We start from the raw sequence: 288,358 nt of genomic DNA, 5'->3' as shown, positions 1-288,358 counted from the left end.
TACCTCTGGAGATTCTCCCTTGGCCCCAAAGGCCACGTATGTATTCCATGAAATATGCTTGTATGAGAATTACCAGTCACTACCATCTTAACCTATGATACAAGGAGACACTTTTCTGTGTTTGATTAATGTCATACATTAGTAGATAGCAGGTTGGTCCCTGCTATGCTAGCAGCATTCACAAGTCACACATGTACCCACAAAGCCAAATTTCTTGTTAATTCCTCCCACTGTGTACTGAAGAACAATCTGCAGCAGACGGCAGAATGATTGCTGTGGAAAAGGAACATGAAAACCACAAAGAGGAAGAAGAAAGAAAAGATGATGCAGAAGGAAAGGAGGAGGCAGGGGAGAGGTGGGAGGGAGTCATGTTCTTGGATACACTAATGAAACCTTCCAATACTGAGAGGTGCTCACTAAGATGAGCCACTGATACAAACATTCAGGATTCACTTGGCTGGCTTGGATTTGGAGACAGAGAAGAAGCATTGCATGAGAGCAAGTAGGGATCTCAGAGTTTTGAGATGCCAGATTGAATGCAGGAGGGAAATCTGCATAGAGACTTCAGAGTAGCAACAGTGTAGACTACTCTACAGCGATTTGCTGAAACATCCTCAGTGTGCCTACATAGCTCTCTTACCCTGAGAGTCTACCCTCTCTGCTTATTAAGTTAAATATTAGAAAAAAGATTGTTTTCCTATCAGCCTAAGGGACTTATTAGTCTAAGAATGATTGCCCTCACCTCAAGTTATGTTTTCATTGCATTTGTTACGTGTCTTCTAAGTTCCAGCTTCACTGGAATGAGGTTTGCATCTTTACAAGATCCGTTAAATCTCTCTACTTTGCTGATAGCAAGCAGCTCAGAAACAAAACAAAACAAGACAAAAGCCTTGAAACTATAGCATAGTTCCCTGCCTCCTTCCTGCCTTTTCCTCTCTTCTCTAACCCCTCCCCTAGAGAATGCCAGAGAAACAAAAATAAAGTCGTAATTAAGAAAAGGACTAAGAATAAATTCCACGCATTTAACCAAAGTTCCATCTCTGAACCCAGGAGGATTGGCGCATAGCTGTGGTTGTGCGAGAGGAAGCGTGCAGGGAACTCATGCTGTGCTTTCAACACAAATACAGCTCATAAGGAATAGTTTATCACTTAAACCATCTCTTTAATTCTGCAGAGTAAAGGCAAGACCTCAAAAAAGGCTCATATACTACCACCGCAGCCACTGGGGTCTCCCATTTCTGGAGTCCCTCTGGCCCAAATAGCTCACGGCAATTCACAAACATTTATTGACGGAACCCCATGACCCATCCCCCAAGTGAATACTTTAATATCCCATTCTGTAGAGGGCAAAATGGTAACATGGAGAAGTTCAAGGCTCTTGGCTGCCTGCCATGTAGAGAAAACAGAGCAGTGGCTGGATTCTGAAAGAAAAGCATCACCAGGTGCACAGTGGATTATTCAAGCAATGTGGTGAGAAGCACACTGGGCTGGAAGTCAGGAGACCTGGGCTCGGATCCCTGCTTTGTCACTCACTTGCTGGAGGACATCAGCCAATTTGCTTCCCCTTTCTCGGTTGAAGTCTCCCCAACTATAAAATGCAAGGTTGAACAAAGAGCTAAAGCCCCATCTAGAACTCTGAAAATTACAGACCTCTATCTCCACCAAGCCAGAGGACTAGTCAGGCTTTCTCATCACTTTCACTCCTTCCTGCTGGAGGGATCCCTATATGCCTGTCCAAATCCTGCCCACTGTTCAAGATCTGGTTTTATGCATCTTCCTCCAGATAGTATTCCCTGATTTGTTATGCCACAAAAATTGTGTAGTCCCAAGAACTCTCAATTGCTTACTTTTCTACATGGAATAAACTAAATAAATATTTACTAAATTAGCAGATTCTGTGTAACTCAATCTTTGATTCACTTGCCTTCATCTCTCCAGGGAGGCAGTAAGAACCTTAAGGGAAGAATTAGGAAAGTGCTTTTTAAACCATAAATATCTTAATATAACTTTAACCTTTAATACCCATTAATAGTTGCTGTTTCTATATCCATCTAGATTTTTAAATCCTGATAAGATATGTCCAGGGAGGTGGTTCTTCACGTGTAGGTCAAGTTCAATGCATGGCCATTGAACTTAATTATTGATCACCTGCTCTTTGCCAAAAACTATAGTAGGCTCTTGTGTTACAAAGATTCCTCAGATGTAGTTCTTTTCCTCGAGATCTTCTGCTCCACAGAAGAATCAGACCAGGAGAAGGACTAGATTAGTTCCATCACAGAGTGTGTGTAGGACAACTAGGAGGTACAAGGCAAATAAAACAAAGAGACAAATTACAGCTCAGGTTTCAGGTGAATATGTTTTACCTTAGATCCTAGAGTAACAAAGTTATGACATAAATGTCTCGAATCTGATGATTTCACAGTGCAAAGTTTAAAGAGCTCAAGTTTGTTGTGCATGAGTAAATGAATGGGGACCAAAAGCAGGGTTGCTATATTTGTGAAAAACTTTAATTAGAGACTGTTTTAAAGGAAAAGCAGTCGGTATGCACATAGTTTCTAGACCAATGGATCTCCAAGTGTAGATCACTTTAATGAAAAGTAGGTCATTTGAGACAATCTCATGGCATCACATATAGGAATATTTCTCCTCCCTCCTGGCTTGGTTTCCTTAGATGTAGAAGGGGTGGTTGGATGAGATAATCATAAGGAATCCTTCCAACTCTGGTGTTCTGTGGCTACATGGAACACAGACAGTGTCTTCTCTGTTGCCTCCCACAACATTTACTGCTGGGCTGGGCAGAAGAAGTGAAGAAGGAAGGGAGGAAAGGAATAAGGAGGGAGGCAGCCTGGCTTTTTTCTTTTTCCCCCTCCAGGGACTCTGAATCATTAGAACTGTGAAATGCAGAGGTGATAAGGAAGAGCAGGAGTAGCAGAAGAGAGTTTGTCATTACAAATATATTGGTTAGAATGTGATACAGGTTTTTATATCATGTGATAACATTAGCCTTACTTGTAATCAGAAGATTGGAGTTCAAATTCTGACATTTTAATTCTTTTTTTTTTTTTTTTTTTTTTTTTTTTTTTTTTGACAGGCAGAGTGGGCAGTGAGAGAGAGAGACAGAGAGAAAGGTCTTCCTTTGCCGTTGGTTCACCCTCCAATGGCCACTGCAGCCGGCACACTGAGGCCGGCACACCACACTGATCGCTGATCAGAAGGCAGGAGCCAGGTGCTTTTCCTGGTCTCCCATGCAGGTGCAGGGCCCAAGCACTTGGGCCATCCTCCACTGCACTCCCTGGCCACAGCACAGAGCTGGCCTGGAAGAGGGGCAACCGGGACAGAATCCGGCGCCCTGAACGGGACTAGAACCCGGTGCGCCGGCTCCGCAAGGCGGAGGAGTAGCCTATTGAGCCATGGCTCCGGCCCAAATTCTGACATTTTAACTGAGTAGCTTGTAAACTCTTAGGAGCTTACTCTCTCTTGAGCCTCAATTTCTCCACTGTAAACTGGTGGGAAGAAACCTGGTCCTGCTAATCCCTGTGTACCAAACAAAATATTTGAGAGGCACACATGCATTATAAACTGCTAAAAGCTATATAGAATTCAGCTATCAGTATTGTTATAGAGGGATAGCGTGCCTTACTCCTGCTATTATAATCATTTGTAAATGCTGCTGTTGTTATAAAGGGGTATGATGCCTTAATAAATGCTACTGTAGACATTTGTGTCAGGCTTGGCAGGGAAGAATTTGAAGTCAAGGAATCATAAAATCTGCTGGAATACCCTGTCCTTTCCTCACCTCAGCTTTGAGCCTGCTCTGTATTCCACATCTCCTTCCAGAGAGCAGTATGTAGAGACTATGGAGTACTGGTGGGCTCTCCCAAACCCGTCCATCTACACACTCAGAGAAATAAACTAATAAGAATTTCCAGCTCACCTCAGAGCAGAGACACACACAGCCCTATGGTTGCCCATGGCCATAGAGGGGCCTCCACTGGTGAATTTATAGAGGTCAGGTCTGTATTTGTAAGCAAGATAACTGAGCCTCCAGAGTTCACCCTGAATATTTAAAAAAAAATCTTTACAATTATATGATTCTCACAAGCTGGGATTTTTTGTAGAGACTTAGGTCTTTTGCTGTAGCAGATAAATTTTTAATTCATACAATAGCCTCCAAAACAAATCAAATCTAGGATACTAGCACCATCTAGTGGGCCTCTTCAGTCAGGGTACGGACTAGAGACAGGGCAGAGGATGTGGGCATCCTCAAAGGTGTGAGGTGCATATGAGTCTGCACATCTGTACCCCAGCTCATCAGTTAAAGGAAACAATCCTTTCAGAAACAAGACACTGCCTAGTTTGAAATCCTGCCACAGCAAGCCACTTAAACTCTTTCACTCAGCTTTTTATAGTAATGTCTGCTTTAGAGGGTTGGTGATGAAATTGAGAGTTCTTTTCTCTATCTGATATGGCTAGAAAACCACGGATAGTTAACAACTTGATGCCAGCTCAATCACACCCCCCACCACACCCCTTTGGTCTCAACAGAAGTAGCCACTGGTACCTAGATTTCCAAATAAGAAACTGAGTTTTACTGTGAATTAATGGCCAAGCTCAGGTCACACTGCTGAGAGGGGGCAGATTGGAGTCTGAATTCAAGTTCTGGTTTACTACATGGTACCACATCAACACACATAAAGTTTGCTTTTTTTCTCTGTCCTCCACTTTTCTTTTCTTTATGGTTTTCTTTAGATGCACGTTTAGGTGCTACAAGGTACCTAGATTTGTGTACACACTGTTTTCTTCAACTTTGAAATAATCGAGTATTTCAAAAAGCTATCGAAGAAAAGTAATTAAGAAGCTTATCTAGGTGAAAAGATTTCAAATCTATGTACAGTTTCCAAGCACATAGTTTATAAACAAATTTTCTATGAAATTTCTGAAGACCACTCTTAGGTATTTTTGCTTTCTTTGAATAGGGGGAAAGGCTGAAGTCCACAGAAATGGAATAATCTACTAAAAATGATGACCATTGAGAGAGCTGGGATTTGGACTCTGACTTTCTGAGATTACAGACTACTGCTTTCATCCATCTACATTGATATATTCACTCGTCACTCATCTCTAAGTGTGAGGTATGTTTTTATTTACATTTGCAGCACAAGAGTGACTTGTTGATTTAAATAAAGACCTCTGCATTTATTAAGGGTCATCCGGCTGTGATCTGTTTCTCTGCCCACTGAGGTATGGAAGGTTATTGTTGGTGCCCGACATTGTCTTTGAGTTGCCCTTCAGCTTGAAGAAGAGGTAGCAGGACAAGCTGGTTGCTTGGAGAGGTCAATTCTGTGCTTATCAAGGGGCTGTCACTCCACCATTGCATTTAAAACTCAAGATTGAAGGGTCTTATAGAGAAATTCTCAGAAAGGCCATTTTGCCTTCAAATAAGGAGGCACTTGTGATTGATACTTGGATTAAAAATGCAGATATAAACAGCACATGGTTTGAACAAGCAAATCTGGTATGGGCAGCCAGGAGCCTTCAAGGGAAGTAAAATGGTAACCACAGCATGAAATACTGAGAGGTATTCTATGTATTCTAGTCTGTGAAGGTGTGCTGTGTGAAATATTCTATGGGATCAAAATCAAATTACAATGCTCTAATCTGGATATATGTAAGTGCACACCTTAGAACATAATTTAATAAAGGTTGATATAATTTTTTCTGCTGATAATATTGACTCCCACTTTAAGGATGAGAAAATTAAGGCCCATAGGACACTCATCATACAGTGATACATTGTAGTGCTTATAGCAATGGCAGTGTCATGTGGAAGAATCCATCAAAACAGCCTCTCTACCAGGTTGTGTGCCTACATGAACTGTGACAAGCAGAGACCCATGATAGCCCATGACAGACTGTAGTATAAACAAAAAGTAAACATATTTTAAATCATCAAGATCTTTTATTTAATGCCACAGTAGCATAAACACTTTCAGTAGCTAGCTGCTATTTGGCTCCTCTCTGCATTAAAAGGTGTGGAGTGGGTGCAGTCTGTGGCATAGCATGTAAAGGTGCCACCTATGACATCGGCATCCTGTATGGGCACCTGTTCATTCTGGATACTTCAGATCTGCTCTTGCTTCCTGGTAATGCACTTGGGAAAGCAGCGGAAGATGCTTGGGTCCCTGCCACCCACAACAGAGCTCCAGAAGAAACCCTTGGCTCCTGGCTTTGGACTGCCCCAGCCTTGGCTATTGTAGCCTTATAGGGAGTGAACCAGTAAATGGAAGATGTATCTCTCTCTCACTCTCTCACTCTCACTCTCTCCCTCTGTCTCTCTCAAGTATATAAATAAATAAATATTTTAAAAATAAATACAAGGCACAGGAGACGAGGTAATAGACCATTTCTCATTCCTGGTTGATTTTCCACTATCTAGGACTGCTGGATGAATAAGGCTGATTTTTTGTTTCTCTTGAGGCACTTTTTTATAGTCTCAGAGTTTCCATGCCAGACACCACTTCCCTGGAGTGTCCTTGAGTCTGGTCTTCTCCACCTTTGTTCTGGGAGGCCTCCAGGGATCGATCCTCATTCTTGGGCTTGTGTAGTTGCACTGCCTGAATGTGCTGAGCTCCCTGCGTTCCTCCAGGCACATCTATGGGACAGCACCTACCAAGACTGCACTTAACTCCTCATCTCAGTTGGCCCATGTATATTCTCTGGGAAACAATCATGAGTTCCTTGCTCTCCCCAACTCTGTAACTGCAGGTCAGCCGCAGTGTACAGGCTCTCCTGGCTCTTTTCCTGAAGAATTAGTCAGCAGTCCCTTCTTATCTACTGAAGCCAAGCCTTCATCTGCAAGCAGCTTTAGACTTTGCAGACATGGCCCACATGTGGTCTTCTGGATCTCTGACTGGCAGGGAGTGAATGTCAGAGGTCTTCAGCTGATCTCTCTAAAGATCCTGCTACTAGCTCAGGGTCACAAGACAGTGCACGGTTCTACATACTAGGTTGGCCAACTGGTAAAGCAGTCAGCCTCCAGTTCTCACTGTCTTTGACTCAGTATGAATTTGGTTCTCATTCACATCACCACCCCTGTAAATTGGCAGTGGGAAATGACTTCAAGTTGTCATTCAAGGATCAGTGTACCTTCCACATAATGGCTCTAGCATTCCTCAGGTTTCTCAGAGCCTCTTCTGGACTCATTGCATTGAGCTGTAGAGCATGAGAGTGTTTGAAAGCTCACACAGGAAGTTAGCACTCATAAGCTCCACCTACATTCCTTAGGTGATTCTGACAACAATGAAGGTTGAGAATGTAGTCACCTTGCATTCCCAGAGGGAAAAGAAGCATGTGTTAGACAACATATCACATTGTTTCTGTTTCAGTCTTCAACACAGGTTACTAAATATCCACTTTGCTATTTTTCCCAGACCTAGAATACCTTCCTCAGCATCTTCCCAATTCAAGTAAGTCAAAGTCTCAGCAAGTCATTCTGTCCAGCTCAAGGTCCAAGATAAGCCTTCTCCAACAGTTCTGTATGTAAGTTCTTATTTCCAGGTACCTATTTAGCACAGGGGTGAATTGCAGACACAAATCAGTTCCTGGGCTAAGTCAGCTTTGAAACCCCAGTAAGACATTGGTAAAAGCTGTCAATGGAGAATCAAGAAAGTTCATTGGTAGGCTCTAATTGTGTTCACTAAGCAAGACTTCCTTGGACATCGTTTTCTGTGGCTTTTGGCTCTCAACTCAGGGGTTCTTTTCTATCCATTAAGCTCTTGGCCACATTTGAAGTGGGTGTTGGGGAATGCCCTCTTTGAGGGCTACTCATACTTTGCAGCCTGTTTCCAGTACAGAGGTTGTTTTAAGGTTTGCCAGACACTTGCAGGGTTTTGGATCAGGGTGGTGGTTTCTTGGCAATATTGTTCCCTCAAAAACATTGTGGGCTTATGACTTATTTCATTCCAGCCAGTTTCATGTACCAGTGACTACACCCAATGTTTTGTCTGAAACATGGTTTGTAATTTTTCTATGTTTCTCTGCTTTCTCCCTACAGACTGCCTCATGTCTCTTCTTCATGGGTTGATACCAACTTTGAGGTTATCTTGAACAATATACTTGAGAGAGCACGTTAATTATTCCTAAATAACGCTTGCTAAAACGGCCACATCACTCATTTAAACCTCTTAATCTTCTGTTAATTAATAATATTCATGGTACTTTTGCTACTTAAAGATTATTTCTTATCTGTTACTTAGATCTAGAAATAGGGACTATTTTTTGAAATGTTTAATTCTTCACATTTCTGTAATCTTTTTACATTCCTTTCATTTGTACTTCCAATCCTGAACATTCTTTAGGGAACTCATTTCTTTCTTACTATCCCTTGCCAATGTTAGTCAAGAAAAGTCAATACACTCACTCTGTTTCTTCATGATTATAGCCATTAAATCTTCGTATTTCTCCAGGCAAATGATCTATGTTACAAATTATTGTGTGACTATTTTACCAAATATTCTTGTGCTACAGAACATCTGTACTACAGAACATGGTCTGTCAGATGTTCGTCCTCTGTTATCACTTTCCTAGCAGACCAATTATGAAACCAAAGACACACATTTTTTCTGTGTGTGGCAATACTGTCCTTTCTGCTACTCATTATTTCATTAATCAGAGTAATTTGATTTTTGCATCAAACTATCTGAATGTCCCAAAGGCTTTGCACAATAAAAGTTTATCACTTTTTGAGATGATGATCCAATGCATTTTGGCGAAAGGGTCTCAGCTTCCAAAAAGGAGTAAACTAACCTGACTCATTCCCCCTTTCTCTAGAGATTCTGTTATCCCATTAGATTTTACTATATATTAGAATAATTTCAGTACCTTTTAAAGTCCTGATGTCAAGCTCCCATACCTTAGAATTTAAATAACTGTATCAAGAAGTAGGTATTAGTGCATTTTAAAGACATCCAGATTTCTCCAGTGGACAACAGATTTAAAATCATAGTGACAGAACAGGAGTAGAAGACTATAGCCAAAGGCAAAATCCAGCCCTTTGTGTTTTTTTTTTTTTACATTTTTTCAAAATTTATTTTCACCCCATTTGAGAGAGAGAGAGAGAGAGAGAGAGAGAGAGGAGAGAGGGAGAGAGATGTAGACATGGATATGGGTCCTCCCTTCACAGGGTCACTCCTCAAATACCAGCAAAATCCAGGGCTGAACCAGCTTGAAGTCAAGAATCAAGAACTCCATCCAGGTCTCCCACATAGTTGGCAGGAACTAAAATAAGCTATCATCCACTGGGAGCAGTGTGCATATTAGCAGGAAGCTGTGTAAAAAGCAGTGTAGCCACCACCTGAATCAGGCACTCCAACTAGGGATGCAGACATTCCAAGTGTGACTCAACATGTACCACATGCCTATAACAGACCACTGCCTGATTTTTAAAACTAAGTTTTAACTGGAACTCATGCAAACTCATTCATTTAGGCATCATATCTGGCTGCTTTTGAACAGCAATGGCAGAACTGAGCGGCTGCAATAAAGACTAATGGGGGGATAGGGATATCTGCTAAAAATTCATGGAAAATGCATATTATGACAAAAGCCATGTATGGATTTTAGAAAGTGTTTGAACCCAAATACATTTATACTTTAATTCCATTTTCCACAAACTTTATGACATTCCCTAGTATGACCCCAAACCTAAAATATCTGCTATGTACTCTTTATTTATTTATTTATTTTTTATTTTTGACAGGCAGAGTGGACAGTGAGAGAGAGAGACAGAGAGAAAGGTCTTCCTTTTGCCATTGGTTCACCCTCCAATGGCCGCCGCGGCTGGTGCGCTGCGGCCAGCGCACCACGCTGATCCGATGGCAGGAGCCAGGTGCTTCTCCTGGTCTCCCATGGGGTGCAGGGCCCAAGCACTTGGGCCATCCTCCACTGCACTCCCTGGCCACAGCAGAGAGCTGGCCTGGAAGAGGGGCAACCAGGACAGAATCCAGCACCCCGACCGGGACTAGAACCTGGGGTGCCGGAGCCGCAAGGTGGAGGATTAGCCTAGTGAGCCGCGGCTCCGGCCACTATGTACTCTTTTAGTGAAAAAGTTTGCTGATTCCTACACTAGAACCTAGAGGGCCTCTAGCAGATAAAATATCAAGGAGAGCCTAGAGCTTTACAAAGAAAGTTTTACAGTTTGTTTACAGTCCAATTTAGACATGTGTTTTCAAAATTTGTCTATTAGTGCTTTTGGTATCTGTTTAAACTTTGCCTCCTTCAGTATCCTGAAGATGTGTTTTGGAAGACTTTTGATTATTTCTATAATTATTTTTTCTTACTGGTTCAGAGCAATTCAGATGTTCTCTTTCTTAATGATTCCATTTTAGTAAATTATATCTAGAAATGTGTTCATTTTACCAATTTAGTATAAAATTGATCATGCCATTATCATGTTAATACCTTCTGTACATATGGCCATGTCTACTTTTACATTCCTAATATTATTTATTTGAGTTATCTTTTTTTTTCACTTAATAAATCTTAATGGTGTTTGTTTATTCATTAGCATTTCCAATAAACCACTTCTTGGCTTTGTTGGCTTTTATTTTTAAGTTTGTTTAGATTTCATTACTTTTTATTCATATCATTCTTATAAACTCAATAATTCTCTTTCTTTTAGACTTGTTAGTTTCTAACTAGTTAAATTAGATGCTTACATTATTAATTTATAGCCATATTTCATTTCTAACATGTTTATATGAGGTTAACATATCTCTTAAAATTCTGTTTTCAGCCGGCGCCGTGGCTCAATAGGCTAATCCTCCACCTTGCGGCGCCGGCACACCGGGTTCTAGACCCGGTTGGGGCGCCGGATTCTGTCCCGGTTGCCCCTCTTCCAGGCCAGCTCTCTGCTATGGCCAGGGAGTGCAGTGGAGGATGGCCCAGGTGCTTGGGCCCTGCACCCCATGGGAGACCAGGAAAAGCACCTGGATCCTGGCTCCTGCCATCGGATCAGCGCGGTGCGCCGGCTGCAGCGGCGGCCATTGGAGGGTGAACCAATGGCAAAGGAAGACCTTTCTCTCTCTGTCTCTCTCTCTCACTGTCCACTCTGCCTGTCAAAAATTAAAAAAAAAAAAAAAAAAAAAAAAAAAAAAAAAAAAATTCTGTTTTCAACATATTCTGAATTTTGATATGCGAGTGTTTTGTTATAGTAATAGTTTTATTATAAGACAACTTTCCATTATTTGTTGCTTAATAATATATAGTATTTTGTAAATTCCCAAATTCATATGATAGTTTAGTTTATATTTTGTATTGATTACTAAATTAATTCTTCTTTGTAGTCAAAGAGCATGTGCTATATAATGTCTGTATTTCTAGTATGTTAAGTATTACTTGCAAACTAGTATGTATGTATTATTCACCTCTAGTTGAAAAATATATGCTCTTTGACTGCTGTGTATATGGTTGGCAGCTAGAAGTGAAGACTTTAGAATGCTTGATTTCAAATTCCACTTTTGCTACTAGCCACATCCTTACAAACTAGCGAATCTGGGTAGGACAAGTACATTTTATGTCATTCAGTTTAGACATCTGTAGATTGCAGGTTCTCACACTGAGCTTATTGTTGAGATAAACAGTATAAAGAGACTTCCAAAAGTTTGTGGAAAAAGTAGTTAAAAATAAGTTTGCTGTGGGTGCAAAAATTTGAAGTTCATGGAAAAGTATATTTTGAAAAAATTTGTGGATTTAAAAAAAATTGCACCAAAATAAACTTAACTTTTAATTCCATTTTTCACAAATTGATGAGTAATTACATATTTATGAAGCACATAGAATAGTACCTGACACTCTGTAAACATCATCCTATATCATATGTTAATTAAATCAACTTTACTGGTTTCATTGATCAAATCTTCTATATCCTTACTTTTCTTGTCCATTTGATGTATACATGTAATGAGAAAAATATAAAATTCATTGAAAATAAGATCAAATTTTACTTTTTTTCAAAATTCTGTTTCTGTCAGATATTATTTTACTTTATATATTCTGATGATTTTTTTTGAGGAATGAACAGTTATTTTTTATTTTATTTTTTTTTCATTTTCAATTCTCTTTATATACAGAAGATTAGTTTAGCATACATTAAGTAAAGATTTCAACAGTTTGCTCCCACACAAAAAAATAAAGTGAAAAATAATAGATGATTTTTTAAATGATGATGAAATCAGATCAGACCTATTGTCATGTTTAATCCCAGTGAGAGTCAAGTTGGGAATTGATAATTTCTTCTTCTTTTTTTTTTTTTTTTTTACAGAAGATCAGTTTAGTATACATTAAGTAAAGATTTCAACAGTTTGCACCCCCATAGAAACACAAAGCGAAATATACTGTTTGAGTACTCGTTATAGCATTAAGTCTCAATGTACAGCACATTAAGGACAGAGATCCCACATGAGGAGTAAGTGCACAGTGATTCCTGTTGTTGACTTTACAAATTGACACTCCTGTTTATGGCATCAGTAATCTCCCTATGCACCAGTCATGAGTTTCCAAGGCTATAGAAGCCCCTTGCGTTCTCTGACTCTTATGACAAGGTCATAGTCAAAGTGGAGGTTCTCTCCTCCCTTCAGAGAAAGGTACCTCCTTCTTTGAAGACCTGTTCTTTCCACTGGGATCTCACTCACAGAGATCTTTCATTTAGGTGGTTTTTTTGTTTGTTTGTTTGTTTTGTTTTTTTGCCAGAGTGTCTTGGCTTTCCATGCCTGAAATACTCTCATGGGCTTTTCAGCCAGATCCGAATACCTTTAGGGCTGATTCTGAGGCCAGAGTGCTGTTTAGGACATCCGCCATTCTATGAGTCTGCTGAGTATCTCACTTCCCATGTTGGATCACTCTCCCCTTTATTTATTCTATCGGTTAGTGTTAGCAGGTACGAGACTTGTTTATGTGCTCCCTTTGACTCTTAGTCCTTTCATTATGATCAATTGTGAACTGAAATTGATCACTTGGAGTAGTGAGATGGCATTGGTACATGCCACCTTGATGGGATTAAATTGGAGTCCCCTGGTATGTTTCTAACTCTACCATTTGGGGTAAGTCAGCTTGATCATGTCCCAAATTGTACATCTCTTCCCTCTCTTATTCCCACTCTTATGTTTAACAGGGATCACATTTCATTTAAATTTCAACACTTAAGAATAACTGCGTATTAATTACAGAATTAAACCAGTCATAATAAGTAGAACAGACAAAAAAAAAAAACTACTAAGAGGGATAATGTATTAAGTTGTTCATTAACAGTCAGGGCTATGCTGATCAAGTCACCATTTCTCATAGTGTCCATTTCACTTCAACAGGTTTCCTTTTTGGTGTTCAGTCAGTTGTCACCGATCAGGGAGAACATATGGTATTTGTCCCTTTGGGACTGGCTTATTTCACTCAGCATGATGTGTTCCAGATTCCTCCATTTTGTTGCAAATGACTGGATTTCATTGTTTCTTACTGCGGTATAGTATTCTAAAGAGTACATATCCCATAATTTCTTTATCCAGTCTACCGTTGATGGGCATTTAGGTTGGTTCCAGGTCTTGGCTATTGTGAATTGTGCTGCAATAAACATTAGGGTGCAGACCGCTTTTTTGTTTGCCAATTTAAATTCCTTTGGGTAAATTCCAAGGAGTGGGATGGCTGGGTCGAACGGTAGGGCTATATTCAGGTTTCTGAGGAATCTCCAGACTGACTTCCATAGTGGCTTGACCAGTTTGCATTCCCACAAACAGTGGGTTAGTGTCCCTTTTTCCCCACATCCTCTCCAGCATCTGTTGTTGGTAGATTTCTGTATGTGAGCCATTCTAACCGGGGTGAGGTGAAACCTCATTGTGGTTTTGATTTGCATTTCCCTGATTGCTAGTGACCTTGAACATTTTTTCATGTGCCTGTTGGCCATTTGCATTTCCTCTTTTGAAAAATGTCTATTGAGGTCCTTGGCCCATCTCTTAAGTGGGTTGTTTGTTTTGTTTTTGTGGAGTTTCTTGATCTCTTTGTAGATTCTGGTTATCAACCCTTTATCTGTTGCATAGTTTGCAAATATTTTTTCCCATTCTGTCGGTTGTCTCTTCACTCTCCTGACTGTTACTTTTGCAGTACAGAAATTTCTCAATTTGATGCAATCCCAATAGTTGATTTTGGCTTTGACTGCCTGTGCCTCCCGGGTCTTTTCCAGAAATTCTTTGCCTGTGCCAATATCTTGAAGGGTTTCTCCAATGTTCTCCAATAACTTGATGGTGTCAGGTCGTAGATTTAGGTCTTTAATCCATGTTGAGTGGATTTTTGTGTAAGGTGTAAGGTAGGGGTCTTGCTTCATGCTTCTGCACGTGGAAATCCAGTTTTCCCAGCACCATTTATTGAATAGACTGCCCTTGCTCCAGGAATTGGTTTTAGATCCTTGATCAAATATAAGTTGGCTGTAGATGTTTGGGTTGATTTCTGGTGTTTCAATTCTGTTCCATTGGTCTATCCATCTGTTTCTGATATTTTTATTAGGTTCATGAACATTTAGATTAGAATATCTTCCTTGTATCATAAAATATGTATGACTAAGTAATAACTTTTTAAAATCCATTCTATAAAGGTAACATAACATTCTTTGGCTTATTTTCCCCAGAAACCTTTTATATAAGGAATACAAACTTCATGCTTTTCATAAATACAACTTTAGGAAAATAGTGATTCTTCCTATCATACCCATCCTGCCACCCACACTCCCACCACTCTTTCTCCTCCCTCTCCTATTCCCATTCTTATTTTTGACTAAGATCTATTTTCAATCAACTTTATACATATACCATTAACTCTATACTAAGTAAAGAGTTCAACAAACTATATGAAAAAAAAAAAAAAAAAAAAAACCTGTTCCTTAACAGTGGAGACAAGGGCTGTTCTTTTTTTAATCACCTGTCTTTTATTCATCCCCCCTTTTTTTTTTTTTTTTCCGACAGGCAGAGTGGGCAGTGAGAGAGAGAGAGAGAGAGAAAGGTCTTCCTTTGACGTTGGTTCACCCTCCAATGGCCGCCGCGGCCAGTGCCCTGCAGCTGGCGCACCACGCTGATCCAATGGCAGGAGCCAGGTACTTCTCCTGGTCTCCCATGGGGTGCAGGGCCCAAGTACTTGGGCCATCCTCCACTGCACTCCCTGGCCACAGCAGAGAGATGCCTGGAAGAGGGGCAACCGGGACAGAATCCGGCACCCCGACCGGGACTAGAACCTGGTGTGCCGGTGCCGCAAGGTGGAGGATTAGCCTAGTGAGCCGTGGCGCCAGCTGATCCCTTTTGCTTTCAACACTACTTTGATTTTAGGTGTGTCTTTGTATAGACCATGTAGCTTTCATTCTCCTGAAAACTGATGACTTTAACTTGTGAATATGCATTCCTTGTGATCACTATTATGGTTGTATATACTTCCATCATTTTACAGAATGCTTTTCTCTCTTGTTTTCTAAGTTTCTATTTCTCTGTTTTGTTTTTTTTTGTTCTTGGAGTAATTGATAATTTTTTCTTGCCTATTTTTAAGATCTTTTTCATCTGGATGTTAGATATTTTGTTTCTAATTTCTTATTGTACTACTGAAGTATACACCATGTATAAAGAAGTTAAAAACCAATCCGTATCTTAACTGACATTCTGAATTCAAGAATTTTGGGTCACTACCAAGCTGATCTCAATCCCTGAGTTATGTGAGTTTTTGAAGTGTATTTTGATACTTTGTTATAACATGCATATTATTATTATTATTATTATTATTTACAGATAATGCTTATTTGTATCTCAGCCTTACTTTGGAAATATTTTGTCTTCTTCCTTGAGTTAATCCTTTAGACATTGCTATAGTGACACCTGCTGGTATTAATGATTCATTTATATTTATGTGACAAATCTTTATTTCATGAAAATAATCTTTAGTTTCTTGAAATATAATTTGGTGAACACCCGATTCTAGGTCCACATTTTTTTCTAACAATTTTGAAGATATGTTGTTAATCTTTTTTTTTTTTTTTTTTTTTTTTTTTTTTGACAGCAGAGTGGACAGTGAGAGAGAGAGACAGAGAGAAAGGTCTTCCTTTGCCGTTGGTTCACCCTCCAATGGCTGCTGCGGCCGGTGCGCTTCAGCCAGCGCACTGCGCTGATCCGATGGCAGGAGCCAGGTGCTTCTCCTGGTCTCCCATGGGGTGCAGGGCCCAAGCACTTGGGCCATCCTCCACTGCCTTCCCGGGCCACAGCAGAGAGCTGGCCTGGAAGAGGGGAAACCGGGTCAGAATCCGGTGCCCCGACCTGGACTAGAACCTGGGGTGCCGGTGCCACAAGGCAGAGGATTAGCTTACTGAGCCATGGCGCCGGCGTTAATCTTTGATTTTATTGTTGAGAAGCCTACTCAGTCTGTTTGGTCTTCCTTTGTAGATATTTTTCTTCATGGTTCTTTACAGATGCTGTTTATGTTGTGGTGGTAGTGATCATCTTCAGTTGTAAAACAGTCTGTATTAGACAACTCCATTTCATCCTTTGTTTATTAACTTATTTCTGATAGGATTTATCTTGCAGATTCTTTGTGTTGAATTCCAGCATTATTTTCAGAACCATCTTAAAATGACTGTTTCTTGAATTAAGCCCAATCTGCTGTTTAATCCATTTAACAAAATTTTAATTCTAATGGCTTTATTTATTATTTCTTTAGAGTTAAATTTATACGCTGGATTTGTTAATGTAGCTGGTCTTTGTACTTTTTTCGTTATATAATTTGAGTAAAGATAAAAGAGGCAGCTGGCCATTTTCATTGTTTACTTTTAAAATTCCAGTTTCTTACCTCATTTTTTAAAATACCATACAGTATTCTTTCATATTCTGTAACTGACAATTATAATATGTGAAATTTCTAATTGTTTTCACTGATCCTCACTCATAGAAGCTTTTGATCTTGTGTGTTTAGTGATTTAGGTCACAAGCTGATATTTAGTTGAAAATAATTTGTGGAAGTCCTGAGCACTTAAAATTAGGGATGCTTTTCCCCAGAGAAGGTTTCTTTTTGTGCCTGCTGGAAGTAAGAGGAACCATCTAATTTTGTACTTTGTCTTCTTCCTGAGATTCTTCTTTAATGAGAGACTCTTACATGTAAGCCCTCACTGTTTGGGGGTCCGGTGATTGATCTCAAGATTTAATGCTGCCACTGCCATTTGTTCCCAGAGAAACCCTAGCTGTATGTACAAATCATCATTTCTTCCTGCTCCACTATCTTTCTTAAGCTGTCTTTTCTTTCTTCCCTCCCTCCCTCTCTCTCTCTCCCCCTACCCTCTCTCTCTCTCTCCCTCACTCCCTCCCTCCAGCCTTCACTTTCTCCTCCCTCCCCCCGCCCCCCGCCGCCTCTTTCTTTCTCTCTCCTTCCTTATTTCAACTTTTTCTTCGGAGATTTTCCTTTCTTTTGCAAGCACATAGATGTGTTTAAGTATCCATTTAATTTATTCAGACCTTCAGCTCATAATTGGAAAAACCTTCCAGATATCCAGCCCTGCATACCACCCAATGAAGAACTCATTCTTCCAACATTCAAACTTAAGTAATTTTACTGATGCATAGATATTTTCCCACTACGTCCTTATGTCTCAAATGCATTAACTGTGGATGTTCATATGTGTTCTAACTCCTTGCATGTAGGCTAGCATGGAGAGATAAGTAAGAGATTTATTTTTATAATGAGTGAGTCCCAGTGTTTGCATGTGCCCACCCACTTGTCCAGAGAGACCAACTCCTAGCAGCCCTACTGTCATTCTACAGATACCCACAATTATCACAACTAAAAATGAACTTCTATTCTCATAAATTGGCCCTACTAGGGTTTCCAAAAAGACCTGTCTAACTCAGGGGCAGTCATTTTGCCTTTGTCTGAGACTCAGAAACACCTTAGACATTCATCAGATACTGCGAATGTTGAAATTCTCAAATGGTGTACTATAGGTTACATAAAATGATAACTACTATGCAAACCCACAATATATGTGTTATTATTTGACTAAATCATAACACTTTATATTGAAAAATAACAATATCATAATATTGTATAATAAAACAAGTAGGCATTATAGAATTAAATTCTAAAATTAACTAATGGAAGTTAAATTGACTTCCACTACTTAGAAGAAACATAAAATAATATTTCTCATGCTCATAGATTTAGAAATCCTGAATGAAATGTTGACAAATTAAATCATGGGCTATTCTAAAAACTTAATACAATATACCTGCCTCAATGTGTTATTTTAGGAATATAAAAATGAAATTAATATTTTAAAGTCAACGCCTGCAGTATATAACATGAGAAAATAAGAGATATTATATGTCATATTAATGGTGAAATAGCAAGGTACTTTTTACTGAAATTGGATTTAGAGCAGGATATCCATCATCATCATTTCCATTGAAAATTGAAAATTGTAATAATGATGATATTCTGACAGTGGCACCCAAACAAATACTAGATAATGGAACAGGACAGAGTCCTTATACAAACAGTCACTTGATTTATGATAAAGTTGTTATCACAGTGAAGTGAGGAAGTATTATATTTTCAATAAAAGGTACTAGATTCATTTGTTATCCATATGGAAAACATAATATTGAACTCTACTTCACACTATTCACAAAAATAAACTCCAGATGGATTACAGACCTAAATGGGAAAAGAAAACCAATAAACTGGCAGACGAGAGCATAGAAGAATATTTTTGTAGCCTTAACATAGGTAAACATTTATTCAAAAGGACACAGAAGTTCTAATCATAAAGTGACATTCATGACTGCATCAGTATACATTAAAATTTTCTGTTTAACAATAAAAACTAGTAAAAATTTCAAAGCACCATTTACAGACTCAGAAGAGATATTGACTGATAGAAGACTCTTTGAGACCATATAAAGCAGTCCAGTAATTAAATATTAAAGTTAAGCAACTAAATAGAGAAATGGACAGAAGACATAACTATATATAATTGTCTCTCTGTATTACTGAGTTCTACATCCTTGGATCCAATCAACCATAGATAGAAATCTTTGAAAAACATTAATATCATTTTTACTTAATATGTACTTATTTCAATATTCTCTAAGTAATAAAATATACAACTATTTCATAGTGCTTATAGTGTGTTAGATATTACAAGTAACCTAAAGATCATTTAAAGTATGCAGTAAGATGTGTGTGGGTTATATGCAAATAATATACCAATTTATGTAAGGGACATGAGAACCTGCAGATTTTGGTATTATCTGTGGATACATAGGAATGACTGTGTACATAGATAGAGGAATGGATGGATAGTGGGAGGTATGGGAGTAAAGATAGGTAGGTAGGTAGGTAGGTAGAGATACACATACACACACGTATGCATACATTGAAAAGTAGATGAAACAAGATGAACTACCCTCTAAGACAGAGATTTTAATGCGGGGAGATTGATGGGGGAAGATCTCAGCAACAACACCTCCAAGAGAGTGAGAAAGGCATGACTGAGCTAAGGGAGAAGTTGAGCCAGGATGGAATTACAACAACGACTGTAGCTGAGCCCTCACTAATATACCAAGTACGTGTGAGAAAATAAAGTGAGTAGAATGGATATACATTACTACTGAGGTTATAAATAGGAAAACTTTTGGAAAACAACTTTGAAATATCTATTAAATATAAATGTGAATGATTTAGGGCCCATAAATTCATCTCCTCATTATGTTTGCTAGCCAAATATGAACATTTTCTACATTATCATGACAATGATATTTGTAATATTTAAAGTTTGAAAGGAAATGTCTACTAAGAATAGAACAGGAGCCAGCACTGTGGCATAGCAGATAAAGCCACCACCTGCAGTGCCAGCATCCCATGTGGGTGCTGGTTCAAGTCCCGACTGCCCCACTTCTGATCCAGCTCTCTGCTGTGGTCTGGGAAAGCAGTAGAAGGTGGACCAAGTGGTTGCACCTGTGTGGGAGACCCAGCAGAAGCTCCTGGGTCCTGACTCCTGGCTCCGGATAGGCACAGCTCTGGCCATTGTGACTATCTAGGGAGCAGTTGGAAGACTCTCTCTCTCTCTCTCTCTCTCTCTCTCTCTCTCTGTCTCTCTGTAACTCTGCTTTTCAAATAAATAAGTAAATAAATAAATAAATCTTCTAAAAAAAGACTAGACTGGACAAATGCTTTGTGGTATGTTCACAGAGTGGACTGCTATACAATAATGAGAATGAATCTTAGAGTAGAATAAAATAATCTGCCAACAAGGCATATATGGTATGAGTCTAGTTATATGAAATTCAGCAATGCACATCGTAAAACTGCCATCAGAGGTCATAAAGAGAAGGAGACAGACTGGTGGGATATATAGGGAGTGAGTCTGAAGTGTCTTTGTTCTTCATTTTCCAATGACTACTGGTTCCTGAGTACATCCAGTTCATAAAAATTCAGTGAGATGGTTGTGTGTAATTTTTCTTGTTTAAAAAGTTCAAATGAACAAAAAAGAAATTTTTGTTAGACTTGAAGAAGTGAGCTAGTTCTTTTGTTATACTACCTCCCCCAACAGACACACAGTTCTTTTTAGTTCAGGTGAAATTGGGATTGAACAAAATTAGCCATTTTAAAATGTTAATTTCTGTGACATTTAGTAAATTCACAAAGTTGTACCATCATTCCCTCTATAATTTTATGAACATTTTCATAAGCCCAAATGGAAACACTTATCCACTGGGCAGTCATTCCCATTCCTCCTCCTCCAGCTTCTGGAAACCATCAATTTGCTTCTTTGTTCTATGGATTTACCCATACTAGGTAGTTCATATAACAGAATAATGTGATATAAGACCTTTACGTCTGGCTCTTTCCACTTAGTATGATGCTTTCATGGTTCATCCATGTTGCTGCATGTTTAATAATTAATTGTTGTTCATAGGTGAATAACATTTCTCTATTTTTCTGTAATATTGTTTTTAAAATTCATACTTTAGTCGATTGACATTTCAGTGGCTTTCATGAACTGGCTACTGTGAATAGTACTGATGTGGACATTTCTGTGCAAATAATTTTCTTAAGTACACATTTTTAATTGTTTTTGATATTTAGTTAGTAGTTGAGTTGATAGACCATATGGTATTTCTATTGTTCATGTTTCTGAGGAACTGACAATTTTCTACAGCCACTGCACAATGTTATGTTCTCAACCACAGTAAGAGTTCCAAATTGTCCAACTCCTGGCAAACTTCTTTCTTTCTTCTATTGTGGTTGTTGTCGGTATGATGCTGTGGCTGTGATGGTACTGTGTGCTTATGCAATAGATGTAAAGTGGAATCCAATGGCAGTTTTTATTTCTATTTCCCTAATGACTAATGATGTAGCGGATCTCTTCATGTGTTTGTTGGTAGTTTGGATTGTATATCTTCTTTAGAGAAACAGCTATCCAAGTCCTCTGCCAATTTTTAATTGGATTATCTTTTAAAAGTATATTTATTTGAAATGCAAAGGACAGAGAGAGAGAGGGAGAATATCTTTCATCTGCTGGTACACTCCCAAAAAATGTCTGCACCTGTGGGGCTGGCTGGGCCATCTGGTTCTCCCAAGTAGGTGGCAGTGGCCCAAGAACATGGGCCATCTTCTGATGCTTTCTCAAGCACATTACAGGGAACCAGATTGGAAGTGGAGCAGCAGGGACTACAACCAGTGCTCATGTGGGAAGTTGGCATTGTAGGCAGCAGCTTAACTTATTGTGCCACAATGCTGGCCCCAATTGGCTTATCTTTTTTGTTGTTGTTGTGGAGTTTTAAGAGTTCTTTGTACATTTTGGAGATTAGACTCTTATCAGATGTATAATTTGGAACGTATGTTTTCCTTTTGTTTAGGTTGTTAACTTTCTTCCTTTTATTTATGTCACTTTATTATATATCTTTTTTAAAATTTATTTGACAGATAGAGTTAGACAGTGAGAGAGACAGAGAGAAAGGTCTTCCTTCCATTGGTTCATCCCCCAAATGGACGCTATGGCCGGCACTGCGCTGATCCAAAGCCAGGAGCCAGGTGCTTCCTCCTGGTCTCCCACATGGGTGCAGGTGCCCAAGCACTTGGGCCAGCCTCCACTGCCTTCCTGGGCTACAGCAGAGAGCTGGACTGGAAGAGGAGCTGCCGAGACTAGCCGGTGCCCATATGGGATGCCAGCACCTCAGGCGGAAGATTAGCCAAGTGAGCCACAGCACCAGCCCCTATTTTATATCTTAATAGTTTATTTTAGATTAAAATAATTAATTTACATTATAGTCAAAGGATTAACAGCACTACTACACAAAGAGTTCAAGAAATTTAAAGCAGGGCCAGAGCTATGGCATAGCGGGTAAATCCACCACCTGAGACAGTAGCATCCCTTGTGCCAGCATCACTTCAGATCTACTTTCCTGCTAAAAGCAGAGAAAACCAGTGGAAAATAGTTCTTGGGCCCCTGCCACCCACATGGGAGAACTATGAAGCTCCCAGCTCTTGTCTTCGGTCTGAACCAACCCTGGCTATTGCAGACATCTGAGGAAGTAACTAACTTTTGGAAGATTCTCTCTCTCTCTCTGTGTGTGTGTGTCTGTCTCTGTCTCTCTATCTATCTCTCTGTCTCTCTCTCTCTCCCTCTCTCTATGTAACTTGTTCAAATAAATAAACATAATTTATTGAAGAGATCATTCTTTCCCATTCAATAATATTAATATTCTTGGTAAAAATCAATTTGGATTTATGCCTGGGCTCTCAATTGAATTCCTTTAGTCCATATATGCCAGCCTCACAATTTTGAACACTGTAGCTTTGGAAAGTGAAAATTCCAATTTAGCTTTGTTATTTTTCAACATGTTTTTGGCTGTTCTGGGCTCTTTGTGAGAGCATATGACTTTGAGGATCAGTTTTTCCATTTATAAAAAAATGTTAGTTTTAATAGGAAATGCATTTGAAAAGATGGTGTTTTGTCTTCTATTTATAAGCACAAGTTCTTTCTATTTATTTTGTCTTTTGGAAAGTCGTTAAGAAACTTTTTGCATATAATTCTAAGTTTTTCAATTTTTAGTGTATAGATCTATCACCACGTTAGTTATGTTTATTTCTAGGTATTTCATTGTTTGGTAGTATTATAAATAATTTTTGGAGGATTTATCTTCAGGGTTGTTCATTTTGTCTGTATAGAAATATAATTACTTTTTTCTTTTTCGACTTCTTTATTTTCTTCTTTTAAAATTTTATTTAAGTTATACAAGTTTCATGCATTTCATACATACAGATTTAGGAACATTGTGATATTTCCCACTCTACTTGTTTTCCCCTCCCCAGGCTCCAACTCTTCCTCCTCCTCTCTCTCACATTTCCACTCCTAATTTTTACCAAAAAAAAAAAAAAATCTTATACTTTTCCAAAATTTTAAGGTCACTTTTTGTCATCAAGGGTCATTCACATTTCCACTCCTAATTTTTACCAAAAAAAAAAAAATCTTATACTTTTCCAAAATTTTAAGGTCACTTTTTATCATCAAGGGTCATTTAAAAAGAAAAAGATTAAAAACCTTAAGACAATGAATCTGGAATGCATTAGTGTAACCGAGCAAGGTTGGTTCTCAAGCAGAAGAAGATGCTAAGAAAAGGAGAAAGATCCCTACAGGGACCTGATGGGTCTAGTCCACATGCCTCTCTCTGCTGTCAGGAGAGTTATGCAAAGGAAACCTCACACAGCACGGAATACTTCATTAAAAACCCTCTGCATGACCAGTGGTTAACTCTCACTCAAAGCTTGAAAGACTTTTTTGCGTATGAAAGTGCTTCTGTCCCTTCTCTTGCCTAGAATGAGTCAAACATTTTCCTGGAAATTAATTCTCATTGCCAAATATTGGTGTTTAGGTTTTTTAAGGTCATTATTGCTTTTAAAAGTCAATTGAAGGAAAGAACTTCCCCAGTTTCCTATTTTCCAGACAAAAGACATACAGACATAAAACACAATTCCTAATGGAACGCTTCAATTAAGAATGTAGAAAGCAGAAGAGAAATAGAAAATCATCATTTGAAACCACAGAGCAATTACTGCAGCCACAATCCATCAAAGAATGCTAACCTGTGTCCGACAATGGTGAGCAGAAATGAGGTACTTGTACAGCATCAAAAAATCTACTAAAATATTACATGACTACCTAGAGGAAATTAGTTAGGCAACAGTGAAGTATTCCATCAGTGACCGTTTCAGTCAAATAGTCAAGATTGACATTATTATACATGCTGACATTGTATCTCCTGATCTGATGTTTGAAGAGTCTCGAAAAGTCTAAACCACAAGTTTTGCTAGGAGTAGAGCAGCCTGAGTAAATTCTTACAAGGTAGAATCCATATGGTCAGAGGTAAGTCTCAGTCAAAACTTGGATGACTTATTTTGAAAAGAACATTCCTATTCTCTCTTCTTGGAAACATTCAACGGAGCTAAATAATTAGGAATAAATCTAAACATTGACATAAAAATCACACACACTGAATAAGGGGCACAGTGTCTGTGGTTACCTTCACAAGAATGCACAGCCTCAGTACAAACTGGAGAAAGCAAGATTGGGGATGTTCAATAAAGCTACTGCAACACTTCTGAAGTTTCAAGCTATAAAAGTTAATAAAGACTGGAGAACTGTCACATTTTGGAGATGATGGTGACAGACAAATTGAATGCAATTTGGAAGCCTAGAAAGGATTCCACAATAGAAGAAAAACATTAATTAAAAAAAAAAAAAATGGGGCCGGCACCGTGGCTCACTTGCTTAATCCTCCGCCTGTGGCCCCAGCATCCCATATGGGTGCCAGGTTCCAGTCCCGGTTGCACCTCTCCCAGTCCAGCTCTCTGCTGTGGCCAGGGGAAGGCAGTGGAGGCTGGCCCAACTGCCTGGGCCCCTGCACCCTCATGGGAGACCAGGAGGAGGCACCTGGCTCCTGGCTTCGGATCAGCGTAGCTCCGGCCGTAGCGTCCATTTTGGGGGTGAACCAATGGAAGGAAGACCTTTCTCTCTGCCTCTCTCACTGTCTAACTCAGTTAAAAAAAAAAAAAAAAAAAAAAAAAAAAAAAAAAAAAAAAAAAAAAAAAAAAAACCTGGTGAAATCCAGTGTGCATGTTACTTTAGTGAATAGTATTATAGAGAGGTTTATTTCTTTTTTAAAAAGATTTTATTAATGTATTTGAGAGGCAGAGCTACAGAAGGAGAGAGGAAGAGACAGAGAGAGGTCATCCATCCACTGATTCACTACCCAAATGTCACAATGGCTGGAGCTGAGCTGATCCTAAGACAGGAACCAGGAGCTTCTTCAGGGTTTCCCACGGAGGTGCAGGGACTCAAGCTCTTGGGCCATCTTACCCTGTTTTACCAGGCTATAAGCAAAGAGTTGGATCAGAAGAAGAGCAATTTCTTTGTGTTTATAATATCCAATGATGTCATGTAAGATGCTAACATAATTGGAAGATGGGGGAGGGAAGGTTTGTAAGAACAATCTGTACTATTTTTGAGTTTTCTATGTCTAAAATGATTTCAAAATAGAATATAAATCAATCATAAAAATAAAAGGTCAGTTTTTAACTTAACAGTTGAGAGGCCAGGAGTCTTATATCAGAGTGCCTGGGTTTGACTCCCAGCTCCAGCTCTAGCTTCTTATTTCAGCTTTCTGCCAATGAAGGTCCCTAGCAGCAGTGGCAATGACTGAATTTATTGGTCTTCTGCCACTTACATGGGAGACCTGGGTTGATTTCCTACCTCCCAACTTCAGCTAGGTCCAGTCCCACTCATTTTGGGCATTTGAGGAATGAACAGGTATATATCCACCCCCCACACACACACACTAAATTCCATTGAAACATTTTTTAAAAACATAAATAACTATGACACATCAATTGACAGAGTACTGTTATCCTTTGTAACCCACTCCTGCTCACCAAGGAAGCCCTAATGCATGGAAACAGTGTCTGAAGTTTGACTGAAAAAGAGATTGTCAGAAAAAGAGAAAAGACAGAAAAGTTTAGCAAAGAAGTAGAAGTTATACAAAATACCATATGGAAATCACAGAGCTGATAAATATAATAAAATACATGAAAATTCACTAGATGGACTCAGTAGCAGAGTGTAGTCAAGAGAAGATACAATCAATAAACCTGAGGACAAATCAATGGAATGTATATAATCTGAATAGCAGAGTAAATGCACCTAAGAAAAATTTCACAAAGTCTCATAACTTGGGGGTCAATAAGAAGAGATTGGGTATCTTTATCACTGGAGTCCCAGAACAAAGAAGAAAGAGAAATGAGGAAAGAATAAAAAAAAGAAAAGAGGGAGGGAGGGAGGGAGGGAGGGAGAGAGGGAGGGAAGGAAGGAAGAAAGGAAGGAAGGAAGGAAGGAAGAAAGGAAGGAAGGAAGGAAGGAAGGAAGGAAGGAAGGAAGGAAGGAAGGACGAACTAGAGAGAGAAGCAGTATTGGAAAAAAAGCTGAAACTTTTCAAATTTGAGAGCAGACATAACGTACAGATTAAAGAGTATGAGAAAATCCAAAGAGGATAAATCCAAATAAATTCACATGAAGATATATCACAAATAAATTTCCAAAACCAAAGACAAATAAAAAGTCCTTGAAATAGCCAGAAATAAATTATATGTTACTTATAGGGAAACCTTTTGACTGTATATATTCATCTGAAACCATGGCTGACAGAAACAAGTGAAGTGACACAGTTTTCATTCAATAAAACAAAATAATCATCAATCACAAGTTATATACTCCTTCAGGAAGGAAGGGCAAATAGACAGTCTAAGGTGTAGTAAAAGTAAAAGAATACCTCACTAGCAAACCTTCCCTTTAAAGAATGGCTAAAGAAAACAGAAAGAAAATGATGAAAGAAGGAATCTTGCATCATCAGAAAGGAGGAAAAGTTAGAAATATCAATGGAAATTGTTCCTCTTCATAGGTTTTGTAAGATACATTTTTTATTGAAACAAAAAGTTTAACTGACATGATCCTCAAGATACTGCTGATGTTTCAAAGTGGGAAAGGTAAAAGTACCCAAATGGAAGTAATGTTTCTGCACTTACGTCATCTCAATTTCTGCTGAAGTTCTGGGGAAGGGTCGAGGACAGAAGAGAGAATAGTTGTGATGTACCCGTTACAGTGATTCAGGTGAGGGGTTGCTGCGGCTTGAGCAAAGGCTGTGGCAGTTCAACAGATTAAAGTGGAAAATTCTGAATATATTTTTAAGGCAGAGAGAACAGAATTTCTCACAATTTTTTTTTTTTTTTTTTTTTTTTTTTGACAGGCAGAGTGGACAGTGAGAGAGAGAGACAGAGAGAGAAAGGTCTTCCTTTGCCGTTGGTTCACCCTCCAATGGCCGCCGCTGCAGCCGGCGCACCGCGCTGATCCTGGCAGGAGCCAGGAGCCAGGTGCTTTTCCTGGTCTCCCATGGGGTGCAGGGCCCAAGCACCTGGGCCATCCTCCACTGCACTCCCTGGCCATAGCAGAGGGCTGGCCTGGAAGAGGGGCAACCGGGACAGAATCCGGCGCCCCAACCGGGACTAGAACCCGGTGTGCCGGCGCCGCAAGGTGGAGGATTAGCCTATTGAGCCACGGCGCCGGCTACAATTATTATATACTAAGGAAGAGAAGGAGAAGAAGGAAAAAAAATGCTTCCTTTTATTTTAGCCTGTGTTGTGGAAGAATATAGTTGCCATAGGAAATGTGGAAGATTACAAATGTCAGGATTGAGGATGATAAGGAAAGTGGGAAGTAAATTAAATTTCAATTGTTTATTAAATTTTCAAATGGAGATTTTGAAGTAGCAAATACACATATAGACAAAGTTCAGAGTAAATATGAAATAGAAATAAATTGAGGATTATTGACATGTAAGTGTTACTTAAAGAAAAGTTATCAGAAGATATCACCAAAGTGCATATAGATAGAGGAAATAAAACACAAACTGTGTCCCAGGGATTTCCAGCTCAAGTTACTAGGATAAATTGGTGAACCAATAAAAAAATGCTAAAAGGGAGCATTAAGGGAAAAAAATAACATGGGTACCTGATAACTAAATTAAAACTTTTTGTGAAGAAAGCAGTGATGAACTGATTGACATATATCTTGATCCAGTACTCAAGTCAAGTACATTGAGTAATAGAAGCAAGAAGTACTAATCTTTGGATTTAGTAGCACCAAAGTCATTGGCAACCTCCACAGAAGCATTTTCAATGGAGTAATGGGAGCAGAATTTAGTATTTGAGAGGGTTTAGGAGAAATGAGGGAGAACATTTAGAGTAAATAATTATAGATAACTCTTTTTTGTTTGTTTGTTTGTTTTTAAGATTTATTTATTTGAAAGTCAGAGTTACACAGAAGGAGAAGTGGGGAAGAGAGAGAGAGAGAGAGAGGTCTTCCAGTCTCTGGTTCATTCCCCAATTGGCCACAACGTACGGAGCTGCACCGATCTGAAGTCAGTAGCCAGGAGCTTCTTCCAGGTCTCCCACATGGGTGCAGGGGCCCAAGGACTTGGGCCATCCTCTACTGCTTCTCCAGGCTATAGCAGAGCTGGATCATAAGTGGAGCAGCCAGGACTTGAACTGCCACCCATATGGGATGCTGGCACTGTAGGCAGCAATTTTACCTGCTACACCACAGTGCCAGCCCCAGATAATTCTTTTAAAGAGAAGTTCTTTCCTTTAAAATGCTTTATGCATTTGTTTTAAAGAGAGAGTTTCAGAGACAAGAAATCATAGAGCAATAAAGAGATATTCCATCTGCTGGTTCACTCCACAAATGGCTATAAAGGCTGGGCTTGGGTGAGGACAACCAGAAGCCAGGAACTCCAGTCAGGTCTCCCACATAGGTGGAAGAGGCACACATACTTTGTCCACCTTCCACTGCTTTCCAGGTATATTAGCAGGAAGTTGGATCAGAGTGGAGCTGCCAGATTTCCAACTGGTACTCATATGTGACGCCAGCATCAGAGATAGCAGCCCAAGCTGCTTCACCACAATGCTGGCCCCTATAGATAACTCTTGAAGAGATTTGTTCTGTAGGTGATCAGAGACAGGCAGTAGTTTGAGGGGAAATGAGGTCAAAATGTCTTGTCATTTTTCCTTATGTTTTGTTAATAAGAAAATATCTCTTTGCATTCTGATAGTTATCCTTATATAAAGGAGATAAATTTATAGTAAAGGAAAGGAAGCATTTTAAAGGGACACTCTCAAGTAGTTGAGAATAGGTAGGATCCAGTGTGTAAATGGTGGAGCAGCTGGTTTATATGGCAGTATATATGGTTCATCTGATATGGAGATCATGGTAAAGGTACACGTGTGTTGTTTCTTCTTGAAATCTCATGGTAGAACAGAAATGATCTGAGAAACGTAAGCCCAAACACTGCAGTCACATTTTACCCCTGTTGGCAGTGGGCAGAGTGATTCTAGGAGTGAGATCCTTGTCTTTGACTCTGCTGATGATGAACCAGAGATGATAATAAAACAGAGCTCTAGAACATAAGCAAAAATAAACAAATATCAAGTTCCTCCTTTTTCCATTTACAAAATGTATTTATTTATTTATTTATTTATGTATATTTAAAGATTTCTTTATTTATTAGAAAGGAGAAATACAGAGAGAGAAGGAGACAGAGAGCAAGAGAGAACAATCTTCTGTCCTCTCGTTCACTTCCCAAACTGCCAAAATGGCCAGGGCTGGACCAAGTCAAAGCCAGGAGCCAAGAGTTTCATTCTGGTCTCCCACGTGAGTGCAAGGCCAAACACCTGAGCCATCCTCTGCTTCTTTCCAAGGTGCACTGGCAAGGAGCTGGATCAGAAGTGAAGTGGCCAGGACTTGAACTAGCACCCCTCAAAATTAGGGATTGAGTCTATCTACTTTTTGTATGTTTCTATGTTTCTCATTATGACATTAGCATCTAACAAAGTGTTGGCAACAGGAACTCAGCACTGATCATTGAAAACTTGGCTTGCTTTGAGAAGCTGATGCCCATAACCTTAATTTCACCATGTTGAAAGAATTCAGTCTTCAGAGTAATTTTTAATTAAGTGCTTCTTTGCTTCAAAAAACATCCCAGTTCCCAAACTCCCTCCCTCTCTCTTTCTAAGAGGAAGAATGAGAAAGAGAATATCATCTTCTGCTTCACTCCCCAAATATCTGAAGCCAGAAACTTAATCCAGGTCTTTCACGAGGGTGGCAGAAACCCAGTTACTGGAGCCATCACCTCTGCCTCTCAGAGCTTTTAATTGCAGGGAGCAGGAGTCAGGATCCCGAGCTGGGCACTCTGATATGAGATGTAGGCATATGAATTGGCACCTGAGCTGCTAGGCTAAACACCCACCCTTACTAAAGCATTCTAGTCTGTATGACAAATTATCTGACTCTCCTATATTTATGTTTCAAAAGTCAAACACCAGGCAGAAAGCAAGCAGATAGAGTGATACCAAGCTAGTGGATATTAATAACCACAAACTAACAAGGTCCTGTTTTGATCTTCTGTATATAAAGATAATTGTAAATGAATCTTGATGAAGAATGGGGTGGGAGAGGGAGTGGGAGATGGGATGGTTGCGGGTGGGAGGGAAGTTACGGGGGGGAAAGCCGCTATAATCCAAAAGTTGTACTTTTGAAATTTCTATTTATTAAATAAAAGTTTAAAATAAATAAATAAATAAATAAATAGGTCAATTGTCCCAAAGGAAAATTCACATCGAATCATAAAATACATTCTCGTTTTTTTCAAAAGAAATGAGCTGCCTGTCATATGGGAAATACAATTTAAAAGCTATTAAAGAAATTCATATGAATGATAAAATAAAAACCTGGGACCTTATATTGTGCCAAAAAGTAGAATTCTCATAGAATGATCAGATTCTATCAAAAGGAAGACAAAGACTAACTTGCTAGTGATGACATTTACAAACATAAAAGTTAGCATCTCAAATATAATAACTTAAAACTATTTTGAATATAAGAAAACATATTTTAAATATTTACACATTTTATACCATTAATATTAAATTATAACTTAATCAATAAAATAAATTCAAAGAATATATACCAATACAAATTAATGCATAATAGGGAAAATAAAAACTGCTTCCCTACAGTACAATGTCATTAATAATGATAAGGTTTATTTACTTTTTTAGAAAATTTTTATTTAATGAATATAAATTTTGAAAATACAACTTTTGGATTGTAGTTTTTCCCCCAATAACCACCCTTCCACCCGCAACCCTCCCATCTCTCACCCCTCTCCCATCCCATTCTGCATTAAGATTCATTTTTAATTATCTTTATATACAGAAGATCAACTTAGTATATACTAAGTAAAGATTTCAATAGATTGCACCCACACAACACACAAAATATAAAGTACTGTTTGAATACTAGCTTCACCGTTACTTCGTGTAGTCCAGCACATTAAGGACAGAGATCCTACATGGGGAGTAAGTGCATAGTGACTCCTGTTGTTGATTTAACAATTGACATTCTTATTATGATGTCAGTAATCACCCTAGGCTCTTGTCATGAGCTACCAAGGCTATGAATCGAAAAGTTTTTAATAGAATTTGAAAACTGAGGGAATTACAACTAGTGAGGAGAAATTATTAGAGGATCAGATATTCCTATAGCCTCAAAATGCCTCACAACATGTTGTTTAATTGCAGAAAAGAAAGATTTCCTCCTTTTAGTAATGGCAAAATGGCTTCTCACAGATGAATCTTCCCATAGATAAAAGATTAAGCTTTGAAAAAAAATATATTAAGGTTCTTAAGGATGAGCAAAATCACTCAAATTTGGAAGGGAGACCTTTAGTAGAAAACCTGAACGTCCTCATGTGAGTTTCCTGACTTTAACCTTTAAGAAAGGAGAACAGATTTGGGAACAAACATAGCTGATACAAAATGAAATAGAAATTTCCAAAATTGAAAGATCTAGAAAAGGAAAGCATCATATTTTCTACTTAAGTTTTGCCCAAATTTTGGGTGTTTTCTTTCTTAACTTTGCCTAGACCAGGAAGATCCCAAAATTGTCCATAAAAATTACAAGGGGAAAAACTTTGCCAGTTGAAAACATACAACAACAAAAACAAAAACTTTATTATGATAGAATACAATTCCAAGTCTTTAGAATATGCCACTCACAATATCCAGGATAAAAATCCAAAATTACTTTATATACAAAGAAGTAGAAATTATTATTTTTTTAAATATTGGATGATAGGCATTCTAACTGGGGTGAGGTGAAATCTCACTATGGTTTTTATTTGTGTTTCCTTTATGGCCAATGATCCTGAGCATTTTTTTCATGTGTCTCTTGGTCATTTGTATTTCATCCTTTGAAAAATACCTGTTCATGTCCTTTGCTTATTGCATTAAGCCTGTGACTATAAAGTTAATTGCAATGATATTATTCCAAAAATTAAAGAAAAAAAAGGAAGGAAGGAAGGAAGGAGGAGTGATTGATAAAAATAAAAATATGGTTATCTTCTTAGAATTGTATCTGTGAAATATGTGAAAGCACTTCTCTTTGTATTAATAAAAAATTTTAAAAATTGGTGTTCTGTGTACAAAGTTAAGTGAAAATGAATATTGATGGAGACTGAGACTGGGAATGAGAGAGGAAGGAGGAAGAGGAATGAGAGTATGGGTAAGAGGGCGGGTATTGTGGGGAGAATCACTATATTCCTAAAGTTGTACCTATGAAATTTGTATTCCTTAAATAAAAGGTTTCTTTTGGAAATAAAAATAAATAAATAAATAAGAAGCAGGAAAAGGTGGGAATACTCAGAAAAACAGAATTGATTAACCAAATGGAAAGTCTATAACTTAGAAAAGTAATAACTGAAAGTAAAGGAAAAAAAAGGCTGGTTCACTTGGAGAGCATTTATAGCGCAAAACTAGAAATGAATAAAGGTCAGAGAACAACCATTTAAACTTCCAACTTAAGGACGTGGATTAAGAACAAATTAAGCCACAAATCAGAAGGACTTAAGCAATTTTCACAGATTGAAAATAATGAAAACAGAGAAAATAAATTAAACAATAAGGTCATACTGTAGACAAAGCTCTAACCAGAATTAGATTCAAAGAACGAGACTAACAGAGAGAGAACATAGATTACAAAAACCAACAATGAAAGAGATGTCTCTACAGACATTACAAATATTAAGGGTATGAAAGATAAATATTACCAACAATTTAAAAATTTGAAAATTTAATGAAATGAATAGATTAATAGAAAGATACAAACCACCAAAACTCACTTTACAAGAAATATATAAATATCAACATTGGAAATGACAAGGTAAGAACCCTTGTGAAGTTTCTGTCCTACAGGTAAACAACTAAAACTATTAATTTAAAAATTCTAGAAATTAATCAAAATCACAGAAAAACATTGAATATTATTTTAGGTGAAATTACAGAATTTCAAGATCTGTAACAATATATCTGAGCAAGCAGAGAAATAAGCAATCTTGAAGATAATTATGATTATGTAAAATGAGTACTACAATTAAAACATTATCAAAAATGAATAGAGCTTCTGTTATGTGTAAGATACGATCAGGTGTACAAAGATACACAAAATGGAGGACCAGCACTGTGGCTTAGTGGGTAAAGCCACCGCCTGCAGTGCCTGCATCCCATATGGTCACTGGTGTGAGTCCGGCTTCTCCACTTCAATCCAGCTCTCTGCTATGACCTGGGAAAGTAGTAGAAGATGGTCCAAGTCCTTGGGCCCCTACACCCGCGTGGGAGACCTGGAAGAAGCCCTGGCTTCGGATCAGTCCAGCTCCTGGATTGAAAGAAGCTCCTGGCTCCTGGCTTTGGATTGGCACAGTTCCGGCCTTTACAGCCAATTGGGGAGTGAACTAGCAAATGGAAGTTATCTCTCTCCCTCTCTCTCTCTCTCTGCGTAACTCTGACTTTCAAATAAATAAATAAAGCTCAAAGATATACATAATGGGAATTCTATAAGCACAAAAGAAAAGGAAAGGAGAACATTTTTTGTAGAGATAAAGGACAAAAGCCTCTCAAATTTGCAGAAAAATATTTGTCTACATAACGAAGAAGCTCAAGAAACTGCTAGTAGATTAAATTCAAAGAGAATTCCTCATAGACACAACATCAAACTGACAAATATCAAACACAAAGATAGGATTTTGAAAACAGTAGAAGGGAGGTTTATTAAATGATTTTCAATAAAATAAATTCATGATTTCACATCAGAAACAATGAAGACCAAATTTCTTGCCAATGAAGAATTTGAGGTCCTGATAATGCTCCTGCTGAGATATAATAGCCATAAGCTCTCCCAATAAACCCATGACACATTTAAACAAAATTATGTTCCACAATGTCAATGTCTACAATTTTTGTCAATCAAAAACAAATTTACAAAAACAAAACAGAAATTAAGAAACCCTCAGATAAACAAAAAGAGACAAACTACCTTTGGCAGATTATCCCTACAACTCAAGTCCTTCAAGCCAAAATTGCACTAAATAATAATATAAATACCTAGGAAGAAATAAAGATGATTGGTAAAAGTAACTACAGAAAAATATATAAAAGAAAGTGAAATAAATTTCTTGTATAAGTATTTTGCTGTAAAAAGCCACATTCATCAAAAATTATATGGGTTTATAACATATAAAGATGTAATTTTTATGAAAATAATAGTGTGAAATTTTGGTGAGCATATTGTGTTTATATATTACAGATTTTCTTGTTCTGAGGAAATACAAAGAAGTAAATAGGAAAGAAAAGCATAATTTCTTCAACTTAAATGATTCAGAGAGATAACATAGTCATAAATTAATCTCATATTTGAGAGTCCTTTTATTACTATCCTTGTAAATTTTCTTAAAAAAATTAAATTCTATTTCTTTAAAATTGGTCATCCAAAAGGGTAAACAATTACAATTAACAACAACGAAGGCCATAATACAAGTCAACAGGCTGTGGTTGTTTCCTGTAAGACCCAAGATGTCCTCATTTTGCAAAGAGTAAAATTGAAACCAGGAGTCCATAAGAGGTCCAGAATGCATAAAGATCTAGTCCAAAATGGCCCAGCCAGTCATTGGCAGAGCCGGCTCTGACAAATAGTCCTCTGGACTCCCATTGAGCTCTCTTCCTTCCCTGCATTCTTTGTTGCATTACCAAACCTCTTTTTGTTCTCCTCTGGTATCCTTGAGTCTACATCATTTCAAATATTGAAATTGGGAACAAGTACTAACATTTTAAAAAATATGTCAGGGGTCTATTTGCCAATGAAGACAGTTTTCCAAATTTATTCATCTTGGTACACACTTAGAACCCAACAAAATCCCTGGCTGTAACTGGAATCAGGGTTTGCTACATGAGATATCAGCTGGTGTCAAATTTCTGAGGTCATTTCTTATCAAAAGAGTGTCCTCACTTGGGAATACAGAGTCGAAGAAACCTGGGCCAAGTTTAAGGAGATAGAAAAATGAAGCTTCAGTAATGCATGCTACAGCTGGGGAGAACGTGTTTAAGATGAATACTGTATGACATAGAATGTTATGTCCTTTCTTCTTCATAAATTATCTAATGAGTGGATGAGAAATCATTTGTTGAAAGCATTTGGAACATTTTACTTACCTTGGAACCAATATAGAGACTCCAGAAGGAGACTTGGCCAGTCAGGGCAATTTCATTTGTTCTTAGCTAATCACTGAAATATGAAGACTCAAAACAGAAGGTGAGGTTTGGAAATACTAAGATTACTCAGTATAAAATTCCATGTTCATGGATGTTTAAAATGAATGACTTCCATAATATTTTGCAAAAGTAAATGGGTGTTTCTCTATAACTTCCATCCTATCTGACCAAGTCTTCCTGTATCTTAAAACTCCAACCTTATTATTTCTATAATGTATTAAATCAGATATCATTTCCATAAACGATTCAAGACCTTGTCAAAGTAAGCACTTTCTCCAAACTGACTGCAATGTACTGATCAACATTCTCTGAAAAGTGTTAAGTCAATTAACCCTTTGTAAATCTAACTAGCATTTAACAGCAGCCCCCACACTTCTCTTTTCCATGTATATTTTTCTCATGCATACTTAAAGTCTACAAATATTTTGAGTGTCCACTACAGCCAAAGTATTCTAATAGGTCTTCTCTACTATCCCAGTAATTTCCACTTCATCTCCCTGTTTTCTTCCTTCAGCTCAATAATTTTACAAGCTGTACATTATTTCATTTTATGTGATTATTGTCGATATTCTCCACTGGAAGATAATGTCTGTAAGAACAGGCTTCCACTGTCTTATCACTAGTCTGTGTCAAGCTTATAGTATCAGCCACACCCTCGGTATGCCTTTGTTCAGGTAAGAACTTCGCTGAGCATCTGAGAGGAGCCCTACACAGGCTGTCTGTGACGTGGTGCAGTGCAATGATTAGAAACACAGGTTTGGAGTTCTAACTACCTGGGGTGAGATTCTGATCGCATCACTTTCTATGTAAATCTAGGAGAGCTTTAACACACACTTTTCTGTCTCCATTTAGTCATTTCCTATAAGTGGTGATAGTGAAAGTACCTTGCGCTGATAGTGATGTGAGGCTTCATCTGAAACAGAGTCAGTGGTCCATGACTGTTAGCTATTTCAATAAAAAAGGTGTCACCAGCTCAAGTTCATAGATGAAGAAACAAAAACTCAGAGACAGTAAATCATCCGTTCAAGAACACAGCGCTGTCGAGGGCAGGGCAGAGAACCGGGATTTGAAGTCATGGTGGTCTCGCAGCAAGTACTAAGTTGCTTGTGTTAATCTCTGCTGATTGTCTACTGCACAACACTGTAGTCACCCTTCCCACTCTCCCTCACAATCTAAGAGAGATTAGGGACACACATTAATGATCCTGCCATAAGATATAATGCCCTCTCTGCTGCAGAGGAGAACTTCACAGGGTTCCTGGTGTGTAAGGCAGTGGGAAGATGACCCCTTGCAGGTGTCTGGGAGCTTCCTGGAGAGTGAGCAATTTGAACTGGGCCAGGAGAGAATTAAGTCAAATGTCTTTCTAAAATCAAGACTCTGAGCTTCTAAAGCAATCCCCAATCAGTCTTATAACCTACCAAAAAAGAAAATGAGACTGAATAACAGCTTCCACATGTTCTTTTTTCATATGATGTCCAAACCACAAGCACAGGCAAAGAAACAGAATGAGGTCATCATCTCATTTTCTAATTTTTGTCTAAGCATCAGGACCCTGTAACCATTCTGCCTACATTAACCTCAGATGAATAGATAATATGACTATCCATATTTAATAAGTCTTTATCATGTACTAGGAATAGTTACAAGAGCCATACATGTAATAACTTATTTATTTCACATAACTATTAAATGGGGAGGTAGTAGAAATATCTCCATTTCAAAAGTGATGATGGGGAGATTAAGTAACTTGCTGTGATCACCCAACTGGACAATGAAAAGCCAGGAAATTAACTAATGAACCCATCTACCAGAATCTGCATGTTTAATCTCCAAACTCTCTCCACTGCCTCCAGAATTTTGCAAAGAATTACCAGATATTCTTGGAGCAGGACACAGGGCAAATCTGAGAAAAGTCTTCCTTGACTGTGTCCTACAGGCAGGACAATACGCTTTCTTCCTTTTGACTCTTCTTCCCTGACCCCAGTGTCTTAAACAGTGAATTGGCAGTTCATCTGGAGTGCCTGAGAAAGAGATTCGCTTTATGTATTATACAAACTGCTGTCTTACGGTTCACAGGTATTTGTGACTATTGTCTCCCTCATGTCACATAGGAATCACCTAAGGATCAATCTTGTCTCCTTGCCTTCAATCTTATCTCCTCCAATTCATCCTCTACTCTGACTAAGCTCTGGTAGGGAACAGGTGCCACACTCAAAAGGTGAGTTAAGGAATGAGCATCTGGTCTAGTGGTTAAGACGTTTGCATCCCAAATCAGAGTGTCTGGGTTCAATTCCTGCGTTCAGTTCCTGGATCTGGCTCCTGAGCGCATCTTCTGATTGATGGAGGCCCTCAGAGGGAGCAGTTATAGCTCAAGTAATTGGGTTTCTGACATCCACATTGGAGATCTGGACTACATTCATTGAAGATTCTGGCTTTGCTCTACCCTAGTCCTTGCTTTTGTGGACATTAATAGCAGATTTTTTTCATCTGTATCTGTCTCTCTGTCTGCCACTCAAAACACAAATCATTTTTTTTTTTTCACAAAAAGCAGAAGTACAGAGAGTTTTAAAAATAAAGTCTTAGGAAGGGAAGTCATTTCACCCCATAGCCTAAAAGAGGAGAGAGGCAGAGCATAATTACCTGAACCTAGCAAGAGCGGAGACTGTTGAAGAGACAGCTGTTGTCATAAAGCTGTGGTCATGTTAGGGAAACATAACCACCATGAAGACCAGTACCCGCAGGGAGCAGAGAGTGGGGTGAGGGATAAATATCCTGACCTCTCTCTGATCACCTGCTAAAGCCAACAGAACTAGAGACCCAGAAGTTCACATTTTGTAGTAAGAGGGGGCTAAAACTGGACATTGGAAAGTTAAAGGATACTAATAAGCACTGATTTTGACCCCAGTTTTTGTTCTGTTTGGGTTTTTATAATCAGGTCTATAATGAACATCATATGTATATCTTTGTATACTGGGCTTTTAATTCTGCAGGATAGATTGCTAGTTGTAGGATGATTAATTCAAAAGGTTTTGGTAGTTTTAAATGTTAGCAGATGACACCAAATAACATGACCAAATAACTGTAGCAATTTTACCAACACTGAATATATACCTTCATCAACAACAGATGTGTTTGTGATGCCTTAAAATGTGTAGTTCAGATTAGCACAAATTATTACTTGCTGTTTCACATTTTCTTGATGACTAGTGATTGAGTATGATTTCTTAAGTATATAATGAGATCACTTCTGTGAATTTCCTGTTCCTATTAGGGATGTTTATCATCTGTATTACCAATCTTTATTTCACTTGCCTCTCTTCTTCATTTATGCAATTTGTTGCATGCCAGTGTTTGGATAGTCTTTGTTTTGTTTAGAGTCAAATATCCAAAACATAAACTACCCTCAGCTTAAAATCCTTCAGTGGTTGACCCTTGCCTTCAAGATAAAGTCTAAATCCCCTTGCTCAGTTAAAGAGCCCTTTCATGAGGTTGTTTCTGGCCAGCTCCTCAGTATCATTGCTGGTCCTTCCCCACCCACATTTCAGGCACAGGTGCAAACCTGCCATGTTCTTTCAATCATCCTCTGTGATTATTACTTATGTGACTGTCCTCAAGTCCCCCTTGTCACTTACTTCTTATCCTTCCTCAAAGATTAATTTAAACACCATATCCCCTGCCAGTCCTTACTATCTTTCCATACTGAATTGCTCGGTGGACTGAATTACAGGCAAACTAGAAATAATATGCTGGGACCAGGAAATGTAAAGATAAATAGGCTCAGCACCTGTGCACCAGAAGCCTACAGCCCAGCATCTCAATTACATTGACCACATTGGGTAGAACAATGTTCAGCAATATACAACAGGTGTTCCAAAAGGTCATGGAAATGTGTATTATGAAAAAACTTCATGGATTTCAAAAAATTGCCAAAGCAAACTTAGCTTTTAATTATGTTTTTTATGAACTTAAAAATATATTGAGAGACAGAGAGCAAGATCCTGCAATATCCAGGGCTGTCCAGGCTCAAGCCAGAAGTCTGGTTACCATTGGGTAGCAGGGATCCAACTACTGCAGCTATCATCAGTTGCCACCAAGGGTGCAGGTTAGCAGCCAGCTAGAATTGGGAGCAGAACAGGGACTCAAACTCAGGCACTCCAATGCAGAAAGTGGGCATCCTAAGTGCTGTCTTAACCACTGTGGCAGATGCCAACCCACCAGGAAATTTCAAAGTAATCTTGCATTAATGATTCTCATTGTGATTTTTCTTAACAGCAGTTATGGTGCACACCCTGGAAGGCAGGTGATAGCTCAAGTGCTTGGGTTCCTTCCACATAAGTAGAGGACTTGGCTGAGTTCCTGAAACTTGGCTTTGGCCTGGCCCAGCTTAGGCTGTTGCAGGTGTTTGAGGAGTTGAACCAAAGGATGAAAGATTCATATTCTCATATTCTCTCTCTCTCTCTCTCTCTCTCTCTCTCTCTCTCTCTCTCTTTCTTCCTTTCAAATAGAATGAAAAAAAAATACTCACAGAGATGATTACCACAACACAATTGCCTGCTTCTCTTAGAAGTGACAGCAATGGGCCAGATTTAGCATTCTGAGGTTACTCCAGAACACATGATTATAAAGAAATATCCTGCAACCTCCATCTCCAAATACTACATTTTGATGTTCTCTGGCCCCAGATGTCTCTCTGGCATGACCTAACAACAAGGCATCCCCTCATAGAAAAGCACTGTCTAATGCATCAGTCTCCCAGCAGACCCATTTCCCACGGCTTTATATGTAATTATGCATTGAATAATTTAGTCCTATATTTTTAACATTTCTGAAATAAACTCCAATAAGCCAATAAAGCACCCCTCACCACCTTCATTTTAAGCAAATCTAATGCATGAAAGCTCAGACTTACAAGGCATTTAATAATCTTTCTAAAACAATTCAAATTAAAGCAATTCCCCAAATCCCTAGAAGATAGTTCCCTGTTACACATAAACTAGGATTTGAGAAACACTATCAGAGAACACACAATGAGAAACCCTAAGGTCTCCAGACAGTCCTAGGTAAGCAAGGGCCTTTACCACTCTGAACCTCAGGTTCCTAATCTATGAAATGAGACCAATATCTATCTCACAGTGCAAAGATGAGCAATGAAATACAATGCATGTTTGTCAAGCACCTAATATGGTAAATAAGAAAACAGAATAAACAGTAGACAATACTTCCTTGCCTACCTTTTTAAAAATCTATTCTCCATCTTCTTCATAATTCTGAATATGGGAGAGACAAAAGGATATCAAACCAACTGATTTGTACTCCCACCTGTGACACTAACTAGGTTGATTCCTTTATGTAAACTGCTCATTTCGAAGAATTTTTGATATTGCTGAGTAGCTAACAAGTAAGACAGCCCAATAATTAAAGATCCATTAAATCTGAATGTAGCCAGTCATATTAACCAAATTATTTCTAAGATAAAGGATTGTATTTCTTTGGAAAAATGATAAAACACCAAAGGAGAGGTAATGTCAATGTGCCATGTAAAGATGTGGGTACTCCATTTTTTATTTTAAGCTCCCTGATGATTCCAGTTGTATAGTTTTGGAAGATGGTAAAAAGTTGTGGAAGATATGAATTTGTTTTAAATAACACAGATGAGGAAAATAACATTTAGTTGTGGCTGAGTTTGGGGAAAATTAAGTGAGAAGAGAATCTAAAAAGTTATAAGTTGCATGGGAAATATTATGGAAAGAAAGATTTCCTAGTAGTGGCATGAAGGAAAATGCGTTGGGGGAGGAAAAACTGTCTGGTAATAATTTTATGCTTTTTGCATTTTTTTTTGTCTATCCTACAGTGAGATCATCAGTAAAGTCTACATTTCTTACTGAAGTTTTTTTTTTTAACCTACTTTATTCTTTTAGGTAAATAGAACCAGCTTCTGCAAGCAAAAATTGCTAAATTTTCTATGAGGCTGACTGAAACAGTCTTCTGAGCCCCAGGGTTGTTTTCATGGGTACCTGCGACATGTAAGTCTAGATTCAATTGCTCCTCATCTTTATTTTCATGCTGAGATATTCTGTACTTCAAGAAACCTTTACACTATCCATCATGGCTCTTATGAGTGACTCAACTCCCATTTCCAGGGTACTAATCTCCTTCACGAGGAAAGACAAGGAATATGACTGAAAGGTTGGCCATGAACCACAGAACAAAAGGAAAGCATGAAGCAAGAAGGCAACACTTCAATGAATTCATTCTCAACTGGAACAAGCTTACTCACTGGGTGCCAAATGCAGTCATCTCCCTTTCCATTCTAAGAGAAAGCACTGGATGTGAATGGCAGAACCACAGGATGTCAGAATTGAAGGAGGTACCTTTCTCTGAAGGGAGGAGAGAACTTCCACTTTGACTATGACCTTGTCTAAATAAGATCCGAGTTGGCGAACTCAAAAGGCTTCCATAGCCTTGGCAGCTCATGACAAGAGCCTCGTGTGATTACTGAAGCCATAAACAAGAGTGTCAATTATTAAATCAACAACAGGAGTCACTGTGCACTTACGCCCCACAAAGGATCTCTGTCTTTAATGTGTTGTACTATGTGAATTAACGGTATAACTAGTAATCAAACAGTACTTCACACTTTGTGTTTCTGTGTGGGTGCAAACTGTTGAAATCTTTACTTAGTATATACTAAATTGATCTTCTGTATATACAAATAATTGAAAATGAATCTTGATGTGAATGGGATTGGAGAAGGAGGGGGAGATGGGATGGTTGCAGGTGGGAGGGAGGTTATGGGGGGAAGAAGCCACTGTAATCCTAAAGCTGTACTTTGGAAATTTATATTTACTAAATAAAAGATAAAAAAAAAAAAGAATTGAAGGGCCCTCAGGCAAAATAGTGGACTAGAAAGTATATGAGCATGTGACTCCTAAAATGCGTACCCAGATTCTCCAATTAGGTATATACAAGCTGCAAGAGTTTAGTCAACCTAGAGTTGTGGTCTTCACTTTTTTTTAAAATTTATTTGACAGGTAGAGTTATAGACAGTGAGAGAGAGAGACAGAGAGAAAGGTCTTCCTTCTGTTGGTTCACTCCTCAAATGGCTGCCACGGATGGCGCTGCGCCGATCCGAAGCCAGGACCCAGGTGCTTCTTCCTGGTCTCCCATGTGGGTGCAGGGGTCCAAGCACTTGGGCCATCCTCCACTGCCCTCCCGGGCCACAGCAGAGAGCTGGACTGGAAGAGGAGCAACCGGGATCAGAACCCGGCACCCATATGGGATGCTGGCTCCGCAGGCAGAGGATTAACAAAATGAGCCACGGCGCCAGCCCCAGTCTTCACTTTTTAATAAAATGGGAATGACAATATATGCCCTGGAAAGGTTTGTGAGATTACCAATAATGTACATAAAGCATCCATTGCATAGTAGACATTTATTACACAGAAATCTTACATCAATCATCCCAGGATTCTTCTGAATGTGAATGCTCAATCACTAAGATTGCATGCTCAAATTAGATGGATATCTTTATTTTTTCTTTCATTTTTTTCAACATTCTGAAACCCTTGCACATGTTCTGTTTCACTTGGACCAAGAAAGTCACACCTCATACCACCAATCTCTTCCTCAATTTTCGTCTCCATTATGGGACATGTACTTGGAATTTTTCTACTTTCCTAGCTTTGACATCTCTTCTTCTACAGAACTTAAAGAATGATATGTATTGGGATGAATTTCAATTATGTCAATTGACTCCTTGATTTATAAATATTGTACTTATGGAACTACATCAGAAATAGGAAGTAATTAAATTAATAATATTTTCTTTTTTCCATTACAGTGATAAATGATTTAGAAGATCTAAGCAACAGCCTATTCAAGATTTGTCTAATTAGTATCAAATATTTGTATTCTAACATTTTACTCCTCAAAAATCATATTCAAAATATCTTTAAGGAAAAAATGAATTAAGAAAATTTATTTTATGTGCTTAAGAAACTGAGGTATATTCTTTATAAAACTGATTTTTTTCCTGTTAATTTGTTCTTTAATGGGAAAAATAGGTTGAGCTCATACAGAAAGCTGCATTGAGACAATATTTTTTCACTTATGGATGGCTGTGAATTTGAGTTATTTAACTGCTGAGATTCAGTTCTCCTATATATAAAAATAAAATACTATCTATCTTATAGCACAATTTTAAGTACAACATACCCAATACAGCACTTCGTTCTAATATAGATGCCCCGAAACATTACTCTTTATTGATCCTTGGCCATTCTCAACAGCTTCTTCTTTCTATAAACTAAAGGGTCAACACCATATTTACCCTTCAAAATATTCTGTGCTCTGGCTTTGATTTACCATTTTGAAAAATTCTCATTTCATGTGCTCCACATATACTCAAACTGCAATGCTCACTGTTTGTTTCACAACCTCCAGAAGGTCCTCACTCACGTCTTTTTTGTCTAATAATCATGCTCTATCTCTAGAGTAACAAAATTTTGCCAGGCCTACAAAAGTTCAGTTCAAGTATTTCAAACTCCTTGACATTTTTAAATTTGCTTTGATATCTTCAGGTTGGAAACATCTTACTTTCTCCTCTAAATCTCATAGAATTCTAGTCAACATTCACTCATCAAGTGCTGAGTGTTCAGCTCTGGGCTGACATTACAAGACAAACGAGATATAAAGGTCTTCTCTAATGGAGAATAAAGTATGATTTAATATAAGATAACTTAATAAAATGTCATTCCAATAACAACACTGTGTTCTTCCTTTATTATTTTATTACAAATAATTGTCACTTCCTGCCAGCTCTGCTATGAATACATTATGAATTAACTCCTACGTAATTGTTATTCCCATCTTAATAAACTTGCTTACATCTAGATTTTGCGATTTCAGATTTAATAACTATATCCATATGTAACATTACCTCTTATGTATGAAGAAAGCATTCTTTCTGAACTCAGTGCTTTACCTAACTGGAAATTGTGAGTTCCAGTATCTCACTGGCCCACATCTAATTAGCCTTTATTTATCACCTTAGTGTTTGGCACATAGCTGATCCTGGATTAGTGGGCAGAAGTGAACTTGGCCCATGACCACTGTCTCCATTAGTGAAGTTAGGCTGCTATAATAAACAGCTCTGAAATTGCAGCTGCTGGCAACACCAGAATTTACTTTTGCTCAGACTGTATGCATGCTTATTGCTGACTTTGTCCAACCAGTATCTAGGCTGACAAGAGTGGCCAGACCAGCTGCACATCTGTTTAGGTGATAGGGAACAAGAATGATGGAAGGCTCTACACTGTAAACCATTGGTCCCTCAGCATTTAGCTCATGCATTCACTTTTTGATGTTGTTGTAGTTGTTGCTCAATAAGAAATTTTTTGATTGCCAATATGTACCATGTAACATGATAATCACTGGCAATATAGCAAATAATAAAACAAACAAGACACTTACAGCCCAACAGGAAAGAGCAGTGTTCGACAAGTAATTGCACAAAATTATTTCATTACATTGATAAAAGCTATAAAGAAAATCACTGGGAACTATGAAATTATATAACAAGGATATCTCATAATGTGAAGGTTTAGGAAAGGTATCCTAAAAACATGTTTAATCTAAGGTATGGAAGAAATTTAAGCAAGCTAGGTAAAGATAAAAAGAGTTTGGGTAGGAGAAGAAAGACTGACGAAAAATTCTGTAATTTTGTCTAATATAGTTCCCTCTGTATGAGACTAGCTGTCACTCATCATTACTATCATTACACTCAAAGTATGCTGGTTTATGGACTAGCACTTACCACACATGATTATAATTGTGATTACTAACATGGTTTTCTGTTCTTGTACTGTTGCCTGAATGTTTTGATATAATTATGTTTTCAATAATTGGTGCATAATAGGATTTAGAAATCTTTATCAGAGTGATACAAACATGTAGAACAATAATTCTAGGTGGTTAGCCAAGAGAAATGAAAATTTATGCTCACAAAATTGCTTGTAAAATGTGTCCACAGAAATCTTACCCATAGTGACCTAAAACTAAAATGAGGAAGCAAATTGTGGTATCCATATAATGGAATATGCTAAGAAAGAACAATTTATATTATTAGCAACATCAATGGATTCAATACATATATACCAGGTATATACAGAATATATCAATGTGTAATGAAAGCTCAGTTTATAAAAACATATGATAAAAATATTTTAACATAAATCAGTGACAAACATTACAAAAGAATTTTTTGTCACTATTCATCTATTTCTGCTACCAAATATGTTCAGTACTTCCATAAGAGGGAGATAATAATGTTCATTGTGTGTATCTCTCCAAGTTATTCATCAAGATAGCAACAAAAAGTTTATATAACATATAAACCAAGAAAAATATGTCTTTACTTTTAAAATAAAAAAAAATAAATTAAGAAATTCATAGCCTTACCAGTGGCAGACTAAACACATGCAAACAGTTATCACTGTTGGAAAGCTAGAGAGTTGAACCATAGGGAAATTAATGTTCCACTCATTTATTTTCAAAAAAATAAGTTTGGTAGGACTTCTCCAATTTATAGCAGGAGGAAGAGAATTTACACATTTCTGGCAAGAAAAGGTTTCCCAAGTTGCAGACAAATATTGATACTGGCTTTAAGACAGCAAAACATGCACATAAACTCAAATATAATAGACACATGGAAGAATTTGAGTAGTCTTACGTTATTGTATTCAGTATCTTTCCATTTAGGCTATATTTTGTTAACATTTTTGCTGCTTAAGGTCAACCAAATCAGTAATTTGACTGTTGATTTAAAGAAGCATACAGATTTATATACATACATATTTATATATATATATATATAAAGATAAAATTCAATTATGAAAGATGCAGTCTTCAAGTTACCATTCTATGAGTTTTGACAACTACATCCACTCATGTAATTCACAACTCTATCTTCAGAGTGTAACTGTCAGCCTAGAATTTTTCCTCTAGTCCCTTCTCAAAACATCCCCAATAGGTACTATTTCTTTCCATTTTTTTCAACATAGATTATGTTTGCTTATACTATGAATTTCTATAAATGGAACCACAAAGTCCATTCTATAGTATCTGGTGTATGGTGTCAATCATGTTGCTAAGTTTTTCCTTTATATTATTTAATATTATCACTTTGTATAAATATGCCACAATTTACTTACTCATCTAGTTTAGGTCATTATGAATAAGACTTCTGTGAGCCTATTTTTTAAAATATTTATTTATTTATCTATTTACTTGAAAGTCAGAGAGAGAGAGGTAGAAACTGAGGGAAGATCTTCCACCTACTGATTCATTCCCAACATGGCCACAACAGCTGGAGTTGGGTAGGTCGGAAGCCTGGAGTCAGGGGCTTCATCTGGGTCTCCCATGCAGGTGCAGGGCTCAAGCATTTGGGCTATCTTCCCCTGATTTCCAACACACATTAGCAGGAGCTGGATTGCAAGTGGAGCAGTCAGGGCTCGGACCAGTGTCCATATGGGATGCTGGCATCAAGGCAGCAGCTTTCCTTGCTGTGCTACAATGCCAAGCACCTACGAACACATTTTACAAATAATTTTGCAAATATATGTTTTAATTTCTCTTGGTTAAACACCTTTTAGTGGAAATGCAGGCCACACATCAGAGATATGCTTAAGTTTTATGAAAATAGAAAAAAAATAAATGTGCCATTTTTTATTCTCATCAGAAATGTATTAGTCTGGTTACTCTCCAACCTCACCACTATTTGCTGTTAACATTCTTTAAGTGGACCTAATTGTGACTTTTTGTACATTTTCCTGATGAGTCATGATGTTGAAAACTATCCTTTGATAGTATCTACACAATCCTACTTTTAATTTCAAGGGTCCTATTTAAGGAATCTTTGCTTACCTAGGGTTGTCTTCTAGTAAATTGTTAATTTCAACTTCACATTTTGATCTCCGCTCTATGTCAAAATGAATTCATATAGTTTGAGATAGATATCAAAATTACTTTTAATAATTTTTTAAGTTCCATGTATTAAAAGAATTTTCTTTTTACATTGAATTTCTTTTGTCACATTTGATGAAAATTAGGTGAATGTCTAAATGTGCCAAACTTCTGGAGTCTGCATTGCTTTCTATTGCTTTTTGCCTGTCATATCCATATCCTACTGCCTTGACTGTTGTAGCTTGGCAATACAACTTTTTCTCAGATTTAACTTTGTACTTTTTTTTGAAATTTTTTGAATAATGCAGTCTCTTTATATTTTTACATAAATTTTAGGATTTGCTAGTCATTTTGGAGGAAAAAAATTCTGCTTTGCTTATGAATAGGAATTCCTTGAATCTATTGATAACTTCAGAAGAACTGCCACCTTAATGATATGAAGCCTTCCAATCCATGAACGTGGTACACTTTTCCATTTAGGTAGGTCTTCCTTAATTTCTCAAGGCATTTTTTTTTCTTTTGGCTTTCAGTATAAAAGTATATCTCACACAGATATTGTTAAATTTATTCATAAATGTTTCTGTTTGTTGCTAATATATGTAAAGATAATTTCTGCATATTTTTACACCCTGTGATCTTGGTAACTTTATTTTCTTACAACAACTGCTTATTATATACTTTAGGACTGTCTTTAGAAAAATACACACAGTTTCAACTCTTTCTTTCGAATGTTCATGCTTTTCCTTTTTATTTAATTCAACTTATTGGAACTTCCAGTAATATATTGACTAAGGGCCAGTATTTAGCCTAACAGTTAATATAACTGGTAGGATGCCCACATCCCATGTAGGAGTGTCTGGATTTCATTCTTGTATCTTGTTCCTGACTCCAGCTATCTGCTGATGCTGACCCTGGGAGACAGTGGTGATGGCTCAACTAATTGGGTTGCTGCCAACTTTCACTGGTTCATTCCACTAAAGGGCAGCAATGGCCAGGGTCAGGAATTTGAAATTATATCAGGGTCTTCCAGGTGGGTGGCAGGGGCACAAGTAGTTGTGTCATCTTCTGTTTCTTTCCTAGGCATGTTAGCAGGGAGCTGGATCAGAAGCCGAGCAGCTGGGACTCTACTCAGACTAACACCCTGATATGGGTGCTTGTGTGGCAAGTGAAGACTTAGCCCATTGCATCACAACACTGGCCTCAGAATTTTCATTTAATTAAGGTACCACCTTGTGCTGATAGTCTGAGTTTGGAAACTATGGCTTTAAAAGATATAGAGCTCCTGAGGTTTTGAATTTCTTTTTGTGTCAGTATTAGTTAAGTTGGGATTTTTTTTTTTTTTTTTTTGACAGGGAGAGTTAGAGAGTGAGAGAGAGAGACAGAGAGAAAGGTCTTCCTTTTTCCACTGGTTTACCTCCCAAGTGGCCGCTACGGCTGGCGCTGTGCCAATCAGAAGCCAGGAGCCAGGTGCCTCCTCCTGGTCTCCCATGCGGGTGCAGGGCCCAAGCACTTGGGGCCATCCTCCACTGCACTCCCGGGCCACAGCAGAGAACTGGCCTGGAAGAGGAGCAACTGGGACAGAATCCGGCACCCCAATCGGGACTAGAACCCAGGGTGCCGGCACCGCAGGCGGAGGATTAGCCAAGTGAGCCGCAGCGCCGGCCAAGTTGGCATTTTTTTCTGAGAATTTTTTTTGCATTTCATCTAAGCTTTTGTACTTACTGGCATGAAATTGTTAATAATATTTTGTGACCATATATTTCCCCCTTATTTATCTGTTAGCCAGTAAATTATTTAGAAGAGTACAGTTTATGTGTCATATGTAAGATTTATGGCTGGATACCTTTTTCTTCTCAAGTTAAAATTTATATTGTTGAATCATTGAATGAAATCTGCAAGGGAACAAATTTTCCTAGGTCACTGACTCTTCCCAACATACACTATTTCAGTAAACACTGTAAGTGAAGTTGAAGAGAACAAGCATTATGTGGTTATTGAATATACTTTTCTATAAATGTCAGCTAGACTAGTGGAGACTGACAATGATTAAATCTTTCATAACTTAACTGATCCTCTCTCTTTACTTATTTTTTTACTAAAAAAATAAGTATCCCTAACCTTTCTGTCCCTAACCTTTTCCTAGTTTTCTTTTCTTAGGATATCATAGAAATAAAACCAGATAATGTATAGAAATTTGAGCATAATATATTTGATATCTATCCATGTTTTTCCGATATCTATAATTTTTTACTTCTTATTACTAAGGAACCTCTACTGCCCTGATGTTTGTTTTTTCAACTATACAGCACTTTAGATACTTTCCAGTTTTTTTGTTTGTTTGTTTGTTTTGTGACAGGTATTTACAGACAATGAGAGAGACAGAGAGAAAGGTCTTCCTTCCGTTGGTTCACTCCCCAAATGGCCGCTACAGCCGGCGCTGCACCAATCCGAAGCCAGGAGCCAGATGCTTCTTGCTGGTCTCCCATGCGGGTGCAATGGCCCAAGCACTTGGGCCATCTTCTACTGCTTTCCCAGGCAATAGCAGAGAGCTGGATTGGAAGAGGAGCAACCGAGATCAGAACCCGGCACCCATATGGGATGCCAGCACCACAGGTGGAGGATTAACCAAGCGAGCCACGGTGCCAGCCCCTACTTTCCAGCTTTTAATGACTATGATCAGACACAACAAAAATATTCATATACAAGCATTTCTGTGTATATATATACATATATGTTTAATTCATTTTGCATAAATTCTTTGAAGTGAACTTGTTGGGTAATATTTTTTCTTCTTTTGAAGATTTATTTTATTTATTTGAGAGAGAGAGACAGAGAGAGATTGCAAGATTGTGAAACCTTCAATCTGCTGGTTCACTCCCCAAATGGCCATATTGACTGGGGCTGGGCTAGGCTGAGTCTAGGAGCCAGGAGCTTCATCCAGGTCTCCCATGTAGGTGCAGGGGCCCAAGGACTTAGGCCATCTTCTGCTGCTTTCCCAGATGCATTAGCAGGGAGATAGTAAAGAAGTGGGCAGCTGGGACTCATACTGGTGCTCATATGGGGTGCCAGTGCTGCAGGCAGCAGTTTAACCCACTGTGCCACAGTGGTGGCCCCTGGGTAATGTTTTCGAAGAAACTGCCAAATTATTTTCCAAAATGGTTGTGGCATTTTGTATTCCCATCAGCAATGTATTCTTGTAAAATGCACACTGTTGATTCTAGGGAAAGGCAATAGGTTCTCATGTGAGTACACAAATTTCTCTAAATTCTCAATCAACATGATACTGCTCAAAGTGTGCAATGCCAAGAAAGACCCTCTGCCGTGTCTCACCCTGTCCTCAGTGTGTCCCCTGAGCACCTGTGGTGGTCTATGGATATGATCAGGTCATTGCATCTGAATCTCTTTCTTTCTTTCTACACTGTTACATTTATCCACACTTGGCTTTGTATAGTTCAAAAGTTCACAAACTTAGATTTTACATGTTAGTTTTTTTCCCCAAGTGCTTGCAATGAGTCACATCAAAGCAAGGAGACAAGAACTCAATCCATGTCTCCAATGCAGATAGTAAGGATTTAAATTCTTGAGCCATCACCTACTGATTTTCAAGGTCAACACTAGCCAGAAGCTAGAATCAGGAAATGGAGCCATGATCTGAACCTAGGGATTCCCATATGGTAAGTGGGGATCTCAAGTGGTATCAACTTTTTATTTAGTAATTTTTTATTATGTGCTTAATATTGTGAATTATATATTACAGATACTGTATTCTGTTATTTTCCTCTTAAGAGTGTTGGTTGGCAGGTACCAATGCCATCTTACTACTGAAATTGATCAGTTTAAGTTCATAACTGATCATAAATATAGGAATAAATGTCAAAGGGCTCACCTAAATAAGACCAAGAGTCTGCTGATAATAATAGATAGGATTAAAAAAAGAGATAACAGTCCAACATGGGAAGCTGGCCACACAGCAGACTCATAGGATGACAAACGCCCTAAACAGCACTCTGGCCTGAGAATCAGGCCTTAAGACATTCGAATATGGCTAAACCTATTGCCTTCCCCCAGAGTCAACAGTGTGCATTTTACAAGAATACATTGCTGATGTGAATACAAAATGCCACAACCATTTTGGAAAATAATTTGGCAGTTTCTTCGAAAACATTACCCAGGGGCCACCACTGTGGCACAGTGGGTTAAACTGCTGCCTGCAGCACTGGCACCCCATATGAGCACCAGTCTGAGTCCCAGCTGCCCACTTCTTTACCATCTCCCTGCTAATGCATCTGGGAAAGCAGCAGAAGATGGCCTAAGTCCTTGGGCCCCTGCACCTACATGGGGGACCTGGATGAAGCATTTCAGGCAAGGAAAGCCAAGACACTATGGCAAAAAATGACCTACATGAAAGCTCTCTGTGAGTGAGATCCCAGTGGCAAGAAAGGGCCATCAGAGCAGACACCTTTCTCTGAAGGGAGGAGAGAACTTCCAATTTGATTATGGCCTTGTCTAAATAATGTTGGAATTTTTGGACTCAAGAGGCTTCCATAACCTTGGCAGCTCATGACAAGAGCCTCGGGTGATCACTGACATCTTAAATAAGAGAGTAAATTGTTAAATCAACAACAGGAGTCACTGTCATATATGTGTTTTGATGTCTTCAATTATGATATGAGAATATAAAGGCACATAGAAAATCAAATCACTAATTCCTTCCCATGTAGGACCTCTGTCCTTAATGAGTTGTACTATGAGAATTAATGGTAAAATAGTTTTTCACACAGTACTTTATACTTTGTGTGTCTGTGTGGGTGAAAACTGTTCAAATATTTACTTGGTATAGAATTGATCTTCTGTATATAAATATAATTAAAAATGAATCTTAACAAAGGATGAGATGAGAGAGGGAATAGGAGGTGGGATGGATTGGGGGTGGCAGGGCGGGTATGGGGGGAAGAACTGCTGTAATCCAAAAGTTGTATCTATGAAATTTATATTTATTAAGCAAAAGCTTTCTATTAAAAAGAGTGTTGATTTATGGGGCAGGCATTATGACACTGTAGATGAAGCCACTGCTTGGGATGCCCACATCTATAGTAAAGTGCCTGGAATCAAATTTAGCCTCTTCCTCAATCTGGCTTCCTGCTGATGTTCCTGGGGGGCAGCAGGTGGCAGCTCAATTACTTGGCTGTCTACCATTCAAGAGAAAGAATTGGATGGATGTTTTAAGGCTCCTGGCCCCAGCCTGACCAGTTCTAGCTGTTGCAGGTGTTTATGACGATACTGAGTGATAGAAGACTCCCCTTCTTTCTCTCTGTCATTTTGTCTTCCAAATTAATAAATATGAATAAACATTTTAAAAGGGTGTTGATTTTTTATTTTTTATATTTTTATTTTTTATTTTATTTTATTTTTTGACAGGCAGAGTGGACAGTGAGAGAGAGAGAAAAAGGTCTTCCTTTTTGCCGTTGGTGCACCCTCCAATGGCCACCGCGGCTGGCATGCTGCGGCCGGCGCACCGCACTGATCCAATGGCAGGAGCCAGGTGCTTCTCCTGGTCTCCCATGGGGTGCAGGGCCCAAGCACTTGGGCCATCCTCCACTGCACTCCCTGGCCACAGCAGAGAGCTGGCCTGGAAGAGGGGCAACCGGGACAGAATCCAGCGCCCCGACCAGGACTAGAACCCGGTGTGCTGGTGCCACAAGGCAGAGGATTAGCCACGGGTGTTGATTTTTATGCTAATACATAATTAATGTTACTTAACTCCAACTCTGCATTTTTTCCCAGCATTGGATAACCATTGAACTCTTTCAGGTCTTTCTCATGTGTGTCTGTAGTGATCCTCCAGGTACTTTGGAGTCCTCATACTTTTACAGTCAATCAATCCCGTGCAGCAGTTAAGCAGATTTAAGGGTTCCTCTGTGTCGCTTTCCTTTATAGACCTCCCCCTCCTTTCCAAGCCATTTTGTTAGACTCAACGTCTGCTTATCCACTCCTCAAGAAAATAGTGATGATTTCTCTTTGAATTTTGGTCTCACCTGATACCTGGTTGGGAAATTTCTTAAGACAAAAAAAATTATATGAATCTCATTTAATGTTCTTCCTATTTCCAAATGTCAAGTTCTACCTGTTTCTCCCTGAGTCAGTTAGTCTCTAAAATTTTCCAATAGTTATTTTATAAAATATTTTAATCAGAGAAAAAATAACTTCAATTTTCATTATATCCATAACACATTTCTTCTCTGGTGTAGCAATCTTTATTCAGATAATTATGTATACAAAAGAACATTGCTTAGGGAGGTGTTAGAAGTGCTATTTCTGCTTATACTGATTTCACCTAAAGACACGATTACTTTGTTTTTGTTTCATTTATTAAATAATTCTTTTATCATTAGATACTGTTTTTCAAAATCACATTTATCCTACTACTCTAAAACCACCAGTTCTGTTTAACATAGATTCCTGTTGTCTGCCTAGTACTAGACACACAACTAATCCTTGGAGATGCAAAAATGACCAATTGTGCCTATCATCAACAAACCTATAATACCCATCTCTCTCACTCTTGCTTTTGTTTTCATCCTCTCTCTCTCTCTCTATGTCTCTTTCCACCCCTTCTCTTTTTCCCAGGCTATATATTAAATATGTATTCTATATCAATGCTTATAAAATATAAATAGTTGTCTATTTACCATATATACTATTTTTATAATAAGAAAACCTCCATAATATTTAGGCATAATAAAATGAACTATCAAAATCCTGTCACTCGAACACACTGACAAGCTTCAATGTGTATATTGTCTTCCAGTCTTGGTCTACATGCAAATATAATCAAATGACACCCATAACAATGTACATACAATTTTGTATTCATTACAAAGTTAATTGCAAGATACATATATAATTGCATTATATATATATAATTGCATTATATATATATATATATATATAATTGTTCCTAATAATAGATGTGTGCTTAGACTCTAGAACCCTTAGGTGTACACCATATGTGTTTGATGTCTTCAATTATGATATGAGAATATAAAGGCACATAGAAAATCAAATCACTAATTAAGCCATAAACATTACTACCTAGGTTAATCTTTTCCCCCTTTTTTGCTTTATGAATTATTAAGCTATGGTTTTACCTACTTTCAATGTTAGGTATGTATGCACGTGAATAAAACCACATGGACTTTTTTACATCTGTAGGCTTGAAAATTGTCTCTTACAAAGTAAAATGTGCATCTAATATAATTTTAAAAGAATGACAATGATTTCATTAGAATGCATTATAGGCTGGCGCTGCGGCTCACTAGGCTAATCCTCCACATGCAGTGCCGGCACCCCGGGTTCTAGTCCCGTTTGGGGTGCCGGATTCTGTCCCGGTTGCTCCTCTTCCAGTCCAGCTCTCTGCTGTGGCCCAGGAAGGCAGTGGAGGATGGCCCAAGTCCTGGGCCCTGCACCCACAAGGAAGACCAGGAGGAGGCACCTGGCTCCTGGCTTCGGATCGGCACAACGCGCCAGCCGCAGCAGCCACTGGGGGGTGAACCAATGGAAAAAAGGAAGACCATTCTCTCTGTCTCTCTCTCTCTCTCTCTCACTGTCCACTCTGCCTGTCAAAAAAAAAAAAATGCATTACAGTAGGGCCAGTGTGGTGGCATTGAAGGCTAAGTCTCCTTCTGCAGTGCCAGCATCCCATATGGATGTCAGTTCTAATCCCAGCTGCTCCACTTTCAACCCAGCTCCCTGCACCCATGTGGGAGACCTGGATTAAACTCTGGGCTCCTGTCTTTGGCCTGGCCCAAATAGCAGCCATTTGGGGAGTGAACAAGCAGTTGGAAAATTCTTTCTCATTCATTCATATTCTCTCTCTCTCTCCTCCCACCCCATATCTTTGCCTTTCAAATAAATAAATAAGTCTTAAAAACAAGAATACACTACAATTTGTCATCAATCCTACCACATAAGCATTTACAGATCATTAGTGTGTTTAATACTGCTCCATCAGACTCAATTAGTATTTATGACAGTAGGTGATATTTGAGTGATTGTTCCAACTAATAAATACACTTAATTCCTATGCCAACCCAAGGATATGTGAACTATACATTTCTCTCAGTTTCCACTGAAGATACAGCCATAAAGAAACTTAAGAAACTTGTCCAAGGTCACACTATTTGGAAATGGTAGAATGAGTTTTAATCCCAGACATTCTGACTCCACGGCCTTAAGTCAATAGTTGATGGGCTTATTGGACAAATTGCTTTTGAATAACGAAAAACAGGAAAATAGGTAACCAAAAACAGACAGTGTGAGGAAGGAGGATACAGTCAATTACATCAAGTGCAGTAGAAAGACAATCAAATAGTACCCAAATCACAATCATTGAATTTGACAGTTATAAGATGGCTTTCATTAGAAAGTCGCAGAGTGGTGGAGGCAGATGTACATGACAGGAAAATGGGAAATAAAGTGAAGGTCACAAGTTCAATTTGAAAAAGTTTTATGTAAAAGCACTTGAGGGTGAAAGGATGTGGAGCAGGGTGTTAATGGTTTGCTTTCTTTTTGTTTGGGCACTTGTTTATTTTCATTTTTAAGAAGAGAGAAATGGGAGCATGTTTATGGATGCATAGGCAACAGAGAGGAGAGGCTGGTGTACAAGCCTAATTACAATACAATCTTAAAGACTATGAAAGCCACCTAAGATTGATAGAAAGAAAACAAGAGGGTGTACTTATTGGAATGGAGTTAGGAAAGCACCTTCACCTGCTTATCAATATTTTCCCCCAAACCACCTTGCCCTGGCATTGCAAACAGACCTTGAATCTGCAACAAAACGTCAGAGGCACATCAGAATCTGTTTCTCTGACAGAGCAATCTGATGAATTAAGTGTGAAAGAATCAGATACAGATGGACCGAATTTCACTTGAAATAAACATGAATTACAAAATCGAAAGGGGAAAAATGCCCAAGGAAAAATCACTTTGTGCCAACAGAAAATTGCTTGGAACGTTAACTTTCCAGACCGGCTCTACATTTCCATCTATTTCTCAGTCCTTGTTCAATTGCTTCCAATTTGTCTGGGCAGATGACATCTGTCAGTCCTCTGGGGCCTTGAGAACAGCTCTGAAGAAACTGGAGGCAGAGACTTCTGGGAAGCCATGATATAAGATTTTTGTAAGCATTTATTAGTCAGCATGGGGTCCGGGGGGAGGCTGGTGAGAAATGACTCTGGCATGTCTCAAGAATGTTCTCTTTAGCTAGACAGACTCAGACGTGGAAACATGTCAGAATGGAAAAATCCATGGGTTTCAGAGCTGGAATCCTGGAAATGCCATAGAGTTAACTAGATTCCCTCAATCGTGTGGTTTTAACTCCTCAGCCTCAGGTGTATAATCTGGCAAGGGGAATCATGGATGCTATCTATCGCACACAAATACTGTGCTTTATTGGGGCTGTGTTCACAAAGCACACAGAAAGTAGGACTGACAACGGTTTGGTATTGAGAAAATAGAAGCAAGTTTCCCTGCACAAGAATCCAGAGATCTCCAAAGTTATCTGAAAAGCAGTACCTTCTAGCCTATCTCCTGAAGTGGAGACTCTCCAAATGGGAAGAGGAAAAGAGCCTACAAATGCCTGCTGTAACATCAGCTTCCTTGAGGCCTCCTCATGCCCTCTAGGTTATTTTCTGCTTCCCTTAGTTCTCACTTTTATGAAAACCACTTAATTTCTCAGGAAAAAAAAAAGTACTTGAAATGCTGATCTCAAATGGTGATGTATTCATGACAGAACTTCTTAGGTAGAGGGAAAAGGCAGTGTTTGACAGAGCACCAGAACCGGCAGAAGTATGCATGTCCCAACCCATGACCCAAGCTCAGAGTCGTAGCTCTTGAAAGTAGAAAGCTTACATCTCCAGTTCAGAATTTATTCCTTTGGGGAAATATTCTGTGGGGAAGATGAGATAACAACAAGAGAGTCCAGTGGCATTCAGTAAAAGACAACTTAAATGCTTACTTCTTAAGCCAAAAATTAATACAGCAACTAAAAACTTCAGCTGGGAGTGGTAATTTGACTAGCTCCTATCTAATTACACAAAAGGAGATCTGTTGGTAAGGCTGTGGAGAAGGATCAGTAAACTGGAGTCCACACAGCCAGCATATAACTTTATCCCACATTCTTCCCCTTCTCCTTGTCTAGACCATGACTATATTACTGGAAGTGGTTCAATTATCTTGGTGGAAATACAGGCTAAATAAGGGCAATGAAAAAAGATAAAAGCATCTTGGGTCCCTACCGACATCCTGAAATATATATGGAAGCTCTGAAGTTCTTACATCTAGCATGATTGTTATATATGAATAATTAAACTCCTGATGTGTTTGTAAAACTTCATACTTCTGATACCAGGAGCCAAAGCAATTCTTGATAGCTGAGCCATAAAACACCATGAGAGACTTTGAGTGTAAACCCTTCAGAATTCACTGTACAAGTTGGGAGTATCTTCTAGAAAACTGCAGCCAATATTCTTTGATCCAGTCTGATTTAACAATGAAATGAAGAGGATACAGAGACTCTGAGTGATGTCTGGAAGCTGGGTAGTAATTGATGCTAGAAAGAAGAGTGTCCTCTGGGACTTGGGGGAGATGCAAGAATAAGATGGATCCTCAGATTGGGTAGATATGATGTCATAAGAGGTATTGGAGGAGAAAAATCTCCAATATATAATAAATTAGGAGAGATTAGATATTAGATGAAATTGTTCATTCTCTCAAGAATCAACAGTGTTGTGTAACTTCCATGAGAGGCTTTACAGGCATTGGTCAGGGACTATGGGTGTGGAAAGAATATAAATCCTGACAAATCTCATAGACCAGATCTAAATCCTTGCTTCACCATTTACCAATGGTTCCAAGTGATAGAATCCCTCTGTATTGTACTGTATTAACTGTCAATTGACATGTCTGCTTTCATGAGTCATTTGACAGGATTATAAAATACGTATACACGTCTATATGTATGTGTCCACACACACACACACATTATATGATGTCCAATAAATCTTAGATGTTGCCAGTTTTCATTCATAGTTTCAACAAAAAATGCTGAGTCTCTAAGCAAGCTACACTGTTAAATGCTACAAGATTCCTGAATAGGATCTTCTTATGCAGTGAGGAAAATAGCTGCATTTTCTATTTTAAAAAGATACTTCTTTTAAAGGTAAATCTGAGAAAATCATTCTTCCACTTAAATCCTTCTAAGGACTTGTCCTGTTTTTGTGATACAACCTCAATATCTTTACTATAACATGCAAGGCTGTATATAAGGATAGTTTGAAAAGCTCCTAGAAAAAATGAAATTAAACGATGTTTATTTCGATGCAAAAATTTTAAATTCATACTTACATGTTTCATAGACAATTTCCATGAACTTTTGGAAGATACGCATATGATATTAACCCTACTTTGAAATATTAATCTAATCTTGAGATATCTGCTACTGTCTTAATTACAACTGCCTAGTTATTCATGCATAAAATGTTTATGATTATTTGATTAATATTTCTTTCACCAAACCTGAACTCTTTGTCTGGAAGCCTAATTGTTTAGCCTATCCATTATATTCCTAAACCAAAAAAAATTCCTGACAGCAAGAGTGCTGTCAATAAATAGATTTTTAAAATTTTTATTTATATAAGGTGAATAAATTTAATGCATTTCATATATATGAATTTAGGAGCATTGTGATGCTTCTCACCCTATCCTCCCTCCTACCCATGCTCTCACCATCCCTCTTCCTTCCTTCCTTATTCTTACTTTTAATTTCTACAGTGACATACTTTCAGCTTATTTTATAATTATAAGACTAACCCTTCCACTTAGTAAAAAATTCAACAAATAGTTTTTTTTTAAAAAAGAACACCATTTGAAACAGTACAGACAAGGCTGTAAACAATAATCAAATCTCAAAATGTTAATTTTGTTCATATACATTACATTTTTGTAATATTAGTTGCCACAATCAGGGAAAACATATATTTGTCTTTTGGAGACTGGCTTATTTCATTAAATATAATGGTTTCCAGTTTCATTCATTTTGTTGCAAAAGACCAGATTGCATTCTTTTTTACAGCTGAGTAGTATTGCATACTCTGTGTGTGTGTGTGTGTGTGTGTATCAATCATATTTTCTTTATCATATGGATATGGACGTCTGGGTAGTTTCCATATCCTAGCTATTGTGAATTGAGCTGCAGTAAACATGGGGGTATCAATAACTCTTGGATGCTGATTTCATTTCCTTTGGGTAAATTCCCAGGAGCAGGATGGCTGAGTCTAACGGCAGATCTATTTTCAGATTTCTGAAGAATCTTTATAGATTTTTTAATAAAAAGAATGAACAACAAGAGAGGGCTTCTATGGCTGATGCCAGTTAGTCCAGGCAACAGAAGCACAGACTGGGAAACAGCAAATTGTGCCTTATGGGAAGTTCACAGGGAACCCTTAAATAGTAAGTCCATTAATCTTGGCTCTAAAATAAATCAGAAAAAAAGGTATTGAAACAGAGAAGCATTTCTGTGAAAAAAATTGCCAGAGATATTAATTGTTCAGGCTTCATCCTAAAATGGTCTACTTGATACTCATCTTAGGTGAGGGAGGTTATGAGTATCAGCTGAGATACATAGTGTGAAATTCTCTGCCAAATCTATAAAGTTTTGGGATCAGTAAATGCCTTCTCTACATTTATCTTAAAAATGAAACGTCTTGTAAGAGAAAGGAAGAGGAGGACAACAAGGAAGGGCTGGGAGCAGAAATGAAGGAAAAATTATTTTTGTTGATCATCTCCTATGTTCTTAATATCTAATATTTTAATCATATGGCAACAATCACAGTGGCATGATCCTTCTAATATCACAGAATAATAAGAAAGGGATGTAAATTAATAGTGAAATTTTGATACAACTACCAACCAGTATTTATTATCAGTCTCCTGAGGAGAAGTTCATTGCTCCATGTTTTGGAAATACAACTAAGTATAAAAGACAGATAGTCTCCATCCATGGATCATACCCTGCATTGAGACAAAGTATATTGCAGGAAACAGGTGAATGCTGACTGGCACCACAGCAGGAGACAAGGTATTTCTCCCCTACGCTTATGGGCTTTACCTATTCTAATTTCTATTCTATTTCTATTCCAATTTCTATTCTATTGCTTTCTCGATGTTACAAAGATAGGTTTTTAAAAAGTAAATCTGATCAAATCATTCGTCCACTTAAATCTTTCTAAGGACTTGTCTCCTGTTTGGGATACAACCCCCAATATCTTTAATATAACATGCAAGGCCATTTTTGAGGGTACTTTGAAAATCTCAATAGAAAAATGAAAGGAAAAAGTGTTTATTTTGATGCAAAAATTTAAAAATCCATACTTACTTCTTTCATAGCGCATGATTTCCATGAACTTTATGAAGACCCTCATATAATGTTGATGGAGAACAATTATGTGCCCATAAATGTCTTGCTCCCTCATCTTAGTGCTCAATGTCTTCATATCATGAAGCCAGAGCCAGTAGAAAAAGAGAGAAATCAGAAGCTAAAATAGCCAATTGGTGAACTCATAAGCAGGGTGACAACTTGGGTTCTATGGGTCTGAGCCAGAAAGTGGGAGAGAGTTGGAGTTGCACAGGCCTTTGAGTTCTTGTTCACATCAGTGTGGGACATGTTGGTTCTCCATAAATATGCGTAAGGTTCCACTGTAAGACCAGTGAAGAGCTGGCAGCTCATGAAAGCCAGTTGTGCACATTTTTCCTCAACCCCACATTCAGTAAGGTAGAGCATAAGAGCATATTTTCATCACAGATAGTATCAAGTACTATAAATCATCCCACCACCATCACCCTAAATTTGTTATTAAATAATCACTACCACACCAGTGGACAAAGAGTATTTCTCTCAGGGCAGATGTTTGGCCTGGTGATTAAGACACGTGCATCCCACCTTAGGGAGCCTGGGTCCATCTCCTGACTCCAGCTTCCTACCAATGCGTACACCGAGGCAGCGGTGAGGGCTCAAGTGATTGGGCTCCTGCCATCCATGTGGGAGACTTGGATTGCATTCCTGGCTCCTGGCTTCAGCCCAGCCCAGACCTTGTCATTGTAGGCATTGGAGTGCTCTCTCTCTAGCTCTCACTCTCGCTCTCTCTCACTCTTTCTCTCTCTCTCCTTCTCCCTTTCTCTCTCCTTCTCTCTTCTCTCAAATGAATAAAAACAAAATTTAAAAAGGAATAACATCTCTCAGTTATAATTCTCCTTCTGAAACAGAGATAGAAAGTTGAAATTATTTTAAAGCCCCTAGAAGCCTGGTTGCTGCCAGAAGTGGTCCACGCCATGACATAATTGAATAAATTCTAGGTGCCAGCCACACATTGCCACTAGGACATCAGACACATTATTTGCCTCTTTGAACCTCAGTTCCCTCTTTTGTAGAATGGGACCACTACTTCCTGCATAATTAGGTTTTTATCAGCAGTAAAACATGGGGCAATATAAAGCTAATGACTATCAGTTTTCCCCTATTCCTATCATCTCCATGAATTATGAATAAACGAATGAATCTGCAAATTTCCATTCCCTTTTCAATACTTCTTTATATCTTTTTCTGCTTGAAGCACTTTTAGTTTCTTGGTGCTATCTAATATAAGGATCTTTCAAAGTGTTTGTAGAAAAATGTAATGAAATGTCAGCTATTTTGGTGCAAAACATTAAAAACATGCATAGCTTTTTCATAACACACATTTTCCACAAACTTTTATAAGTACCCATTAGTTACTGTTGCTTTTATTTTCATTATTTAATGCTGTAAATTCTTACTCTGTAACTGTAATATTTTTGAGTAATTTTCTAAACATAACAATCCGAAGGCAACTTCTTTTGAAAGGGGCAAGTAATGCAGTTATTCAACACATCCACAGTAAAAGATACTGTGCTGCTAAGTTACCTATCAGTTCCTTAAGCCTTCAGTTAGGTAAGGGCTGAGTCTGCTTCTCGGCAGAAAGCATTTTCTCCAGAGAAGTGCAGAGATTTTCTATCACCACCAGGGAGCAGTAAATAGCCATCATTTAGGATTTTGGAAACTCCAAGCACCAACTACCACCTATCACTGCCTAACTTTCTGGATACAACGTGATGGAAAATATTGAGTAAATCTTGGCTGGCTCACTAGCCAGATGAAGGTAAGAGTTGAAGAGTTTCTGAGCTACAACAAGAAGTCAACTCTGATATTAGGCATGGTGCCCATAGAAGTTTCCAGGAGTTGAATAAGCAGGGATGTGATTTCAAAGATTATATGAAGATAATGTATTCCTGCCACTGCTTTTTAGAGAAAGGGAGAGAGAGACACAGACATGGAGAAAGATTTATCCAAGATCACCCAGTGAGTAGGGAGCAGAGTTGGAATCAGAGCTTTTAGATAAAATGTTCATACTGATTTACCTACCGAAAATAGGTGAGTGTGTGTGAACTGACATCTCTCCTTCACTGTATTGCCCAAGAGGAGACTGTGATTTGGCTTCACAGTTTTTCTTTCCATCCTGGAGCACTTTTCAGAAGCCTTTGTACACATTGCACACATACTTTTATGAGACAATCTTGGGCTCATTGTATCTCAATAGAAAATAGTCAAGAAGGTAGGTAACATATAAAGGCACTTTTCAAAGGAAAACTTAAATGTGTTTTTTAGGAGTATAATTCTGGTGACCACCAATAGAGGGCCTGTTTCACTTTTCTAAATTTATTTATTTTATTTTAAATAACACCTAAAAATCGTATATATTTTTGTGGTACCATGTAATGTTTCAATACAGTGTACACATGTGTAATATCCAAATTGGGGTAATATAACGCCCAGAGAGGACTCTTAGGAGGTCAATACATTCATTCAGTCTTCTTTCCTTTATGAAATAATTTGAATCATTAGACTTTAACTCTGCATCAGGGCCTGTCTTAGACACTGAAGGCATGAAGATATCATGGCTTCTGGGTAGATGTCAGATAGGATGATAGAATTCCTACTCTCAACAGATCCATAGTCTAATGGCACAGGTTGGCAATAAACTGGGTAATCACAATATCATAAAATTGATCACAGTGGATATATCCCAGTGATTAAGTTTTCTTTTTCATCCTCTTCTTCACACATGCCAAGAAATCACTTTTGACTCACTAAGAGCAGCCTCTCTTAGGAGAGAGAAGATTAGCCTATCTTGGAATTATGAATATACTTGTGGATATCTTGTAAGTACTTAATAAATTTACATCGGAAAGATAGATCACCCCTGCTTCACTGAGAGCAAAACTCCTCAAAAGGAAGCTGAGAAACTGAGGGCACATCTCTTGGAAGGATGGGCTTGTGAACTAATTATACTAGAGAAAGATAGTCTGACCCTATAGGTATTAAAAAAAATCTGCCTGTCCTCTAAGTAGATTCCCGGGAAAGGACTACCGGGTTGGTGACAGAGTAGATTTTGTAATAACCTTGAAAGAATTTCTGGGTCTAGGTGATAACTTGAGAGCAGTGGAAATGCACTTGAGGAGAGTTGATCAGGAGAGTTTTCAAAAGAAGAACCCAACATTGGGCCCCTTGGTCTAACTCGTCTAAAAGAATGTGAGTATTTTCCTTCCTTGAAGAACATAGTAGGTGGCACAGGGATTGGACAAGTCGGGTTTTGTGAGAGGATGAGCCAGAATGGTCTGCCAGGGCAGAGATGGGCAGTTTTCAAAGGAAGGGATCGACAGCTACAAGCAATGGCAGAAAAATTCTTATCTGATGCTCTCTTCTGGCTATATTTTAGAGATTGCTCTGACTTAGCTTTTGGGATTTCATAAACTTCTGTTTGTTGCTTGTTGCTGTTGCTTTGCCTCATTAACATTTTTTTTTAAGGAAGGGGACTCTAAAAGTTTGGTGCTGTACAGTAATGAAGTCATGTAATGGAGTAACACACATAGAAATGGAGCTTGTGGGATTACTAAGAGATTAATAAGTAACATCAAACACTTGCTACTACATTTTACTCTAAGTTCAAGGCAGTTTGTAAAGATTAAAAAGATATTGGAGGGGCTAACATTTTGACATAGTGGGAAGGGCTACCACCTGCGATGCCTGAATTCTTTATGAGTGCTGGTTCATGTCCCTTCTTGGCTTCCTATCCAGCTCTCTGAAGATGGCCTGAGAAGGGCAGTGGAGGATGCCCTAAGTGTCTCCCTCTCTTGTAACTCTGACTTTAAAATAAATAACTAAATCATATATATATTTATGATCATATATATATATATGTAATGCCGGCATCCCATATGGGAGCCTGTTCGAGTCCTAGCTGTTCCATTTCTGAACCAGCTCTCTGCTACAGCCTAGGAAAACAGTGGAAGACAGTCCAAGCCCTTGGGTCCCTGCACCCCCATGGAAGGCAATTTGGGGAGTGAGCCAGTGGATAGAATACCACTCCCCTTTGTCTCTGCCTCTTTGTAACTCTGCTTTTCAAGTGGATAAATAAATCTTAAAACAAACCAAAAGAGGGGCCGGTGCCGCAGCTCAATAGGCTAATCCTCCACCTTGCGGCGCCGGCACACCGGGTTCTAGTCCCGGTTGGGGCGCTGGATTCTGTCCCAGTTGCCCCTCTTCCAGGCCAGCTCTCTGCTGTGGCCAGGGAGTGCAGTGGAGGATGGCCCAAGTGCTTGGGCCCTGCACCCCGTGGGAGACCAGGGGAAGCACCTGGCTCCTGCCATCGGATCAGCTTGGTGCACCGGCTGCAGCGCGCCAGCCGCGGCGGCCATTGGAGGGTGAACCAACGGCAAAGGAAGACCTTTCTCTCTGTCTCTCTCACTGTCCACTCTGCCTGTCAAAAAAAAAAAAAAAAACCCACAAAAAAAAAAAACCCAAAAGGGAAAAAAAAAAACAAAAGGGGTATTTGGGTAGTGAGAACAGCATGTGCAAAGCATAGATGCCTGGAATCATAGCCAAGCCTTTTGCATTAATCTTCTATTGGGGGTGGGAGGAGAGGGAGGTAGAGAGAATTTTTTTTTTTTGACAGGCAGAGAGCTGGCCTGGAAGAGGGGCAACCGGGACAGAATACGGCGCCCCGACTGGGACTAGAACCCGGTGTGCCGGCGCCACAAGGCGGAGGATTAGCCTAGGAGCCACAGTGCCAGCCTAAAGAGGGAATCTTACTTCACTAATTTGTTTTTATTTTGTTTTGCTTTTTTCTTTTCTTTTTATTTAAGTTTTATTCTTATTACATAGTTTGAGATTCTGCATAGCTAGAGCACTAAGTTCAAGAACAGACAGTGAACAGAGAAGAGGCCAATGGCCTTGCTTACTGGGTTAAAGAGTCAGAGATTATCTTTTAGGCCATGAGAATCACTATCTAAGGATTTTCTTGGCTTCTGAAAAATAAAAATTCCAAGCATAGGGGCCTCTGATCGCCAGATGCATCCAAGCTGGAGACCTATAAAGAGAGAGGGGATCCAGAAGCACGTAATCATTTCCTGGTCACTTTCAGTTTGGTCTTTGTAACTTCCAGTGAAGTCCATAGAGCAGGGCTATTTGGCTAATGGGGGATTAGATTCCAGGCACAGGATGTCTGTTAAGGAGGGCCCAAAGTCAAACTTACAGCACCATCTGCAAATGAGTCAAAGAAAATACATTCTTCTCTTCCCATTATTTCCCCTTCTTTCTCATTATTGCTTTATTATCCCAGATTGGCTACAGAATCTGGCTTCAAGCAATTTAGTTTTATTATCTGAACTCAATTTTGAAACTTGCATATCCCACTTAAGTGTTTTGAGAACCATAAAAGTTCAAATCCTTGAGAGAGTTAGACTGCCACTCACACTCTAGTCCTACTCCCATTCCCACCTTCATTTTCTGATACTCAATCCATTTCCACCACCCTGATATTTAGCCAAAATCACATTGAATGACTCTGAATTCCTTGAATATGTCATGCTAGCTCTCAAATCCAACTCTCTCAAATCCAGCTCTCAGCACATCTATTTACACAGAAAACGGTTCCTTACACTGTCATCCATATTACTGGAGATTTACCACCCTTCCTTCAGGTCTTGGCTTGTCTGTTGCCTCCTGCAGATGGTCTACTGTGACTTAACTCACACAGAGCTATTTTTGTCTTTCCTGTGCATTCTTCTATTAGTGTATATTGGAAATGTTTTTTACCTGCCTTTCCCACCACAGAAATAGACTCTTAACAAGTAAGAAGCAAGGTTGCTTTTTTTTAATCTCTTCAGAACCAAGCATAACATCTGACAAGCAGTGCAGTCCCGAAAGAATGATTGAATGAATAAGTAATGAAACAATCCATGAAAAATTATGAGAGATTTTAAAGGTGAAATGAAAAGGTAGAATGCTCTGGTGCACCACGTGTTCAATTGCTTCCATGACAGGTTGGGACTCCTAAGTGTCTGTCTCTCGCAGTTGTATTTCCACGTTTTGTCCTTGCTCAGGAGGTCAGGCAAGGTCTGCTATAGCAAGGAGCCCATTTTCCTCTGGAAAGTATTCACTGCTCCTAGTTTGCATTCTTTTGCCTCTGGTGTTGTCAATGAAGCCAGGAGCTTCTGGGATCTCTATTAGTCCCAGTCTCTGTGAGCAGATTCTGGTGCAGGGTTTCAGCTGGGAAGCGTGCCCCTGGTGTGAACAGAGCTGCTCTGAACACATGTGGGGAAAGCAAGTGCCATTTGCTCTTGCTGTCAGCAAGCTGGGTAGTCAGGTGCAAAGGAAAATAAGTGAGTCAAGTATGTGTTGAGTTGCTCAAAGGCCATGGGATGATGTAGAAAAATAAGCCTAAATATGGAGGCAAACATCCCTTCTGTAGAATGCAGGTCTCCTACTATCTGTGTGACAATGGGTAAGGAATTTATCTGTTTCTACATACAGGTTATTTGAAATTTCATTTATATCAGCATCTAACACTTAAGACCATTCTAAAGATGAAATTACTCTCATTGGGTCTTTACATGAATTGAATTTATATAGTAGTCTTTGTGTATCTACTATCTATCTATATACCATCTATCTATCCATCTTTCTATCTATACATGTATCTATTCATCAGTCTTGTTAAATGTATAAATGGAGGATTACTCATCTTTTAAATATGCTATCATCCAACAATTCCTAAAATTAACAGAATATCAGGAAACTTTGTCCCATTTTAATCTTTCTTTATGTATAGTCAATAATGACTTATATCTCCAAGACCTCAGTGTTAGAAGGATATACATATTACTAATTCTATTGATCTCTAAGATACAGAACAACATCCACTGAAAGAAAAACTTGGCTTAGTTGTTTGAAAATATGGACAAGTAGCAGCTTGTACAATAACTGTATCAATTAATGCCTATCTCATGCAAGAAATAGTGATACCAAAGAAACTCTGTTATTGATCATGCATTCCTTCCCTGCATCTCTTCAACCAAGGCTATCATATTCCAGAGACAGCAGGCTCTAACGAGATAGGCAAGTCAGATATGTGTGCATGTAGCCTCAATGCCAGATGGAAAGCCTGTGGTCCATACCTCCAGTCAACAAGTCCAGGCGTCCCACTCTGCTGGGAGCATCTTCATCCAGAGGTAAACCAGGAGAATGATTCATGCATTGAGTTTCCTCTAGGGCCAATGCTGTTGGTACTGCTCTGGGTTGGCTAACCCCCTTGGGCTTCAGTCCAGCAGCACATCACTCTTCTCTGTAGAAAAATGGGCCATTATTTCCTTCTTAACCAACCAAAGAAGGAACCAAGCCAATGTTTCTGTAAATCTTGTTAAAAATGTGTTTACCTCAAACAAGAGACATCCCTCAGATGTAGCCTCCAGGTGTGGAACTGACTAGGAATGTCTGTTCCTAACTCATCAGGCTATTGCTGTACCCAAACAAATTAAGACCTTATCTATGAATGAGGTATGAGAGATGCTGTTCCTAGTGTGCTGTGGTATCCCTATTTTTATCCTGTCTATTCTTATTTATTATACAGCCCTCTTTGTCTAGTAATATCACTCCTTTGCCATGGTAAAATCACTCCTCCTACCCCCTGCCCTGGTAAATACATTGGAGTAAGGCAACCTCATTCTTGTGGCTTTCAATTATTCAGTCACAGGGAGCTATAGATTGACACATTCATAATACTAGATCTCATTGAATGGAAGGTATGGTCCAAGGTGAGAAAGTGACTCTCTCTCTCTCTCTCTCTCTCTCTCACACACACACACACACACACACAGAGAGAGAGAGAGAGAGAGAGAGAGAGAGAGAAACTCCCTGTAAAAGGAAGAAGGAAAAAAAAGGAGAAGAATGGGAAGCAGGAGGAGATTGTTAAAAACTTGCAACCATGTGAAACGAACTAAACTGAAGACAGCTTCCACTCCCTTATCAATAATACTCTCTCTCTCTCTCTCTCTCTCTCTCTTTTTTTTTTTGACAGGCAGAGTGGATAGTGAGAGAGAGAGAGACAGAGAGAAAGGTCTTCCTTTGCCATTGGTTCACCCTCCAATGGCCACCGCAGCTGGCACACTGAGGCCAGCGCACCGCACTGATCCAAAGGCAGGAGCCAGGTGCTTATCCTGGTCTCCCATGGGGTGCAGGGCCCAAGCACTTGGGCCATCCTCCACTGCACTCCCTGGCCACAGCAGAGAGCTGGCCTGGAAGAGGGGCAACTGGGACAGAATCAGGCGCCCCGACCGGGATTAGAACCCAGTGTGCCAGAGCCACAGGCAGAGGATTAGCCTATTGAGCCGCGGCGCCGGCCTCAATAATACTCAATGTGTGTGTGTGTGTGTGCACATTGGCATTATAAATGATTTATACTTTCTTAGGTTTTGTTTTGAAATATTTTCCTACATAAAAAGAAAAATATGAACAAGAAAAGATAAAATGAATATATTTCAGCAGAAGAAATTTATTGTTTCTATTTAATAAACGCTATTTCTAGTATGAGATTAATAATATTAAATAATAATTATGGTATTGAATAAAAATAGTAGGGGGGGATCTGAGTATATAACACGGAGCTAAGTAATCAAGTACAAGTTCTATGATTCCATTGATATAAATTTCAACCATAAGCAAACAGAATCTATTAGAAGCCATGGTGCCAGAAGTTCGTAGAATGATTATCCTCAGTGGAGAGAACTGGAAGGGCATAAGACTAGAGTTTCTGGGGAACTGACATTGTTAAGTTTCTCATGTGACCTTGGGTATGGGTATATGTTCAATTTGTGAAAAATTTTCAAACCATGTACTTTTGATTTGTGCACTTCCTACTGTGTGTGTGTGTGTGTGTGTGTGTGGAGAGAGAGAGAGAGAAAGTTAAAAAACATCTTTAGACAAATCTTCTCCTGTATCAGTGATATCAACTGTTCCAGAAAGATTAATAAGTTGTTATGGTATACTCAGAAATAACCCATGAAACTGATGTGATAGAACTCATATCTTCCTTTTATAAATTCCTTACTAGTCTGTACTCCTTTGAATATTAATCTCTTTCACACTTGCAGTCTCTCTTGCTTTTTTTCTATTCTTTTTATAATTCTCCCCATAATGTTTCTGAATCTACCCTTCTCACAAGTCACTGTGGTGTGAGAGTCTAGTTTTTCTGGGCCTGACACAGTTCTTATCCTAAAAGGATGAAGAGAAGTCAGCTCTGCTTTTTGTGGATGATAGCATAGGCATGCCCAGTGGTTTGTAGAGGAATAGTGCAATAATTTCTGTGCTGTTCTTTTATTTTTATAAACCAACTAACTGCACATATGTAAAATGTTCCCAGATTTTAGATGCAAAGTGTCTGAGCATAACTATTACAGCTCAATGTGATCAGTTTAACAACCAGCACCAGGTTTCTCTTTGGGAGCAAATTTTGTCAAATGTCCCTGTACATGACTGTGCTAAACATTGAAGTCCCAGAGTTCTAGATACTACCTGACTGTAGAGCTTCAGAGAAATAAAAGGCAAAGTATCTATGAAGAAGCGAGAAAGCAGTCAGAGGTTTGGCTTTGCGGGTTAAGACACTGCATGGGAAGCCCACGTCCCACATCAGAGTACCTGGATTGAGTCCAGGCTACTCTGTCCTGCCAATACACCTTCTTGCTAATGCACCTGGGAGGCAGCAGATGATAGCCCAAGTATTTGGGCTTCTGCCACCTATGTGGGAGACCTAAATAGGGTTCCTAGTTCCTGCCTGGCTTACCCCAAGCTGTTATAGACCTTTGGGGAATGAACAAGAGAATGTAATCTCAATATCTCTGTCTCTCTGTCTCTCTCTCTGTGCCTTTCAAGTAAATAAATAAAATAAATGTGGTTCTTTGAAAAAAGGGAAGATTCGGGAGTGAAGACTGGAGATGGAAGAGCAGAAGTCTAGACTGATGTGGAAGGGTAGTTTTGAAAGGGAAATGCTGCTGTGTTTCATTTCGAGTTGCAATAGTATGAATTCTAGCTCTAAACTCTACAGAGCGATTGGTTGTCTTTGGTGAATGTGATTTTATGGAACCTGAAAAGAGAATTGTGTTTCACTTTAGGTTTAATAGCATGTCTGTCTCTCTGTGTGTCTCACTACTAGATAGATAGATAGATAGATGATAGTTAGATAGATAGATAGACAGATAGATACAACATAGGGAGGTAGCATAATGGCTCAAGTCATTGGATTCCTGCCATCTTTCTGGGAGACCAGGATCGAGTTCCTCCTTGCTCGAGCCTCAGCCCATTACAGGTATTTGTGTTGTGAACCAGTGAAGGGGAGCTCTCACTCTCTTTCTCTCTCTGACCCTCAAATAAACAGAAACAAGAAACATCACGCATGTTAACAGAGAACTGGAACAGAGAGGAGGGGTCCAGCAGGCAGAGAAGGCCCTGAGAAACAAGGTGTTGAGTGTTAACTCAGGTCTCTGATTTCCACAGGCTTTGGACATGTAGGTCATGGCATCAGTGGAGACAGAGGTGGAGGCAGAGAATCTAAATGACAACTGAGTTACATAAATATGCAGTCAATTCTCTTGGGTTGTTTTGCTTTACACCATAATATCAGTATGATTAACCTATCAAAAATCTCTAGATATTTAATGTATGCAACTCAATGTGTTGAGAAATAGAGCATCTAACTGAACCTACCTATACAATAAATACCCTAAATTTATCTAAGAATTCCAAAGGTTCCTCTCACCCTCATTGTGTGTTTTCTTTTTGTGTGTGCTATATTTTTTCTTTTGAGGTAAAAATACATTACATAAGATCTACCCTCTTGGGGCTGGCTTTCTGGCATAGCGGGTAAAGCCGCCACCTGCAGTGCCAGAATCCCATATGGATGTTGGTTCAAGTCCTGGCTGCACCACTTTCATTCCAGCTCTCTGCGGTGGCTTAGGAAATCAGTAGAAGATGGCCCAAGTCCATGGGCACCTGCACCCATGTGAGAGACTGGGAGGAGGCTCCTGGTTCTGGTTCCTGGCATTGGATTGACACAGCTCCAGCCATTGTGGCCAAATGGGGAGTGAACCAGTGTTTGGAACACCTCTTGCTCTCTGCCTCTCCTCTCTCTGTGTTACTCTGACTCTCAAATAAATAAATGAATCTTTAAAAAAATGATCTACCTTCTTAATACATTTTTATGTTTCAAAACATAAAATTGATCATTAATCCTCCATGGTTCAGTAGGAGAAAAATAATGTTTCATTTTTCAAGATTAAATCACCATAACATGTTTGGAAACAGGCATCACATCTTGTGCGGGCTACCAAGGACACAGCAGTGGAAATCCAAAAGATGGCCCTGCTTTTGTTTAGGCTTGTGTTGTTGCAGAGACAGCAGAATTTAAAAAAAAAAATTAAGCAAATTGTTATGTCCTATGAAGGAATTCAAGATCCTATGAGAGCCTTTAACAGAAGATTAAACTGTATTTGGAAAACAATCAAAATACCTCAAGAATTTCAAAAAAAGTAGACAGTATACATCAAATTGCTGTGTGGGCCAAAAAGAGATGATAGCAAAGCTAAGGCACTCAGATAATATGGAAACCCAATCAGCTCTTCCCAACACATTTTAGGTAACTATCAAGCAACCTTCACTAAACTGTCAGATTTTCCATGAGTCTCTCCTCTTGGAAAACATAAACATTGTCTATAATGAATTCATGTGTTCTGCTTAATTAGATGACTGAAAAATGCTGCCTTCTCAGGTTTAAAAATAATCTTTTGAAAAGTCTTTAGAATAAGTAGCTGTTTTTTTCTAGAAACAAAACATTAAAAGTAGGTGGTAAAAGAGCTTCTGCCTGATATAAAATGAAGGTCAAAGAAATAAAATGTTGTTACTCTCCAGCTTATGCATCAAGTTTTCTAATATACAGACAATGCAAATGTTAGATTTTTAAAAAGTCTATGTGTTTAAAGAGGTAAAAATAAAACAACGTAATGAGACATTTTGCCCATCAAAGTGCATTGCTTAAATAATGTGAAAAATAAACACACAACAAAATAATTTTGAAAGAATAGTACTTGCTGAGAATCTAGCTCAGTACTTTATTGGGGAAAAATTTATAAAGAATTATATTTATCCCTTTATCAAACAATTTTATTTTGAGGATACTGCTATCAGATTTATTTATGCATTTCAATAAAAAAGATATAAGTATATCCATATGCCATTTTTTGTAATTATGGAAAATTAAACATCCAATAGTGAAAAGGTAGGTAAATCTAGACAAATTTTTCCTATAAAAACAGAAAAGCCATAACAAAAACAGATAACTGCTGAAATATGATTTACCAAAAATTCAAAGTACCACAACTGTTTATAATCCATGCCTCTAACTTTCTGTCATCCCAATAACACTTAGAAGATCTCCAAATCATATGAACATGTATTTTCTTACTGTAGGTTGTGTGTGCATATGTCTGTATGTATGTGTATGTATATCATTTTTCACAAAAAAAGATGCATACCCAGAATATTGAGAATAAAATGACATTTAAATTTTTTTTATCTACACATTCTTGTAGGGTGTAGGGTGTATTCATGATTTATTGTTAAACTAGAAAAAAAAAAGTAAAAAAGAAGGGAAAGTATGGTCTCTGCCTCCCTGTTGTCTTTTCTGCCTCTGAGAACAACGGTACAGATCTGTTAGTGGTGCCACCAGAATTTGGAGAGCTGAAGCTGTTTTGTTTGTCTGGAATCCATTTTTAGCAACGAGTAAGTTCTCAGTACAAACATGAGAACTGTATCTACGCCGTAGCTCCTTGAAGCCCTTCCTCCAAACTCCTGACACCCAAATGCCCTCCAGGAAGGTCCCACCGGCTCATGCCTCTCTTCTTCCAGGTTTGGGCAAACTCAATCCTTTTTCTTGCCTGAATCCTGGTTCCAGTTACTCTTTGTTTGTTTGTTTACCTCATTTCTCTCTCTCTCTCTTTTTTTTTTTTTTTTTACCTTTCCAATGTTAAATTCCCTATTTTAAGTTTCCTCTGTCAAATTAGCTATATTAAATTTCTTAAATGATAGTAAATACTTTGGTTTCTGCTTTTTCCTGATTGAATCTTTCCTGAAACAAACTGAAATTTGTACTTGCAGGTGCCACTTTGTACCGATGTTTGGCAATGGGTAGTCACCTATCTCTATCTTTTAGATCTGAAAGAAAGACTTGGGTACTTCTTTGGTTTTCCTGCCTCCAAGAGCTAAGAACCCACAGAGTGGTTAAGGTCAGCCTCCTAGAAGGGAGCCCAGTGTCCTACTATTCACGTCTCTCTGCTTTCCATTTTGTTTAGAAGGCAGGCGCCATTGGAACATTTTCTATGCCACTATTTAGATGAGTATAAGCAGATCTAATCCACTGAAGATCTAGGGGCATAGATTTGGTGGGCAGGTTATTAGAAGACCCTGTTTAACATCTATTCTTAGTCACATTCCTCAATCCTGCTTCATGAAGCAGGCCCCTAAATTGAAATTAGGAAGTCACTATTATTGTTGGCCCCATATATACCTCCTTCTACTTCCTCTCTATTTGAGATATAATTTGAAAATGAATAATATTAAATAATCAGAGCTCTTAATTTTCAGAAGGAAAAGATAATGGTAAAAAAAAAAGAGAGAAAGACTAGAATATCATTTTCCAAGGCACATAGGATAATTGCTATCTCTGGATGATTTGTCTAGCATGTTTTTTTCTCTTTCATGCCTCCATGAATTTCTTTACAATGAACCTGTATTGTATTTCTGTTAAATAAAAAAATAGGATAAATTTGAAAATAAAAGGAAACTAATTCTAGAAAGAAATTATAGTATGAGGAAAACTTAAACTCTGAAAAACATGACATTTACAATCCAGTCCTGTGGTTTCAGTCATTCTGTTGGTCTCTTATGTATAAACTGGATAAAAGGAAAATAATGATCCTAAGAGCAAAAGTAGAAACTAAGCAAATGGAAGGCATATAAAAGGTCTGCTTGAGAAGCATAGGCAAATGAGAATTGTAACAGTGGAAGGAAGTATGAGATGAGGGGATGAGCGTTAAAAAGCCGAGAAGAAAGAGTGCTGAGTATGCATGCAGCAAATGGGGTTTGATCCAGGACCATCTATGGAGATTTCCTCAAAAAGGAGATTGGCTCCTGTCCCCTCCTGGCAGCTTCTCCAATCTCGTTCTCATGTCAGACATCTGTCAGCACTTTGCGAGGACCATTGGAAATCAGGCCCATTCACAGTTTGTCTTGGACCTACTCGTGTCTTCCCACCCCTACCAGCTACTGAAAAGGAAAAGGGAAAAAAGTTATAAAGTTTCTCTCGCCATAGTGAGAATAGCCAAAAAATGAAAAGAGAACAAGACAGCATTGACAAAGGAGACGTGTTCCCATGACTCCTCATTGTCAAAGGCTCCATTCATTTATTCATTCCCTGAAATATTTATTGAGCATAATTGTGAGCCAGTCATTGCAGGAAGCACTAGGTCACATTATTAATGCCAACCTGAACTAGGACTTCTTTATCCTGCTCCACACTCTTCCCCAAACCAAGCTGCAGCTCCTGGTGTCTCAGCCCATGTCTCCATTCCCCAGAGAACTGAATATCTAATGTATGGCATGCTGTCCAGGAAAGGTAAAATGAGACAAGGAGACTCATTAAATTCACTACCCCAAAGCAAGCATGTAACTGAGAAGCAATGCTTGCACCTGCTTTCCAGTTTTCTCTAAAACTTTATAATCTCAAAAATACATACTTGAATTAGGTGTCATTCTTCAAAAGCATACACATGGTAGTCACATGTCAGTGCCTTTGTCCATGCTGTCTCTATATTTTCCTGCTTTTATTGTCTATTTGCTGACAAACTCCTGGTCAAATTATGTATTCACTTTTATAATAAAGGATGGTATACTGTATATACAAAAATATATCTCATGTGGATAGAGAGAGAAAAAAATAGATAGGTGATATTACAAAGACAATATATGTGTCCCCACAAAATGCATATAATGAAATGTAATATCTACTGTGATGGTTGTGGGCACGGAGCCTTTGGAAGGTTATTATAGGCCTCATTAATTGTGCTACTACACTTATCAAAGGGTTCTCAGAGAGTTGCTTGCCTATTCCACCATGTGAGAACACAAGGAAAGCACAGCCACACATAAACCAGAAAGCAGACCTTCCTCAGGCACCAAATTGACTGGTGCCCTGATCTCAGACTTTCCAACCCCCAGGACTGTAAAACATAATTTTTTTTTATTTCTAAGTAACCCCATTTTTGGTGTTCTGTTATAGCAATCCAAATGGACTAAAACAGATGACGGATGGATACATGGATAGCTAGAGAGATGTATACTTAGATTACTAGATTGATAAGCAGATAGACACATAGATACATGATTGAAATACGGCAAATGTATGATAGATAGATGACAGATACTAAAAAACAAAGAAACATGTATATATATCAAACTTAAGATATAGGTCATTATAACAATGAATTGAATATTATAAAATCTTTGGATCTGCCTGTGGGTCCTTCCTCATGTACATTTCATTATTCTCCTCCCAACCTCCTGTGGTAACTACTGCTCTGAATTCCATGTTAAATATCCCTTACTTTTCTGGATAGATCTTTTCCATATAGATATCTATTTATTATTTTATAAATAGCAATGGAATCATATATATGTATTTCCTTATGAATTATATTTTCTAACGATGCTATGGTTTGAGATTAACTTGTTTTGATTTTTCACTATAGTTCTGCTGTTTTTTTTTTTGTGATGTATAATAATACACCAGTGTAATAATATGTACTAATATGCTCATAGCTGATGATGAGAATTCAAGATATTTCCAGGTTTTGCTGGTAAAATCCATGTTGGAAATATCTTTCATAGAAGATTTCCTGGTATACATGAACAAGGCTTTCTAGACGGTTTCCAGGAATATATTTGCCAGGTTCTCTGGTTTTTGAAATTTAATGGCTAATACCAATTTATTTGTTAATATGCTCAGATTACTTTACATTCCAGCAGCAGCAGATGGGAATTGTTATTGCTGTATACCCTTTACGACAACCCACGTTTTCCCTCCAGTATTAAAAGAAAGGAGCATTTTATGTCTTTATTTGACATTTTCCTTATAACTGATGAGAATGATGTTTATTTAAATGTTTTTTGGTCCTTTATGATTCTGTTTTAATGAAAGATCTGTGTGGTTTCTCATTTTTAATGTCTTTAGGTTTAATATTTTTACTTATTTAGGGAACACAGTATTATAATTCAATGTATATATAATGTGTAATAATCATATAATAGTAATTAAAATTTCTACCTCCTCAATTACCAATTCTATGTGTTGAAAACTTCAAAATCTTTTCTTCTGGTTATTTTGCAATATATAATACATTATTCTAGACTATAATTACCCAACTGGGTTACAGAATATTAGAACTAATCCTACCCCATTGAACTGTATTTGCATGCCGAATTACCCCACGTTTTCCCTTTGCTCCACCATCCTACATAGTTTCTAATGTTTGTTGACTTTGATATGTAATTATATGCATTGTACAATTTTGTATTTGTACTGTACTATATTGATATCCACTATACTAACATTTTTGTCATTACATATTATAAAGACCTTCGCCAAATACATGATCTGCATTTTCAATTTCTTCATGATGTCTGCTGATGAATAGTTCTTAATTTTCAGATATACTAATTTTTTTCTTTCATGACTTATATTTACATAGTCTTTTACTTATTTTCATTTCTCAAGGTAATACATACACACACGTCATATGTGTGTGTATATATATATATATATATACTTTTTTTGAAATTTAGTTTTAAGTTTATGTTTGCATGTCATATAAGGAAACAGAAAAGAATACTTCAAAAACTTTATAGGGTAGAATTAAAAGTAGAGTTTGTGGAGTTGGCCTTTGGAAAATTTGCATCTCATAACAGAGTGCCTAGATTTGAGTCCCAGTTCTTCTTCTGACTCCATTTTCCTGCTGATGTGCACCTTTGGATGCAGCAGATAATGGCCCAACTATTTGGGAGACCTGGACTGAGTTCTTGACTCTTTGCTTTGGCCTGGTCTACCACCGTATGTTGTGGGCATTGGGCAATTTACCAATAGATAGGAGTTCTCTCCATCTGTCTATCTCTCTCTGACTTTCAAATAAATCTAAAAAGAATTAAAATTTTTTAAAGGTTAAGTTTATTTTGGTGCAAATTTTTTGAATATAGGCATTCAAGAGGTTTTCAAAAAGGACATGGAAAATGTGTATTATGAAATAAAAAACTATGCATGAATTTCAAGCTTTTTGCCCCAAAATAAACTTACCTTTTAAATCAATTTACCATGAAGTTTTTGAATTACTTTTGTAGTCTTTTATTTTTCCAAATGGATGGCCAAACACCAGCCCCATTTATTGAATTATCCATCCTTTCCTGCACTGCTCTGCAATGTGGGTTCTGGCATATACTGTTTTTGTAAATACCTGTGCCACTGCTTGGATTTCTTTTGATTCCATTAGTTTATGTGTCTATACCTGTAGGAATCTCAAGTGTCTTAATTATTATAGCTTTAAACACATCGTCACTATATGCCTGGGTAAGTTCCCCTGACTTATTTGTCAGGTTAAGAAAAGCTAAGACAGCTTCTCTTGGAGATATGGACTAGTAGCACATTGAATTTGTCTATCAATCTGGGGAAAATTAATACCTTCAATAGATTGCTTCTGTTTATGAATAAATCATTTTATTCCATTCTTCAGAATATTTTTAAAAAACTACTTTATTTTTAATTTCTACACAGATATTCTGCCTCAAGTATTATATTCAATCCTAGATACTTGATGTATTTATTGTTAGGAAATAATGTTCTTAACTTAATTATCCAACTATCCTAGTATAAAAAAACAATTGAATATTACATGTTGATTTTAAGCAAACTTGTTATACTTTGTTATTAATTTTTATCATTCTGTTTACTTATTTTGGATTTCACACACAGAGAATATAATGAATGTTTTGTTTATTTATCAGTTTAATTAATTGACTAATATTACCTTTTTGAGCTGCTATATTATTGAACCCATGTCTGGTTCTTGGTTTTGTGGGGAAAATCTCGTATGTTTTACTATAAGAATCAAGATAACTGTATAATATTTATAGATTCCTGTGAGATTCCTTATTTTTATTTCTAAATACCAAGAATTCTTCATATACTGGGTACATGATGGAATAAACTTCCTGGACACCTCTTTCATATGACTAGCTCTGGACAATAAACAGTGAGTGGAAAAACGTGCATTCCTCCTAGAGCAGAGTGTTTACTTTCCCAGTAGACTCCCTAGAGCTCTCTTCCCCTCTGGCAGGGTAACAGTGATATCCAAAAGGTACTGCTACTTCAGCTCCAGGTACAAAGGATGTACAATTAATAGAGGTCCCTGCTCATCTCCAAAGGATATTTATTGTGAAAAATAAATCTTGTTGTTTTGAGTCACAGAGATTTGAATGATATTTGTCACCATGGCACAGGTAACATAACCTATACTGATTGGTATAGCATTCTGCATGGCTTATGGATTCACTAAGACAAATACTTCATTGGAAAACTGTAACTGTTATTCACTAAGAGAGCTTGACTTGCATTTATTTTTTTTTTGCACCAATGATTTAATTTTATCTTTAATAGGTCAAAATAACAGAATATCTCAATAGACATTATGATGTTGAATTGCCTTTGTCGTGATGGTTTAATGTTGGGTTTGGATTAAAAATGCTTTGTGTAAGATTTTTGTATGTGGAGGGTTCTAAGATGACAGAGTAGGGAGGGCGCTCACTGCTCTAGCCCAGGAGAAGATAGTCTTAAAAAAGTGGAGAAGAAGAGTTAGGGAAAAATTGGCAGAGGAAATTCTATCAAAATTAGATGGACAGAGTGGACCTATGTGGAGGACATGGGCACCCATGGCTTGGAACTCCAATAGCCAAGAGCCTGCACACCAGCTCTGGAAAGTGATGTGAGACAAGACTGCAGTAGTCCAAGCCACTGGCGAAAAAGAGGCAGGAGGAGCCTAGAGGGAACAAGGCAAGCCCCATGGGGGAAAGTGTACCAGCCAAACGAGAGGAGAGAAAAAAAAAAAAAAAAGGACAGTACTGTCATGTTTCTCTCTCTCTGATCACCTTACAGAGGCATACAACCTGATAGAGTGGGCACCATTTTGGACATCCATAACAGCTGCACCAGGTCATGTCTGCCCCTGGAAATCAGCAGAGTGGAGACTTCTGACTCTGGTTGGGAGAAATATAGGGGGCTATGAGCTTGTGACTGTGCAAAGCTTCTGATCTGGGACTGCGAAAAAAAATGAGGATGCATGGGAGAACTCACAGTGTGGCTGCGACTTTGAACAGTTTCAGTGGGAGACACCAGAAGGTGGGGCCATCCTGGCTAGCTGGTGGGAGACATTGTTGGGGAATCTGAACTTACATTGAGGACTGCACAGATCCTTTGTGTGGTAGTTGAGACAGAGCAGATAAATATTATACCCACTGGGGCTGGTGCTCAGGCACTGATCTCCAATGAAAAGGAGAGTTCAGCTGAGCAGAATATACTTCCCTTCTGATTAAAAAAAAGAGAGAGAAGATTTACCACACCAAACCTGGGTGTGTCACCTTAGGCATGCCCTTAACCCTGGAGAACTGAACAGATATCTCTGGCCACACCCACTACAAGCCTCTGGAGATTCAGTGAAAGCAGACAGCCCACTTATCTACAGAGTCATAGTACAATGGTAAAAGCTGCCACAGGAGAAACCAAACGGGTTTCTCCACAAATGCCGAACAACAAATGCAACAACCCAAGAAACAAGAAGAATATGGAAGACAACATGATGCACCCAAAAGAACACTAAACTTCAATATTAGAATATGAAGATGACGATATAGTAGAAATGCAAGAAATGGAATTCAAAAATTGATCATAAGATTACACAGAAGTAATCAAAAACAAACATACAAACCACAAATCTATGCAGGACATGAAAGAAAATCTCTCTCTTGAAGATGAAATCTTAAGGAGGTTGATTCCAGGTCTTAGCTATTGTGAACTGAGCTGCCATAAACATTAAGGTGCAGACAGCTTTTTTGTTTGCCAATTTAATTTCCTTCAGGTAAATTCCAAGGAGTGGGATGGCTGGGTTGTATGGTAGGGTTATATTCAGATTTCTAAGGAATCTCCAAACTGACTTCCATAGTGGCTTTACCAGTTTGCATTCCCACCAACAGTGGGGTAGTGTCGCTTTTACCCCACATCTTCACCAGCATATATTGATGGTAGATTTCTGTATGTGAGCCATTCTAACCGGGGTGAGGTGAAACCTCATTGTGGTTTGGATTTGCATTTCCCTGATTGTTAGTGATCCTGAATATTTTTACATGTTTCTGTTGGCCATATGGATTTCCTCTTTTGAAAAATCTCTACTGAGGTCCTTGGCCCATCTATTGAGTGGGTTTTTTGTTTTGTTTTTGTGGAGTTTCTTGATCTCTTTGTAGATTCTGGTTATTGATCCTTTATCTGTTGCATACTTTGAAAATATTTTTCAACCTAAATGCCCATCAACAGTAGACTATATAAAGAAGTTATGGGACATGTAATCTATAGAATACTATACAGCAGTCAAAAAATGAAACCTGGTCATTTGCAACAAGATGGAGGAATCTGGAAAACATCATGCTGAGTGAAATAAGCCAGTCCCAAAGAGACAAATATAATATGTTCTCCATGATTGGTGACAACTACCCGAGCACCAAAAAGGAAACCTGTTGAAGTGAAATGGACAAAATGAGAAACAGTGACTTGATCAGCCTTGTCCTGACTGTTGATGAACAACTTAATACTTTATCCCTTTTAGTATTTTTTTGTTCTACTTAATACTATTGGTTGTACTCTGTAATTAACACAAAATTATTCTTAGGGGTTTAAACTTAACTGAAAAGTGATCCCTGTTAAATATAAGATCGGGAATAAGAGGTGGAGGAGATGTACAACTCAGGACAAGCTCAAGCTGACTTGCCCCAAATGGTAGAGTTAGAAACGTGCCTGGGGATTCCAATTCAATCCCATCAAGGTGGCATGTACCAATGCCATCTCACTAATCAAAGTGATCAATTTCAGTTCACAATTGATCATAATGAAAGGATTAAGAGTCAAAGGGATCACATGAACAAGACTAGTGTCTGCTAATACTAACTGAAAGAATTAAAAAGGAGAGAACAATCCAACAGGGGAAGTGGGATACACAGCAGACTCATAGAAGGGCAGATGTCCTAAACAGCACTCTGGCCTCAGATTCAGCCCTTAAGGCAGTCGGATCTGGCTGAAGAGCCCATGAGAGTATTTTAGGCATGGAAAGCCAACACACTCTGGCCAAAAAAAAAAAAAAGACCTAAATGAAAGATCTCTGTGAGTGAGATCCCAGTGGAAAGAACGGGGCCATCAAAGAAGGAGATACCTTTCTCTGAAGGGAGGAGAGAACTTCCACTTTGACTATGACCCTGTCCAAATAAGATCAGAGTAGTGAACTCAAAAGGCTTCCATAGCCTTGGCAACTCATGACAAGAGCCTAAGGAGATTACTGATGCCATAAACAAGAGTGTTAATTTGTTAAGTCAACAACAGGAGTCACTGTGCACTCTATCCTCATGTAGGATCTCTGTCCTTAATGTGTTGTTCAATGTGAATTAATGCTATAACTAGTACTCAAACATTATTTTACACTTTGTGTTTCTGTGTGGGTGCAAACTGTTGAAATCTTTACTTAATATATACTAAATTGATCTCCTGTATATAAAGAGAATTGAAAATGAATCTTGATGTGAATGGAATGGGAGAGGGAGCGGGAGATGGGAGGGTTGTGGGTGGGATGGAAATTATGGGGGGGGAGCCATTGTAATCCATAAGCTGTACTTTGGAAATTTATATTTATTAAATAAAAGTGAAAAAATAAATATAAAATAGTAATGGAAAAAAAAGAAATCTTAAGGAAGAATCAAAATGAAATGAATTCAATAAATCATGAAATGGAGATGTTGAAAAAAAATCAAAATGAAATGAAGAATTAAATAGAAAAAATAAAACAGAGCCTTAACAATAGAAGCAGTGAGGCAGAAGAGAGAATATTAGACTCAGAAGATAGAGCACAGGAAAGTATACAGTCAAACCACAGCAAGAAGAGGAAAATAGAAATATAAAAAGCACTGTTGGGAATATACAGGATACTATAAAAAAAAAAAAAACATTCAGGTTCTAGGAGTTCCTGAAGGCATGGAGAGAGAGAAAGGATTAGAAGGCCTTTTCAGTGAAATACTAGCAGAAAAAATCCTGGGTTTGGAGAAAGAAAGAGACATCCAAATACAGGAAGCACACAGAACTCCCAATAGACATGACCAGAAAATATTCTCACCATGACACACTGTAATTAAACTCAGTACAGTGAGACATAAAGATAAGATTCTAAAATGTGCAACAGAGAAATTCCAGATTATTTTCAGATGATCTCCAATTAGACTCATAGCAGACTTCTCATCAGAAGCCCTGTAGGCTAGGAGAGAATGGCAAGATATAGCCCAAGTACTAGGAGAAATAAATTGTTATCTCAGAATATTATACCCTGCAAGGCTCTCATTTGTAAATGAAGGTAAAATAAACACCTTTCATAACGAACATAAATTGAAAGAATTTGTCACCACTTGTCCAGCCTTGCAAAAGATGCTTAAAGATGTGTGACATACAGAAACACAGAAACACGGTCCTCAATATGAAAGAAGGTAAAGAAAGAAAATCTCTCAGTAAAAGTCCTAGGAAGTTCAAAATATAAATCAGGAATATCTTTGGGAAATGGCAGAGAAACGTCACTATTTATCAATAGTCACATTGAATGTAAATGGCCTCAACTCTCGAGTTAAAAACACAGACTGGCTGAATGGATTAAAAAACAAAACCCACCTATTTGCTGCTTACAAGAAACATATCTTTCCAACAAAGTGCAAGTCAAAGTGAAAGGTTGAAAAATATATTTCATGCCAACAGAAATCAAAAAAGAACTGGAATAGCCATCTTATTATCAGACAAAATAGACTTTAACACAAAGACTGTTAAGAGAGACAAAGAGGGGCACTATATAATGATTAAGGGATCAATTCAATGGGAAGATGTTACTATTATAAACGTCTATGCACCTAATTACAGGGCACTTGGCTATTTAAAAGAAATGTTAAGAGATTTAAAGGGAGACTTAGACTCCATTACAATAGTATTGGGGGAATTAAATACTCCACTCTCAGTAACAGATAAATCAACCAGACAGAAAATCAAAAAGGAAACAGAAGATATAATCTACACTATCAACCAAATGGATCTAACAGATATATACAGAACTTTTCACCCTGCACTTGAAGAATACACATTCTTCTCAGCAGTGCATGAAACTTTCTCTAGGATTGACCACATACTATACCATAAAGCAAGTCTCAGCAAATTGAAAAAAATCAAAAATATTCCATGCATCTGCTTGGACCACAATGGAATGAAGCTGGAAATCAGCAACTCCAGAATCTCTAGAGCATATGCAAACACATGGAGATTGAACAACATGCTCCTGCATGTACAGTGGGTCATAAAAGAAATCAAAAGAGAAATCAAAAACTTTCTGGAAGCAAATGAAGATAAAAACACAGCATATCAAAGCTTATGTGATAAAGCAAAAGCAGTGTTAAGAGTAAAGTTTACAGCAACTGGTGCCTACTTCAAGAAATTGGAAAGGTATCAAATAAATGATCAATCAATGCATCTCAAGGATAGAAAAACTGCAGCAAATCAAACCCAAAACTAATAGGAGAAAATAAATAATTAAAATTAGAGAAGAAATCAACAAAATTGAATCCAAAAATACATAACAAAAGATCAACAAAATGAAGAGCTGTTTTTTTGAAAAAATAAACAAAATTGACACCCTATTGGCCCAACTAACTAAAAAAAGAGGAGACCCAAATCAATAAAATTAGAGATGAAAAAGGGAATGTAACAACAGACACCACAGAAATAAAAAGAGTCATCAGAAATTACTACCAAGAGTTATATGACAACAAACTGGGAAATCTATCAGAAATGGATAGATTCCTGGACACATGCAACCTACCTAAATTGAGACAGGAAGATATCAAAAACCTAAACAGAACCATAACTGAGACAGAAATTGAATCAGTAATAAAGGCCCTCCCAACAGAGAAAAGCCCAAGACTGGATGGATTCACTGCTGAATTCTAACAGACATTTAAAGAAGAACTAACTCCAATTCTTCTCAAGCTATTCAAAACAATTGAAAGAAAGGGAATCTTCACAATTCTTTCTACAAAGCCAGCATCATCTTAATTCCTAAATCTGAAAAAGATGCAGCAGAGAAAGAGAATTACAGACCAATTTCTCTGATGAACATAGACGCAAAAGTCCTCAATAAAATTCTAGCCAATAGAATTCAACAACACATCAGAAGATCATCCACCCAGACCAAGTGGGATTTATCCCTGGTATGCAGGGATGGTTCAACATTCGCAAATCAATCAATGTGATACATCATATTAACATACTGCAGAAGAAAACCATATGAGTATCTCAATAGATGCAGAGAAACAATTTGATAAAATACAAGGCCCTTTCATGATAAAGCCTCTAAGCAAATTGTGTATAGAAGGAACATTCCACAACACAATCATGGCAATTTATGACAAACCCGTGGCCAGTATCCTATTGAATGGGGAAAAGTAGAGGCATTTTCACTGAGATCCGATACTAGACAGAGATGCCCACTCTACTGGAAGTTCTAGCCAGAACCATTATGCAAGAAAAAGTAAAAAGGAATACAAATTGTGAAGGAATAATTCAAACTATCCCTCTATGCAGCCAATATGATTATTTAGGGGATCCAAAGAACTCTACTAAGAGACTATTGGAACACATAAAAGAGTTTGGTAATGTAACAGGATATAAAATCAATGCACAAAAATCAGCAGCCTTTGTGTACACAGACAATGCCATGGCTGAGAAAGAACTTCTAAGATCAATCCCATTCACAATAACTACATAAAAAAACAAATACCTTGGAATAAACTTAACCAAGGATGTCAAAGATCTCTATGATGAGAATTACAAAACTTTAAAGAAAGAAATAGAAGAAGATACCAAAAATTGGAAAAATCTTCCATGTTCATGGATTGGAACAATCAATATCCTGAAAATGTCCATTCTTCCAAAAGCAATTTAGAGATTCAATATGATACCAATCAAAATACCAAAGACATTCTTCTCAGATTGGAAAAAAATGATGCTGAGGTTCAGACGGAGGAACAGGAGACTTTGAATAAAGTCTAAAGTAATCTTCTACAACAAAAATAAAGTCTAAAGTAATCTATACAACAAAAACAGAGCCATTGGCATCAAAATACCATGTATCAAGACATACTACAGGGCAGTTGTAATCAAAAAAGCCTAGTACTGGTACAAAAACAGATGGATAGACCAATGGAACAGAATAAAAACACCAGCAATAAATTTAAGCATGTATAACCAACTTATATTTGATCAAGGAGCTAAAATCAATTCCTGGAGCAAGGACAGTTTATTCAACAAATGGTGCTGGGAAAACTGGGTTTCCACGTGCAGAAGAATGAAGCAAGACCCCTACCTTACACCTTACACAAAAATCCACTCAACATGGATTAAAGATCTAAATCAGAGAAACCCTGGAAGATATTAGCACAGGCTAAGATGTCTTGGAAAAGACCCCAGAGGCATAGGCAGCCAAAGCTAAAATTAACAACTGAGATTACATCAAATTTAGAAGCTTCTGTACTCCAAAAGAAAGTCAGGAAAGTGAAGAGGTAATCGAGAGAATGGGAGAAATTATTTGCAAACTATGCAAATGATAAAGGATTAATAACCAGAATCTACAAAAGAGATCAAGAAACTCCACCACAACAAAACAAACAACCCACTCAATAGATAGGCCAAGGACCTCAATAGATATTTTTCAAAAGAGAAGTTCCAAATGGCCAACAGACACATGAAAAAATGTTCAGGATCACTAGCCATCAAGGAAATTCAAATCAAAACTGCAATGAGTTTTTTTACCTCACCCTGGTTAGAATGGCTTTCATACAGAAATCAACAAACAACAGATGCTGGCAAAGATGTGGGGAAAAAGGCACACTAATCCACTGTTGGTGAAAATGTAAACTGGTAAAGCGACTATGGAAGATAGTTTGGAGATTCCTCAGAAATCTGAATATAGCCCTACCATATGACCCAGCCAACCTGCTCCTCAGAATTTACCCAAGGGAAATTAAATTGGCAAACAAAAGAGCTATGTGCACCTCAATGTTCAGTGCAGTTCAATTCACAATTGCTAAGACATGGAATCAACCTAAATGCCCATCAACAGAAGACTGGATAAAGAAATTATGGGGTATGCACTCTATGGAATATGACACAGTGGCAAAAAAAAAAAAAATCTGGTCATTTGCAACAAAATGGAGGAATCTGGAAAACATCATGCTGAGTGAAATAAGCCAGTCCCAAAGAGACAAATATCATATGTTCTCCCTGATCTGTGACAACTAACTGAGCACCTAAAAGAAAACCTGTTGAAGTGAAACTGACACCATGAGAAGCAATGACTTGATCAGCTGCTGTCCTGACTGTTGAGGAACAGCTTATGATTTTATTCTTTTTAGTATTTTCTTTTTCTACTTAATACCATTGGTTAGCCCTTTAATTAACACAGACTTATTATTCCAATTGAAAATCTATACCCGTTAAAAATAAGAGTGGGAATAAGAGAGGGAGGAGATGTATAGTTTAGCACATGCTCCCTTGGACTTACCCTTAAGGGTAAAGCTAAAAACTTGCATGGGACTCCAAATTTCATTAGGTTGGCAGTGATCAGTTTAAGTTCAAAACTGATCATAAGGATAGGATTAAGTGTCACAGGGATCACATAAATAAAACCAGTGTCTGCTAATACAAATTAATAGAATTAAAAAGGAGAGAACAATCCAACATGGGAAGCAGGACACACAGCAGACTCAGAACGATAAATGCCCTAAACAGCACTCTGGCCTCAGAATCAACCCTTAAGGCATTCAGAACTGGCTAAAAAGCACATGAGAGCATTTCAGGCATGGAAAGCCAAGACACTGTGGCAAAAACAATGATCTAAATGAAAGATCTCTGTGAGTGAGATCCCAGTGGAAAGAATGGGCCATCAAAGGAGATACCTTTCTCTGAAGGAAGGAGAGAACTTCCACATTGATTTTAGTCTTGTCTAAATAATGTTAGAGTTTGTGAACTCAGGAGGCTTCCATAGCCTTGTAAGCTCATGACAAATGCCTCGGGTGATCACTGAAGTAATAAATAAGAGTGTCAATTGTTAAATCAACAACAGGAGTCACTGTGCACTTGCTCCCCAGGTGGGACCTCCGTCCTTAATGTGTTGTACTATGAGAATTAACAGTAAAAGTAATCTTTAAACAGTACTCTATACTTTGTGTGTCTGTGGGAGTGCAAACTGTTGAAATATTTACTTGGTATAGAGTTGATCTTCTGTATATAAAGATAATTATAAATGAATCTTAATGAAGAATGGGATGGGAGAGGGAGTAGACAGTGGGACAGTTTGGGGGTGGGAGGGCGGGTATGGGGGGAAGAACTGCTGTAATCCAAAAGTTGTAAGTTTGAAATTTATATTTATTAAATAAAAGCTTTCTATAAAAAATAAAAATAAATAAGATTTTTGTATCTGTGCATGAGTATAACTGCTCTGTAAATGCCTTCTCTAGTTTATATCTGAGTTAGATGATCCTGAAATACAGACTATTAAGTTTACTCTTTCCATCTAGACGTTGTTTAAAAGGACTTTTCTTTTTCCATCATTTCAGAATCAGCCCAAGAGAGGCAAATAACTCCATTGCATGCCTCTAAAAGGCAGAGTGTTCCCTAGTTCACATTGATGTGCTACATTTGGAACATTCCAGATTTGGGAAAGGTCTCCAATATGATCTTCTAACTTACTTGGCCCCAGTATTTCTCTCCTGTGACACTATTTATGCCCTTTAAAATCCAAACTCTTGGCCACCAGTTCTCACTACACGACTCTAGAAAAAGACACCTTCCCAACAGCATTTTAGATATTTATTTCCCAAAAGTACAATGTAAACATTTAATACTTTATCCAGCAGATGAAGAATATCACTCCTATTCATTCATTATGTTATTCCAAGTGTTGAAGGAGACTTTCTTATTTTCTAGCCTGGCTAAACCCATCATCAGTTATTCTTATAGCCAGCAGGAATTTATTTCACAATGTCTCTGAGTATAACTTTTTCCTTTCTATTTACACACCTTTCTTCTAACTCAACAGAAAGCTCTCGGAGAGAATCTGCTGTGATTTATGCACTGTTTTCAAATAATATTTGCAAAATAATACTTTTCAGACCCAAACTACTTTGTTTGTATCTACTTTGGTTTATGACTTTAATATATCAATAATATGTATACAAGTATATAGGTGTATACATCCATCCTACAACTTATATTACTATCCAACCATCTTCCATTTCTAAGAGGTTTTCCAGAGGCATAGGTATTCTTTAATTCATCAAAATGTCCTTGATCTCTATACCACATGTGAAGAATAAAGTAATGTAACAGCCTTCAAGACTCCTTTACTTAAGGTCCAACACAAATGAGGGGCTGAAACTATGAAGATGTTCTCAAAGAAGTTTTCAACTACTTCAGCAATGCGAAGTTCCTCTCAGTTCCCCAAAATACCATGGCAATTATTGTTTAAGAACAACACTATTACTAACTTCAAGAATATACGTGTGTGAGTTAGAAAAAGACGCTGTCTCTGTGTGGAATTAGAAACAGGAAGCCCCTCTGGGTGTATGATTGTCAAAGGCCCATGGCTTGACTTACGAAATGACTTTTATTTCTTCATTCAGAGGGTTGTGTCTGTCTGTCAGTCTCTGCTCAGATTATCAGCTGCTGCTCATGTGCAGGTAGCAGACTATGCAAAGTTGTATGATAGATATCCAAATGGACACACTGAGAAGAAATTTGCTATAAGTTTCTGAAGTTTGACATGATTCTAGGTAGATCTGTGAATACATATTTTTTAAATTTTATCTATTTATTTAGAGTCAGACAAGGAGAAAGCTCCCATCCATTGAATCATTACTACAAATGCCTGTAACAGCCAGCACTGAGGCAGGGGTAAGCTGTAAACCAGGAACCAATCCAGGTCTCCCATGTGGGTGACATGAAATCAATTACTTGAGCCATCACTAGTACCTCCCATGGTCTGCATTACCAGAAAGCTAGTCAGCAGCTGCAACCCAGAGACATGAGTATACTAAACACCTGGCCAAACATCTGCCTCTCAAACACATATTTTATATTTACCAAATTAGATTATAAACTAAACTCTCCTGACACCTGAAATTTGAGGTACAAGAAGGAAAGAAGGTACAATAGGATATCAAGAAATTGAGAAAATCCTGGAAATTAGTGTTGATTCCTATGGTCACTAATCATACAGCCTCTGGATTATGAGAAGTGTGTTACAAACACAAATGAATGAGTTATCTATCACTAGCATCTCCAACAATAACCAAAAGAGGGCTTGGATCTTCAGCATATTTATCATCATCACACTATATGGTTTGGTGTCTACTTACTTCTTAATTTTTAATTATATTGATTTACTTCCCCAAACCACCTTGCACATCACTGATGATGCACATTCCAGACTCTGTGAAACTCAGGGAAGGATCATCTCCCAACCCACCCTAGAATTCAATGGTCCAGTGAATGGTAGAGACTAATCTTGAATTCAGAGAAGAAAAAAAGTCTTCCTGGATGCAATGGGAGTTTTCAGCAAATTCATATGCTTGAACTAGTAAAAACATGACAACTTTAAATTGCCTGGGATTCTCAGCCTGAATTCAAGCACAGGGGCTGACATAGTCTTAACTCAGTAACTTTTTATGAGATTAATTAATCTTGTGAAAAGGTTTGGCCTGAGTTATAAATCTTTGGAATTCACTATATAAATTATGGGCTGCTGGATACAATTAAGTGATCAATTTTACATTCAGAGTTTAGTTGGCATCTTATGAGAAACTCAACATTCACTTATTGTGTGACTGCTGTTAATACTCACTAGTATCAAGGTGGCTTATGGAAATGAAGTCAGAATTTCATGATATAACTATTAAGGGCAAAGATATTTCTCTGTAAAATATTGCACCTACAAAAAAACTAATATATAGCTTAAATAGCCTTAGTGCTTGCTTACTCAATAAGGAAAAGGTTCAGAAATCCAATAAGACGTCCTTTACCTGGCACTATACAGTCTCTTGTGGGTTAGGAGATGTTTGCATGGTAAGTCTTTCCCAGGAACAAGGGACAGCTTGCTTTTTTGGATATTGTTTATTTTGTAGCAACTGAAGCCTTTCCAAAGAGCAGTTAACTAGAATTTCAGAAATATCAACTCATGAAAAACTGTACAAAGTTTTAGAACACAAAAGCCAAGATTTCAAGCATGCTAGTAGCAAATGAATTTTTGAGGGTTGTCCATGCCAGCCAAGATGACCCAGGGGTCATTCTTCCATGCTTTTGTGAAAGGCATAGAATAGAAGATCTGGGCTTCTCAGTATTGACTCTTTGACACAATAAAATTCTTTTATTTAGGTGGTTGTCTTTTAACCTAAGAATACATATAATTCTTACAAAATTTATTTTATTAATTAAGGGAAAGCTGGCCTAGATAGGAACTATTCACTTTTTTCAAATAGTCTCAGATTTATAATTGAAGACACACGTGTTATATTCTCAGGTTTGTCATTACTACACTATCCTAGGATATTTTGGTCCTTCTGGTCCACAGTATACCTATCATAAAAAAACTGTCATAAAAGAAAATGGAATTGAGTGATTCAGTGCTCATCAGAATGTATGCTGTCTTTTTGGGACTGGCTTATTTCACTAAGTATAATGGTTGCCAGTTGCATCTATTTTATTGCAAAAAATAGGATTTCACTTTTTTTATAGCTGAGTAGTTCTCCATAATGTATATATACCATAATTTCTTTATGTATTTAATGGACATCTGGGTTGATTCCATATCTTAGCTATTATGAATTGAGATGCAATGAACATGGGGATACAGAAAACTCTTTCATGTATTGATTTCTTTTGGTTTGGGTAAGCTCCAGAGATGTCTGTGTCATATGGTAGGTCTATATGCAGATTTCTGAGGTATTGCCATACTGTCTTCCACAGTGGCTGGACCAGTTTACATTCCCACCAGTAGTGAATTAGGGTACTTTTCCCCCACATACTTGCCAGCATTTGATGTTTGCTAATTTTTGTATGAGAGCCATTCTAACCGGCATGAGGTGTAACTTCATTGTGGTTTTGATTTGCATTTCCCTGATGGCTAGAGATCTGAGCATTTTTTCAAGTGTCTGTTGGCCACTTGAATTTCCTCACTTGAAACATGCCTGTTCAAATCCTTTGCCCTTTTCTTAACTGGATTGTTGGTTTTGTTCTTGTTGAATTTCTTAAGCTCTTTATAAATTTAAGCTTTATAAATTCTTAAGCTCTTTATAAATTCTGTATATTAACCCTTTGTCAGTTGCATAGTTTACAAATATTTTATGCCATTCTGTCAGTTGCCTCTTCATGTTGCTGAGTATTTCTTTTGCAGTACAGAAGCTTCTCAGGTTGAAGTAATCCTATCTGTCAATTTTGGTTTTGATTGCCTGTGCTTCTGACATCTTTTCCAAGAAGTCTTTGCCAATGATTCTAAATGGTAGAATAAGGAACAACCTACTGCACTAGGCTAGGGATAGATAAATATTAAAAATAAAAAGTGTAGGAAGTGCATGCTCAGGGGAGAATTAGAGAGAAATTCTACAAAAGGAAGAGGAATGTCATGGACCTGTGTGGAAGTCATGGATGCTTAGCATGAAAATGGATACAACACACAACTGCAGAAGCTCAGAGCCAGAGTAGGTGGCACCTTGGAGATGGAGGTGAGACCAGACTGCAGCAACCCATCTTTATGTATCTGAAGGAAGAGCTTGGTGTGAGTTCAGCCTCTAGCTCTATGGGCTAGCAGTTACCCACAGATTCAATGGAAATAATGGGTACATTTATCTCACCCCACCCTTCCTATGACAGTTCCCATGGCCTGGGCGAGAGAAGGTGAGTGCCATTTTGGGCTTGAGTGACAGCTGAGGAAGCCTTTTTGCAGGTGCATAGCAACTGGCTGATACAGGACACCATCTTGCCACAGTACTGGAGGCAGTGATGGGGGGAGCACAGTTAGCCAGTGGCACTTATATATGCATGTGATCCAAAGATTCTAGTGAATGGAAAAATCTGTAGTCCCCACTGACTTTGAGCATGGCTGGGAGGATTGACAGGTGGTTGGGCATCCTTGTAGTACTGTGAGGCATGCCCAGCCTCTCAAGATAGGACAGGCTCTGGGACTCAAGCTGCCTAGGCAGAGCTGGCTTAAGGAACACTTACCTCTTTGTGTACTGAAGAAGCTGGCAGGGCAGAGAAGAACCTCTGCACCCAGCCATTGTTGGAGCTTTGTGTGCTGAGACTGTGGGGAATTAGTGGCTGCACAGAGGGGGCAGAGTGTAGCTGGGTCTCTGGGCTATCACTGGGTACAGTTCCACATGCCCAGAGCTCCTTGATTGCCTGGAGTGGGTCTTTGCAGTGGGAGCTGTGCTCAGAGTGAGGCCTGCACAGATCGTTTGTGAGGTTCATATGGAATACAGATGAGTGATAAACTCACTGGGGGCTAACACCTAGACATTTCTCAGCTTGGAGGAGAGGAGTTTAGGGGGAAATCACACCAACGGAGGTGACCATACCCCACCTTCTCTTAATAAGAGGAGATGTACTACACCCAACTTGGGTGTTACCCTGGATACTCACCCCACCCTGGAGCACTGACCAGAGCTCCCTGGCCACATCCAACACACATACCTGGGTATTCACTGAAAATGCAGACATTCCACTAAGCCACAGAGGTATAGTTCAAAGATAGCAGCCATCAGAGGAAAAAAGACAACAAGTAATTCCACAAATTCCTAAAAATAAACACAGAAATTCAACAAAAACTTAAGGAAGATGGCATGACTCCCCTAAAGGAACACAACAACATTTCAGTATTAGAATTTGAAGATGAAGAGATTGATGAAATGCCCAAATCATAATTCAAAAGATTAATCATAGGGTTACTCAAAAGCAATCAGAAGCAAATCCATGAACTAAAGAAAACTATAAATGACATGAATAAAAGTTTTTCCATGAAATTGAGATTTTTAAAGAGAAACCAAAATGAAATATTAGAAGTGAAGAATTCAATAGATCAAATAAAAAATGTGGTGGAAAGCTTTTTTTGCTTTTATTTAATAAATATAAATTTCCAAAGTACAACTTTTGGATTACAGTGGCTTTTTCCCCCCATAACCTCCCTCCCACCCACAACCATCCCATCTCCCACTCCCTCTCCCATCCCATTCACATCAAGATTCATTTTCAATTCTCTTTATATACAGAAGATCAATTTAGTATATACTAAGTAAAGTATATACTAAGTAAAGTAAACAGTTTGTACCCACACAGAAACACAAAGTGTAAAGTACTGTTTGAGTACTAGTTATACCGTTAAGCTTTAACAACAGATTTGGTGAAGCAGAATAAAGAATATCCGAGCTAGAAGACAAATCTTTGGAAATCCTTCAGTCAGGCTTCTGTGTGTATTAATTCTTAAAGTCAATCTCAGATTTGTACCGAAAATATAGGATGACTAGTTTGACAAGAAATAAACACCATGAGAAATTAGCAAGCAAGGTACAGTAGTATATTTCCCAGCTCAATCATCAGTGCATAGCTCTTATTCCTCACTCCTAAGCATTTGTATGCAAAAATGATTAAATAAATATAATTTAAAAAATTCAAGAGATCTATCACAATTGGCCAACATGTACCTGAAAAAATGCCAACACCACTAATCATCAGGGAAATGTAAATCAAAACCACAATGAGACTATTACCTCACTCTAATTATGATGGACTACTGTCAAAAAGACCAAAGATAGCAAGTGTTTTCGAGGATGTGGAGGAAGGCTAACCCTTGTACATTGTTGCTGAGTATATAAATTAGCACAACCATTGTGGAAAATAATATTGAGTTTCCTCAAAAACTAACAATAGAACTATCATATCATCCAGTAATCGCATTAGTTAGTATACATCCAGGGGAAATGAAATCATTTTGTTAAAGATTCAGCACTCCCATGTTTATTGCAGCATTATTCAAATCATTCATGAGATAGAAACAAATTAACGGTCCATCCACTGACTAACGTATAAAGAAAATGTGGTACATATACACAATGGGATACTACTAGTCATAAAAGGGATGGGATCTGTCTTTTCTTATGCATGGAGCTGGAGGTCATTATGTTAAGTGATCTCACTCATATGTAGAATCTTAAATACAGATATCCCATAGAAGTTAAAAGTCCACTGGTGGAGTATAAAAGTACATAGTTTGGAAGGGAAAGGGAAAGAATGGAATGCAGAAAGGCTGATTAATAAGTACTAAAGTAGAGATAGAAGCAAGATAATTTGGAGTTCTATTGCACAATAGAATGACTATAATGCTATTGTATATATTTCTTTATCCTAAAAAAATCCTAGAAGATAGGATTATGAATGTTTCCTCAAAAAAGAATGAGAAAGTTTGAGGAAATAGATACATTAACCCTGATTGGAGCTTATCCTCTCTATATAAGATTCAAAACAACATAGGGTATCCCAGAAATATATATATATATATATATATATATACACACACATATATGTACACTTAATTATATGTGTCAATTAAAAATTTCAATACAAATGCAAATAAAAATTATTTTAAAACCATATTGTACATCTTTAAAAAAGACCTTTCATCAAACAGAACAAGAAAAATTTGATCAATTAATAAGCAATCAAACAGAAAACAAACAGGCAGGAGGGGGAAACTCACAGGTTTGGGAACTTTAGAAGAGTAGAAATCATGGTATAAGCTTTAAATAGTTGAACACTTATCCCAGACACTACCATTTATTAACTCTATGGCATGGAATGAGTTGACCAGTCTAGTTTTATGGGCTTGTAACCTATGTAGTCTCATAAGGCCCAAGGCTTAGAAGAGTCCTATGCTTGTTTTAAATATCTACTACTAACATATGCTGAAAATTTTTAAGAAGGATCCATGCATTTTCCCCTTTCACTGGGCTCCACAAATCATATGGCCAGTCTTGAACTTAACATTTAAGTTAAAGTTAAATTTAACTTGAATGTTAAGTTTGCCTTCATCTCAAAAAAATAAAAGAGCACTATTTACTGTTGTAGATTATAATGAAGGTTAGGTAAGATACATATGTTAGTGCCTGATAAGCTCAGGGCACACTGTTTGCTAAATAAATAGCAAGTATTGATTTTCTACTTGATTCATTTCTAGACCCAAATATTACTGTTCTTTTTTAGCAGAAGTTGTATGATTCAGATTTTATTTTTCTTCTGTTTGTTTACACAGAGTTGTGGAATCCAAATGTGGAAGCATAAAATCATCTTGAATAAAAGCTGGTTTTGGCCAGCTCAGAACTCTTAGATACAATTAAATCTATCATGTGTTTATAGTTGATGCTGGGGTTCACATGAATCAATATCTATGATGAAGTTTTTAGGAATTTCAAAAATATACTGAATTCAAACACTGCAATATGACCATTAATAATTAATACTGAGCTTGTCCCTGTGTGTATCTTTTCTAAACAAATAAGCCCATAAATGGCTGCTCTCTTCCTCTGACAAATCTTAAGTTATGGGAGAAATGTGACTTGTTACTATGGAAAAGTTACATCATTTGTTTTCCTTGAACTTTCAATTCTCAACACATTATTAGTTCTTAAGGAATGCAAGTCCTGGGACCAGCGCTGTGGTGTAGTAGGCTAAGCTTCTTCCTGCAGCCCCAGCATCCCATATGGGCACAGGTTCCTGTCTAGTCTGCTCCTCTTCTGATCCAGCTCTCTGCTTATCAACTGGGAAAGCAGTGGAAGATGGCCCAAATGCCTGGGCCCTTGCACCTGCATAGAAGGCCTGTGGGGAGCTAATGGATCCTGGATTTTGATCAGCTCAGCTCTGGCCATCATGGCCATTTGGGGAGTGAACCAGCAAATGGAAGACCTTTCTTTCTGTCCTCCTTCAAGCTGTCTGTAATTCTACCTCTCAAGTAAATAAATTAAAAATCTTTAACAACAACAAAAGAATGAAATTCCTTCCATTTCCTCACACTTAATGAGTATTATGCACCAAGATGTTCAATATTTAACTTACTTCTTATTTTGTCTTCATAACACTCTTATGGAATAGTCATTGGTGTCCTTCATATACAAGTGTAGAAAATGAGGTTCAAAGAGGTAAAGAAATCTGACTACAATTATATCAGTCACAGCATTTGACTTGAATTATGTCTGTTGAATTCCAAAACCTATATTTTTAACAATTATGACATCTAAGTTATAAAATATCAGTTATATGTATAGTTATGAAGATAAATTTTGGCTCTAGACCTTGTGATGAATCATGGAAATATGAAGAAAATAAAATAATCTTTGTTGTAATATATTTACATAGTTATTTGCTTACTTATTATTTGACAAGCAAAGAGGAAGAAAGACAGTTTGATAGAAACAAAAGATAGAGAGCTTCCATCTGCTGTGTCACTACCCAAATGCTTGTAGTGGCTACAACTTGGTCAGGCCAAATCTGGGAGCCAAGAACGTAATCTGATCCTCCCATGTGGGTGGCAGGCACTCAACTGCTTGAGCCATAACCTGACCCACATCAGCAGGAAAATGGAATAAGGAGTGGAAACAGGACATGAATGTTGGCACTTTGCAGTGGGATGCAGGTATCCTAACCAGTTCCTTAACCACTAGGCCAAATGCTCACCCCATACTGATCTTGAAAGGCTCATCCAAAAGGAGAAAAAATGCAAGTAAAGCACCACTACACTCATTCAGACATTAAAATTATATGCAGCGAATGTGTTGCAAGTCCAACACTGCCTTAGGCAGTGGAGGTGCAGCGTGTAGAATAGACATAATAATCACTTCAAGAGTCTTTAAACATGGAGGCGATAGCCACTTAAGTACACTATTTGATTTGTGCTAACAGGCCAGAAGGAGGAAAATAAGATATTTAGTGAGCAGACAAGGAAGGGATTTTTATTTGGTATGACGGAAGAGGATCTCCGTGAGGAAGTGAAAGAAACCTGGAGGATGAGCAGGGAAAGAGAAATTGAAGAGCATGCTGATCTCCAAGGACTTACCCTAAGGAAGGAGAAATGTGATTATATTGTTATTCCTCCACTGGCTGAATCACAGTGTCAATGGGAGCTTGCACTACTGAGATTGGAAACATGACTAAAGTGGCAGCAGGGCGGTCAGCAGAGAGGAAAGTGATCAAAGAGCGCTTTCTTGGCATATTAACCCATAAATTCTTGCAAGTCAGTTCAGGAAAAATATCATAGGTTCGTGGCCATCAAATAAAGTCTGGAACTCAAATGAAGAGTCTAGGCTGGAAAGACAAGTGTGAGACTAGAAGGGGAGAATAGACAAAGGAGAATAAAGAGGAAAAAATATGAAAAGAGAAAGGGAATTAACCAGAAAAAGAACAAAAAGGCCCTGAAAAAGACTTGCTCTCCCTAAAACAAGCCAAAGTATGCTCACAAACAGGACAAGAGAGAGCAGTTAAAATGGTAAAGGGGAAACCAGACCAGAGTAGCATTCGCAAAAGTGTATGAAGGGGATGAGAATCAGGGCACAAATGGAATGTTTGGGTCTTTGGAATGCAGGTGATAGGCAGGGAAAGACAAAAAGACCATAAAGACATAGACAACCTCAGATATTGCTATGGTGAATGCTACATAGAAGTACTGTTTTGGAAACCTGGACAAAGTACCAGTGAACTGATAAAACGATAGCTAAATTCTGTGGAAAAGAAGAGGGCAGAAATAGAGAAACAACATAGATGATGAAATATTTGAACTATGTTTCAAAAGATGAATGAGTGTTAATCAGGCCGATGTAGGAGCCAGAAGTAGCAAATGTTTGGGACGTTCTTACACGAGCGGATTGTATGCTTTTTGAAATTCAAATAATATTGGGAGCTCTGTATTCTATCTGGCCATACTTTAGGCAGAGACGATAGGAAGAAATAAAGGCCTTGAGCCATGACAATGCACAGAGAACTTGTGATCAGCAAACTATGGCATTGTTACAAATAATAAGGCTGTGGAGATATTTAAGGGCCAAGTAATGAAAGTATTTGTTTCTAAGCTAACATTAGGTGATCAGTCCCACCTGAAATTCACCAGGAAGCTGAACTAATTCAATCTCCAGAAATCACAAGAGAATAGGAATATACATTAGGGTCAAAAATAAGGGAGTGATGAAAACATATGCTGGCTAAATACCTCTGATGTGTTAGTCCATCTTTCAGGCTTGAACAAGGACACTTCAGAAAGTCTAAGGAGAGATGGAATTATTATCACAGAGATTTTCAAACTCCCTGTACAGGTTTTTTCTTGTTTTTGTTTTTTTTTGTTTTTGTTTTTGTTTTTGTTTTTTTGACAGGCAGAGTGGATAGTGAGAGAGAGAGACAGAGAGAAAGGTCTTCCCTTTGCCATGGGTTCACCCTCCAGGGACGCCGCGGCCGGAGCACCGCGCTGATCTGAAGCCAGGAGCCAGGTGCTTCTCCTGGTCTCCCATGAGGTGCAGGGCCCAAGCACTTGGGCCATCCTCCACTGCCTTCCCGGGCCACAGCAGAGAGCTGGCCTGGAAGAGGGGCAACCGGGACAGAATCCGGCGCCCCAACCGGGACTAGAACCCAGTGTGCCGGCGCCGTTAGGTGGAGGATTAGCCCAGTGAGCCGCGGCACCGGCTCAGTTTTTTTAATAATATGCATTCACATTAAATCTTTGAAGACCCTTCAACTACATACACGTATATGTATATAAAATAGTAATACACCTATTGATACCTGCAAATTGTACGTTGTATATCATTAAGAAAATTGAATTACAGAGAAGTCATGGATAAGGAATTCAAGGCTTGGAGGAGAAAAATTACCTGCTCAGGGTCACACAGAGGCTAGAGTGTGGGTGGGACAATCGGAAAGATCAAACACTCCTCCAAGGCTCTTGGCTCTGCACTGTAGTTTACATCGGCCTGTAGATTACAGATTCTCTCATAGAATCAAGATGTTCACATCTCTCCAGACAGTCTGATCCTGTTTATCATAAAACAAAACAACAATCTTGAAGATCTAAATACATACTTGTGTAAGTTCTTTCAAGGTTTAAGCATGTTTCTTCCCCCTTGAGTTTTATGTATGTGTGTGTACTCAGGGTTTCCAAGCTTTGGCCATTACCTCAGGGAATAGGACAGCTTGTTTTGGCTACAGTTTAGGAACAGCACAATTGAATGACACAAACCCCACTGGTGACATCATGGTTTTGCCACGGAGCTGCTGCAAAGAATTCCATTTAAGTTATTGCAAACGAACACTGAAAAGGATTCTCTTAATCTTGGACTTTTGAGATACTGGACTTCATTATTACTCCATTACTTTAGATAATTTGACTAGGACTACAGTTCAAGTTACACTCAGAAAGACATACTTAATATTTACTTTGAACCAGGCATGGAGTGTGCTGCTAATAATTTCAGAGTGAATGAATATTCTCCCTGATACTTCTCCCTTCTCTCCTGCTCAGTTTTCCTCTCCACTGCTACATCCTCAATTTTTTGTTGCTTTACTCACTGAAAGGCAATTTATTGTTTGAATGATATATGTCTTATTTATCCTATTTCAAGAGCTTTAAGCAAGTTTCATATGAGTTCTAAATTTCCTTGAAGATACTGAGTGCAAAGATAATTTTTTAAAATCCTGAGACAGAAAGAGACTTCAATATGTTTTAAACGAATGGGGGCAAATTGGTTGATTGCCATCATCCTAATGACTTTTTGAATTTCTTGAATTTTTAAGAGCTTTTATTTATTTATTTATTTATTCATTTCTTTTAAAAGGAGAGGTAGAGACTATGATACAGAGAGAAAGAGTTCTCCAATTTGCTGGATCATTCCCCAAAGGCCTGCAGTGATCAGGGATACAGAAAGCCAAAGCCAGGAGACAGGAACTCAATGGAGTCAGGAGCATACCAGGACTGGAACCCAGGCACTGTAATATGGGATGTGAGCAACCCAAGAGTTGTCTTAACTGCTACACTAAGTGCCTATTTGAAATATTTGTGCCTATATAAAATATTTGAAATATTTGAAATATTTTATAACATGATATAATAAGTATAACTTAGTAAAGGGCCCTGAATAAGAACCTTTGATTCAGTCTGAGGCAGAGTAGGAATGAGGAGAAATGATTGGTAAATCTTACTGAATGCCTGAAGATTCGTGAATGATGACTTTAAACTGGGAATGAAGTGGTGTGCATGTTGTGGCACAGCAAGTTTAAGTCTCCATTTTCAGTACCCACATCCCATATTGGAATGCTGGTTCAAATCCCAAAACGGCCAGCGCCGTGGCTCAATAGGCTAATCCTCCACCTTGCGGCACCGGCACACCGGGTTCTAATCCCGGTCGGGGCGCCGGATTCTGTCCCGGTTGCCCCTCTTCCAGGCCAGCTCTCTGCTGTGGCCCTGGAAGGCAGTGGAGGATGGCCCAAGTGCTTGGGCCCTGCACCCCATGGGAGACCAGGAGAAGTACCTGGCTCCTGGCTTCGGATCAGCGCGATGCGCCAGCCACGGCGGCCATTGGAGGGTGAACCCATGGCAAAAGGAAGACCTTTCTCTCTGTCTCTCTCTCTCTCACTGTCCACTCTGCCTGTCAAAAATAATAATAAAAAAAAAATCCCAACACCTCTGCTTCCAATTAAACTTCCTAGTAATGCATCCTGGGAGGCAGCATGCGATGCCCCAAGTGCTTGGGCCTCTGCCACACAGAGGGGAGACGTGGATGGAGGTCCAGGCTCCTAGCTTTGGCCTGACCCATCCCTGGCCTTACAAGCATTTAAGGAGTGAAGCAGCTGATAGAAGCACTCACTCTCACTCTCTCTCTCCCTCTCTTGTTCTCTCTCTCTCTTGCTCTCACTCACTAGCGCTCTCCCTGTCACTCAGCTTTCAAGCACATGAAAATAAACATTAAGAAAAATAAAGAAGAAATGGAGCATGATATACCAGATATAAAGAATCCCTTGCACAAAGGCATGCTGATATAAAACAGCAGGATACTTCAAGGTTCTTCAACGCCCTCTGTTACAGATGGAATTATTGGTCCCTAGAGAAGTGATGCAAGTGTGGGGTACTTGCCTAATGCATCAAGGCAATAGTCACAGCAAGAGTGAGAAAACTAGCCTCTTGATGTCAGATCGCTGAATTACTACCCTACTGTGAGCTCTGGTCTACATGCTTAGGCTATTTTCCAAGATCTGATTGTTGATCATTGTTCCCATAAACATTCCAGTTATCTCAAGCAAAATTATTCACTGCAGGTGGCATGAGATGTCCAAGACCACCCTCCTTGATAAATGAAGGGTCCATTGGAGTTTGTTATGAGATGAACAAACCATGGAATATCTAACTTTCTAATGAACATTGGCTGTAGATACTATTATTTCAGAACATTCTTTTGAGAAAATTTAATTTGATGCAAGTAGGAAATCTGAATGTATTCAGTTTTCTTTTTCTCTCTCCTTTGCTTTCACATTAACTACTTCATCCTCAAAATCCTGTTGATATAGTTATTGAAAGACAATAGAACTTTGAGAGCATGAATAATTTACCTGCCATATGCACAAATTTTAAGAGTTCCATTTGAGTTCTAACCTTTTATGTGCTCAGGCTAAGAATTCTGGAGATAACCTGGTTGATCTTAATCTAACCACTCCTTTAAAAAATTTTGAGTTTCTTTCTTTCTTTTTTTTTTTTTTTTTTTTTTTTTTGACAGGCAGAGTGGACAGTGAGGGAGAGAGAGAGCGAAAGGTCTTCCTTTTGCCGTTGGTTCACCCTCCAATGGCCGACGCGGCTGGTGCGCTGTGGCCAGCGCATGGCGCTGATCCGAAGCAAGGAGCCAGGTGCTTCTCCTGGTCTCCCATGGGGTGCAGGGCCCAAAGACTTGGGCCATCGTCCACTGCACTCCCGGGCCACAGCAGAGAGCTGGCCTGGAAGAGGGGCAACCGGGACAGAATCCGGCGCCCCGACTGGGACTAGAACCCGGTGTGCCAGCGCCGCAGGCAGAGGATTAGCCTATTGAGCCATGGCACCGGCCTAAAAATTTGATTTTCATATCTGTCTAATGAAAGGGATTGGTCTGGCTAGCTTTTGATTTCTCCCAGCCCTAAATTTAATATTTTGTTTTATGTTATTGGCAGAAAGAATTTCTTGCAACTTGTTGTGAAAATTTAAATATTTTCCAGGAATGTGATCTAAGGAAGAGCCAATTACCCACATATGAGCTTGTCAGGAGTTTGCACAACCTTTACCGTGATTCCTTTGGAAAGAACAATGTTGCCCTTCTCTAACTCTTAAAGCTTTCATACTTCTTTTAGCACAGATTCGCATTCTTTTTTTCTTTGGATGGTTTTCCATCTTGGCTTCTATGGCCAAATAAAAATAAAAATAAAATAAGGCTTCAAAGCAGCCTCTCCACAATTTCATGGAGGAATTGCCATTTGAATACTATTAAGATTTTAGCACTCTAAAAATAATTCCTCAGTTCCACATGAACAGTTTGTCATAGTCCCCCATTTTCTACCATCTGAATAAGAGTATCCAAAGTAAGCACAAGGTTAATGATATAAGGGTGGAAACAATTTATCTTTGAAGTTTGCTATAAAATTATCTTGCTAAATGTGGAAAATACATTCTGTTTTAGTTCCAACAAACCTAGGTAGCAAGGCTGCTAACATTTCTTCATTCCTGAGTTACAAGATCATCACCCCTTCTGGAGAACTGATCACACACTGAAATTAGCTGTCTGAGGTAGGAAGAAACTCTTGCTTTCTCAATAGATCAATTGGGAGAGTGTGGGAAATGCTCATACACGTGTCCTATATTATGGTTGTGACTGCTTCTCTTAATCCCACTGTATCTGACTCCTTAACTGTTCCTTATGCCCTTGTAACAACATTACTCTTGGGATTCTTCAATTCCCTTTGCCCAGGTTGTTCCACCTGCCAGGGAGACCCCTTCACCAACTACTCATTCTGGCATATTCTGGAAAAGTGGTCCCAGCTCACTCTTCCAGAGAATCCCTCCAGGGCATCTATTAATTGAGTTTTCATACCAGTCACCAGATTCCTCCTCATCATAACAGTTATTACATTGCACTCTAATTACTTTTAAACATCTAGAATTCTAGGAAGAGAGAGTCTCCATTAGATTCATCTCAAAATAATTTAACATGTCCCCAACTGGCTCTGAAGAGACATGGAAAGAACTTAATTAATATCTAGTTAAGTAAATCCTAATAAACATTGTCTCCTAAACACAGACGTGAGCCTGCAGCAGATCTTCAAAGCATGTGTTGGAATGATTACTTTTATCTAGAAGATGAAATTCATTGCTTTGTGAAGCTATTATATTTTTTTGGATGATTTAAGAAAACATAGATTTGTCTCAAGATTGTCAGGGTTCAGTTCAAAAACATGTGGCCTCATTGTAATTAAGAATGAGTCTCAGAGTAAAGAGACCAACATAACTTCCTTATTTATCCCAAGATGCCCTACACTGGATAGGAGAAAGAGAGTTCTGGACCAAGAGTCAGAAGCCTTGCGTTCAAACTCTCCCTCCATACCTAGTAATGTGTTTGATTGAGCTACCTAACTAGTGGAAAGAAAATGAATTACAAACTACCCAAAATGAGACCAATTATAGTCAAATGGCTTATATATTGGAGAACTAAATTATTACATCCAGAATATCAAGGTTATAGAAGGTCAGAAGAGAAAGCATGGGAACTTTTTTGAAAAAGTAGTCATTTTCTGGTCCTTTATACTGTGATGTATTTGTGCAAGCAGAGAGGAAAGACATGCAGATATAAGAGAAAAGATTGAGAATGGGCCAATGCCCTGACATGCAGGAACAGTCTGACTCTACATAAACATCCACAATGGTCATAAAGTGGTCTAGTTGGGGGCCTCTGTTGTGGCTCAGTGGGTTAAGGCTCTACCTAAGATGCCAGCAACCCATTTGACCACTGATTCTGAGTCCTGGTTGCTCCACTTCTGATCTAGGAAAATGTTAATGCACCTGGAAAAAGTAGCAGCAGATGACCCAACTGCTTGGGTGCCTGCCACCCATATAGGTGACCCAGATGGTTCCAGACTCCTGGCTTTGTCCTGACCCAGTCCTGGCCATTGCAGCCATTCAGAGAGTGAATCAATGTATGGAAGCGCTCTGTCTTTCTCTCGCTCTTGCTCTCACTCTCTCTCTCTTCTTTCTCCATCTATCGCCCCCCTTTTCCCTCCTCCCTTCCTTCCTCTGTAATGTGTCTTTCAAATAAATACATATTTAAAAGAAAAGGCTTATTTAGATGGAAAATTAGGATCCTCAGACTAGACTAGGACAGCTAGACTATATCCTTAGGGATACAGGGGACATTAAATGATTTTAATTAAGGAATAGATGAGCTGAGCTGCCAGACATTTGTCTGGCAATTATGTGGATTATAGTTTGGAGGGGACTAGAAGTACGCATTTGACAGCCCATCTTCAATATACTGGTTGATTTGTTATAAGCTGAATGACAGTTATGTAGTAGTCATGTTGCTGAGTGCTAGAGCTCAAACAAGGATGAACAGGGGGCACACAAAAGTAAATCAGAGGATTAATCCCTATGCTTTTTGGATGGATTTTTATATTCTTCCAAAGCTTGATCCAAAGCAAAGGACTAAGAAATGACTAAATTAAGATACAGCTATCAGAACTCAAAATCTTAAGCATTAAGTGAACCAATTTGTTAAATAATTTAAAATTCCTTTCCACTTATAAATTTTCTTTCCCTCTGCTTATAAAATGGATATTTTTATCATACTCATTTACCGCATGGAGTAATGGAGGGTCTAAATAAATTATAGTATTTATTCAGTAGTCAGCTGTGCATTAAAACTGGAATTCCAATCCTATAATTTCAAATTCACTTTTATTTTACTAGTCTCTCTAGTATTTAATAATGTGAATCCCCAAAATGTAGTTTTTAGAGTGACTTGAGCACTGAAGTAGTCTCCCTAAAAATACACAAAAGCAGAAACAAATAGAGAAACCCACAAATCAAGGAGATAATATGTGCAAGAGTTGTTCAATCTCTTCTGGCTCCTAGTCAGGTGTGTAGGTGATTTTGCTCTTCTGTGGCAGACTGATACATCTTACAGAAGCTTAAATAGCTTCTTGATGTAGATGCTCTTCCTCACTCTCCAGGGAAGACTTTAGTCTACTTTTTCCAGATGGAATATCATCAACACTAGGCAGATCCAAGCTTTTTACCTAAGAAACTGGTCCTAAATTATTTTATCATGATCCTATGAATCACAATCTCACTTGGCAGGTGAGAGAGTAGAAAATGATTGTAGATAGCAATTATGAGGGCCTGACATGGACCAGCTCTGGAGCCAATCAGAATACCTGAGATGCAGTTTCTATTCTATAGGCTTTCACATGGGCTATTTTCTGTCTGAAAAGCTGTTTCTTATTATTTGCTACTTTTATTATCAATCTCATTTTTGTTCTTAGTATGTTAAGATAAACTATGATTATTGTCTAATCATGGCTGAGTCAGTTTCTAATACATGTATAAGGAAAGTCCTTTACACCAAGGAATCTTAGAATTATGATATTAGGGGCCGGTGCTGTGGCATAACAGGTGAAGCTGCCGCCTCCAGTGCCGGCATCCCATATGGGCACTGGTTTGAGTCCCAGTTGCTCCACTTCTGATCCAGCTCTTTGCTATGGCCTGGGAAGGCAATAGAAAATGGCCCAAGTCCTTGGGCCCTGGCACCCATGTGGGAGCCCTGGAAAAAGCTCCTGGCTCCTGGTTTCAGATCGGTGCAGCTCTGGCCATTGTGGCCAATTGGGGAGTGAACCAGCAGATGGAAGACCTCTCTCTCTCCTTCTCCCTCTCCTTTACTCTCTGTGTAACTCTGGCTTTTAAATTAATAAATAAATCTTTAAAAAAAAGAAAGTTTTTTTAAAAAAAGAATTCTGATATTATTCATATTGTGTCATATGATGATGCTAACTGCCAAAACATAAAAAATCCAAAATTAAAAATGACAGAACTATGATTGATGTTCATGTGGCCCAAGGACATTGGAAAGCTTTTTTGAAGTGAAAAATGTGAAAGAGGTAAAGATAGATACTTAAGACTAGAGAGAAAACCTATGTTTTAGAGTACATAAGAGGCTCTATGGACAATTCCTTTTAGGTAAATGTATGCTAGGCTATAAATAGTGGACATACTTCATGAAATGTGAACAATGAAAATACACATATGATATAAAGTTGATAAATTACTGTGTAAAGCATTGAAGCAGGTGTCTGTAGGCATGATCTAATCTAATTTTGTTGATAATGCATGAGAGAGATACTGCTGCTTTCACTAATATAGAAAGACTTGATGAATTAAAAATGATAGGCTTGAAATAACTGTTCTGGAGTCTGCATGGCAGATCTGAAAATCTATGATCTTGCCATTTAACAAAATCTGGCATTGATGATGAGCTTCCTCAAGGACATCTGCTCTTCCAAGTATCTGCTTCGTTGCTCCTTGTAGAAGACAATACAGAGGCAGAAAGTTGGGCTATTTTTCAGATGAATACTTTTAGGCTTGTTTAAAGTAGGCACACCCCTTGGACAAAGTCCAGAGGTCTATTCCTATCTGGTTCATGACATTCCCACCCCTTTAATGAATGGGTATGCCCCACCTTGTCAAAAAGACATCTGGGCACCATGGACACTAAACATGATTGTATATAAAGCCTGAAATTAACAGCCATCCCGGGAACAGTATGCTAATTGACAGTTCTGACAGGAGGTACAGAGGCAGGGGAAGTGGGAGGGGTCCTTCTAGACAGTGAAGGAGGCTAATTTGCCTTACACTGTCTTGTCACATAACTCCCACTCTGTCATAGTGCCATCCAGCAAGCTCATGGATACAAGCTCACCTACACCTAAGGGTTCTTTGACTGCTACTCTTTGGAGCAGCAGTTCATCAGGAGGTACAAAACGGGTATCTATTCCTAGTTTTGATTGCTAGGGGATTGAATCTGTGCCTGGTGTCCACTTTATTCTCCTTCCACAAACATGCAGGCTGTGAATTTTGGAACAAGAGTATTAACTTCAAACCAGGGTGTGTGTTTTACTTTTTTTTTTTTTTTTTGCCTTACATAAGATTCATCAGGTTGAATAGTTCACGGCACAATTCATATACACTTGTTCAGAGTCAAACAGCTCCAAAGGCTTATGTGTGGCCAAGATTTTTAATTTGGGCTTTCAAAGCCTTTATAGTCTGGACACAATATATGAGAAGCATAGTAAAGACAAAATAAAATATTATTGGCTATTGGTAGAGATCGTACTGTGGATCAAATAGATGAAGCAGGTACCCAGAAACAACACTGACCATGTCAGTAGAGATGCTTATTAAAGAAAGCAGATTCCCTAAATATCTTTAATATCAGAGGCTGGTCCAATTTAACTGGCAAACAGGAGCTCACGGTCTTACAAGGGAAAAGAGCAAAGCCAAGGTGACATGTGTGATAGTTGCAGGGGTGAAGGTGAAGATATGTTGTGAAAAGGATCTCTGGGGACCTTAGACACCAGCAAATGCAACATCACAGTTTACAGATGCAATAACTAACAGTCTACACCAAGAGACAAAAAAGTGATCCAACGAAATCACTAGGGCAGGCATTATGGGACAGTGAATTGAACTGCTGCTTGGGACAGCCACATCCCACATCAGAATGCTGGTTTGAGTTCCAGCTCCTCTGCTTCTGATCTGGCTTCCTGCTAATGAGCCTGGGAAGTCAACACCTGGTGGTCCAAGTGCTTGGGTCCCTGACACCCACGTGGAACACCCAGATGGAGCTCCTGGCTCCTGCCCTGAAACTGGCCCAGCTCTGACTCTTGCAGGCATTTGAGGAGGAAACCAGGGAAAGGAAGATACATCTCTCTCTTTCCCTCTCTCTCTCTCTCTCGCTCTCTCTCTCCCCCCCTTCCTCTGTCATTTTGCTTTTCAAATAAATAATACATCTTTTAAAAAGTCATAAATCTACATGAGAATTTAATTCCCACCATTCATTAGCACATTTATTTACTCAATTCAGTGTATATAAGTGGACCAAGCACTGATCCAGCTGCTGCTAAAATCCAACAGTTCCCAAGACTCACTCAATTCTTATGCATGTGTCTTAGTGTAGTAGGGGAAATAAGCAAAATAGGTCAACAAATGAGTGATAATTTAATCTCTAAGAAGGACATATAATGCCAGTGTGATCAGAATATTAAGGATGAGGCACATCTCCCTGACAAGCTTCTAACTGAAGCTCTTTCTGAAAGATAAATGATGGGAAAAAGTCATCCACGTGATTTTCAGAGCAATAAAAATGTCTGGCAGAGAAACATAATATACAATATCTCCAAAGGAGAAGAAATGGACAAAGAATTTGGAGAAAAACAACTGATCCTGGAGCATGCTGCCTAAGGGAACTAGGAAAGATGAGGGAGCAGAAGCTGAGGTGGAATCAGCATGGCCTTTGAGATGATGAAAAGCAGTTTTGATTTTATTCTAAAGGTAATGATAAGTTACTTGATTGCAAATTTAGCTTTAAATAATTAGTACATATTTATGGCTCACATTTCAAAATTTATGAATGTAGATAATGGAAAGTCTTCCTATTATCTCTTCCTATACACACATTTTCCTCTCCAACTCTGCCATTCACTGACCATTATTCTTCTTAGCTTCTTGAGTCTTCTTCCAGAGTTGCTTTATACACATTCAAGAATACACACATGTGCACACACACACATTCTTAATTGTGTTCCATATTTACAACAAAATAAAATATTAGATAAATTGTTCTACCACTGGTTTTATCAGTCCTTATTCCTTGGGCATCTTTGCCTGTTAAGTGTAAGGAGATCTTGATTTGTTTTCTAATAGGTACAGATTATGCTCTAATATAGAGATATGCTGTAATTTATTTAACTAGTGGATTTGGAGTTGCCTATAATACTATTACAAAGAGTAACAAAATTAATAACCATGGATAAACATTGTCTTTCCCTGTGTGCAAGTGTATAAGTTAGAAATATCTCTAGAAGAGAAATATATGAATCAAGAGTAGGTGTATTTGTGAGTGGTAGGATTAATGACACAATAGAGAGCTCCAAGAATTGGTCCTTCCAATAAAAGCAAACACTAGTAAAAAAAAAAAAAACTTGACAGAATAAATTATTTCAGAAATCTGGTAGCTAATAACAAGGTGTACAAACAGGGGAGTGCTTAATGAATTAAGAAGCTGTTATGTTTTGATATGAAATATTTGCTTAGTATAAGAAATTGAGGAAGGAGGTTCTTGGATGGGGACAAGGTTTCAAAAGTATGTACACCAGGAAATCCAAAGTGAAACATGCATTGACTGGATACATGCTCAGAAAAAGCTTGACAGCAAGTCCCCTAGTCTTATAACTTTGGATCATCTCTGGACTCTGCATAAACAAGAGGTGAAGAATAAGACAGAATTGTAAACACACTGACAACATATTGAAAGAGTTCTATGCTTTAGAGTCAGTCTACACAGTTGAAGCAGTACTTTCATTTGTGTCCTTTTGGCTCCATTTGACTACTGAAATAATGAAACAAAGACTTTAATGACCACACATGACAAGGGATACAGTCTTTACAAAGAAAATAAAAAGACACCGGGATGGTCACAGGACAAATGGATGTTTGGAGTGCTCACCACGCAGCCACTTCAGAACTCAGGGAAGGTGAGGTAATCTAATTTACAAAGTTAACATCAGCAATACTCAAAATATCTAGTTTTCAACAACAAAATGTTACAAAGCATACAAAGAAACAGCAAGTTTGGCCAATTTTATGTAAGGTAAGGAAAGAAAGAAGAAAGAAAGAGAGGGGAGGAAGGAAGGAAAGAAGGAAAGAAGGAAGGAAGGAAGGAAGGAAGGGAGGGAGGGAGGGGGAGGGAAGAATGGAAGGATGAAATCGAAGAAAGAAAGGAATGTGCAAGGAACCCTAGATAACCGCTGACTCTGAAATGGACTGTTTCACATTTACCTATGTAGCTATTTCTGCCTTTTACTTTCTCTCTCTCTTTCTCTCTCTCTCTCTCTCATTCATTCATTCATTCTTGTATTGTCTAGTGTCCATTCATTTCACCTGAATGACACTCTTTAGCATTTTCATAAGGAAAATCTACTAACAAAAAATTCTCTCTCAACCCTCTCAACATTTGGTCTGAAAATACATTACAATTTCCCCTTCAGTTCTGAAGAATAATTTTCCTGAAACTAGAATTCTTGGTTGGCAATTACTATTGTCTAAACGTCACCTATAAAACTCATGTTGAAATTTAGTTGTCATTGTAACACTATTAAGAGGTAAGACTTTAAGAAGTGATTATTAGGCCGGTGCTGCGGCTCACTAGGCTAATCCTCCGCCTTGCGGCGCCGGCACACAGGGTTCTAGTCCCGGTCGGGGCGCCGGATTCTGTCCTGGTTGCCCCTCTTCCAGGCCAGCTCTCTACTGTGGCCAGGGAGTGCAGTGGAGGATGGCCCAAGTACTTGGGCCCTGCACCCCATGGGAGACCAGGAAAAGCACCTGGCTCCTGCCATCGGATTAGCGTGGTGCGCCGGCCACAGCGCGCCAGCCGTGGCTGCCATTGGAGGGTGAACCAACGGCAAAGGAAGACCTTTCTCTCTCTCTCTCTCTCTCTCTCACTGTCCACTCTGCCTGTCCAAAAAAAAAAAAAAGTGATTATTTTAATAGCCCTCTGTCTTTACAATCTGATTCATCTGTTTTCATAAAAGTTCATTAGTTGGAATGAGTTACTGATAACGGGATGAGTCTGGCACAGTCTTCTCTGCCCTGTTTGTTTTCACTTTCCTCTTTGCCATTGTATGATGGGACACAGAGGCACTTGCCACAAGCCCTACTCTTGGACTTCCCAGCTAACAGAATACTAAAACAAGTAAGTTTCTATTGTTCATCAAAAATTCAGCCAGTGGTATTCAGTTATGGTGGCATAAAATGGACTAAAACAATAATGTTCTTCCACGTAATACCTTCAGTGTTATACCATTGCCTTCCATGGTTTCTGTTGAAGCCCCTGCACCCACGTGTGAGACCCAGAGGAGGCTCCTGGCTCCGGATAGGCTCAGCTCCAGCAGGTGCAGCCAATTGTGGAGTGAACCAGCAGATGGAAGTATTCTCTCTCTCTCTCTCTCTCTCTCTGCCTCTCCTTCTCTTTCTCTGTAACTCTGACTTTCAAATAAATAAATAAAAAGAATCTTAGCCCCCTCTTCATTGAAAGGCTCTTGATTCTCTTTGCCTACATCCTCAGATGCGTGGAAGGACTGACATGCTTTGGGAGGGCTTCTTCATTAGCAAGTGAATTGACTGGGGTTATTCTCAGCTAAGTCATGTGCTGAGTCTTGGTGATTCAGAGATGATTGAGACCTAGTATAAACTGAATCTAGAGTAAGGGGAATACCAAAAGTACGCCAGTATGACACACACAACTGTAATCCTGAAGGATGCAAGAAGGTAAATAATTAATTAACCAAATCTTTACCAAGTACCCATAGAGATCAAGTCTCTGTTCCAGCTTAGAAAATTCACTAGAGAAGAAAACAACCATAATATTTACACATATGGAGCTTTCTTGCTTTTTAGCCATGGAAGGGCAGAGAAATGTACAAAAATCAAGTAAACCTTTAAATAATTGTAGAGTATATTGAGTACTATGGAGCAAATGAACTTTGTCATATATTAACTAGAGAGTAGTACTAGTCCAATTTAGAATCATTACTTCCTGTAACTTATTGGAGCTGAGTTAAACCAGACTTCAAATTAAATCTTAGCAGAGGTTAATATAGATAAGTCCTTCCATTTGTGCTTACAAGACAATTCAATTCCACATTTACTGTTTATGAAATGATCTAAGTTCTTTTTTTCAAATGACTCCCTGACCCTCATTTGATCCTCAAAGAGTTATACAAAAAATATATAAGAAACATAAGCAATTAAATAGCAAGAGAACAAATAACCCGATTTTAAAATGAATAAAGAACTTCAACAGACATTTCTTTGAAAAGAGGTACAAATAGCCAACAGGTACATGAGAAAAATGCTCAATGAAGGAAATGCAAATTAAAAACATATTGAAATATCACTTCATCCCAGATAGAATGTTTGTTATCAAAAAGAAAATAAATGTTGTGGAAGATGTGAAGAAAATGTGAGAATGCAAATTAGTACAGTCACTGAAGTTTCCTCAAAAAATTAAAAACAGAACTTGCACTCCCATATTTAGTGCAACATTACGACCATATACACGATATGGAATCAATCTAGGTATCTCAGTGTCCATCAAAGAATAAATAGATAAATAAAAGGTGGTGCATATACACCAGAGAGTACTATTTAGCCACAGAAATTAAGGAAATCATGTCTTTATAAAATCATCAGATGGAAGACCTCTCTCTTTCTGCCTTTCATCTCTCTTTGTAACTGTTTCAAATAAATAAATAAATCTATAAAAAATAAAAAAATATATACCTAGAAGACATTATATTAAGTGAAATAATCTAGGCGCAGAAATACCACTGGCACATGATCTTATTCATGTGTGGGACCTAAAAACTAAGACCTCATGTAAATAGAGACTAGCATGGGAGTTGCCAGAAACTGTGGTGATTAAAGGGCTAGAAGTGGAGGTTGGGAAGTGTTGGTCAAAGGGTATAAAGTTTCAGTTTCATATGAGGAATAATTTCAAGACATCCATTGCACAATATGGTTACTATAGATAATAGCATATTCTTGAAAAATGCTAACACAGTGGATGTAAAATGTTCTCTCCACAAAGATAATAACAAGGTGAGACAATGTATATGCTAATTAGCCAATATATCCATATCACTTTGAAACATCTTACTGTACATAGTATATCTATACAATTTTAACTCTCTATGAAAAAAGTAAATTACATTAACAAAAGAGCACCAAAGGCAAAAAATAATTTTGTCTCCATATATTCAATATTTTCATGTCTTCATGTACATTTTCTTACAATGAGAAGCTATTAAGAGACGGTCTTTGAGCAAAAGTAGGAGCATTTCCTCTCATAAAACTCCATATAACTTTTCTTAAATGTCAAATGGAAATACAAGAGCCATCCAGAAATTCAGGTGGTCTTTTGGAAAGACTCGCTGGGGGCTCTATTTATTTTATTTCTACTTTTACTGCCTCTACAGAAACAATCTTGTGTACATGGAGAAGCGCTGGGAACATTTTGCAAGGATTTCTGTGGAGTTCAGTGTTGCTTCAATGCTTCAAAGTCTTTGTTTACGTTAGGACTGTAGTTAGATGATTGAAAGCAGAACTTGCATTGGCTGCTTGCTGTTTCAAGGGGCCAGATACCTGGAGACTAGAGGCCTGGGCACCTGCCCTGACTCCACTTTTCCCAGTTTCTAGTGCCTGGATACAACTCTTCATCTTTCAGAGCTCTAGGTCTCTGTCTTTACCTTAGGCAAGAAACTTCCTACCCTTCCAGTATTGTGTAAGTTAACTCATTAATAAACATGGAATGACTTTAATAAAGCTAGTGTAAGAGTCAAAGTGACTCCTCTGACCTCAGAATCAGTCCTTAAGGCATTCTGTCTGGCTGAAAAGCCCATGAGAGCATTTCAGGCATGGAAAACCAAGACACTGCAGCAAAACAAACAAAGAAACAAACAAACAAAAACAACAAACTACATGAAGGATCTCCGTGAGTGAGACCCCAGTGGAAAGAGGGGCCATCAAAGAAGGATGTACTTTTCTCTGAAGGGAGGAAAGAACTCCACTCTGCCTTTGGCCTTACCTAAATATTGACGAGACTGTGGTCTCAAAAAGCTTCCATAGCCCGGGCAATTCATGGCAAGAATCCCAGGTGATCACTGACATCATACATAAGAGTGACAATTGTTAAATTAACAGCAGGAGTCATTGTGCACTTACTCCCCATGTAGGACCTCTGTCCTAAATAAGTTGTACTATGAGATTATGAGATTCAACTGTAAAACTTGTTGTCAAAAGGATTTTTATATTTAGTGTGTGCAAATAGTTGAAATCTTTACTTAGTATAGAATTGGCCTTCTGTGTATAAAGTTAATTAAAAATGAACTTTAATGGAGAATGGGACTGGGAATGGGAGAGCGAGGAACAAGGGGAGAGGGAGTGGGGAGGAAGGCGGGTATGGTGGGAATAATCACTGTATTCCTGAAGATGTACTCATGAAATTTATACTCATTAAATAAAAGGTTTCTAAAAAAATAAAATAAATAAAAATAATAGAAAAATTGGCAAAAAAGTCGAAATGAAAATAGATCTTAGTAAAAAAACAAGAATGAGAACAGGAGAGAGAAGAGAAGAGGGGTAGAAGTGTGGGTGGGAGGGTATGGTGGGAAGAATTACTATGTTCCTAAAGTTGTATTTATGAAATGCACGCAAATATTTTTTTAAAAAACATTACCACTAACAGAAAGATTTAAAAAAATAAAAAAGAAATACAAAGGACTTCCTAAGCTGTTAGATCTAAACTTGAAATTAGTTTTCGGATGTAGGGACTGGTGCTGTGGCGTAGTGCATTAAGTGCCTGCGACACCAGCGTTCCCATGTGGGTGATGGCTCATGTCCCGGCTGCTCCTCTTCTGATCTGGTTCTCTGCTATGGCCTGGGAAAGCCTGTGTAGGAGACCTGGAAGAGGCTTCTGGCTCCTGACTTTGGGTGGCTCAGCTCAGGCCATTGCAGCCATTTGAGGAGTGAACAGAGGATGGAAGATTTTTCTCTGTCTCTCCCTCTCTCACTGCCTGTAACTCTGACTCTCAAATAAATAAATTTTTTTTTAAAAAAAAGAGGTATTTTAACCCATAAAATCAATATGAGTTCTATGTGTAGATGAATGTGTACATATTTCTAGTGCAAAAATCTATGAATTGATATTACTCTTAAAAATATCCAAGTATATTTTTATGTTTAACTAAATATCAAATACTAAAAATATGCTCTATAAAAATGTCTAAGTGACACATTCAGGTACTCAAGACTTTTTAAATAGCACTTAGGTTGTGTTTTTAATCAGGATGTACACTTTTAATTAAATCTGCATATTATTTACTCACTTCCATATGCTACACATAGGTGAGACTTGTTCTAACCTTTCAAAATAACATGTGTTCTATTAGATCTGCTGTTCCTGAGTATTTATCTCTATACAAGAACAATACTTATAAAATCTTAGTTTAAGAGCAGCCTTCTGGCCTAGTGGTTAAGAGGCCAGGTTGGGATGCTTACATTCCATTGCAGCATATCAGGGTTTATGACCAGCTCCTCCAGCTCTGACTCCAGTTTCCTGACAACACAGACCCTAGGAGGCAGTGATGATGGCTCAAGTGATTGGGTTCTTGCTTCCCACATAGGAGACATAGATTGAGTTCCTGGCTCCTGGCTTCTGCCTTGACCCAGCCCCAGTGGTAATAGTGTTTTTTTTTTTTTTTAAGTTTTATTTATTAATTTGAAAGTCAGAGTTACAAAGAGAGAGGAGGGACAGAGAGAGAGAGAGAGAGAGAGAGGTCTTCCAACCGATCGTTCACACCCCAATTGGCCACAACGACTGGAGCTGCGCCGATCCGAAGGCAGGAGCCAGGAGCTTCTCCCGGATCTCCCACATGGGTGCAGGGGCCCAAGGATTTGGGCTATCTTCTACTGCTTTTCCAGGTCATAGCAGGGAGCTGGATGGGAAGGGGAGCAGCCAGGTCCTGAACCGGTGCCCATTTGGGATGCTGGCACTTCAGGCCAGGGCGTTAACCCACTGCGCCACAGCACCAGTCCCTGGTCATAAGTGTCTGAGCAGTGAACCAGCAGATAGGAGCTCTCTATAGCTCAACTCTTTCTCCCTCTCTCTGCCTCTGTGTGTTTGCCTCTAAATTACATACAATTTTAAAATGCATAGATCACAGTTGAAATCCCACATTTCAGTAATAACCTTGCATTCAAACCAAGAAGAAAAGAAAGAGATTTCCCCACATCTGTACAGTGATTAGGCACGTATGTGCTTCACACATTTACCATTGTTTTTGAACTTTCTACATTTATTGGATCCATATGAAATTTTGAAACTTTCATAGAATTTCAATGACTTTTTTAATTTTTATGGATTTTCTTGCTATTGGACCCTGGAACAAAACTTAGACTGAAAATTTATTATTTTTATTGTTCCTGGAGGAACCAATTAAACAGACAGCTCTTAAAGCACTAATTAGTCTTTAATGTGGGCTAACATTTTAAGAGATTGTAAACAAATTCTTTCTTTGTTTTGAAAAGAATTGCTATAACAGCACATTGGTGTAGGTCCTACATATATTTAATGTTTAGCCCAAAGTTCAAATGTGTACATCTTGACTCTACATAAGAACATGTCCTCAGAAACAACTGAAATACACATTGCATTTTTGTACTGAAGCTATAAAGGGGTGCTGATCAGGAGTGATTTCTTCCCAGAACTCAACTGGTGTGGGGATAGTGACATCAAGCTCATAGACAGAGCTCTTTGACAGAAAGAACTGTCTGTGACATAGAGGTAAGTGTAAAGTTAGACCCTTAGCCTGCTCAATCCATCTGCAAGACGATCTCACGTCATTCTTACATTATCTTTTGTCTTGAGGCCTGGAGGCAAGATTCCAGATGGAGAAGGGAGTTACTCATTTCTCCATTTCCTTGATGACAGCAGAAACCACACTGTCTTGATTTTGATCTGAAAGGAGCCAAACTATAAACGTTCTCATATCAGACTAAATTCTACAGAGAGCAGGTCTGGGTAAGGCCCCACTGCTTATTAAAGTGATAAAGTTAGGACTAAACATCTGTACTTTTGATATTCATCTCAGAGCTGGAGATATGAAATTTATTATTTTTCCTAAAATGCAATATGAATTATAATTGTTCAAAATTCTTCAGAAGCTGTCTTTTCCTCATCATTTGATGCTGGCTCCAAACACAAGAATAAGCTACCCTAGCTTACTATTGACTTCCAACCACAGCACCCTATCTTCAAATCACAGCCTCCAAAATAGTTTACAACTATGGCCAGGTCTCAGTGCCTTTGATTTTGTCCTTCCCATTGCCTGGGGAGTGCTACTAGACAAAATCCTTTAATGATCATTTAGCTTCTAATTGCTCATTTTGTTGATTGTGTTATTATCCTTAATGATTGGTTTATATCCTACTTGAGGCAACAATCATATACCTTTCCATAAATTGTGATCACTGAGAATCTAAGAATTTGAGCTTTTTTTAATCTCCATGAATTCTACAGTCACTGAAACTGGTAAGCATTGTACAAATCTGTGCTGAATTGGCCAAAGTCATAAACAAGTCACTTAAAAATAAAAACTGCAGCCCAGATCTTCTAAGTCTCAGTCTGTTTCTCTTTTCACTCTGGCTTTAAAGTTGACTTTGAGTTCCATTTTGATTTTGTCTTGGGTGAAGACACCTGCCCTGAACCTGGCTTCATATCTGATGCTGCAAGGCGCTTGTCAAGTTCCGTCAAGGAACTCCTTGATGTAAAGTAAAGGATCCTCATTTATCATGCAACAGTGGGAGATACCACATACTGAAGTCCCAAATGTAAATTCCAAAACTTTCATCTGGGAATGCACCTGGCATTTTTGAAATACATAAATGTCCCCACCAGCAAAAGCTCCACTGGGCTCAGCAGAACCATACCATGTTGATCCTCTAAACCCATCCATGATGTTCTCAGAACTCTTTTGTACTAACAACGGTTTCACCCATTGCTGTCTCCTGCTGTGATTTAATCCTGACCAGCTGCCAGAAATATGCAAAGAAAGACTCAAGGAAGGAAGATGCATTGCCCTTTGTCCACATCCCATCTTAATGGCTCAAATGTCTGACTATCAAAACCTATCAGTTTCATCACTCTCTTTAGGAATGTAGTAGGGCATTGACACTAATCACTCAAAATTCAACATTAAAATCCCAGCAGTTTTTAATGGGAACACTATTTGACTTGCCTAAAATAAATGGGAGACAGTTACACTCTGCCCTAGTAACAGCCCTAATGTTTGAAATTGCTGGATGTAGTGACTGGTAATGACAGATTTGAAAAAGTTTGTATGGAGTACTTAAATTTTTCTATCTATACTTGGGTTTCTTAGAAAACTTGGAGAAATTATTTCAATCATCTACCATAAGGCTCTCCAGAATGATGTCCTGAGAACCATAGTTCCATGGAAAATTAATAGGTATTTTATATAAAAGGGTAATGTTAAATAAATTTTAGAAACACTGGGTAAAACCAAATATAATTCTCTCCACCTCCACTCTTTAACTGAAGAAGGCCTCCATCAGGGTAATGTAAGGTAATTGTCCCAGAGGAGGACAGAGCATGTGGCTGATTTTATCATTAAACACTTTTTCCACTGAGGCTCTGGGTGAACAAATGGTAATGAACATACACTAAATAATCAAATAGTAACAACAACCGTAAGACAAACATAAACAAATGAAAAGCAAAACAAAATGATTTTAATGTGGCCCTGATACTCTTTTATCCTTCTTTTGCCAATTGTCAATCACATTTTCCTTTGACAATCTGTTCTCTGTTTTACTTGAAATTATTTGACTTCTTTAATAGTTTAAGCGTAAGAAATTACATGTCAGGTGTTTTTTTTTTTTTTTTTCATTAAAAAATCCATTACCCATGTTGTTTCTGTGTGCTTATCTTGGGTGGAGAGATCAATGTCCTTAATTCAAATAAGTAGGAATCCAAGTCTTTGCTCTATGCAACAAGTGGTAAATCTCTTTACTTTTAATGGTTTCAGTTTACTCAAATATATCTTGCAAATAGCACACTATGTAAAGTAAATAAGAACTATCAATGCAATTTTAAGTCATAGGGCACAATCAAACATTCTCTGTCCCAAGAAAAGATATTCAAATTGCCATTATTTATTTAAGGCTGAGTTCCCATTTGACGGGCTATTATCACCAGGATTACAGGGCTAATGATCTCCTAAAACCTTATTATAGCCACAGCTCTTGGTCTTGTCACTTCTACCCTCAACATAGGTTTTTTGGTGTTGTTGTTGTTAATTTCTGTGTATAGTACATATATTATCATTATCTTGAGCACCATGATGGGAAATCATATCATGAAACACACTAGGCAATATCATGAAGCTGAAAACATAATCATGAGAGGAGCACTTCTAGCAGTTAAGATACCCACTTCTCATATTGCATATTGGGTTTAGTTCCCCACTGCGGCTCCTGAGTCCATCTCCCTACTAATGCAGACCCTGGGATATGGCAGTGATGGCTCTGGTGATCGGGTTTCTGTCACTCACACGGGAGACATGAATAGAGTTACCAGCCCCTGGCTTCAAACTTGACCCGCCATGACTGTTGTGGACATTTGGGGAGTGAATAGCAGATGGAGGCCCTCTCTCTGTCTCTCTTCACTTCAATAAAAATTTCATGAAATCCACAGTCATGATGCTTTAACCAGTTCTAGACAAGTGATCAGTGTGGTCTGTCATTTCAGTGAGGAACTTTTTATTGATCATTGCAGGGTCCTGCAGACCATTGTCTTGGACAGCTTTGGCCAAGTGAAGTTAGGCCACCATTGGTTAAACAAGACCCAGGTGGCTATGAAAGTCAACTGGAAATATTATGGGGATACCTCCAGCCCCTGGATGGATTTAACCAAGAGCACACATCATCCTTATAGATTACAGCTCTTTGAAGTCTTCAATATGGCAGACAGACAATACGTGGTCATGGAGTACACTAACAGAGGAGAGCTACTCCTCTGGATGGTAAAGCAAGCTTCCAGGAAGACGAATCCTAAAGTACTTTTAGAAGGATGGTATTGGCTATACACTATTGTCAACAACAGGGCACTGCATACAGAGAAATGAAATTGGGCACTGTCATTCTGGATGCTGCCCTTAACATTAACCTGACTGACTTTGGCCTGGGATCCAGGGTTCCTGATGGAAAAAATCTCAGTACATTTTGTAGTACTTTCCAATACTGTGTTCTAGAAGTGTTCTAGGACCAAGAACATGATTATTTCAAAGATGATGTGTGTAGCATTGGGTTGAATCTGGATGCCATGTGTACAAGTACCTTGCTAGATGGAGAGACCCTGAGCAAAAGTAGGTGTGCACACTCACTAGACAATACAATAATCTTTTTTTATATCAGCCTAGAGCTAGAAATGCTTTATAAAACTGTACTGAGACATCCAAATCCAGAAAGAGGCCCAAACTACACCACATCACATCATGTGTCTGATGGCTTCATGTGGGCCAGGAAGAAACTCCAACACACTATTTTGAGCCACTGGATGGTCACCAGGAACCGCAAATTATGGAAGTCATAGTCAGCCAAGGCTACAAGCCCAGGGAATATACAAGAGTCCTTATCAAAACATAAACATGACAATGCCATGATCACACATCTCATGCTGTGTTGTGAGATATTCCAGTAGAAGGTTCCACCATTAGGATAAAGCACAGGGCTCAGGCAAGTCTCATCCGTGGCAGCCCCAAAATTCCATGGAGCTTTTCTGTGCACCTGAGCTGAAGAGGACAAATGAATCTACACTCCCTACCTTCACCTTGTTTCCCTCCCAACACCTGCTGCCTAAGGAGGATGAGGAGCCAGGGTAGAATGCAAGCAGAAGAGCCCTCATGCCTGACAGTCCCCTACTCAGCCTGTAGATATCGACCTCTACTCCCAGGTCACCACTCCCCACAACAAGATTCAGTAGCTGCTCTCTCCATCCTCTGTACCAGTAGCAATGCTCATAACACAGAGGAAAAGAACTGTTTCCATACAACATATGGCCACAATGATATCCAGGCTGAGTATCCAAGTGGCTGGGATTTCAGCCATGCCCTACATCAAGAGCCCAGGGCCAACAAAGTGTCCATAGGAGGATACTGCTAGATCCAGGGTCAACAGGGTCTCTAGGAGGATAATAAACTTTCTCCTGAAGGGCTTTGCTGCCTGCCACCACAAAAGACAGGCCTTGGATTCTGGAAGCAAGTGGCTCACATGGAGTTTGTGGAAAACTGTGGGAAATTTTCAAAGAGGAAGAGTGGTCAATCACATTTACTTTGTTTTTATTGCATTGTATTGTATAGTGTTTTTGCCTCTGTTAATGTTTTTCATGAATAAAAATCATAATTGTGTGCATAAAAATCAAGATATAACAGGTAGATTGCTTATTTAGGAGTTTGGCCTAAGAATCATGCTTCAGTAGGGAATTCATGAGAGGATCTGAAACAATCTTGAATGTTAAGACAGATTTTGGAAACTGATCACAATATGCAAGAGGGTCTTCCAAAATTTTATGGAAAATGTATATTGTCAGAAAACTATGCATGGATTTTTAAAAAAATTTACACCAAAATAGACTATTTTTAATTCTACTTTTCCATGATCTTTTTGAAGTCCTGCCACACATCTAACTGGTTGGCCCTGAAATGTATAGTCTCTCCTGTTTCCAAATTGTAACTTGGAAGTTCAGGCAAAGAAATAAAGGCTGGACGTTTTAACCAGAACAAATTCATCACTTAGAGGGAAACTGAAGCTCAACAGTTAAAGTATAAAGACACTTAAAATTTCCAGGTACCCTGGGATGATTATTGTTAAAATAAAGTGTTAGCTACTCCATTAGGAACTGGAAGAGAGAAGGTGGTAGGCTCCAAATACACTTAAAAGTTAAGGGAATGAAAGGCAACTTGTCTGGTTTGACCGGTTTGTGCATGTATGTGTGTTGAAATATTGCACTGTATTCCATAAAAAATGCCCAAGTATATATGTCATTCAAAATTGTAATGGTAAAGTGATTTTAAAAACCTTTTGGGAACAATGAACTTGCCTAGAGGCTCTCTGGTTTGTATGGCTTTGTTTGTGTCCGGGTTTTAGAGCTGAGGATTGGATTAAAACCCAGTTCTAAGTTTGCACCCCTGAGACCTGGTTATCCATTCTCCGAATTGAGAAGATGAACCAAACAACTCAGATGGTAGTTTCAGGACAGTATTTTGCAGAGTGTAAAGTGTTGTGGACAAGTGATTGTTGTGTTCTCCTGGTTGGGATCTGGAGGACTGGTTTGGGCAGATGGAGAGGGAGCCAACAAGGCAGCATTTCCAGTCCCAGCCTTACTTTTGGCCTCCTGCCTTTCCCATTTGCACATTCTCACATTGGGGCTCAGATTGAGGGAAATACACCCTGGAGACTGGTGGTTTGCATCAGAACACAGCTCCAGGTTCCACAGCGGGATTCCCAGCTTAGGCACACGTTGGCCCAGACTCTGCAACGCCCCCAGCTCCATTCCCCAAATTGTTATCAGTCCCCGCAGGACAGCTTCTTGCAATATGTTGTTTTGTCTTTTCCCCTGTTGCTACAGCAATCCAAACAGGATTTGTGTTTCCAGTTCTTTGAAATGAAGACATCTGAATGCAATTTTGGAAACCCTTGTCAGAGTCCTCATTTACTGTAATGATCAGCACTCCCTGACATGTGAGCAGATTCCCTAAGGAAGTTCAAAGGGAAAAGACCCCTCTAGGCAAACAAGTGCTTCCTATAAAAGCAGTTCACTTATGGATTCATGTGCTCTGTAGAATGAAAGTTGTGAATACCTGGATACCAATTCCATTTCCCTCAGCGCAGGAAGCAAAGCGGTCAAATCAAATGACTCAGGTTAGAGATCTCTTGAAGTTCTGTTTCTAAGAGTTTTCTTATACACACCCCATATGAAGCACAAATATGCGTCCCTGGCTCACATGGACATGTAGGATGAATTAAGCCCTTACAAAACCAAACTTTAAAAGGGTCCTTAATTGAGAATTTAAAGAGGTAAGAGGAAGTGATATTGCTTTGGTTTAGCAAAAATCCTCACTGTAATTAGACATGTGACTTCTTAAAGCTCAAATCTGGGCTTCAGCTTTTTCATCAGTCAAATGATGTCCTTTTTCAAGTCTAAAGTAATCTATTTGATTATCCAGGTTTTGTACATACCTGTTAGCCAGGTGTCTAGTATATGCAGTACACTGTTCTGCCCATCAGTGCAGGGCAATTGTTGGTCCCACACTGAATATTCGTGAATGAATGCCTTCTATGAAATTTTGCTGCCTATCCCCATTGTACCCTATTATGTGATGGGAGATATACCACCTTTCACTACAGTCAAACTTCTTTCCTTGAGCAATCGTTTTCTTATTCCTAATTCTTTGCTTCTACTTTGTGGCAGGCCAAGTTGGCAGAATTTTCATTAAGTTTGGGGCTTCAGTGAATCACCAAATTGTGTCTGTTTGAATCTGTGCTTCAGATTGATGAGCTTAATCTTAGATAGATACATTTTCACCGTAATTACTTATCAAATCCCATGGATGTTAAGGGTTAATGTATAAGTCTCTGATGGCTGCTGAACACATGGCCACAGACTTAGTAGCTTAAGGCACAAATTTATCATCTTATGGCTACAGACCTCAGACATTTGAAATGAGCCACACTGGAATAAAATCAATGCATTGGTAAGGCTGTATTCCTTTGGGAGGCCATCTCTAACTTCTGTAGGTTGGCTGCAGTCCTTGGTTCACAATGCCCTCTTCATTTTCAAAGTCAACAGTGCAAATATTTGAATGTTTCTCTCCCTTCCTGGCTCCTTCCCTCTTCCCTTCCCTTTCCTGTCCTTCTTCCTCTGACCTCAGTTTCCACCAGCACTTCCCATTTTCTGACTCTAACTGTTGACTTTCCTGCCTCTGTTTTATAATAAATCTTCTAATTATTATTAGACCTACCAGAATACTTTTTTATGTTTCAAGAGCCTTCACTTAATCTCATCTACAAATCCCCTTTAGCTATGTAAGATAGCATCTTCATAGGTGTTAGAGATGAAAATGTCAATACCTTTAGGAGGTCTTTATTCCTGCACCATAGTTAGCCACTCAAGATTGGTGTAAGTGGTCTCCATTTCAAAGAACTCTCTCTTGCTCACCCAACCACCTTGTCAGGCTGTGGACTGGCCTTTGGGATAATCTGATTAGGCTGCCATTTCTACTGTGCCAAAAAGCAAGACTCTTCTGCCACCTCTCCAATGGTTTGAGGCCCTTACCTCTCCTGGTTCAAGGTTCCAAAATAAACTGTTTCCTTACAGTTCTTATGAGAAACCAAAAAGTTTTTCCCATTAGGATGCTTTCCAGGCCTATGCAGAAAAGACAACCACAACTGAAATGCACAAAATGGAAACAAAGCAAGAGTAAACCTGGAGTCGAACTCTGGAACTGTCCCACAGTAAGGAGACAACCAGTTTTAATTTTTCCCATACTAGAAAATCTAGGAAAATGCCACAAAATTAGAGGTTTCCTTTTGTCTAGTGATTGGTTCAGTAAGAAACCTACAGAGGGGAGAATAACACAATAGCTAGCATTTACTTGGTTCTTACATTTTCCCAGAAATTTGCTAAGTATGGATACATACTTTCATGTGGATAGAATAAGCTTTTCCAAAAAATTCCAAATTTTACAGCAAAACACAATTATCTTTATGTTCTTTTCTTCCATGAATTTTTTGAAGTCATCACTTATTATTTCAGTTCCCCTACCCACTCTATAAGGTTTGTATTATTATTAGTCCTTTTTTAGATGTAACATAAGAAAGTCTTCCACACATTAAGGGACTTGACCAAGTTCAAATAGCTATGAAATTTCATTCATAAGATGCAAAACTATTTGTTAGGTATCTACTAAACTGACCCCTCTAAGTTTTGGTCCAAATAGCTTTTACTCATGCTTCTACATAAATGATGTCATTCAATTTAATAATTTGAAAGATTCTTTATAGACTAAAATTCCCAAGCACGATATTTCCAAAGAATCCCAGACTCATTTACCACCTTTTTTTCAAGGCCCATCAGATATCTCCAGCTTGCACCTAACACTGAATTCCATTCCCCACCCTCCTCAATACGCCACCCTTTCCCCGGTGGTTTGCATCTCAGATAATTTTACTGTTATTCAGTGGTTACCATTCACACCCCGCAAATACCCAACAGAAAATCTTGTCTGCTCTACTGTCATAATATACACAAATCTAAGCACATTTTACTGCCTGATTGTAAAATATGATATTTTAACATGTAAATAAACCAAAATAACTATTAGCCAGAAAATCTGTGTTATTTACTAATATGTTCTGGAGGATTGATGTGTATTATAAACTGTCAGCACATCTTATTGTCAATGTACTACTGCTCAAGTGCTCAGTTGTGGTGGAATGAGAAGGCCATGCCAAGATGGCCACTGGCAAGTGAGCGTCAGTTACTCAGGAATGGCTTCAAAACCCACCTGGCAACAGAGCCTGCCTGGCAACAGGCTGTGATTGGATGGTTTTGGAAACCACATGGCAAACGGAGCCTGCCTGGCAACAGACTGTGATTGGATGGCTTCGGATACTGCCTGGAAACAGGCTGTGATTGGTTAGGGCATAAACCGCCCCTTGACCAGATGGGCTGCCTTGGCTATTTAAGCTGCTGTACCAACTGAAACAAACGAGTCTGTGGGCTGCTCACCTCTTGCCTGCTTTCACCCGATTCCTGGGGTCTATGTGGTGACTCTGTGCCTCTTGCCCTCACCGCGCTCCTCCTCTCAGAACGAATCTACAGCAACACTCAGTAACCACATTTGGTCAGTGAACTATACACTGTAAAACACAGGTTCAAGATCATAATTCTTCTAGAATGTGACAATGGCCTCCCAATGTTTCTACATATATTCCACTGAGTCTGTAATTTATACAAAGTCTGAATGATTACTAAATGGTAAATTACATTAGGCCATGCTCTTGCCCAATAAACCTCCAATTTCCCAGTACCTATAATTAGAAAATCCAAATTCATTCCATAGCCTGGTTCCTGATCATCTCCTTAGCACTGCTGTCTATCCCACTGCTCTTGCTGAGTTCAGTATCCTGGCTCTAGGAGACCTGGTTGGTACTTCTCTAAGATACCCTATATCTTTTTCTTGGCCTTGTGTTCATCCTTAAGCCTCCTCAAGACAAAACCTCTAATGGCTAAACCCAAGACCTTCTTTTCTCCTTCTTTCCATTTCTCCCTCTCTCCCTTTATCCTTCTCTCTATTTTATTTTATAAAATATATTTATATAGAGGGAAGAGATTTCATGTATTTCATATATACAGTTTTAAGAACATAATGATACTTCCCACACTCTCTCTATTACTGCTCTTTCCTTTCTTATTTTAAGTTTTGTGATGACATACTTTCAATTTATTTTATAATCAAAAGTTTGATTCCACATTAAATAAAGAATGCAACAAGTAGTAGGTAGAAAGACCACTGCTACTCAGCAGTATAGACAAGGGCTATAAACAATAATCAAGTCTCAAAATGTCAATATCACGTACATTACATTTTTTACTCTGTATATTAGATACCACATATCAGGGAAAATATGATATTTGTCTTTTGGGGACTGGCTTATTTCACTAAGCATAATAGTCTCCAATTATACCCATTTTATTGTGAAAGACAGGATTTATTCTATTTTATGACTGAATAGTATTCCATCATGTATATATACCACATTTTCATCATCTAGTCATCAGTTGATGAGCATCTGGGTTCATTCCATATCATAGTTATTATGAATTGAGCTGTTATAACCACAGAGGGTAAAAATAACTCTTTCATATGCTTATTTCATTTACCTTAGCTAATTCCCAAGAGTGGGATGGCTGGGTCATATGGTAGATCAATTTTAAGATTCCTGAGGAATCTCCATATCATCTTTCATAATGCTTGCACTGGTCTACTTTCCAACCAACAGTGTACTAGTATATCTTTTTCTCCACGTCCTCACCAGCACTTGCTATTTTTTTTTTTATTTTTGGAGGATAACCATTCTAACTGGGGTGTGAGGAAACCTCTTTTTGGTTTTTACTTGCATTTCTCTGATGGCTAGTGATCCTGAGCATATTTTCATTTGTCTATTGGCAATTTGTATTTAATCCTTCAAAAAATGCCTGTTCATACCCTTACCCCATTTATTTTTTTAAAAGATTATTTATTTATTTGAAAGTCATAGTTACACAGAGAGAGAAGGAGAGGCAGAGAGAGAGGTCTCTGTCATCCGCTGGTTCACTTCCCAATTGGCCACAACAGCCGGAGCTGCACCAATCTGAAGCCAGGAGCCAGGAGCTTCCTCCAGGTCTCCCATGAGGGTGTAGGGGCCCAAGGACTATGGACCATCCTCTACTGCTTTCCTAGGCCATAGCAGAGAGCTGGATTAGAAGTAGAGCAGCCGGGATACAATCCAGCACCCATATGGGATTCTGGCACTGCAGGAAGTAGCTTTACCCACAACGCCACAGTGCCAGCCCCCCTTAACCCATTTCTTAACTGGATTATTGGTCTTGTTATTGTTGAATTTCTTGGGCTCCTTATATATTCTAGATATTAATCCTTTAGAAGATGTATAGTTTGCAAATATTTTCTTTCATTTTATTGGTTGCCTTTTCACTTTGTTGAGTGTTTTCCTTTGCTGTGCAGAAGTTTCTTAATTTGATGTAATCATGTGTCTCTATTTTTGTTTTCTTGTCTGTGCCTCTGGGATCTTATTTAAGAAGTTCTTGCCCAGGCCAATGTCTTTTAATGTTTCTCCTATGTTTTCCTCTGAGAGTTTTATGCTTTTGTATCTTGGGTTTAGATCCCTGATCCATTGTGAGTTGATTTTTGTATAGGGCATAAAGTAGGGGTCTTGTTTCACACTTTTGCATACAAAGATTCCATTTTTGCAACATTTGTTGACAAGATTGGTCTTTCTTCAGGGACTGATTTTAGGAAGTTTGTCAAATATTTGTTGTAGATGTGTTTATTAATTTCTGGGATATTGATCCACATATCTACTTTTGTGCCAATACCAGGCTGTTTTAATTATGACTGCCTTGTAATGCATCTTGAAATCTAGTATTGTGATACCTCCAGCTTTGATTTTATTGTTTAAGATTGTTTTTGCTATCCAGGGTATCTTGGGTTTCCATATGAATTTTAGGATCATTTTTTTTAGATATTAAAACTTGTCCTTGGTATTTTAATTGGGATCATGTTGAATCTGTTAATTGCTTTCAGTAATATAGATATTTTGGTGATAATAATTCTTTCAATCCATGAACATGGAATATTTTTCCATTTGTGTGTGTGTGTGTATTTTTGTGTATCTTCTATATCCTAATGATTTGTAATTTTCATTATAGAGAACTTTCACATCCTTAGTTAAATTTATCCTCGGGTATTTAAAACTTTTTATAGTGATTGTGAATGGGACTGATTTTATAAGTTCTTTCTCAGCCTTGGCATGATTTTTTGTATACAAATGCTATTGATTTTTGTGTGTGTGTTGATTTTATAACCTGCAACTCTGACAACCTTTCTTATGATTTCCATTAGTATCTTAATGGAACATTTTGCTTTCCCTGTGTATAGGATCATATCATTAGCAAACAGGGATAATTTGACTTCCTCCTTTCCCATTTATATCCCTTTGATTGATTTTTTATGCATAATAGCTCTGGCTAAAACTTCCAGAACTAAATTAAATAGTAATTGTGAGAGTTGGCATCCCTGTCTGGTTTGGATATTATTGGAAATGGTTCCAACTTTTCTCTATTCAATATGACACTGTCTGTGGGTTTGTCATATATTGCCTAAGTTTGTTGAGGCACGTTCCTTCTATACCCAATTTGCTTAAGGTTTTTATCATGAAAATATGTCGAAATTTATCAAGTGCTTTTTCTGCATCTATTAAGACAATCATATGGTTTTTATTTCATCTTTTTCTGGTTTTTGAATTAAGGTGATGGTGGCTTCATAGAAGGAGTTTGGGAGGATTCTCTCTCTTTCAACTGTTCTGAATAGTTTAACAAGAATTGGAATTATTTCTTCTTTAAAAATTTGGCAGAATTCAGCAGCAAACCTTTTTTTGTTGGTAAGGCTCTTATTACTCCATCTTGGTTATTGATCTATTTAAGTTGTCCACACCTTAATAGCTCAGTTTTGTAGATTATATGTGTCAAGAAATCTGCCATTTCTTCTAGATTTTTCAGTTTATTGGCATATAGCTGTTTGTAGTAATTTCTGATGATTATTTTTATTTCTGTGTTATCCACTGTAACATATCCTTTTTATTATTATTATTATTTGACAGGCAGAGTGGACAGTGAGAGAGAGAGACAGAGAGAAAGGTCTTCCTTTGCCATTGGTTCACCCTCCAATGGCTGCTGCAGCCGGCGCACTGCAGCCGGCGCACCACGCTGATCCAAAGCCAGGAGCCAGGTACTTATCCTGGTCTCCCATGGGGTGCAGGGCCCAAGCACTTGGGCCATCCTCCACTGCACTCCCTGGCCACAGCAGAGAGCTGGCCTGGAAGAGGGGCAACCGGGACAGAATCTGGCGCCCCGACCGGGACTAGAACCTGGTGTGCCAGCGCCGCAAGGCGGAGGATTAGCCTAGTGAGCCGTGGTGCTGGCCAACATATCCTTTTTCATCTTTAATTTTATTCATTTGGATCTTCTCCATTTTTTTGGTTAGTTGGGCTGATGGCATGTCAATTTTTTTTTTCAAGAAAACAGCTTTTCATTTCACTGAACTTTTATTTTTGTCAATTTTGTTAATTTCTTCTCTAATTTTTATTATTTTTCTTCTAATTTTGGGTTTTATTTGTTCTGATTTTTCTAGGTCCTTGAGATGCATTGTTAGATAATTTATTTGATATTTTTCCGATTTCTTGATATTGGCATTAATTGTTATCAATGCCCTCTTTATTTATTTATTTATTTATTTGACAGGCAGAGTGGACATTGAGAGAGAGAGACAGATAGAGAAAGGTCTTCCTTTGCCGTTGGCTCACCCTCCAATGGCCACCACGGCCGGTGTGCTGAGGCCGGCGCACCGCGCTGATCTGAAGCAGGAGCCAGGTACTTATCCTGGTCTCCCATGCGAGTGCAGGGCCCAAGCACTTGGGCCATCCTCCACTGCACTCCCTGGCCACAGCAGAGAGCTGGCCTGGAAGAGGGGCAACCGGGACAGAATCCGGCGCCCTGACCGGGACTAGAACCCGGTGTGCCAGCGCCGCAGGTGGAGGATTATCCTTTTGAGCTGTGGCACTGGCATCAATGCCCTCTTAAAATTGTTTTTTCTGTGTCCTATATGGGTGTCTTGGGTGTCTGGACTGGTCCTCTTGACTGCCCTGACAATGATCCAGCGTACAGGGGTGTTAACTTCATTCCATTGAGGTGTAGCATGAGCTCCATGATCAAGCTATAGCAAATAGATTTTCTAAATTCTTATGGCTTCCTTTCCTTGTTTCCCTCTCCTCTTCCAGGTTCCTCACTGAGCACTTCCTTAATGAGAAAGTAACAAGGGAATCGAAATAGCCCAACCTAAGGCAATGCCTCAGACACTCCCTAAGGTGAGACTGCCTTTTCACTTTCTTTACCTTGCCTGGAACTCTTCTCCATAAAGGAATCATATGTCCTGCTCTCACATCAGTTAAGTCTCTAAACAAATTCACTGCCTCAACATATGCCTCTTCTGAAAATGAAATGTGGGTCTATTATACCCGTTCTATGTCTCAGATAACAATTATCACCATCTGACGTGATACAGTTGAATATCCTTTCTCTGAAATGCTTGAGAATGGAAGTTTTCAGATGTTGGATTTTTTCAGGTTTTGGAATATTTGCACACCCAGAAAGTGGTATGTCTGAACATTAAATTTATGTATGTTTCATATAAATCTTATACACATAGCCTGAGGTATTTTACATAAAATTTTAATGTGTCTGCATTTTAAATGTGACCTGTCATATGAAGTCAGGTGTGGAATTTTCCTTTTTGTGACATCATATCAATGTTCAAACAATTTTGGATTTGCAACATTAGTGTTTTAGCATTTAGACTTATAGATTTTGGATGCACAATCTGTATTTTATAAGTTTTTGTTGCCTATTTCTTCCACTAGAACAATGTGTTTTCCTCAGTTATATCCTTAATACTGGGAATGTTCCTAAGGTCCCCCAAAAATATTTATTGAGATAAAAAATGAATACATGAATAAATAGAGATTCATCCAAAATAGTGCGATTGCAGAATGTATGTGCCAGATGTTTGAAAAGTCTAGTCTTCAGCATATTTAATGTTGAGATGGGTGTTGTGCAGTGGGTGAAGCTGCTGCTAGGAATGCCCCCTTCATGTGTTAGAATTTGAGTTCATGTCCTAGCTACTCCACACTTCCAATCTAGCCTTCCTGCTAACGCATTTGAATGGCAGCAAATGGAGGCTTAAATACTTGATTTCCTGCTACCTATGTGGGAGACCCAAATAGAGTTCCTGGATCTGGGGAGTAAATCAGCAAATGAGAGATATTCTCTCTCACACACTCTCTCCCACCCCTCTCTCTCTGCCCCCCCTTTCCCTCTCTCTCCCTCTCTCTGTCATTCTGCCTTTCAAATAAATAAATAAGTCATAAAAATGAATGATGAATATGTTGCTTACATTGGTATTATTCATTTCTGTGCCTAGAATGACACACTCACAGGCTCTGTAACTATCTGTCCCTATTTGTTAGGGTAAAGAGAACAGAATTATACATTATTCCCTTAAAGCCCTTTAGTATTAGGAATTATAGCCCCCTGTGTCTCAAGCCAGTTATTACTCCAATCAACAGTACAGTAGCAGTAACCCATATCACATTGAATACATGAAACCCAGAATAAGTGCCATGAATACAAAATGCCTAGCACATTTATCAGATGCCCTTTATTCTTGGTAGCTGTAATTTTCATGGTGGTTACTTGCTCTCTGAAGTCTAACTTAAAACCTGTCTATGGTTAAATAATAATAGGATCTTGTTGGGAACAGAACTGGGTCTCAGAGGAATGATGAAATATGCACTGCCACATTTCTAGGACATTTCATCCTGAGCACTGACCACAGTACCCTGCAGAACACAGCAGAGGCAAGAGTAACAGTAAAAGACAGCGTAAGATTACCTGGGAGAAAAAGAATTCTCATCCCTGTGGCTTCAGTAACAGAGCTGTTCAGTAAACTGTACTTGTAGTTTGCAGTCTGTCTGAAAATACTAGCACATTCTTCCAGTGCCTTAGCCAATATTGCTTTTGGAATAGAGATTATTGGCAGATGTGAAAAGACGACTGAAATAGCTTAGACATGAGTTTTTGCCTGTGCTAATCACTCCAACCTTTTCCTGTTTAAGTAAACCAAACAAGAGAGCATGTATTTCGCCACTAAATGTCAATTCTCTTGGGAGTCATTGGATTCACCAAGGAAATGCAATCAAATGATAAAACAATGATTGCTTTAAGTTGTTAATATTAATATCAAAACCACAAGTAACACAGCAAATGTCATGACATTCCTGGGGAAATGAATATCAACTATGTTCCTACTCTACCAAGAAATCGTGCTTCTGGGAACAAGTTCCAGCACACGCATTATCTTTCAGTCCCTGGATGTTACCATTTCAGGATCTGGTGCTAGGACAGTGCAGGCACTGTGTGTGGCAGGGCTGTGGAGAAGGATGAAACCAGCACCTTGTGGGTCATGGTCCTCTATGGTCCTCATTGCTGCTGCGACAAGTAACCACAAACGCAAACAAGTCTTAGCGGCTTAAAAACAATATGAACTCATTATCTTACCGCTGTGGATGTCAGACATCTGAATTGGATTTCTCAGGGCTAACATCAAGGTGTCTACAGGGCTGTTTTTTTTTTCCTGGAGGATCTAGGGAAGATATCATTGCCTTGATCCATCAAATTTCTACAGGATGCCCTTATCCCTGAAAGGGCATATGCCTTTCCCCATCTTCAAAGTCGCATTATCCTTCAAAGGACAACACATAAAATTATCCTTCAAAGGCAGCATAAAATCTTCAGATTTCTCCCCCTAACCTCTGATCTATCATCCCATCAACTTCTCTAACTCTGACATTCCATTTTACTAGGACCTTTGTGATTACATTGGACCCAAATGGATAATCAAGGATAATCTGCTCAATGCAGCATCTTTAGTCACCTCTGCCCAGAAAGTTAACATGTTCACATGTTCCAGCATGTGGACATCTTTGGAGCCAGTATTCTGCCCATTACACTCCCCATCGTTCTACAGCCCTTTGCCCTTCTAGATTTTCTGTGAATTGTGAACAAACATCTTGTCCAAATATCCAACTGAGACATGCTTATTTGACCAAATGAGAGCCCGGCATCCATTGGCACTAGACTGTGTCCCTAAAGAGACCTAAGTTCCCATGCTAAGATTTTGCTCTAGTAAATTCAAGCTTTACCAAACCACAAAATGTTTATTATCTCAACCCACTTTGGCATACCACTTTCAGTCATTCTCCATGTACTCCCCTCCTGTAAATTTACATTTCCACACAGCCCCCATCACAGTCTATTTTTTGTCTATCCTTTTTTATTTCTTCATCGTCTGCTTTTGTTTCCTCTCCATTCTATGTATCTTGCTACCTTTAACAGATGCCCAAATGTTTTTGCTTGGAACCCTCCAACACAGAAATCATAAGAAAAGGATCCAGTTTAAATATTTTAAACACTCACTAATATATTTTGAAAGTCAGAGTTACAGAGAGAGGGGGTAGAGAGAGAGAGAGAGAGAAAGAGGGATATTCCATCCTCTGGTTCATTCCCCAAATGGTCACATTGGCCAGCACTGGGCCAGGAGCCAGGAACTTATTCTGGGTCTTCCATTTAGGTGTCAAGGGTCCAAGCACTTAGGCCGTATTCTACTGCTTTTCCCAGGCCATTAACAGGGAGCTGGATTGGAAGTGGAGCAGCCAGAACATGAACCAGTGCCCATATGGAATCCAGCGTCACAAGTAGCAGTTTTATCCACTACACCACAATGCCAGCCCAATGATATAAATATTGTGCATCTTTGCGTGATTTGAAGTGTCAGAGTTTTCTCATAGACACAAGGCTTAGTGTTTTTGTGATACAGAGAAGTCAAGCAAAAGTTTCAGTTTTCTGTAATTAGCAGGGGAGTAGAGGTTATATGTAAGATGTTCCTAGAGGCATACCCCATGACCTACATGCAGACAGTGTAACGATGTGGGTTAGGATTTGTAAGATTATCTAAGGCACGCGGATCTGGCTGAAAAGCCCATGAGAGTATCTCAGGCATGGAGAGCCAAAACACTCTGGCAAAAAAAAAGAAAAAAAAAAACCTAAATGAAAGATCCCCACGAGTGAGATCCCAGTGAAAAGAGCAGGTCATCAAGGAAGGAGGTAACTTTCTCTGAAGGGAGGAGAGAACTTCCACTTTGACTACAACCTTGTCTAAATATGATCAGAGTTGGTGAACTCAAAAGGCTTCCATAGCCTTGGCGACTCATGACAAGAGCCTAGGGTGATTACTGAGGCCATAAACAAGAGTGTGAATTTGTTAAGTCAACAACAGGAGTCACTGTGCACTTACTCCTCATGTAGGATCCCTGTCCTTAGTGTGCTGTACATTGAGATTTAATGCTATAACGAGTACTCAAACAGTATTTTTCACTTTGTGTTTCTATGTGGGTGCAAACTGTTGAAATCTTTACTTAATATATGCTAAACTGATCTTCTGTATATAAAGAGAATCGAAAATGAATCTTGATGTGAATGGAAGGGGGGAGGGAGAGGGAAAGGGGAGGGTTGCGGGTGGGAGGGAAGTCGTGGGGGGGAGCCATTGTACTCCATAAGCTGTACTTTGGAAATTTATTTTCATTAAATAAAAGTTAAAAAAAAAAGAAAAAAGAAATTTCCATAATTAAAAAAAGCTCAGTTAAAAAAAAAAAAAAGATGGGATTATCATGAGACTTGACAAATTATGAAAAACTTCTGGTGGGAGAGTGAAAGCAAAAGAAAGGATGGAAGAACAGAAAGGAATAGATGTTCACAGTGCATATGGCCAGCAGCATGTAGCTGTTGCCTTCTAAAAAGACAAGAGTTCCTTCTCTCAAAATGCTGTCATAAGCCGGTGCTGCGGCTCAATAGGCTAATCCTCCACCTTGCGGCACCAGCACACCGGGTTCTAGTCCGGGTCCGGGTGCCGGACTCTGTCCCGGTTGCCCCTCTTCCAGGCCAGCTGTCTGCTGTGGCCCGGGAGTGCAGTGGAGGATGGCCCAAGTGCTTGTGTCCTGCAGCCCATGGGAGACAAGGAGAAGCACCTGGCTCCTGGCTTTGGATCAGCGCAGTGCGCCAGCCGCAGCGCGCCGGCCGAGGCGGCCATTGGAGGGTGAACCAACGGCAAAGGAAGACCTTTCTCTCTCTGTCTCTCTCTCTCTCTCTCACTGTCCACTCTGCCTGTCAAAAAAAAAAATGCTGCCATATATGAATAAGAGAATAAGGTATAGTTACTAGTTCTTGTTCTGTTTAACCATTCTCTCCATACTATGTATAGAAATATATTTTTTAGAATATATATTCTATATAATATTATATGTATATATATTTTAGAAGAGGTCATAATTAAATTTATACTTTGTGTGAGATAGTATGAGTTTTCTAGGTATAGAATTATGAAGAGAAGTATTCTATGCACAATTCAAATAGAACCACAATATTTCAAAAAAATAGGAGTTTAAAATATTAGCAACAGAGACTTGATCAGCTCTTGTCCTGACGATTGATGTACAATGTAATACTTTATCCATTTTAGTATTTTTTTTGTTCTAATACCATTGGTTGAACTCTGTAATTAACACACAATTATTCTTAGGTGTTTAAATTTGAACTGAAAAGTGATCCCTGTTAGGAATTTGGAAAACATTATGCTGAGTGAAATAAGCCAATTCCAAAGGGACAAATACCACATGTTCTCCCTGATAGGTGACAACTAACTGAGCACCAAAAAGGAAACCTGTTAAAGTGAAATGAACCCTATGAGAAACAGTGACTTGATCAGCCCTCGCCTGACTGTTGATGAACAACTTAATATGTTATCCCTCTTAGTATTTTTTTTTTGTTTGTTCTACTTAATACTTTTGGTATTAAGTAGATATACACAATTCATCTTAAGTGCTGAAACTTAACTTAACTTAACTGAAAAGTTATCACTGTTAAATATAAGAGTGGGAATAAGAGAGGGAAGAGATGTGCAATTCGGGACATCCTCAAGCTGACTTACCTCAAACAGTAGAGTTAGAAACATACCAGGGGATTCCAAATCAATCCCATCAGGGTGGCATGTACCAATGCCATCTCACTAGTCCCAGTGATCAATTTCTGTTCACAATTGATCATAATGATGGGACTAAGAACCAAAGGGATCACATAAACAAGAATAGTGTATGCAAATACTAGCTGATACAATAAAAAAGGGAGAGAACGATCCAACATGGGAAGTGAGATATATAGCAGACCCATAGAATGGCAGATGTCCTAAACAGCACTCTGGCCTCAGAATCAGCCCTTAAGGCATGCGGATCTGGCTGAAATGCCCATGAGAGTATTTCAGGCATGGAAAGCCAAGACACTCTGGGGGGAAAAAAAAAAAAAAAACTAAATGAAAGATCTCCACGAGTGAAATCCCAGTGGAAAGAACGGGTCATCAAAGAAGGAGGTACCTTTCTCTGAAGGGAGGAGAGAACTTCCACTTTGACCACGGCCTTGTCTAAATATGATCAGAGTCAGTGAACTCAGGGGGCTTCCATAGCCTTGGCAGCTCATGACAAGAGCCTAGGGTGATTACTGAGGCCATAAACAAGAGTGTGAATTTGTTAAGTCAACAACAGGAGTCACTGTGCACTTACTCCTCATGTAGGATCCCTGTCCTTAGTGTGCTGTACATTGAGATTTAATGCTATAACTAGTACTTAAACAGTATTTTTCACTTTATGTTTCTGTGTGGGAGCAAACTGTTGAAATCTTTACTTAATATATGCTAAACTGATCTTCTGTATATAAAGAGAAACGAAAATGAATCTTTATGTGAATGGAAGGGGAGAGGGAGTGGGAAAAGCGAGTGTTGCGGGTGGGATGGACGTTATGGGGGGGGAAGCCATTGTAATCCATAAGCTGTACTTTGGAAATTTATATTCATTAAATAAAAGTTAAAAAAATATTAGCAAGTTGTCAGTAGCTGAACTCTGAATTTTGGATGCAAAAAGGTTCTTGGTGAAAAGTAAAATTAGAAAAGTTGAGTGAACAGAATCTTGAGAACACTGGATGCTGTGTATGAGATTCAGCTTCATACTGTGGGTCATGAGAAAGAGCTGAAAAGCCTGGCACAACAAATTAATACCCAGATATACAACTGAAGATAAGAGAGTGGTCAAGCAGTGATGGCAGGGAGGTAAAGGATACTGAAGAACACAGTGAAACTGAGTTGTGAGGCAGATGGACTGGACCTATACAATTGTCCAGTCTACTGGACTTGTTAATAGTGAAGAGGAGCTGAATGTAAAAACATTTTAGATGGTAGAATAGAATGCACATGGAGATCAATTGATTATCTGGTTATGTGGACTGGGACAGTGGGAAAGATTAAAGTAAATTCACAATATTTGTGTTGAGTTCCTGGGAAACATTGGCATTACCAATCACATGAGAAGGAATAGACAGAACTTTTTCTCCAAAGACATTTTCCACCTGCAGAGTTGATTGGAAGCAGTTCTTAAGACTAGACAAGTCTTACAGCCATTGTAAGGCTAAAACTCTATATAGACCTCCTATGTAGGAATCAGGCACCTCCTTGATGCCTACAGTGCTTAAATAGATGATAAAAATGCTCCAACAAGGGGCTGGCACTGTGACACAGTAGGTTAATCTTTCGCCTGCAGAGCTGGCATCCCATATGAGCACCGGTTCTAGTCAATGCTGCTCCTCTTCCCATCCAGCTTTCTGCTATGGTCCGGGAAAGCAGTAGAGGATGGCCCAAGTCCTTGGATCCCTGCACCCATATGGGAGACCCGGAGGAAGCTCCTGGCTCCTGGCTTTGGATCGGCGCAGCTCTGGCCATTGTAGCCATTTGAGGAGTGAACCAGTGGACGGAAGACCTCTCTCTCTGTCTCTCCTTCTCACTGTCTGTAACTCTACCTCTCAAATAAATAAATAAAAAACCTTAAACAATGCTACAACTCATTGTCTGGAAAATATTTCATCATTATAAGTGATCTAATTGAAAGTGTCTATTTGGAACAAGCTCCAACTCCCAACTACCTAAAGCCTTTTACTCTCATGAGAAAAATGAAACAGTAATACAAACTTCTCCCCCACAGTTCAGGAATTTTTTTAAGAAGCAATGATGGGAATAGCTAATTCATCTAAGAAAGTGAGGCTCCACAGGCATGGCCTTGGTCCATAAGGTCACTGCTTCTAAAACTGAAACAAAATAAGGATGGGGTCTGCCTGGATTGCAGTCTTTCTCTTATAGTGTGAAATTCCCTCATCAGTGACTCAGACTGATAATTCATTTTTTTAAATGGTTGATTGCAGTGATACAGTTTTTTTATGTCTCCTTTAGACATGTATATCCACTTTAAAATGGGAAACAACTAAATCTTAGAGCTATGTCCCATCATGGAAATAAGCCATTCTAATCTTATACAAGAGAAAATTGAAGTACAGAAGATACTGAGATCCTTGCCAAAAGTCAAACAGCAATTTGGAGGTAAGGACTATTAGACCAACATGATAATTTATAATGACTTGAATAGCATAACTGGGTGCCCATAAATGAATGTGTTTGTTTTCTTCTTACTCAATGCAGGGAAGTGTTGCAAATGCTACATATACCAAATATCAATGATAAGCTCAGCTCAAGTCATAGAATAATAAATATTTTATGAAAAGGTTGCATATAGTAAATTTTTTATTACTTATTTCTGCCTTTATTATTCAAGACTATTATCAGTTCCACAAACTCTCTTCCCCATGATACTGTTTTTCTTTTTAAATATCCTGCAGCAACTTCAGGATAGTATTACCATACTTATCACCGACGACATTTATTTAATGCTCCTTTCCTGGCAAGTATGACTATAAATATTTTGTACCATGATCTCGTCTAACCCTAATGGTCATTTTATGAGTTACGATTGTCCCATTCTATAGAAAAGCAAAGTAAAATAAGAATGACTTTTCCAGCATTACACAGCGGATAGTTGGAGGAATCCTCACTAAAGACTAAAAGAATTAGAGGGTATTTTCTGGTCTCATCTACCAAACTTCCACATAGTTCCCAGAAACAAGACATTCAACTTCTGCTTGGATCCACTCAGCAATGGGAGGGTGCATCACCATCAGAGTTATATTCTTTTCATGCATATGTAATTGCTCTTCTTTAAAACGAAACAGAACTCGATATCCTTGTAACATTTACTCATTAGTCCTGGCCCTGTTCTCTTGAGAGCATCACCATAGTTTCAATGTGTAATCCAGCTGTGAGTTACTCAAGGATAGATTGAATGAACAATCTTCTCTTTTCAGTCTTTATTTCTTCAATTATGTTTTCCCCACACTGAAGCCCTTATCCTTCGTATGTTCTGACTATTGCATCTTTTTAAATCTTATTATTTGCTGTCAGAAATTCTTTTGATTATCACGAATCCAACTCCCATCAAAAAAACAAACAAAAAAAAACCTCCAGTAAGAGAATAGACCTAGATAGAATAAAATTACTACCATGAGTTAAGTTTTAATTTATTTTACAATTTCATTTTTATTTGAAAAGCAGAGAGACACAGAGAGGCACAGAAAGACAGATAGACATAGATCTTCCATCTGCTATTTCCCTCCCCAGTTGCTGCCAATGCCTGGAGCTGGATCAGGCTGAAACAGGAGTCCAGAACTTCAGTCAGGTCTCTCAAATGGGTGTCAGGTACCTATGTACTTGAGCCATCATCTGCTTCCTTGCAAAGTACACATTAGCAGGAAAATGAATCACAAGAAGGAGAGCAAGGACTCAGACCAGACCTCCAATCCAGGATATGAGCATCCCAAGCAGTAACCTAACCACTCTGCCTATCACCTCCCAACAGCATAAATTTAGAGTAAGTCAGCACACTAGTTAAAAGAATGTGAGTAAGATATCTGAGTTAAATTCTGATTTTCATTTGCCTAGCTAGGTTCCTTGCCCTCTTTCAACTTCAGTACTCACCTATCACCTTGAGATAATGATGCCTTGCTCATTGTACATTATAGATAAAATAAAATAATGTCTACAAAGAAAAGTACATTATGTCTGCATCTAACAACTATTCAAAGTGGTGATTTAAAATTATTGATAAAGGGGGTCATGGACATCTGGCTTTCTAGTTAAGCTGCTGATTAGGATGCCTATGTATCTACATTTGATACCTACTTCTGATTCCCAATATATGTTTTCAGTTAATGCAGATCCTGAAAGACAGAAGGTGATGGCTCAAGAAATTGAGTTCCTGTCATCCATGCAGGAGACCTGGATTAAGTTCCTGACTGGATTCTTGCTTTGGCACCAGCCAGGGGCTATAGCAGGCACTTACAAAGTAAACCAAGGGATGGGAGTATTCTTTCTATTATCTATCATCTATCTATCTACCTATCTATCTATCTATCTATCTATATTCCTGTCTCCATCATTTCTTGCCTCTCAAATTAAAATAAAAAAAAATAACATCATTTATAAAGACTTCCATCTCCAAGATGATGGGGTTATCTGACTCTTCTAATACATGCATTTAAAATCTCTAGACATTGTATATGAAACACACTAAAGACAACTCATAAAACTGACTAGATGAAGGGAGACTAGCAGGAAAATTGAGATCTGAGAAAAAAAATAGAATGGCCAGTTCCTGTTTTCGTTTTGACTCAATATTCATGACTGGGAATTGAAAGGAGCAGCAGCCAAGAAATACCAGTGGGCATAGACAAGTCTCCAACAGCAGCTTCCTCTCTCTAGTAAATCATCAGGAAACAAACAGTCTAGTACTACATTAAAAAATGTAAGCAATAACCAATCTACTATAGCCAAACATCACAGGAAACTGTCCAATCAACAGTCACACTGGTAAATGCCAAGAGAGGAGCAGCCTAGCCTTTCACTCTCATAAGCCATCACGAGGTACTCAATAGCCAAGACTGAAGTGGTCAGAAAAGGCCAAGTTGGGAGGAAGACATTCATCTGCACTGGCCAGACGAGCCATGCTGCTTTTGTGTTGGAGATTACCACGTGGTCTGGACTCTGCTGAAAGCATGCTTGTTTGAGCTGCAAAGGTGACCAGTCAGGTTGTGTGATTGGCAAAGGTCAGTTGCGTGATGCTGAGGCAGATGAGGAAATGCTGTGGGCTCTGGGAAACAACAATTGAAACATTCTATCCTGGTTGGTGTTTGGTGGCAAGAGTGTGTTTTCTTCAGGATTTCTGGATCCTGTGATGACTATTGTAGATACCAGTGTTCAAGTAATCTTGTATAACCTGTGGTTTCCTATACTTTCTTGTAAGCAATATTATTCCTTGTATTTCTGTGTTTAAACTTCCTTGTTACAAGACCCTGTTTTTGTAGAACTGCACACTTTTATAATCAGTTACATCACTGCTGATAATAAAAACTGGGAATAACCGAGCATTAGGGTCTCTGTCATTGCCTTTGGTCTTTGACAGAGAGCCCCCTGTTTTCCCCACATGAAGCCCTTATGCTTTTTTATTCTATGCCATGTCATTCCTCTTTTGGGTCAACGTGATGCCCTGCTGTGCTGGACACAGCATTTGTGCCATTAGAGACCATGTGGAATGTCTGGACTTCCACCTCAACCTGCTGTTACCCTAACCATTAGGAGAATGTCAGAGCTTAGTGAATATTCAGAACGTACATGATTACCCAGCAGTCATGAAGTCATCCCCACTGTAGTGTCAGTGGGGATCATGAAGGGAGCCAGGCTCCCACTTCTGCCTAGAGATGAGCCTTGCGATCACTGGAGACCACAAGAGGAACCTGAAATTTTTTACATCCATCTGTTAGTTTTTTTGTTTTGTTTTGTTTTGTTTTTGGACAGGCAGAGTGGACAGTGAGAGAGAGAGACAGAGACAGAGAGAAAGGTCTTCCTTTACCGTTGGTTCACCCTCCAATGGCCGCTGCAGCCAGCGCGCTGTGGCCAGCGCACTGCGCTGATCTGAAGCCGGGAGCCAGGTGCTTCTCTGGGTCTCCCATGCGGGTGCAGGGCCCAGGCACTTGGGCCATCCTCCACTGCACTCCCAGGCCACAGCAGAGAGCTGGACTGGAAGAGGGGCAACCGGGACAGAATCCGGTGCCCCAACCAGGATTAGAACACAGTGTGCCGGTGATGCAGGTGGAGGATTAGCCTATTGAGCCGCGGCACCAGCCACATCCATCTGTTAGTTACAACGTGTGCTCTCCTGTCTTCTATCTCTCCTGTCTTTCATCAGAGAAACCCAGCTCTTATTTTATAAAGATATAGAATTGTACACTATTTAACTGAAAACTACTCATTATACCAGGAATCAGGAAGGATCCACAGCGAATGTAAAAAGACAATCAGCAGATGCAAAAACGAAGATGACATACAGTATCTGTTTATAAATAACTCTCAAAATTCAGCAGAAAAAAAGTGAGTGATCCAAGATGGCTGACTAGGGAAAAGCCACACTGACTTCCGCCACAGAAGGATACAAATAAAACAAAGGAAGGACCACATGCCTTGGGGGCTGACTGACAAAAATTTTCAGTGGAGAAGAGACAGAACGAGATCAAATACCTCATGGGACAGCAAGGAGAGAACAGATACACTGCTGAAACCAACAGCATGATGTAGCCAGCTGCCAGCCAGGACCTGCCATTCCCCAAGTCAAGGTAGAAAAAATCGCCACCTGCCCTGCCAGCAGCACCTTTAGCTTAGGTAGAATTTCAGTCACCCACTGAATTGAACTCTAGCCTGCAGAACTGAGTGGGGCCCAAGCAACTTCTTTCTCCAAGAAGGGAAGCCATATTGCCTCCCTTCCCTCTGGCCCCCTTGCATACAGCCAGAATCAGTTGCCTGTGAAAGGTCATGCAGCTGCTCTCTGTTCTGCTTCTATCAGAAGAAATTAGAGCTGGAGTCAGGGCTACTTGTCAGACAGAGAACAGTTCTCCTGCATCCTGCAAATGAGAAGTCTAGGGATGAGCCCCAGAGCTTCCCTCCCTCACTCTATATATATAAAATCTTGAGTTGGAGGCATCCCCTCAGTTTCCTGAGGCTAGGACCCACAGAAGCACAGAAATCTCTGTACCCAACCTGAGGAAGTTCACTCCACACTTCTTAGCCTATGGGGTTGAGAGCCCCAGACGTAAACCCCAGCAATGTCTTGCAAGCCTTGTGAGAAGTGGGGCTGTTTCATCTGGACCCTGCAGAATCAGGACTCTCGATGTTGACACTGTAATCTTCAGAGTAGTTTACACTTACTAGTGGTATCTGGAGTGCTCAATCTGTATCATTCTGCTTCACACAGGTAGCTATCACTATCCCCACACCTGGTTCCCACCCTGGGAGATCTGGGTAATGACCCCACTGTACTTTGTAACAATCAATACAATCTCCTCAAACACATTGGAATCTAACCTGTAGACCCATAAAAGTACTTACCTGATGCCACCTCTCCAGGCCTTATCTCTTGGTGCAAAATTTTCTGTATACCTTGTAGTAACCCTGTGGGACTGGAGCAGGGTTCAGTTCATATCTGCCAGTCCTGAGACTAGGACTGTTGGTGTCATAACCTGAACATCACACGTGCTCTCCTTGAGAAAAGGGTTGTCCACATCAAAAAGTGTGAAAGCCATAACTATTGGTGCCACAAGTCCCAGCATCACTCATGCTTGCTGGTGGGAGAAGGGGCCAGCACTCTTTGTCTCTCTCAGCACCACGAACAAGGCCACGGCTATCATAATCCCCAATAAAACTCAAACTGACATCTTTGGGGACTGAAAATATACACCCTAGGAAACTAATATTCGCAACAAAGTCATACTTCTACCTCTATGAACTGCAGCAGGCCAAAGCACTGTGTCACATAAAGACACACAGCTTACAAAGATTAAAGCAAAAATTCACTCAGAGGCTACACTTCTAGGTTTACCTAGAGCCAAAGATAATGCAATAAGCCAAGTGATACTCTATATTCCATCTAAATTTTAAACCACTTTCAATAAAACTTATTCCATAAATAAAGAAGAAACTATTAGATAAGACGCACAGACCTCAATGTAGGGACTCAGGAAATGAGAAGGAACAAGGCAGTATGACACAACACCAAAACAACAAAATAGTGTTACAAAGTTGGATCCTGATGTGAAGGAAATCTACAAAAGGCCAAAAATCTTATTCAAAATAATGATTATAATCAAAACAGCCTAGTACTGCCATAAAAATAGACATGTAGAGCAATAGAACAGAGTGGAATTCCCAGAAATCAATCCATGCATCTATGACCAACTGATTTTTGACAAGAGCTAAATCAATCACTGTAGAAAGGACAGTCTCTTCAACAAAGAGTGCTACAAAATTTGACCTCCATGTAGAGAGGTATGAAACAAGACCACTAGCTTACATATTATACAAAAATCAACTCAAAATGGATTAAGGAATTCAATCTACAACCTGATACCATCAAATTACTAGAGTAGAACATTGGAGAAACTCTGCAAGACATTGGCATAGACAAAAACTTCTTGGAAAAGACCCCAGAACAGGAAATCAAAGCCAAAATAGACAAATGGGATTGTATCAAACGGAGAAGATTCTGCACTACGAAGGAACAATCCACTTAGGAAATGGGCAGAGGACTTGAACAGGCATTTTTCAAAATAGGAAATTCAAATGGCCAACATACACATGAAAAAATACTCAGGATCGGGCCGGCGCCGCGGCTCACTAGGCTAATTCTCCGCCTAGAGGCGCCAGCACACCGGGTTCTAGTCCCGGTTGGGGCGCCGGATTCTGTCCCAGTTGCCCCTCTTCCAGGCCAGCTCTCTGCTGTGGCCAGGGAGTGCAGTGGAGGATGGCCCAAGTGCTTGGGCCCTGCACCCCATGGGAGACCAGGAAAAGCACCTGGCTCCTGGCTCCTGCCATCGGATCAGCGCGGTGCGCCGGCCGCAGCGCGTCGGCGGTGGCGGCCATTGGAGGGTGAACCAACGGCAAAGGAAGACCTTTCTCTCTGTCTCTCTCTCTCACTGTCCACTCTGCCTGTCAAAAAAAAAAAAAAAAAAAAAAAAAAGGAAAAAAAATACTCAGGATCACTAGCCATCAGGGAAATACAATCAATACCACACTGAGGTTACACCTCACCCCAGTTAGAATGCCTCTCATACAGCAATCAATAAGCAATAAATGCTGGTGAGGATGTGGGGGAAAGGGTACCCTAATCAGAGCCAGTGCTAAAGCACAGTGGGTTAAGCTGCCATCTGCAGTGCTGGCATCCCATATGGGTGATGGTCCAAGTCCCATCTACTCCACTTCTGATCCAGCTCCCTGCTATTGGCCTGGGAAAGCAGCAGAAGATGACCCAAGTCCTTGGGCCCCTGCACCCATGTGGGACACCTAGAGGAAATTCCTGGTTCCTGTAAGAAATATGTTGCCTGTAAGAAACTCACTCCCCAAATAAAGATTCACATAAACTGAAAGTCAAGGGCAGGAAAAAAACACACCAGCAAATGCAAACCAAAAATGAGCATCAGTAGCTATCCTCATATCAGATAAAACAGACTTTAAATAAATAAAAAGAGGCAAAGAAGGGCATTATGTTTTGATAAAAGGATTGATTCCTTATATAAAGATAAAATATGTAGAAATCATCTATAAATATATATGCACCCAAAATAAGACCACCCAGATATATGTTTTTCAAAACTTGAGAGAGGAAGGAAGGAAGGAAGGAAGGAAGGAAGGAAGGAAGGAAGGAAGGAAGGAAGGAAGGGTAGGAAGAGAGAGAGGGAGAGAGAGAGAGCGTGAAAGAGCAAAAGAGTGAAAGAGAGAGAGAAAGAGAAAGCGAGAAAGAGAGAAAGAGGGGAAGGGAAGCGAAGGGAAGGGAAGGGAAGGGAAGGGAAGGGAAGGGAAGGGAAGGGAAGGGAAGGGAAGGGAAGGGAAGGGAAGGAAAGGGAAGGGAAGGGAAGGGAAGGGAAGGGAAGGGAAGGGAAGGGAAGGGAAGGGGAGGGGAGGGGAGGGGAGGGAATCAGGAAGGAAAGGAGGAAAGGAGGAAAGGAGGAAGGGAGAAAAGGAAAAAGGGAATAAAGGGAAAGAGGAAGGGAAGAATCATGATATTCTTAGAATTATACCTAGGATTTACAATGAATATGTTCTCTTTGCATAAATATCATATTAACATGAGAATTGGGCTGAAGTAATTATTATGCATTTGCTGTGACCCTGAGAATCTAATATATTGATAAATTCTTTTTAAAAATAAAAAGAAAGAAAATAAAAAGAAAGGATGGGCATTACAATAAGGAATAACAATGTATGTTCCATTTCCCCCCAGCCAGCAGTGTTTCTTAGCCCTTGCAACAAATCAGGTCTAGACTGTTACTGCCAAACAATTCTCCAGTGTGAGTTATTTTCATTTCATCTCCTGCTGCTGTACTATGCAAAGCACCTGGGCATAGTGATTAATAATGAGTATTTAAGCAGGTGCCGTGGCTCAATAGGCTAATCCTCTGCCTGCGGCACTGGCACCCTGGGTTCTAGTCCCAGTTAGGGCACCAGATTCTGTCCCGGTTGCCCCTCTTCCAGGCCAGCTCTCTGCTGTGGCCCGGGAGGGCAGTGGAGGATGGCCCAAGTCCTTGGGCCCTGCGCCCGCATGGGAGATCAGGAGGAAACTCTTGGCTCCTGGCTTCGGATCAGCGCGGTGCGCTGGCTGAAGCGCACCGGCCACGGTGGCCATCAGGGGGTGAACCAACGGAAAAGGAAGACCTTTCTCTCTGTCTCTCTCTCTCTCTCACTGTCCACTCTGCCTGTCAATAAAAAATAATAATAATGAGTATTTATCCACACTAGGGCACAGGCTTGTAGTTGTATTTCACAATTAAATGTGTCTTTTTAGCTTTTCTGATGTTTACATGTGTATTTGTGCATATGTGTATTCATGCATGTATGTAAATAGTAGCAAGCACAAATAAAACAGTGTTCTATCAGGAAAAAAAATAAAAAATAAAAAGAAAGAAAAGTGAGAAAAGCAATAAGGCAGATGTTTTGTGCAGGAGCTAAAACACTACCTGATATGCCTATCCCATTCAAAGTGCTTGCATTCCAGTACTGGCTCTGTTCCAAATTATAATTTCCTACTAATATACACTCTGGAAGGCAGCAGGTGATATCTCAATTACTTGGGTCACTGCCACCCACATAGGAGACCTGGATGGAGTTCTGGGCTCCTGACTTCCATCTGGTCCAGCCCTGGCTGTTGCAGTCATCTGGGGAGTGAATCTGTAGATATGTGTTCACACTCTCTCTCTTTCTCTCATTAGACATTAGGAAAATGGAAATTAAACCATAGTACATTACCACTCCACTCCATAAAGCTTAAATGAAAAGCAGAGACAACAACAAATGTTGGCTAGGATGTGGAGAAACTTAATCACTCACCATTGCTATTGGGAATGTAAAATGGTACAATACTTAGTAAAACAGCAGGAAGTTTCTCAAAAGTAAACATTCAGTTGGCATATGAACTAGCTATTGCACTCCTGTGCATATTTAATTTAGAGAGTGAAGAATTATAGTCACACAAAAAACCTGTATACTCAGGTCCATGTAAGTTTTATTCATAATAATCTAAAGCTGGAAATAACCCAATGGGCATTCAATGGGTGAGTGATTAACCAAAGTGTGGTACATTCATACTGTGGCATACTATCAGCAATAAAGATAAGCCAGTTATTGATACATGCAGCAATCTGGATGCAGTTAAATTATACTGAGTAAAAGCCCAAGCCCACAAGATTTCATATTGTGTTATTTCACTAATATAACTTTATTGACATGACAAAATTACAGACATAGAAGAGTAGCTGTCAGGAGTTAAGGGGGCAAGAGAGGCAGAAGAGTAGTAGGTATGGCTATACGAGGGCAATGTTAAGGACCCTAATGATGAAGCAAATGTCTATGGTTTTAGTGTATCAATGTCAACATCTTGGTTATAACATTGCTCTATAATTTTACAAGATTTCATCATTGTGGGAAACCAAGTAAAACATACACAGATATCACTATTATATCTGGCATTTACATATGACAATGATAATTATCGCAAAGTAAAATAACTATTGATAAAAGTGTATTATAGTTCTCTGAAATTTTTATAATCTCCACGCAATAAATCTTGTGTGCAAATCTGAACCAATGTTTCCCATTATAATTTAAATGGTATTTGTAACTTGCATATCAGAGAAGGAATTGTCATTAGGCGCATTTATGAAATGCTAACTTAAATATCTTTTTCAGGAACTCTCCAACTTTGTTACACTTAACTATCCTGTGGCTCTTTAAGTGACTGGTAGTATGATCATAATTCTTTCTTTCTTTCTTTCTTTCTTTCTTTTTTTTTTTTTTTTTTTTTGTTTGGACAGGCAGAGTTAGACAGAGAGAGACAGACAGAGAGAAAGGTCTTCCTTCCGTTGGTTCACCCCACAAATGGCTGCCACGGCCGGCGCACTGCGCCGATCCAAAGCCAGGAGCCAGGTGCTTCCTCCTGGTCTCCCATGCGGGTGCAGGGCCCAAGCACTTGGGCCATCCTCCACTGCCTTCCCGGGCCACAGCAGAGAGCTGGACTGGAAGAGGAGCAACGGGGACAGAATCCAGCGTCCCAACCGGGACTAGAACCTGGGGTGTGGGTGCCGCAGGTGGAGGATTAGCAAGTGAGCCATGGCGCCGGCCACGTTTTCTTTTTTGACCATGGAAAATTCTTTCCTCTTTGCTTCTCCCCAAAACACATGTCTTACAAATCCGAAAAAAAAATATTTATGACATCAGTTTTCTCATTGAATCCACTTAAGAAAATGTTATATCCAGAATATTACACTATTTGTTTTACCCTAGCTTAATAATGTAAGTGGGGAAATCCTAAGTGGAGGTAGCAACCTATCAGTAGGCAAAGAGGCATAAAATAGTATAGATCTTTGGAGTGAAAATAGAGGACATGGGAGTATGCAGCAAGCTTGCAGAGCTACATCTTGGGAAGTATCACATGGTCAGCTCAATAAGGGACTTGAGAGACAAGCCAGAACTTTGAACTTTGTCCCAGAAACCCTAGAATCTCTACCTAGGTCACCTGTTTATTCTACGAATGAGGACACTGAAGAGAAAAGAAATTAACTTTATGATCCATTTAACTATGGCTGTCAAGATTTGACTTTGTGAATTCTAAAAGTGTGAGCAGCATGTAGACTATAAAGCTAGTCTTTGACTTTAGGGATTACAGAGCATATATGGATACACTTAATTTTGAAACATCTCCACATATCTCCACAAGGTTCTGAATTATGGACCAGTGACCATGAAGTCATTTCCCAGTGTCCTTATTGTGCAGAGGGATCAACCTCAGCATAACAGAAACAAGATAGAATCCAGGGCTTCTCTCTTCCAGCACAATTCTCTGCATTCTCTATCCTGTCCTCAAAAAGGGTCTTTCAGCCTCAGACAAAACTTACACTATAGCCTTGTACCTGAGCTTCTGGTATTAACTAAAATCCTACACACTGACTAAAAGCACCCTAGCACTTCAGGATCGGTTAGGAAAGCTTTTCATCATGCAGTCCCAGCTAGAAAAATTCAATAAACAACTCCAACCTGTGTTTTGAGAACAAAAGAGCAGATCTGTCAGGAGGGAGGAAGGGTGGGGGCTGCCAGGGTGATTGTTTTTTTGTGGCTTCAGCATAAAATAATCTGGTTTGAATTGTAAAGTACAAAAACAAATGGCATTCAGCCGTGGATCTAAATTTACAATATCATTTTTTTTTAAATGTTGTTTTCCTGTACAACTCAATGGAGCATCATGTTTGACAGCTGGACCCCATTACTGCAGTCCCCACAAGGGAAATGTCAGGTCAGGCATTATTTACAATCCCAAATTCTTTTTTTTTTTTTTTTTTTTTTTTTGCTAAGGCCTGTCATGCCACTGTCCACATTTCAAGTGACAGACTGTCAAACCAAAGTCATTCACGCTCTGTCCTGTCATGTGCAAACCTTCACATCTTAATATCTGCAATATCAGATTCTACGATAAGCCTTCTCAACCAAAACTGCGCTTCAAGGCCTGCAGTTTTGTTAATGTATTCCCTGTCAAGAAACAATGTAAAGGGACTAATTATTTATTCAACATTATTTTTTTTTCTTTGTTTTTTTTTAACTTTTATTTAATGAATATAAATTTCCAAAGTACAGCTTATGGATTACAATGGCTTCCCCCCCCATAACTACCCTCCCACCTGCAACCCTCCCCTTTCCCTTTCCCTCCCCCCTTCCATTCACATCAAGATTCATTTTCAATTCTCTTTATATACAGAAGATCAGTTTAGCATATATTAAGTAAAGATTTCAACAGTTTGCACCCACATAGAAACATAAAGTGAAAAATACTGTTTAAGTACTAGTTATAGCATTAAATCTCAACGTACAGCACATTAAGGACAGAGATCCTACATGAGGAGTAAGTGCACAGTGACTCCTGTTGTTGACTTAACAAATTGACACTCTTGTTTATGGCATCAGTAATCACCCTAGGCTCTTGTCATGAGTTGCCAAGGCTATGGAAGCCTTTTGAGTTCACCAACTCTGATCATATTTAGACAAGGTCGTAGTCAAAGTGGAAGTTCTCGTCTCCCTTCAGAGAAAGGTACCTCCTTCTTTGATGACCTGTTCTTTTCACTGGGATCTCACTCGCGGAGATCTTTCATTTAGGTTTTTTGTTTTTTTGTTGTTGTTGTTGTTGTTTGCCAGAGTGTCTTGGCTTTCCATGCCTGAAATACTCTCATGGGCTTTTCAGCCAGATTCAAATTCCTTAAGGGCTGATTCTGAGGCCAGAGTGCTGTTTAGGACATCTGCCATTCTATGAGTCTGCTGTGTATCTTGCTTCCCATGTTGGATCGTTCTCTCCCTTTTTTATTCTATCAGCTAGTATTTGCAGACACTAGTCTTGTTTTTGTGATCCCTTTGGCTCTTAGTCCTATCATTATGATCAGTTGTGAACAGAAATTAATCACTGGGACTAGTGAGATGGCATTGGTACATGTCACCTTGATGGGATTGAATTTTCTTTTTTCTTTTTTTTTTTTTTTTTTTAACTTTTATTTAATGAATATACGTTTCCAAAGTACGAATAATGGATTACTATGGCTTCCCCCCCATACCGTCCCTCCCACCCACAACCCTCCCCTTTCCCACTCCCTCTCCCCTACCATTCACATCAAGATTCATTTTCGATTATCTTAATATACAGAAGATCAGCTTAGTATACATTAAGTAAGGATTTCAACAGTTTGCTCCCACACAGAAACATAAAGTGAAAAATAATAGATGATTTTTTTTAATGATGATGAAATCAGATCAGACCTATTGTCATGTTTAATCCCAGTGAGAGTCAAGTTGGGAGTTGATAGTTTCTATTCTTTTTTTTTTTTTTTTTTTTTTTTTTTTACAGAGGATCAGTTTAGTATGCATTAAGTAAAGATTTCAACAGTTTGCACCCCCATAGAAACACAAAGTGAAATATATTATTTGAGTACTCGTTATAGCATTAAATCTCAATGCACAGCACATTAATGACAGAGATCCTACATGAGGAGTAAGTGCACAGTGACTCCTGTTGTTGACTTTACCAATTGACACTCCTGTCTATGGCATCAGTAATCTCCCTATGCTCCAGTCATGAGTTTCCAAGGCTATGGAAGCCCCTTGAGTTCTCCGACTCTTATCTTGTTTAGACAAGGTCATAGTCAAAGTGGAGGTTCTCGTCTCCCTTCAGAGAAAGGTACCTCCTTCTTTGATGACCTGTTCTTTTCCCTGAGATCTCACTCACAGAGATCTTTTGCCAGAGTGTCTTGGCTTTCCATGCCTGAAATACTCTCATGGGCTTTTCAGCCAGATCTGAATGCCTTTAGGGCTGATTCTGAGGCCAGAGTGCTATTTAGGGCATCTGCCATTCTATGAGTCTGCTGAGTATCTCACTTCCCATGTTGGACCACTCTCCCCTTTATTTATTCTATCGGTTAGTGTTAGCAGGTACTAGACTTGCTTATGTGCTCCCTTTGACTCTTAGTCCTTTCATTATGATCAATTGCGAACTGAAATTGATCACTTGGACTAGTGAGATGGCATTGGTACATGCCACCTTGATGGGATTAAATTGGAGTCCCCTGGTATGTTTCTAACTCTACCATTTGGGGCAAGTCAGCTTGAGCATGTCCCAAATTATATATCTCTTCCCTCTCTTCTTCCTACTCTTATGTTTAACAGGGATCACATTTCAGTTAAATTTCAACACTTAAGAATAACTGTGTATTAATTACAGAATTAAATCAGCCATATTAAGTAGAACAGACAAAAAAACTACTAAGAGGGATAATGTATTAAGTTGTTCATTAACAGTCAGGGCTATGCTGATCAAGTCACCGTTTCCCATAGTGTCCCTTTCACTTCAACAAGTTTCCTTTTTGGTGTTCAGTCAGTTGTCACCGATCAGGGAGAACATATGGTATTTGTCCCTTTGGGACTGGCTTATTTCACTCAGCATGATGTGTTCCAGATTCCTCCATTTTGTTGCAAATGACTGGGTTTCGTTGTTTCTTACTGCAGTATAGTATTCTAAAGAGTACATATCCCATAATTTCTTTATCCAGTCTACCGTTGATGGGCATTTAGGTTGGTTCCAGGTCTTAGCTATTGTGAATTGAGCTGCAATAAACATTAGGCTGCAGACCGCTTTTTTGTTTGCCAATTTAAATTCCTTTGGGTAAATTCCAAGGAGTGGGATGGCTGGGTCGAACGGTAGGGTTATCTTCAGGTTTCTGAGGAATCTCCAGACTGATTTCCATAGTGGCTTGACCAGTTTGCATTCCCACCAACAGTGGGTTAGTGTCCCTTTTTCCCCACATCCTCGCCAGCATCTGTTGTTGGTAGATTTCTGAATGTGAGCCATTCTAACCGGGGTGAGGTGGAACCTCATTGTGGTTTTGATTTGCATTTCTCTGATTGCTAATGACCTTGAACATTTTTTCATGTGCCTGTTGGCCATTTGGATTTCCTCTTTTGAAAAATGTCTATTGAGGTCCTTGGCCCATCTCTTAATTGGGTTGTTGGTTTTGTTTTTGTGGAGTTTCTTGATCTCTTTGTAGATTCTGGTTATTAACCCTTTATCTGTTGCATAGTTTGCAAATATTTTTTCCCATTCTGTCGGTTGTCTCTTCACTCTCCTGACTGTTTCTTTTGCAGTACAGAAACTTCTCAATTTGATGCAATCCCAATAGTTAATTTTGGCTTTGACTGCCTGTGCCTCCCGGGTCTTTTCCAGAAACTCTTTGCCTGTGCCAATATCTTGAAGGGTTTCTCCAATGTTCTCTAGTAACTTGATGGTGTCAGGTCGTAGATTTAGGTCTTTAATCCATGTTGAGTGGATTTTTGTGTAAGGTGTAAGGTAGGGGTCTTGCTTCATGATTCTGCACGTGGAAATCCAATTTTCCCAGCACCATTTATTGAATAGACTGTCCTTGCTCCAGGAATTAGTTTTAGATCCTTGATCAAATATAAGTTGGCTGTAGATGTTTGGGTTGATTTCTGGTATTTCAATTCTGTTCCATTGGTCTATCCTTCTGTTTCTGTACCAGTACCATGCTGTTTTGATTACAACTGCCCTGTAGTATGTCCTGAAATCTGGTATTGTGATGCCTCCGGCTTTGTTTTTGTTGTACAAGATTGCTTTAGCTATTCGAGGTCTCTTGTGCCTCCATATAAATTTCAGCACCATTTTTTCCAGATCTGAGAAGAAGGTCTTCGGTATCTTGATTGGTATTGCATTGAATCTATAAATTGCTTTTGGGAGAATGGACATTTTGATGATATTGATTCTTCCAATCCATGAGCATGGAAGATTTTTCCATTTCTTGGTATCCTCTTCTATTTCTTTCTTTAAGGTTTTGTAATTTTCATCGTAGAGATCTTTAACGTCCTTGGTTAAGTTTATTCCAAGGTATTTGATTGTTTTTGTAGCTATTGTGAATGGGATTGATCTTAGAATTTCTTCCTCAGCCATGGCATTGTCTGTGTATACAAAGGCTGTTGATTTTTGTGCATTGATTTTATACCCTGCTACTTTGCCAAACTCTTCTATGAGTTCCAATAGTCTCTTGGTAGAGTTCTTTGGGTCCCCTAAATAAAGAATCATGTCATCTGCAAAGAGGGATAGTTTGAGTTCTTCCTTCCCAATTTGTATCCCTTTAATTTCTTTTTCTTGCCTAATAGCTCTGGCTAGAACCTCCAGAACTATATTGAATAGCAGTGGTGAGAGTGGACATCCCTGTCTGGTCCCAGATCTCAGTGGAAATGCTTCCAACTTTTCCCCATTCAATAGGATGTTGGCTGTGGGTTTTTCATAGATTGCTTTGATTGTATTGAGGAATGTTCCTTCCAAACCCAGTTTGCTTAGAGTTTTCATCATGAAAGGGTGTTGTATTTTATCAAATGCTTTCTCAGCATCTATTGAGAGAATCATATGGTTTTTCTTCTGCAGTCTGTTAATGTGGTGTATCACATTGATTGTCTTGCGCACATTAAACCATCCCTGCATACCAGGGATAAATCCCACTTGGTCTGGGTGGATGATCTTTCTGATGTGTTGTTGCATTCTATTGGCGAGAATTTTATTGAGGATTTTTGCATCTATGTTCATCAGGGATATTGGTCTGTAATTCTCTTTCAGTGCTGCATCTTTTCCCGGCTTAGGAATTAAGGTGATGCTGGCTTCATAGAAAGAATTTGGGAGGATTCCCTCTTCTTCAATTGTTCTGAATAGTTTGAGAAGAATTGGAGTTAGTTCTTCTTTAAATGTCTGGTAGAATTCAGCAGTGAATCCATCTGGTCCTGGGCTTTTCTTTGTTGGGAGGGCCTTTATTACTGTTTCAATTTCTGTCTCAGTTATGGGTCTGTTTAGGTTTTCGATGTCTTCCTGGTTCAATTTAGGTAGGTTGCATGTGTCCAGGAATCTATCCATTTCTGATAGGTTTCCCTGTTTGCTGGCATACAAGTCCTTGTAGTAATTTCTGATGATTCTTTTTATTTCTGTGGTGTCTGTTGTTACATTTCCTTTTTCATCTCTGATTTTATTGATTTGGGTCTTTTCTCTTCTTTTTTTAGTTAGTTGGGCCAATGGGATGTCAATTTTGTTTATTTTTTCAAAAAACCAGCTCCTCGTTTGGCTGATTTTTTGTAATGTTTTTCTTGATTCAATCCTGTTGATTTCTTCTCTGATTTTAATTATTTCTCTTCTCCTACTAGATTTGGGTCTGGTTTGCTGTAGGTTTTCTAGATCCTTGAGGTGAATAGAAAGCTCATCTATTTGGTGCCTTTCCAATTTCTTGATGTAGGCACCTATTGATATAAACTTTCCTCTTAACACTGCTTTTGCTGCGTCCCATAAGTTTTGGTATGTTGTGCTGTTATCCTCATTCACTTCCAGAAAGTTTTTGATTTCTCTTTTGATTTCTTCTATGACCCATTGTTCATTCAGGAGCATGTTGTTCAATCTCCATGTGTTTGCGTATGCTCTAGGGATTCCTGAGTTGTTCATTTCCAACTTCATTCCTTTATGGTCTGAGAAGCTGCATGGTATGATTCTAATTCTTTTGAATTTGCTGAGACTTGCTTTATGGCCTAGTATGTGGTCAATCCTAGAGAAGGTTCCATGTACTGCTGAGAAGAATGTATAATCTTTAGCTGTAGGATTGAAAGTTCTGTATATATCTGTTAGATCCATTTGGGCTATAGTGTCGTTTAAATCTACTGTATCCTTGTTGATCTTCTGTCCTATTGATCTGTCTATTTCTGAGAGTGGAGTATTGAAGTCCCCCAGTACTATTGTATTGGGGTCTAAGTCTCCCTTTAAGTCCGTTAACAAATCTTTTAGATAAACCGGTGCCCTGTAGTTAGGTGCATATACATTGATAATTGTTATATCTTCCTGTTGAATTGATCCCTTAATCATTATGTAGTGTCCCTCTTTGTCTCTCTTAATGGTTTTTGTGGTAAAGTTTATGGTGTCTGATATTAAGATGGCTACGCCTGCTCTTTTTTCATTTCTGCTGGCATGGTATATCTTTTTCCAGCCTTTCACTTTCAGTCTGTATGGATCTTTGTTGGAAAGATGTGTTTCTTGTAAGCAGCAAATAGATGGGTTTTGTTTTTTAACCCAATCAGCCAAACGGTGTCTTTTAACTGGACAGTTCAGGCCATTCACGTTCAATGTGACTAATGATAAGTGGTAACTTTGCCCTGCCATTTGCCAAAGATAAGTTCTAATATATGCTTTGAATTCCCTGTGATCTTTAGCTGTGAGCTTTCCTTCCTTGGTTTCCTTCCTTTACCTTCTTTCATATTGATGACCGTGTTTCCTTGTTTCTGTGTGTAACACATCTTTAAGCATCTTTTGCAGGGCTGGACGAGTGGCAACAAATTCTTTCAATTTCTGTTTGTTATGAAAAGTCTTTATTTCACCTTCATTCACAAATGAGAGCTTTGCAGGATATAATATTCTGGCCTGGCAGTTGTTCTCTCTTAGTACCTGGGCTATATCTTGCCATTCCCTCCTAGCTTGTAGAGTTTCTGATGAGAAGTCAGCTGTGAGTCTGATTGGAGATCCTCTGAGAATAATCTGACGTTTCTCTCTTGCACATTTTAGGATCTTTTCTTTATGTTTCACTGTGGAGAGTTTAATTACAACGTGCCGTGGTGAGGGTCTCTTTTGGTCGTGTTTATTAGGGGTTCTGTGAGCTTCCTGTACTAGGATTTCTCTGTCCTTCTCCAAACCTGGGAAATTTTCTGCTAATATCTCACTAAAAAGGCCTTCTAATCCTTTCTCCTTCTCCATGCCTTCAGGAACTCCTAGAACCCGAATGTTGGGTTTTTTAATAGTATCCTGAAGATTCCCGACAATATGTTTTAGATTCCTAATTTCCTCTTCTTTTCTTTGGTCTGACTGTATCCTTTCCTGTTCTCTGTCTTCTAAGTCCGATATTCTCTCTTCTGCTTCTCCCATTCTGTTTGTAAGGCTCTCTATTGTGTTTTTCATTTGATCTATTGAATTCTTCACTTCAGTCACTATCCCAGTTTCCTGTTGTACTAGTTGTTTCGTTTCATTTTGATTCCTCCTTAATATTTCATTTTCACGAGAGAGATTTTCTATCTTGTCCATTAAGGATTTCTGTAGTTCAAGAATTTGTTTTTGAGAACTTCTTAATGTTCTTATCAATTTTTTGAGATCTGCTTCTTGCATTTCTTCTATGTCATCATCCTCATAATCTTGAATTGGGGTGTCTTTTTCATTTGAGGGCTTCATGGTGACTTCCTTGTTTTTATTACCTTGGTTTTTGCGTTTGTTATTTGTCATATTGGAGATATTTGGTTTCTTCACTGTGGTGCTTTTTCTTGTTATACTACGACTCTAGATTAAGTGGACTATCTGTTTTTGAGGGAGCCTTAGGGCTTGAGATGGGTGTGGCCTGAGAGCTCTGTTTGGTGTGCCTAAGGTGACACTCCCAGGTTAGGCGTGGTAAACCTCTCTCTCTCTCTCTCTCTCTCTCTTTTTTTTTTTGATTCAACAGGGAAGTTATTCTGCACAGCTGAACAAAGTTGGAGGTAGTTAGCAGGCGAATGATATACCCACAGGAGCCAGAGATCAGAAGCTTTTTCCCAAGGACCACACAGGGAATCTGTTCGGCCCTTAGAGTGGGCTCAAATTCTCCTTCAGTCTCCCACTGGGTTGCCAAAGTTACAGAATTGTAGCGTCTCTGGAGAGTGCTCACGTGAATTCCGTGAGTTCTCTCCCCCACCGTCTCTTTTTTCACAGTCTCAGTTCAGTAGCACCATAAATTTACTAAGTCCTAATCTCCTGTTAATTCGCCCCACCCAGAGTCAGGTTTTTCTGCTAGGCTCAGGGCCGGTGCAGACCTGAGGTCGCTCTGCTTATGACGTATGTCCAAGATGGCGCCTGCTCTTTGTCTTGCTCGCCCTTGAGAGGTGAGCGGAGAGAGAGAAACCCGTGTCCATACCAGTCACCTTTTTTTTTTCCCCCTCTCTCTCTTCCAGTTAGCTTGGTGAAGTCCCCCCCGCCCCGGGGGTCGTTCCCTCTAGTCTCCTCTCTCCGCTTGCCTGCCGGTGTCTCGGGTTATTGAGGTTCGGCTCACCTCGCGTTCCAGCGCTGGTGTGTTGAGTCTGCCGCTGATGTCCCGAACTGTGGGCTCCCACGCTCTCCACGCAGGTCTGCTCCCCTTCCAGCGCCGATGTGTGGACTCGGAGCCCTGGACTTCCCAAGTCTCCCCGCTGTTGCACTCCCCTTCGAGCACTTGCGGGCAGACCCTGCAGCTTGCGCAGCTCAGTCCCGCTGCTCGGCTTCCGCGGCTCAGTCCCGCGGCTCGGTCCTGCGGTTCGGCTTTCGCGCGCGGTGGGCGACCTTGTTCTCCCAGTAGGTCCTCCGATTCACGCCCACTGGATCCAGAAGAGTTTTGTCTGCAATATTTTCCTGGTTCTTTTTTCTGAGGCTACCGTAACTCCCCTTTTATTAAACTAAATTTTCCCGGACTATCGGTGCGCGCCCTCACTATTCCGCCATCTTGGCTCCTACCGCTTATTCAACATTATTATGCGTGTTCAGAAAAAAACAAAAAACAGAAGTGCTCCAAACTGGTTCCAGTCATATAACCAGTGCCAGAAGATTTTAAGCCAGACAAAAAGAAACCATACATATTACCTGCCGTGAAACTCCTGTATCTGCACAGGCAACCCTCTGAACATGGTAGGTCTAGAAGTTTCCATTGTTTTACTTCTGTCCAAGTTTGACCTCCTAAGACAATATTGGTCACCCGTCTCTGACAGAGTCTCATGTGTCTTTATAAGAATCTCAGAATCAAGTTTTCGTGAATGTCAGTAACTTCTTTCTCAAAGCTATTCTTAATTACATTTAGCTCAGCTAGTCCCAGTTAGCCCAGATAGTATGGACAAATCATGCCAATGAATCAAAAACACCTAAGTTCAAAACCATACCTTCAGCAATTTTTATCTTTAGGGAGGTTACTGTAACCTCTTCAAACTGTTTTCTTGACTTTAAAAGGGAAATAAAAATGTCTATTTTGATGAATTGTGAAGATGATGGGATTTTATTTGCAAAATCTCTGGTTTTATAGTTGATTTCAGAGGCAAGTCAATAAATACCTACTCCCTTCCCTCTATCCAGACTACCCCAAAAGAGAGATGACATTTGACCTGGTGGTTAAGCCTCCATGTGGAACAGCAGAATTCCTAGCTTCAATTCCTGGATCTGGCTCCTCACTCCAGCTTCCTGCTAATGCAAACCCTCGGAGGTAGCAAGTGATGATTCACATAGTTGGGTTTCTGCCATGCATGGGAGAGACCTGAGCTGAGCCCCCAGTTTCAACCTTCCACCCAGTCTGCTCTGGCCATTGTGGGCATTTTAGAAGTGAACAGCGGATGAATGTTCTCTCTATTTCTGTCCCTCTGTCTGTTGGTCTGCTTGTGTGCCTCTCAGATAAGTAATTAAAAATTAGCTGGAATAAAAGAAAATTACAAATTACTCTGAAGTAAACTCTGTCATAGTCAATTGGTCTATAATGATCTTTATATTCCCATTGTTGGCATACAATATTTAGGCAGTCCACCATGAGCTTTCTGAAGCAGATGATGTAATATATTCAAATGTGGTTCTTCCATCCTTCAAACACAGTGATTCACATACAGTAGAAACTTGACAGAAGGCAGTAATTGAAGCACTAGGAACCACTCCAACCTCTGTTTCATGCCTCAGGTTCTGAAAGTACTGAAGGTAGAAGCAATGTGTCTTTGCTGTGGGCTGGGTTAGGTCCAAACTCCTATTTCTGGCTCTTACATTTTGCTTAGAAAATTCTAAGTACAGGCACAAACACTACATGCAGAGTGATAAGGTTTATTTGCAAAGCGAGAAGAATACACAGGAACATGATGGCTTTATTTAGGGAGAGGGGGCTAGGAAGGGTTAAGAGGGACTTTCATGCTCTGCTTTTCCTGGGTCCATGGTGGGGTAAGAGAGAGAGAGAGAGAGAGAGAGAGAGAGAAAGAGTGAGAGAGAGAGAGCCCCTCCCTTTTATCATGCTTCTTATGAGCTTCAAAAAGGGGAGTGGCTACATAGTACTGCCCCCAGATCCCATGCAGGAGGAGGTAAATCCTGGGGAGGGGTCATCTGATTGATAGCTGGGATGATAGGATTGCATGGGGTGGGGAAGGTGTGACCTCCAGCTAACAAACTATGTCTCTCCCTGAGTTTTCCCACATCATCTTCATATCCTTTTTATCTACCAAAATGGTCTGTATACTTTGGTGAAGGGTAAAGGTGTTTTCTTGAATAAAATGTAATTGATATTTCTTAGCTCTTTCCACTTCAGATTCTTTTTTTTTTTTTTTTTCTTGGACAGGCAGAGTTAGACAGTGAGAAAGAGAGATAGAGAGAAAGGTCTTCCTTCCGTTGGTTCACCCCCCAAATGGCTGCTATGGCCGGTGTGCTACACCGATCTGAAGCCAGGAGCCAGGTGCTTCCTCCTGGTCTCCTATGTGGATGCGGGGCCCAAACACTTGGGCCATCCTTCACTGGCTTCCTGGGTCACAGCAGAGAGCTGGACTGGAAGAGGAGCAACCGGGGCAGAATCTGGCACCCCAACCGGGACCAGAACCTGGGGTGCTGGTGCCGCAGGCAGAGGTAGCCTAGTAAGCTGCAGCGCCTGCCTCCACTTCACATTCTGTGCTACTGTATAGAAAGTAATCAATGGAGCTCAGTAAATCATTCTATTTAATGACGTGATGGAAACTCCCTGGGCACCCACAGAGTTTTTCACTTCCACATAGTGTACCGTATGATAGACACATGGAAACATCACATGAATTCTCCCCCTTTCATATATACCTACTTCACATCACTATAATTTTGTGTTCTGAGCAGAGAGCTTAGAAAGCATACTCATGGTGAAAAGTAAAATATATTCAGGTGGCTTCCCATGCTCTTCATGACTATTCTTCCTTCGATTTCATTTCCCACCACAGCTCAGTCTACCTGCCCTGAATTCTACATCTGTGAACTATGACTCTCAGTTGCCCATGGTACTCTCATTCCATTGCTCTATTCCTCCTTCTACACATAGCATGAATTGTACCTGTTCTATGAAATAATCTCCCAAATTCCCAGGCAGCATTAGACATTTCCTCTCTCTCAATTCATCATGGCCCTCACATCACACCGCACGACACTTACCCACGGCTTCATAATCTGCTGTTAGGTAAAATGATGAGCACTTGATTTCAAGAGCAGGGCAGTAACTGGCATATAGAAGCCATGTGGTAAAAATTTTCCTGTTTAGGTAAAGAAGCCTAAGTGAGCACCCAAGAAGAAGAGAAAAAGAGAAATTGACTTCATAAGAAAAAGAACATGTAAGCAAAAACTTTAAAACAAATCAATTTTCTTTTATTTCTTATTTTATTTTATTTTTTTTTTTTTTTGATGGGCAGAGTGGACAGTGAGAGAGAGAGAGAAACAGAGAGAAAGGTCTTCCTTTACCATTGGTTCACCCTCCAATGGCTGCTGCGGGTGGTGCACTGCAGCTGGCGCACTGTGCTGATCTGAAGCCAGAAGCCAGTTGCTTCCTCCTGGTCTCCCATGTGCTTGCAGGGCCCAAGCACTTGGGCACTCCTCCACTACTTTCCCAGGTCACAGCAGAGAGCTGGACTGGAAGAGGAGCAACTGGGACAGAATCCAGCGCCCCGACTGATACTAGAATCCAGTGTGCCGGTGCCGCAGATGGAGGATTAGCCTATTGAGCCATAGCGTGGGCCAAAACAAATCAATTTCTAAAATACCTTCATGATAGACATTATTCCTTTATTAATAAGAAACTTGTATTAGAAAAAAAGCTCTCTAATTCTTTAATAAAGATTTATTTATTTATTTAAAAGGCAGAGTTATACAGAAAGAGAGGCAAAGGCAGAGAGATAAGAGATAATGGTTGCAACAGCCAAGGATGGGCCAGGCCGAAGTCAGGAGCTAGGAGCTTCATTTGGATCCCCCAAGGGCTGCAGGTGCTTATGTACTTGGGCCATCCACTGCTTTCCCAGACACATTAGCAGGGAGCTGGGTTGAAAGTGGAGGAGCCAAGGCTCAGGGCCCCCTATGGGATGCCAGTGCTGCAGATGGCAGCTCAACCTACTGTGCCACAGCACTGGCCCCTCTAAATTTTTTTGTGTGCTTTGAAATTTAAAGCTATTTCCTCCAGTAAAGCTTTCCAGTCTGCTTGTGAATACTTTAACCATGGCTGGGTGGACACCAGAAAGCTAAAAGAAAAGTCAATGCAAAAGCATCCATCCAACAAAAGAAAACAGCGACAACAATAACAAAGCTTTTGTATTTTGTGCTTGAAGTTTGTTTTTACTTCCCTACATGCTTCTAGAAAATTTCAAAGCTAACCAAAGAAAAAATCAAATATCAGTTTAATCTACATTTCTTGTTGGTTCAGTAATAGTGTGCTTCCTCAGTTCCTAGTGCTAGTAATTTGCCAGTGATTGAGGGACACACACACACACACACACACAGCCATCTTTCATGAGTCATCCTTAGCAGTCACTATGGAGAGAACACTTTTTTCCTGTCTGACATTTCGGTTTTCGGCTTTAGAAATCTGACAGCAGTTGGATTAAGTTTAAAGATGATGCCAAGTTTTCCACTACTTCACAAGAAAACTATGTCTCTCCTAGCTAAGTATAATTGTGCTTACTGTTGTGTTAATTCGGGGGAATTCCTGAATTCTTTTGGAGAGAGAGGGAAAGAGCAGTGTCCTACTGTAGATGATAAGTGGAGACGAATGCTGAGTGGTGTGTGTCAACTAGGAAGAGCTGAATTGGAGATTATAAAGATGTTAGGGCCAGTGTCCTGGCTCACTTGGTTAATCCGCCACCTGTGGTGCCAGCATCCCATATGGATGCCGGGTTCTAGTCCCAGTTGCTCCTCTTCCAGTCCAGCTCTCTGCTGTGGCCCAGGAGGGCAATGGAGGATGGCCCAGGTGCTTGGGCCCCTGCACCCGCATGGGAGACCAGGAAGAAGCACCTGGCTCCTGGCTTCGGATCGCTGCTGCGCTGGCCGTGGTGGCCATTTTGGGGGGTGAACCAACGGAAGGAACACCTATCTCTCTGTCTCTCTCTCACTGTCTATAACTACCTGTGAAATAAATTTAAAAAAAAGATGTCAAAGACAGCATTTTATACATAAATAAAAAGACATTCATGTTAGCAAGCATTATATCCTAAACACCTAAAACACTTCATATAGTAAATACTCAAGAAACATTTCCTGAAAAAATAAGTGAATAGCTGTTATTATTGCATGAGGTACAAATTAGTATAAGAGGCAAGAACTTTTTTGTGTTTCTATTTTTTAACAAAAGGTAATACTTACACATTTTAACAAGACACATTGCAATATTTTAACACAGATAACGCTGGGTGTCCATTAATGGATGAATGAATAAAGAAAAAGTATATATGTGTGTATATATAGAAATGTGTATATACAAATATATGTATACAAAATGTGTATATATACAAATGTATATATGCAAGAGAGAGAGAATATATTTTTAAGCTGTAAAAAGAATGGAATCTTGATATTTGCAGCAAAATGGTTGGAGCTGGAGATCATTATGCTAAATGAAATAAATCAGACACAAAAAATATACCACATGTGCCCTCTTACATGTAGAACTTTTTATTATTCTCATTATTTGGTTGTTGTTTGTTTAGCAGTAGGTGTGAGGTTAGAATAGTGATCACCAGAGGCTTGGAGAAGGAATGGGAGTGCGATAGACAGAGGTTGGACAAAAGGTACCAAAAGACAATCAAATAGAAGGCACAAGCTCTAGTGTTGAAGTCACAAGCTATAGTGTTGCACACATTAATGTATTACATTTGTAAGAAGAAATGGGATAAACTTTAAGAAAATCTTTATATGACTACGGAAGCTTTAACTTTTTATTATCAATGCTTTTGAGTAATACAAAGATGTGTGTAAAAGGGACCAAGGAAACTGCCATCCACAGCGTCCAACGTCTGCATTTCAAAGTCCTGCCCAGACCCTGATCACCTTCCAGGTGGTCCCAGCCCTCCCCCCAAGGAAAGCTCCCAGGAGAATTCTCTCTCCTCAGGACCAGATGGGTGACCTGACCTGATAACACGGTGCAATAAAACCTTCACAGATTCCATAAGGGAAGCCTCTCTAGTCTGCAAATCTGGGGAGAAATTTGCTCATTTTCACCCAACAAACCTTTCTGCTAGGGCTCCCCATCCTTTGTCCTGGAGGAGAGGGGGAGGTTGGTAAACACACTCCCTTAAAAACCAGGAGTCTAAACAAAGACTGGGAGCTTAGCTCTGCTGCCTGACCTCTGGAGGTGTATTCTCTCCATTCAACCATGTAACCTCACTCTCCCGCAGTGGGAGTGACTGGGCACTCTCTACCTACCCCTTCCATTCTGACGGATGCCTTATCCACAATAAAATCTTATCACTTAACTTTCTGTCTCATGCCTGAATTCTTTCTTGTGTGAAGACAAAACCCCGTGGCTTCTACAGCTCTTTTCTCCGGTGACATATGCACTTGCTTGTGATTGGCCATGAATAAAATTGAACTATTTTCTGATACAGAGAAATCCACACCTTTTAGAGAATCATACAGTAGACTTTCATGTAAAACAGAGAAAAGAGCACAAGTTTAGCATAGTCAAAATTACAAATACCTGGATTTTTCCCTTCTGGGAAAGTCTTAGATTTCCTTAAAATTAGACTGAAGTCCTGTGACTCATTCTGAACAACAGGCTATGTCAATTATCACTTATAATAGGAGGGTTTGAAAAACAAGAATTAATTCTGATACTTTGTCTTCTGTGGGTGATCCTGTGCCTGGCTGGGAGAATGCATGTCTAATCGATGCAGGAGGTTAAAAGGCACGGTACACCATGCCTCCAGGGAAAGACCATGGTCGGGGGCTCAGGCACACTGAGAGCCACACATGACTGCTGGCAGGTGGTAGGGACCCCAGGTACACTTCCCCTATCCCTGCTTCCTGTTGAAGGGTCTTGTAATTGTCAACCAGGTTAAATAGCTCCCAGGTGTGGCCCAGACCCATATGGACCACCTGGAAGGCTATGTAGGCTGCATGACCTTCAAGTTGATTGTTGAAGCATAGAGGCTTCAGTATTGGCTTTATCCTATAGAAATAGTGTTGCCCTGAATTAGCTACTCCCTCCTTGCCTGCCCTTTAAAAACTTGCGCCTGAGTGTTAATAAACGGACATGTTCACCGAAACTGTCTCCAGTGCTTCTTGTCAAAGAACAAAACATCAGTGATGATATGATGAAAAAGTGTATGTTTTGGAATCCTAGAGACTTGCACACAAATCTTAGCCCTGCCATTTACTGGCTTGTGACTCTGTATGTACTAATCAAGTTTCCTAAGGTTTGTATTTTTCAACTATAAATTGTAGTGGTAGGATGTGTCGAGACACAATGAAATATCTTCATTGCAATCACTGTGAGAATGCAAATCAAAATGTGTGTGTCCAAAATTCAAGTGTTCATATACATAAATCAAACACTAAGTGGTTAATATCCCATTAACACTATTTTCTAACTACTATAAATCAGAGTGGAGGATGAAAATGAACTATCGACAAATATTTGATCTTTGTATAATCGTATCCTATGGAGAAAAAGAGAGAAATGGTCCACAGAAGTTTGGGTTATGATCCACTTGACAGGAAAGTTGCCTTTAGAAGTTCCACTGGCCAAGTCCAATGTTGACATTACCTAGTTAAGAACTACTGACTCTAGAGATTGAGATATATTTGGGCAATTAAAAACCAGCCTTGCTGAGTGATGTGAATAAAGATTGTCTTCTCAGGCCAAGATTCGCTGTCATCAATCATAAACAGACGCAAACTCGGGATGGTGTGGATCTTTGCAGAAAATATTTATGTCGGTTACTATGCACTTGGGTTTTGTAGGACACATCTATTTTTCCAACAGTTAATGACATGTGGTATTTAATGTATTCAGGTTCGTTCTCAATTATTTTCCTCTCCCTTTTTTCTTTTCTTTCTTCCTTCTTCTCTTCCTTCCTCCTTCCCTCCATCTTACCCTTCCTCTCTCCCTGCCTGCCTCCTTTTTTCCCTCCTTATAATGACCTATTTTCATATATTTTGCTACATTGCCCCTAGTTTGTATGCACAAAATGGCTAATATTCAACTGCTTAGTTCTTTGATTTCACTCTACCTGGTTTGTATCCAATTATAGGCCTGGATTATAAAGTAAATGTTTCAATTTTATTTTCAACTCATATCTTAGAAATAATAAATGGAAAATTATGGAAGACAATTTTCAGATTCATTAGATACAGGCTCTGATACTCTTTGTATGTGATCCAGGGCCACAGGATTTAGTGAACTAAAATTAATCTAAGTTATAGGATTAAGTGATCTCATTTCTAATGACAATTAGCCACATTTACATCTTATATAGGGTAAAATATGTTTTGAAATCATACATGAGAAAGCACTGCTTTCTTAATGTAAGTCTCTAAATAGTTATCTCTGTCAGTTTACTAAACTCACAATTCTTCAACTTGATACATTTTCCAAAGCAACAGTGAAACACCACGGGGATTCATCAGTCTTCTATATATTTTTAAAAGGTTCATTTTATTTGAAATATAGAATGACAGATAAAGGGAGAAACAGAAATGGGGTGGAGAGAGAGAGAGAGAGAGAGTGCTTCCATCCACTGGTTTACACCCCAAATGGTCACAGCAGTCAGATCTGGGCCAGGCTCACGTCAGGAGGTTGGAACCCTGTCCAGGTCTCTCACTTGTGTGGCAGGGCCCCAAGATCTTGGGCAATCTTCTATTGCTTTCCCAGGGACATTAGCAGGGAGCTGGTTTGAAAGTACAGCATCCAGGATTCCAAACAGGGCTCATATGGAGTGTCAGCATTGTATACAGTGGATTAACCTGCTGTGCCGCAATGCCAGCCTGTCTTCTATATCTTAGTATGGGGTGGTTTATGATTACATCATGAGAATTTCCTGGATAATAAATGAGAATGACACTTATCTGTAAGGAAGTGGGAAGCACAGAAACAAATACCAAATATTTGAGGAAAAATAAGAGCAAACTTTACCTGATTTTCCAAGGGCTTACGAAGCACACACATTTATATTTGTTCCTATTTCAAAATGTTTTCTACTAAGTGGAAATCACTACATTAATTATTGAGATAAAGCAGTTTTTACAGGAAAATCTTACAAATTTCTGAGATTTGATGGCTAAGAAAGCAGTCTGTCTGCTGTATTTAATAAACAGAATAATAAAGAATAATTTTAAAGCATAATAAAATGTTTGTAACAACAGATAAACATTTTACACTCTTAGGGAGAGGAAACATTGATTTTAAAGATATAAAGGTAGATATGGAACTAGCTTCCTAAAGAATACAACATTTAAACTGGGTGGCAGAAAGAAAAAAATCATCAGTAACCCTAAGGAATATTGTCTCTGAACACCCACATGGTATTCTACAAATATTTATTGCATGCATTGCTGAAAGATACATTAAAGAATACATAGTCCTTGACAAAAGACTTACTACCTCATATAAGCTATTAGACAAGCATGATGTAATGCCTAATAGCTGGAAATGAGCAAAAACACTGACTCATATTATTTAGCTCAAACCAGTTCACTCTCTAGATAGACAGCACCAGGGTAAATGAGGCAATCTGACAGTGGCAGTCCTTCAAATCTGTTTTCCTTCCCTACATTATTTCCACCTAATGGTTGGGGAATAGCAGTTACCCCTTTCACTTTCCCTACACCGAGTCTCCTAGCTCTTCAATTGCCAAAAATCATATCAGTGAAACTGTGTTCCTTGGAGACCTAGACAAGGTTCCCATCATTTGTATACTGGCTCTTACTGAGTAGCATATTCAAACTCTTCTGGTCATGATTTGGTCCCTCGGGATACCCTGTGACTTTTGTTTAAGTTCCATCTCTGAATTTCAATCTGACCAACTATAAAGTGAAGATGTGAAGATAACGTGATATACACCTCAGGCAAATGTAGTTACCCCTCATCTTCTCTAAAAGCCATACAATTTCATGTCTATCCCTTCATTTATCTGATTTTGCTTTGTAAAACATTCTGTTATGCTTTGTAATGCTGCTTCTAATTAAGGGAAAATGTATAAAGGTTAAATATGAAACAGATCAATAATATAATCAAATAAATCAGTTGGGTAAGGGTACAAGTAGATCACATGGTCGCTTGAGTGAATGGCTGATTATTTGACTCAACTGGCCAAACTAATAGGAACCACCCATCTAGTGTTGAAGGGTGTGTGCACATATCCAAACAATTTCAGTAAAGGACTTGGGAACATCTGCTCATTTGGACTAATGTAGACAAAATATGGTTTACTAAATGTTTCTAATCCTGGTTGATGCTCTTAGGAAAAAAACAGTATAATAAAATCCATGGGGTTATTAAACCTTGGAGAGTTGACAAAATTGTGTCTCCACATATTTATTCAAAAATTCTTATGTTGCTTTCATGATCCAAATACAAATTCTATCATTTCTGGTGTTTTGTTTGTTTTTATATGAAAGCAAATCAACCATAATAATAAATAAAAAGCATAAAATGGAGTAGGAAGACAAATACAATAATAGTTCAAAATTTTTACTGCTTTAGATTCAGAGCTACTCATTTTGTAGATATAATCTCTGATTCTCAAGACCAGGATTGTCGCTCCCCCATTCGCGGAGAAATGACACCGGACCCTGCGCTGTTCTCTTGCCCGGCCCTTCCCGGGTTTGCTGCCGTTCCCTCACTCGCGGAGGAACGACGCCGTCCCGGGTTAGCTGCCGGACCCCACCTCCGCGGAGGGGCGGCACACCGCCGGCTGGCTCTCAGGGGTTCCTCAGATGTTTCCCTCAGATGTTCCTGGTGCATGTTGTCTCTCTCCTCCTTTGTAGTCCTCTTCCACCAATCCCAACTCTGCTACCCACACGCCGAGCACGCTGCTCTCCTCCAATCAGGAGCAGGATCAGCTCCTGCAGTTTATCAGTCAAACTGATGAGGCAGCTGCGTAGAGGTTGTTTGCTCCCTCTCAGCGCCATATTGTGGGAGAGCAGATGCATAGAATAAGTCTTAATTCCAGTAACTTATTCTAGTCTCAGTTGCTCACCACAAGGATCTTAAATACTAATCTCACATTTTAAAGGGAAGAAACAAAACTCAAATATATTGAATGATACATTATTTAGGACTTTTTCACCTACTTGAAACTACTGTAACAGGGCTGATGAAACCTCACTGGTTAAAATTAAAAGGGTGAAATTTACCATAATCGTAGAGATGTGCCTCATTTAATCTAAGGAGAAAGATACAGCCTAACCTCATAGATGTCTTCTTTCCTTTCTGTTCCACTTAGCTACCTTTGTCTCATTTCTATTACCTCATTTCTTCTTTCCAATCTCCTTCCCCATACTAACTTTTGAGTTTTTAATTCGATAGTAATCCATCTCTCTTTCTCTCATCATTTTGTAAATCCCTGCAAAGTTGCTCTAAACTTGCATCAGAGCTTCCATCTTGATCCCATCATCCCTGATCTCCAACTAGGTCACAGACTCTGGATTCTCGTAAGGATTCAGAAGAGGAGGAAGGATGAGCAGATAATCTATGATGCCTCTCCTAAGAGTAATCTGCCTCTGTTACAAAGAGAATTTGCTCTTGAGCAAAGATGGAGTTCAAGTGTGTCTGGTTCTGGAGTCCAAGATGCCTTTAGCATATCATAAATTTATCACGCTTAGTAGCAAAGACCAAAAATGTCTCCATATATATGAATATCTAGACTTTTCTGTTGGGAATATTCTTAGTAAATCAAATTTACATAGACTAGGTATTTACTCAGGACACATATGTTGAGTTTCTACTTTGTGGTTAGCTTGCTGATAAGCAGTATTTTATATATATATATGCCAATATATATATTCATGTAGATATACATATATATAATAGTGATAGTATAAATAACAATAATTCTCATTTATTGAGCCTCTACTATATCTCAGGTGCTTTCTGGATTTCTTTGCATGTATTAACTTATTCAAAAACTCATGAGGCTGTTACTTTCAGAGGATCTCCATTTAACAGACAAGAAAACTTAGACACAGTAAAGAGAGTGTATGCTATCAGGCATTGTCATTTCATTGTGTCTTTTGTCAGAATTATAAAGATCACTTGATAAATTAATTCTAAATAACAAAATAAAATATGAGGTATTAAGATTTATGTCACTGAAAAGGTTTCCAAAATAACTGCAGACATGAGGGAATTTCCAAACTTTGATAAAAATGTAATAACAAGATACAGATTTGAAAGTAGAAACTATTTCTCAATATAAGTTCCATAGATTTTGACACTAAATGGCTAAATCAGCCATTTAGCCCATCCATTAAAAAACTGAGTCCTTTAAAGACATATTAATATTGAGAAACAGAAAGAAGTTAGAAGGAAGCAAATCAAGATTGTAAGATTGATGTCTAGGGGCCGGCACTGTGGTGTAGTAGGCTAAGCCTCTGAATGGGGCACCAGAATCCCATATTGGCACCAAATCATGTCCCAGCTGTTCCTCTTTCAATTAAGCTCTCTGTTATGGCCTGGGAGAGCAGTGGAGGACAGCCCAAATGCTTGAGCCCCTGTACCCACGTCAGAGACCCAAAAGAAGCACCTGGCTCCTGTCTCTGGATCAGCTCAGCTCCAGCCATTGCAGCTATTTGGGGAGTCAACTAGCAGATAGAAGACCTTTCTATCTGTCTCTGTCTGTAACTCTACCTCTCTATAAATAAATAAATTTTTAAAAAATCGATGCTAATGGTTTCTCATTGAAAGTCTCACAAAATTGCCCTTATTTATGAGAAGCATGATCAGAACATTGTCCCACTAGAGGACTGTCTGGTAGAGATTTCTTGGGTGTTTGCTGCTAAAGCCGCAGCAACAACGGTGACAACAAACTGTTGTCAGGATCTTTGCTTTTGACAGATTCATGGCTGATTTGATTGAGTCACTGACACTTCTTGGTGACCCTTGGTTTGATTGTGCTTAGACTTCGGGATAGTACTGTTAAAACCAAGTTTAATCTCTTGCTACAATTATTTGAAGAAATTCTCTAGGATCTTTACCCTGTTTGTTTAAAATTTCCATTGAGAACTCTGCTCTTGTTTGTAACTGATCTGGTACAAGAGTTTTTGTCACTTATTAAAGTTTACTCCACTTTCCCTTTTATTCAGAATTTTGTAAACTGAACCAATTGAGATTTCTATGCTATTGGCTATTTCTTCTGCTTAATTGTGGCTTCTTTTCAATTAAGACATAAAGAAGTTTAATTTTTTTTCTTACAATTAATGTGGATGGTATATCACTGCAGGTTTCATCTTCAACATTATCCCACCCCTTTTTAAATTATAAACTGCTCCATTTATGAACTACTGATTTCTTGGAGGCATCGTCCTAAACTTCTTACAAAGTCTCCATGATTTCATCATTCCTCCACCGAAGGTCAATCATAAATTTGGTGTTCGTTCTGTCTTCAGTTTTAGCAGAATTCACGTTGCCCTGATATGGATTATTTTGAAACGTGTATCATATCCATCTTAGTACTCTAAACCAGATCCTGTAAAGACATATTATACCACATCAGAACAAGCTTGTTTAGGAGAAAAAAGTCTGAAATTTATGTATAGTTTTTTCATAGTGCATATTTCCCATAAACTTCCTAAAATCTCCTCATCTAATGCTCATAGTTCATAATGTGCTTCATTAAAAAAAAATCCTCGGCCGGCGCTGCGGCTCACTAGGCTAATCCTTCGCCTTGCGGCGCCGGCACCCCTGGTTCTAGTCCTGGTCGGGGCGCTGGATTCTGTCCCAGTTGCCCCTCTTCCAGGCCAGCTCTCTGCTGTGGCCAGGGAGTGCAGTGGAGAATGGCCCAAGTTCTTGGGCCCTGCACCCCATGGGAGACCAGAAGAAGTACCTGGCTCCTGCCATCGATCAGCGCAGTGCGCCGGCCACAGCATGCTGGCCACGGCGGCCATTGGAGGGTGAACCAACAGCAAGGGAAGACCTTTCTCTGTCTCTCTCTCTCTCACTGTCCACTCTGCCTGTCAAAAAAAAAAAAAAATCCTCATGTCCTCCCAACAATTTCAGCAGAACAGAAAAAAACACCATCACACCCGGTTTGTCAATAAAAATCGCTGAAAACTCAAGTCATTGCCCCCACATTTGTGGAGTCAGTTCTCAAGCAAATATTCCTGTTCCCTAGGACTTCAAAAGATGGTAGACATTAAATATTTGAGGAGGCTTTTACACCCAATGGTTGTGGTAACAGAATCACAACTTTGGTGACTTTACAAAATGTGTTCCCTTGCAATTCTGGAGGTGAGAAGTCTGAAATTAAAGTGTGAGCAGTCCCATGTTGCCTCTGAAGTCTCCAAAGGAGTCCTAACCTCAATGACAGGTATAAGATGAAGAACAGGAGAGAATGTGAAGTCACAACTGAAGAAAACTGGAGCCACCAGAAGCTAGACAAAGACAGGGAAGGTTAGTGTAGGATTCACTAGGATAATTTGGAATGGTCTCATCTCAAGATCCTCAAGCTAATTACATCTGCAAAGACACTTTTCACAAGTAAATTTACATTTACAGGTTTAGGGATTAAGACATGGACATATATTAGGGGAGGGGTTACTATTCAACACAAGTAGGGAAGCCATTTCTGATTTTTGTAAGAAACTTAATAGTGTTCAAGACACAATCCTAGACTTATTACAGAGGTAATTCTCACATCTCTCTCAATGTATACCCTGGAACTATTATCATCAAAGGACTCTGAGTCAGGGTGGTAAACGAATTCTGAGACAGAGAAGTCTGTTTTTACTTCAAAAGCAAGAATAGACCTATAAACTTCTACTCGCCTTCTCTACAATGATACATGATTCTGACAGAGAGAGAAGCTCATTTTCACTTAAAAAGCAAGAACAGACTTGTAAACTTCCACTTTCCCTCTCTAAAATAAAATGCTGATTTTCTTAACTACGAATCTTGCATTAGCAAACACTCACTTAAACTTAATTAAGATCACATGTGTTTTTCCCCTGTTTTGACAGTCTCTAAAATGTCACTCAGATGTGTTAATTTGGCAAAAAGAGGAAAACAAAATTGTAGGGAAAATGGATAAAATGTGTAAAAATGAAAAATGAAATAGATATTAAGAACAAAAAATGGATTTGCATTTTGCTTTTAAAATTGGGACTTGCTTATGGGATATGTACTCTTTAGAATACTATACCGCAGTAAGAAACAACGAAATCCAGTCATTTGCAACAAAATGGAGGAATCTGGAACACATCATGCTGAGTGAAATAAGCCAGTCCCAAAGGGACAAATACCATATGTTCTCCCTGATCGGTGACGACTGACTGAACACCAAAAGGGAAACCTGTTGGAGTGAGGTGGACACTATGGGAAACGGTGGCTTGATCAGCATAGCCCTGACTGTTAATGAACAACTTAATACATTATCCCTCTTAGTAGTTTTTTTTTTATCTGTTCTACTTAATATGACTGGTTTAGATCTGTAATTGATGCACAGTTATTCTTAAGTGTTGAAAATTAACTGAAATGTGATCCCTGTTGAACATGGTGGTGGGAATGGGAGAGGGAAGAGATGTATAATTTGGGACATGCTCAGGCTGACTTGCCCCAAGTGGTGGAGTTGGAAGCATACCAGGGGATTCCAATTCAATCCCATCAAGGTGGCATGTACCAATGCCATCTCACTGTTCCAGGTGATCAGTTTCAGTTCTCAGTTGGTCATGGTGGAGGGACTGGGAGTCAAAGGGAGCACATAGACAAGTCTAGTACCTGCTAACGCTAACCGATGGAGTAAATAAAGGGGAGAGTGATCCAACATGGGAAGTGAGATACTCAGCAGACTCATAGAATGGCAGATGTCCTAAATAGCACTCTGGCCTCAGAATCAGCCCTAAAGGCATTCGGAGCTGGCTGAAAAGCTCATGAGAGTATTTCAGGCATGGAAAGCCAAGACACTCTGGCAAAAGATCTCTGCGAGTGAGATCCCAGTGGAAAGAACAGGTCTTCAAAGAAGGAGGTACCTTTCTCTGAAGGGAGGAGAGAACCTCCACTTTGACTATGACCTTGTCTAAACAAGATAAGAGTCGGAGAACTCAGAGGGCTTCCATAGCCTTGGAAACTCATGACTGGAGCATAGGGAGATTACTGATGCCATAGACAGGAGTGTCAATTGGTAAAGTCAACAACAGGAGTCACTGTGCACTTACTCCTCATGTAGGATCTCTATCCTTAATGTGCTGTACATTGAGATTTAATGCTATAACGAGTACTCAAACAATATATTTCACTTTGTGTTTCTATGGGGGTGCAAACTGTTGAAATCCTTACTTAATGCATACTAAACTGATCCTCTGTAAAAAAAAAAAAAAAGAAATTATCAATTCCCAACTTGACTCTCACTGGGATTAAACATGACAATAGGTCTGCTCTGATTTCATCATCATTAAAAAAAAATCATCTATTATTTTTCACTTTATGTTTCTGTGTGGGAGCAAACTGTTGAAATCCATACTTGATGTATACTAAGCTGATCTTCTGTATATTAAGATAATCAAAAATGAATCTTGATGTGAATGGAAGGGGAGAGGGAGTGGGAAAGGGGAGGGTTGTGGGTGGGAGGGATGGTATGGGGTGGAAGCCATTGTAATCCATAAGTCGTACTTTGGAAATTTATATGCATTAAATAAAAGTTTAAAAAAAAATTGGGACTTGCATTCTCATTTTTCTTCTGCATATTTAGACAATAAAGTTTTGAATATAAGAAATGTTTAAATACTGATAAATTTTCATATATTTAAAATTTGAAATAGCTGAGTCCTGGAGGAAATATGGGCTGACTGGAGGAATACAATAATGCTTCTGAGAAATTACCTGAAGACTCATGTGAGTTTTTGCAAATCTCAAATCTGAATAATCGCTTAGTGCAAAGTCTGGCAATTTTATAGGGACTTTGCTCCTATCACAGAGAAAAAAGTGTTTCCCAAAGTACAGTTTATAAAACACCAAGTCAGCTGCATAATATACAGTTCTTTAATTCTAATATGTATTCATCCCCAATATAAGGTCTCTGAAATTAGGTTGTATGTTTCATGTTACATAATGTCAAATGATGTATATTAGTCACTAGGCTTTGCTTGGGCAAACCTAGCTGTTCATGGATAACGGTCTTTCATTTAAGGATCTCCACAGTTATTTACATTTGTTGTGTTTCATTTCCCTGAATTTAACTTGGATCTTCAATTGTTGCTTATACTCATAGAAAAGTACAAAACTAAGTCCAAAGGAAATACTTTTATTAAGGGATAAGATTGACAGTCACAAGATGAATAATCCAATTAAGGTGGTGGTAGACACTGCCAACTCTCTTGAAGTAGATCATCAAATATTCAGAGTAGGAAAAAGCTGATGTGATTTATGTAGGCTTTGAACTGCTTTATCTGTCAACTCCTTCCATATAAATTTTGAAAGAAGTTGATTAACTTTCAGTGATATATACTTAAATGAAATATGTAATATAAATGCAGATAAACTCTAAGAGCTTTTCATATAATATATAATTACAGTGTCAATCCTGAAGATGTCAGTCAATATGATGGGCACAATTTATGAAAAACAGTATGTCCATATGATGTGATATTCAACATTTTGGAATGATGGAAATTCTCTCATCATTTCACTTCTGAAAGTAGATTAGCTTATTAAAAGCTCTTAAACATCCTGTAATAAAGAAATATATTGGGTTCGGGGCATTTTTATCACCATTTCCAAATATTTATGAAACTAGAACTATCCTACTCATTACCATCACCCCACCACACCCTCTGCACACAGCCACACATATATCCACACAAACTGGCTACTACATTTACTAGTGGTGCATCCTGGAGAATATACCTTGGAGTATGTGATCCTAGAGAATCACGTATGTTGGAAATCCACTTGAAACTTACTTGTGTAAATGATAAAGTCATACACAGTGCAAAAATTGCAAAAAAAAAAAGTAGTTCAAAAGATGCTAATAATTTTTCATTATTTTGCTTTACAATGCAACAAGCACATCTTCAATCCTTTTATAAGATGATTTTCCCATACATTCAATAAATATGTTATAAAAAGTAATCTATGATTCCCTCTACTGCTTTAACCTTCAATGCCTCTAATGAGGTCTATTAGGTGACAAAATATCAACTTTGTTTAAATAGATACTTCCATTTGTAAACTTTTCCAAAAAACCTGAAATCATAACTTACTATATGGCTTTCTTTTAAAAAAAAGTTATTCATTTATTTGAAAGGCAGAGTGACAAAGAAAGTGAGAGCAAGAAAGAGAGAGCAGGAGAGAGAGAGAGAGAGAGAGAGAGAGAGAGAGAGCTATTCCATCTGCTGGCTCATTCTCCAAATGGCTTCAGCAGCCAGGGCAAGGCAAGGCTGAAGGCAGGAGCCAGGAACTCCACACAGGTCTCTCACATGGGTGATAGGAACTATACTACTTAGGCTACTATCTGCTACTTACCCAGGCACATTAGCAGGGAGCTAGATCAGATGTGGAATATATAGTAGGAACTCGAACCAGCACTTGGCATTCCAAGTCGCAGATTTAACCACAGATATTCCACAACACCTGCTTCCTTACACTGTGGTTTTCAAGAATAATACATGAAGTTGATATTTACTCTACCAGTTATCCTTGCAGCGCCACATTTTGAGAGAATCATGCCACAACCACCTATAGAAAGAGCACTGAAATCATGTGTCAGCTGGTGTTTATTTATTAAGTTCTTCTCAGGAGTTGATTTCACTCTTTGCATTAAGTAGAGGCACTTGAGACCTCAAAAGAGGCTGTTGTATTCTCATATATTCTATTGTAGTGGTGATAGAGTTGAAGATGATCACTCTTTTTCTTCCTTATCTATCATCATCATCATCTTAATCAACATCACATTTCATTTCCAATCCACTTTTTTTAAAAGATTTATTTACTTAATTAAAAGGCAGAGTTACAGAGAGGGGGTGGAGGGATAGAGATCTTCCATCTGCTGGTTCATTCCCCAAATGGCTGGAACAGCCAGTGCTGGACCAGTTTGAAACCAGGAACTTGGAACTTCATCTGGGTCTCCTTGCTGGTGGCAGAGGCACAGATTCTTGGACAATCTTCTGCAGTTTTTACAGGCTCATTAGCAGGGAGCTGGATAACAACTGGAGCAGCTGGGACTCAAACTGGTGCTACCATGGCATGTAGTGGTTTAACCTACTGTGCCATAATGCTTGCACCACCAATCTACTTTCTGTATTGCTCCCCATAAAATTTTATCCTATCTTACCCCTCTGTAAAGTTTGAGATGCTCATGCTTATCCCAGAATAAAGTCCAGTCTTCTTTTATAGTTTATTCCTTTTCAAGTAATGGCACCTTTTCTCCTCTCCCTCTTCATGTCTTGTCATTTTTCCTCAATCAGTAGACATTTCACCTATGACTAATCTTTTAGTTCTTTGAATGTACCGTGCTCTCTTTTCCCTTTTCTGCACATATGGTTCTTTTATCAAAGAACATTGCCTCCATCCTCATCTCCTCCTCTGTTGCCTCTATTTGGTTATTGTTTCAGTGTAGTCTTATTATCATCCAACTCTGAGTAAATTTAAACTACCTTGATCACAAATACTGCATTTTATGGCCCTCCCATAAGATCCCATACCAGCCCATATTTCCCCAGCCGGAAAGTAACCAAGAGTCTCCTGACACTGCTTTCTTCCTTGCATATCTTCCAGTGAAATTTCAACTTTTGGGATGGCTTTCCAGCTAGGTCATTTCAGAACATAAGAGAATCCAGTGAAACTCTGCCACTTTGTTCAGCCATGTGGCCATGTCTTGGGATAGTATCCAAAGCACAGAAATAAAAATTTCAAAGACTCAGTCTATTGGGAGTTCCTGTGGTTGATAGGACTTTTCCAGCCCCATCGATCCAAAGTGGTAGCACAATAAATGTCCAACAATCAACATGATACACAAAGCACAAACAGATGTGGAAAATTCCATGCTTCTGAAATGATCTCCAGTTGCTCAAGAAATGTTCTACAACTATTCCAAAGTGTCCTTATCTAGTCTAGAAATCTGACAATCTCTCTTTACTGCTCCAGCTTGGTTTTACACACATGTTAGATCACTGCATATTTGCCTGAGCTGAGAAATGAGTTTTCTCTCCCCTCCTGCTATCAAACACAGATTTTCTTTTGAAGCAATGATTCAAACTAACAGCCTAGTAGTCCCTGGCAGTATGTGTGAAGGTCACAGGATCTGGAAAGTAACTCATTTTTGTACCTATAATATATTGGCTTACTAATATAAATGTAATGATAAATTTGTAGCTATTTTAAGAGTTAACTTTAAATGCATAACAACAACAGTTAATCCTCCCAAAAGAACTAGATGTAGGTATTAATGTCCCCCTTTCACAGATGGAGTGGAAGCTCTCAGAGATTTACTGGCTTGTCCACAATGATACAGTAGTTAAGTATCAGAACTGGTGTCAGGAATCAAAGCCCCCTCATTCTGAAAATATTGCTGCTTGCACTCCATTAGGATGCTTCTCAACATTTCAGAACATCGTGCATTTATTATTTGGATGGTCAATGAAGAAAGCTGATTTGTTTGGAAAGCTTGTTTTTCATTAGTAATGGAGTGGAGTACACAGGACTTTCCCTCTGAGTCAATGATTCTCACTGGTCACTGAAACAAAGCACTGGCCAGCATTGGCACAAACCAGGATATAATTGTGGCAGATGGGCACCACTGAGACTCATTACCCCCTCTTCTGAGGAGCATTACCTGAAAAATACTCCCCCCAGGCAATTATTTTCATTGTCACATTCTAGGAGATGACAAAGTGTTGTGACTGGGGTTAGGCAGATGACAGTTTGAGTCCTGATTCTTCCACTTACCATCCACGTGAGCTGGATAACTGCTGAATCACTTTATCTCCCACAGAGGACAAAGAGGTCTGTAAGGTTGAAGAAGGAGCCGCATGAGTAAAATTGCACCTTGGAAAGAACACCGGCAACCGAAAGTGCTGAATATTTACAAGGCAATACTACTGTCCCCTCCAAACCATCATCAACACACACTTAGGATTTGATGTGGACATTTTGCCATACATATTGTGACCATTTTAGGAATGCAAACATGGTATCATTCATTTCTTTGTCCACTAATTAGTCCCAGGGACTGGAATAGAATAGCAAGTGCATAACAATTTGACCTTGATGACACATGGAAGGCATACATCACCACTGTCATTGCTCTGAATACAACTAGTTTGTATGTGCAACACCAACCTGAACCAATAATATGCTGCTATAGTTTGTTTTTATTATTATACATTCATAACAATGTGGGTTTTTACATTTTGTTTTATTTATTTAATGAATTCATTTTTACATAGATACAATTTTAGGAATACAGTGGTTCTTTCCCTCATGGCCCACCCTCGCTTGGATTGAATTTGTAGTAGAAAAATTACATTTAAAAATTTTTATTTATTTAAAGGCAAAGAGGGAGAGAGAGAGAGAGAGAGGAAGATATCCTGTCTATTTGCTGGTTCACTCTTCATATGCCTACAGCAGCCAGGATAGGCCAAACCAATGCCCAGAACCTGGAACTCAAACTGGGCCTCCTATGTGGGTGGCAGGGACTCAAGCACCTGAGCACTCACCTGCTGCCTTACCAGAGTGCACACTGGCAGGAACCTAGAATTGGAAGCAAAGCTAGGACTTGAATCCAAGTTCAAGGATATGGGATGCAGGTGTCCCAAGAGACATCAGCTGAACCAAATACACACTACAAATTACAATTTTAGACATTCTCATTTACTTTTTACAGCTACTTCGTGTATTATTATCATATAACTGTTTCCATTTTCACCAGTGAGTAAACTAAAATTTAGAGAGAGGAAGGATCCAAACTCAGAGCTCCCTGAGGCCTGACACAGCTTCTGTATCATGCTGGTGACTTTGCCAAGTTTGGTCTTTCAAGTTAAAAAGCATCACTTAATCCTAATGGTTTTCTTAAGAAACTGGAGACTTGCATGATGTAGTTGTTAAACACATATTCCTAGATGTTTTCTCTGTAAAAGAGAGAGTCTGGGTTGCCACTTCATGACATTGTTTAAAAATGAAATGATACTGTTTATTAAGTGCTTAACAAAGTGCCAGCAACACATTCAAATTAGATAATGAATGTCTTCTATTTATGGCTTTTTGGGGGGGGGGATGTTAGTTTTTCATATAGCCTCCCCTCTGCAAAGCATAATATCCCCAAGCACTCTGCCAGTCTTAACATTTCCTTTGCTTTTGGCTCACAAAGAAACTTGTACCAGACCTGTGAATTACAGACTATATGAATAGGCCACAGGTCTGTTGATGTCCAACCACAGAGTAGTTAGTCTGGGAATCAGAACTGATGTTCCAATGGAAATAGTTCGTTACAGCTGAACAGCACTCTACAGTTTAAAGTCAAGCAGTGCAACACAATTGTTGAGAACATGGACAATAATTTCAGCCCGAATTAAGAACCAAAATTGGGTATTTTTATCATTTAACAAGTACAAACCAAGTGCCTACTATAGACCAAGAAAGAAATGTTACATTAACTAGCCCTGGGAACTCAAGAGTGTCACAAACTTAGTTTTCCTCATTTTGTACAAGGAGCCTAGCACAGCTAGATAGAAAACAACACATTGACAGTTCTTAGCACAGGGCCACGTGATGACAGCTCTAACCATCTGGCCTCTACAGAATAAATGGCACTGACTTGTCTCACTTGATCCTCACAACAACTGGCAGCAACGCTTCCCCTGCATTTGGGGGATAAAGAAATTCAACGGACTCCGTTACACTGCACATCTATTCTTGTGGGCAGCCCTGGTGAGTGACAGCAAGTATTCAGAAGCCCTTCATGAGGTCGCCCTAAGGATGGCTGAGCTGCATAGAAGACCCGCAGGCTACAGAGGAGAATATTTCCCCAGCCATCCCTGTGTCTTTCTACAAGAGTCCTAGAGCATCAGACACAGCCACGTGAGTCTTCTGGGCCTCCAGGAGCTGAATGGATGCAGCAAACCTGCCAGCCTTGGCCCTATCCCTAGGAAAGTTCTGCTGCTCCTCATTGCCAACTCAGATATTTGTCATATTATTCATGCGTGTGGTGTCTTCCCTGAGAAACCGTTGGCTCCCCCAAGGCTGGCATGGATACACAGGCACTGGAAGCCCAGAAATCCAGACCAGCAGTTGGGAAATCTGGCATGCAGTTAGAGGACCTGTTGAGTTCATCAGTGTATGCCGATTCTGGGCAAAGCAAGAATGGTCTCCTAAGGCTGGCATCCCCAGGACCAGTCTATCAGTCATTCCCTGGGAGCCAAGCACATAATGGACACTGTATGGGAGTGGGAAGGGAGATGTCTTGGCCTGCTCAGACTGCCATAACAAAATGCTGGGTGGCTAAAGCAACACGAATTTATTTTCTTCCAGTTCTGGAAGATGGCTGCTTTCTGCTGATGGCTTGCTTGTTTTCTTGTGGTGTGTTCACATGATGCTGAGAGGAAGTGAGCAAGCTCTCTAGTGCCTCTTCTTACAAGGGTACTAATTCCATCAGGAGGGCTCCACCCTCGTGACCTCAACTAGGCATCATCTAAATCTAATTCCCTCTTAAGTCTCATCTCCAAACAGCATCTCAGAGAGGGTTAGGGCTTCAACACACAAATTGTGTAAGGGGCATAGTCCAGCTATTGCAAGGAGGTAGGCTTTTATTTACATTTGTAGTCTGGTCAATTTTGGTTGATCTATTTAAGAGAACTGATGACCAATTTACTATTGTAAAGTATCTTAAAAGCATATCCAAGAAAAATAAGATAACTCAGCCATGACGCCAGCACTATGGGCCTGTACTGGGGTAAAAGGAAAAAAGTTATAAAGCTGCAATTGTCAGGATGCTAACAGAAAACTACTAGATCCATAATTACAAAATTATTAGGGTTGTGGTTAAAATTTAAAATAGTACATACAAATATTTAGTAGTAGTATATAATTCCAGGATATAAGTTGTGCCAATTGCACAGGATATGAATGATCATTGCAAACAGCTAGTGCCTTCATGTAGTAATTAGAACACTAAAATTCAACCCTACTCACAAAATCTTTTCGTAATAGTCAAATGATTTGAGCAGAACTTTTACTTTGGACTGCACCCACAGGCAAACTCGGTATGATACTATCATTCAAAATTGACCTTGTGTCATAAATAAATCAAATCCCAAGTGAACTTACTCATTTGGTTGAGGTTTGAGGACTCATTTAAAAAAAAAATCACTGCAACTTTAGCTGTTTTAATAGTTTTGCCTTTTATACTAGAGATACAACTTATTTACCCACCACTATTATAGTACTAGAGTCTCTTGGATTTGACGGAGCACTAACATTTATCATTGGGTTTTATTCTTTCATATGTTTTGTGTTATTAATTAGCTTGGTCTTCCTCCAGCCTGAGGAACTCCCTTTGGGATTTCTTGGAAGGCAGGTCTAGTGGTGGTAAATCCTCTCAGCTTTTGTATGTCTGACAAAGGCTATCATTCCTGTATGAAAAACAGAATTTCCTGGTATAGTGTTATTGGTTAGTAGGTTTTTTTCACTGATACTTTTGAATATTCACTCCACAGTGTATACATACACAAAAATATCACATTGCACTACATAAATATATGTAATTATTAATGTTACTTAAAATAAAAATTAAGAAGTTATAAACCATTTCTAGAAAAAATACATATGCAGAATAAATCCTGGCTCAAAGTTTCAGAGAGTTAAGAACCACAGGCTTAGATAGTATCAGACTTGATGGTCAGTAATTATTTGTTGCACAAAATTGACATTTTGAGGTTTGTTTGTAGCCCTTGTCTGTACCCCTGAGGATCAGTGGTTTTTCTATTTACTACTTGTTGAATTCTTTATTTAATGGAGGTGGAGGGTTAAGCTTGTGATTATAAAGAAAATTCAAAGCATGCCATTGTAAAACTAAAAGAAAAATAAGAAAAGAAGGAGGAGTTAGGATAGGAATGAAGGAAGGAAGGAGGATAGGGTGAGAAGTATTATTATGCTCTTAAAACTGTATATATGAAAGACATGAAATTTTTGCTTTTATATAAATAAAAATTTTAAAAAGTGAATATATTGGGGATGGTGCTGTGGTGTGGTAGGCTAAGCCTCCACCTGTGGCACCAGCATCCCAAGTTGGCGCCAGTTCCTGTCCTGGCTGCTCCACTTCTGATCCAGCTCCCTACTGGTAGCTTGGGGAAGCAGATGAAGATGGCCCAAATGCTTTGGCTCTGCACTCACATGGAAGACACAGAGGAAGCCTCTGGTTTCTGGCTTCAGATCAGCCTAGCTCCAGGTGTTGCAGCCATTTTGGAGGTGAGCCAGATGATGGGAGGTATTGGTCTTTTCCTCTCTCTCTCTCTCTGTGGCTCTGCCTCTCAAATACATTGACAAATCTTTAATACAACAATGAACTAATTTACAAATAAATACTGCAGTCTACTATGTTTTGAGGTGAGATGTTCCATATATATATATATACACACACACATATGTTGCATTTTTCTTTTTGAGGCAGAGGCTCCTTCAGAAAGGTGGCAGGCACACCTTGTAACATCAGTTGAGTTCTGTTGGGTTTTGTTGGGCTTAGCTTCAAAATCTAGGTCTACTTCATGTTTGTTCTTCAGGTTCCATTCTAGAGCCTGTGCTAAAGGGCCAGTGGGCAATAGGAAATGAGTTTATGGTGATGGCAAAAGCAGAAGATAGTGAGCTAAAGACACTGGGTGAATTTCTTATCTCTGCTTGCCTCATACCTACTACCATCCCTCTGATATCACAAGTCAACAATCACCCCTACAATTACAGAATGAGGAATATACTCCACCACCATGAGGCCATTGCAAGGGAGTTGATAGTTATATTGTTATGGGAGAATGAAGAATTAAGACCAATAATCAATCTACAAATGTCTTTCCTTCCGGTTGTAGGAATCCATTGTGCCTCTAAAATTTTCTTGCTTCTCAAAATGTGTATTTCTCCGTCACTGAACTGCCTTTTTTAGGCCAAACTCAACCTTTAAAAATTGCATGGAGAGATTTTTTGTTAAAATGTCAATTTTCTTTACCTGGTGTACGGCTCAGGACTTCTTAATCTTTAACAGGTGCTTGTCTTTACATCATTCTTTGAAAAACACAATTCTGGGCTCTCCTTACTCAGATCCAATAAGTGATTTTTTCCTTTATTTTCACTCTTTATTAATATGAAATCTTTCAAATTTGTTTTGTTTCTTAGAACTGGTATGGAGTAAATACATTTTATAATTTATCACTCCAAACTTCATCACAAGCATCTCATCTTTCTCAGCTTTCTCCTCCAATATTATTTGGTTCCTCATCTAGGTATTTAATTTTCTTTGGTTCATTATGCCATTTTCCAATGTAATATCTGATGTCTCCATAATTACATTCTAGAAGTCCATATTTATGTATTTAAATCTGGGGTACAAAGAGCTCACTTAAGTGAAACCTACAATTCAGAAAGCAGGAAAACAGGAAGAAATTAGAAATGAGATTGTACCACCCCCAACTATGTGGGTTGTTTCCAACTAAATCGTGCTGCTATTTTACTGATCTTAGAGTAATGGATAGTATTTAGTGCCAAGATATATTAGTACTTTCCCATCCCAGGTATTCTGATGGGTATTTCTATGTGTGTCAGGGAGGGGGTAGTAAGGGTGAACATCAAATTGCTCACAGACCAGCAGTGATGGCACTCATTCATTCTCATTCATGTACCCATTCAGGTTAGCTTGTAGTCATGGTTCTATTTGCTGAAGTCCCCCAGGTGAATAGCAAAGACTCAATTCCATTCTTCATAAACCTTAAACTCTGGTTTGGAAAGTCATTTCAGCATAATGTAAGTATAATATTAGGATGATATATGTATCTTTTCACTAGTTTTAGATCTTTGTTCTCTCTCTCTCTCTGTCCCCCTTTTCTTGTTTGTTCCCAACTACATTGTTTGAGATACAAACTGAAGAAGATATTTCACTTGGGAAAAGATGAGAAGTTGAAGATTTGAATTATACCTGATATCCTAGAAAAAAATTCGTTAAAGGATGAGTATACTCATTACTTCTACCCCAATGGAAAAATATAAAATGATAACAAGAAACTTTGGTTCTCTTTACTTGATATACCCAAATAATCTGGTATGTCTTGTGAAAATACAAATTCCTGCACCCACTCCAGAACTTTTGGTTGAGATTTTCCAGACATTAAACACAATGATTTCCTTCTTGCTTTCGTTTTTTTTTTTAAGATCCATCAGGATTTCACATGCAGCTATGTTTGGAAATATTCATTTTGGAGGTGAGGAGTTCACAAAACTTCACAGAGCTATGGTTTAAAGGAAAAATTTAAGGGAACAGAGAATTTCAGACAAAGCAATGAGAAATGGAAAATTAAGAAAAATAAATGAGTAAACACAAAAGTAAGGCGTGAGAGTTTGGCCCTGCGGTTAAGATGTCCTTGTCCCATATTAGAATGCCCGAGTTTGATACCTAATTCTGCTACTGAATCCAGAATCCAGCTAACGCATATCCTGGGAAGCAGTAGTGATGGCTCAAGTGACTGGGTTTTTCCACCTACATGGGAAATCTGGATTGAGCCCCTGACCCCAGGTTGACCTAGTTGGGGGCCATTAAGAACATTTGGGGAACTAGCCAGCAGATGAAATCTCTGTCGCACACACTCTCTCTCTCTGCCAAATAAATAAACAAAATTTAATTTAAAACACAGGAAGTAAGAAGGTGAAGAAGAGCGTGGGGGCCCCATGGCTGGCCAGCCCATCCATGGGGCCCCACAGAAGAGGAAATCTGAAAGAATGAACTGGTAGGAAATTTTTGACAGGACTACAATACTTGAGAATTCCTTGAAGTTCTGAGATGTAAATAGGAAGCCAAAAATTCTGGGTTTCATCCCAGTTCTAATACTGTGAAAACTTAAAGGTCTTCCTCTCTCAATCTTGTCTATGTATGTGTAAGACGAAGGATCCACCAAGTGCAACTGAACGGCCCATCTAGCTTTGAGAACACTCATATTCTGATCTATTTGACTCCACAATTTCCTTCCAGAACTGGAAGGGAGGAAAGGAAGAAGAAATATGTATCCATTGTAAATCCTCAAGTACAGTTTTGGGGACAAGCAGCAAATAAGATGTCACTTTCTAGAAAAGAATACAACCAATCTGGGAAACCTGTGCAGAACTGTCCCCTGCATGTTGGCCTTGGGAAAGCTTACCCCCAAAATTCTGAAGGGATAAGGAGAGGGCTAGCCTGTATCTGATGTCAAATACATAAAGGTCATGGCAGTTAGCTAATGGAATCTGTACTTTGAAAAAGAAAAGCAACTTGTTTTTGTAAGAAGCACATCCAGGGAGCCAGCTCCTCTGTTTCCATTCACACCAAATGACCTCAGGTCAGCAGAATGTGGAAAGGACTGTCTCAGCCAAGGCTTCCAATGGCCAAGGCTAACGAGGCTCTAGGGAAAGGTCTTCAAAGTGTTTGCAGATACTTCTATGTCTGCCAGGAAGACCTTTGACCACAAGGAAGCAGCACTGCCATGGTGGGCAGGGTCCTAGGCAGTGTGAAATTTCTGTGTTAATTACCACTGACTGTGGACACTCCCACAAGCTGCTCTTTGGAGGTATGATTTGGCTGAAGAGCTGTGTGGTGGGGCCACATCCAGCTGATTTCTCTGAAGAATTAGGGAGCTGGAAAGTTCAACCATCTGCTTATTTAGCACCATCAACAGGCACCATTGGAGGAGACTTGGGTTCTTATTGTGAATTGGTTCTGGCTCTCATTCCTATGCAGTCTTCTTGCAGGCTACACTCCTACTCCAGGCCTTGGTCTTCTCAGTGATAAAGTATTGGTTTAGTTCTGATGATCTGGTGATTTAGAGAAGTAAGGGTCGCTTTAAGTGGCTGAAAATCTAGTCTAAACTGCATTGTGCGAGTATGTGTATGTACCAACTTTTATAATAGAGGAAACCAAGGCTCAGAGACAGGGATTTCCAAGGGTCCATTCTGTTCCATCCATATTGGTTGGGCATATCACTAGGTATAGGAAGTAGAGGGATGGATAAGGCTCAGTTCCTTTTCTAAAGGAGTTTCCAACTGACAGCAAGATAGATCTCTAAAAGGCTAATCAAAGTGCAATGTGGTTGGAGTAACAGAGGGATGAAGGCAGCTACACAGGAGAGAGAAAGGTAAGGCAGACAGGGGCTGGGGCAGAGGCTTCCCTGGTTAGTGAAGGAGAGGAGGTTGAATGATAAACTTGGCTATTAGGAAACAAATTCCTCAACCATCTAAGATGATGACTGTGGGTTGTCTTTAAGATAAGGCAGCTGGAGGACAGAGCTGAGGAGGGCTTTTCTAGGCAGAAGACAAAGCATGAGGTATGGAACTGAGAAAGCAAGCAGGGGTAGAATTCAATATCATCGGGTTGAGAAATAGGAGGAAACCAGACAGTGGCTCATCTAGACCCAAACAAGTATCTTCTAACAGTGTCTTTCTTCCATGAAACCACTATGTGCTTTATTGCATTTTATTTGAAAATATATTATAAAGCATTTCAATCAACAAAGTGTTACAAAGACTAAAATCTTAAACACCCATACCTCTACCATCCAATTTAAGAAATAAAACATTGTCACTAGAGTTCTTGATATTTGCATTCCTCATGCTGGGCAGACTCCGTGGGAGCAGATTCATCTTTCAGGGCTGGAATGACAATAAGTATATTCTAGGAAGGGGAAATAAAACTGAAAAATCAATTATTAAATTTATTGCAAAATATAACTGTCACATGGACTGGAATATGACTTTCCCTGGGATCAGTGTGTTCCTTCCTGCACTGAGCTGCAGGCTATACCACATCTTAGTCAAAAGCAAGTTTGTCAGTCAACAATAAGAAATTCCAGGCACTCTGACCAGCTTATTCTTTCCCTGTGGCTAGTTGCTCATAACATGTCACATTAAATCAGATGCTTTCTTGGGAAATCTGGAATCAGATGAATCAAAAATCAAATGGCACAAATTTAACCTGGTTTCTTTCTTTCTTTCCTTCCTTCCTTTCAAAGTGGCCATACAAAATATAGGACATCTATGTAAATTTGTTTTGAGTTAAAAAACTATTACCACTTTTTCTTCCAAATATTACACAAGATATACTTAGATTAAAAAATTCATTGCTTATCTAAAATTCAGATTGAACTGTCATTCTGTATTTTCATTGGCTAAGCCTGGCAATTCTATAAATCCTTCCCTTCTTCAGTAAATATTTATTAAGATTCTGGTCCATGCAAACAAGTGAGATATTTTTTCGTATTTTAGGACTACTCAACACCCATTTAATTCCCACATTATATGTTCAGGGATTTCTAGCATTTTAATCCTATCTTATAAATATAGAATGGAATGAATCCAGTTCCTCTGCCTCCCCTCTGTATTGGCCACAGTCATGTCTACCATAAGATTTATTGGCCACAATGAAAAAGGACATCATTCAGAATCCCTTTGCTTAGCAAGAGTTCTCTCAGATGCATACAGCTTTTGATGGTGGTAATATTTTATTTTATTTTAATTTTTATTTACATAATATTTATACATATTTGTGAGGTATATTGTAATAATTCAATACATGTAAACAGTGAAAAATGATTATATCAGGGTAATTAGCATTTCTAATTCCCCATAGATCATTCTCCCTGTAGGGAATATTCAGACACTAATCTTTTAGTCATTTTAAGTTATATAATAAATTGGCGTAAAATATAGTTATTCTGCTGTGCTATAGAACATTAGAACTAATTCCTCATAGCTAATTATATTTCTGAGATCAAGTTCTAGTAGTTTTCTCTACAGAGTACTAAGGAGTACAACAGTGGAGACAGGGGTACCCTAATCATTTCAATTATGCAGCATTGTTGCACATTTTTTCTAGAAAGTAGAGCATTCACACAATTGTCTGGCAAAATTTAGCTCCAGTAGTATTGTGAATCCTAACCTATTCTTTTAACAACTTACTTTTTGCTGCCTGCATACAAAATCCTGCTTATACAAAGAGCTCAATGGCTAACGAACAAACAGCACATGATCCTCACAGATTCATGGAGGAGGCAGATACCAATTAAATAAATACAGAACTGCAGCTCAATAAATTGTGGTGATTTATGATTATGAGGAAACCTGCATCTACAAGAAGGGACAACAAGGAGAGCTAACTTCAAACTCAGGAGGCTCCATAGCAGCTACCTGACACATGGAGTAAGACCTGACAGTAAGTGGGAGACAGAGAGGCAAGAAGCTAAGAGTATCTCAGGGGAAAGGGGAGGAGAGGGTATTGTGTATTCTAGATGAATGCCTTCCAATGAATAAGGCGATAGGATTCCCTGAGAAGTTGGGGAGACTTTGAAAGGTGTTAGTTAAGAGAACTGTGTGATCTAATTGGATTTTGGTGAAGGTGGGGAGTGAGACAGTTTGTATTTTTCTTCAAGTTCATTTAATGTGTTTAGAGGATTTGTATTAGATCAAAATTATGTGCAGCAAATTCTTACCACCACCACCCTGAGAAATATCAGTAATTCACCACTAGTTAGTATAATATGAGAAAGGGAAAAATAGTAACTTTACAGAGAAAAACAACAACAAAGAAACAAAACAAAACCCTGGGACTGGCCTTGTGGAACAATGCGTTAAGCCAAGTGGCATCCCATATTGGAATCAGTTTGAGTCCCAGGTATACTGCTTCTGATCCAGCTTCTAGATAATGCTCCTGTAAAGACAGTGGAAGATGGTCAAATAATGGGTCCCTGCCATACCTGTGGGAGAATAGAATGGAGTTCCTGGCTCCTAACTTCTGCCTGGCTGTTATAGCCATTTGAGAAGTGAACTAGTAGAGAAAGATTCTCTCTCTCTCTCTCTCTCTCTATCTCTCTCTCTCTTCCTCTCTCCCTCCCTCTCTCTCTCTCTCTTTCTCTCTCTCTCACACACACACACACACATACACACACCTCTCCCCATCTCTCCCATCTTTCTGTCACTCTGCCTTTTCAAATAAATAAATCTTAAAAACAAAAACAATCAATCAAAAAAAAAAAAACCTAAAATATAAGCAACCTTGGAAAATACTTCCTTGACCAAATAGTCAGGGTTAATATCGTCAGCAATAGACTATACTGATAACAATACCTGTTATGATGTGACAAATAGGACACTTTACCTTTGTGGAATTATTCTCCTGAACCCATAGCCTCAACCTAATCATGAGTTGTACATCAAATGAACACAAACATCCTACAAAACACCTGGCCTCAGGTACTCTGCAAAACCCTGAAGGTATGGAAAGTAAAGGACGGATACTGAGACCCACAACAGGAAAGTAAGACAACATGATAACTAAAGTGCAAGGTTGTGTGCTGAATTGTGGAACAGAAAAACAATTTCAGGGTAAAAAATCATCAAATCTGAACAGAGTCTGCAGATTAGTACCTTGCAATGTTCCAATACTGTTCCAATGTGACACACATGACATGGTACTGTAAGGTGTTAACAGTAGGAGAAAACTGTTGAAGTATATACAGGCACTATATGTATTATTGTAGGAATTACTTCATAAATAGAAATTATGCTAAAATAAAGAGTTTATTTTACAAAAACAAAAACACAGAAGCAGGAAAATCTGTTATCTGGTAAGAACAGTCAGTTGCTAAGGCAAGAGAGTGACCTATAGAGAGGATATTAAGATAGACAGAAGAGAATGGATCAGAGTTTTATTTTGGAAGTATGCTTGATAGTTCCAATATGCCTATCTGATGTTAGGGGGAAAGTTTTCTAGCATCAGAAGATTATGGTCCACAAACAAAATCCATGCACTGGCCAAGGCTTAATAAATGACTAAGTGTACCAGCAACACCAGAATGTGTTCATGCCCCAAATCCTGATAGATTTCTCCTCCCTTAATTCCTTTGAAGAATCAAATCTTTGCCTTTTTCCAAGAATCAGAAGGTCTTCCCCTAAGCTTCTTGTTTAGCTAATTTATAAATGTTTGGTTTTCATTTGCATCAAATAAATCGTTCCCACCAGTGAGATGGTGATTCAGCTTTGGTGGGATGCTCCCTGCTGTCCTAGAGCCATGTGCCTGCTAATTTGTCATGCTGCACTAATGGCCTGAGAAATCTGTTTATTTGTCCTCTAGTTAACTACAGTAGTTCCATCTTAGTTGTTAAAAGGCTGGGCAGAACTGGAATTCATGTTTATTCTTTAGTGCAGTAGGATTTTGATGGATAGCTGTGGAAGGAGATCAAGAAATGGGGGAGTAGGGCTGGCATTGCAGCTCGGTGGGTTAAGTCATCCCATATCAGATCCTGGTTTGAGTGCAGCTGTCAGTTTCCAGTCCAGAATCCTGATAATATACCTGGGAAGCACCATATGAGTCAAGTGCTTGGGTCCCTGCCATCCATATAGGAAAACCAGATGGAGTTTCTGACTCCTGGCTTTGGCCTAACCCAACCCTGGCTGATGCAGCCATTTGGGGAGTGAACGAGCCTTTGGAAGACCTCTCCCTTATTCTTTGCTTTTCAAATAAATGAATACTTTTTTTAAAAGATGGGGAGTATGTACTGATATTGGTGGGGAGTTTGGGGGCAGGAGGTGGTTTTCACCTACCTCTCCTCAACTACAAGGTTACTGCTTTTAAGGAGTTTGCAGGTTATAACAGACTTTGAGCCTTGAAATCAAACATGGCTACTAGATAGAAAAGAATAAGAGACCTGATGGCAAGTAGCATTGAACCATTTGCAAGTATAACTGAATTGTTAAAGGTCGAATAGATGCTCTAATATTTTGCATCCTTGTTACTCTACCAACCTTCCTCTTTGAGGCTTGGGTAAGACTGATCTCAAACCTTGATAATTTAGAGAATTCCATCCTCCTATCCATAGATGCAACATGCCCTTGGATGGGCTAAAAAGGAGTCACACCTTGACATTTTGCTGATGATACAGGAGAAGAGACATCCTTTCCATGGAGGATGCCAGTCATCAGACCCATTCAGTATCAGAAGGACTTGGATGGTGGACAAATTAACAAATAATCAAGCTTGAGGTAGGACAAAAGATGTCGAGATGACAAACCTAGTTACAGGTTGTACCTGACTATAGCTTTACTGCCTTAGTCTTTTGCATTATTTGGTTAAAGTATATCTGATTATAAAACCAAAAGATTTGAACCAGAGGAAGAAAGGGAGAGAAACCCAGCTCTAATAAATATTGGTTCAATCATGCCTAAAGCCAAATATTTATTTTTTCAGTATCTCTTTTAATTACAAGTGCTAATGAGTTCTGTTTTTGTTTTAGTTTACAGATTTTTTGGGATAAAAATAATATTTTACAAATGTTTATGAATATGCTACTATGTTGGCAAATTATTTGCAAAAGAGAGTTGAGAAAAATCAGACAAAAGACAATCTCTCTGCCTTCCCCCTTATTAGCCTACAAGCAGAACATAAATTTTTCAGGTGTCCTCCTTCTCCTCCTCTTCAGGGACAGACAGGAATTAATTAATCATCTGAGACAGTTGTAAATTCTCATCAATCCAGCCACTGAAGAGTGATGACTGCACCAGAAGACAAACCCTTTCTAACTAGCCCTTCTCTCCAATGAGTTCTCCCATATATTTTCCTTCTCATGATTTGCCACCCCCAGAGTGCAGAGTCCTTTTCCTTGTCATTTCACAACAAAGTTGTTATTCTTTACTAAGATGATAGACAAGTTCAAGGCCTAACTTCATCACTGAGAAGAGCCATGTGTATTTGCAATGCATAAATTAATACATTTCTGTTTATTTTCTCTTGCTAATCTGTCTTTTGTCAATCTAATTTGCAGGAAACTAGCCAATGAAGTTAAGATGAGTAGAGGAAACAGAAAAATGTGCCTTTCCTGTGCCTGCTGAGTGTTTCACACTAATCCTGCTAAGAGGATAATTTCCGCTTTTGTCCTCATAGGAACATTGCAAAGTATTACTTATCTCATTCGTGGAGAAGGAAATTTGAAAAAAAAATAGAAAAATTTGATTCACCCAAAATTATAAACAGGTTAAGAAACAGAGCTGGATTTATACCTGAGGTCAGTCCCATAAATGGCAACTTCACCGTACTGTTTTTTGCTTTAAGGACTAAAACTGTCTTCATGTCTTTTGAGTGATCATTCTGGTGGAATGAAACAATTAACACCTATTTTTAATTTTTTAAGATGGGTTAAGCAATCTTATGTCTGCAAATCTTTTCTCCATCCACACTGCCTGAAAATCAAATTCGAGACATGACGTCCCCAGAGAATTGTGAAAGCAGCCTGTGTAGCCTCGCTGCAGCCTGTCTTCTTTCGCACTTTATTCTCTACTCGGTACCCATAAATCAGTTTACTACAGTCTGACATTTTTATAGTATTGTCCTATTTATTTATTTTGTTTTACTGTGAGGTCCTCAAAGACAAGTATTTGGTTTATTTTTCCTCACTACTGAATGTCTAGTGCCTAGCAATGTCTGCCACTTATCTCTCAGTGTTTTTATTCATTGTTCTTTCCAACAGACCATCTGTGAACTAAAAATTCCCCCAAATGAACGTTCAGTCAACTCTCCCCAGAACTTTGACTTTTTGTCTCCCTATTTTTTTTTTTTTGTATTTGTGTGGCCAATCAAACCAAGCACATTAAAAACTGCATCCCTTAAGGATTTTGTTCCACTATAACAATACAAAAGACACGGTAATTTATAAAGAAAGTAAAATTATTTCTCAGAGCTCTGGAGGAGGGAAGTTCAGAATCCAAGTCCACGTCAGGTGAAGGACTTCATGCTACATCATTCCATGGTGGAAGGCAGAAGGTCAAGAGAACACATGATGAGCAAAAGTGAGAGAGATAGTGAATGAGGGTGTTTGTGGGTGTGTGTGGCGGGGAAGACCCCCATTTATAATAAGCCTGCCCTCATAATAACAAACACACTTACTTTTGTGATAATAATATCAATCCACGCAGGAGGGCAGAGTTCCCATGACCTAATCATGGCTTGAAGGGATTGTTTCTGAACCACAAATTTTGGGAGACACTGTCAAACTGTAAGACCCATCTTCCCCCAGAACTTGTTTCCCTGTTACCTATTGTCTTTCTCATAGGACTCATCCTTTTATGTGTCCCAGCCAAAAGTACGAAGTTCTGGATTCCTCAATACTTCTAACTGATGGGCAATCTTGCTGTGTCTCACTATAACTTCCACCCATGTCCACTGTTCCCATCACAATATGAGTCACTGCCATATTTCCTTACTGAGTACTGCCCTACTCTCAACTGGTTTCTCTGCTTCTGTACTTGCCCCATCCAAACCCTAGGAATCCTTCAAAACCAGAAATCCAAGCATTTCGATTCTCTGCTGAGGATAATCCAGTGGTTTCCTTCTTGCTGCAGAGTAAAGTCAAAGGTCACGCAATGAATCACAGAATCCATAATATCCCTGACTTCACCTCCTCTCGATCCCATGGGCTGATACATTGCTGTTTCACCAACAAATCAGATGCTGTCTTGTGCCTAAACTTTTGCCCTGGGTTTTCCTTTGCTTAGAGTGCTCTTCTTCTGGAAAAGGACATGGCTAACTCCTCACCTCCTTCAGATCTTTGCCTAAATGTCACCTTCTCAGAGAAACTTTCTCTACCTGCTGTATCTAAAGTTGTCACCTGCTCCTTCAAGGAGGGGTGTTTTCTCTGTGCTTTTGTTTCTTTTTTTTTTTTTTTTTGCATTTATGTTTTTTTTCTACTTAGTATACACTGCCTATTGTGTTCAGCAAATATTTCTTAAATAATAATAAGTGCTAGATATGTGAAAACATCTAATGATTGAAGGCAATAGTAAATCAATCTCATTTAATCATTGAAACTTTAGTGGCCTAGAATAAAGTTAAATTCATTAGACCACAAAGTACTCCATAATCCCAACCTTGACTCTGTTGAGTTTTATCTCTCAATCTTGTTAAAGCTCACCATTATTCACATACTCTGTGTACCAGTCATGTTTGAATAACGATTTAGAGTGAAGACACAGCTCTTTTAAAGTCCACTTAGAAGTCTTCCTTAGCATATTCCATTGCCCCAGATTGAAAAGGGGCCTTCATAGGACACAACCAGCACCCCACTGGTTCCCCCTTAAGCATCATATTGTATTTCTTACTATAATTTCTGCCTCTGAGAGGTCTCCAAAGTGAAACTTTGATGTCCCTAAGGGCAAAGGGCATATTTTTCTAGCCAGTATACCTCCAAGTCCAGCACTGTGGAAAAACCTATCCTCTATTTTTTACCAATGTATTTTTTTAAACTACACAACATTGCCCCTTTCTTATCCAACCTAGAATGCCTTCACACTTGACCCACATTATGTCCCTGGTGCATTTAATACTATGTTTTGCCCAATGTCAAATTAAAGTGATATCAGTAAAAAGTAAATATTTCTGCCTTTCTAAATAAAGAAAAGCTTCAAATGTTTGAGTATCTTTGATGTAAAATTTTAATATTCATATATGTCTGCCAGTTACGGTTGAAAACTGGGTAGTTTAGTCTTCATTCATTTTAAAGTTCATTGCTACTTTGCCTATACTCTATACAACAGTTTATGAAGTCATAGTTTTATATAGAAGAATTAAATAATAAAACATAAAAGATGTCAGGTTGACTGGATCTCATGAACAGAAATCATGCAAGACACAAATTATGTTTATGGCTCAGATTATATTAGGCCTTAAGTTATAATTATCTTTTCTTCTTGGATAGGGTTCCCTTGCCTTTGTCCTTACTTCTCCTCTAAGTCTGTGATCTGGGAACTCCCACGGTTGTTTGGACATTGGAGATATCATCTCAGATCACAGGCTGATGGATATTTGAGGGCAAGACACTTGGAGATGACTATAATATCCAAACTGGGAAGAGGAAATGGCTTTCCCTAGTGGATATCCTATGCTGGCCAATGGTGTTGCACGGATAAGGATCAGGTGTCAGGAGAAGCTGTCAAGGTGATGGAGACAATATTCAGTCCTATCAGTTGGACCATCAATCATGTCTTTTCTCATCTTGATCCTTGCCTTTCCACAGACAATACTTTTTAAAAGGGATGAGGATTACATGAAGTAATTATATGTTTTCCTGGGAGAAAAGGCTCTGAGTGTGGTTGTTCCTCTGCCCCTGCTTCTCTGGTCTTGGGCTGATGCATTTTGGTCACAGACACCTACTTATGATTGGCCCATCCCATCACATGTGTCTAAAACTTTCTACTAGCTGACAGTTCCAGCCATGGTTTCCAAGTTGGTGATGTGTTGAAATGTCTCCTTTGGATGTCTGCTTTCAATTTGTTCTTAAAAAATGCTGAAAAATCGTTCAATCATGCTGGAGATGCAAAGACCAAGTCTGTCCTGAAGGGCAGTTCTCTGACCATGGTTTTGATGTTTCTAAGCTGCAGCTCCATTGTATTCTGATGAAATTGCTGTAAGATCAGGATTCTGCAAACTTATGTTTATTCAAAGAAATTTTAGCACTATGAAATAATTACCCTGTATTTTATGTTAGTATAAGAAAATTGTTCCCAAGTTCTTCATTTGCTTTCTTTAAAAATTTCTTGTTACTAATATCTTAATTATATCTTCATTACTAATATGTTAACTAACATAGTTACATGTGATTTTGTAGGTTTGATTTCTCTTTATTTGTTTTCAGCTTTTGTAAACGTCAATCCTGACACAAGATAATCCAAACAGTTTGTTATCTACTAATAAAATTAAGTTCTTAATTTAAAAAATCCACAAAGAAAAGCCCAGAATAGATGGGCAAATGGCAGGGTTTTGAGATATTCAAAGAAAAAACAATATAGTCTTTTCCATTCTTCTTGGAGCTTTCCTTTCTATACCCACATAAGAGTCTAAACTCTGACAATGATACTCAAAATGACTTGTCTGTTCCTAAGTATTTCTGAGAACTTCGTGGATGTGGTCCCATGTTCCACACATTCACCTTGTCTTGTATCCTCATCTCTCCTGCAGGTCAGTTCCCTCTCCATTACCTTTGGCCATTTGTCCACCATTCACTCTGCTACAGCAGTTCTCTCTTTATATCCAAGTATGGGAGGAGCCATATGACTTTGATCCTTAAGCACAGCGAAGACACAGCACTAAGTTGTATTAAGGACACAGCAGGATAAAAGCGAATGAAACCACTATTTATTTCTTTTAAAATGTCAACAAAATTTTAAAAATTCCCGTCTGACTAGGGAATAATGAGAGAAGACTCAAGTTATTAATGTCAGAAATGAAAAAGGAAAGGAGTCATCTTACTAATAGCATAGCATTAAAAAGATAGAAAGGAAATATGATTAACAATGCTGTGGCCAGAGCCGCGGCTCACTAGGCTAATCCTCCGCCTTGCGGCACCGGCATACCAGGTTCTAGTCCCAGTTGGGGCGCCGGATTCTGTCCCGGTTGCCCCTCTTCCAGGCCAGCTCTCTGCTGTGGCCCAGGAGTGAAGTGGAGGATGGCCCAAGTGCTTGGACCCTGCACCCCATGGGAGACCAGGATAAGTACCTGGTTCCTGCCATCGGATCAGCGCTGTGCGCCGGCCACAGCGTGCTGGCCGCGGCGGCCATTGGAGAATGAACCAACGGCAAAGGAAGACCTTTCTCTCTGTCTCTCTCTCTCACTGTCCACTCTGCCTGTCAAAAAAAAAAAAAAAAAAAATTAAAAAAAAAACAATGCTGTGACCACAAACAGGAGAACCGTCACAAATTGAAAAACTTCCTTAAAAGTTATAAACATCTAAATCTCATGCACAAAGAAAAAATTGGTCTGAAAAATTTATATCCACTAAAGAAAATGAATCAATATTAATTAACCCTCCCCCAAAAAATCAAAACAACCTTAGGTACAAATTATTTCACTGATGAAATCTTCACTTGAGAATGAAATTATACTAGTGTTCTATACAACCTGTTTCAGGAAGCGGGGGCAGAGAGAACACTTCTGATTCATTTTGTGGGGCCAGCACCACCCTAATACCAAGACCAGCTAAAGACATTAAAGTAAAGGAAATTTATGTACTAAGATGTTCTAAAAACAATAAAATAAAATAATTTGAAAAAGAGAATGACAATGCAGAAAATGAAAATCCAGAGCTGAGCACCAGATTTCTCTCTCCTGAAGTATACATTTCTCTTTATACGATATCTCCTTTTCTCCTTGTTCCCTGAGCAGCCAGTTGATTTGAGGTGTCAAGGATGAGAGTACATTCCCTCAAGTCACCACTCTGAATCTAAGACTTCAGCCTAGAAATCTCTTAACCCCACCAGACCAATGGGGAAAAAATGAAATCACTTAGTACCATCATCATCCCCTAAGAGATGTGTTCTGTTATGAAAAACATCGATTATTTGAGAACCTTGCATTCTAAGGTGAGGAGGAACCCTTTAATTACTACATTGATTCTAAAGTTTCTCTACAAGGAAAAGTGAAAACTTGCCTGCATCCTGAAGGCTACAAAATTTCATTTTTCTCTACTGGATACAGAAACCAGTATTAATATTTTGAGGGCTTTCTGACCCTTTGGACAATCAGGCTTATGAGCCTGAGTCTTTAAGTTGCAAGGACACAGCAGTTAGTAAAACATATTCAGATTTCAGTCTAATGAAACATCTCAACAGAAATCCAAGCTGTTTTAGTATTCACAATAAGTACCATAACTGGGCATCATATAGGATTATGGGGACTCAGAGGAGCAGTGCTATGTTTTACAAAGTCCCAAATACCTTTGAAGACTGTGGCTTGGAAGTTAAATTGCAATTAAACCTCTTGAGTTTTAATATGTAGCAGTCTAGGAATTACTCTACAAAAATAAACAATCATGCAACCACTATCTTCTCTATCTCTTAAAATGTCCCATGATATTTTGAAAGCTAAATAATTCTTGTGAAGCAGTTTTCCTTAGAAGTTGAGAAAACACTAAACAGTATCTTTAAGTATCATTGAAAGTCATGATACCAGAAATAAAGAAATAGGAGTAGCTGAAAATAAAGAATGGTTGGATTCTTAATGCTATAAGATGATTGAGTTATTGCCTTTTCTAGAGTGTATATGTAACAGTGTATCTTCTAGAAAATAAATATTTTAAAATATTGTATTAGTATCCATTACTTGTATTGCCTTTATTTCAAAATTGTTATCAATTTATTTTGGAAAAGGGAGTAGAGAGAAACACAATTTTCCTGAAGCAGAAAAATCTACTTAAATACCAGGTCTGCCTCTCCCTTGGTCAATTTATCAGCCTCTCTGAACTTCATATTGTGTAATTTTAAAACAGATTACTGTGCTCATGAAAGAAATGCAAATAAGTTATTTTCACATTGTAAGCCCTCAATAAATGCTACTTATTATTACAGCAAAATTGAATTCAGAAATTCCACGAAAATGTGAAGAAGGAAATAGAAATATTCCTCCATCCTAATATTAAAATCCAACCAAAATTAAAGTTGTAGGTTTATATACACTTTTTGTTTCAGAATACACTCATAAGTGTGTGTCTGTCTCTGTTCAGAGACAAGGTTTAACTCAACATGTATTATCTACTCTTCATAAAGCTTTTTACTTGGACTGTATATTAGACATCTATTTTTGTCAAAAAGCATGTATGTAATTCATCATTTTAGTAACTGCACCTCATTCCATTATATATCAATGGATTTTTTTCCTAATTGCCTGTGTTATATATGATTTTTCCATTTTTTACTACTTTTTAAAATATTCTTTTTTTTAAAGCACAAAGAAGATCATTGCAAACACACATTTTATTATCTTGTCCTAGTACCTACAAAAATGCAACTATGGGTGATCAGATATTATTTAATGGTCATGTAGGATTTAAACCTCCCATGTGACATATAAAGATATTTCAAAATGCTCCACATGGGGCTGTGTGAGCCTGAGCATGGGGGCTTTCATGCTCTGATGTCCCACAGGTTCATTTTCGTGTATGTCTTGGCCAAACTAGCACCCTTGCCTGAAACGGTAAAAATATTCAGCTTCATCAGAGTTTCTATAGAATACATGATTTTAGATAAATTTCTTCCTTAACCCTTTTGATCTCAATACCTCATAATATGAAGATAAATATACACTGTGGTTGAGAAAATTAAAATAGTTGATATAACAAAATACATAATACTTGATTAATCATAAATACTTAGGAAATATATGTATGTGCACTATTTCTCCATTGTTTTATAAATGGCAAGTTTTTATGCCATAGTGTCTTTGGAAAACAGTCACTTATGAAACATCATCTAGTATCCCTATAACTGTGTGTAATTTTTGTCAGTTAATTAAAAATATGTTAAACATAATTTTTTAAAACTTAAGCTGATATTTTGAATAATTTAATTTCTGAAGAATAAAGCAGGAATAATGGAGCAAAGAAAACATTCACAGAGTTAACTATCCTTAAAAAGTGGAAGAAGTAGGAGAAGGAGAAAGAAATAGGGAGGAGGAAGAGGAAGAGAAAGAGCAGGAGAAAAAGGTAGAAATGGAGTGGGAAGGAAAAGAGAAGGGAAATAGTAGAAGATAGAGAAGGGGAGAAAGGAGGGAGGCAAAAATCCCCAGTCACCACTGACATTGAGCCTTGTTGAGAGGGTTGACAAGTGGCTGGGCACCCATGTAGGACAAATATACCACAGGCTCTGGGGCTCAAGCCACCTAGGTAGAGTTGGCTTGGGGAATATCTCCCTCTTTGTTGACTGGAGAGGCTACCAGAGAAGAGCGAAACCTTGGCACACAGCAAATGTGGGAGCCGTGTGTGCTGACATCGTGGGGTCTTGGTGGCTACATGAGAGGGTGCAGGGTATAGCTGGGTCTTTGGGCAATCACTGAGTAAGACTCCATATGCTTGGAATTCCTTGGTTGCCTGGGGCGGGTCATTGTAGTGGGAGCCATGCTCAAAATGAGGACTTCATAGATCATTAATGTACTTCACACTGTGGTGTTAATGAGTATTGCGCCCACTGGGGGCTAACACCCAGGCATTGCTCAGTTTGGAGGAGAGGAAGTGAGGGGATGATCACACTAACTGAGGTGAGTATTCCTCCCCTTCTGTTAACAAAAGGAAATCTACCAGTCTAACTTGGCTGTCACCCTGGATAATTGCCCGACTTTGGAGCACTGACAACAGCTCATTGGTCATACCCAGAACACATCTCATGGTATTCACTGAAAGTGCAGACATTCCACTAAGCCACAGAGGAATAGCTCAAAGAGAAAAGCTATCAGATGAAAAAACACATAACTCCACAAATACCTAAAATAAATGCAGAAATTCAAGAAACAAGAATAAGGAAGACACCATAACCTCTCCCATACAACAACGGAACATAAAAACATTTCAATATTAGAATATGAATATCAAGAGATTGAGGAAATGCTGTAAATGGAATTCAACAACCAAAAACCCAAATTAGTAGGTGTAAAGAAATTATTAAAATTAGAGAAGAAATTAAATATTGAAGAAAAAATACAAAATATCAGTGAAATAAAGAACTGGTTTTTGAAAAAATAGGCAAAATTGATAGACCATTGGTCCAACTAACCAAAAACCAGGGATAAGACCCAAATCAATAAAATCAGAGACATGAAAAAGGAAATATAACAACATATACCACAAATATAAAAAGATCTTTAGGAATTACTACAAAGAGCTATATGTCAACAAATTGGTAAACCTAGAAAAAATGAATAAATTCCTAGACACCTACCAAAATTGAGTCATGAAGACATAGAAAACCTAAATAGACTAATAACCAAGATGGAAACTGAATCAGTAATAAAGACCCTCCCAACAAAGAAAAGCCAAGGACCAGACAGTGTCACTGCTGAATTCTAACAAAAATTTAAAGAACTAATTCTAATTCTTCGTGAGCTATTCAAAATAATTGAATGGGAAGGAATCCTGCCAAGCGCCTATGAAGCGTACTTCACTGTAATTCCTAAATCAGAAAAGGATACAACAGAAAAGAGAACTACAGACCAACATCTATGATAAACATGTATGGGGAGCAACTCTGGACTAGACTAAGTTACTGGAATTAAGACTTATTCTATGCATCTGCTCTCCCACAATATGGCGCTGGGAGAGGAGGAAACAGCTTCTACACAGCTGCCTCCAGTTCAACCAATAAACAGCAGGACCTGCTCCTGATTGGAGGAGAGCAGCGTACTCGGCGTGTGAGTAGCAGAGTTGGGATTGGTGGAAGAGGACTATAAAGGAGGAGAGAGACAACATGCACCAGGAACATCTAAGAGGAACATCTATCTGAAGGAACACCTGTGCAGCCCCCGAGAGAGCCGGCCGGCGGTGTGCCGCTCCCCCGCGGAAGTGGGGAAACTGGCAGGGGGAACTGCCCTTCCACGGAGGTGGAAGGGACGGTAGCCAACCCGGGAAGAACCAGCAGCAAACCCGGGAAGGGCCGAGCAGACGAAAGAACAGCGCAGGGTCCTGTGTCGTTCCTCCACGAAGAGGGGGGGCGACATAATGGTGCCATGACTCGGATATGAAGCCTATGCAGGGTTCAGTGTCGCTCCTCCATGAAGAGGGGGAGCGACATAATGGTGCCGTGACTCGGATAGGGAACCTAGGAGGGAAGAAGCGGGAAGAAGTGGGAAAATACCTGAGAGAGAGATTAGTAAAGAGTCTAGGGAAAGGCCGGACGGAAAAGGTGCCGGAAGAAGCTATCGAAAGCCTAGGCATAGACTCGGATACGGACTATGGCGGGGAAGCTGGGAGGAATCTCTAAGGTCGAAAGTGAAACCTAGAAGAAACTTAGACTTGGATACGGACTGTGGGGAGAAGCCAGGAGAAGTGAGAGGGGAATATTGTTGGAAGAAAAGTTAGGAAACATACCGGGTAGAGAAAAATGTTAGGGAGGATGAAGCCGCGGGGGCAGGCCGAGGCGGAGATGTAAGCTATGTTGGAATTCTTCAAGTCAGCCCGGGGAGCAAAAGGCGAAAATCTGGAACCAGAGGCAGAGACGTGGGCCGGCAGGTTGGAATCCGTCAGATTAGCCCGGGGGGCAAAAGACGGGAAGCCAAACCAAAAGGCGCAGATGTGAGCTAGGTTGAATTCGCCAGGTTAGCCCGGGGAACTTAGACTGAATACCGGTGGCGGAAACGTGAGCTAGGCTGTGTGATTCACGGAAGCCGCCACGTGCAGAGAGAGCACAGGGCGTGAATAGATAGGGAACGCGGGGCTGGCACGAAGGCCGTGGTGCGGGCGCGAAGGCCGTGGAGACCGCGGAGCGCGCGAAGCCAAGCCGCGCAGAGCCGGGAAGCCGCCACGGGTGAGGCGCTGAGAAGCAGCCTCAGGGCGGGCACTGGGAAGCCGCGGGGATAAGAGAAACAGAAGTTTAGAAGTAAAATGAGAGAAATAGGAATGCTGGCAGATAGAAGTAAAATAGGAGAAATAGGAATGCCCGGAGATAGAGAAATAGAGAAAAATAAGGCCTCCCCACAACACGGCAATGAGAGAGCTTGGATTCGGTCTGCCTGATTAGTAAGACGATAAGTACCTGTGGGCGGCTGCAGGTCACCGAAGACAGGCACGTTATCAACACCAATAAGTATCCCCACAATACGGCAATGAGAAGGCTCGGATTCGGTTTGCCTGATTGGTAGGGCTTGTAAGCACCTGCAGGCAGTTCTAGCAGAGCAGAGCATGCGCTGCAGGGCACCGAACACAGGCACGCATCAGCGCCTAAAAACCTCCTCACAACAAGGTGAAGAGAGGACCTGGATTCGGTTTGCCTGATTGGTTAGGGCTTGTAAGCACCTGTGGGCAACTCTAGCAAGCAGAGCAGAGTGTGTGCCACTGGGCACCGAAGACAGGCACGTATCAATGCCAAAAATAAAAAGAAAGGGGGATCTGTGGGGAGCAACTCTGGACTAGACTAAGTTACTGGAATTAAGACTTATTCTATGCATCTGCTCTCCCACAATATGGCGCTGGGAGAGGAGGAAACAGCTTCTACACAGCTGCCTCCAGTTCAACCAATAAACAGCAGGACCTGCTCCTGATTGGAGGAGAGCAGCGTACTCGGCGTGTGAGTAGCAGAGTTGGGATTGGTGGAAGAGGACTATAAAGGAGGAGAGAGACAACATGCACCAGGAACATCTAAGAGGAACATCTATCTGAAGGAACACCTGTGCAGCCCCCGAGAGAGCCAGCCGGCAGTGTGCCGCTCCCCCGCGGAAGTGGGGAAAGTGGCAGGGGGAACTGCCCTTCCACGGAGGTGGAAGGGACGGTAGCCAACCCGGGAAGAACCAGCAGCAAACCCGGGAAGGGCCGAGCAGACGAAAGAACAGCGCAGGGTCCTGTGTCGTTCCTCCACGAAGAGGGGGAGCGACATAATGGTGCCATGACTCGGATAAGAAGCCTAGGCAGGGTTCAGTGTCACTCCACCATGAAGAGGGGGAGCGACAAACATGTATACAAAAATCCTAAGCAAAATATTAGCCAATGGAATCCAACAACACATCAGAAAAATCATTTGCTCAAAGTGATATTTATCCGTGGTATGCAGTGATGGTTCAACATCTGCCAATCAATCAATGTGATACATTACTTTAACAAATTGAAGAACAAAAATCATATGGTTAACTCAATAGATCCTGAGAAAACATTTGATAAAATACAACATTCTGGGGCTGCCACTGTGGCTCACTTGGTTAATCCTCCATCTGCAGTGCCAGCATCCATACGGGTGCCGGTTCTAGTCCCAGTTGCTCCTCTTCCAGTCCAGCTCTCTGCTGTGGCCCAAGAAGGCAGTGGAAGATGGCCCAAGTGCTTGGGTCCCTGAACCTGCATAGGAGACCAGGAGGAAACACCCGGCTCCTGGCTTCGGATCAGCGTAGCTCTGGCCGTGGCGGCCATTTGGGGGTGAACCTATGGAAGGAAGACCTTTCTCTTCGTCTCTCTCTCTCTCACTGTCTAAATCTATTTGTCAAATTAAAAAAAAAAATACAACATTCTTTCATGATGAAATCTTAAGCAAATTAGGTATAGAAGGAACTTTCTTCAACACAATCAAGGCAATTCATGACAAACCCATGGCCATAATATTATTGAATGGGGAAAAGCTGGAAGCATTCGTCCTAAGATTCAGAATCAGACAAGGATGCCCACTCTCATCATTACTATTTAATATAGTCCTGGAAGTTTTATCCAGAGCCACTCAGCAAGAAAAAGAAATCAAAGAGATACAAATTGGAAAGGAGAAATCAAAATATTCATATTTGCAGATGGCATGATTCTATATAAAGGAGATCCAAAAGATGCCACTGAGAGACAATTAACTCAAAAAAGAGTTTGGTTAGATGGTAGGATATAAAATCAACACAGAAAAATCAATAGCCTTTGTATATACAATGTTATGGATGAGAAAGAACTTTTAAGATCAATCCCATTCACAATAGCTACAAAAAGAAGTAAATACCTTCAAATAAATTTAAACAAGGATATCAAAGATCACTACAATGAAAATTACAAAGCATTAAAAAAAGAAGACATAAAAGCAATTTATTGGTTAAACGCAATCCCAACCAAAACACCAACAATATTCTTGTCAGATTTAGAAAAAAATGACACTAAAATTCATATGGAAACACAAGAGACCCCACATAACTAAAGCAATCTTTTTTTTTAAGGATATGATTAATATATTTTTTTTAACTTTTATTTAATGCATATAAATTTCCAAAGTACGACTTATGGATTACAATGGCTTCCCCCCCATACCGTCCCTCCCACCCACAACCCTCCCCTTTCCCACTCCCTCTCCCCTTCCATTCACATCAAGATTCATTTTTGATTATCTTAATATACAGAAGATCAGCTTAGTATACATTAAGTATGGATTTCAACAGTTTGCTCCCACACAGAAACATAAAGTGAAAAATAATAGATGATTTTTTTTAAATGATGATGAAATCAGATCAGACCTATTGTCATGTTTAATCCCAGTGAGAGTCAAGTTGGGAATTGATAATTTCTTTTTTTTTTTTTTACAGAGGATCAGTTTAGTATGCATTAAGTAAGGATTTCAACAGTTTGCACCCCCATAGAAACACAAAGTGAAATATATTGTTTGAGTACTCGTTATAGCATTAAATCTCAATGTACAGCACATTAAGGACAGAGATCCTACATGAGGAGTAAGTGCACAGTGACTCCTGTTGTTGACTTTACCAATTGACACTCCTGTCTATGGCATCAGTAATCTCCCTATGCTCCAGTCATGAGTTTCCAAGGCTATGGAAGCCCTCTGAGTTCTCCGACTCTTATCTTGTTTAGACAAGGTCATAGTCAAAGTGGAGGTTCTCTCCTCCCTTCAGAGAAAGGTACCTCCTTCTTTGAAGACCTGTTCTTTCCACTGGGATCTCACTCGCAGAGGTCTTTTGCCAGAGTGTCTTGGCTTTCCATGCCTGAAATACTCTCATGGGCTTTTCAGCCAGCTCCGAATGCCTTTAGGGCTGATTCTGAGGCCAGAGTGCTATTTAGGACATCTGCCATTCTATGAGTCTGCTGAGTATCTCACTTCCCATTTTGGATCACTCTCCCCTTTATTTACTCCATCAGTTAGCGTTAGCAGGTACTAGACTTGTCTATGTGCTCCCTTTGACTCTCAGTCCCTTCACCATGACCAACTGTGAACTGAAACTGATCACCTGGAACAGTGAGATGGCATTGGTACATGCCACCTTGATGGGATTGAATTGGAATCCCCTGGTATGCTTCCAACTCCACCATTTGGGGCAAGTCAGCCTGAGCATGTCCCAAATTATACATTGCCGCTCCCTTGCCCGCAAAGGAATGACACTGTTCGCAGCTTATCGGTCTTCAGCAGACTTTTAATGGGAAAATAACAGGGACAGAGAAAGAATGAAAGGAGGAGAGTGGACAGGAAAGCCCCCTCCTTCTTCAGCACATAGCTTATATACAAAATCTGGCCAATTGCAAGCGGGCTCAAGTCCATGCACGGAACACTCCAATCCGCTGTCTGTTCACGCAGTGTGCACGCGTTCTCAGGCCAATCAGATGAGGTGTCACGCAGCAGGCAGGCTCACTGCGCGGTCCTCGGCGCCATCTTGTTGTTTACAACATTCTCAACTCCTCTGGAACGTCCCAGCTGTGGGAAAGCATTGCCCTAACTGAAACTAGCAACATCCGCCTTGTGATAAAGACACAGCAACAGCTATCAGACTGACCTTGACGTGGGGGCTCCATGGCTGCGCATCCCATGGAGCCCCACAATACATCTCTTCCCTCTCCCATTCCCACCACCATGTTCAACAGGGATCACATTTCAGTTAATTTTCAATACTTAAGAATAACTGTGCATCAATTACAGATCTAAACCAGTCATATTAAGTAGAACAGATAAAAAAACTACTAAGAGGGATAATGTATTAAGTTGTTCATTAACAGTCAGGGCTATGCTGATCAAGCCACCGTTTCCCATAGTGTCCACCTCACTCCAACAGGTTTCCCTCTTGGTGTTCAAGGCCGGCGCCGTGGCTCAATAGGCTAATCCTCCACCTTGCGGCGCTGGCACACCGGGTTCTAGTCCCGGTTGGGGCGCCGGATTCTGTCCCGGTTGCCCCTCTTCCAGGCCAGCTCTCTGCTATGGCCAGGGAGTGCAGTGGAGGATGGCCCAGGTGCTTGGGCCCTGCACCCCATGGGAGACCAGGAAAAGCACCTGGATCCTGGCTCCTGCCATCGGATCAGCACGGTGCACTGGCTGCAGTGGCGGCCATTGGAGGGTGAACCAACGGCAAAGGAAGACCTTTCTCTCTCTGTCTCTCTCACTGTCCACTCTGCCTGTCCAAAAAAAAAAAAAAAAAAAGCAATCTTATACAACAAAAATAAAGCCAAATGCATCACAATACCAGATTTCAAGACATACTACAGGGCATTTATAATCAAAACAGCCTGGTACTCACATAAAACCAGATGTGTAGACCAATGGAACAGAATAGAAACACCAAAAATCAATCCATGCATCTACAACCAATTTATCCTTGACAAAGGAGCTAAAATCAATCCCTAGAGAAAGGACAGTCTCTTCAACAAATGGTGCTGAGAAAACAGGATCTTCACATACAGAATTATGAAGCAAGACCCCTACTTTACACCATACAGAAAAATCCACTCAAAATGGAACAAAGACCCAAATCTATGACCTGATACCATCAAATTACTAGACAACATTGGGGGAACTCTATAAGACATTGACATGGGCAAAGACTTCTTGGAAAAGACCCCAAGATTACAAGTAATCAAAGCCAAAATTAAAAAATGAGATTATATCAAACTGAAAAAATTTTGCACTGCAAAAATATAAAATAAAATGGAGAAGTGAAGAAACAAGAAACCAAATGGGAGAAAATATTTGCAAACTACACAACTGATAAAGGGTTAACATCCAAAACCTTTAAACAGCTCAAGACACTGAACAACAAAACAAACAATCCGGTTAAGAAATGGACAAAAACTTGAATGATCATTTTTCAAGAGAGGAAATTCAAATGATCAATAGACCCTTGAAAAAATGCTCAGGAGTACTAACCATCAGGGAACTGTAAATCAACACTACAGTGAGTTTTCACTTCACTCCAGTTAGAATGGCTCTCATACAGAAATTAACAAACAACAAATGCTGGCAAGAATGTGGAGGAAAAGCTACCCTAATCCACTGTTGGTGGGAATGGAAATAGTGCAGCCACTGTGGAAGACAGTGTGGAGATACCCAGAAATCTGAATATGGACCCATATCATCCAGCCATCCCACTCTAGGAACTTACCCAAACCAAAAGAAATCAGCATATGAAAGACCTATCTGTACCCCTATGTTCATTGCAGCAAAATTCACAATAGTTAAGATATGGAATAAACCCAGATGTCCATCAAATGTTATTCAGATAAAGAAATTAGGGTATACATACACAATGGAGTACTACTAGCTGTAAACAAAAAATGAAATCCTGTCTTCTGCAACAAAATGGATGAAACTGAAAACCATTATACTTAATGAGATAAGCCAGTCTCCAAAACACAGTTACCATATGTTTTCCATGATTCGAGATAACTAATAGAGTACCTAAAACGTAATGTATTGGAGTGAAATGAATATTTTGAGATTCAATGATTGCTTAGAGCCCTTGTCTCTTCTGTTGAGGAATAGTGTTTTTTGTTTTTAATGCTATTAATTGAACTTTATTACTTACTGTATGTAAGATTATCTTTATAATCATTAAGTATTTTTAACATAGATCTTTGTAAAAATTAAAGATGGGAATGAAAGGGAGGAGGAAGAAGATTTGGAGCATGGTCAGGAGGGAGGGTAAGGTAGTAAGTATCACTATTTTCCTGAGTCTGTATATATGAAATATATAAAACTTGTACAACTAAAATAAAATTATAAAAACTAAATATATGTATGAAAAATATTTTTTCATTTATTAGACTATAAATTTATTTTATTATTGCTTTTTGAATGTGGAATATCATGCTTAAGAAAAGATAGATATTAAGACCCCTTATCATCTTCATTAAAATATTAAGTACTATTAAAAGGTGAATGTAAAGATAATCTAAAATAAAAGTACCAATGACATATACTTTCACATATATATGTGAAAGTAGGAATGTGTTGAGCATATTCTTGCCAAATTAGAATAACAATCTAAAATTTTATTTAAGTCACTTCTGTGGTTAAAAGTAGTGAAGGCAACTGATCTTGTATAGTTTTAGCTTTCAAAATATATTTTACCTTATAAAATTTTGCTTATCATATAGTACATATAAATTTTAATGGGGAAAGTGTATTTTTTCAACACATAAAAGCATAAACTAATCAATCTAGGTAACTAAACTTCCATTTCCTCATCTTTATGTACTTAGAGTGCACTATCTGTTCTCTTCCAGTTCTTATACAGTAGATGACACATTATTGTGAAAAAGGTGCTCTGCTGTGCTACAGAATGCCGGAACTTGTTGCTTTCACCTATCTCTGTTTTGATTTTATCCAAAATCCCTCAACTTCCCCTCCCTCATCCTTCCTAGCCTCTGGTAATCACTAAGGTTCATATCTACCATTTATTTTAAATTCCACATATGAGAAAGAACATGTGGTATTTATCTTTCTTTATCTGGCCTATTTAATTTAATGTAATGGTCTCCACTTAGAGCAGAACACCATTTTTAATGGTATTCTATTATATGTATATATCATATTTTCTTTAACCATTTATCTGTGGTCAGACACCTAGGTTGATGCCATATTTTGATTATTGTGAATAAGTCTTAAGGTATCTGTTTCATATGCAGATTTGGTTTCCTTTGGCTATATACCAAGAAGTGGGATAAGTAGGCCATATGACAACTCTAATTTGAGAATCTTAAGGAACCTCTATACTGCTTTCCATTGTGTCTATACTAATTTGAATTCTACCAACAGGGTATAATAGCTGCCTTTCTTCACAACCTCATTGCTATTTGTTGTCTTTTTGATAATAGCAATTTTAACCTCAGTGAGACGATACATCATTTTTTTATTTTTTATTTTTTGACAGGCAGAGTGGACAGTGAGAGAGAGAGACAGAGAGAAAGGTCTTCCTTTGCTGTTGGTTCACCCTCCAAGGGCCGCTGCGGCCGGCATGCTGCAGCCGGCGCACCGTGCTGATCTGAAGGCAGGAGCCAGGTACTTATCCTGGTCTCCCATGGGGTGCAGGGCCCAAGCACTTGGGCCATCCTCCACTGCACTCCTGGGCCACAGCAGAGCTGGCCTGGAAGAGGGGCAACCGGGACAGAATCAGGTGCCCCGACCGGGACTAGAACCCGGTGTGCCGGCGCCACAAGGCGGAGGATTAGCCTAGTGAGCCGTGGTGCTGGCCAAGAGGATACATCTTTATGGTTTTGAATTTCATTTCCCTGGTGGCTAGTGATATAAGACATGTTTTCATGCATTTTTTTTGCCAATTATATATCTTCTTTTGAGAATTATATATTCAGATAATATTCTGTTCTCTTACTTGGATTATGATTGAATTTTTCAAGTTCCTTACATATTATGAATATTTATTCTTTGTTAGATGAGTAATCTGTAGATATCTTCTATTTTGTCCATTGTGTCTTCATTCTATTGAATGTTTCCTTTGCTGTGCAGAAGCTTCTTAGTTTGATATACTCCTATTTTTTTATATTTTTTTGCTTTTGTTGTCTGTGCTTTTAGGTTCTTATGCAAAAAATTGTTGCCTATGCAAATGTCTTGCAGTGTTCCCCCCAAATTTTCTAATAGTTTCATAGTTTCTAATTTTGAAATAGTTAATACATTTTGAGTTATTTTCCTGTAGAGTGAGAGGTAGGGATCAAGTTTCAGTATTTTGAATATCCAGGTTTCACAGCGCCATTCATTGAGGACATAGTATGTTTTCTAGTGCATCTTTGTTAAAAATAAGCTGGATATAGACGTGAAGATTCATTTCTGGAACCTCTCTTCTGTTTTACTGGTCTATTTGTCTGCTTCCATGCTAGTGTCTTGCTGTTTTTGTATCAGTGTGTTGGCAGTATGTCTTGAAATCTGGGATTGGGAAGCCTCCAGCTTTGTTTTTTTTTTTCTGTTCAAGATTGCTTTGGCTATCCAGGGGCATTTGTGCCTCCATGTGAATATTAAGACTGTTTTTCCCATTTCTGAGAAAAATGCCATCAGTAGTTTGCTGGTTATTCCATTGAATCTGTAAATTGCTTTTTGCAGTATGGGCATTACGACAATACTAATTCTTCTAACTTGTAGACACAGGAAACCTTTCCCTATTTTGGTGTCTTCTACGATTTCTTTCATTACTGTTTTGAAGTTTTCTTTGTAGAGGCTTTTGGCATCTCTGCTTAAATTTATTCCCAGGTGATTTTTTTGCAGGTATTATTAATATTGTAGCTCTTATAATTTATTTCTCATCAAGTTAATTATTGATGTATAAAAAATTTATTGACTTTTTGTATTGATTTTGTACCTACAAATTTACTGAATTTGTTTATAGATCTAATCACCTCTTTATAGAATCTTCATGTTTCCTTCTATATAGAATCATGCCATCTGAAAACAGGGATAACTTTATTTTCTCCTTGTCTATTTGTATGCCTTTTATTTCTTTCTCTTACTTAGTAACTCTGGATAAAATTTTCAGCACTATACTGATAAGAATAAGTAATAGCAAACTTCCTTGCCCGATTCTGGGCTTCTCTTGGTAGACGCTTTTACTAATTCAATTTCACTATTTGTTATTGCTCTATTAAGGTTTTCTTTATCTTCATGATTCAAACTTGATAAGCTATACATATCCAAAAATAAATCTGTTTCTTTTAGATTTTCCAAATTCTTGGTGTATGGTTATTCTTAATAATCCCTAATGAGTCTGTACATTTCTATATTATCAGTTGTAATATTTTCATTTTCATCTCTGATATCATTGGAGTCTTCTTAGTCTAGCTAAGTTTTCATCAGTTTCGTTTGGTTGTTCTAAGAAGCAACTCTTCATTTCACTGATCTTGTGTGTGTGTGTGTGTGTGTGTGTGTGTTTAGTTTCTATTTAATTTATTTCTATTCTGATGTTTATTATTTCTTTCCTTAAGACTTTGGTATTGGTTTGTTCTTGTTTCTCTAGGTCCTTGAGATGCATAACAAGGCTGTTTTTTCAACTTATTTTTTGAACTTCCTTCGTTGTACTGCTTTCACTGTATCCTGTAAGTTTTGGTATGATATGATCCTGTTTTATTGTTTCAAGAAATTTTTATTTTTTTTAAATTTCTTCAATGAATATTGTTTATTCAGAAGCACGTTATTCAGTCTCCATGAATTTGTATAACTTCCAGAGTTTCTATTGTTGATTTCTAGTTTTATTTCATTGTGGTAAGAAAAGAGACATGGTAAGATTTCACTCATTTTTTTTTAATTTGGTTAGATTTTTTTTTGTCTTCTAAAATGTGATCTATCCTTTAAAATGTTCCATGTGATGATGAAAAGAATGTGTACTTTGCAGGTGTTTGGTGAAATGTTCTGTAAGTAACTGTTAAGTGTTAGGTCTACTTAGTCTCTATCGTAGTTTTACTTGATTTTTTTATTCATTATTTTGTCTGAATGATTTGTCCAGTGATGAAACTGGGGTGTTAAAGTCCCCTACTGTTATTATATTGGAGCTTAAGTCTTCCTTTGTATCTAGCAATATTCGTCTTATAAAATTGGCTGCTCTGCCATTAGAAGCATATGCATTTAAATGTGTCATCTTTCTGTTGAACTGATCTATTGATCATTGTTTAGTAACATATATTGTCATTTTTTGCAGATTTTGTCTTAAAGTCTATTTTGTCTGATATACGAATAGCTACTTCTGCTCCCTTTTAGCTTCTGTTTGGGTGGAAAATAATTTCCCTCCCTTCACTTTGAATCTGTCTGTATCTTTTCCTGGTGAAACGTGATTCTTTTAGGCAACATATCCTGGCTTGTTATGCTTTTAACCATTCAACCAATCTATTTATTTTAATTGAGGAATTTAGACTTTGATGTACACTGTATTTTAATAGGTAATGAATGACGTAGCCTTCACATAAAAAATTCCTTCCATGTATTTGAATATTGTTTATTTTTGAGTGTTACACTTTTTTACATGTTTTCAAGGTGCCAGTTATTTTTTGTTATTTCTCTCTGTAGGACTCCCTTAAGAATTTTTTGTATAGTTAGTCTGGTGGTGATCAATTCTTTAAATTTTCATTTGTATTAAAGTCTTTTTTTTCCCCAGTTATGAAAGAATGTTTTGCTTGGTAAACCATTCTTTGATTTTATTTTATATTTTTTATCTCAAAATGAAAAAAAGATGTAAAATCAGATTTTGAAACCAAAATAAACAGTGGCTAATTCATTCCATTTGCTGTAAGAGCTAATGATAGAGGAAATCTTCAGAATTAATGTTTTCTCATTGCTACTCCTTAGTAGGACTTACAAAGGTGAAGATGTATGAAGATGGAACAGAGTGACTTTTCCGTTGTCTCTAACTTCAAATTTATCAGACTGCATAGAATGGTAATGCACCACAAATGAAAAGTATGCCAAAGAGACAGTACACACAGGCTTGCCTGGAGGACACAATCCTTGCAGGTCATAAGATTTCATAGCTCCAAGTTGCACACATGTTCTGCAGGGAAACCTAGTTACATGCTCATAGAAAACTTGATACCTTCTGGGCTGGCGCCATGGCTCACTTAGTTAATCCTCGGCCTGCAGCCCCGGCATCCCATATGGGTGCCAGGTTCTAGTCATGGCTATTCCTCTTCCAGTCCAGCTCTCTGCTGTGGCTCCGGGGAAAGCAGCGGAGGACAGCTCAGGTGCTTAGGCCCCTGCACCCACATGGGAGACCAGAAGGAAGCACTTGGCTCTTGGCTCCAGATAGGTGCAGCACTAGCCATAGCGACCATTTGGGGGTTGAACCAACGGAAGGAAGACCTTTCTCTCTCTCTCTCTCTCTCTCTCTCTCTCTCTCTCTCTCACTGTCTAACTCTCTCTGTCAAATAAAAAAAAAAGAAAAGAAGAAAACTTGATACCTTCTATAGAAAGAAGCCTTTGTAGTCAATGATATTTGAGGCTGAACCTCCTCCTAAATTATTGAACTCATTTTAAGAATAGTTTCTGGGTAAAGGACTCTGTAGAATAGTCTCTGTGTAACTGTTGAGTTAAACAGAGGATTCTAAGCTCATTTAGATTTTTATTTGTTCAGTAACCCAATCTTAAGTTTCAGGAACAGTGAGTTTTGTATCTATTTTGCCTTTATTTTTTCCTCCCCTATTCTCAAGCTGTCAAGACTTCTATTGACAATTTCACTGTTGCTGACAACACCCCTTCCTTTTCCAAGTTGCTTATATTTAATCTGCTGGGGGATAAAATAGCAAAAGCAAATAATCAAGCTTACTAAGCAAAGTGTTTTTAATACTATTTTATGAGACCCAAAAGGAGAGCCAGAGAACTTGTGCCTTCATTCATTAAATTCAATCTACACATATTCATTGAGCTTTCTTCATGCAAGGTCTTCTGATGATCCATTGGCTCTCATCCTAGACACTATAGTACCCTTGTTAAGCAGCTGCAACTTTTTGAAACATATTATTTCCAGCATCCTTTAAATGCCCAAGATAATGCCGAAATTGTGAGTAGCCAATACTGCTAACTTATGAGCTCTTAAAGTTCATTAAGTACTTAACTTCCTTGCCTATGATTGTGTAGACTTCGATGACTTCCAAAGCATCAACATCATAATCTTTTGTTTTTCTCTTGCATTTGAGATAACCAAGGTTAGAATGTTTACTCACATCCTAGAACACAGGGAACAGGGGGTCATAAACTGGAAATCACTTTAAATTCTTTAAAATATCAGACTGGAACCAACTGTCCACTTAGGTCAAAGCCCATATCCAAGCCTCTCTTCAAGCTTCAAACCACCTGAGATTCTGGGTCTTGCTTACTATTATTCCTAAAATCCCACAGCAGAAAGAGCATGGGACCAGGAATTAGGAGATTTGGATTCTAGTCTAAAGTCTGCAAGGGGCATATAGGCAAGCAACACTGGATCCAGGTTTGCTTCTTTTCCTCTGGAAGATAATGATGATCATATCTGCCTCATAGGTTGAACACTGAACGTGTTTTGAAATACTATTATTAAACAAATTTCTTCAGTCATGCATTTAACAAAAGATCTAGCAAAACCATTTGCTCCACGATAATAGAGCCCTGCCTTTCAGTTTACAGATCTCCCTTACTACAGAAGGTGTCAGTGGAAAGAAATAAAAAAGCTCGCAGATAATAGAGGCACAAAGAATTTTTCTGTGTTTTATCTTCCTAGCCTCAGCACTCACCTCATTTCATCTGTACTAGGATGGATAGGAGGAGCAATTCCAAGAAAAACTATATTCATTCAGAGCCCCCTTGGGAACCTCAGTGTATATATCCTTTGCTGGACACTGGCTGTCAAAGGTCACACACAGGATAGAACACCAACTATACCTAGATTTTCTGCAAGAACTTCAATGATGTATGCTAAAGACTAACAGATGTGAGTTTTCTCCTCCTTCATAGCCTGAGGCCAACACCAGCTGACCTGGTAATGGGGTCTTTCTCAGGAGTTTTAACCAAAAATCAAATAGACTTCTCAACAGGGTAGGATCAGATACCAAAGCTCTTCCTTTAGATCTGAAGATGCAAGAGAGGTGAGGATGGTTATGAGACTAGAATAGACACATCTAGGTATGTTCCTGGTCCTGACACTTTCCTGCCATGCAAGTTTGCTAACTATATTAACCTATCTCTAAGGTGGAGATAGAGGGACAGGTATTTGATCTGGTGTTTAAGATTGTTTGGGATACCCACATCTTAGAGTACCTGGGTTGCAGTCCTGGCTCCACTCCTGATTCCAGCTTCCTACTAACATGCACCCTGAGAGCCAGCAAGTGATAGCTCAAGTACTTGGGGTTTTTATCACCCACATAAGAGATGTGGATTGAGTTCCCAGGGACCTAGGCATTGTGGGTATTTGGGGAGTGAACCAGCAGATGTTTCTCTGTATCTCCAAAGTACAAAGAAATTGAGATTAAAATGTTTGTAACTATTGTCTGATATAATATGTACATGTCACAAAGTACATGCCCATAATTTGTTAGTCCCCCTTCTCCTTCCATCAACTTAGCATTCAGATCCTACTGAAAATGCTTCATTCCTTGCAATATCTGGTAATAAACAGAATCTTTAGAACAAATACTTTCTGAGAGTGGCACTACCAAAAGCTTACAGAGATAAAGATGAAAGATAGTCTTTTTGTTGCTATTGTTTATGCACTGTCTCTGAAAGCAAACTCATCAAACTACCTAGAATAGATAACTGACAAGTGTCAATTATATTCTCTGCTGCCTGCTAACTTTCTACACTTGCTCTGTGGTGCTCCCAGGCATCTGTTCCTCCTTGCCTGTGGTGGGAGTGTATGGAGGATGCATAGTGAGGACAAAGATGCTACTTCCTCCCACACCCAGGCCTCCACTTCAGAGAAGGGAGAGCAAGAAAGACAGAAAATATCCAGGATAGTTCCCTCCCTGCCTTCAGAAATCACCCTCCTTTCTCATCGGACCCTACAAAGAATCTACCTGACTTAGCTCAATTCTTATTTCAGGATGGAGGGTTCAGAGTCACTGCTTATTCTGAGTGTTCAGCAGATTATGGGGATGTAGGTAAGTGAGACAATTTACAGATTTACATTTATGCTAACATATCTCTGAGGATGCTGCCTCTTGAATCAGATGAACTTTCAGGGTCACTAGAGAAATGAAACAGTACTTACTATGAACCAGAGCACCATACTAAAATTTTTATAGCTGTTACCAGTATTTACGAACACAGAGTGACAGAGATGAAGCAACATTGTCAAGGACCTCATTTAGAAAGTGACAAAACCAGGCTTCAGACACAGTTCTGACTGAATCCAAAGTTGCTTCTCTCAAGTACTACGTTATTGTGCCTGCCCCAGTTGGTCTGGGTCCATTGTGCAGAGTTCCTCAACTTCCAGTCTTGCCTGAAATTGTCATATGGTGACAAACAGGCAGCTTCTTTTGACATATCCACTCATATATCACAGGGAGGTAACTGTAATGCTGTATCCCTTACCTTAACGACCGCCAGCTGAGAGTGATGCTGAAGGGATGAACTAGATGTTCCAAATAATGCTCCCAGTGTGGTACTTGACACAGAGTTGGCTGAGTATTCTCTTTTATACACCTTAACACATTTAAGAAGCTATCTGGGGAGAATTAGTCTAATTTTCTTGGAAAAATTTCACCTCTTGCATTTCATAAGGTCAGTTAGATTTCTGTCTTGATGACTTTTCTAACAACAGGTATTAGGTAAAACATCACAAAATTTATGCAAGATAAAGGATACATATAAGACATGTTATTTCCATACCCTTCAAATATATATTTAGTCATGGTGGGGAGTGCGGCGTAGTAAATGATGATCTGCTTAAATAATTAATTCCAACAAATAATACAAATTCTGAAATATTCAGTAAACTTATCAGTTTTGCTATCTTTTTAGAAAGAAAAAAGGAGACTTTTTTAAATGACAACAATTGTTATTTTTATAGTGTTTACCTTAGAACTGTGACTTAAAGGTTCTTCATCATGTTTTTTGGGTCACTGATGTAGGTTTTGATGTTGCAGAGTGCAGTAGAGCAGAGGTGTGATTGTGAGCAGCTGTTGGGGGACTGGAAAGAACACCCATTTAGTCTGTGTTCTGCTCTACTTGCTTTAGAAATCTCAAACAGGAAGTGAATTCAACATTCACTAACAACTAGGGAGAAAGATATAGAAAAGGACTGGACATAATTTCTTTAGATTCTTATTTATTTGACAGGTAGAATTACAGACAGTGAGAGAAAGAGAGAGAGAGAGAGAAAGGTCTTCCTTCTGTTGGTTCACTCCCCAAATGGCCGCTACTGCCGGCGCTGCGCCGATCCGAAGCCAGGAGCCAGGTGCTTCTTATTGTGTCCCATGTGGGTGCAGGGGCCCAAGCACCCGGGCCATCCTTCACTGCTTCCCGGGGCCACAGCAGAAAGCTGGACTGGAGGAGGAGCCCCGGGACTAGAACCGGCGGCCATATGGGATGCTGGCGCTGCAGGCAGAGGATTAGCCTACTGCACCATGGTGCCGGCTGGGATTGGACATTTTGGAAAGATACTCACTTTTGTTTCTTTTCATAGTTTCTAAATCAACTCGAATCACAGTCCAGTGCAGTTGGCTTGGGGGGAAATAGCCATGCACCACACCATCATTGAGAGCCCAGTCTCCTTCTCTCTTGCAATGTTTCCATCTTCACAGGAGGGTAGAATTTAAAAGTCCACATATCAAGCTTTGGGACCAGGCCTGGAAGTGGTAACATCGCTCTCAAGAAAAACTTAGTCACATTTTTTGATTTTCTTGCAAAAAGAGAATGGGAAATATTATATGTGTACCTGGTATAAACTTGAAAAGTAACGTGAACATATTTCATTGTCTCTGCCATATACTGATTGTATTACTTCCATCCTCGCTCCCCTTAACTGCATCTCAACCCAGCAGCAGTCAATTGAATGATTACAAAACCCATAATTAAACTATGCCCTTTCTGTCCTCAAAACTCAAGCAGTGACTCTATGGTCCTTTCAGAGTAAGAGCCAAAGTCATTGAAGTGACCAGCATGGCTCCCTAAGAAGTGACCTCATTATCTTGTTAGCCTTGACTTTATTCTATTCCCCACTCATCCATGTGTTCCAACCACCCCAGGCTCTTTAGAGTTCCTTCCCTTGCTGTTCCTCTGCCTGGAAAGCTCTTCCCCAGATGACTCCTCATGAACCATCTTCAAGTTCAAGTTCACCTTTTTAGTGAAGTCTGCTAAATCATCCTATTTTCAGTTTTCACTATTCTTTTACACTATATTTCTGATTGTCTTTACACTACTCTTCCTTCCATACCTCATAGCATCTTCCATCCAGTATTTAAGCTAGTATTGTAATTATTCTGTTTGTTTGCTTTTTTGTTTTTGTTTTTGACAAGCAGAGTGGACAGTGAGAGAGAGAGACAGAGAGAAAGGTTTTCCTTTTGCCCTTGGTTCACCCTCCAATGGCCGCTGCGGCCAGCACACTGCGGCCGGCGCACCATGCTGATCCAAAGCCAGGAGCCAGGTGCCTCTCCTGGTCTCGCAAGTGGGTGCAGGGCCCAAACACTTGGGCCATCTTCCACTGCACTCCCGGGCCACAGCAGAGAGCTGGCCTGGAAGAGGGGCAACTGGGACAAAATCTGGCGCCCCGACTGGGACTAGAACCCCGTGTGCCAGTGCTGCAGGCGGAGGATTAACCTATTGAGCCACGGCGCCAGCCGTAATTATTCTTTATTGCACATGTGCTCCCTCTTCCAAGACAGTAAATATCCTGAGTAGGAAGCCCTGTTGAATAATCATATATCTGGCCTCAGGGCAAATGTTTCTGTCTGCCTTTTCATGGGATATAGCCAAAGTGCCAAGAATAGTGCTTGCCACGTTGTGGGCACTGCATTCATATTTGCTCAAGGGATGAGTTAGAGAATAATGTGACTGATGGCATCAACAGGCCCGGTGAAAAGACACTGAGATTGTGTATACTTTGAAACAGGTACACTTTGTACTTAGTACAACCAGGCCTTGAAAGATTCACCTTGTCTACAACACTCCATATCTTTTATATATATGAAGGGAAATAATTTTAAGCAAGAGAAGTACTAAATATGTTTTGCTTACTCTATTTCTTTGGCAGAGAATACACATTGCTTAGATCTAATTTCTGATTGAGAATTGGTAGGAATCTCTGAGACAACTTTCTGAAAGGCTTGCTGTCTGTACACTGCTTATCTGGCCATCCCTGGTAAATATTAAACAGCACTATAGACTCTCAAGGGTAGGGAGAGGGGTTGAGGATTCCCTGGGGCAACCAAGGCAACCAGAGACAGCACAGGCCAGAGATGCTGGCATTGGACCTGCTAAAGAGCTGCCTCTGCTGTATCCAGAAAACAAGGAACTCACAGGCTACCTGGCACCACCATACAGTCAGCTTGAGCTGCCAAGCCAAACTCTGTTTGGAATGACAATAAATACAAAAGTTATCCTTAATGTCTTAATAATTCTACTCTTTCTTTATTATTGAGTTTCAAGTCGGCCCCAGAAGGTACGGGTTGCTGCTGTGTGTCTATGGCCCTTAGAGAACAAATCTACACAAACTCAACCCTGGAACTTGAATACCAGTCCCCACAGGAGGGTTATAGGATGGGACTGGTAAGAAATCCCATTGTCTATAGTTGAATAGACAATGATTGTCTAAAACTGAACAGATATGAACTGTTTGTAGCAATTTAAAATAAAATAAATGCTAAAAGTTCTTGAGAAATTTATTATTTCAAGCAAAGCTCTTTTCTCTACATAGTCATATTACTACTACTTATTTTTTATGAAAGAAAATTTTCATTATCATGAAGGAGCTGATTTAAACAACTAGGAAGTTGTTTAAGTGATTATCTGTAGTTTCATTTCTGAACTTAGAATTACAAAATTCTGGGGCTGGCGCTCTGCTGTAGTAGGTTAAGCTGCCGCCTGCAGTGCTGGCAACCCATATGGGTGCAAGTTCGCATCTCGGCTGCTCCACTTCCAATCCAGCTCTCTGCTATGGCCTGATAAAGTAGTATAAGATGGCCCAAGTCCTTGGGCCCCTGCACCTGTGTGGGAGACCCAGAAGCTCCTGGCTCCTGGCTTTGGATCAGCGTAGCTCCACCCATTGTGGCCAATTGGGGAGTGAACCAAGAGATGGAAGATCTCTCTCTCTCTCTGCCTCTCCTCTCTGTATGTAACACTGACTTTCAAATAAATAAATAAATCTTTTTTAAAAAAAGAATGACAAAATTTTTCTAAACAGCCATTCGCAAATTCCAACTTTCACTATGATTTTTATGTATGATCTGTCCAACTTTGAACCCCATGAATATCAATTTTTTCTCTTGCCTTTTAGCTTTATTAAGGAGAGTTAGAAATCCTAAAGAAAGTCTCAGAAAGGCGTTTCAAGAGGCTATTTATAAATCCCACAGAGTCTAAACAGTTGATTGAATAGGAAAGTGGGCATCGTGCCCTATAATGAAAGTAAGATAAACATGGATAAGGTAGAAGAGAAACTGCCTTTCATGAGCGTGTTCTAGCCTGAAGTCCCCTTCTAGCTTATTAGAGTTTCTGAGAACACCCAAAAAGGAAGACTCCCAAAGAAATAAATGTTCCCATCTGTGACTACTTCATTTCTGGCTCCTCCTTGAAACCTCTGAACTTGCCCCTGAAAGCCCTGGGGAGTTAGATCCTGAGCTGTGGATAAACTGTTTCAGGGGGTTTCCTTGTTACCACAGTGACATCTGGGCAACAACAAGCAATTTACTGAAGGACTTGCTCCCTTTTCCTGTTATCTTCACCCTTCTGTTTTCCCAAATTGAACTGATATGTGGGAACTGATACAGGTCACTCCCTTAGCACCCCCCCAGCACTGTCCCTACCCCACAATACCAACACTCTGTTTTTCTGATCTGATAAGACTTTGTTATAACCAGTATGTGCTAAGTTCCTCCTGAGGACCAGACTGTGTACTTGAGACTTGCCGGCATATCATCCTTTAATCCTTGAATATCATATGGAGGAGGTTCTATTATTGCTACTACTTAACACAGGAGAAAGCTAACAGAGTTTAAGAAACTTACCTGAAGCTACAGAGATAAGAAGCAATGGATTTCTTGCAAATAATTAATCCTTTATTTTTTTTAAATCTCTTCTCTATGAACTTCCTTTATCAGCTATTTCATTAGTTCCAGAAAGATACTGATGCACCTATGTCACAAGAGTTGTGTGACCTTAACCAAATCCTACTTCCTCTCTACATCTCAGGATTTTTCCATTAAATAAGATTAAGGTTTGTCCATGACCCAATATCTTTGGTTTCTAAAGAGACAAATGGTGGAAGTGATGCTGAAATGCCTCAATTTATAAGCTCTCACATACTTGATCTTACTAACCCTGTTGATTTATGAGTGGAAGTGGTATCTGGTTTGTAAAGAAGGGAGATTAGAGAAATCTCAGTCTGTAGATCATGAACACAGTCAGATGCAGAGTTTCTTTACTAAATAGTTTTTTTTTTTTAATTCTTAGTTTTTAACAAAATTTAAAAAAGACCATTGGCTGCTCCAATTACCATTAAGTAGAGAAGACCCTTGGGAAATTCTGGTTCCCATTCGGGCTCTGTCACTAGTTTACCACTTGATCTTAATTAAATCAGCAAAACTTTTAGGAAACTGTTTATCCATTTATAGAGACACTGATATCCATGCCTCCCTCTATATTGTCAAGAGAAACAAACTAGTTCCATTGATACAGTTAAACTCTGTATGGCATAGGCTTGTCATAGCCTGTGCATGCAGGGGTTCACAACTAGGTATCCATTATACTCTCTTATTTCCAGTGTTAAAAGTTTGACCTGTTTTGGACATATTCATGGACAAAAAAAAACACAAAAATATGGGAACTGATTAGCTTTTCCTCCATCAGCCTGACCATTAATGGAATTGAGCAAGATCAGAATCTCATCCTTTCCACTTGTTCTTCAAGCCAACAAGACCCAGGAAGTGATGCCCATTGAAGGCACTGATTTTGTTTCTTGGCCAGTGATTTTTAAATACTTATTTGATCTTTAGTTTCTCTGTTTTTGGACTCAACGTTGTTTGGAAGTTCCAATTAAATTTACTACTTTCTCCTCTCTTGAAGCAGATTCTTCTTTGGATAACCTTGAATAAGAATGACAAACAAAGGCGTATTCACAAGCCCTGTTTTACTTTCCAAAGCAAGGGCCCCTGGTGGGACAGTAGCCTCAACTTTTATTTGAATTCATGTCTCTAGGCACAGAGGGAACATGCACCCAGAAATGTGCTTTCCCGGCATACTTCGCTCCAAGGTCATACCCTCTTCAGTATTAGTCATTCTTAACTCATAATATCAAAACTTAAGCAACATTAAAGCTAAAAATGGATGATTTGTCACCCAGCAAGCACCAATAAAATGTAACTACATGGAAAGATGAGTTAACAAGCCCATCTTTCTCTTGGAGATATTTTCCTCTGATGTCTCACAAGTTACCATGTTTGTTCCCCTACAAATCTTTCCTGACCCAGCAAGCCAAAGCATGCCCTTCATTCCTCCTTTATGAGCCCAGTGGCTTTCCTCAGTAAAATGTAGTGCCATGGTTCTTTGTGAAGGGTTGGGCTTCCTGACTCGGGCAAGTGCAGTGAATCTAAGTAGATCAGTATTAGCACCACCCACCTACAGCTGCCCTTACCCCAAACCATCCATTTGCTGGTCCTGTTTCTAGTCCCTGTCCTCTAACAAGACCATCTAAGTTGACTACTGAAGCAAAAGCAAACTCAGGTACGATTTCCTGAGGATTTATTTTCTGGAAAATACTAACCTTTGCCCTGGTCCATTGTTTTTGTAAGATTCTTCCAGGTTCCCCAGTTGTTGGCCTTCATCACAAGAACAATAGCCTGTATATAGACACTAGTTACGGGTATTTCCATCTTCTGTATACTTACTAATGTAAACAATAATAAAAACACTAAGAACACTTAAAACATATAATTTTAACAATAGAACCATACTACTAATAATTCTGATATACATTCTAATAACCCAAATGAAACTAATAAGAATAATAGCATCTACCATAGCTTTTTATCAAACACCCTGACATGTGTTTTATGTGAATCTCCTGTAGCTTGGATCCAGTAACCATCATTTTATAGATAAAGAAACCAAAGTTCCCATAGTTTAAATAAATTGCTATGTCGCACAGCTAATAATGGTTAGGGTCACAATGAATCCCCAAGTCTCAATGAGAGGCTCATGCATTTAATTACTTCTTTTCTCACCCATGTGATCAGGTAAATCAACCCTTTGAATAGAATGGGATTTGGTTGTTTTGAGGGAATCATCAGCAGAAGGAAAGATTTGGATTGGACATACAGCCTCCAGTTCCAACAGGTTTAACTATCTGTACTCCATCTTCTATATGCACCTTGCCTTCACAAATATATGTCTGAATTCTTGTGTTGTGAGCTGTCCTGACTGAGTGAATCAACATCTAGACACTAGTCAAATGTAAGATAGTGTATAATATATCGTTATATATTCAAGGAGTTGAAAGGTATGATTTTTCCATCTCATCATTGTATGTTAAACTATGAGTGCATAAATGAAAGGAAGGAAGGAAGGAAAAAAGGGAGGGAGGGAAGGATGAAAGGAATGGGGAGAGGAGGGAGGGATAAGGAGAGGAAGGGTGGAGAAGCGAAGGAAAGAGTCATATTGATAATAGTAGTTAACATTCATCAAATCTTTTTAAGGGAAAACAATGCACTAAGAGCTCTATATACATAATCTCATTTAATCCCTGTTGCAAAACTTATGCAAATGAGAAATATGAGAAACTTCTCCAGGTCACAGAGGTGGAAAGTGGTAGAAATGGGATTCAGACCCAGACTTGGTTGCCAACTGTTTGACTGCAATGTTATGATGTCTTCTAGGTGCCAGGCAATGTTCTTCACATGTTTCATTGCACTGTGTACACTAGTACAGCACCTAGTGGAATATGTAGTTGGTGTTCTTTTCCTCCCTCAACCATCCATTCACTCATTCATTTATTTTTTCTGACTCTTTTTAAAGATTTATTCATTTATTTGAAAGTCAGATTTAGAGACATGGAGAGACAACGAAAGAGATCAGAGATCTTCCATTTGTTCATTCACTCCCCAGATGGCTGCAATGGTCAGCTCTGGGCCAGGCCAAAGCCAGGAGCTTCAACTGGGTTTATCACATGGATAGCAGGGTATCAAACACTTGAGTCATCCTTGTCTGATTTCCCAGGCCATCAGCAGGAAGCTGGATCAGAAGTGGAGCAACCAGCACAGGAACTAGCACCCATAAGTGATGCCAGAGTCACAGGCAGTAGCTTTATTCACTATGCCACAATGCTAGCCCTGTTCTGATTCTTCAGCATGATATATAAGGCTCTCAATGACCTATTCTTTGCCTAAATAGCTATCTTGGTTTGCACTACCTACCTATACCATTCTATCTTCTAGTTGTACTGGAGTCCTTACAAACTATCTCATTTCTGGCTCATTGTCATATGCTATCTCTACTTGGTTCATTCCATCTATGCTTTCAAGACTGAGTTTGAGAGTACTAATACTTCTACTAATAGTCTTACCCTGGACTTCTCCCACAGCTTGGCTACAAAACCTGATTTTTGTACTTCTTCTACCTTCTTTTCCTATGGTACCCATGCTATCTGGTTGTAATTGTCTATCTCTCCTCCCCCAGAGATAATCTTGAAAAAAGAGACTATGTTAAACAAATGGACTGCATCACCACAACTCAACACAGTATCTGATGCACAGCAGTCATTTTCAGTATATTTTCATTTTCAGTATATTTCTGAAATGAATGAATGAATGAGTGTGCATCTCACTGACTGGATGGTTGGATGGAGAGGGCAGAGGAACAAATTTGAAAATTTTTACATGGAGTTCTTGCAGATGTTAAAGTTTAACCAATACACCATAATCTCAAGATTGATTGCTGAGAAGAAAACAAAATAATTAATAATTACCAGTTAAGAAATAAGGGAAACACATACTAGCATAACAGAAATGGTAAGGAAACATTTATCTCACAGCTAAGCAAGTTCAATCCCCTTATATTATATAGGGAAATCAGGGCATATACAATGTGAGAGATCAGATAATGAGTCAGAGCCAAGGAGGAAAAAATAAGACTTTTGGCCCCTAGTCCACAGTTCTCTCTCTTTTTCTAATCTTGGAATGCATGGAATGGGATGCTATCTACTTTTTATAAAATATTTGTTCTAATGCGGATCCTGGTTTCTTTTCAGGAGAAGAAGTGTATTGAGTCCCAAACTCAGCAACATTTGGCCAATAAAAGACAGTCATCAGAACCCCAGGTAGAATTAGACTGGGGTGATAGGAAGCCCATCTGATTCCTTGAGGGAGGGGTAAGATACAAGAACTCCCGCAAAACACAATACAACATTACAGAATGCCAGGGACTCTGAGTGTCCTCTCTGATGATTCTTTGTTATAACACATGTACATAAATTCAGATGTGCATAGATCCATGACATTAACAAGGAACATTTGATGCCAGAACATTTTAATATTTTTATTGAGGCTTCAGTTTACACACCACAAAATGCACTCACCTCAAGCACAGAAAAGCAATCAATTATTTTTAGTAAATTTATAGAGTTGTACAACCATCATCACAAACAAATGTTAGAAAATTCTCATCACCTGAAGAATATCCCTCAGGGCCAGTGCAATCATTCTCCATTCCCACCCCAAGATTCAGGCAGAAACTGATCTGCTTTCTCTCTCTGTTTCTGGACATTTCTTACAAACTGAATAAAATGAATTTACATCATTATTTTATTATTTTAAAATGCTGTACCCATTTGTTACTTGGAGAAAAAATTTGAACATTGTTAAATCTACTTTGGAGTCATAATTCTCTTGTGCAACTTAGCCTTTTTACGACACAGTTTCTCCCTCTACAAAATTTGATTAATAAAATTCCATACTGAATAAAGAAATTTAGTATTATACCTTTTAAAGGGCGCATATTCAGTAACTGATAAATGATTGTTATTCTTATCCCAACTGAGTTCAGCAGAGACAGGATATACAAATCAGAAAAGGAATTCCATGGAAATCCACTTGAGTGGTACATTAAATAGAAAAAAATGTTTTTATTCAAATCCTAGCAGAAGGACTCATGTGCCCGTTCCAGGGATTTCTGTTCCCATTTTCTTTAGGGATAGGATGTGGACAGAAGTGAGTGCTATCTCTATCACTATTGATTTACTGCCAAAGCAATGAATCTGGAATCTGAGCAGATGTGAGTGGAAGGACAGGGTGTTTTTCTGTTTTACTGGGAATGAAAGGAGACCTTCACTATGAGATCCAAGTGACAAGGACAGGGGACTGGTATTCCCATTAAGCAGACATAGCAGTGTTTTCATGTCTGACCATGGCATATCCATTAATAGGAAAGTTTAAAAAAATACACTTCTATTTTAAAGCACCAAGGGAGGAAAAGTTTTTTTTTTTCTTTCTTTTTTTTTTTTTTCTGAAGTAAATGATTTCTTCTTCCTTTGAGAGGAAATAATCCCTAACCTGGAATCAGAAGTCCAAGTTCTAGTGCTGGCTCTGTCTCTGGAGCTATCAACTTTGAATAAGGCCTCAGTTTTACTTAGCTGTGAAAAATAAGGGATTTAACCTCAGAAGGCCTTTTCCAGAATGTTGTGGAGTTCTTAAAGTTAAGGCATGGCTGATGGAGAAGAACTCGGGGCCACTACCATTCCTACAACATCATGTGTTTATGGACCACAGGTTTGCAACAAATGAGAATTATTTCTTTATAGAATACATTGCATTTAGTTTCTTTAGTTTAAAGGAATGGTGAGGAAATTATGACCTGTGAGCCAAATCTCATCCCCTCCTTTTTTTTCTGTAAATAATGGTTTATTGGAGCAGAGTCATGCCCATTTGTTTGCATGTTGTTTAGAATAAACCTTAAAATATTTACTGTCTGGCATTTCACAGAAGTTTGTTGACCTCTGGTTTACAATTTTTATTTGTTTCAAAATCCCTAAAGAAGAGTTAAAAGAAGGCATGTCAGGCAATACATAATGATGTTTTGGCCAAGGATGACCTTATGTATGATGGTGGTCCTATAGAATTATAATGAACCTGAAAAAAATTCCTAGTGCCTGGTGACAGCATAGCTGTCATAATGTAATGCAACCCTTTCACTCCTCTGTGTTGGTGCTGATATAAACAAACCTATCGCCTTTGCCACTCATACAAAAGTATAGCACATACAAATATTTATGATGCATAATACTTAATGATGATAATAAATGACTGTTATTGGCTTATGATTTGCATATATGTGTGTATATATAATATAAAATGTAGATAAAAAGACAGAGACAGATACCCACACACATTTATTTAGTTATCTGTCAAAGAACTTTATGTAGATCTTTCACAATGTATTCCAGAGCAAGACCTTGTTATCATAGATGATGAAAAACTCACATGTGGGTCTTCAAAACTTCCAGTGGGACAAGCTGTGGAAGGCAAAGGATAGCACTATTGATGGTCCTGTATAGGCCTAGGCTAATGTGTGTGCTTGTGTCTTAGTTCGTAATGAAAAAAAAAAAAGTTCACAAAGTAAAAATAGTACAAAAAACATTTTAAAAATAGAAAGAGCTATAAAATAAGGACATAACATATTTGAGGGCAGCTATACAATGTATGTTTTAAGTCTTACTACAAAAATCATAAAGTTAGAAACAATAAGTTTATAAACTAAAAATAATTACAGTAATCTAAGCTTCATTTACGATTGAAGCAAGAAGAAAATTTGTATATAAATTTGGTGTAGCCTAAGTGTACAGGGAATAAAAAGTCTTCAGTGGTGTGTAACGATGTCCTAGATCCTCACATTCACTCACCACTCACTCAGTGACTCACCCAAAGTAATTTCCTGTACTGCAAACTCCATTCATGGTAAGAGATTATATAGGTTGGCTGTTTGTTGTCTTTTGTACCCTATTTAGACTGTGCTATTTCTATATTTAGATCCACAAATACTCACTATTGTGTGACAATTACCTACAATAATCAATACAGTAACATGCTGCACAGGTTAGAAATCTAAGAGCAATAAGCTAGACCATAAAGTATACAGTAGGCTGTACCATCCTTGTTGTATAAGCATACTCTATGGTGTTCATGCAGTAATGAAATTTCCTGGCAGTGCATCTCTCAGAACATGTCCCTATCTTTAAGTGATGTGTGAATACTTGATAAACAGTTGAATCATTTCAGAACTCTCAGAACAGTAGCTAATATGAGTGGATAAGATCACAGAGTAAGAACAAATAGGAAAAAGGAGCCAGTGAGGGACGGGTGATGATGATGAAGATGATGATAGTCTTACTGATCACTGAAGGAAGCAAGATGATGATCTATATACTGTAAGCTGATGTTTTTAACTCTCAAGAATGTCTTCTTACTATTTCAACATTATATTTGCAAAAATTAAAGCTTACAAGTTTAAGAAAGTTATGAAGCCAATAAGCCAAGACAAAGGAAATGAAAGTACATGATCTGTAAAAAGTTTTCTGTTGTAAATGACAACACAATAATGTACAGAGTGAATGGTGCTTGTACAAACTGTCTATAACAAAGACAGATGGGAACCAAGTTCCTAGCCCCATGACCAATCTTCCATCTATCACAGGATGTACTAGGCCATCTACTAATTCATGGGAGATTTGTGTATCTAACATTCTATACCTATTTTACTAACCAATTTTGGGTTATTGCACCTGAGAAAACTAGAATCACATGTTCTATTTTTTCTAGACCCAATAGAACATGCTAGCCAAACAATAAATGATTATAATGATAGTAATAACTTACTGATATAGCATAATGTTATAAGAATTTATCTTAGCACTTTGCAGGAAATATTAGACTCTGTCCTCAAAATACCTCTGTATATTAGATATTCCCATTATCTATATTTTACACAATCGTTTAAAATGAGGGATTGGAGACTCAGAAGTTTGGTAATGTTTTTTTGGTCTCATAGCTAGTGGGAAGTAAACTTTGGGTTTGAACTTGTACACCTGACTTTGCTCTGAGTAATGGATACTCAGTGTCATCTACATGTGGCATTGCCTGACAGCTGGTCAGAAATGCAGAAACTCAAGTCTGCTGACAGTTTAGCAAAGCGCCCAGGTGATTTCTGTGCACATTAAAGTTTGAGAATCTCTGCTGCAAATCAACATTTTTGCCCCTCTGTTGATTGCATGAGAAAAGAAGCAAATGAATGATTACTTTCTGGGCAAAGCAAGAACCAAGCCAGTAAGATGAAAACTGTGCTTTCAGAGAATGGATCGAAGTGTCCTTTCCAGTAAATCAGATCTGTTTCCAAAATGAAGACACTTTCTCCTGGTTCTATACTAATTTTGCTGCCCCTGCAGGCTCCTAAAACTACCTCACTAAAGACGTCTAAGATCTATATTTATACTCTGAGCTGCATGATAAATGCAGAAGCAAATGTTTCAGGACTGAGTAATAGAGCTATAACCAGGCCTGGGCTTTGCTTGTGACGCACCCAACGTGTGTTTTTAGGCACAAGGCAAGGAGGAAATTGCCATCTGTTCAGTAACTTGTGAGTTACCATTTCCCGAAAAAAATCTAAGTTTTTTCCCATTCCACTAACATGAATAAAAATATAAACTTAATGCAATAGTCATTTTTGCCTCTGGAAAATGTCGCTGTCTGTATATCTTCAGAGATGTTAAGAGCTACATGGACTCATTCAAGTTGGTAGGATTGTTTTGTATGCGATTTTCATTGTTTCAGATTGTTAATAAATGTCTTTATCAAATGATCACAATTACCATTCACCCTAAATCATCTGTCTTGCTCAGGCTATGGAAATGAGCCTCACCAAAGTGAGGAGATGAGAATCCAAGGAAGCATCTTACCACCTTTCTGTTGGCAGGGGGCAAAGGTCAATCATCTTTCCTTTGATGGCATTATCATTTTAGATCTTGTGCTGATTGTAATTCTCTGACTCTTAGGTTTCTCAGTGTCAGGTGACAATAGCAACACTTATCATTATCGGACCTCAAGGAAGTTTAGTTTAAACTCTGAAGTATTTAAAAAGTCACTAATGTAGTGGTTTTCAAACAACCTTGAGTAAAGTAAAAACCTGTGGGCTTAAAAATTTTCAGAATCTCCTTTGACCTCAAGAGACCCTTGACCTACTAAGTAGTCTGATTCAGTTGGTCAAGGATAAGGTCCAGAAATTAGCTTTTTAAAGATGTTTTCCATGTGTCCAGGATGGTCTAAAGAGTCTAATTTGATGTTTCTCACCAGTGGTTCTTTGTAACCTTCCAAATAATACAAATCCCAACTTACCTAGCAAATATGAGTCTCCAAAACAAATTAAGCCCAAATTTGAGATGATATCTTAGCACTGAGTGGAAAAGTCTGTGGTGTATCCATGAAAGGAGGGACCTCAGGGATTTACAGTACTTACAGAGGGAAAAGGTTATGAAGAGACAGGATACAGACTTGAAAAGCTTTGCCTTGGGCTGGTTTGGTCATGAGTCAGGGGTATCCATTTGAATCTCAGATCTTAACCATATTGTAGGTGTTAGGGCCACCAACCTTCTACAATACTGTGTAGGATGTCCCCAAGCATGGGATGCATAACTACATCTTCCCTCTGTCAATGACTTTGATCAGTATACCCAATTATAGTTAAAATAGCAGCAGATTCTGCTCAATTTCTTTCACCTTGACTTGTCATCGTAAACAACTAGGCTTGGATTTCTTTTCACTTAAAGCAGTAGCTGCTCTACCCCTGGGGTTGCTCATGGTGGCAATGGTGCTTACTTCTCCAAGACAGCCTGAATCATCATATCCTTCATGTTTTGTAATAGGCTTATAGCACATTCATTTATTTCCTTTGTAAATGCAGGTCTCAGGACAGGAGGACATCTTACTCTTCATCCTAATGCCTGAGCTGCTTACAAATTTCTCTCTTTCTTTCTCACATCCAAGGTCCCTCCCATACTAACAAAATTAAAAATCATTTAGAGTACAATTATATTGTACTTACACATCAAAATCCAAGATAAAGATTTTACCTATGATTATTAAAACCATTCAAATCCTTCAATGCAGGCTGTCTGCTAAGTTCAGATTCTGTGATAATTGAAATAATAAAATTAAACCATTATTTTATTCATAATCCCAATAGGGTTCACAAGTATTTAGTATCAATAGCTATATTAGGTGGTTTTACTGTTATATAATCAAATATTACAACAATCAGAGTGAGTCACATACTATTAGTCCCATTAAGAATATCAAATTCAGAGATTACTGTCATAGATTAATTGACAAAGTCAGGGTTTGAGTCCAGGTCTACCAGAGATCAGGCTTAGATGTTTTGACTACTCTAGAGGGGAAGAATGACATCAGACTTGTTGGGAAGATCAAACTCCAGTTGAAATTGGAAGCAGAATTGGCTGCTAACTTGCTGCCTGCGCTGGGACAATTGCCACTCCCTGGGGCCCTGAAATATTCTGATAGACCACTAAATTATTCACAGACTTAATATCATATGAATCTTTACTAACTCTGTGGTCACTCTGTTGGAAAGTCTTAAGTTTCCTTAATAGTTTTGTGACCCTTAAGGGAGGATAATGTTTTTCTATGCTTAATAAGGCTTTATTCCAAAATGACAAAAACTTGAGAATGAAAGCGAACAATATTAATAATTATACCTGGACATTAGGAAAAAGCCAAGACTGACCTAGGAAAAATACAAAATATAATCATCACAGTTTAAAATCTGCTTGTCTTGGGGCCAGCACTGTGGTGTAGCAGGTAAAGCCATTGCCTGCAGTTCCAGCATTCCATGTGGGTGCTGGTTTAGGTCCCAGCTGCTCCACTTCTGATTCAGCTCTCTGCTGTGGCCTGGGAAAGCAGTAGAATATGGCCCAAGTCCTTGGGCCCCTGCACCCACGTGGGAGACCCAGAGGAAGCTCCTGGCTCCTGGCTTCGGATCGGTGCAGCTCTGGCTGTTGTGGCCAACTGGTAGTAAACCAGTAGGTGGAAGACCTCTCTCCCTCTCTCTGCCTCTCCTTCTTTATCTGTGTAACTCTGCTGTTCAAATAAATAAGTAAATCTTTAAAATAATATAATAAAATCTGCTTGTCTCTAACTCCACAACTATTAGCTAAATGTGTTTAATAATCTGAAAAATTAGTTTCTCTAGAGAAAAAAACAAGGATGTGGGTAGGAAGAAGGGGTTAGTAAGTGGACACCAATTAGCATTACTGCTAGACCAAGATAGGAGGAGTGAGACAAAGAGCTAATACAGTGAGACAGACCTATGAATGTGAGGAAAAGAAAAAAAAATCTCTACTCCTTCCGCACCGTGCAGTGAAGACCAAGAGAACTCTATTATCATTATGATGACACATGTCCAAAGCAAGATTTTTTTCTGGTTTCTTTTATTTCTATCCCTCAGCATTGCAACTGTTGCTAACATAATGTTGGTCTAGCTTTCTCTTGGAACAAAGAGTCTATGGGTCTGACAAGCCTGCTAGTTATGGACAGGTCATATCTTATCTCAGAAATAGAAGACGACAGCTAACTGTATTCTATACAGTCCCTCAAGCCAAGAGGCCACAGAAAACATGCCTCTACTAGACTCAGCAGTTAAAATGCCATGGGCTCGATCATTAACTGGGACTCGTGAATTGCTCCCCAGCCTTTCATATTCAAGGTGACAGCATGCTTTTTGCTATAAAATGTGGAAATCTTAGGAAGAAGGACACATACACAGATGTCCTTGGCATCTTTTCCCTCCTTTCAGGCATCTTTAGGAGAATTAAACACACACATTATGAAAATAAAGTAGGTCAAGTATTATATTAAGCCTTGGGAATTCAGTGATGAATTAAACATGGTTTTTGCTTTTGAAGAAATTCATCTTTATCTTCTTGAGAAAACATTTACAGGAAAATCAATGCATCATTTTATGGAGAACTTGTTACATCCTAAACACGACACAAAGTGCTCAGTTAATCTTCATCCCAATCTGTTAAAAATAGGTTTATTTTCCGTGTTCTTAGATGGATACAGACACACGACAAGTCATAGAGCAACAATCTTAAGATCTTTATGTCATTGTACACTCATTATTTTGCTTACATCTATCAATATCTGCTCATTTACTCATAGGAAAATCTAAAGTCCTTATATAGATAACCTGAACAGCCCCATTTGCCATATTTACAAGTTTTCTCCCAATATGCACACAAGATTGGACTGTACTTGCTGACTTCACATTGTAGGTCAATTCAAGTAATCAGTTTAGTCCAAAGATTTATGGAAATAAATAGTGTGTCATTTTCAGACTGAGCTGTTCATTGTCAAAACATTGATGTCTCCGAGAACTTACAAACATCTACTTTTCTTTTTTTTTTCCTTTTTCAAGGCTACCAGCACTATTGGAAATATTAGTTGCTCTACAGTGTGGGTCCTGGAGTGAGAAAGCCATTGAGAATGTGAGAGTGGAGGCCCTTCCTGTCCAATAATGAATGTTAGGCTTATGAACGAAGTCATTTAGATTCTGGATTGTTGATTATTCCACATTGGTCTCCTAGCCTTTTTTGATTGATGTAGATTTTTATTTAATTTTTCCTTTATCTGTCAGCACCTATCTTAACATATAGGTTACTTCCTTCTCATGGTATTTTCTCTCACCCACACCAGAAGTTTAGCTCCTTGATTGCAGGAAGTTTCCCCATTTTTGTTCACTAATGTACAAGGGCACACCAAAAAATTCGTGTAAATGTGCTTGTATTTTGAAAAAAAATATATCACGATTTCAAATGCCAAAATAAACTGATATTTAATTCAATTTTCCACAAATTTTTTGAATGCCCTCGTGTTCCCTGTCAGAAAAATAGCAATTCAATCAGTCCTTACTGAATGAATGCAAAAGAAAGTTACCTCATTACATCTTTGAGTGCTGAGAGACGTCCAGGTGCTACCAGAATATAAAGAAGACTAATTCAAAATGAGACTGAATGTGCCTCTTGCCCTGTTTGACCTCAGTGTCTAGTGAGTGTCTGCAGTGTTATGGGAACGCAGTGTAAGACTGCTGCATAGTTACAGTGGACAGCCTCTGCTGGGGTTTTCATGAACCAGTGCCACCCCATGCACACATGCATTAATAATCACTCCACTTTGGTGGTGTTGAGATCTTCATTCACCACTGTGGGGGCCTTAGTCAGAATTAGTCATCTCCAGTGAGTCAGCTCCATTCAGATTTCCCTCAGGGACGTTACTCCCCTGCTTCCTCTTCTAATTCACACCCTATTCAGGTGTGTCTTGGACACTTAGCCTCAAATGACTTTTGCCTCCTTTCAGGACAAAGCAAATCATTTTACCTCCTAGCACCGGAAGTATTTCTTTCCCATTGCAGTCTCAGGGAACTGTCACAGGCACAGAAGTGAATCTATTAAAGGATTCTAAAGGTAATAGCACCCTTCTCCCCTCAACGTATCTGCATGCTAGAAATAATGCTGTCTTCTATTTACTTCTGCATGAAAGTGTTCCTAAGAGTATCTATTTGCTTATCCTGTGTGACATCATAAGCCAAAATTCCACATCTGAATTCATTTTATTCTCCTCCTGAAACGTTTCTCATTTTGGTGCCAATGCCATTTTCAGACACCCAAGCTCTCTTTTAACTCAACTTGCATCCTCACCTAAAGAAAAAAATCAAGTGTTAGCATGTTTTTACCACCCTTATATTAGACTTCTGCAGAGACACAGAACCTACATGCATATACACCCCTTTTATGAATTTGTTCCTGTGGCCGTGGGACTGGTGACTCTAAAGTTTGTAGGGCAGTTCAGCAGTCTTGAAATTGGGGTGAGAGTTCATGTCTCTGTCTTGCATTCACAATTGACAGGACAGGCCCATAGATTGGAAACGTGGGTAGGACTTTATGTTACTGTTGTGAGGTGGAAGTCCTTCTTCTCTGGCAGTCAATACTTTTGCTACTAAAACCTTTACTTCTTTGGATGATATCTCATCAAGGACAATCTCCTTTACTTAAAGTCAACTGATTTTAAATGTTAATCATATCTAAAAAAAAACAGCCACAGTAGCATCTAGATTACTGTTTAAACAAACCGTGGCACAGTATAGCCTAGCCAAACTAATGCATAAAATTAATCATCACTCTGTTGTAGTATGGATAAACATTTCCCCAAAAGTCATATGTTTTCTCCCCAAATTCATATGTTGACCAGATTGTTACCAGCTTTGATATGATGACAGAATTAACACATGAATCACCTTGTCATTCTTTGTTACTTCTTAGTGTAGAAAGCCAGAATGAAAAATAGATCCTCAGATTTCAGAGTCAGAGCATACTTGGCTGAAGCCAAATTATCTCACTTGTCCTTTTTGACTTTGGGAAAAATGACTTTACATGTTTAAGCCTCCCTTTCCTTGTCTGTACATAGGAGATTAATCCCTACCTCATAGGACTGCAATTTGGAATAAATAAAATCTTGAATGCCAAGTGCCCAGTGTGGGGACTGGCACATAAGTAGGTGCTCAACAAATGGTAGTTCCCTCAGCCAGGGCCTGGAAAAGCCGTTGCTGCTGACAGGTCAGCAGGGGCCATCCTGCCTAGGGAAGCCAGCCAGAGCCCTAAAGGAAATTGGATGGCTTTTAAAGCACAGTTGATTAAATATGATTTTGCAGCTCCTGCTGAGAGACAAGCTGCAAGGGAACAGCTGTGTTGTTTTATTGGGGAATCAAGCATTGAGTGTCATATGAAGTCTTCTTAAAAAGAAGCTAAAACTAGTTATTGATGCTACTGAGCAGTTTGTTTAGTAAATGAAGTCCTCTGTCAAAGAACCATGGCTAAATGTTGAAGTCAAAATAGAAAGTAAATAACAGTTTTCTTTCCCTGTTGGTCCTAACAGATGAAAACACACATACATCAACATGTCTGCCTACTTCAGTCTGTGCTAATACAACAGGAGGCAACTCTCTCTCAGTGAAAAAAAGTTACCAATTAAAGAAAAGAGTATTTCAATCTTTACCACAAACATTTTAGAGATGGGAGGCCCTGAATAGCAATTTAAAATGAGAAAGCTATGCTATATCCCTGTAATGACCACCATTCCCCATTGCAAAGTGGTTACAGAGAAGGGAAGGTGAATGAAATAGAGACAGGACTGTATAGCATCTGTTTTTGTCTCTGAGTGTCAGTGAAATGTGCATAGAAAGTGTATTAAAGAGACCTGGGTTCAAGTCCTAGCTTGGAAAATGTACCATGTAAAGGAAATCCCTTTCTCTTTCTGGGTATGTTTCCCTGACATAGCAAAAAGTCACAGGGAGCATCCTCTAAGCTCTCTCTGCACCTCCAGTGAGTTTACCATCTTAGAATTTCTTGTCATACATTTCTTGGATTTGTGGGAAGAAATCAAATGGTTTCATTTGAGACACTTGGTTTAAGGGGAGAATTTAGTCTAGGACTTAGTTTAAAAAGAAGCGTTTAGTCTGAAAAGAAAATAATGCATTCATTTGGTTCAGTTCTCCACTAAAAGAGAACTTCCAAATTTGAAGCAACTACGTAACTAAATGGAATAGAGAGATGCTGGTTTTACTGAAGGTCTTTGTGTCCATCAAATAATTATTCATAATTTAATACATAAACACAACAGAGAAGGAGGGCTTCTGAAACAGACTCCAAGTTCTCCCTCCTCTGATGAGTCAGAGCCAACAGGCATTGTGCTCGCACTATGGGCAGGCACTACGCTAAGTTATTTGTAAATGTTATTTCATTTTTCTTCACTCCAAGTGTGAGGAAGTAGAAATTGTTATTCCCATTTCACTAGCGAGAGGCAGGAAGTTTTTTAAGGTCAAGAAATGGAGCACAGCACCAGAAAGCAAAGACAGCTTCTTCCATTGCTGTCACAGAAGAATTGTTCTATCCTGTCCTGCCTCCTGGTGACTGTAATTGATTCCTTAGCAAGTGTTTCCCAAAGGGCTTCAAGGTAGGTGCTAAAGATGATTCTGTGGCAAGACAAGACGGGTTTCTATTCTCAAGGAACTTATGCTCTAGCCAGCACATGGCAAAAAAATAGCACAATCAAAAATAGAAATGTAAAAAAAAAAAAAAACAAAAAACAAAAAAAAACACCAAAAGCGAAACAATGTGGAGCAAGTGATAAGCAGAAGATAATCTTAGGGTAAACATAAAGAGGGAGTTGGAAGCTGATTTGGATTGGGTCAGCAAAGAAGGAATCTATCTCTGAAAATGTGACTCTTCAGCTGAGATTGTGGTGAAAATGTGTTATTTGAACTTCCTAATCACTATCTCTTTACCAGAGAACATTAATATATTCACAGCCTTTTTGAAAAGGAATAAATAAGATTATGAAACTAAAAAGGTTAGTAAACAGTAAGAATCTTGCAAATGTAAGCATTTAATACACAAGCGCTCAATACCTATGTGAGATGATTCTACAATTGAAGATTTAGGATCCTGCAATATGTATCTGAGCCAGGGTACACTAATAACATTAATTTCAGTTTTCAGAGAATGTACTGTGCTCTAGACAATGTTCTCAATATTTGGCATGTATTCAGCGAGTGAATCTTCTCAACACCACAATGGAGGAAATGGTACCATTAGTCTCATTTTACATAAGTGGAAATCAAAGCTCAAGGATACTAAGTACATTGGCCAACTTTATGCAGATAAGAAGTACTAAAGCCAGGCTTTGTATCTGGGTACATTGAATCCATGGTCATGCCCTCAACCACTGGACTTTGCTGTTTCACATAGAATTATTTTTAAACACATGTCTCCAAAATCATCTCTCACCCTGCAAACAGTGTAAAAATGTCTGTTATTCCCATATTATCCTGGCATTATTCAGTTTTGCACCAGTTGTTATGATCTCAGCAAGGAAGGAGGGAGAATACACCACACTGCGTTTTCTCCAATGATTTGGGAAGAAGCTAGCATCCAACAGGCTCTACAAACGTGCTTGGTGATAAAATCATAACAGCCAGCTTGCCAAAGCAATGAGCTCTGTAACAAGAGCGGTATCCAGAGGCCTGGTGATCCTTTGTCAGGGATGCTGTCAAATGGGTTTTGCACATTATCTAAAGTACAGGTCTGTCATCTCTGAGATCCTAAAAGTTAACCATCCCATACACACCTACCATATGGGTCTTCTCTGCCTCTCCTTTGCCTGTGGATGACTTAAGACTCTGTCTACTCTAACAGTGCTGTGTCACTCTTCCTCTCATTTCCAAGAGTACAACCCACAACTGTCCATTATGCTCAACCTGGAAATCGCTCTACCTCTGGATTAAAGCATGAAACATTTCAGTGAGTATGAATGTGTGATCTCTGAAAGCAAGTGACTCATAAATGACAGATACCAGTGTTACCAGCTCCTACACCAGGTATTTCTCAACAGAATTAAACAGAACAAAATGATTTCTGGGAGAGTCAAAGGGGCAAAAGTGAGAAGTTAAAGATAGAAGTTAAAAAATTGAAAGTTAAAAAAAAAAGAAAGTTAAGAAAAAAAGTTCAGACTTTTTTCATATTTCGCCTGAGGCCACCGTTATATTTCTAAAAATACCTGTAAACCACAGGAAATGTTTTCTGATATAGATCACAATCTGGAAAAAATGTAGTCAAGGAAAAAATGAAAATTCCTTCTAGGCATTCCTACCCATGCGAATGGCAGGATCCTTGTACTCTGAGTACAACAGAGACAGGTATTGGAGCAGCACTATGGCACAGTGGGCTAAGCAGCTGCCTGTAATGCCAGCATCACATATGGACACCGGTTCATATCCCAGCTATTCCACTTCCAATCCAGTTCCCTGTTGGTGGCCTGAGGAAAGCAGCAGAAGATGGCCCAGGTGTCTAGGCCTCTCTGTGGGCAACCTGGATGAAACTCCTGGTTCCTGGTTTCAGCATGGCCCAGCCATCTGAGGAGTAGACCAAAGGATGGAAGATTGATCTGTGTGTGTGTGTGTGTGTGTGTGTGTGTATGTGTGGCTGTGTCTCCCTCTCTCTCGCTTGCTCTTCCTCCTTTCCCTTAATTCTTTCAAATAAATAAATAAAATATTTTTAAAACGGAAAGCATGACAGGTAAAATAACACCTTATATTTTGCTCACATCCAGGAAAAGATGCAGTTTATAGGCTCAGACATGAAGTTCACAAATGTTTTCATTTTCTTTTGTCTGTGTAAATTAACATACATTAGTCTGTATGAGACCATCAAAATAAAACATAAGAGTTGAAAATAAATTCTAGCAGCCCTGGGTGAATAAAAAAGATTGATTCAATGGCCTGGATGCTGGGCAGAGGCAATTTTTTCCCAAAATGAGGAACAGAGCCAAGGTGTTCCTTGGAAGGCTGCCATTGTGTGGATGCATTGATAACTGGGCTTGCAGAGACCCAGAGGAGAAAGTACAGACCCTAACACTGAAGGTTCCAATTCTAGTTTGAGAATTGTACCCAGTGGAAATCCAGGGTTTCAAGCTTCTGTTTTCTCAAAACAGTTGACAACCCTGCATGTATACTATTTCTACCCAAGGATTTGATTTATGTAGTCAGCATCAGGAGACTATAGACCAGATTTATGACTAAAATTCTAGAGATAACTTTATATAATAGTCAAAGCAAGCAAGAGACTTGTATGCTAATTCCTCCTCTACTTCTTTGGTCCTGTGGCTTCTGTATTCTGAGCCACTCATGTTATCTGTAAATGTAGAATAGTATTCCAAACTTTACTTTTATTCTTATGGAGTTTAATGATATAGTGTAAATAATGTATAATGCTTAATACAATGTGAGATTTCAGTAAAGTTATTGCTAACATTGTTTTATAATACATGTTATATGTTTGTATTTATTATTAGGAGAGAATTCTCTTGAAAATAACTGTTTAGTTTTCTTTTGTGTCTTCAAATCAAATCTTAGATGTAGGCGGTCCAAATAAATCAATTTAATCAGAAATCATCACCTTCGAGTCATTAGTCAGTGACAACCAAGGGTCAAATGTCCACTGAAAGCTCATTCAGAGGTAGCAGGAAAAGTCAAATACAGGCTGCCAAGGACCTGACTGCTTCAAGAAGAGAAGACCTTCAATGGATTTGTCTAGCTCATCTTCTGAACAAGAAACATGAGTGCTAAATCTTCAGAGAAACTGCAGGAATTCCAGGACTCTCCACATGCCTAAGTAACTGATGGGCAAGTCCAAATCAAGGATAAAAGAAACATTCCAACTGGAGTAGTCTGTCGCTCCCCGTCTTCGTGGAGGAACGACACAGGACCCTGCGCTGTTCTTTCGTCTGCTCGGCCCTCCCCGGGTTTGCTGCTGGTTCTTCCCCGGTTGGCTACCGACCCTTCCACCTCCGTGGAAGGGTGGTTCCCCCTAGCCACTTTCCCCACTTCCGCGGGGGAGCGGCACACCGCCGGCCGGCTCTCTCGGGGGCTGCACAGGTGTTCCTTCAGATAGATGTTCCTCTTAGATGTTCCTGGTGCATGTTGTCTCTCTCTTCCTTTATAGTCCTCTTCCACCAATCCCAACTCTGCTACCCACACGCCGAGTACGCTGCTCTCCTGCAATCAGGAGCAGGTCCTGCTGCTTATTGGTTGAACTGGAGGCAGCTGTGTAGAAGCTGTTTCCTCCTCTCCCAGCGCCATATTGTGGGAGAGCAGATGCATAGAATAAGTCTTAATTCCAGTAACTTAGTCTAGTCCAAGTTGCTCCCAGTTGCTCCCCACAGTAGTCATCATCACATCACCTTCATCAAGTTACATCAAACCCCATTTGGGGCCGCTGCCGTGGCTCACTTGGCTAATCCTCCGCCTGTGGCACTGGCACCTGGGGTTCTAGTCCCTGTTGCTCCTCTTCCAGTCCAGCTCTCTTCTGTGGCCTGGGAGGGCAGTGGAGGATGGCCCAAGTACTTGGGCCCCTGCATCCACATGGGAGACCAGGAGGAAGCACCTGTCTCCTGGCTTCGGATCAGCACAGCGCCGGCCGTAGTGGCCATTTGGGGAGTGAACCAACAGAAGGAAGACCTTTCTCTCTTTCTCACTGTCTATAACTCTCTCTCTGTCTCTCTCTCTCACTAACTCTGCCTGTCAAAAAAAAAACATTTGGACTTATCTTTTTATTTTCAAAGGAAAAATAAAAGCAAAAAGAGGAGGTGACAACATATTCTTTAGCTACTCAAACCCTCTGCCAGTTTCAAGGTCTTTGACCAGTCTTTTCTGGTCTTGCATGGATTTTCCTCTCTCTTGTAGTCTCATTGTTCTCAGTATCCTCACTTTTCATTTAGGACTCCATTGTATTCATTCACTTGCCTCACACAGACAGGTATTCTTGAGCATTTTTCACAAGCCAGAATCTCTACACAGAGATGAACAACATTCTCCCTGTCTTTATAAACCTCAATCAACATCAGTACTATCTAAAGAGAGTCATAAATATAATTTTAAATGTTCAAGTAGATATATCAAAAAAAGGTAACAAGAAAAGATGAAATTAACTCTAATAGTATGTTGTTGAAGCCCAGGTAATATTTAAGTTCATTATGCAGTCATTAAAAAGCTATTAATGAGACACCTGGCTTCATTCCTTATACTAAGATGATGTGATTTTGACATTTCCAAACATCTCAGTTTGAATGTAACACATTTCAAGGGCTCAATAGCTGCATGTTAGCAAAGCCATAAACACAGCAGGTAGATACTTAACAGGCTGTCAAGGAGGGAAAATTATGGGCCCTGACCTAATGTTGTGTGTATGTGTACATGAGTGTATATGTTAATATCTACTTTAAGGTACCTGACTGTATATGGCAGAAGGAGTTACGGGTAGAGAATTCATCATCAAGGGATTCCAACATTTTGTGGCTACTGCTTTTCATAATATTCTTATTCAGATAAAATTCATCTGCCATATATATATATACCTTTCCCAAAGGTTTTGATACTTAAACTAAATTACAAAGGGTAATTCCATTATTTGTACAAATATGATAGAATATTCTGCACTGAAGAAAGAGCATTTTCAAAATTTGGGTATATGAATAAGTAATAATAATGTAATAGAAAATTAACTAGCACTTTTGTATGGTGGTAAAATCAGAGCTTAATGAGCATTAGATGAGGCTAGAGGAGACTTTGTATATCTTCTAAGGCATTTGAACATCATCATTAAGGTGATGACATCCTGTTAAATTTTATGATTGTGAAAGTTAATATAGTAGATCAGGATCTCTATGCTGGGAACTGAAGGAATAAAATAGAGAAACAGAGGAACTTTTCTCCTGACAGTTTGATTTATTCTGAAGAAGAGGCTGATAATTGGTCTGTCTTGTATATTTAACATGATATATTTTGATGTTGTAACAAATAGCATGGGGGCTCCTGCAGAGTAGCAACCATTTTTATGGCTCTTTTGCTAAATTTTCTTGGTTACTCTAATTCCTTCAGATGTTTTTCAGCTGTAATTTGTACTGTGACTAGAATAAGAGAGCCTTAATTCATACCACCTTCTGATGACAAAAGACAAACAAGCTTGTAATTTAATAAATGCAGTCAAACTTGACCTTTGTGATGAACAACAAACATTTTGTAGCCTGAAATTTTGTCCCAGGAACTTGCCAAGGACATTGGCTAATATGATACCTTGAGTTTTCTGCACATGAAGTCCTGGGCATGCAATTTCAAAATGTGTGTCCCAAGTATTTCCATAAAGGGTAATTATGGAATTCTTCCTTTTAAGATGCTAAAAGATAATTAGAAATATATCTCACAAAAAAAGTCCAAAAATCTATGGCTTGTCAACCTGGGCCCAGTTATGTCTAGATCTAGCTCCTTAAAATGATAAATTCTATGAAAAGCAATTTGGGACCTACCACATGGAAGTCATCATCTGATGCTTTTACCAGTGTGGAAGAGTTCCCCAAAGGAGGAAATTTAGTGAGCAGATTATGGAAAATTTAAGCCAGAGTTAAACTCAAGCTCCATCTCTGATAAATGGCAATTACAACACATCCTTTGGATACCAAACCATATAAACAAATAATAGCATAAACATGCTACTGCTCACAGACACACCTGATATGAATGTGTGCCTCTATGATATACTCTTTTTCTTCATCATTTTTTAGTGTCTAACATAATCAGGAGAGTTAGCTAAGTTGTTTGAGTAATCTCTTGAATAGTTTGGAGCTTACCATGACTAGTAAAAATATCTTTTGTTTATCTCCGTGTACTTAAAAGAGACAGCAAGAATAAGTCTTCATGTTGGCTTTTTCCCCAACTTGGGGAACACAGACAAGGTATTTTCTCTCCTAGAGCCTCAGCATCCCTAGCTAGGATATAAAACACTCACACAGTTATGTTTCTCTAGACCTGAGACTGACCTCCAGATATTTATGGGCCAGATCATCCAATCATGTTACATGACCCCAAGTGGTCTGATATAAGAGATAAAAATGCTCATTCTTAAGGCAAATGTTGTTTGGAACTATACAACATTGCTTCAGACAATGCCTGGGACTTCTCAGTATAGACACCATCCAATCGAAAGATATTTCAGTGCACACCTTGACTTACTGTTCGTCATCCATTTTCATTTCTTTAAGGATAATCAGTAAACAGAAATCTGAAAAGAGATCTACCAGATGTCCCAGCCATTGCACTCCTGGCAATTTACCCAAAGGAAATGGAATCAGCATACGAAATAGTTATTTGTACCTCCATGTTTATAGAGGTTCAACTCACAATAGCTAAGATATGGAATCAACCCAGATGTCCATCAACTGATGACTGAATAAAGAAATTGTGGTATATATACATTATGGAATGCTATTCAGCCATAAAAAATGAAATCTTGTTTTTCACAACAAAATGGTTGCAACTGGAGCCCATTATGCCTAGTGAAATAAGCTAGTCCCCAAAATATAGACATCATGTGTTAACTTATTTTGTAGTAATTTATACAGCACAAATATAATGTTTATGAGTGAAACTGACATTTTGAGATTTGATTATTGTTTATAGCCCTTGTCTATACTTTTTGAGAAACAGTGCTTCTTTTTTTTTTTTTTTTTTTTTTTTTTAACAGACAGAGTGGACAGTGAGAGAGAGAGAGAGAGAAAGGTCTTCCTTTTGCCGTTGGTTCACCTTCCAATGGCCGCCATGGCCGGCATATCGCGCTGATCCGAAGCAAGGAGCCAGGTACTTACCCTGGTCTCCCATTTGGTGCAGGGCCCAAGTACTTGGGCCATCCTCCACTGCACTCCCTGGCCACAGCAGAGAGCTGGCCTGGAAGAGGGGCAACCAGGACAAAATCCGGCGCCCTGACCGGGACTAGAACCTGGTGTGCCGGCGCCACAAGGTGGAGGATTAGCCTAGTGAGCCATGGCGCCGGCCCGGAACAGTGCTTTTTTTACTTACTGCTTGTTGAATTGTTGATTTAGTAGAGGGTTAAACTTGTGATTATAAAGAAAATTAAAGTATGTCATTATAAAAACTAAAAAACAATTATAAAAAGGTAGAAGGGTGTGAGGGATGGAGAGAGGGAAGAAAGTTATGGTAGAAAGTATCATTATGCTCTTTTTTTTCTGATTTTTTTAAAACTTTTATTTAATGAATATAAATTTCCAAAGTACAGCTTATGGATTACAATGGCTTCCCCCCCATAACGTCCCTCCCACCCGCAACCCTCCCCTTTCCACTCCCTCTCCCCTTCCATTCACATCAAGATTCATTTTCGTTTCTCTTTATGTACAGAAGATCAGTTTAGCATACATTAAGTAAAGATTTCAACAGTTTGCTCCCACACAGAAACATAAAGTGAAAAATACTGTTTGAGTACTAGTTATAGCATTATGCTCTTTTTTAAAAAAATTTTTTTTTGACAGGCAGAGTTAGACAGTGAGAGAGAGAAAGAGAGACAGAGAGAAAGGTCTTCCTTTACCGTTGGTTCACCCCACAAGTGGCCGCTATGGCCAGCGCGCTGCGCCGATCTGAAGCCAGCAGCCAGGTGCTTCCTCCTGGTCTCCCATGCAGGTGCAGGGCCCAAGCACTTGGGCCATCCTCCACTGCACTCCCGGGCCACAGCAGTGAGCTGGACTGGAAGAGGAGCAACGGGGACAGAATCCAGCGCTCCTACTGGGACTAGAACCCAGTGTGATATGCTCTTACTATATATATGAAATTCATGAAATTTATTCCCCTTTGACTGAAAAAAAAAGAGTAGGAAGATATAATCTCTCCTATGCTCAGGTATGCATTTTAGGTAAGACTGGCTCACTCCCAGGTACAGAGCTAGACCTTCATTTTTGTATGCAAATCAGTGCAGCCCATCTACCTGGCCACATGGCTGGTTCAGAAATGGGCATGTGACTCAGTTGCTACCAATGATGTTCAGGGGGCATGCACTGGAGATTTTTGTGAATATAGATTTCTCACTCTTTGAGGAGAGCTAATCAGAGTGAAGTTCTGTTATTATTTATGAAAAAATATTTAAATCCACAGCCTCTGGTCATTGTCTTATATCCATCTTATATTCTAATATGATAGTAAAAGAAACAAACAAACAAAAAAGACAAAACAGTCCTTTGGTCACCACACTGAATGACTAGAATGAGGTATATAGAAAGTCTTTCCTATTATTGAACTTTCAAATGCAACTATAAATAAATTCACCTTGGGGCCGGCGCTGCGGCTCACTAGACTAATCCTCCACCTTGCTGCACCGGCACACCGGGTTCTAGTCCCGGTTGGGGCGCCGGATTTTGTCCCGGTTGCCCCTCTTCCAGGCCAGCTCTCTGCTGTGGCCAGGGAGTGCAGTGGAGGATGGCCCAGGTGCTTGGGCCCTGCACCCCATGGGAGACCAGGAGGAAGCACCTGGCTCCTGCCATCAGATCAATGTGGTGCGCTGGCTGCAGCGCGCCAGCCGCGGCAGCCATTGGAGAGTGAACCAACGGCAAAAGGAAGACCTTTCTCTCTGTCTCTCTCTCTCACTGTCCACTCTGCCTGTCAAAAATAAATAAATAAATAAATAAATTCACCTTGATTATCTAAGAAAATTTGATTTATTTCTATGGCATAAACCAAACATGCCAATTAGCCCAGTCATGAAGAATACATCATTAAAAATACCCTTTCCTGATTTTCAAACTCAGTGGCCTCAAATATCTTCTCTGTTAGGAAATAAGTTCATGGGTAGATTCCAAACTCAGCAACCAGTCTCTTTAAGTCAAACAGAACTTTGTTTTTCTTTGTGTGTAGAGGACAATATTTAACTGCATTTAAAAAAAAAAAAAAAAAGTTCATGCGATCTCACAACTTATTTCCAGACAACTAAATCCAAGTGGCTCAAGTCATAGGGTTAGGCAAAAACTGAAGTTTGGTTGTTGGCAATTGTCTAACACTGTAAACAAAATGAGATGGTTTCTGATCTTAGTCTTAAGGATCTAAATAAAATGATTTAAAGTTACAAAAGACAAATTGCCTGAGAGTTCAGCTTGTGACCACATGCCATCTGATATCGTGGTTTCTAGATCGAGACTTCCTATGTGACATTGTGATATTTTGTTTTAGGACTGATTATTTTTAACAAAATAGGAAAGCATTGCCATCCCATGCTCTGAAGCTGAAAGCTGGGTTTCAATCCCAACTCCACCATTTCTGGTCGTGCATCCTTATGTGAATTCATATTAATTACACAGTAATTCTGTTTTCTTCTTTAGAAAAGGAGAATAATGTAATTCTCTAACTCATAAGGTCTTTGAAAAGATTAAATCAATAGTCACCTTAAATCCTTAGAATAGTATACAGTATACTATAAACATTCAACAAGTTCAGCTATTCTTACAATGTAAATATTCCAGTAGAAATGTGGACATTTTGCTAGGAGTTTTATATATAAAGACATTTTATGTAAAAACATAATATTTATTACAACGACCAGGTAAAGGGATGTTACCCATTCTGTCTTCCTTATGAAAAAGATGGAGTCCCCAAAAGATTATAGTCTAGGCCAGGCATTTGGCCTAGGAGTTAAGACACCAGTTAAGATGTCCATATCACACATCAGAGTTCCTGGCACCAGATCCTGACTCCAGCTTCCTGCCAATGCAGACCCTGGAAGAAAGTGTGGTAACTCATGTGGTTGGGTCCCTGTTACTCAAGTAGATGACCTGGATTGAATTTCTAGCTCCTAACCTCTACCTGGTCCAGCCCTGGCCACTGAAGGCATTTAGGGAGTAAAAGAACAAATGGGAGTATTCTCTCCTTCTCCCTATCCCTCTCAAATTAAAAAAAAAAAAAATGTTAAAGTCTGTAGGTGGTAGGGACAAAGGAAGGATTAGGAATCCATTCTCTCTGGGACTTAAAATATGTACATTCATTTGTCTACCCAAGCTGGATGACTTGTTAGTCTCTGAATTTCTTTGGCTTGAGCATTGACCTGCCTTATTTAGTCTGGTCTCTAATCCTCTTCTTTCTGTCTCTTTATTTTGGTTTTGCATAATCTCTCTTTGATAATTATAGTGATTGCAACACACAGAGGAAGAGCACTCCCACTGGGTCAAGCTCCCACACAAAGCATCAGATGAATAATTTGTTTATTAGATCATATGATCACCTAACACAAGTCAGATCCTAATTTAAAATTAATTAATTATTCCTCATTGCCCTCAGAAGTTAGTTCATGTCTCCTTTGCTTCTTTCAACAAAATGTAATAATATTCCAGGTACTGCACTGGTTGAAATTTCTCAGGCAACCTACAAGACTCCGAGATTTGCCTTTTTCTTTTCTTTTCTACCTTTGACTCTTGCTACATCCAACATTATATTCCAGACTCCATACATTCTTCGCCATTTCCTTCATATGCCATGTTCTTAGACTTATACATGCATGTTGCTACCATTGGCCAAAATGCTCTAGTCTATGGAAATTTGCTACCTCCTTATCTAATCCTCCACTTTAAGATAGCAGTTATAAAACCAGGAATGGCAATTTACTCACACCTAAGTCCTTGGCACTTAGTACAGCGTATAGTATACCATGTGAGTTCAATAAATATCTGGCAATGAGTGAATCAATTATGTGAGAGTGTGGTTAAAAGGAAGGGGAAAGGAGCTGGTGTTGTGGCACAGCAGGTTAAGCCACTGCCTGGGACATATGGACATCAGTTTGAGTCCTGGCTGCTCCTCTTCCAATCCAATTCCCTGCTGGTGTGCCTGGGAAAGCAGCAGAAGATGGTCCATGTATTGAGCCCTTGCACCCACATGGGAGACACAGAAGAAGCTTCTAGTTCTCTGACTTCCTAATAAATAATTAAATCTAAAAAACAAAAGGAAGGGAAAATACTATTGGAATTCACCATCTACTTCTTGTCACAGAGGATAGAAAAACCTAAAAATAATGTCTCATGGGATCCCAGTGATCAATTTATTTATACCAAATTGATGTAGGCAGGCAGAGAGGATAAATTCTATTATATCTGTGAGCTGTAAGACACGGTAGGCCCTTTCCTTTCTCACCCTTATTGCCCTTGCTGTCCATGCCTTCTATTTTGCTTATTAATATTTTTCACAATACCAATAAGCCTTGTGGGTTCTTGCCACATATTCAGAGAAGAATTCTGAATAGTGGCTCAAATAGACCAGGCAATATGGGAGGTTTTAAGGATTTTATTCAGTGAAAGCAATGGGTAGGAGAATGAGGGCTTTATCTAAGGGAGAAAGAAAAATCTAGAGGCTAAGCTGGGGTCCATACCAAGAAGAGAGCAGGCCAGGAGTGAGCCAAGTGCAGTTAGCATGCAGGAAGTAAAACAGGGAGCGAGCAGGCCATGCATCCTGAAGGCACGGGCAGCAAGGGCAACAATGGGCAATAAGGGTGAAAAAAAGGGAAGGACCCACCATGTTCGAGGCCTTTTAGCTGCTTCCAAAGGGGAGTGGTTACATAGCCTGATTGGCAGGTGGGCATATAGGTAGGGTCAGGTAGAGGTATGAGATCACACACGTCTTCCAGCTCATAAATCTAATCAAATTTACCCGATTTGCCTGCCTACATCAAAATCCTTAAGACTTGAGTGCCTGACTTAATAACATCACAATTGTATAGCCTTAAACCTTCTGAGAAAGTCATATGCTTAGTCAAAAACTCAAGAAAAAAGCTTAAGTTAGAGAAAAATTACATGTGTGACCCAATTTCACACCAAATTACAATGGAAACTTGAGTGAGAAAAGCAAGTCTTCGGGGAAATGAGTTGGAAGAATCAGAAAAGTTTCACCAAACTCCCAGGAGTTATGTAATTCTTTTTTTTAAATATTTCTACTGGAAAAAAAGCTTCTCAAATCTAATTGTTTTGGAAAAGTCATACATCTAAGAGGACAATTCTACCTATGTTACAAAACTCCATTCTCTCCTGGCTTCAGTGAGTTCTCAACCAATTCACTGAGCATTCACTCTGTGACTAAGAACTAGCGTTATTGGGCCCTTACTCTGTGCTAGATAATAAATGCATTCATCAATTAACTTATTTTCCTTTACAGAAATTATATGAAGCAAATATGAGCAATTTCCTCATTTTACTGAGAAGAAATTTGAGGAATAAAAGTTTAATGGCTCGGCCGGCGCCGCGGCTCACTAGACTAATCCTCCGCCTTGCGGCACCTGCACACCGGGTTCTAGTCCCGGTTGGGGTGCCGGATTCTGTCCCGGTTGCCCCTCTTCCAGGCCAGCTCTCTGCTGTGGCCAGGGAGTGCAGTGGAGGATGGCCCAAGTACTTGGGCCCTGCACCCCATGGGAGACCAGGGTAAGCACCTGGCTCCTGCCATCGGATCAGCGTGGTGTGCTGGCCGCAGCGCACTGGCCGCGGCGCACTGGCCGCGGCGGCAATTGGAGGGTGAACCAACGGCAAAGGAAGACCTTTCTCCCTGTCTCTCTCTCTCACTATCCACTCTGCTGTCAAAAACTAAAAATAAAAAAAAAATAAAAGTTTAATGGCTCACATGCCCGATCAAACTTGGGTATTCTGACTTCAGAGCCTGTCCTTCCAACCAGTTTAGCACAATCCCTGATTGTCATACATACCACAGCCTTTAAAACTTCTCTACCAAATGGGTGCTTTTATTTGCATTTTATGAACAAATAAATAAATTACCATAATTATGGATTTAGTCAAATATCCCCAATAAAGAGTTCTGTATGGATAAGCACTATGTCTTTCTTTCTTTAATTTTTATTTGAAAGGTAGATTTTCAGAGAGAGAGAGAATGGGGGGGAGAGGATGGGAGGAGGGAGAAAGAGAAACTTCCATCTGCTGGCTCACTCCCCAATGGCCACACTAGGGTTGTTGAAGCCAGGGGTAGGAGCTTCTTCCTGGTCTCCCATGTGGGTACCGGGGCCCAGGTACTGGGCCATCTTATGTTACTTTCTCAGGCCATAGTAGAGAGCTGGATCAGAAGTGGAGCAACCAGGACTCGAATGGCTGCCCATATGGGATGCCAGCACTGCAGGCCACAGCTAAACCCACTGTACCACAGTGCCAGTCCCAAGCACTGTGTATTTTCTTCTTTTATAATTTAAGCTCCCAACACCACATCTGCAACATAGCAGGCAATCTTAACACCTTTTTCGAAGACATAGGAAATACTTCACTACTTCATGCTCTTTACTTTCATCCCCATCAGTATCACTTCAATAATGCACTTGTACTCTATGATGTCTTTATTTAAGACTTTATTTAAGGCCGGCGCTGCAGCTCAATAGGCTAATCCTCTGCCTGCGGCACCGGCACACCAGGTTCTAGTCCCGATCTGGGCACCGGATTCTGTCCCAGTTGTCCCTTTTCCAGGACAGCTCTCTGCTGTGGCCCGGGAGTGTAGTGGAGGATGGCCCAGGTGCTTGGGGCCTGCACCCCATGGGAGACCAGAAGAAGCACCTGGCTCCTGCTTTCGGATCAGCGCGGTGCGCTGGCCGCAGCGCGCCAGTCACAGTAGCCATTGGATTGTGAACCAACAGCAAGGGAAGACCTTTCTCTCTGTCTCTCTCTCTCACTGTCCACTCTGCCTGTCAAAAAAAAAAAAAAGACTTTATTTATTAAGACTAAAAAACTCATGAGAGTGATTAAAAGTGCACTTTTATTTTGAAATGAAAAGAAAATATATTTAAAAAGTGTGCATATGTATTATATTTCATGATTCTAGAATACTGTAGGCTTGAAGCCATCTGGAGAACTCCTCTGAATCTTGCTCTTTTTCATTAGAAATGAATAAAATGCAGGTGCATGTCTTTTTGCATATGTTTCAATTGTAAAGTTTTTTTCTTTAAAAATAAGAAATAAGAAAGGAAGGAAGACAGAGAAAGAAATAGAGGGAAAGTAGAAGAGGAAGGCAGAGAGAGGGAAAGACAGAAAAAGAAAGAAAATGAATCATGGTTCTTAGTCCCAAAAACAAAATTCTGTTTGCAAAATTGTAGTGAGGCCAAAGTTATGAATGAGGGGATAAGTTTGTCAGAAATTCCTTCAACCAAATCCAAGTCTGGAAATTCAGCCACTCTCTTCCTACAGGGTCTACAAAGTCCTACTAATTCAGCAGAGAGTCCTTCGACAAAGAAGCACAGATCAGTCCTCCCATTTCTAAGGATAGTCTCAACTCCAAATCCTCCTTATAACTTAATACTGACTCCTCAGCCCTTACAAGAAAACAAATAGTTCTATGGGCAGACGGATACTGGAATTGCTTTATCTGCCCAGCATGTAACTGTTCAACTGGCTCTGATGTGTATGCTCTGGAGAGGAGTTCTTCTCTTTGATCTGAGAAAGATGCCCCTCTGGTGGCACAGGCACAGTGATGGCATAAATCCTGGTGGGTGTGGGGGCCACAGTGAAGGAAATTCTCATTCTTGGAGAGGTTGGTACCCTGGAATATCCTTCTGATAGTAGCAGAGGCATCTCTTTCCACTTTCCAACAAGGGCAACTGGAAAGCCAACATGTACTATGCTCTCATGTATGTTGCACACTAAGATAGATACTCCTCTAGTATACGTTGGACAGTAAGCTAGATAATGACAACTTATTTAATACGCATCACAAACTTCCTAGGGAAATATCGGTCACAATATTGACAGGATGTTGAAGCCCAGGAAGGAACTTGTTCAGGATCACAGAGTAAAGATAAAGCTTGGGTCTAGACCAAGATCCACTGCCTTCAAAGTCTATACCTCCACATCTTACTTACTGAGAAAAGCAAACAAAATGAGACTCAGGAGTCTGAATGCCGCATTAGAATCTGTAACTTCTGGTGGTAAGATCAAGAGAACAGGAGTCACAAGCCTGGGTCCCAGTCCTGGCTTTGCTGACATGCTCCATGATCCTGTGCTGGTGCTGAATTCGCTTAGGCTTCAGTTTCCTGACAGGAGAGACGAGAGAGTTGGATTTGCATGAAGTCTACTAACTTCATGGGCAATAATGGACAATTGCAGGATACCAAATATTGGACATCCAATACTGTTTTAATAATTGTATTTCTGTATGCTAAAATCCAAATTACAAGACATATCATACAGTATGATAGATTGCAAAGTTCTAGGACATTTTCAAAAACAAATTTTTTGCTGGACTACTTTCTGTTCTTAACTTTCTTATCCACAAAATTATATTTACAAAACTGATCTTATACATTAGTGGACTAAATGGGCTAATATAAGTAAATGATTGCAAAAGTACTGGAAAAAGGAGGTGTCAAAAAAAGGTGTATTAAGCAGAGGATGTGGAGAAATTATAAAATTGGAGTATATTAGTGCAATGTCAAAGGAAAGCATTTTTAGGCTTGAGTTTTAAAAGTGTAGCAGCTTTTTAAGAACCAAAAAACATGTCTACTGAACACACAGTCTTCTCTATGAATTACAGACTTGAACTATGACCCCCTGTCTCCAGATGGATCTCCCAGTCGTTCTTCCTTCCTCACATCCCTTACCCGGGCTCACACAGTTACTTTCAGTCCAATCTGTGTATGCTGCGTGAGAAATGACTCAATGATAAAGTGGAGATCAGAACCCAACTTCTGTTAAGTACTGGAAAGGCTACAAGAACTTGTCTTATTCGTTTCTACCTACATTCCTCAGTTGCCCAGAGTATACAGTAGCATAGGATGTGGTATGGTGCTACACGTTACTACCCAATAAGTGTTTATTCAAATAATAGATTAATTCTTTGATAGCCTTCCAATTGTGCTCAGCATATGGTTCCCATCACCTATAGTAAAGAGTCCAAACTCACAAGGCTGGCATGAAAACTCCCATGATATAGCCTGTGACTGACTCTTCAATGGTATCCTGGCCATTCCTTAGAACTAGCCCTGTAGTCCAAACAACCCAACCCATTTGCCACATTGTTTCACATTTCCATTTGTTTTATTTCTGCTCATATCTATCCCTTGGTGGTATTTCCTTTCCCTAAACACATATCACCTGGGCCCGCCTGACCCCTAACTTATTACCTTTGAGAGATCCCTTCCAGGTTCCTGGTTCTAGAAAACAGTTCCTGAAACCCATCCTCCAGCAGAGTTGATCAGTTCCACCTACTCCCTACCCCCTATTGCCCATACACTTTGATGCTCTTATATTTTATGAATATGAAGAAATATCCTTTTAAACTTTTTTAAGATTTTATTTATTTATTATTTGAAAGGTAGAGCTGCAGATAGAAAAAGAGGGGAAAATAGCGAGAAAGGTCTTCCATCAGTTGTTTCATTCCCCAAATGGCTGCAATGGCTGGAGCTGGGACAATCCGAAGGCAGGAGCTAGGAGCTTTCTCTGGGTCTCTCACCTGGGTACAGGGGTCCAAGCTCTTAGGCCACCTTCTACTGCTTTCCCAGACTGTAAGAAGGGAGCTCAGAACTGCAGCAGCCAGGGACACGAACCAGCACCCATATGGGATGCCAGCGCCACAGGTGGAGGCTCAACCCACTACTACAGCAACAGCCCTTCCTTCTAAACTGTTTCGTTTTATATTTGAATGACAATATAAAAATTGTACATGTTTATGAAGCACTATGTGATATTTTGAATCATGTATACATTGTCTAATGATCAATCATGGTAATTAACATATCCATCACTTTAAACATTCACTGCTTCATGTGGTGAGATTATTTGATATCTTTTCTTCTAGCTACTTTGAAATATACAATGTATTATACATTCACCTCACTGAGCAGTATAATTTCAGAATTAATTCCTCTTGTCTATCTGTAACAACATACCTGTTAACCAAACCAGACACTCCTAATGCTCTCATCTACCCAACTTGCCTCACCCCACCATTATTTTGCTCTCAATTTTCCATTAACTGATGAGAGGATAAATAAAATGTGATGAATTCACAACTGAATACCTCTCATCCATGAAAACTGCTGAAGTCCCTTTCATTTGTGATAATGTAGATGAGACAGGAGGCCTGACATTAAGTGAAATAAACCAGGCAAAGAAATACAAAGACCACAGGATCTCATGCATATGCGGGATCTATTGCTCTGTTGCTGCTGTTTGTTGTTTTTGTTGTTAGTTATACCTTTTATCCCTGGTCTATTAGCTCCTTAAAAGTAGTGGCCATGTATGGATTTTTTCTATATACAGAGAAACAAGCACAGGGTCTAAAACATGCTCAATGAAAGGATCTAACTCATTTTCTTATAAGTATTAACTGGCAAACTGTTTTGTGCCAGTGACTATTCACTTGTTGGGAAAACAAAGGCAAGGCATTTCAGGCATGTGCCTTTTACCTGGATAATAATTAATCCACTCAAAATGTCCCACTAGAACTTACAGGTGCAGAGGGGAGACGGAAGCCTTTGAGAGAGAATTTGATTCAGTAAGGAAAGAAATGAGTATTTGAATGAAATATAAAGAGTAAGTAAAAGGCGTCAGGTGAACATGGAATGTGGAAATGAAATAAATGAACAATAGCTCCAGGTGCCCAGTGTTTTCTCCTGGTGTTGGGGGTCTTCAAAAAGTTCCAAAAGAAATCTATCAATGAACTTCAAAAACACTTTGCACCTAAATAAACATATCTTGTAATTTCATTTTCCATGAAATTTTTGAAGACTTGAGTCTTAATTCCTTGTCAGGATCACTAGGAATTATTCTTATCTTGATATGTGATTTTTGAGAATGAAATGATAAAATATATTTGATGTGTCTGCATTGACCTTGGCAGTGTCCCTTCTTATTAAAAGCTAATCTCCCTAGTCATTCTCCTGATGCCAGAACAGTAGGCAGCTTGATAGGACACAATAAGAAATTGGCTCACACTGAGATAGAGCAAACTCAGATTCCCTCCAAGTTATGAGGACAGTGAATGTCTCCCTGACTACTGTCCCTAGATCCACTGTACTCACTTGTAATTTTATTGGGCAGAGATCTAAGAGACCTAGATTTTAGCCTTCCATTTTTTCATTGGCTTGACCATAAGTCCAGACGTTGAAACTGATTATTGACAATGTTTATTTCATATTGAGTTCTCAACTTCCACCTCTCCTTCTTCCTTCATCCATTCCCTCCTTCTTTTTTTCCTTCATTCCTTTCTTTCCTCCATTTTTTAAAGGTTTATTTTATTTATTTGAAAGACAGAGTTACAGAGAGACGTAGAGACAGAGAAAGAGGTCTTCCATCTGCTGGTTCACTCCCCGGATGGCCGTAATGGCCAGAGCTGCACTGATCCGAATTCTTCCTTCTTTACTTCCTTCTCTTCCTTTTCCTCTCCCTCATTATATCCGAAGCAGTGCTGTGGTCAGCAGTACCTACTTAGAAACAAGTGCTGGACTAGGTACTGAGAATATCAGGATGACCAAGGTGGACAAGTCCTGGTCCTCCTGGAGTACCAGACTCATGGGGAAGAAGATGTGAAACATAGCTATGGACGTACAACTGGGATAACTGTATTGAAGAGGATCAAATTACCAGGAAAAATGTAGAGGTCAGGAAATATATATTTCAAGTACATCCTAAGAATGAGTTAACCAAGGAAGAGTTGGGCAAAGACAGAATAGACCTTTCCAGGATAAAGGACTAGCATCCACAAAGACCTTGAAAAAAGGAAAATTCCCAATGAGAGGGATTGAAAATTGCTCATCCTGATGGGAGGGTAGATACTGAGTATAAGGAGAGTCTAATAAGAGGCCACAGAGACAGAAACCTGCCCATGCTAGGTCTGGTCAGCTTTATTAGGAAACTTCAGCTGTATCCTAAGAGAAATAAGAAAGGCATAATGCTGAAATTCCAATGCCTCCTCCCCCAAGTCACGTTTTTAGTCCTCTAAAAACTCTAGCAATCATTCATGAAAACCATTTCATACTTTTCCCCTCCTTGTCCACTTATGCCTAGAAGACACACCACAGATTTCTCTCTCGTCTCTATTAACAGGGCAGGATTATAAGGGATTCGAGTTTGAAGAGTTGCCCTCAGAGCCTGGGGCTGCAGCTGCCTTTGCCTCTCACATCACTGACCCAAATGTGAATCAACCAGGGGTTGTTGGGTGAAGTCCATCCCATCCACTGGCAGCACCTCTAGCTATGCAGTCATAGTGGGAGAACTGGCTGCCTCCAAAAGCAATCATGTCTGCCCATCTAGGAACAGCTGAGTCAATGGCCCCATTCATCAGCTTGCCCACACCTCTCTGGTCTCTCCAGAGACATATGACAGGATACCCATACATGAAGCTGTCAGTGGAAACCATGGAATAGGTGGGGGCAGGTGGAAAATATTTTTTTCTTGTTGCAAATTTATGGAAAGCAAATACTGCAGTTCTCCTCTCTCATAATGCCAAATACAGCAGTTAACAGAGCCTCCTTTTAAAACTTAAAATGAACATTGATTTTTTTTTTCCCTAAAGAAAGAATAGCAAAAATACAAGAGACAGGCTGATCTGCTATAATCATTGAGTATTGATTCAAAGGCCAGTTCTCTATTAGGCCCCAAACCACCCATTTAAAGGATAGCTGGCAGGCCGTCTAAACTCAGAACTTACTATTAACAATGGCATGTTCACGGTCAGTACATTCTTTCCAAGGCGCCAAGGTACACCTCCACGTATATCTCTTTTCCTCTTCTTCCTGAACAGCACTATCATTTCCTTTTGTACTCTTAGTTTCTGATCATAGGCCCTCCAGATACAATAATGCTTTTGGATAAGATTTTATAAAAATTGGAAACTTTAATTTTTTGTAGGACTTCTCAATCTCAATATTATTGATATTTTCAGCTAAATCAATCTATGTCCTGTACATAGTAGGACATTTGGCACATCGCTGTCCTCTACCCAGGAGATACTAGTAGCACCCTCTTCCTCTTCCACTCCGAAGTTGTGACAACTGAAAGTATTTCAAGATACTAACAAATATCTCCTAACTACAAAGCTGCTCCAGATTGAGCACTGCAGATCCGTTCTAAGGCTAAAAGTAGCAGTGCCATCTCCCAGAATCCTGAATAAAGTGAAAATCACCATTCTGCTCCACACTGCTACAACATTCATCAATATTGCCTCCAGTCTCAGTCTTTTAAGTAAGTTGAGTAGTCTTAACATTATCTTCAGTCTCTTCTACATCATAGACTTTTTGGGGAAAGGAATCCTCTTTTAAATTCCTTCTTACTTAGGAGGAAATATACCACAGTGATTAAAGACATGGCAGACTTTGAAATTAAGAACTACATTTCACTCTTACCTCTACAGTTCAGAATACCAGAGAAGAGTTACCATGCCAAACTTGGGTGTTATCCAGGATATTCACCCCATCCTGGAACACTGACCAGAGCTCCCTAGCCATACCCATCATACATCTCCTGGTATTCACTGAAAATATAGACATTCCACTATGCCAGAGAGGTATAGCTCAAAGATAAAAGCCATCAGAGGAAAAAAAAAATTCTACAAATGCCTAAAAATAAATACAAAAATTTGAGAAACAAGAATAAAAAAGACACTATGACTTCCCAAATAAACACAACAACATTTCCATATTAGAATTTAAAAAGATCAAAGCCGGCGCCGCAGCTCACTAGGCTAATCCTCCACCTTGCGGCGCCAGCACACCAGGTTCTAGTCCTGGTCAGGGCGCCGGATTCTGTCCCAGTTGCCCCTCTTCCAGGCCAGCTCTCTGTTGTGGCCAGGGAGTGCAGTGGAGGATGGCCCAAGTGCTTGGGACCTGCACCCCATGGGAGACCAGGAGAAGCACCTGGATCCTGCCATCGGATCAGCGTGGTGCACCGGCCGCAGCGTGCCAGCCGCGGCGGCCATTGGAGGGTGAACCAACGGCAAAGGAAGACTTTTCTCTCTGTCTCTCTCTCTCACTGTCCACTCTGCCTGTAAAAAAATTTAAAAAAATACAAAAAATAGAATTTAAATATCAAGAGATTGGGAAATGCCATAAATGTAATTCAAAAAATTATCATAGGATTACTCAAAACAATCAGAAGCAAATTCACAAACATATATGATGTGAATGAAAAAATTTCCCCATGAAATTCAAATTTCAAACAGAAATCAAAATGAAATATTAGAAATGAAGAATTCAATAGATCAGATAAAAAGTGCAGTGGAAAGGCTCAACAACAGAGTTGGTGAGGCAGAAGAAACACTATTCTTCTAGAAGACAAATCTCTGGAAATTTTACAGTCAGACCAAAAAATAAAAGAAGAAATTAGAAAACTTAAAAACAGTGTTGTAGGTCAATGGGATACAATCAAATGACCCAAAATACAGGTCTCTTAGGAGTACCTGAAGATGAGGAAAGAGAGAAGGGACTAGAAGGCCTATTTAGTGAAATAATTACAGAAAAGTTCCCTAATTTTGAGAAAGAAAGGAATGTCCAAGTACAGGAAACACATAGAATCCTAACAGATATTACCAAAAATCTTTATCACAATACACTGTAGTCAAACTTTCTACAGTAAAGCATAAAGAAAAGATTCTGAAATGAGCACAAGAGAAATGCCATATCGCTTTTGGAGGAATTCCAATTAGATTTACAGCTGACTTCTCATCAGAAACCCTACAGGCTAGAAGACTATGGCAAGATATAGTCCAAATCTCAAGAGAAAAAAACTATCAATCCAGAATACTGTACCCTGTAAAGTTCGCATTTGTTAATGAAGGTGAAAGAAAGAACTTCCATAACAAACAGAAATTGAAATAATTTTTCATCACTCATTCAGCTTTACAAACAATGCTAAAGGATGTGCTATGCAAAGAAACACAGAAAGAAAACCATCATGAAAGAATGTCAAGACAGAAAAAAAATCCCAGTAAAAGTCCAAAAGAAAACCAAAGTAAATGACAGGAATTCACCAAAAAACTGACAGGGCCAAGTAGTTACTTATTAATTGTACCTTGAATGTAAGTGGCCTCAAATCTCCAGTTAAAAGACACAGACTGGCTGAACTGATTAAAAAATAAGACCCATCTACTTGCTGCCTGTAAGAAACACACCTCATCAACAAATATACATGTAGACTGAAAGTGAGAGGGTAGAAAAAGATATTCCATGTGAAAGGACAAAAAAGGGCAGGTATAGCCATCCTAATATCAGAAAAAATAGACCTTAACACAAAAACTGTTAAAAGAGACAGAGAGGGACACTATGTAACAGGAAGATGTGACTATAATAAATGTATATGCACCCAATTACAGGATCCCTAACTATTTAAAAGAACTGTTAACAGATTTGAAGGGAAACATAGACATTACTACTCCACACTTTCATCAATGGACAGATCAGACTGACAGAAAATCAACAAGGAAACAGAGATAATTGACACTATGGACCAAATAGACCTAACTGATATCTACAGAACATTTCATTCCACCGTTGCAGAATGCACATTCTACTCATTAGTGCATAGAACTTTCTCTAGGATAGACCATATACTAGGACATAAAGCAAGTCTCAGCAAATTCAAAATGCACCTTATCTGATCACAACAGATTGAAGCTCTAAAGCAACAACTCCAGAATCTCAAGAGTATATACAAACATATGGAAACGAACAACATGATCCAAAATGAACAACTCCAGAATCTCAAGAATATATACAAACATATGGAAACGAAAAACATGATCCAAAATGAACATCCAGAATCTATAAAGAGTTCAAGAAACTCAACAACCACAAAACAAACAACCTAGTCAAGAAATGAGCAAAGGACCTGAGCAGACATTTTTCAAGAGAGGAAATCCAAATGACCATAGACACATGAAAAAATGCTCAGGATCACAGGCCATTAGGGAAATGCAAATAAAAACCACAATGAGGTTTCACCTCATCCCCATTAGAATGGCTCTCATAGAGAAATCAACAAATAACAAATGCTGGTGAGGATGTGGTGAGAAGGGTACTCTAGTCCACCATTGGTAAGAATGCTAACTGGCACAGCTACTGTGTAAGACAGTATGGGGATACCTCAGAAAGCTGAATATAGAACTACCATATGACCTAGCCATCCCACTCTGGGGAATTTATCCACAGGAAATGAAATCAGCATATGAAATAGTGATTTGTGCCCCCATGTTCATTTCAGATCAACTTACAATAGCATTAACAATAGCTAATATATGGAATCAACCCAGATGTAAACCAACTGAAGACTGGATAAAGACATTAGGATATATACACCTTATGGAATACTGCACAGCTATAAAAAATTAAATCCTGTCATTTGCAACAAAATGGATGCAACTGGAAACCAATAAGTCAGTCACAAAAAGACAAATACCATATGGTCTCTCTGATTTGTGGTAACTAATGGAGTACTTAAAATGTAATCTATAGGAGCAAAATTGACATCTCGAGATAATGATGATTTTTGAACAATCCTGGCCTTGACTGTCTAGAAACAATGGTTTTCTTGTATGTTTGTTTTTCTTTTTTTTTCTTCATACTATTTGGTTAACTCTCTATATAGTATAAGATTAATCTTATGAGTATAAAATTTACTGAAAACTGATCTCTGTAAAAAATAAGAATGGGAAAGGAAGAGGGAGGAAGAATAAAGGTAGGAGTATGGTGGGGAGAAGAATCACCATGTTCCCAAATTTGTATATATTAAATGCATGAAGATGTACTCTTTAAACACATTAAAAATAATAAAAAATAAATTCTTGAGCTTCATGGGTATATCAAAAGCACCATGTCAAAAAGCAAGTAAGTCCAAAAAAGCACTAAGATGAAAACAGAAGCATGCATTATTTAAATGACTCAGAAGAAACATCACTCTTAGAATAACAAAATCAATATCAAATCTTTTAAGGAACAAAAGCAAAAAATTTAATAAGATCATGGCAATTTTAGAGAAACATCAATGAACAAGAGTTAGGTCTATTATAAAGATTCTGGATTGGAGATGTTTCTGATGAGGGATCATCAATATATCCCACTGACAAATGTTCATTGTTAAAGTCTAATTGAATATAGATATTTATGTAGCTTAAAATATGATGCAGGAGGGTCATTTTAGAGGAGGACTCAAAAGGCTGTATCTGTCTCACAGTTGAAAGAGTTTCAGAGAAACTACTCTCAGCTGGTATCATTTAAGGACAAATTAAATTATGACAAATGTTAGAAAATACTGAGATGGCTCAATTGGGAAAAAAAAGCAAAGAATGGAAAACAAACAGAAAGAGCATATATCACTAGAAAAAGAATTCAAGCAAAGAATTTTCCAATTCCCTGAAGTCTTAAGGACATTAGTCACCTTGATATCTCCCCTGCATAAAAAAGTGAGCTCTAAGTAGAAAAATTAAAGTTCTAGAAAAAATTAAATAACTGAATAACAGAAGGTAGAAAGTTCTTAAGAGAGATTTTAAAGAAGATATGTCCATTGCAGCAAAGAAATATCATATATTCAAGCATTTAGATTTATTTGATGTGTTATTATAAGTAAGAACTAATAACAATGGGCAGAAATGTCAAGGAGCTGATTTCTGCTCTGTTTTATAAAGGACACTCTTGCAATAATGGACAAATTAAATCAGAATGAATTGTTTAAGACTAGTTCTTTCTGATGCATCAGAGACTCTGTCATGAAAATCTTATTTCCCTATGAAATGCAGTATGGTTAACAAGTAAAGATTTCAAGTTGGTTAGATTTTCACTAACATCTGGATTCCACTTGCCAGTTGTGTGGTCTTAATCAAGGTGCCTCACCTCTTTTAGTCCCCATTTTTTTAATGTCACAAGAGATTATGATACCTCTCTCCTTGGGGTGGTTCATTACAAGTTCAAATTAGCTAATTTCCATATGGCACTTACCATGGTATGTGGAAAGAAACAAATGCTCCATATTTACTAATAGTGAGTTTCATTATACAAGGATTCCTGACTAATGTAGTCCTGGCCCAGGATGTGGAATTCCTATTTTAGTAGATCTGATCTGCTCTAATCTCCTGAAGAAAACAATGCAAGTACAACTAAGACACTGAAAAGAGTTTGGGACTCTAAGTGGTGTGGTGGGTGAGAAAGCACTCGGTATTCTTTTTCTCCATTGCCCACTCAGACATATTCTTAATGTTAATTCTTCTCCAGAAACTGGATGTAACATTGACATGGTCCTGTGGCTTACCTGGTCAATGTTCAAGAATAAAAATATCCCTAAACAGCCTTAGTTCAATGATTAATATGTTCAATACTGTGTGATTTTCACAACTTCTTCCTTCATTTGTTTCTTCCTCCCTGTACTAGAGTTGTGTCAGGGGAAACACAAGGACACAGCTGTCTTTCTTTTTGTCCTTATTGAGTCTCTACTATTTTACTCACTAATGAGGTTGCCTTTGACTTCCTGGGATTGAAGTGGGAGCCAGATAAATGCCAGAAAAATCTCCCTTTTATCAATGCTGACATGATCTTAGTTTCCTTTAGGGTGTAATAGGTTTTAGAAATTTAGAATATAGTCAGTGAATACTCAAAGCTGATTCTTTTCTTTTTTTAAGATTTATTTATTTATTTAAAGGCAGAATTACAGAGAGAGAAAGAGAGAGAGAGAGAAACAGAATCTCCCATCCCCTTACATTGCCCAAATGGCCAAAATGGCCAAAATTGGGCTCAGTCAAAGCCAGGAGTCAGGAGCTTCTTCTGGCTCTCCCATGTGGGTGCAGGGCCCCAAGCACTTAGCCATCCTCTGCTGCTTTGCCAAGCAGATTAGCAGGGAGCTGGATCTTAAGCAGAAAAACCAGGACTCAAACCAGTACCCATATGAGATGCTGGATTGCAAACAGGAGCTTTATGTCACAGTGCTGGCCCTGAGGCTGATATTTTCTTGTTGGAACATTTATGAATCCTTCATGCACACTACTCCATAACCTAGGAATATCTCATGTCCGGTTTCCTGCAGGTGGACTATCCACTATCCCCTTTGGAATCTGATTATCTGGTTGAGACTCTTTCCATCAGGGTCTTGACAGTCATCCAGAAGTCCCTCTTAGAACAGAACCTCTTTAGGGTGACTACCAGTTAGGTCCTTTCTGGTGCTCACTATCAAGCTCTTTAGAAGCACGTATCCTTTGCTCTAATGAACTCTTAAAGAGCAGGCCTTTCCCAATACAATTATGGGTCTTCATCACCAGAACAAACGCCAGACCTGATTGTTCTCCATTAAGCTTTAGCAGGTACAAGTCCAGAATTAGCCAATGTGCCTGCAGTTTCCAGCCTCCTTAAAATTTCACTCTCTAAATTAAACTTATGTAGAATGAGCTCTTAACTCTCCCTGTGTACAAAAGGTCGCATCTCTAGCAACTTTTTCCACTTAAGGCAAAAATTATCACTTCTTAAATCTTCTCTTCATTCTCTATATGTTCTCTATGTGTATGTGTTCTAAATGAATACTGGTCTAATAGTCACCCATCCTTTGATCTCATCCTTTATGAGTTCTGCATGCATCTTCTAATATCTCACTCTAGAATATGGAAGTAGTTGTCACCATATATTCTGAAACTAACTCACCAAAGGTCCCATTTTAACACCTCATTACAGAGTCAGTCTTGAAAAACACCAAAGAGATCATTGCACTCATCTTACAGTGTTTCCAAAAGTGGTGCCAGGACTCTTGGAGTACTGGAAACGTTTTATTCTTAATTTGTATGTCTGTTACGAGGGTGATCAGAGGATAAAACACCCATTCATATGTACACGTGTGTGCATTTCTGGGTACGCATATTGTATCTCAATAAAATGTTAAGAAAACAGGAGGCAAGTGCCAGGAGGCAGCACCATCAGGAGCTTAGAATCCCCACATCCCCACCCTCTAGAAGACTGGAGGGAAAGCTAAGTTGAGAATGTGAGGAGAGTTCTTTACAACCCATTAGGCCTTTATCCCCTTTAGCAAAGTGGTATAAGTAGCCAAGGATTTCATATTACAGCCTCTCCCTCTCTCCCTCTCTCCCTCTCTCCCTCTCTTCCTCTCTCACTCTCCCCTCTGTCTCCCAGAATCTGCAGATTTCATCTATCCTAATACTTTCCCCTCAGCCTCATGGCACAGCGACAGGGTCATCACCCATAGCAGGCCCACAGCCCAGTGTGGGCTGACATGTTGTCACTTGGCACTTTACAAAGGGCTTCATGATTAGAATTTCTACTGTGCCTTTCTCCAGATCTTAGGAAAGAAAATAAAATTGCAGCAAAGAGCAGAGGGAATTTGGAGTCAGGCAAGCCAAGGATCAAATTCCAGCCCTATCACTCCCTTGCTAGTTAACTGAGGAAAGAAGGTTTAATATTAATGAATATATCATTCATTGATCTATTCATGTCACAAATACTTATTAAACACTACCACAAGCCAAGCGCTCTGACTGAAGACTGGTTAATAACAGCTATAGAGCAGTGGGTTAAGCCACCACCTGCAGTGCTGGCATCCCATATGGGTGCAGGTTCAAATCCTAGCTGTTCCACTTCCAATCCAGCTCCCTGCTAATCTGCCTGGGAAAGCAATGGAGGATGGCTAAGTGCTTGTTGCCCTGCACCCACATGGGAGACCCAGAAGAAGCTCCTGGATCATGGCTTCAGCCTGTCCTAGCCCCAGCCATTGTGGCCATTTGGGGAGTGAACCAGCAGATGGAAGATATCTCCCCTCCTCTCTCTGTAACTCTGCCTTTCAAATAAATAAATAAAATATTTTTTTAAAAAAAAAGGAAACAAGAAAGAAAGAAAAACATAGATCACCTTCATGACAAATTTCAGAAGTTGATTTGGTCAAATATTGTAGAGATGCTGCCTAAGTGCCTCTCAGGGGAGCTCACACCCCTGAAATTAGAGGCATGGCCATAGTTTCTGCTCATGCCAAAACAGTCAGGGAATGGGCACACCCGACCACAAAGGAATGTGGCAGTGGAAGCAGCAGGGGGCTAATGGACATGAACTGGTACCTGGGGTATTTTTGGAATTTGTAAATTTGCACTAGCATCTAAATGGGCCTGTATCTATCTGAAGATTCACAAGAGAGCTCTAATCCCTATCTTAGGCCACCACATGGAATTCCCAAATTCTTAAGTTGATGTATAACCTTGCCTACGTGACTGCTGGCTTGTAGACTTGCTGGTATCCTCTAAACAAAAGTGAGACCGCATAGCTATCCAGTGACGCGCTCTTCGAATGGACACTCTTGTGTCCTGTCTCCTCAAAATGTCAGCCTTGATTACCTGCTGATGGCTGTTGAGAAGCTTACATGTACGGGGAAGTGTTGCATTTTCAATGTAAAGGGCACAATAATATCAGATAGTATAAGGATCCTATGAAGCAGAAGTAGTGTTGGCACTGCAAGCTTCCCATTTGTGACATACGTTTCCTTTGACATTCTCCTGTACTGTGTTTGTGGCTTATTATGGTATCACTTAGTCGTAAGGCAATAATGCTCCCTCGTGTCTTTATCTCTTTCTTCATGATTCCCTTTTCTAGTTCACCTTCACAGATTGTCATTATTCAGACTGCTTTCAACTGCTTCATTAGCATACCTCCCATGATAGCTGAGAGATTGTCCAGTTGGCTTTGCTATTTGTGGATCAATAAATTTATACAAATTTGATTTTTAAAAATCACAGGTATGCATAGTTGTTTGTCACCTTTCAGCAAGAGAGCAATCTTCCTGTGTAGGCCAATTAAAACATAAAGAGAAGCCAATGACTGGTCTAGAGATGAAGATACTGTTAAGTTACTCATATTGGAGAGTCTGAATCCAATACCCAGTTTACAGCTTCTGAATACAGCTTGCTACTAATGTGAATTCTGGGAGGTAAGTGATGGACCAAGTCATAGAGTTTCGTCACCCACACTGGAGATCTGGACATAGCATCTGGCTCCCGGTTTGAGGTCAACCCAGCCCCAGCATTAGGATATTTGGGGAGTGAACCAGTAGGTGGGAACTCACTCTCTTTCTCTCTCTCGCTCTAAAATTAACTAATTAAATAATATGTAAAGGATTATTTTCACTTTCCTTGAATGTAGTATAAAATTTATCTCAAAGTGAGGGAGTCACTGAACTTCATATAAAAGTTCCTTTATAAACATAGATTCCATTTACTAAAATCTTTAAAATTATAGGAGGAAAAAATTCGTTTAAAATTGAGATTGGAAACATTGTTTAAAATTGCATACTTTCACCTTAAACAATATCCCTTGAATCCTGGCTTTTCCCATTTCCTCATCTTAAAATACTAATTTTTATTATCAATTTTTATAATGCTGTGTTCTATTATGTAATAAGAACATTCAGAGTCATTAATTTTAGTGATTTTTTAAATATTTATTTATTTGAAGGGTAAAGTTAGGGAGAGAGAGAGAGAAGGAAAGAAAGAAAAAGAAAGAAAGAAAGGAAGGAAGGAAGGAAGGAAGGAAGGAAGGAAGGAAGGAAGGAAGGAAGGAAGGAAGGAAGGAAGGAAGAAAGAAAGAAGGAGAGGGAGAGAGAGATCTTTCATCTTTTGGTTCACTCCTGAAAAGGCCGGCTGGGCCAAATGAAAGCCAAGCACCAGGAGCTTCTTCAGGGTCTCCCACGCATGTGCAAGCACTTGGGCCATCTTCCACTGCTCATTTCCCAGGTGCATTAGCAGGAAGCTGGCTCAGAAGTGGAGCGACTGGTACTTGAACCAGTGCCCACATGAAATGCCAGTGATGCTCTACACTATAATGCCAGCCCCCTTAGTTATTTTTAATGGATTTAATGTTCACTACTCATTTTACCATGACTTCTCTAATCCTAGACATTTTTATTGCATCTCTTCATCATATGCATTTCTCTATCCAGTGTCTTTTTTTTTTTTCAGTTCTAAGGAAGATTTTTTAATTCTATAGGTTAAATTTTTGAATATTTGGGGATGAAGATCTCTTTCTCAAATATTCCAAAGACAAACTATGTTTGGTATAAAATAAATGGGTACAATTTCTTTTCTCTCAAATTTTGTGGATGGTACTCCACTGCATTCTACTACTACATATTGCATCAGAGAAGTATAACACGATCCTGGACTTTTCATGCTCTAAATTACTTTGTGATTGTGATGACTGTATTATTAATATCTTCATAAAGAAATGTATTATGATTATAAGAATTTCTGTCAATTTGTTACAGGACACTGATGTTTGTCCCTATGAAATCATCTTTATTTTATAAAACATTTTTCTGGTGGGATCATTTTTGAACCATAGCTTTGTCCTTCACTATGTTCCCAGTTGTGTTTATTCTAATTTTGGAACTTTTCATGTCACTTTATTTTATTTTACTTATTTGAGGTGGGGGCAGAGAGAAAGTCTCAGCTGCTAGTTCACCCCTCAAATGTCTGCAACAGCCAGGACTGAGCCAGACTAAAGCTGGGACCAGGAACACAATCTGGGCCTCGGGATGGCAGAGACCCAAACACTGGAGCTATTACCACCTCTCCCAGATGTGTATTTCCAAGAAACTGGGATTGAGGAGGAAGCCAGGACTCAAACCCACGCACTCTGACATGGCATGTGATATCTCAAGCAGCATCTTTACCCTTGTACCACATTCCCACCCTGCAATGTTACTTGAAATTTCAGGTCAAATATCTTTAAGAACTTTCTACCTTCTGTTTTTTAATCTGCTATTTAATTTTTTCTAGAACTTTAATTTTTCTACTTAGAGTTCACTATTTTTTACGCAGGGGAGATATCAAGGTGACTAATGTCCTTAAGACTTCAGGGAATTGGAAAACTATTCGCTTGGGTTCTTTCTCTAGTGATATATGCTCTTTGTTTTCCATTCTTTGCTTATCCTGTGTTTATGCATAGATTTCTGTTCTTATTTTTTACTGATAATTTTTCAAATGTGGCAGAGTGTGGCTGAACAATATTGCTCATGGTCAGGTGCAGAAACAAAGGACTTAGGGCCAAAATGCTAGTTAAGGCATTTGGGAAGTGTCCATTGGATGGAAGCTCGCTCGCTCTCTCTCTCTCTCTCTCTCTGATGCTGTTGCTACTCAAATTCAAAATAAATAAATAAAAATCTGGAGAGCCTTTAGTATTTATCTTTATTTTGAGTTTGTTTTCTGGAACATTTTCACCAAATTTAACATTTCCATTCCTGTAGGCATGGGTCCATTCCTTCTGTTTTAGGCATTTGGAAGATCAGTTTGGCTCCCATACAAACTCTGTGTTGCAGGCCTTCTGATTTATGACCCAATGACCACCATTTCTGTTCTATTCTTCACCTTCCTCCCTCTCAGAGATCAACTGAACAAACTAGGTGGGGAAAATGGGCTTAACCATCAACAACCACAGGCCATTATATAAAGTCCACCTCTGACATTCTCTTAGTTTAATCAAAGGGTCCTTTTGATTAGGAAAGGATCTTTGAAAAGGTAGTCTTTCCAGGATCATGGCACTTATGGGGAAATCTTCATCCACCTGTGGGTCTGCAGAGTTACACTCACATTTTTTGGCATCCATCCCATTGCTGCTGACAAGATGTCATGATACTAGGTAGGAACAGATCGCAGATTGCGGTTCAGGGTAGTAAGTAAGTATAACTACCTTCACTGAAGATTTTTTTTTGTTTCTCCTTTTACTTTTGATTTTTTAAAATAAAATTTTAAAAAATATTTGTTTATTCATTTATTTATTTAAAAGGAAGAGGAACAGAGAGAGAGAGAGAGAGAGAGAGGGAGGGAGAGATAAAGGAAATATCTTTCCATTCACTGATTCACTCCCCAAATAGCCACAACAGCCAGGTGTGGGCCAGCCAGGCTGAAGCCAGGACCCAGGTACTCCATCCTCAACTCCTCCATGGGTATCTAGAGCTCAAGTATTTGGGCTATCTTCTACTTCTTTCCAAGTCACATAAGCAAGAAACTGGATATGAACCATAGTAGCCAGGACTCAAACCAGTACTCCTGGGATGCTGGTGTCTCAAGCAGTGGCTCACAATGCCAGCTGTGTTTTTGGAAGATTTAAAGGAAAGATCTCTCAATCCTTAAGCCAGAGTCTCTTTTGAGATTGCTCAAAAGTTCTCACTAAAAATGAGCCATGGTGCCCATGCAACTTCCAATGTTTAATTTCCAAATAGAGAAAAATCAGAATGAGCATTGAAGAAGATATGAAGGCTGCACCTTGACAAAAGAAAAAAAAAAAAAAAAAGGAAGCTTGAACTTGCTCATGTGATTCTTAAGAAAGGTATGACCTTGGGGGCCCGCACTGTGGCTCACTTGGCTAATCTTCCACCTGTGGTGCCAGCATCCCATATGGGCGCTGGGTTCTAGTCCCAGTTGCTCCTCTTCCAGTCCAGCTCTTTGCTGTGGCCCGGGAGGGCAGTGGAGGATGGCGCAAGTGCTTGGGCCCCTGCACCCACATGGGAGACCAGGAGAAAGCACCTGGCTCCTGGCTTCAGATTGGCACAGCACCAGCCGTAGCGGCCATTTGGGGAATGAACCAACAAAAGGCAGAACTTTCTCTCTCTCTCTCTCTCTCTCTCTCTCTCTCTCACCATCTATAACTCTACTTGTCAAATGAAAAAAAAAAAAAAACATATGACCTGGATTACCCTTTCTCCTTACTACAAATCACAATGCTTACTCAATCTCCCTCAGTCAAAGATGATATTTTTTTTTAAGATTTATTTATTTGAGAGGTAGAGTTATACAGAGAGGTAGAGAAAGAGACAGGTCTTCCATCCGCTGGTTCACTCCCCAAATGGCCGCAACAGCCAGAGCTGCACTGATCTGAAGCCAGGAGCCAGGACCTTCTTCTGGGTCTCCCACGTGGGTGCAGGGGCCCAAGGACTTGGGCCAATTTCCTAGGCCATGGCAGTGAGCTGGATTGGAAGAGGAGCAGCCGGGACTAGAACCAGCACCTATGTGGGATGCCGGCGCCTCAAGCCAGGGCTTTAACCCACTACACCACAGTGCCAGCCCCATCAAAGATGATAATTTTGGAAGACATTTTCTCGGTGTTTAAATTAAGACATATAGAAGGAGAAAATTGATATATAGTAAGTTCATCATGCTGTTCTCTGGACAAACCCCAGTATCCTTTCACTCAGAGATGATAATTCTTCCAATAGCATAAGATCCCCTCCAGTGCCTAGCACAAGGTGTAGCACAAAGCATTGCTTGAATAGTAGGAAATCAAATGAAACAGTGGAAAAAAATCATTTTGCAAAGCAAACTGCATGTTTGCAAAGCTAAATCTCATCATTTCGAAAACCTCCATGCCACTCCCTACAGCTTCCCCATAACATTCTATCACGCTAGAGATAAACAGCATAGCAGAATCTGGTTGTTGTATTTATAAAGGCAGCATCATGAAAGCAGGCACAGTAGAAGGATTTCCTTAGGACTGAATCTTAAACCTTTTCTTATTCTTTTCTTATTTTACCATTTTTGTTCAATGCTCAATGATTCAATCTCATGAAGGCCTAAGGAATGAAAAATTAAGTGAAAGTATAAAATCATTCTGCCCAAAATCCCCATCCCATCTCTGGAGGCAGATGGTAGAAAGAGTGCATCACCTTTTTGAGCAAAGCCATCTCTCCTCTGTTCTTTGTCCTTCCTCCAAGACTTGGGAGCAAGTTTTGGGTGGGGCTCCTCCTCTCCCAAGACACATAGCCTATTATTTTGGGGACTTCATGTCACAAACATTTAACCTGAGACTCTGCTACAAGGTCAAGAGGGACAGCTTGCAATCAGCTGGTTATTAGAAGGATGAGCAGTTTTTAGGTGTTTAAGTGTCAAGCAACTATGTTCATGTCATCAACCCTGGCTCTGTCACATTGTATCATTGTAGCTGGATTACTGAAGATAAGTTCCTTAACCTCCCTGAGCCATGATTTTTCTCATCTGTAAAGTGGGATTAATAGAATCCATATCACACAATCACACACACAAATAAAAATTGGCCTAGTTTCTACTACTGTGCTAACATGCAGAAACTCTCTCTCTCTCTCTCTCACACACACACACACACACACATACACACAACACATATATACACAACACATACATACACAACACATACATACACACAATGATTGCAATGCTGAATAACTTCCTTGAGGTGCTGCAGTCATACAACCAGGTAATTAAGCAATGAAGCTCATACATGAACTCAGATCCAAAGCCTCTGTTTTTAATGCTCTGACTGCGGGCTTCTTTCACATCAGTCACTTAGATACCCTAAGCTCTGTTCCCCACCTAAACCAATGTTACCACACATCAGGTAGACAAGAGAACATTTCAAGGAAAACCTCACATTAAACAAGATGCTGGATGTCTCCATGACCTAGAGCAGGAAAGTCTCTGCACTCAAGTGCCTTTAGCAGAGGACCTCAGCTCATTAGTCACTCTATGAAGATTCTCTGACTCACTGTATCCTTCAGTTCAGAAATAGTCCCATTCTCTTCTTTGGGCCCAAAGTTCTTTGCAACTTTTCTATCTATTGAAGATATCTAACTCAGAGGATCCTGCATTCATGTATTCATTTTTCTTCCCGAACTAGTTCCAGAGAGCAAGATCTGTGACTTCTTTGTAGGGTCACTGTGCAGCAATCAGAGTAAATGACCCTGTGTCTACTCTGTTTGTTGAAGGAAAGATCATACAAATAGATACCTGTTAGCTAAGAGGTAGATTGACCCTGTGTCCACTCTGTTTGTTGAATGAAAGATCATACAAATAGATACCTGTTAGCTAAGAGCAGTCCTATAACAGGGTATGGACCATGAATCTGCTATCTATTCTCTAATATCACAAATATTTTATATGGGAGACACTACTGCTTCACTTTACAGAGGAAGAAATTGAACTTCAGGGTTGTGAAGCAATTTTCCCCAACCTTGCCTTAAATGATAGCAACACATCATTTTCCTTTATCCATCCTGAATGAAGGAATTAGCTTCCTCTCTGAGATAATCTCATCACCTCACTTCCAATACCTTCTCACAGCCACGCTGAACGGCATTCTGTGATTCAGGCTTCACTTCATGGAGTGTGACTCTTTCATGAAAAAAAAAGAAAAACTCTTCTCAACAGACTCATTTCCCTGCTCTGTGCCTCTATGGGAGCAGTGCTGTAAGTTCTCATCAGCTGTCTCTTTAAGCACCATTGTGGAGGACAGAGGCTGTGGCCTGAGCTTGGTGTTCAGAAAGAGAAGGTGCCAGGAAATTAGCGGGAGTCAGAGCGAAGGCAAAAGGCCATGGAAGAATTGAGAGCAGAGCAGTTCCCAACATCTGCCATAGTTAGTGGAGAGAGACAGGAGCTGGGACTGTCAGCAACGAAGCAAGCGAGCCCAAGGTCCTCCCTGTCTGTCTCTGAGGTCATTCCTCAAGTACTCCACCACCTTGGCTCGCCAGGGATTAGCCCTGTCTCTCAGGAAGGCAGTGCCCTGACTGGATCTCTGTTCTCTGGCCCTCACACTCAGCCAGCCCTATGCCAACTCAGTAGTCCCCTCTCTGGACCTCCTTCTACATGGAGAATGTGCTTATTGTGCCTTTTTGTCTGTCTCAGTTTGACCTCTGCAACCCCAGCACATAGCTCAAGACCTGACACAGACTTGGTGCTAATGAAATGCCTATTTGTTGGAGAGGCATCAAGACTTAGAGAAGAAAGCTTAGGCTTCAGAGTCAAATTAACATGGATTGAATATGAGCCCTGCCACTTCATCTCTGTGTCACCTTGGATGGTTACACTGTTTCCCCAGGTTTTCATTTCACTTGTACTTGGAAACAGTAATTCTTCCAATTCAATATTTCTTGGTGGAGCACAGGACATAATGGGGGTAAAGAAAGCTTACAAATGGTGAAGTGCTAAAGCACTAACCAGCAATTAATTCTCACTGTGACCAAGTAGTTTTATCCTCCACAGTTAAGCTGCTGTTCTGACTTAACACTCATTTTAGGCACAAAGATGTGCCTCAGGTGTACTGTGTACTTGGAAGTAGCTTCTTATATCCTTAGTATAATCTGCATTCATTTATCATTTGTCATTCATTTATTCATTTACATGAGTATTATTTCATTCAGAAAATATGTATCATTTGTTATTTTTCTGTGTTCTGCAATAAATTCTGGAACTAGCAGTCATGGTTTTTGTCTCCTGGTGTTTATGGATTAACAGAAGAGAAGGGCATTGAATAATTATTCAATTCAAATAATTATTCAACATTTTAATATAGTTATGATAATGCTAAAACTTGAGTATACAGGAAATTAGTGTGGTACATAACAAAGAATGAACTTTGTGTGTGCATCTATAGTAGTATACTGAAGCTTGAGAGTCAATGCATAAAAGTAGTGAAGACTTTCTGGAGCATATGTCAATGAAATGCAGCCTGGAGAACTAGCAGGACATAATACTGTACATGAGTGGTAAATGTGAAGGCATGGGTATCTGTCAGACAGTGGGGGGAATTTAACAGAAGCCTTCTGTAAAGAGGGATCAGATTTGCAAGAAAACAATCACTGGATTGGCACCCTGAAATTTTTCATGAGGACAGGCAGGAAAAGATACTATCTATAGTCTGAAATCTGTCTCTCCTCTTTAGCATCTTACATTAACTCCCCCAGCTTCATGGAAGATAGGAGACAAAGAAAGATGGAGACGAGAGGGAGAAGGACTAGGAGAGGGCAGATGAGAAGAGGAGGACTTTTGTATTCCAAGTAAATAACATTTTTAAAATTTTTATTTAGTAAATATAAATTTCCAAAGTACAGCTTATGGATTACAATGGCTTCCCCCCCATAACTTCCCTCCCACCCGCAACCCTCCCCTCTCTAGATCCCTCTCCCCTTCCATTCACATCAAGATTCATTTTCAGTTATCTTTATATACAGAAGATCAATTTAGTATATATTAAGTAAAGCTTTCAACAGTTTACACCCACATAGAAACACAGTGTAAAATACTGTTTGAGTACTAGTTATAGCATTAAATCACAATGTACAGCATATTTAGGACAGAGATCCTACATGAGGAGTAAGTACACAGTGAATCCTGTTGTTGACTTAACAAATTGACACTGTTGTTTATGGCGTCAGTAATCACCCTAGACTCTTGTCATGAGTTGCCAAGGCTATGGAGGCCTTTTGAGTTATTTAAGGAATTTGTCACCACGCTTTGGGTTCCCTGCCACTTTAGTGGCCCAGTTAACTCTACTGTTCAGGCTAAATTGCCAGGGGTTATCCTGGTATTCTCTCTCCTTTTTACATTAAGAATCAAATTACCACTACTTCTGTCCACTAAATGCATCAGATCCGATGTTGCCTTCTTCCTGTCCCTGTTCTTTCTGCATTTGGCTAAACCTTTAGCATCCTCTCACCACAACTGTCACCACAGCTTCCCCATGATTTTCCAACAATCAGCTCCCCAGAAACAACTTGTAAATGATATTTCTAAAACCCAAGTTTGACCAGAGCCCTTTCTATTTAAGTAGAAAACTCTTCATCATTGAGAGAAAAACAAAACAAACAAAAAAATTAAACTCCTCTTGTTGGCACCAAGACTGGCTATATAATTTGCAGGGCTTTCTTGCTAAAAAAAAAAAAAAAAAAAAAAAAATAGTAAATATCAAGACAATGATAGCAAAGCATTCAACCAAGTAGAATATTTTTCTAAATGCAAGACATTGCACAGACTGCATGCCCAAGGGGCCATGAATTGCACAGTCCCATGGAGACTGGCCCCTGGCATCCCTCTCATATACTACATATGTGTTACTCCCCGGTAAGCCTGGTATGCTATCATGCCCCATCTTTGCACACGCTGCTTCACAATGACTCTCTGTCCAGCATGGGATGACTACTTCTTATCTACCAAGATTCATCACAGACATCATCTCCTTCCTGTCCTGCAGGATACATGCCCCAAATATGGAATCCCACAGCCCTGACCCTTCCAGTGCAGTAGAAGTTACTGAACTTCATTGAAATAGTTCATTTCACATTTTGCCATTTAGATTTTGGTTTTCTGGTTGCAGGGACAAAGATTTCCAATTATATAGCATTTTTAATTATAGACCTTCTGTTGACATCTTATGGTATTTGAGTGTTTTCCTAATATCAAAACAAATGATGCTAAGCAATTTATGTATGTAATCTCCTGTAACACATCTGATTATAATGGAAGTAGCTTTCCCAAGAACACAGAGGAAAGAATAGAGACCATGCTAAGGACCACAGGTTTTAGATCCCAAATCCTGTGTTCTTTTTCAATTTTTTTTATTTTCAATTTACATCATCATCAAAGGCTTAATGCTCCACTAAATAAAGATTTCAACAAACAAAAACTAGAAAGATGGGCCGGCGCCGTGGCTCAATAGGCTAATCCTCCACCTTGCGGCGCCAGCACACCGGGTTCTAGTCCCGGTCGGGGCGCCGGATTCTGTCCTGGTTGCCCCTCTTCCAGGCCAGCTCTCTGCTATGGCCAGGGAGTGCAGTGGAGGATGGCCCAGGTGCTTGGGCCCTGCACCCCATGGGAGACCAGGAAAAGCACCTGGCTCCTGGCTCCTGCCATTGGATCAGCGCGGTGCACCGGCCGCAGCGCGCCGGCCCCGGCGGCCATTGGAGGGTGAACCAACGGCAAAGGAAGACTTTTCTCTCTCTGTCTCTCTCTCTCACTGTCCATTCTGCCTGTCAAAAAAAAAAAAAAAAAACTAGAAAGATGATAGTTCACTAAGAACACAGGAAAGCATCATAACAACAATAAATGAAAAGATGTCAACATAACCAATCTACAGTAAACTTGCACAATACTCACAGATGATCAAAATTATAGTAGCATATAATTCCTAACAAATCCTATAATCTTAATTCATATATTCTACTCATTCTCAAACTCCCAGGAAAATGCATGAGTATATGATGTGGTAGGCTGAATAATATCCCTGCAAAAAAAATTCTAGAAAGAGAGTACTTCAAAAAGGTTCACAGAAAAAATAAAATTAAATGATAAAATTATTTTGGTGATAAAAATGTTGAAATCCATGCATGTATTTTAATGATATATATTTCCTTGAACTTTCTGAAGATTCCTCACGTAAATGGATTTCAAAAACTTTTGCACCAAAATAAACATTTAATTCCAATATTCATGAACGCTTTGAAGTATACGCATATTTTGAACCTGTGAATATTACTTTATGTAGCAAAAGTCAGGTTTTGCAGATGTCTTTCAGGATCTTCAGATAGATGATTTATCAAGGTTTCTCAGGATGGGCCCTTAAAGTAACCACCTTTATCCTATATGCAGGAGGCAGAGGGAGATTTCATAAACAGAAGGGGACACGGCAATGGGGCCACAAAGGTGGAGATTGGAGTGATGTAGCCAATAAGCCAGGGAATGATGTGGCCACCAGAAACTCAGACAGGGGACGTATTCTCTCCTGGAGCTTCCAACAGAAACACAACCTTGCTGACCCCATTACTTATGCCCAGTTATGTTGACTTTTGAACTTCTGACCCAAAAGCACTGTGAGAAAATCAAATTTTATTGCTTTAAGCCAGTAAATCTGTGGTAATTTGCTACAGCAGCCCCAGAAAATTAACATTTCTATGTATGTTAAATTAATGCTTATGCAGAATGAATGGATGAATGGTGTATGCATAGAATACAATTATATGGTATATGATTCTTGACAAGCACACATACGTGGGTACATCAACAAGTCTGTGAAATGGAATTAAAAGGAAAGTATATGTTGATGTAACACTTTTTTGAAATTCATATACACAAGAAGTCTTGAAAAAGCTCTTGGAAATTAAATACTCTGAAAGAATCATGCATGGATTTCAATTTTTCTGCACCAAAATAAACTTATGATTCCATTGTTCCACTAACTTTTGAAGAACCTTCTTTATATTCCAGTTTTCAAGGTAAACATTGACCCATGGTACATGTGAAAAGACTGGGACTAAGAGGTTTAGTGACTTTTATGGAATCAACAGCAAACAGGCAAAGGATTTAGGATTAGATGCCCTGACTACTATTCTTTAGCATTTTCAACTCCACCACAATTTCTTCTTCCCTAGCAAGAAAAAAAAAAAAAAAAAAAAAAAAAAAAAAAAAAAAAAAAAAAAAAAAAAACAGATCAGTCTAGGAGAAATGGAGGGGCCAGCACTGAGGCATGTCTTGGCAGGTGATAGACACTTGCAGCACCAGCATCCCATGCCAGTGCCAGTTTGGGTCCCAGCTGCTCCACTTCCAATCCAGATCCCTGTTGGTATGCCTTGGAGGGCAGCGAGGATAGCCTGAGCACTTGGGCTCCTGCCACCCATGTGGGACACACAGAGAAGGCTCCTGGCTCCTGGCTTCAGATTGGTACAGCTGTGGCCATCCCAGACATTTGAGGAGTGAACTGGTAAATGGGGGTCTGTCTGTCTCTCTCTGTCCCTCTCTGTCTTTTTTTATCCATTCAAAGACTCTGCCTTTGAAATAGATGGATGAATCTTAAAAGAGAGAGAGTGAGAGGAAAGAGAGAGAGTGGAAAAGAGAGAGAGAGGGAGGAGTGAGGGTGAAAGAGTGAGGAGTGAGGGAGGGAGAGAGAGAGAGAGAGAGAGAGAGAAATGGAATGTATAAGTTCTCTCTCAAGCTTTTATTAAAAATGCTTTAAAGATTTGTTTAGGGGGCCAGCATTGTGGCACAGGTTAATCTACCACCCGCGGTACCAGCAAACTACATGGGCATCTATTCTAGTCCCGGCTGCTCCTCTTCTGATCTAGCTCTCTGTTGTGGCTTGGGAAAGCAGTGGACGATGGCCCACGCACTTTGGCCCCTGCACCTGCCTGGGAGACCCAGACAAAGCTTATGGCTTCTGGCTTCAAGTCGGCTCAGCACCTGCAGTTATGGTCATTTGAGGAATGAACCAGTAGATGGAAGACCTTTCTCTCTCTCCCCCTGTCTGTAACTCTACCTCTCAAATAAATAAATAAAATCTTTAAAAAAAAAAAAAGATTTGTTTATTTAAGAGGTGGAGAGACAGAGAAAGATATCTTCCATCTCCTGGTTCACTCCGCAAATAGCTACAATGCAACCAGGAACCAATCTCCATTTTGGTCTCCCACGTGCGTGGTGGGGGCCCAGGTGCTTGACCCATCTTCTGCTGCTTTTCCAAGCACTTAAGTGGGGAGTTGGATCGGAAATAGCACCTGGGACTCAAACAGGTGCTCTGGGATGCCAGTGTCACAAGTGATGACTTAACTTACTGTACCACAATGCCAACCCCTCACTCAAACTTTAATCTCTGTTTTATTCTACATCCATATCCTATGGATGGAAAAGGTCAGGGCCACTTCCACAAATCTTCAGCCACTGTAGTTGAGAGCTCTTTGAGAACAGGGACCACCCCTTCCTTTTACCATAATCCCAGCTCCTGGAACAGTGTCTAGCACTTACCAATACTTGGCCAACTTTTTGGTAAAATGAAACAAGAAAGGACTTAGTAAAATTTGTGACTTACTGCTTTTTCCTTTTTTCATTATGAACAAGGATTCCTACATCACTAAAATATTGGTAAAAATAGTTTCCAAGCAAGTGGAAAATATCAATGTGTACCATGTAGTTATTGATGTGTCTGTCTGCACCACTGAGAATGCTTTGAGAGGAGCCTATGTCTTTGTATCTCTCCTCTCATGGAAACTGTTAGCTAAACCAACATTTAAGGATATGGTAAGGTCCCTTTCCCTGCCCTCAGTGGCCAAAGATTTTATGCTTCTGGGACACAAATCTGAGTGTTTTCTTCCTGTGACTGTGCAAGGACCCCAATTTAAACATAAGAGAATTTGTATCATTTCAGTCTCCATGCATCTCCATCACTGTATGTAATTGAGAGCTAACTCTGGGCTTCCTTGGGGAAGAATTATATATGCAAGATTCATGCCTTTGGGATGTGGCATCCACAGTTGAAAGGCTCCTGTTAATTTATATGAGGCCATAAATCAGCAGGAAAAGAAACATTGGCTCACAGTCCCTGAAAGGAAAAGACATCCTTCAGGACCAAATGAAAACTAGGCTACAAGCCCAAGGATGATTTAAGACCCTGGGCTCACTTATCTGTCCCTGGTTGATTTGGATTCCTTGGGACTTCTCTGTTTAGGCCAGGGGAAGGAAGAGTTTTGAACTGACTGGCAGCCATGAATGAGGAGAATACAAAATGTCACTCAACTAATGATGCATCCCCAATAGCGCCGTTTCTCAGCAGAAGACCGATGCCATCCTTTGCGTCATTGACTACATTCCTGCCAGTTGGCTGTGGCTATCATAGTCCCTCATGCCAAGGTTTGTACTTGTAGGACATGGCTCACATTCAGTGACTGATTTAAAACTGGCATTCTTAGCCTTGGCCAAGATGTTTAGAAGGCTGCCCTTGTAAGCTACAGGCAAGGGAAAAAACACGTAGAGATAGTCTATGACTTGTTTTGGAGTGGCAGATTCTCAGGTATATATAAATCTCAAAACTCATGTAACTAAATATGTAAGATCTGCACATTTTACTGTACATAAAGTCATAAGAAAATTCCAATGAAATTATTTATGGAAGCAAGATAATAGTTATTTAATTGCTAGAGACTATTTGCCTAGAAATTTGACTATCTCTGTGCAGTTGTGATTTCTGATCAGGGCAAGAAGTGTTTTCCAAGCACCTGTGTTGATGGCTCAAGTTCTGTGTTAGATACTGGAGATAGGAAAGTCCATGCCCTTGGGTTGCTTCTGGAACAGAAGAAGCAGCCAGGCATGTGTGCAATCAGCTACAAGTCAGTCCAGTGAGTTCTATTATGGGGTCAATATCGGGGGGGGGGGGTTGTGGGATTAGAGAGAACCCAGTCAACCCATGTGGAAGTCAAGAGTAGGAACCTGAGGCTTGAAGGAGGGGTAGAAGTTTTCCATGCAAAGAAGAGAGAAAGGGGGTAGAGAAATGAGCTCTAACAAGGAAACATACAGTAGTGTGAAATGAGTTTTGTTTTTCTTTTAAAAAATCATTACAAGTAGTTTGGGGGAAGGGAGAGTATTGCATCAGAAAGTTCGAGGTTGGAGAGGGCAGTCAATGAATCTGGAAACATTAAGAAATGAATTTTTTCCAGATGAGAGATTGTCTCAGATGAGTTAAAGGAAAGCAGACCAGAGACACTATCCACAGTGTGTGGACACGGGAAACAGGAGCTATTACTTTCTTCTGTTTTACCCATTGTCACGATGGAACAAGAAAGAAGATGATGAAGGCAGTGCCGCGCAGGAGTGTGTGTGCCAGATGGCAAACAGGAGACCTGGGTTCTAAGCTCTTCTCTTTCATGGAAATTACTCTGTGATTTTAGGCAGGTGTTTATCTCTATGGGCTTCAGTTATTCACTAGTCAGTTGGGATAATGAACAAATTTAGAGTGAGGTTCCAAGATGCACTGAGCCAAGCACTTTGGCTGTTGTAAAGACTTTTTTAAAAACTTGTTTGTAAAATTGATGGCACGTACAGAAACGAGTTTACAAATAAAAAAAGAGGTTATATATACTGAATTTTCCCCAACTTTTAATTAAAAAAAAAAAAAAACCTGGCAGATGACCTCATGTGTAGCCCATGGGAAGAGGCTAATTAAGAATTGACTGCCTGCAGGCAAGAATGCATTCAGCTAGCCCTTTGGAGAAGAAAGTCCCAAGTACCTAAGAGAGGAGAGAGGCAACACTGAGAACAGCAGGCAGCTCAAGAGCAAGAACAGGGCATGTTTTGTGGACTTGATGATTTCTGTGAGTTTTCCCCAAGGCTCTAACAAATTTCTCCACTGTGGTGAAACATTGAAATCATGTCACGTCCCCTGCTCCAGGGCCTTCACACGAAGTGGGAGGAAGGGCTATAATTCCCTGGGCACAGTCCAGGAGTAGGCATAGCATTTGGCACCACTGAGTCACTCACAGGATATTAAGAGACTCTGAGTGCCTCCCCTCTGCCTTCACTGACCCGTCTTAATGTTCTGTTGTGGACCAAATCCTGTCTGTAAATGGAAGACCCCCAACCCTCACAGGGGTGCCCCATTGCTCTTCTGTGGGAGCCATCCAGTCCCATCCAGTTGATTGATTTCTCCGGATACACCAAGGGTGGTCCTGGGGGGAAGGGGGTCTTGGCAGGATCACCCCCCATATTCTCAGCTCATTTGCCACTGTGCCTTTGCCAAGTTTTGCTTCCCGTGCATTTCATCAGATCATTCCTTAGTCTGTCTCCTTAATGCACATTCAGAGAATCTGAATTAAGCTTCAATCAGTCCTTGACTTCCTCCAGAAAGCGTTGTTAGGGAACTTGCCTACAAAGGCAGTCCGGGCACTGTCCCAGATTCCAATCTCCCTTTCCTATCCTCCTCATCCTCCTCCTCATCATTCAATTAATTCCCAGCCAAGTTTTCCTCATTGACCCCTGCTCTCCTGGTGCCTGGATGGGCTCCTGTGTATCCTGAAGAGCTACGCCAAGAATCTGCCCATCATGGCCCTTCTTTTCTGTCACTGCTGCTGTGAGACTTTTCTCTAATTATCTCTGGGCCTGGCAACTGTTTCTCTTTTATGGAGAAGAGCATACAAGATCTGGTCTCAAGCTCATCTCTAGCAAAGACAGGTCCCCTGGGTAATGAGGTGGGTACAAGTTGTCTCCTGTCAAAGGTTCCCACCTACCCAAAGTCTATCCTCTGACACAAAGGACAGAATTAACTTACAATATCTTACCCACAAGTCATGCACCCAAGCAAGTATGAACACTTTTCTATTTTTATATCCTTCTCTAAGCTAAGAGGTCACTGGCAAATATTATTCAAGACATTATAACTTTTGGGTAGGAAGAGCATTTTGTTATTACAAGCAAGTAAAATGTAAGCGATTTTGAAAAATCTCATGGAAAATGCGTATTATGAAAAAATCATACATGAAATTTAAAAATTTTGGGGTGAAAATAAATATCATTTGATTCAATTTTCCATAAACTACTGAAGAGAACCCCATATATTCTTTATCTGCAGAGTTATCTCCATCTGTTCACCCATCCCCTTAGTCTAGACCACCATTAGCTCTTGTTCAGCCCACTGCAGTAGATCTTTCAGTCTCATTGTTGCCCATTTTATACCCCCTGTAATCCATTATCCATTTGGCAACTACATAGAATCTTAGAAAATATAATTCATGCCCCTCATTTTCCCTTTACCTACCCCTAGTCAAAACTGGTTCTTATTTGATTTGCATATCGTGTTCATTTGGTTTGAGCATCCCCAGTTCTTCAGATGCTGAAGTTTAATTCCCCTTGCGAGGCATTTAGAGGTTAGAAGCTTAATCCCACTGTGATGTTTAAACATGGAGACTGAAAAATGATTGCGTTTAGATAAAGTCATTAAGATAGATTCCCCCTTATGGAATCTTGGATAGGTCTATAAGGAGATGGAAAGAGACCAGGCAGACAGGTCCATTCCCTGTCTCTTGCCTCAGGACTCTGCCAGCAAGAAGACTACCACTAGATGAAGCCGCTTGACCTTCTATCACCACAACCGGAAGCCAAAATAAACCTCTTTTCTTTATCAAATACCCTGCCTCAGGTATTAGGTTATATTAACAAAAAGCTGACCAATGCAGCCACTTAGAACAAAATTCAAACTCTATACTCCTCCTTACAAAGCCCAAAGGTCTTATTACTGCTTACATGTCCAAACTTGGCTCCTACCATTTTTTTTTCAGCCACTCTGGTGCAGTCACAACAGTAATCCATCAATGTCTCAGGTTACCTGACTGGTTCCCTCTACTCAGTACTTGCAGCAGAGAGTTCCCTTTTCAGGGGTGGTCTCTCTTCTAAATTTATATTCAACCAACTCCTGAGACCTTCAGAGAGGTCATGCTAGGAAACCTAATTTAAATTCCTGCCATATGGTAGCAGGTTGAATCATATGAAACTGTTATTCTGTAGGTTGAATATTGAAAGTTCCTGTTTCCTAATAAAAGTTCTATTCATACGTGTTTTGCATGAACTATAATGTTTATGTTGACGTTGATCATACTGTCTTTTTACATGTCTGACACATAGTTGGCAAATAAGATATTTGCTGCTTCCACTAAGCTGTAATAATCATCATCATCATTCCAAATAAGAAAAAAAGATGAGGAAGAGGTAAGAACAGAGGCAACCTCAACATTGCATTGGTTAAAGATATGAGACACAAGGGTCTTAAGAATGAATCCTCCACTGCTGCCAAACTATACAAATTTGGATAAGGCAGTATCTTTGGAGGTAGTACACTGCTGGATTTTCAAATTAGATGCACAAGAATCAAACATCTTACCAAGGTTGAAACTTACTAATTTCAAAGCTGCAAATAATCACAAAGCACCGGGAAAGCCAAGAGTGGCTCAGGATGGCCAAAACCATTCGCAGGCCCTTTCTTACTACACTAGCACTTGGTCTCATCCGTATTTAACACTCAGGTCTCTAAAGTCTGTATATAAGCACGTAAGTTGCATGAAAGCCAGCTCTTTTCGGTCATAGAACAGCTACACTTTATATGCCTGTGGTTACATAGCTTACGTGACATTTTTCAGAGAGCCATGCTCTGTGAATACTTAGATGTTTAGTTACCATAAGCAAATCCTAGAGTGATAAGTTCCATGCTGCTAAATGTGTCCCAAAGATAAGGATTTCAGCACTAATAAATACCATCCATGGTTTCCATGGAATCCCTTAGAGCATGTTTACAAGGACATTTGACCTGGTCACATTTCTTTCCTGGGGCATCCCAGGAAAAGGAAAGGATGAATTGCAGTCCTGGCTAAACCCTTTTCCTACACACTTCTCCATGCTAAAACACATATATCTGTGAAATGAAAACCTCACTCACCATATCTGAGGTCCCAACAGGCTTGAAATCTCACTGAAACGGTGACATGGAAG

Source organism: Oryctolagus cuniculus, chromosome 1 (assembly GCF_964237555.1).
Source record: "Oryctolagus cuniculus chromosome 1, mOryCun1.1, whole genome shotgun sequence".
Taxonomy (NCBI): Eukaryota; Metazoa; Chordata; class Mammalia; order Lagomorpha; family Leporidae; genus Oryctolagus; species Oryctolagus cuniculus.
The sequence above is the reverse complement of the archived record's forward strand: the minus strand, read 5'-3'. Positions refer to the sequence as shown.